The sequence below is a fragment of the Schistocerca piceifrons genome, chromosome 5 (genome assembly GCF_021461385.2).
Source record: "Schistocerca piceifrons isolate TAMUIC-IGC-003096 chromosome 5, iqSchPice1.1, whole genome shotgun sequence".
Lineage (NCBI taxonomy): Eukaryota > Metazoa > Arthropoda > Insecta > Orthoptera > Acrididae > Schistocerca > Schistocerca piceifrons.
Window position 1 is genome coordinate 273889862 of NC_060142.1, and position 252881 is coordinate 274142742.

Consider the following 252881-nt stretch of genomic DNA (forward strand, 5'->3'; position numbering starts at 1 on the left):
TACCAACGATTGCCACTCAGAGTTGCCAGCACCCCTGCTCTCTTTCAGCGATTCTTGGAACAATTATTGCTCACTGTCCCTGGGTGTATAAATTACCAGGACGACATTGTTGTCACTGGCTCCACCACTGACGAACATCTTCAAAATCTCCGCACACTTTTTCATGTCTTACAGACTGCCGGTCTTAAGTGTAATCTTCAGAAATCAAAATTTTTTCAGGCATCAATCACGTACTTGGGGTTTTAACACTCTCGGGATTGTATTCGTCCGCTTCAGCAAACTGTCGCTGCAATTGATGTCCTTCCTTGCCCTACATCTGTTAAGGAACTGCAGGCCTTCTTGGGGAAAATAGCATACTATCACAAGTTTTTACCGTCTGCTGCTTCGGTGGCTCAGCCATTGCATCGCCTGTTGCATAAAAACATGCCTTTTTCACTGGTCCGCGTCATGCAATGCAGCTTTCCAGAAATTGAAGACTATGCTGAAACAGGCCCCATGCCTGGCTACCTATCAACCTGGCCAAAATCTTGTTCTTGCCATGGACGCCTCTCAATATGGGATTGGTGCAGTCCTTGCGCACTGTTTTTCTGACGGTTCTGAACAACCTATTGCTTATGCCTCCAAAACGCTAACGAATGCCCAGCAAAAGTATTCTCAAATTGAAAAAGAAGCTTTGGCCATTATTTATGCTCTTCATAAGTTTGGTGTTTTTCTCTATGGATCCAAATTTCACCTTGTTACGGATCACAAACCACTTGTTTACTTGTTTCATCCATCAACGCCTCCAGTGTTGGGCTCTTCTTTACTTGTCTCGTTTCAATTATGAGATTCATTTGTGGCTGACGGCTCAACATGCAAATGCTGATGCACTGTCTCAACTTCCCATGGGTCCTGACCTGGCATTCCATAAAGACGAACTTTTATGTTTCCACCTGGATGTTGCCGAGAAGCGGGTTGTGTACAGGTTCCCCATCACCGGGGACCGGCTGGTGGCTGTTAAGGGTTCTAACCCTACTCTCTCCCAGGTTTTACGCTGTATTCAGAAGGGTTGGCCAGATCATCCGTCCACCAATACTGCGTTACCGCCTCACGGCTAGGGATGGTGTTATCCTCATCTCCACCGACAATGCTTCGCCGCGTGTTATGGTACCTGCGTCTTTGCATGCTTCGGTCTTGCGCCTCCTTCACCAAGGGCACTGGGGTGTCTCTCGCACAAAATCTGTGTCGCGCTGTCATGTGTACTGGCCCGGCATCGACTCTGAAATTGCACACATGGTTGCTGCCTGCGGCCCTTGTGCGTCACAGGCCACCGCCACAAAGTCATCTTTGTCACCGTGGCCTTCACCTGAGAAGCCCTGGGAGTGTATTTATGCTAACTTCACAGGACCTTTTTTAGGTACATATTGGCTTCTCGTTATTGACGCTTACTCTAACTTTCCTTTCATTGTCCATTGCACGTCGCCTACCACTGCGGCAACCACCAATGCTCTAGCTCACATTTTCTCTTTAGAAGGCCTTCCCTCTACTCTTGTTACTGATAATGGTCCGCAATTTGCCTCTTCTGATTTTGTGGATTTTTGTGCCCGTCATGGCGTCATGCATGTCATGGCCCCTCCGTTCCATCCACAGTCAAACAGTGAGGCTGAATGACTGGTCCGCACATTTAAGGCTCAGATGAGGAAACTCCTGACTACTTCTGCTGCTGATGATGATGCACTTCTCCAATTTCTGGCTTCTTACCATTTCACCCCCATGGGCGACCACAGCCTGGCTGATCTCTTACATGGCCGACAGCCCCGCACGCTACTTCATCTTCTGTGGCCTTCCACCTCACAGCCGCGGGTTCCTTCGCTTGGCCGGTTCACCGCTGACAACCGTGTATGGGTACAGGGATATGGCAGGCGGCCAAAATGGACTCCTGGCCGCATCTTATGACACCGTGGCCAATGCCTGTATGAAATCCAGACGGCCACGGGTGTTTCATTGTGTCATTCAGACCAGCTTCGGCATCATGTTCCGGCAATGCCTGTTCCGGATGCTGCTACACCCCCTTCAGCTCTACCTGATGCTCGGGATACTGGAATCTCTCATTAATCACAACACAGTCCTTTCACCATCATATCGGTGCCAGCACAAGAATTGACACCACCAGGAGATGTGTCCATGCAGGAACCAGGTGACCATCATCTGTCGGAGCAACTCTACTCGCCTCCTCCTCCTACGGACCCAGACACATCGCCCATGTCTCCTGTTATAACAACCGGACTTGCCACAATGGGCACATTGGTGCACCGGGCCCCAGCATATTTGACTCCCACTTCTCCTGTAATCTCGACCCGTTATCATCGGGGACACTTCCGTCCGTACAGGAAGCCTCCTCCTCGAGACTTTATCGCCAGTCAAACAACACCTATGGACGTTAGCAATCTACAGGCCACCTCCATCGAGACCTGTGCAAAAAATTCAAAGGGGGGAAAAGTGTTGTGACTCACCGATCTTTCAAAGTGCCGCCGCGCAGTTACGCACGTCCTCTACATGCGGCACTGTCTACCAGCCATGCAGCAGCAGTGCCACCTAAGCGGCCAGCCAGCCAGCGCCCGCTTGACTTGAACTCAGTTATGATTTGACTGTTAAAGTGTACTCTGTTTACTTGATCTGTGACTTTCATGTATTGCGTCTAAGTTGAAATATATTTGTTCAACTTGAAGTTATAACACCTTCTCTGAAGAATAATGCTGGTTTAGTACTCGAAGAATACTTTTAACTCAGACATAGTTTATTTCCAGTTCCACAGAGAACAACTTCAATATTTCTCACATCAATATTCGATTGTTTATAAGTCAACCGATTCGTCTCGCATTAGACTTAATGAAATACATCTGCAATAACATAGTTTTTACAACCACATAGTTTATGAACAGGACTTGCTCCTAGCAAGCCCAACACATGAAGTATAATTAACAATGTTTCAACTGTTCTTCCTTTTTCTTGTTACGATAGTCAACAATATAAAACACCATAAGATACGTAAACACTCCTTGTTCTTCCAGCACGACTTGCATGGCACGAGTGGCAAACATTTGTCAATGCCATTTGACTGTCGTGCCTACCTTGTGCTCGTGACTCCTTTCCGGTCTGCAAACACAAATATGTGTTGCACAGTATGTATGTTCTCTCACACTTATTTTTAAAATATCATGTGTTCAAGATGGTAGAAGGATGAGTGGTTCTAGAATTTACATGGAAATTCTCGAATCACTACATTTATATGGTTTTATACAATTTTTGTAAAGGCCTAACTCCACAACAATGCCTTGAATTATGTTATTCAACATTTATTAATTAGACTCTTGCAGAAAAACCTATTTACAACGGATTTGCAGAATTTCATTGTGGTTGTGCTTTCATCTGCAATGAATTTCATGAAGACTGAGCAGACATAGCTTATAAGTATTGATGATGTGCACAACATGATTGTAGTGGTTCGGCATGTGGCTTACCATGAGACAAAGCACCACGAGATATAGTGTAGACTACAGTAAATGTGATTTTGCATGAACATGCACCTGTGAAAAACAGTCTGTTCCTAGTGGATTCTGTACAGTGAGACCAAAGCTCAAAAATGGACTTGAATCAGTGGATGTGAGGAAATGCTCAAAAACTTCAGTTGAGGAAGTGCAATCTGCATGCGCAGTGTTGCAATAGGAATCAAAACTTATCTACATATTGTCACATCTTAAGGAAAGGGTCATCAATGAAATACAGTACTTGGCACTGGAAGTACGTTTATTGAAAATACCAGTGTACAGCAAGAATATAACTGACATCGTGTATGAAGAGCGCACCTATTTATACAAACATTGAATATTCTGTAATGCTGGTATTTATGTGGACATTGAATATTCCAGAATATACAAACATGAGATAGTTCAAGGACCTTCCAGAAATGATAAATACTAAATAATAAATAATTATTGGTTGTCAGGTTTGAACTGGTGACTCACAGCTCGTGGAATTGCTCCCTCTTCTGTAGGAACAGCAACCTGCTATTTCAGAAGTTGTCATTGGAGGCAACTGCAGGACCTTAGATCTAGATCGACATCTTGTCAGTGGTCCTCTACATGGTGGCACTGGCAGATCCTCGCTTTCTGCTCATGTTGTTACATCCTCTTCATTTTGATGAGCATCGAAGGTAGCCTATACCACTGAAGCTTTGTGATTGTCAAATGGGTCTTCAATTTCTGATCATCAGTGTCCACCTCCGGACTGTAGTATGGCATCTGTAGGACGTGGACAGCACCTCTGTACTTTTGTCTTGATGAAGGATTATAGCTCTCTAGGTCTTCCTCCAAAGCATCCAAGGTCCATATGTGAGACAGCTGCCATGCTTCTCAGGATCCTGTTGATGAGATGTTTCATGTAGTTATTCTGGACATCATCTTATTGAAATGGGAACAGTGTATCCATTGCCATTTTGACCTCATCACCATGGAGCAAGAAAAACAGTATAAAGCCTGTAATGTCTGGCTTCACTATGTTTTATGTGAATGTCATGATGGGTAGTATGGTATGCCAGTCTCTCTGTTCGACATCAACATACATTGAGACCACATCTGCCAATTCTTGTGAGCCTGTATGTCTGTGAATAATATGCAGTTGTCATCCTGTGGATGCTGTTGCAATGTAAAATTATCTCTGATACTAGTCTTGACTGGAAATCTTTTCCGTGACCATGGAAATGGAAATGTCGTGTGGCTAGGGCCTCCCATCGGGTAGACCGTTCGCCTGGTGCAGGTCTTTCGATTTGACACCACTTCGGTGACCTGCGCGTCGATTTTCCATGATCATAAATCATCACCTGGAGTGCTCCTGCCTTCAAAATAAGGTTTTTTTACTAGGAACTTTGCAATTTCTGGAGTTTTGGCAATTGACACAGGTTTGGTAACAGCATAACAGGTTAAGTAGGCAGTGCAAATCATTATCTATCAATTTCTGTGTGTTTCCAGTTTAGTAGAATGGCACTACTGTAGGTGTGATTGGTACCAGATGATTCATAATTAACATTCCTTACAGTGGCTTATATAGTGACTAACAAACTGGTGGAGACCTGGCCAGTGATACCTGCATCTGATTCTGTCTAGGGCCTTCACGAATTCCAGGTGACCAGATTTTGGAGCATCATGGAAAAACGTCAGGGTCAGATGGGCGTAGATGGGCAGAGATGATGAGCAACCATATCCACACCATGTGTTCATAGTTCATCTAATACAGTGCTCCATTTATTAACTGGAATTTTCCTTCAGTCATCTCCTCCTCCTTCAATGCTTCTATTGTTTTTGGGAGTGCTGGCTGTCCCCTCTGTTTGGCATCATTTAGTACAGAAATGAGAAATGGCAGAGTTCACCCTTGCTGCTGTGTTCTGCCAAAGGGGTCCTTGGAAAGCAGTTAGCATCTTTGTGTTTGTACCTTCTTTTGTATACTACTGTGAGGTCATACCCCTGGAGCCTCAGTGACCATCTCACCTGTCAACCCATCAGATCCTACAGGCTAGTCAGCCAGCATGGAGACTTGTGCTCTGCTACAGAGCTCAATAGTTTATTAAATAAATACGGCCACAACTTGTTGACAGACCAAACAACAGGAAGACACTCCCTCTTGGTTGTGGAGTGATTCATCTCAAAGAGTACTCTGGAAGCACCTATTCTGTCTGTATGAGTGGTGTCTTCGGACATGCCTGAAGGAACAGACTCCACTCATACAGATATATATGTGCCGTGGAGGCCAATATGCTCATTCAGTGCAGAGCACTCTGCGCTCAACCTCATGTGGGACTTTGCGTGGTGTGATGAGCAAACAGAGAAAAAAGGGCAAGGGGATGCTACTTTGGTTGCGTGCGGTAAATGGGAATTTGGATCGAGGGATAAGGGGAAGGGCATGCTTTGCTAGTCTGTGCAGTTGTATCTAGCCACTATGCCATGGTGGCGTAGATTGTTAACGCATCTGACCAGTAAGCAGGAGACCTGTGTTTGAATCCCAGTTTTGATACTAATTTTCATTTGTTGCCAATGAATTCTTCTGCCACCCAAATGCAGCAGAAATTGAAATTCATCTTTTCTGACCATATTACCTTCCTGAATTTGCACTAGAGCTGCACCTGTCCCATAACCACGAGCATCAGTGTGAAGTTCTTTCTGAGCATTCTCATCTTACAATGCTAGTGCTGGAGATGATGTTAGAGCTTCCGTAAGCACTAGGAAATATCATTCTTGTGCATTGTTCCATGAAAATTTGGTGTCTGTGCAATAGTTTTTGCAAGGGACATACCTCAGTACAGAAGTTCTTTATGAACAGGCAGTAGTACAAGAACATTCTGAGCAAACTTCTCACATCAAGAATATGCTGATGGGTTGGAAAATCTCTTACTACTCGTATTGTCCTTGGATTGGGCCAGACTCCATCACCATTCACTAGATGCCCCAATACTTTTATTTCTTGGGAGCAAAGTGGTAGTTTTTAGGATTCAGGTGGAGAACTGCAATCTGAACACATTTCAACATGGCTGTCAGGTGGGTTAGATGATCTTCAAATGTCTTCAAAAAATGACGTTGTCATTGGGACACCAAAGATACACTGTGTATTTAAGGTGTGAAAGCAGGTTGTCCATAATATTTTTGAATGTGGCTGGAGATTTACACAGTACAAATGACATAACTCATAGATAAACACATTGAGACCATGTAGAGTTATTAACGCACTCCTTTACTTAGTTAGTCTTTTCAATCTCACTTTCCTCATTAGCTACCTCAACCTCAATTTACTGGTAACCTGTCAGCATGTCCATAGTTGAGGAATACTTTGCTCCTTTCAAGCAGTCCAAGGTGTCATCAATGTACAACAATGGATAGAAGTCCTTTGTCATGAGTTTGTTGTCATCAGCAGTTGACACAGAAATGCCATGTCCCATCCTTCATCTTTGGTGTTCTCTATTACCTCCTGATATATTGGGTCCACATCCATCAGATTTATCTGTTACTTACTCAGTCTGACACTACTGGTTGCCATAAAATGCTGTTTCTCCTCTCACTATTTGGCACAGTAGAGAGTTTAGGTCATGGTGATCTTCCACAACTGCCAAAGGGACCACATTCAGAAGTCTGTCACACTTCGTTCATCCATTTCCTTTGTGCTGCATTCCCGTATGTGCTAACATCAATTTTTAGTACTGCTACCCAGTCTTTTAGCAAAAGGAGAACTCTTTCAGCAAAAGTAATAAGAAGAAGTGATAAAGGCAGTGTCAACTACTGCATTAGCAGCTGCAGGCTAGTGGCTGCTTTATGATGCCATGTAGGTCAGAATAACATGCATATATGGGGATGATGAGACAAGGCTAGCTGCACTCAGCAGAAAACTGCACTGTGCAGCTGGTACTTCAGTGTCACCTCATCAGGGCAGGTCTCTTGTTATTGGTGATGTGACTGGGTACTGGGTTTCAGTGAAAAAATATGCCTTGGATGATATATGTCTGAATTTCAGGGCAGAGGCATTCCTTTTGCCAGAGTCCAGCAGCACCACCACAATGTCAGGGACACAACGGACAGCGAGATGACTGGGCGTCACAAGCAGCAGCTGTGGGTTCTAGACCAGGCTGCACCTGGCTCCACCAGCAGTGGGTTCCACATGGGACTTAGTGCTGTAACACCATCATTCTGCCGATCATGCCCGCTGCCATGCACATTGAGTTCTCCATGAGACTTGGTGCCTCAGTGCCAACCACCATCCAACTCCTGCCAGAGAGCACTGGGTCGAATCCCATGCGCAGCAGTCTCCATGTGCTGCCATGGTGAACACATGCGGCGCTGCTTCAGGTGCCATTACCGATAGAGAAGTAGCGCACTACTGACATCATGACCACGGCCTAAAGAGGTTGCTGGCTGTCCATGGGCTTGCTATGTGGGGCACCTATGCAGCGTCCTCTCATCAGGGTGGAAGCCGCTTCCCATATATCAACATTGGCCAGGGTCAACATAGTGGGTGTGTTCTGCATAACTGAGCCACGACAAAGTGTGTACTGAAATTGAACGAAGCATTCTTTACTGTCAGCAGTGTTTCCTCTGGTCCCTCCAGCCCATCACCACCACCACCACCACCACTAACCACACCAATTACAACTACAATCTTCAGCCACTAACCCCACCAATTGCAATTCAGTGTGGATCAGGAGAGCCGATGTCACTGAAGGCAACAGCAGAGGATGTCCCCCCCCCCCTCACACCTGGCCCCTGCTGCAGTGTGACATTTGAGTCGCAGCCTACAATATCATCATTGAGATTGTTTTTGTTCTTTTCTGGTGACAATCATGGAAATGAGGATGAGGGGGCATGATAATAGTAGGGTTACTTTTGTGAAACTGGAGGAATCAATAGACTTATCACAGCATAAGGGTAATTCTACAGCTGTGTGGCTAGATGCTGTATGTTGCACATAGTGCACTTTTGCATGGGCATTCAGCCCCTTGCACTGTATCTATGGAAGTTGTTTGCTTTATTTGTAGTCATTCTGGGCCAGGTGCAGCTCATGGTTTCCATACTGGGGAAGGCTGTAACTCTTACCCATTGGAACTAACCTAGATCTCGGGCTATGCTACAAATCAGTTTGTCACCACAGCAAACATTTCTGGCGGGGGGTGGGGGGGCAGGGGCCTTATCACACTCTAGCCAAACATTTACATACTGTATTTTCTGTCCGTTTCATTATCAGCTACTAAATAAGATTAAAAACTAGCTCCTGGATAAAATGTATAGGTAGCTTATCAATCCTTGAATGCCACATTACCTGAGAGTTTCCCACAACAAATCGTCCTAAAAGACATGTTTTGAAGATATCTTTAAGGCAGTATGTGTTTGCTTCACTGCATACATAATATTTTTGTATTTTCATTTGAAAACTTCAGATGTTTAGTGTTCTGTGTGCCAAAACTGCGGTGTTTATGAGTTCATGTGATGTTTCCACGATGTCACAGATCTTGTGCTGTGATTGGCTGATGTGAGCAATCCAAACAAGTGCTATGGTAATTTACACCCCATATTTGTTGTATTTATACTTGTGTATCACAAAAAAGTGCATTTAAAGTGATAAAATGCCCACAACCACTCAGCAACATTGTACATTGCTCTGTTGAAATTTTGTTTATATCCTTGTCTGGATTTACACAGTTTTTGTTCTTGATTCATCTTTACATCAGATCTGAGTGCACCAAGCTCCTTTACTTTCATCCTATCTGCACGTTCTGAAATTTTACCTGGTAAAATACATGGTGTTGTTTTTGAACTCGTGGTATGCCTCTGTTATTCACAAGAATGCAAAACTCACTAAACTCATGCACAATACACTCACAAAAAGAAACTTGCTAAAAATGCACGCTACCCCTAGCCAAAAACAATGAAATTGAAGTGCAGGGACATATTTCACGTATGATGTATATTTTGTGTGCTTTTTCCTCTAATCATTCATGAAACTCTCGCTAGGTGATAAAACTTATGTTATTGTGCTGTAGCGCACTCTGGAAACATATTTGCAAAGTTGTTCCAATGATGGATATAACAACCAATGACAGAAACAAAAAAACTCTCTAAAACAGAATCAATGCAATAACACTAAATGTCAATTAATGGCGCAGTTAAGGAGAACAGAGATATACAGAGACAGTGATTCGATAGTGAAGTTTCAGCAACTCTGTTCATTTCCTTTTCATGTAAGCAAATGAACATGAAAATTGTGTGCAGGTTGGCAGGACACACTTAGGCTGAAACACCAGAGCCTTCAGGCCCCCATAAGAGCTGTACTCCAAGGAAACCATGCCCCCAGACTTCTGCTACAAAGAGCTAAGCAGTGTTTCAAGGTGCACCCTTAAGGCTAACTACTACTGTTTGAAAAACATTATTTGATATCACATTTCAACAGTTCCAAAAATGTTGACCACCATTAATTAAATCCGTGTAGGAGGTATGCGAAATCTGTTCTGATCATTTAAATTCTTTAATATGTCTTGAGAATTTTTTTAATGTTTATTTTGGGTTGGCTCTGCCTGAGAGCCTTTAATTATGAGCTGCACCTGTTCTGTGCACATGGCTAGGCAATATAGTGTGTCTCAGTGGGTCATGCATGGGCAAAAGAAGTAGGTTGGTAGTGCAGATAGCCATGAAGTGTTCTATTTAGGTTATTGTTGGATTATTATTTCTGTGTTGTTTTTGGATTATTAAGTTTTGAAAATGGGTGGCATTTGGGCTATGACAAAATCAGACACAAGCTCAATTAAGAGTGAATAAATTAGTTTCAGATAACAGTCTATTGGAGAAAAATAGGAAATAGAACTGTTGAAGTCACAGACTCTAGGAGTGGATCTGGCTGTTGCTAACCTTGTTTCTCTCTTTTCTGGTAGGTCATTTGAGGATGTCTTGGCACTTGTGGAGGATATCAACTCCTCTGCTGACACAGGAGGTTGGTCGGATAAGCAGTTTTTACAGGTAGCAAGGTTAAATTTAACAGGAGAAGTGAAGTAATTTGTATGATGCACAGAGGTGCTCCACAAGGCAGAAACTTCTCATCAATTCAGACAGGCAATCCTGTTGGAAGAAGATCTGCAACTGAGCATTATAGCAGAGGTCCTGCATGTACTAGGCGTGGTGTGCTGCCTATGAGCATGTATGCAGCACACCACACCTGGTACATCTGGTGCTTGGGGACCACAGCACAGCTTCGACACCTGAGGATGGGCTTATAACAGTCCGAAACCAGTCGTGTGAAAATAAAGTAATTTACAACAGAAGCAGTATTTTCGACCTCTGCTAACTCAGACAGGGATTAGAACAAAGCTGTACAAAACAGAACAATGCATGGTTTTTCTCTGAGCAATTGAGAGTAGTTTCCAAAAGTCATAATGAAGCAGTAGAAGAATTTGCAGATAAATATAGTAAACGTGCTTACGAGTTAACACAGAGTAAGGAGATAAATGAAGCATTGCTACAAGAAGCCAAGAAACATGTGGTTAATGCTTTCCTAAGAGGTTTAGCACCAGTGATGTCTAGGAGAATGTGCACTGGACCGCCTAAAGATCTCCATGTTGCTGTTAGATTGTATTGGAGTATGGGGAAATTGATACATCAACAGGTATGAGGGATCAGAGAAATGTATTCACATCAAATATAAAATGTTTTAATTGTGGATGTGTAGGTCATGCAGAGGCAATGCTACTAGCCACAGAGGGACAATGAGGATGGTATGGACTGTTTAATGGGGGGAATGGCAGAGGAGGTCTAGGATGGTGTAAAGTACCTGTTAAAATTAGGAGAGAACCACAGAGTCACCGGAAGTAATTCCCAGTAAAGATAAAGGCAGTAAAAACGAACGCTGAGGCAGAATATACCATAGTGAGTGTTACAAGTGGTAGGGAAAATAAAGTTTTGTTGGACTCAGGGGTGTGTGTGTCAGTGGCCTTAAGAGAGTTAGTTAGTAGGAGGCATTGGAACGCACCACATTACAAGCTGTGTGTAGTAGGGGATAGTAATATACTACCATTGGGGTCAGTAATAATGGATTTTTGGTTTGAGTCAACCAGGTTTAGGCAATGTATGGAAGTGAGAGCTACAGCATAATCCTAGAATTAGACTTTCCACATCAACATCACGTTGTAATTGACCTTTAATGACATATGGCAGGGCTTAGTGGGAAGACATTCCAGCTGGGGGACACTGTTGTCAGTGTCGATCTGTCATGAGGATCATCTTTTGTAGAGGACAATCCAGTTAACCCATGATCAGTGACATTAAGCCTTAATTCAAATGATTTTGTGTTGAGTGGCACTGGGAAGTCTCTATGGGTGACCGTGGAGCCTGACTTACCAAGTGATATGTAATGTATACTGGAACCACTGGAAGATAATGAGGTATTAGAAGCAGCATGTCGTTTGTTGAGACATAGTGTTGTACACTTACAAGAGAGGGACATAGGCAAGGTAGTACCCATCAGTGTGAATAATTTTAATGCTGAGGAAGTTAAATTACGGAAGGGAACATTGTTGGCCACATTGAAGATTCTGGATGAGGAACATTACCACACAGGAAGTTCAGGCTGTAAGAGAGCACAAGTTGCTGCGAGGACTGCATTTTGTGAAAAACTGAAGCATTTGAATAGGACAGAAAGGATACAGATGGAGGACCTGTTGCTAGAATTTCAAGATCCGTTTCTTCCACGGGGGCCATTGCCTGCTACACAATCAACACAGCACAAGACTGTGGTGGACTAAAGCACCAGTATAACAAAGACTGTGCACAATCTCTGCCACTAGTTTTGGAGGATTTTATTGATGAACAATTGGCTGATGATATGCTAAAATAAAATAGTATTCCCTGGAGGGCAGGATTTGTAATTGTACCAAAGAAGTCTACGGATGGCTCAAAGAAATATCGATTCTGCTGTGATAACTGCTGTTTAAATAGTAAAACTATGACAGATACCAACCCAATTCCAAACATCACAGAAATAGTAATAGTATTCTTGATAATGGACTTGAAGGGGGGATACCATCAGTTAGAAGTGACACTGGAAGATAGAGCGAAAAATGCATTTTTAGCACCTTAGGGCACTATCAGTGTAAAAGAATGCTGTTTGGGTTAGAAAATGCACAAGCACATTCCAGCATTTATTGGATGGAGTATGAAAAGGATTATAACAGCATCAGTACCTGGCATATCTCGATTACATAATTGTCTTTTTGAGAGACATACAGGAGCCTAAGCAACAAATGAGGGAAGTATGCAAGAAGTTACTGGCAGCTTGTTTAACTCTAAATACTGGGAAATATCACTTTGTGCTAGAAAATTCAACTACTTAGGCCACTTAATAATAAGCATGGTGTAAGAGCTGATACTAAATTAGTGCAAGCAGTGCAATATCCAGGAACAACCAATGAGTTGCCATCTTCTCTAGGTCTCATAAACGATTATAGAAAGTTTGTGAAGGGGTTTACAGCAGTTGAAGAAGGGCGTTAAATTTTTATGGTCAGAGGAATGTCAGGGAGCATTTGTTGAATGCTAACGCTGGGTCCAGTGTTGGTGTTTCCAGACTTTCAGAATGAGTTTATATTATTGTGTGATGCATGAGCCCATGCTCTTGGGTGTTTTGAGCCAGAAGGTAATTGATTAAGAACATCCTACGCCTTTGTTTCAAGACAGTTGAATGGAATCAAGAGGAGTTATTCTATAACAGACAGACAAAAGGACAGTTAGCTTTGTGTATGGAGTATCGTATCTCCGGTGTTGCCTGTACAGAAGGAAGTTCAACATAATGACAGACCATGCTGCTTTGAAGTGTTTACTAGGTTTGAAGGACTTATCAAATAGACTGACAAGATAGGATTAAAACTCAGTGAATTCGAGTATGAAGTAATCTACAAACCAGGTAAGAAGCATGGAAATGTGGAAGGGTTAAACAGGAAAATAGCATTAGTATAAGACTGTGTCATTCTTACTGAATGACAAACAGCACAGAGCACCGATGAGGAGTATAAACAGTATAGCAAGTAACAAGGGGGGAGGGGTGGGGGGCAGTTTAGCAGGCATGACAGATTATTGTGTAGAGAAATAAAGTTAGGACCATAAGTGGTTGTATGAGGAGAGTTGGAAGAATTGTTGCATGAAACACATGGTCATGTTTTATTGGGCCATAAGAGATGCAGGGCAATGAATCAGAGTGGTCGAAAGGTACTGGTAGAAGTGACTGGAGAATGATGTCAATCAGTACGTCAGAAATTATGTAGAATGTACTCTGCAGATTTGAATCAGAAGTAAGTAATATTGCAGAGATTGCAAGAAGCAACAGAATCATTTAGTTTCATTGGGTTGGATGTGTTAGGACCCAAACATCAGCAGGTAATCATTTCTTGCTGACCCCAATAGGCCATTTTTCTCCTTACATTGAGATGGTGCTGATGCCAGACCAACAGGCAGTCATAGTCACCCAAGCATTAGTTAATAGGTAGATATTGAAGTTTTGGGTGCTGGAGACAATAATTATGGACCATGGGATGAACTTCATATCAGACCTGATGAAAGGGTTGTCTTTGTTATTAAAAGTGAAAAAGTTAACCCTCAAGTGGTTGTGCTGATTTTCATAATATGAATGGGCATGCAGCATCCTTTATACACATGTAAAGGATAGATGTCTTTACATTACTATGGTAAACATATTTGAGCGTAACCTCAGTGTAGTCTAAGTTTAATTAATGATGCTAAAATAAACATATATAATATGAGCTAAATCACCATTTAAATAAGAATAAAATAAACTTTAGTTGTATCGATCTGTTGCTGTGTTCAAGCATTACTGTGCAGTAATGACCACTCAAAGCATCAAACAGATCAGTTGCAGCAGATACCCTCCAAACGCTTATTTGATTACTAATTATCTTGTAGGCAACTGCCTACTGTGCTGCCGGCTCTGAATTTGGACAATTTTCTTGCACGGATCATAAATTTTTTCTCAGTTGGCTCACTGCTCACTTGGGCATACAACACCATAGCTTACACTGAGTTAGCCGAAGCAATAATGAAGGAACAGAAGTGTGCCCGCAGTTGTAAAACAACAATGGAATGGTGCAAAACAATGTTACTTGTGCTTGGTGCACTTTACACATAGGCGTACCTGCTTGATGGTTAAAAACTAGTGCACTTCATCCTCAACCTAATGGAAGGACAGAACAATTTCATCAGACAATTGGAAAACTGCTTAGTTATTATGTGAATGTACATCATTTGCAATGGAACTCATATTTATCCTTTGTAGTGAGTGTATACAACTCCAAAGTGCACACTAGCACAGGGTTGCTGCCATTTGAAGTGGTGTATGTAAAGAAAATCACCCTTTGATGTGACTTGACAGAAAGAAGGCAGGAATCGAGGATCGGTCCAAGACTTGGTGAGAACAATGATGGAAGTGTGTAAGAGGATCCAGAAATCAAATACGAAGGTATTGAAGAAGCCAGAAGAGGCAGTGAAAGTAGGCCAATGGGAGATACTGTCAAATCCATATACTCTGAACAGGAAAACAAAAAAGTTTGTCACACTGGTCCAAGGGCCTTACCAATTGAAACCACATCACCAGTAAATGTTAGGCTATAGTTATATAGGGGAGGTGACAATGGTCTATTTTCTCAGATTACTGTGCAGAGAAAGGTTCTCACCTTGTTTTTGCAGGTCATTAGAGACAGAGCACAAGCTCACATTGTGTCAAAGATGGGGAAGGAGTCAGATGTGCCCTTACAAAAGGACCACTCCAGCATTTAGCGTTTGCCTGGAGTGATTCAGGAAATCACAGAAAACATAAATCTGGATGGCCGAATGTGGGTTTGAACCATTGTCCTCTTGAATGCTGGATTGCTTCAATGTCTTTCTATAATCTGACCTGGTACAGACCCAAAATACTTGAGCAGGACTCAAGAATAGATAGCACTAGCACCCTATATGTGATCTCCTTTACAGATGAACCACACTTTCCTAGTATTCTCCCAATAAACTGAAGTTGACCATTCTCCTTCCCTACCACAGTCCTCACATGCTCGTTCCATTTGATATCACTTTGCAATGTTATGCCCAGGTATGTAAATGACATGACTATGTCAAGCAGAACTCCACTAACACTGCATCCAAACATTACATTGTTTTTATTTTTTTTTTTATTTATTTATTTTCTTTTCCAACTCATCCTTATTAACTTACATTTTTCTACACTTAGAGCTAGCTGCCATTCATCGCACCTACTATAAATTTTGTCTAAGTCATCTTGTATCCCCATACAGTCACTCAACTTTGACACCTTACTGTACATGACAGCATCATCAGCAAACAAATGCGGATTGCTGTCCACAATATTATTTATGTCTGTAGAGAAGGATAGAGGTCCTATCACACTTCCTTGGGGCACTGCTGATGATACCCTCGTCTCTGATGAACACTCACCATCGAGGATAACTTACTGGGTTTTATAACTTAAGAAGTCTTCAAGCTTCTCACATATCTATGAACCTATTCCATATATTTGTACCTTCTTTAACAGCCTGCAATGGTGGACCATCAAATGCTTTCCAGAAATCTAGAAATATGGAATCTGCCTGTTGCCCTTCAATCATAGTCTGCAGTAGTTGAGATAAGGGCAAGCTGAGTTTTGCATGAAACCATGCTTTCTAAAACCATGCTGATTAGTGAACATAAGATATCAACCTCAAAGAAATAAAAAATAAAAAATATTTGAACAAAGAATGTGTTCAAGGATTCTGCAGCAAATGGATCTGTATTTCTGCGGGTCCATTCTTTACCCCTTCTTGCATACAGAGTTCCCCATGGGGCTTAATGCCTCAGCACCAGCTGCCATCTGACTCCTGACAGAGGCCAATGGGTCAAATCCTGCAGACAGCAGTCTCTACATGCCACCACAGTAAATGTGTGCAAAGCCATGGGGTCTTTCCGGGTGCCATTGCCACTGACGTCATGGCAATGACCTTCAGAGGCTGCTGGCTGACTACAGACATGCCTTCGGCAGTGTAGAGTGCCTACACGGCACCCTCTCACCAGCGAGGAAGCAGCTGCCCATACATCAGCAGCAGCCACAATCAACAGAGTGGGGCATGTTCTGCCTCAATGAGCCAGGAAAAAGCATGTGCCAGAGCTGAACAAAGCATTCTTCACTGGCTAAGCAGACTTGCTGCTGACTGTCATCGAACATTTTCTTCAGTTTTGCCTGGAACTTATCTCAGCTACTGAGCTTCTCATCATTATTCTCAAACTACTGCGGGGCTGTGCCAACCAAGTAAAAGTATGCATTTACCAAACACATCATGTCATCCCACCTGTTGCATTTGGTACCTTGGTCAAATCCTTTCAGCCATTTTGTCAGGTTGTGACCAGCATGTCAGAAAAACACTGCTGAATGTCTGAAGTACAGCTGATTTACTGCTCACTTGGAATCCATTCGTCTTCTGAATGTATGGACTGTTTGTATTCCATTTCCTATCCTTGTAGCCAATGGCTTTTACATTGCCTAATTGTGGCCATGGTGATGCAAATGTTTCGAAGTACCCGGTACCTCAACCCAACCAATGTCACATCATAAACATTCAAATACAAATCAAAAGGGGTCTCAATAAATATAACACTTAGCACTAAAAGCATGTTTATTATGAATATCAGTGTCAGCCAGAACAGAACTGAGTTTATCGTCAGAGTGTGCAGCTACTTATACAAAAATCGAATATTCCAGAATGCTGATATTCATACAACCATCGAATATTCCAGATTATGCAAACATTACAAATATGCAGCGACTGAGCCACACTTCTCTCACAGTGCAGTGTCAGTTGTGTTGTGTGTGTGCATGTGTTAATTACCATCATGATCCAGCAGTCAAATGGTGTTCCATACCAGCCACCAGGGGTGCTGAATCGAAAATGAATCAGTCCAAGCCATCACGTAGTTTTTATATCAGGATATGTTTTCTGTTGCTTATTCATTCCTATCTACCATTAAATGGTTATGAATTGAAGGATACATTTTGTCTTTTGAGTAGATTGTGACCACTAAGCTGTTTAGAATAGTTTCTAGCAAAGAATTCCAGTCCTTAAGGAGTTTAATGAAGATAGTTCACACCCTTGAATATTCACGTCCATGCACCTCAGGCTAGAGGACAGATAGGTTGATAACAGTTAACTCAGTATGATCACAGTAGTGGCCCTCCTGTGATTTGGCCTGTGAAGCAACAAGAAGTGTGACTAAATCAGATCTGATATAATGGAACCATTGGAGATGACGATTATATCTGTTTCAGTGCTCAAAGTGTGTCTACCCCTCTTCTGGCTGCATAAGCTGCTGCTTTAGTTCATGCAGGTGGAAGCCAGTTTCCTTTAAGCAGATATTACAGCCAGCTCCATTAAATTCACATACGTTAGCCAGCTGGAGCAGCATTACACCCTTCAAATATTATATGTCATCCATTGGCCAGACATCTAGAACAGTGGACATTAGATGCAAAGAACATTAGAGGCACTTCTGACAAAGAAAGGCAACTAAATCAGCCATTGCTGAGCACTGTCTGGAACTCAAATATTCCATGAACTATGATGAATCAAGAGTCCTGGCACAGACCCCCAGATACTGGGACAGTGTTATGTGAGAGTCTGTAGAGATAAAAGTGACAGAAAACCTCATGAATCCTGACAACGGTACTGACTCAGTAGAGCCTCAGATCCTGCACTGGGGTTACTGAAAATGCAATGGGGCAGCATCAGAACTCCACAAAAAGGAGGACTTAGTGTGTGGACATGGGGAACGTATTCCATGCAGAGCATCAGGTGCACCAGACTGAAGACGGAACATTGCAGGACACTTCTAGTGGGAGCACACAGCAGAAGGAGCACCTAGAACTGCACCAAATTGAAAATGGAATACCAGCACTTAGCCTGGCTGACTGGACCGAAGATGGAATGCCTAGGAACATTTCAAATGGGAGCAGAGTGCAGAGGCAACACCTGGAATTGCACCAGACCAAAAATGGAATGCCAGTGCACAGACAGGTACATTGAACCAAAGAAGAAATGCCTATAGATTCTGTTAGCGGGAGCGGACTGCAGATGTAACACCTGGGATGGACCATGGAGGGTAAGACCATGGGTGGAAATACTGGACCAATTCCACTCGACAAGCAGTATAAGGTAGCACCTGATGAGTATAACAAGTGACGTTGAAATACCATGCATAAATGATGCTGGTATTCGGCAGAATACCCAGCACCTCAAGATGTCAACAGATCACCTTGAAAGTCTGAATAATTACATAAAAAATGTGGCATTTTATTTTTGCCCAATATGGCTAACTGGCAATCCCCCCACAGTTTTCTGTTTAACAATCCACATAAATTAATCCTGTAATTTCATATATCTTTAGGGTCATTGTTCTCCACTTTCTTTTTTACTCTGCCTTGCATATTAAAGTATACTACATGAAATCAATCCGATAATTAAAACTACATTAGATATGGTGCAGCTTAAGTGAAAAATATTTTTAAAAGTGTGTTTTTCCTGTCTGTCATTGTAGTGTTTTCGTATCCATAATTGTTTCCATTTCATCTCTCTCTTCAAATGGCAGACAAGAAGAAAATTGTGGTCTCAGATTGGCTTTTCTTTATGTGACAAAAACTTTAATTGTGTGTGGACAAAATTGATAATATTGGAAGTACCACACTCCACTCAGCATGAATTTTAGATTACAGGAGAGCAAAGCCCTTTGAGTCAAATCTTTAATAATTTAACATAGTATCACATAGTGTGTATAGAGCTTAATTATTGTGATCATGTCCCAATTTATGTACCATACTGAACATGCCCAGTAATGTAAATAAAATTAACATCTTCAGAACATTTTTTTTTTTGAGGGGGGGGGGGGGGGAGGGGGGGATGAATGAGGGAGGGAGGAGGGGTACCACAAGTGAAAATTATTATTCTATATTTATATCACAACTGAAAGCATTTCCTTTTATTTCCAAAAGAATGGTGTTTTCTTGCAGTAACCATTAGACATTTTTTATAAAATTTACATTTAAAAGTGAGAGATTCTGAGAAGGAACATTGTATGCCAAAGTTATCTCTACCATTCATACCATGTGCATCACTATTATATTTTACTGTAAAGCTGTAATATACTCATATAATAAATACAATCTAAATAACAATTGTTGTTTTAATTTTGTGCTTCCAAAAACATGAATTTTAGCCACAAAATATTATTTTCAGACATTCTGGAAGAAAACGCATTTTAAATTTATCACTGCAATCAGTCAAGAGCTGGCAGACAACTTTATTATCTGGTATGTGATGAAAATCATAGTATAGGTAACATTAATATATCTGTTATTCAAACTTATCTAGCAAATGTATCAACAATTTTATTGCATTGTACACAAAAAATGATCATATTTTTATCAGTTTTCATCATCACAACTGTAATTCAATATAACTGCACAAAACAAGTGACAGTTTTCCCAGAGAGTTAATCAGATAAAAGTGTGCATACATATATATGTGCAAAATACATACACAATCTGAATTATTAGTATTGGTGTAAGTGAAACTGCTCCTTTCACTGTAGAAAGCATGTGACAGGTGTAAAAATTAATGATTAAATTCAAAAAACAAAATGTTCAAAGAAGAGGATATTTCCTTGTAAATCTAATTAGTATTTAACATAGCAGAACAAATTAGTAATTAAAAAGGAAGCTCAGTTTGATGCAAAATCATTTGCAGAAGAAACCATTCGTGGATGTTGAAATAAAATATTCCTTAAGCTGTCTATGCCTGCTGCTCAAGTAATGCAGAGGAAGACTTGACTCCAATACAAATTCATTTGTTTTAACAGTACACCTATACTCATATTCAAGCATGAGTACAGGATTTTAAATTTTCTCGATATGTCAGGGTTGTAATTTACAATGTAGCACAGTTCGAACAGAAGAGCAACTACATTGTTTATCACCCACTGTTATCTTGTCTATAAATTGCCTCTATATCAACAATTGTATTCCATAATTTTGCACTAACTAGATCCAGTCATTTTTGGGAAAGATAGCAAATTCCTGTGTATTTGGGAATCATCAGTATGACACTAGTTCACTAGTATTTGTGCCTACTGTTTTCATCTTTTTTTATAATTATGCTTAGGAATTCAGCAGAAAGTTTGTAATTTTAAGTCTTTTTTAGTCAGTGTTCTATGTTTAATAATGGCAGTACTAGAATTATGTGAATGATAAGTCCTACAGCACTTCTTCATATGCAGAATTGTTAACTGAACACTCATAAATTATATTGACTCATTTCTACAGCAAAGATTGAAACAGTCTATAAATTTGCTCAGCCTTCAATTTCTTAAAGAAAGAAATAGAGAGTTTCTTATAATTCTGTAATTATTTCAAATATCTCTCAAATGTTAGCATAATGCAGCATAACGCCAATTTGGATTATAACATATTCTAAACTAAATTTTTTCGTGAAATTCTCTCTTTTGCATCAGAATGTAACAGCTTAAGTAATGTGCAGTTACAGAACACACAGACATTACTGAAACCAGAAATATAAATGTAATAATTCTTCTCTCCTAGACAACAGTAAAACATGTAAAATTTGTTCGTGAGCTGTTCAGCATTGTGTCTAATTGATCTGTGAACACATGATTTTATTACAACTGTGTAAGTTGACAGGAAATACAAATACAAAACTGAGGCAGTAATAACAACTGATTAAAATACACCATGTTTACACAAACTGAAGAGTAAGTCCTTCAAACTAATACAGATTTTCAATGCTCCAGAGCAAACATTCTGTGTTACAGGAATGAAGAATTGCAGAAAATGTTAGAGTAAATGATAAACAGAAGAACAATCATTACAAACTAGTTACATAGAAAATCAGTATGGACAGGTACCATTCAAATGTCAAATAAATTAATAATGCTTTTAGGAAACAAAATGAGTAACAGCTTATGAAGAGGAAAGACTGTAAATTTAAAATCTAAACAGTCAAAGAAGAGTCTTGATGAATGACAAGAAATGCAAGGAAATGAAAACTGAGAAAATGAGAACAGATGAAGATAAAGATGAAAAATCATGGAGGTCAGTGTATTTGCACACACAATATGTAGGTTGAAAACATGGAGTGCTAATTATACACTGGTGGAAAAAAAAATACTTCCCAGTAAATGAATTTAAAGTGTTTGTGGTACTGCCTGCAGGAATATATTATTGTTAACAAACAGAATACAAAGTGTTCACGACCCGAACTCCATGCATGGAAAGGAAACACATCTAACTTCAACTGGATGGATTTTCAATTTTGAAAACTCAAAATTTAACCAAAACAATGAGTTTTTGTGCAACTTTTGCTTCTCACCCTTCTGAATATGATATGAAGTTAGTGTTTGCAATCCATAGCATGTACTGCATCATGTGGACACTACTAATAATTCATAAATGATTTTAGCTATCAAAATACGGGTTTGAGTGTATGATGGTATGCAAGGGGATGAGTGCTGTTCCGTATACTTGTGATTGTTTAATTTTTAGCTACCAGTAAACTTAGATGCCCATGAATTTGTCCAATGACATGACATGATGTACCTTTTTTCATGTGAATCCATATCTTTAAAAAATGTTGTTCTTTTAATATTTCAACAGGAATAAGTCAGAATATTTTCTACTATATATGTTATCATTTGTGAAATTCCTTGTTGAACTCTTTTCTAAATATTAGGGATGTACATGCAACAAATAACACCCTGTTTATGAAATGTAAGCTGTAAAATGAGGCAAATAATATGTGGAGAGGGAGAGATATTAAGAAACAATCATTGTCCGCTAAGCCCAAAACATTTGCTCTAGAAGGGAAGGTTGCAAAATGATTGTCTGAGAGATTTTTCTAAAGAGACAGTACTTACTTCCAATAATGTCTTTACAGCTGAATTACATTTATGCTACCGATATAGGCTTTTTGCCTGAGATTACATCAGCTTGTAGTTTTTTTTTTTTTTTTTTTTTTTTTTTTTTTGCATAGCAAAATAGGGTATTGACCAGGCCTCTTACACAAGATCACATCAAATTATTATTTTAATAGCCTTTCACTGTTTGGATCTCTTGTTGATTATATGCATTTTCTGTGAATCTCCCCTGTTACAAAATGATTACAATGCAGGATTTTCAGATAGAGATTTCACTTAAACATGTAAATTAAACATTTGCTTTGATTGTTGGTTGAAATCTTAGTATTTTATGTTTTGCCAGTTAATATAGAGCCAGGGAAAGCTAATGAACAGGGTAGTTTTGATTCATGAGTGGTCAATGGATTAGAACTTTATGGCAATCTGAAACATGAAAGTTATTATTTTTTCATCAGTCCAGAAAAAATGCTCATAGATTCTAGAGTATAATGTTGTACAATTTCTTGTACTTCTGTTTTCTCTTTATAATTTATCACTGAGAGTAAGTATGGCTATTTCTCACATAATATTATTCATGTACACAAGTTCAAAATTACATTCCTATGTATGTGTTCGTAGCACAGAGCTACTACATAGAACTGATAAATTGAAACTATGATTGTGACATTCTGCGCTATATGATTGTTTAATGGATTGCCAGTATCTATCATGACTTTGCACGTAGAAATGTAGTAGTGACGAAGTCCATGTTTTAGATGGTCGATGTTCCTTTCTCCACCTTTATTCTTGTAATGTGTTGCCTTCTTATAGTATGTTATTTATAACATCCATTTTTTAATTTGAGAGAAATCAAATATTTGTCATTTTAATTTAGAAGAGAATTTCTCCACAAATTCTTTTCTTTAACAGGAAGTATCTGTTAAGAGATCTTTGACATTGCTCCTACAAATTCATCCTGAATTTTGAGTAGTCATGTGGGACTGTTACTATATAAGGAGCAAGTGCTTTAGACTAAACTATAAATGTAAAAATAAACATTATTGTGATACCACAAAATCCTGATTTGTAGTTATGGCATCACGCTGCAAACAGCATGCCCATTAAATCAATGGTACTGGTCCCCACAAGGCTTAAATAGCAGAGACACATCTCAGAAAAAAATCCTATGTGCATAAATACAACACAGTCCTTTATTTGTGTCCACACAATGATGTTCATACTTTAAATCATGTATACTTAGAGAAAACTGGTATATTATGTTGTGAATGACTGCTTTTATAATGATTTTACTTTCTCAGATAGAGCCATACTCCTTTCTAGCAAAGGACTATGGAAATGTGAACAGGTGAACAGTTTTATAACTCTCAATATTCCAGATTAATTTTCACTCTAAAGCTATGCAGCATTAATTATTGAATTTTACACTTAGCATGTTGAACTTCTTTGTTCATTTATTGAGCTGCAGTGTGATAGTACAATAATCTGTAATACATTTATGGATGCCCCTCTTCATTTAGTGCTAAAACAATCTGTAACATATGTGGCACAAGTCAAATGAAGAATAAATTACCAATAAAAGACTCTACAGAAAAATTTAAAAAATGTTTGTTCTCTCTTTGAGAATGTATACTAAACTGAAACCATAACCATTATTATTTTGTATTCAAAGTAGGACCAACAAACTAGTCCACTTACTCGAATCCACTCTTGACCACTTGCCACTCACAGTCTTGTGGTTCTATTGTAGCAGCTGCAGAAGGGAAATCATATGAAAATTATTGTAGAATGTTTGGAATTTCATATTTTTATTCATACTAAACGAGCAGTAAAGAAAATAATATTCTACATCTATATAGTGCAGTTCATAACAAAGCTGGTTTGTAATGGGAACTACAGCTTACATGGACAACAAAAATTTAATGTAATTAATGGATGATACATGGGCCTCATACATTCTCTCTCTCTCTCTCTCTCTCTCTCTCTCTCTCTCTCTCTCTCTCTCACACACACACACACACACACACACACACACACACACACACACACACACATCTTTCAGAAAGTCTCATAATTCATGAGCCTTTCACATATAGCACAGAGGAACCACTATATGAAAGAAAAAGGAGAAGAAGATATGCTCTCAGTGCAAGTTATTTCAATTCATCATTGTCCACTTTTCTGGATGATTAAAAGATGCATTTATTGCCTCTGACCAATATAGCTTTAGTTATCATTTTTCGTTATTATCTAAGTGTTAAGCTTGTAAGGAAAAAAGAAAGATTAGCAGTTAACATGCCATCAGTGATAAGATCATTAGAAATGAAACACAAGCTCATACTGGGCAAGGATGAGGAAGGGAACTGCACATATCATTTTTGTAGGAAATAGCTATAATGTGTCTCAGCTGATTTAGAGAAAACACAGAACACCTTAATTGTAATGGGTAGGCAGGAGTTTGAACTGCTGCCGTGAATGTGAGTTCAGTGTATTAAGCATCTAGCATTTTAGAAGCTAATTTACATTGCTTATTACAGCTAAAAAAAAAAAAAAAACCACAAGCACCACCTTCAGTGAATATGAACCTCTGTAAACAGTGTAAGAATGACCCACCAAAGATGTCATTTCAGATCAAAAAGATGTAAAGATTCAGGTAACTTTCATTTTGATTGAAACCTTTGATGTGTGCGACATAGAACATACTAAAAGAGTTTACAAGAAGATGTAACTGAAGTATCAGTGACACTGCAGTTCTTGAGAAAGTGCTAACAGCTTTACTGCATTCAGTACGAAAATCTAAAGACTTGTATGTCATTGTATTGCAATTAAATGAAAAGACGTATTTTCTCCAATAATCATAGTTAATCCATCCTTGGTTTCTTAAACAATAATGCTGAACAGAATTGGCATTTCAGTTCTTCGTCCTTTAATGAGTGTCCATATTATTATGTAGGGCAGCTTAAATTTATAATATCACAGAGCTCTGGAGGAAGTAGTAAAAGAGAAACTGTACTGGGTTCCATGATGACATCAGTGCTGCCTAGTATCTCACATATTCAAAATGTTCTGTTTTTAAGAATACTTTTATTAAATCACAGTAATTCTTTCTTATCATGTCAATATAATTTCGAAAGGTATAATTTTGCATGGTAGTTAGTAACAATAACTAAGTCAAGACTGAAAAGACACATGTAGAAAAATTAGGACTTAATTTTACTAAAGAAAACAACTCTTTTTTTACATACAACGTACTCTGCAAGTTGGAATTCAAATGATACATCAATGCTAATAAAACAACTTCCATAACTTTATATAATAAGGTATTCAAACATACACATATCTCAGGTGTAAGGCGAAATATTGTGTTAGGAACATACAGCAAAACTGAAAGACGTGAAATTTAAAAAAGAAAGAGTGATTATGTAAGAACAGTAGGAAATAAGCTGATAAAGCCTTATCCTCCTACTCTCCTCTTCCCCCCCCCCCCCCCCCCCTCCGCCTGCCCCATGCCCAAACACACACACACACACACACACACACACACACACACACACACACACACCTTTCAGATGAATATGAATTTATATCTTTTATTCACTGACACATACTTATTTCAGAGTTTCGTGGAAGTGAAGATGAAGTCCTATTCAAGATTGTATTATCATGCATTTTCCAAACTTTTTTAGATAAATAACTGAGATGCAAGAATGAGGAGTATTTAGCAACAAAATACTGTTCTACATATAAAATGCTTCTAAAATAACACGAAGTGTCATCAAATAAGAAAAACAAGAACACAGATTTGTCTAGAGAAAGAAAAATGCACTTTATCTTACTGTTAACAAACTGTTAGAAACAGCATTTTTAACTTTAATATGTAATCAACTAAACAAAATAAGATCACTGCCAAAGCATAATCGTTAGTTAAAATTAATAGCTGTGTTGTGTTAATCAGTGTAGTCCACTACACTATTGTAGCAGTTAATTTATCTGAAGTAAGAAAATGATTGTGCCAGTGCACTCTGCTTGTTCTAGAAGGATTTTTATTTATTTATTACATAGTCCTTTTTATCTATATCACCAAGTGCTAAAGATATTATGCATGTGAAATGCACTGAAATTATACACAACTACGTGCACAATTAATTCTTTAAATTGCTATGTGAATTAAACATCTGCATTAATTATAAATCTGTTCCTCAGCTTATATATTTAATTTAATCATATTTGAATAGCAAATTACTCATAAAGCAAAACTTTGCAAGCACATATATTTATTGACTCAGCAGAAGCAGTGGTATTATAAATAAGACTATGAATTTTTAAAGATTTTTATATCCTTGATAGCTTTTATATTATGGGGAATTTTGTTCCAGAGTTTCAAACCTGACTGAAATGTCCCTTTCTGATACTGTGCAATATAGGTGTGAGTTTCGTGAAGGTTTTTGTTCTATCCACTATTACGTTTATGAACATTATAGATTTTTGCAGTCTTTTGATTTTGGCAATTGAATTTACTTTATAGAATATGTGTATTACTCTAATATAAGCACATGGCATCAGAAGTCTATTAAATGCTGTGAAAGCAGGTTTGTATTATTCTATTATTTTACTTCTATTCGTTTTTCTAATGGTCCTCTTCCACAGCCTGAAAGTACTGAACAATGTTGGAAAATTTCCCCAGAATGTTACACCATAATTTTGGTTTTGTTGTTGATGCAGAGTTGAGTTAGTGAGGTTCCATTTTATATCTGTGAAGTGTTGCTGTTATAACAAATATGGAACACAAAACAGGCCAGGACATGCTTCTCCATTTTGTTTGTCAGCTTCCCTGCCTAGTCTAAGTACCAGACAATCCCTCCTCCCATGGGTGTGAGTGGCAGATAATGAAATGACCTCTTTGTGGTACAGACTGCATTACTTTGCAACATCCTTTGACTACTTACAGCAACAAATGCAAGTATCATTGTACAGTGTTTCGAACAAATTTATGGACATCTCTGTGCAAGACTGCAATGTAGGTAGAGGAGGTCAGACAAGCTACTGGAAATGTTTTTTTTAAGAAAATCTGTGCATTCATTTATGACCTTATGATTATGAAGTATTCCAGTGACTACACACATAAGTCACATGAACGTATACTAAACTTCCAAAATTTTGTTTACAAAATGCAGTTTATAAATTTTGAATGAAAACTCAAATGAAACAATACATTTAAGATTTCAAGACAGTGAAGTTGATAAGGATCTAAGAAACAACTGATGCTTATGCAAGTTTAGACTCTTCTCGGTAAATCTTGATGATTAAGTCATTTCGGGTTATCTGCCAAGCCAAGGTGTTGTTCTGCAGCAATGTTTCAACAACTCTCCTACTTGTCATCTTCAGGCAGAGTGTTGAGTTTGTGTCATGTCCAGGTCCCTTTAGCCGCTGGATTGCTGGCTTCTCTGCCTTGTCTGCATTGACAGCACCATTTGCATGGCTGCAGAAGAAGTGTTGTAGTGTTGTGGCCTGTGGCGGTGGTGGAGGTGGGGAAGGGGACAGGGGGAGGGGGAAGAGGTGTGGCTAGTGGTGGTGGGGCCTCCTTGGGTGCTTACAGGTGTGGGCGTTGTGTCCTTGTGGGACCTGTCCATTCCATCTGCTGCTTTCATCATTTTTGCGTCAGATTGTTCTTGTCATTGTCATATTTTCGTTATCACTGAATCCCATGCAATGCTAAGTTGGAAACCATGATCTCAGTTAACAAGGTTATCATAGATTCATATCTCCAAATCCTCTTTAAAGACTGAATCCCAGAACCCATTCACCCTGCACAGCAGCTTTTTTTGTTCAAAATAAAACATTTGGTTCTCGTTGAGACTGTGTTCCACCACTGCAGACTTCTGCGTTTGGCCTAGGTGAATGCTCCTTACATGTTCTGAGCAGGACTGCAATATGCAACACTGTGTCTGGCTGAGGTATTGTTTGCCACACTCGCAGCTGATGCCGTAAACTTCAGGTGTCAGTATTCCTAGTTCCTGAGCCCAGCATGTTCTTGATTTTGACCAATGAGCAAAAGATTGTTTTGATGTTGCTCTTTTCTAATATCTAGCACTTGGTATTCCTTACTGTATGTTGGGCTGACCATGGCAAAGGCAACCTCACTTCTGGAGATGCACAATTTGCACTGCTGAGCAGATGAGGCAGAGAAGCCCGTGGTTCAGTGGCTATAAAGACCCAGACAGTACATGAACCCAACACTTCACCTGAAGATGACAAGTAGGAAACTTGTTGAACTGTTGCCACAGCTGGTAACCTGAGAATACTTCATCATTGAGATTCACCAAGAAAGTCTAAATTTGCATGCAGCACACCTCTATGGGAAGGAGATATAGTGCAGCTTCAAGATTCTGCAGAAACTTCGTATCAAGAAGGCAAACCTGCTTTGCAGACTAGCCTTCCTGCAACAATGTTGGAACAAGAAAGTGCTGCCTCAGTTCACTCACCTGCAACATTCTATCAACACAATGAGGACAAAATGCATTTTACAGTGCACGATCTCAGCCTTGGTGCATTAGCACATATGAATCGCAAGGCTTGAATTTGATAAAACTGGTCACACTCTACTTGCGTGGCAGTTGTAATTGGCAACCAATCTCTCACCTTGCTTGTGAGAGTAGATAGATGGTAACACATTCACATCCAGTGAACTCTGAAAATGCCACCATGAAACAAAAAGACAAGTTCCATCGACTGCCAGGGGCTCAAATACAGCACATCGATACGAAGGGTTCTAGGACCATTATCAGTTTAACTGGAAAGGAATTGGATGAGGCAACATCATCTGTGCTGTAAAAAGGATTAAATCTTACACTGATTCCAACAACATTACCTAAAAAGAAGATCATCAGTAGCATCGATCAGGCCACCTGGAAAGCAAAAGTGCTGAAAACCAACATCTCTGGGCTGAATGTAAGACAAAAAGTGACCTACAAGAAGATGAAGATACAGTCATCCTAGCAGCAGACGAAGGCAATGTGATGGTACCCCCATAATCAGTTGACTGTTGGCAGAAGATTGAGATCATTTTAGAAGGTCTAGGTTCAAACAAGTAGAACAGGACCCTACATAAGTTGTGATGAGGAAGACAATCTCACTGCTAAACAACTCAGGAATGGAGTAAGATATGGTTAGAAGTCTGCATCCCAGAGCACCAATACTATCATGCCTGTATGGACTTCCAAGGATAGACAAGAAGAGATTTCGCTGTTTCCAATACATTCACCAGCTTATAAAATAGCCCAACACCTGGTGCAGCTATTGAAGCCTCTTGCAGGTAATTTTACTCACCATGTCAAAAACTTGACAGAGTTTATGAAGATACTTCAAGCAACACGTGTGGATAAATGTGAAATCCTGGTTGCTTTGGTGTCACATCCCTCTTCACTCAAGTACCTCTAGATGTCTCCTTGACGTTACTAAGGGGCCACTTCAATGAAGACACAGTGGAACTGTTCCACCACACATTCACGTACTTCCAATGTGATGGTAAATTCTATCAATAGATAGAAGGAGTGACCATGGGGTCCCCACTGACACTATGTATCACAAATCTATTCATGGAACACTTTGAAGAAATGACTCTTGAAATGGCACACCTGAAACTGAAGGTGTTCTACCACTATGTGGATGACACATTCATGATTTGGCCACATGGATAAGAAAATCTACAAGAATTTCTTAACCATCTCACTGGCATACATGTCAATATTAAATTCACCATGGAGGTGGAAGGAAATGGATGTCTGCCTTTCTTTGATCTCATGATAAAGAAGAAGACTGGTGGAACCTCAGGTCATACTGTATACTGAAAGAAGGCACACACTGACCTCTATCTTAACGCCAATATCTGCCACCGCCCAGCACAACGCAAATACGTACTCACCACCTTGCTGCACAAAGCATGAGACACACATGACAAGGAGAGTATACCTGCTGAACTGCAGCACTTGAGAAATATCTTTTGCAAGAAGGGCTATTCTGAGACACAGATAAGACATGCTTTCCAACCATGCAAGAAGAAGAGAGAAGATGAACATGAAGAAGACACTAAGTGCTTGGTGTTCCTTCTGCATGCTGGTAAAGATTGCCAGGGTATTAGAAAAGAGCAACATTAAGCAATCTTTCACTCATTGTCCAAAATCAAGAATATGCTGGACTCAGTGAAGCACAAAACCGGAATACAGACACCTGGAGTTTAGAGCATCAGCTGCGAGTGTGGCAAACAATACATCATCCAGACACAGCATTGTATATTGCAGTGCTGCTTAGAATACATAAGGAGCATTTGCCTACGCCAGATAGAGAAATTTGCAGTGGCGGAACACAGTCTCAACATAAACCTGCTGAGCAGGGTGAATGGGTTCTAGGATTCAGTTTTTAAAGAGACTATGGAGATATGAGTCCATGATAACCTTGTTGTCTGAGATAGCAGTTTCCAACTTAGCATCACATGGAATGCAGTGATAACAAAAATATGACAAAAATGCTGCAAAGCAAAACCATTGAAGGCAGTGGATGCAATGGACAGGCCCCACCAGGATGTGATGCCCATACCCCCCAGCATGCAGGGAGCCCCCACCACCTCTGGTGTGACTCCTCCCCCACCATGGGTTGTGACACTCCTTCTGGAGGCATGCGATTGGCACTGCTGATGCATACAAGGGAGGGGAGCCTGCAGACCATCAGCTGTAAAGACCCAGACAGGACATGGACCCAATGATTCACCTGAAGATGACAAGTAGGAAAGTTATTGAAATGTTGCCACAGAATGACACCTTGACTCAGCTGACAACCTGAGAAGACTTCATCAACTGATACATAACTTAACTGCTTCATGAATTCACTATAGCGAGTACACTGTGCAAGATTACTTGTCATTGTTGGTGGGGCATATACACAAATGTCAATACATTCCTTTCATATGTATTTATTTCAAGTTAACTGTAACATATATGTCACAAGATGCAAAAGTTGTTTTCAGATAAATTCACAATTAACTTTTAAAGTACAAAACAGATTTGTGTTATGTAAATTTGCAAGTGACCCATAAATTGTAATATGACCACTCTTTGCTGGACTTATACTAATATGAATTAAAGTCAGTCCTTTTTCTCTAATTCAAAGAGCTACATCCAATTGTATTGGGTGACCTACTGCAGGTGTAAATTGTTATAAGAGAATGCAATGACAGCCAGGCAAACCCCAGTTAGGATTCAAATGCACATTTTCTATAGGATTACCTCATGCCTGAAGGACTGCAGTTTGTCACTTTGGCCTAGCTGCAGTGTAGCATAAAGACCAGTATGAAATAAATTAACATTGTATCTCATAGCTAACAATAATTGTTCAGCTAGATTTTTGGTGCTGCAAACTCATCACACTTTTCAGTGTAGAGAAGTGGTACTTCCTGCAGCTATGGGTGGGAAATGGTTGTGAATGTCTCAAGAAATTCATGAGACATTTCTCATTAAGTGAGCATGCTTCAGACATTTTGATCCGGTGCCACTCTGAGAGTCAGAAGGCAACAGGCTCATGACTCTTATGAAATGGGCTAATAGGTTGGGTCATAAACAGAAGTGTGCTCTTCTACTTACAGTGAATAGAATATACACAATCTGATAGGTCTGCAAAGCTATAAAACATGTGAGGAAAATTCATTCATTTTATTTTAACTTTACCATTTGTCTGATGTGATTATGAAAGAGCTGTACAAAAGGCAATACCTTTAGTGCACATTGATGACACTAAAGAAGAAGTTGTGTGTCTTAAAATATTTCATGATTGTCACTTAAGATAAAATCCATTATATTAATTTCTAAAGCCAAAATACAATAGATGTGATTTGTCGCTTGAAGAACCAGGAAGTAACTAGTAACTTTTCTTTGCTGTATGATACTTGTGTATATATGACTAATAATGACAGTATTTTCTTCTGGTGAAAGTTTTGTTTGTACATACATCGGGGGTGCTGGCTGGAGTGGCCGTGCGGTTCTAGGTGCTACAGTCTGGAGCTGAGCGACTGCTCCGGTCGCAGGTTCGAATCCTGCCTCGGGCATGGATGTGTGTGATGTCCTTAGGTTAGTTAGGTTTAAGTAGTTCTAAGTTCTAGGTGACTGATGACCTCAGAAGTTAAGTCGCATAGTGCTCAGAGCCATTTGAACCATTTTTTGAACATCAGGGGTAAAAACCTTGATTTCATCACCATAAGTATGGTATGTGTTAGCCATGTGTAATTACTGGCTTGAGTAACTAACTCTGTTCTGTTTTCACATACATTTACTGTAAATTGTATTTGGACACCTTGATTTTTCAGCTTAGGAGTTTTTTTAGAGACAAATCACTGTGATATCAAGAATGTGGACCCTAGATTGTAGATGCTTATTATTTGTTTACATATGAAGTGTACAGAATAATCAGATATGAAATTTTGTGTAAAATAAAATAAAACTGTAGGCAGTTGTCCATTTTAGACATACACTAAGTATTCAGATATTTATGGTTTTCTTTAATGCTTCCCTCGGTCCAGTATCATGCTCAAATGGGTGAATGTATCTCAAAACTTAAAAATAATGCATTCTCATGAGAAGGTAGTTTGATGTTGAGCTTTTGTGTGGATGAATTTACAAGAATAGGCAGAGGAAACATAAAAAATCTATAGCATACTAAGTGCCATTACTAACATGCATTATTTCTTCTGCATAAGTAATATTTGGAATCAATAAGTATTTAATTGATTCTACCAACATCAAAAAAAGTTTTGGATCACCTCAGTTCCAACAGTTCTGGAACCTGTACAGAAAATTGGAATAGAGATAATATAAAAATAATTTCCAAATTTTTTATTGCTGTTGAAAACCACACATTGTATGTTGTACCACCATACAGTGAGACCTTCACAGATGGTGGTCCAGATTGCTGTACACACTGGTACCTCTAATATCCAGTAGCACGTCCTCTTGCATTGGTGCATGCCTGTATTCGTCATGGCATGCTATCCACAAGTTCATCAAGCCACTGTTGGTCCAGATTGTTCCACTCCTCAACAGGGATTCGGCATAGATCCCTCAGAGTGGTTGGTGGGTCACGTCATCCATAAACAGCCCTTTTCAGTCTATCTGAGGTATGTTCAATAAGATTCATGTCTGGAGAACATGCTGGCCACTCTAGTCAAGCAAAGTCATTATCCTAAAGGAAGTCATTCAAAGATGTTCACGATGTGGACATGAATTGTCATCCAAGAAGATGACTGCTTCGCCAATATGCTGCCGATATGGTTGCACTATTGGTTGGAAGATGGCATTCACTTATTGTACAGCTGCTACGGCACCTTCCATGACCACCAGTGGCATATGTCGGCCCCACATAATGCCACCCCAAAACAGCAGGGAACCTCCACCTTGCTGCACTCCCTGGACAGTGTGTCTAAGGCACTCAGCCTGACTGGGTTGCCTCCAAACACATCTCCGATGACTGTCTGTTTGAAGGCATATGTGACACTCATCGGTGAAGAGAACATGATGCCAATCCTGAGCGGTCCATTTGGCATGTTATTGGGCCCATCTGTACCACACTGCATGTTGTTGTGATTGCAAAGATGGACCTCGCCATGGATGTCAGAAGTGAAGTTGTGCATCATGCAGTCTGTTGCACACAGTTTGAGTCATAACACGACATCCTGTGGCTGCACAAAAAGCATTATTCAACATGGCGGCATTGCTGTCAGGTTTTCTCTGAGCCATAATCTGTAGGTAGTGGTCATCCCCTGCAGTAGTAGCCTGAGTGAGGCATTTCATCGACAGTTTCTGTCTCTCTGTACCTCCTCCATGTCTGAACAACATCACTTTGGTTCACTCTGAGATGCCTGGACACTTCCCTTGTTGAAAGCCCTTCTTGGCACAAAGTAACAATGTGGATGCAGTCAAACCATGGGATTGATTGTCTAGGCATGGTTGAACTACAGATAACTCGAGCCATGTACCTCCTTCGTGTTGGAATGACTGGAACTGATCGGCTGTCGGACCCCCTCCATCTAATAGGCACTGCTCATGCATGGTTGTTTACATATTTGGGCAGGTTTAGTGACATCTCTGAATAGTCAAAGGGATTGTGTCTGTGATACAATAGCCACAGTCAACATCTATCTTCAGGAATTCTGGTGATGCAAAACTTTTTTTGATGTGTGTTTAAGATTTGATGTCTCCATTTTCATTATTTTGCTCCAGTCTTCTGGTAGTGGCTTCATCACTATTATTTTCAATATGATTGCTTTTATTTAGGAGCCTCAGATTTTCCACAAAATTTTTAACATATATAAGTCAGGAGATTGGTGTGGCTTCATCTGTTGTACAGTGTTGCACAGGAGACACTTTATAGTACTTGTGGCAGTATGCTTGGTACCACAGTCCTTTGGAATACAAAATTGTTTTCACCTACATCTCCAAATCACTGTATGATGTTTGGTGAAGGGTACTTCATGTACCACTTCCTTCAACTGAAATCTACACACTTTTACCTTCACTACATTAAAATGTCTTTTTGCCCATTTTTATGTCAATGAAATGCAGGTTTCCAATTCCAGTACAACTTGTTATATAACCACAAACAAGCCCTGACTCACATCCATACTTTATTTTATCCAGTTTTGTTTGGAGAACAACTGCAGCTGTTTTCATAAATTGCACAATAGGAAATACCGCAACCAACCACAAGTTTTCTTGAAATGATTTTATTATACCATTACTAGTTTCAGGATCTTGTTTTTAGTTCAATTCATTGATCGGTATGGATTGTAAAAGAAAATAAAACTTCTGTCCTATAATATGTAAAGGAGGGCTTTTTAGGAAGACATGAGTGTAGAACTTGCAAAAAAGTCAACACTACCAACTGACAATGGGCTCTGGCCCGAAACTAGTAATGGTATAATAAAATAATTTCAGTAAAACTTGTGGCTGGTTGCAGTATTTCCTACAGTGTAATTTCTGCACTTTATGGTTGGGACTACTGTACATATTTGGGGGTGCAGCTGTTTATGTACTGAATGTAAAATTAAAAATATAAATGAAATTAGTCAACTAATTAATATATGTTATGTAGGAAAATATTTTATTTTCATTTAAAGTTGAATGAACTATGTTCTTATACATTTTACTTGCTGTTAATGACCATATATCAAAAACTTCAGTTCATCCTCACAGTTTTTTTTACTAAGCACTTATGATTATGAATAGAGTTCAGAATAAAGACAAACATGGGCTAAATGAGTGGAAGACCAAATACAACTTTCTTCAATAGAATACAATAAAATGGATTTGTTTTGTAATGCCATCCAAGCTGGGCTTAGTTCTATGTCATTTCTTTCTGTAAATAAAATGTTATTTCCGTATTAACTTACAGAAGATGTTACAGCAGATAAACCAAAAATGTGGCCTTATAAAATCAGACATGAAAATGTGCAGGTGTGAAAATGTACATAAATACCATATTTGATACCGAGATATATCTACTTGTTTAGAGATGCACCTGGCTAATACATGACTTAAACTGATACCCACACTCCTAAGGATTTGTTCTTACACTAACATTACACTGATTTGCATACGTAGACAAGGAAGGACAGCACAGTTCAACATTTCTTGAGATACTTTATGAAATTATTTAGGTTTTGGTTTTTTTCTCAAGACTCTAGAGTGAGATAAATTTTAATCCTTATCCACACCTCCAAAAATCTAAGAGAATTTCATCTGAAGTAGCCTGTATTGCTCTAATGCACAGTAAACCATAATTTGCAAACATTATGATTCAACACCTTAGTGAAGGCAGCAATTTCTATCAAAACACTTGCTCTTGCATGAATAGATTGGATTGTTTTATTGAAAATGCATTTAACAAATGAATACTATGATGTGACTGTGTAAACTTTCACAATGGAATAACGTGGGATATTCTTCTTGGATTTGCAACTGGATCTTCAAATCAAGTTCACATAATATTTCAGTGGTCCACCTGGCTATCATCTTCAAGTGAGATGCTGCTGTTGCTAAGTCTCATGGCACTGATGCTTTGTTAGAGCCAGTGACCTATATATGCCAACAGAGAGTACTCAGCACATGCACCAAGTGTTGTAAATGCTGCCCCCACTCCAGAGGATACTGACAATGTCACTGGCGGGCAAAGAGAAACAAAAATGAGCTATCACTGCTGTAACTAATTGTCAAATTCTTCTGCTGATTGAAAATGCCATGTTTTAATGTAGGTCAGCACACAGTTCCATGACCTTCCCAGAGAAAAGCTCTTTTATCTATCAATAAGATTATCAGCAAGTCTAATTTCAGTGGCTTCTTTCAAAATGCAATCCCAAAAATAAACAATGGCAGCAACCATCTGTGTCTCATTATGTTTCATTATGTGTCCTTCAGTTAAGAAATGTTCTGCCACTGAGGAATTTTCAGGTTTCTTTGACCTCGTATGGTGGCAATATTTCACGAACCAGTTCCCAACAGTGCAAATAGTTTATGCTTGTAAGCTTTTATGTTGCCTCCCTGTTTACATGTGTTTTACTTGAAGAATTGTTGAGTTTAATTTGTGAAATGATGGATGTGAAAATGTAGGAACTTAGTTGTTATGTGCTTACTTCAACTTACTTTTAATTTGATGACAAGTTTACGAACAAACTAATGGAGTGTCTTTAGATAGTTCCCTTATCACCCATTGTTGTCAACATATTTAGGAGGACTTTGAAAATGGAGCATTGAGAACAACCACCTTAAAACCGATAAATTTCTGTAGGTATGCCAATGATATCTTTTTAGAGTGGACACATGGAACTGATATCCTTAACCATTTCTTGGAACATTTTAATTCTCTTCACCTCAGCATTAAGTTTAAAGTGGAAGAGGAGACTGATGGTAGGCTCCCATTTTTATATTTTCATCTACAAACATAATGATGGCACCCTAAGACATAACACTTATCACAAAGATAGCATACTGACTAGTGTCTGCATGTGACTAGATATGACCCACCGTATCAAGATACTGGGACCTTAGAATGCTGATATTAGAGTGTATACCAGTGGTTGAAAGCTTACCAAGAAAATTAAATACCTAAAGTCTGTTAACCGTTAAAATAAATGTTGGGAGGATATCAGGTTAAATAGGGAGAAATTTAACATCAAGTCAGTGTTTTCCCTACCAGTTGAGATTAATGCTATTTTGGGATAAGGCATGTATTCGTTGAACTATTCATACTGCTGAAGACATCACCATCACACAAGGTTACAACAATCAGAAAAAGCCACAGTTGCAGAGCATTGTGCAGCCAAGGGACGCACAATGTAATACAATGAAACACAAGTGATTGTAGCCACTTTTTGTTACTGAAATTGTATTTCGAAGGACTCTATTGAAACTAGGTTGGCTGATATCTTATAAATTGAAACTTTGGTTTATTTGAAGAATTTTAGGAAAGTGTAGCTCATCTGCAAAGTAGACTGTATATAGAAAACTAGTGTAAACTATTCTTGAGTACTACCTGTTTTGGTCCCCACCATGTGGGATTAAAGGAAGACATCAAAACAAGCATGCTACTAAATTTGTAACAGATGGGTTCAATCAACATACAAGTATTAAAGAGATGTTTCATGAACTCAAATAGGAAACCCTGGAGGAAAGACAACATTCTTTTTGTGAAACACTATTGAGAAAATTTACAGAACTAACATTTGAAGTTGTCTGCAGAATGATTCTATTGCTGCCATTGTACGTTTTGCTTAAGGACCACGAAGATAAGATAAGAGAAATTTGGACTTGTATGGAGGCATGTAGTTAGTCATTTCTCCCTTGTTGTATTTGTGAGTGAAACAGGAAAGGAAATGATTTTCAATGGTACAAGGTATCCACCACAATGCACCTTGCAGTGGCTTGTGGAGTATGTACTTAGACGTAGAAAGACCATTCTCTGAGCAAGTCATGGAACTCGACACTGAATTGTATTAAAGCACGGTATTTTCAATTGGCAGCAGAATTCCACAGTTAGTTGTGGCAGCTACCTTCACCATTGGTAGCAAAACTATTAACTTTTGTAGTGGGGGAGGGGGGGGGGGGGGGGGGGCAGCGATCCTGACTCATGGCACATGCACTGTGTACTCTCTGCTGGCCTATATAGGGATGCAAGCTCCAGCATGGCACCATTCCAGCAAGACTCAGCAATTGCAGCATCTCACCTGTAGATGACATTTAGGTGGACCACTGAAATATTTCGTCAACTTGGCTTGATGGTCCAGCTGAGAGAAGTATCAAAAATGTTATTTGAGACAGACTTACTGTCCAGCATGCCAAAGTCTTTGTAGACTCACTGTGTGTTTGAAAGCTTAATTACCTAGAAATCCAAATCTTATTCAACAACAAGCAGTATCTTTGCTTTTCAGCTGTCACCCATTCCATATTAAGGATTGGGCGGTTCATAGCTGTCAACTTGCTCTGTTGTCTCTCCCCCCCCCCCCCCCCCTCCCCCTTAAATTATTCACTAGTTCCATGGGGCCACCTGAGCCAACCTACTCAGTAAGTAAATACTTAAATCACAAACATTCTACTGAAAATGCCATCTGTAAACCCTTCTCTACAGTGGTTAAGGAGATGTTAACAAATTGTTTTTCTATCTGTTCATTGCTGAGTGAAAGCTTCAGTTCATTTTGAATGAGTCCATATCATTAGCCACAAATCCACGAAGTAGTGTATTTATTGCAGGGGCAGAATTGGAAGTCAAAGACAGTTTAACAGTGGTATGTTCAAAGTTGATTAACTGTCATAATAGATTACTAGACTTGGCATAACTACAACAATATTACTGGTCAGGTTGTATAACCTCAAGTTGCTTTACCAGTAACACCGAATACCCCAATAATGAGCATTTTGTGGAGCATAAAAGCATGTTAAACTGTTTGGGGCATTTGGATAGCACCTCCAAATATCAAATCACCTGCGACAATTTAAATGGCAACTGATTCTCCACAAATCACATAACAATTGCTGCTAACACTGGGTTTAAGAATCATAAAAGAATGTTGTAGATATTTAAAATACCTGGAGACAGTGAAAAGTTTCAGGTAGGTTAAAAAACAGTGTCATTAACCCAAAGGTTGGTTTGAACATCACAAAGTAATAGAAACTAGATTACAAAGTGCGTTTCCTATTTCAGTTATGCACTCTGACTGTAATTTATTGGTAATGAATTGCAAATTAAAACTAAAGAAACTGCAGAAAGATAGGAGATTAAGGCAATATGACATGGCAAAATTAAAAGAATTGCTGAGATTTTCAAAGGTAGGATTGAACTGAGGGAAATGAATACAATAATAGATTTGAGAGATGAAGTGGTGAAAATAGCAGAGGATCAAATAGACAAAATGAGAAGGCTGAGTAGAAATTGTTGAATAACATGAGAGATATTGAATTTATGTGATGAAAGGAGAAAATATGAGGATACAACAAATGAAGAAGATGAAAGAGAATATAGATGTCTAAAAAGTGAGATTGACAGAAGGTGCAATATGTCTAAGCAGGAATGGTTAGAGGACAAATGCAAGGCTGTAGAACATTCTTTGTGGGATTTGCAAGATTATTCCTCTGTACAGAAATATTTATAAAAGACACACTAAGAATTAGCAAGTTAGGTAATGAAATACAAGTTTTCTGCTGCAGCATACATTCTGAAAATTTTTTGAGATGACTGGAAGAAGAGAAGTGGGTCTATAATTACAAGTGATGCTTATCTACACCCTTACTGATGAGTGTCACTATTATGTAAATCAATTCACCAGGAAATACTGCGTGATTTGTTGACTACTTACAAAGACACCCAAAAAATGATAATGTCAAGATAGCATACGATCTTCATACATTACTAGAAGCACAATTATTGTTCAAGAAAATTACCACTTTATAGGATTGTGAGTTTTGTTTGTCTAATAAATGTAGCGAATCTCTGTCTTCATTAGTGGGTGGAATGTTTGCTGCCATTGTTACAAACTATACATTGCAGTTGTTATCTGGGAACTCAGTTTCATTTACACCTCTTTTTTAATTATTTTGTTGTTTAATAACAGTTCAGATCATTCTTTCCATTCTTAATGTGCTTTTCATTTATTGCATAATACACGTTTTGCTGATTTTGATAACAGACTGTAAATTATACAATATTTGTAGTAATAGAGTTTTAACTCTTTGTTACAGTTTGTTCTCTGAGTTAGAGGTTTCTCTTCCTGGCCCAAGAAGTATTACTTCAATCCCATTTCTTATCTCACCCTCCATAATGAATCAGTTTTTGAGAATTTTAGAATGTAGTGATTGATTTTTTATGTTTGCTTTGTTCTTTCCAATTTGTTTTTCTTTCTATGGTAGGTAAGTGGATACTCCTCTAACATTCTTCACCTGAATTTGTACTAATATGATACAAAATTAATTGTAAATAACATAAAATCACTCACTTCTGTGATAGTACCTTTTTATTGTTGAAGCACACATTTTTCCCTACTTTTAACCACTTGAATGTAAATAAACAATATATCACTTCTCATGCAATAGATAGGATTCATATACAGCAGTCTATTCCACATTCATGTAAAGTTTGCATTTTTGCAAATATATTTGTGTGTATTTGAAGAGATATTTTGGCAGATTGCTGACAAACATTGTGACCAATTTGAAGTACATTATCATGCAGTTGAAGAAAAAGTGTTGAACAAAAACAGACATAACCCTAATTTGCCAATCTAATGCAAGGCATGAATTGTGATGATCAACCAAAACAATATGTACTGTTGTATAGAAGAGAGAACTATAGCACTGTGTCAAACTTCTTCCAAAGCTTTGCAAAACATAGAGCACATCAGGATAATTGAGCAACCCAAGTGGAATCAAACATAATCTACTGAAGAAACATCTTACACAACTTATTCTTCAACAAGTTTTCATTTATTTACTTTGTTTTTGTTTATCAAGTTGCAGAACATTTCTTGGTTTTTGGTTACACAGTGATGTTGAAGTAGTTCTGGATGAGGTTAAAAAGGAGAAAAATTAAATGGAACTCGAAATATTATGGTAAATCAACACATTTTTATTGTTTGAAAGTAGATCTTGAGGATTACTTTTTTTTTTAAAAAATAAATATACCGTAATTTATCAAAGTGAAGTGTTTACTGTGGAGGACAGTGTTATTCAGTCACAGTACATAAATAATAAGGGACATTTACCAGTCAAAAGTTATTTGTGACATTGAGAAAATACACTGTTAATACACTATTAATAACTTCAGATCAATCTTTTGTGAACATCAACGTGTTTATGGAGAATGCAAAAGGAATTAGAAGAAAACAGTTGAGGTCGAGCTGTATGCCAGAAGAGGTATCCTTAGAGATTGTTACTAATATGAAGGACAATTTAGTAAATACAGAAAAAATTATTAGAAGGCACTGTAATGCTTTGCAAAGGGTTATGGAATGAGTCAATTGAACGAAACAGACATTCTGGCAGAGTAGCTGCTGCTGATCTACGTGCTAGCTCAAGAGAAATCTGAGTAACTAAGAAATAAGCAGTAGAAATAACCATGGATTCAGTTGAAAAAGTAACTTTTATATAGTTATCCATATAATTAATGTAGCAATGGCAAGAGACAATGCATCAATTAAGGAGCAGTTTCTTAAAGTTCATGTGACTGAAAACATAATTACAACATCTTAAACAGCTCCAGAAAGGAACATCTTTGCTGAATCATGCTTTATATATGAAATCACTGTATCTATTGCATTTTCCCATGCTGCTGTTATAGCAGTACAGATAGAAAACCTCATATGAATAATACTGGCACATAAAATACTCTTCTGTCAAAAGGAAGCTGGTTCAAAGTCAATCTTCTGAAATTATTCTCTGTTTAACGTTAATACGTTCTTTGCTAGGCAGATAGCAATATTTTGTGAAGAATGATTTTTTGTTGTTGCTGTGAATGTGTATTCCAAGCTGTGATCTTACCAAGAAAACTTCAATCAAAGGCATTCTCCATCAAACCGAAGACAAAACACATAATTATGAGCAACACTTCTCATTACATAATGTTTTATTTGAAGTACATGGCTTAATTTTCTACAACATTTTTAACCTGTCAGATGACAATTTTGAATACTGCATCATTTTTTGGGAGTGCATCTGGGATATTATTGACTCCTGCACCAATATTTTGGCTGACAGCCTTTAAGCCATTATCAAGGTGAATCACATGCAAGATTTTTTAAGCACTTTACACTGTGGAGTAAAAGCACATGCATCACAGGTAATATTGTTGGTAACAAGAGCATGAGTCATAGATAAAATTTATACCTCTAAGGATAAAACAAAGCAAGTGCAGTATCAGCAGATCCATAGTGCTTTATGAAGTATTTTGTTAGTTATTATAGATAGCACATGTTGGAATCCCAGGTAGTGAAGACTTAGAGTAATATCTCCTTTAAGAGCACAGACATGAAATGAGGTATTTCCAAGATTTGTCAAGCTGGAAATTCATTCCTCAGTTGAACAGGTTGTCTGCTAATTGTATTTTCACAGCTTCATTGATCACTGAATCCCTGTATAATAAGGCTGTGTCCAGTATTTTCAGTTTCCAGTAATCAGTGGACTGGCCAGTGGAAATACAATGTACAGCCACACAGATTTGTTGAGCTGTAGCAGGTGAGCATATCGCTAGTGTTCAATGGAATGTTCTTTACAATATTCTTTTGCAAGTGACTTCCCTTGAGAATGGTGGAAAAGTTTCTAGCCAAAATGTTGGTACAAGAGTTAATAATTTCCCACATGCACTTCCAAAAAATGGTGGAGTATTCTATCCACTCAGAAAACTTCAATAAACACAACAATATATGATTTCATTAACCTTGAGAGAATTGGAAATAATTAACATCAGTAGCTTATCAATACAAATGTGGTGAATATGATGGGAATAACATATTCAGAATGACATAGTGACGGAAACAGAATCACCGAAGGAAACTTGTTCAGCACTTAAGTTTCACATTTTATAGTTCCAGATGTCCTCAAAAAATTTGAAGGAACTTATCATTTAGAAATTACAGTTATGATCTAGTGTTGTGTTGTGATCATACTGTATTATAAATTTGTGATCAAGAGAATTACCCAGTAATGTCATTCAGTACCTAAAATCAATGCATGTAGTAAACATAAGCATGATTTGTCTGTGCATGCAGTAACTTAGCAACTCATCCCTACAGACCCAGATAGCTTTATGGTTATGGTAGCCCTCCATTGCTCATCCATGAAGGAAGTTTGGTTTGGAACTGCATGGGCTGGTTTCAAAGAGTTGGGTTTTGAAAGAGGCCATTACACCAATGGACTTCTTATAACAGTCAGTGAAACAATTGGGAATCAAATGCCAAATCGGAAGAGGCTGGCCATAATATTTCTGATATAATGTTCCAAAATGTTTTAAAATCTTCTGAAAAGTTTTAGACTGTTCTAGAATATTCAAGAATGATCTAGAATATTCTAGTATGTTCAAGAATGTTCTTGAATGTTGCATTATACTGTTGTTGTGAGGATATGTTCCAGCTCAGAAGGTGAGACGCATGCATCAACATACTTTTGAAAATTAGAATGGTCTGAGTAAAAGTAAAAGTGAAATAAATTTAAGTGAAGGTGAATTACTTAAGGTAGTGAACAGTGTATTAACTGGAATTTTAGTGTCATAAATGTTGTAATAGAATTAGTTTATTAAGTATCAAACAAACCAGAAAAACAATTTCCTCCCACTAAATTAAATGCAAATGCACTGATAATATGATAATTTAATTTAGTTATATAATTTCTGTATTTAAAAGTTCACTTTTTAAATTCACATTTGATGAGAGTTGGCTGGCTTTGTCTGAGTGAAAGGAGAGTAATATAAATTAATGTGTGTGTGGGAGAAATTTGTGATACTTCCAAACCCACCCACTACCAGTCAATGGTTTTTGAGTCTTGTACTACCCTTTGTTATCCTGTAGTGCACAATAGTGCGCATCAGTAGCTGTTGTGGTTGTAGAAATATCAGTGTCTGAAGTAGTCACTCTGACATTGTGGTGGTCTCCAGATCATGGTCTGTCTCTTTTGTGTGGATATATATTTCAAGGGGAAGAATTCCAGATTTATCTATAATGTTGTTGCACTTTTATGAATTTTCTTGATTGTTGACAGATGTCTTTGAATTTTCTAAAACATTTTTTTAATATTTTAGACTATTCTAGGGCATTCTAGATTATCCTGAAGTGTTCTTTAAGGTTTTGTAACTTTCTTGAATGTTGTAGAATATTGTGGAATTTTGTAGAAAGTATCAGAGTTTTCTCTGAAGTTCTTAAACATACATGAATGTTTTTGAATATTATTGAACATTTTTTAATGGTCTTGGTTTGATAGAGAACTTTGTTTCTGGTTAGGGTATTGTTGATTAATTAAGAGTATTTCTGAGAGTAAAATACTAAAATTTAAGAGAAAACATAAGAACATAAGACCATCAAAGTGAACCTTTTTTAGCTAGATACATATAAGAGTCAGGGAATTAATGGATTAACAATAAAGTGATTTTGATTAGATGTGCTATAGAAATAACAAAAAGAGTGCTGTTTCTTTGTGCATGATGGAGGCATTCTATATTTTGCAGTGAATATTCATCTCAAATTAAGGAATAACTGTAATGCAATGGGTTGAGATTTATTGATGATCATCATTAGTAATTTGAACTCAATGGATGCTACAAGCAATTTCAAATGACAGATTATGATAACATCATTTGAACACTTTAAAAATGATTATTAATATTTACAATGAAACTGGCTCTACTTCAACACATTGCTTTTTTCAGACATTACATATCCAAGTTGCAGATTATGTTTCCCTTTAAACTGCAAGCACATATTGTTTACCAATTTCATTTTAATAGTAAAAGTGTAGCTCATTTAATAAGGTGCAACATTAAATTTCAAATTAGATGTATGCGGGATGCAACATGCAATTAAGGCTGTTATGTGTAATTATTTAACCTACTTTTCTTTTAAAGAAAAGTACAATATTCATCTGGTGCAAGAAGCCTTAAATTACAGTGCTGGAGCTCAATAATGTTTATTTATTAAAAATTTTGTCTTACTTTTTGTGGATGAGGTCCATAAAAAATGTAGTAGTAATTTAATAATTATGGCTATCATTAGAAAATTTCAACTGCCTTTGCCAAAGTTTGTAATGTAAAAGAATTCTACTAGAAGAAAGTACAATAGACAAAGCTTCTTAATTTCAAGCAAAGTGAAACTCTTTTATATATTTGATGTTCTAGCTGTTTCCTTCAGTAAAACCTGTTTTCAGAAATGCAGTGCCTAGGAATAGATTGTTTATGTACAAATTCTGCTCAAAGCAGCACATCATTTAAGACTTCCCTGGCACAGATTTTATTTTTGTACTCAGGTTTTCCAGAGGAACAATTTTCTTCATAGAAGATATTGCACATAACAATTAAGATCAGAGGAAACTAACAGAGCTGTATTTTACCTGCCACAGGAACTTCATAGAGAAGAGTAGCTTATTAACTCCACACAGCCATCAAATGATAAAGACGGTGGGTTAAGTGCTTGGTCAAGGTTCTTCCACAATCAACACCTATATATTACAGCATGTAATTAACACACTCTCTGCCATTTTAGGGCTAACAGTGTGCAAATGTCAGTTTAAATTGCAGGTATACTAGTTTGCAGGTATCGTGTGCATAAGCAAAATTTATTATGAGCCAGACCATGCAGTCTATTATTTGCAGCCAAAGATATCCTTATAGCACTGAGAGTCCAGAACGTCAATAAATTCAGTAAACAGAAATACATTTCGTCTCAGAGATCAAAATTATGAAGACACAAATAACCACATGCTGTAGGTAATCTATAAAAAGTGACTGCAGATGATTGTGTGCCAAAACAGAAAAGCTTTGTGTGTCATTCAGACAGATTTACTCATCAATTTCATATCAACCTGAGCAATTTATAAATGTTATTTGTTTTGTCAAAGACTGCAGTAATGAAGTTACAATTTATATGCCACCTAAATTTGATGACAACCAGCCATTAGTATCTTGGTGCCACTCATGTACTGTTATGTTTTTATTTATAACATGAAATTAATGTCATATCAATCCAGTATCTCTCCTTACAATGAACTTGTAGTTTTCTGATCAGAGCATATTGGATTTAAATCAGTTTGCTACAGATATACAAAACTGCATTACACAGCTGTTCTGCAGTGGTAGCAGTAAATGACAAAAGTTGTAGAAATTGTCTCTGAAAAAAAGGAAAAAAAAGAGATCTACTGTAATAATACTACAGAAAGTGTACACAATTTTGTGCAACTCATATGATAATCTGAAGGGATAGATTAGTGTTCACCACATAGAGGAGGCTCTGAGTCATAGACAGACTCAATGAAAAAGCCTGCAAAACATTTAAACTTTTGAACAAAAAAGTTGTTCTTCTAAAGTATTTCAGGAGGAGGACATTTTTGTCCAAAAGTTTAAATATTTAACAGTCATTTTCATTGTGCCTGCTCCTATTCAGTGCCTCCTCTCTATGTTGAGTAGCAATGTCTTCTATTCATATTGTTGTTAATCTGTACTGGAGTTTCCAATGTCCCATTGTTGTGCCCCCACTGAGGGAATTTCTGCTCTCATAGACCAACACCTTTAACTTATTACCCAGAACCTACCCTCCTATATAAAAGATACCAAACATTTCCTCTGCCGACTCTCCACGGTTCCTGTCCCTTTACCACACGGTGCCCTGCTCATCACTATTGATGCCACCTCTCTTTTCATCAACGTTCTTAATGCCCATGGCCTTACCGCTATTGAACACTACCTTTCCCAATACTCAATGGATTCTAAGCCAACAACCTCCTTCCTAGTCACTGTGACCTACTATATTCTCCCCCTTAATTACTTCTCCTTTGAAGGTATTACCTATAACAAATCCGGCATATGGCTATGGGTACTTGCATGGCACCATCCTATGCCAACCTTTTCATGGGCCATCTTGAGAAATGCTTCCTAAACACCCACAGTCCGAAATCCTCACCTGGTTCAGATTCATTGATGACATTTGCTTCACTTGGTCCTACTTAACCCAACAAGCCACCTTCCTAGATGTTGACCTCCACCTCAAAGCTGGCTACATCAGAACCTCCATTCATATCGAACCTACTAACCACCAGCAATACCTCCATTTTGACAGCTGCCACCATTCCATACCAAGAAGTCCCTTCCACACAGCCTAGCCACCTGCAGTTGTCACATCTGCAGTGATGAATGGTCCCTCTCAAAATATACTGAGAGTCTCACTGCAGCCTTCACAGATCGTAATTATCCTCCCAACCTTGTACAAAAACAAAACTCCCCTGCCTTATCTTTCCAGTCTCCCATTGCTTCCCAAAGTCCCACAGTCCAGCCACAGAGGAGCACTCCCCTTGTAACTCAGCAGCACCCAGGACTGGAGCAACTGAATTACATTGTCCACCAGGGTTTCGACTACCTCTCATCATGCCCTGAAATGAGAAATGTCCTGCCCACTATCCTTCCCACCCCTCCCACAGTGGTATTCCACCATCCACTGAACCTACACAATTTACTCATCCATCCTTACACAATCCCTGCTCCCAACCCCTTACCTCATGGCTCATACCCCTGCAATAGACCTAGATGCAAGACCCGTCCCATACATCCTCCCACTATCACCTACTCCCGTCCAATCACAAACATCACTTATCTCATCAAAGTCATGGCTACCTGTGAAACCAGTCATGTAATCTACAAGCTAAGCTGCAACCACTGCGCTGCATTCTATGTAGGCATGACAACCAACAAACTGTCTGTCCACATGAATGGCCACTGACAAACTGTGGCGAAGAAACAAGTTGACCACCCTGTTGCTGAGCACTCTGCCATAAATGACAGCCTTCATTTCAATAACTGCTTCACAGCCTGTGCCATATGGATCCTTCCCACCAACACCAGCTTTTCTGAATTGTGCAGGTGGGAACTTTCTGAATTACATTACATTGTCCGCCAGGGTTTAGACTACCTCTCATCATGCCCTGAAATGAGAAATGTCCTGTCCTACATTCCTGTAACACTCCTGGCCTCAACCTCCATTAGTCACTGTCCTCACCCATCCAGCCCCTTCCCTGTTCCCATTCCAGCACTACGCAGCTGTCATTCCACCATCACACCCAGTCTTTTTATGTCTCTCCTTTTCCGCTACCTCCCCCCCTCCGCCCCTCTCTCTCCACCTCTCCCCTGCCCGCCATCTATCCTGCAGCACTACACTTCCCACCACCCCTACCATACTACCATACTATCCCTTCCCATCCCCACCCCAGCCTCCTCCTTACCCCCCACCCCCCACCCCAGTTGTCATTCCCATTATTTACTGGTGCGGCTGCATGCAGTGTGGTTTCAGTTGCCTGAGATTGCAGTTTTGTGTGTGTGTGTGTGTGTGTCATTTATTTTTGATGAATGCCTTACTGGCCAGAAGCTTTATTTATTTGTGACAGACTTTTTGTTATGACTATCTGCTATTCATCATTTCCGCTATATGCTGAGGGGCAACTTTCCTTTTCATAATATTGTTACTTTCCATTGTTTGTCTGATAATCTCTCACAAATGTTGAGTTGGAGTTGAACTGCACCAAATTGGAGATTGTACCACAAACATAAAGAGGATATGAATTACAAAAAATGTTGATTCTATGCTCATTATGGGAGTTCATCATGATACATCCATTCACAGAAAGTTTTAAGTTTTTAGGTTGTGTAATATTACATAAAACTCACATTAGAGAGAAGTGGGGCTCAAATGTCATTAAGCCTACCTGATTTATGGTGTACCATGTTATTTTTAAAATTTACTTGAATGGAGGATTGGTGTATAAACCAATAAATGCCATATTTCATTACACAACCATCACCACACAAGCCTGTACTCTACCTTTAACCAGGTTAATGTACATGAGACATTTAACTCTAATCTTTCTTGTATAACCCTCATTAAATGAAACTTAAAACTCTAACTTTGGGTCGATATAGCTTCTATCCCCATTGTCAAGAAATGAATTACATCAGACCATCTCACAAACTTCAATGCCAACTGGAATGTCTATTTAAAGTACATCAACCTTGCCTACAAGTCAAAACAGCATAGGAATACAGCATTATTGCCACATGAAGTAATATATGGTCTTAAATGCCATCACCATTCAACATATTGAAAATGAAGGAAGGGAAGACTGGAGAGTCTGTTAAGGAATTTACCAGAGTGATAAGGAAAATTTAGACTAGAGTACAGAAGGCAAATACATGAACACTGGTGAAACAGGAAGAAATAGTGGGACATATGGCAAGAATGTCACAGTATACATTTGGTCTATGGGCAATGCTATCAACTTTGTATATGTCAAAGGGAAAGAAAAAGAAGTTTTTTGCTACATATCAGGGGCCATAACAAGTGGTTGAGACTATGACACAAATAAATGTCAAGATTCAATTGCTGATGAGAATGATAATTGTGCATGTAATGTGTTTGAAACCTTTTCAAGGGAGTCTAGAAGTTATTCCAGGCATAAGAGATGTGGACTAGAAAGGGAGAGTGGGGAGAAAGGCATTTGAAGATAAACAAGAGGTTGTGAATGAAATGTTAATAAGGAATCTATATGGATTAAGGCCCTGGAGATAGTCATTTAATGTTTTTTTTAGGTTAGGTATAGGTTTAGTGTAATTAAGGGGGAGGAAAGTAACAAGTATTCTTGCCCATGGGTGAAGTCCAGGAAAGATGAGATGATGCAGTTCATAGCAGAACTACTGATCTTCATTGAGGTGGAAGCATTACAAAACCAGCACCTGGAACCAGTTGTTCTCAAGCAGGAAGACGTAGTAATTACCAGTCATTGCTGGGTGATACAAGTGGCACTCAGTACATGGGAGATGCGGTAATGGGATGAGAAGATTGGAAGAAGCATTTGACAAATTCCATCAGGGAGCAGAGAGGCATGGAATATCAAAGGAAGTGCCAGGGTATGTGAGAGAAAATATAGAGTATACAAGAAATTAAAGTGTGCAATGACCCATGTCCTTGGGTCTATTCCACATACACAAAGGAAGAGGGGTTGGATCAATGCTGGAAATCATCTTATGAAAACAATATTGGGAACTGCTGATGAGGAAGACATTCAAAGTGTGAATGACACCATAGAAAATGTTAAGCAGTGGGCAAAATGGAAAAAAGTCATGACTGTTTGTCACACTATGCAGATTGCAATTTTAGAGGAGGACATATTGAATAACACATGAGTACTACAACAACTGACTGGAGAAGTAATGCGGTATGCCAGAGCTGCAGAAGAGGCAGTTACTCAGAATATCAAGGAACTACAAACTGAAGCAGAAGTCTTAGATAGGGAAGTAGTAATTACAAAATGGTTGCAGTCTGTAGAAGATGGTGTTTCGGAAGCTCAAGGGAAAGTAACAGGAGTACAGCAGGCTATGCAACAGGCTGTAAGAGGTCAGCCATGGGTAAACTTGTTGTCTCCAGAGCAGTATTTAGAGGGTCTAAGGAAAGCACCCTACCACCATGGACCTTGCCGTTGGTGGGGAGGCTTGCGTGCCTCAGCGATGCAGATGGCCGTACCGTAGGTGCAACCACAACAGAGGGGTATCTGTTGAGAGGCCAGACAAACGTGTGGTTCCTGAAGAGGGGCAGCAGCCTTTTCAGTAGTTGCAAGGGCAACAGTCTGGATGATTGACTGATCTGACCTTGCAACACTAACCAAAACGGCCTTGCTGTGCTGGTACTGCGAACGGCTGAAAGCAAGGGGAAACTACAGCCGTAATTTTTCCCAAGGGCATGCAGCTTTACTGTATGGTTAAATGATGATGACTTCCTCTTGGGTAAAATATTCCGGAGGTAAAATAGTCCCCCATTCGGATCTCCGGGCGGGGACTACTCAAACGGACGTCGTTATCAGGAGAAAAAAAACAGGCGTTCTACAGATCGGAGCGTGGAATGTCAGATTCCTTAATCAGGCAGATAGGTTAGAAAATTTAAAAAGGGAAATGGATAGGTTGAAGTTAGACATAGTGGGAGTTAGTGAAGTTCGGTGGCAGGAGGAACAAGACTTTTGGTCAGGTGAATACAGGGTTATAAATACAAAATCAAATAGGGTAATGCAGGAGTAGGTTTAATAATGAATAAAAAAAATAGGAGTGTGGGTAAGCTACTACCAACAGCATAGTGAATGCATTATTGTGGCCAAGATAGACACAAAGCCCACTCCTACTACAGTAGTACAAGTTTATATGCCAACTAGCTCTGCAAATGATGAAGAAATTGATGAAATGTATGATGAGATAAAAGAAATTATTCAGGTAGTGAAGGGAGATGAAAATTTAATAGTCATGGGTGATTGGAATTCGAGAGTAGGAAAAGGGAGAGAAGGAAACATAGTGGGTGAATATGAATTGGGGGAGAGAAATGAAAGAGTAAGCCGTCTGGTGGAATTTTGCACAGAGCATAACTTAATCATAGCTAACACTTGGTTCAAGAATCATAAAAGAAGGTTATATACATGGAAGAATCCTGGAGATACTAGAAGGTATCGGATAGATTATATTATGGTAAGACAGAGATTTAGGAGCCAGGTTTTAAATTGTAAGACATTTCCAGGGGCAGATGTGGACTCTGACCACAATCTATTGTTTATGAACTGTAGATTAAAACTGAAGAAACTGCAAAAAGGTGGGAATTTAAGGAGGTGGAACCTGGATAAACTGACTAAACAAGAGATTACACAGAGTTTCAAGGAGAGCATAAGGGAACAATTGACAGGAATGGGGGAAAGAAATACAGTAGAAGAAGAATGGGTAGCTCTGAGGGATGAAGTAGTGAAGGCAGCAGAGGATCAAGTAGGTAAAAAGACGAGGGCTAGTAGAAATCCTTGGGTAACAGAAGAAATATTGAATTTAATTATGAAAGAAGAAAATATAAAAATGCAGTAAATGAAGCAGGCAAAAAGGAATACAAGCGTCTCAAAAATGAGATCCACTGGAAGTGCAAAATGGCTAAGCAGGGATGGCTAGAGGACAAATGTAAGGATGTGGAGGCTTATCTCATGAGGGGTAAGATAGATACTGCCTACAGGAAAATTAAAGAGACCTTTGGAGAAAAGAGAACCACTTGTATGAATATCAAGAGCTCAGATGGAAACCCAGTTCCACGCAAAGAAGGGAAAGCAGAAAAGTGAAAGGAGTATATAGAGGGTCTATACAAGGGCAATGTACTTGAGGACAATATTATGGAAATGGAAGAGGATGTAGATGAAGATGAAATGGGAGATACGATACTGCGTGAAGAGTTTGACAGAGCACCGAAAGACCTGAGTCGAAACAAGGCCCCGGGAGTAGACAACATACCATTGGAACTACTGACAGCCTTGAGAGAGCCAGTCCTCACAAAACTCCACCATCTGGTGAGCAAGATGTATGAGAGGTGCGAAATACCCTCAGACTTCAAGAAGAATATAATAATTCCAATCCCAAAGAAAGCAGGTGTTGGCAGATGTGAAAATTACCAAACTATCAGTTTAATAAGCCACAGCTGCAAAATACTAACGTGAATTCTTTACAGACGAATGGAAAAACTGGTAGAAGCCGACCTTGGCGAAGATCAGTATGGATTCCGCAGAAATGTTGGAACACGTGAGGCAATACTGACCCTACGACTTACCTTAAGAAATAGATTAAGGAAAGGCAAACCTACTTTTCTAGCATTTGTAGACTTAGATAAAGCTATTGACAATGTTGACTGGAATACTCTCTTTCAAATTCTAAAGGTGGCAGGGGTAAAATACAGGGAGCGAAAGGCTATTTACGATTTGTACAGAAACCAGATGGCAGTTATAAGAGTAGAGGGACATGAAAGGGAAGCAGTGGTTGGGAAGGGAGTAAGACAGGGTTGTAGCCTCTCCCCGATGTTGTTAAATCTGTATATTGAGCAAGCAGTAAAGGAAACAAAAGAAAAATTCGGAGTAGCTATTAAAGTCCATGGAGAAGAAATAAAAACTTTGAGGTTCGCCAATGACATTGTAATTCTGTCAGAGACAGCAAAGGACTTGGAAGAGCAGTTGAACGGAATGGACAGTGTCTTGAAAGGAGGATATAAGATGAACATCAACAAAAGCAAAACGAGGATCATGGAATGTGGTCGAATGAAGTCGGGCAATGCTGAGGGAATTAGATTAGGAAATGAGACACTTAAAGTAGTAAAGGAGTTCTGCTATTTGGGGAGCAAAATAACTGATGATGGTCGAAGTAGAGAGGAAATAAAATGTAGACTGGCAATGGCAAGGAAAGCGTTTCTGAAGAAGAGAAATTTGTTAACATCGAGTATAGATTTAAGTGTCAGGAAGTCGTTTCTGAAAGTATTTGTATGGAGTGTAGCCATGTATGGAAGTGAAACATGGACGATAAATAGTTTGGACAAGAAGAGAATATAAGCTTTCGAAAAGTGGTGCTATAGAAGAATGCTGAAGATTAGATGGGTAGATCACATAACTAATGAGGAGGTATTGAATAGAATTGGGGAGAAGAGGAGTTTGTGGCACAACTTGACTAGAAGAAGGGACCGGTTGGTAGGACATGTTCTGAGGCATCAAGGGATCACAAATTTAGCATTGGAGGGCAGTGTGGAGGGCAAAATCGTAGAGGGAGACCAAGAGATGAATACACTAAGGAAATTCAGAAGGATGTAGGTTGCAGTAAGTACAGGGAGATGAAGAAGCTTGCACAGGATAGAGTAGCATGGAGAGCTGCATCAAACCAGTCTCAGGACTGAAGACAACAACAACAACAACAACAACAACAAGGAAAGCGCAGAAGGAACTGCCATTGGAGTTAGGGTTGGTTTTAGAACCTGAGAACAAAAACTTATGTTTTTATTTCAAGATAGTCACACTACCAGTGAGTTGGAGCAAAATCTTACATTTCCATTTCTATACCAGTAGCAGGCAAACAAGCATTTTACGAGTGCTACATAGTTCATGTGTATCCTGTCAAGTGGGCGACACTTAAGAAATTTGAAAGTGTAAAAACACAGTGACTATTATTAATTGCAAAAGACCAAGGGAGATATGTAGAAGTAGAGGGAGCAAAGTTGCAAAAGTGCTAATGAGGGGACATCACAGTCTGTCCAAATAGGTTAATAAGAGAGGGGCAGGACTCATGTGCAATGAAATTGCTAATGGCACCAAAGGAGCTAAGGGAATGTAAAAAAAAAGTGATCGAGCTATAACTGTACTCTCAGGATGTTGAGCTGCACTGGTTGTATTCTAACATTGATAAGTCGGTATTAGTAGCTAGTTGTTTCAAGCAGGGAAAGCATATGTCAGCAAAGAGGCTAGAATCAAAAGGAGAGGTTTGTTATTAAATGGATCAGCTTGCAAGATAATGGGACCTACTTTCCATGTGCCCACTGCAATTTCAGGAATAACTCACCTGAATATTTTGTAGTCTTGTTTGTATTGGCCAGAGGAGCCCATGGAAGTGCTACCTGCCACAAATCTAACTGGTTTAAATTCAAACCAAGCAAGGTGGCACAGTGGTTAGCGCACTGGACTCAGATTCAGGAGGACAACAGTTCAAACCTATGTCCTGATTTAGGTTTTCTATGAGTCCCCTAAATCATTTCAGGCAAATTCTAGGATGGTTCCTTTGAAAGGGCATAGCTGATTTCCTCCCCATCCTTCCCTAATTCGATGGGACCAGAAACCTCACTGTTTGGTCCCCTTCCCAAAATCAATCAACCAATCTTAAATCAAACTCCAGGGCCAGAATTAAGGCAGTCTATAAACTCCTCTGAACTGTGCAGCATGTAAATTTATACCAGGAAAAACAGTACCAGAAGGAGACAACATTGGCTACTGTCATACCAACCACTGCATCCACACTTGTTCTGCTGAATGTATTTCTTATTTTGGTATGTAGAAAACAAAACACAAGACAGAGTTCAGACGCAGCCATCATTCAAATTCCAGTGGATTGGATACCACAAATATAAAAGCAGTAAGGAAGATGAATGCACAATGGGGGAGGATTAAGGATAATTGGTTCATTTTAGATTGTAGGTTTGGAATAGAGAGTTAGCACTTATTGTACAGGAAGTCTAGTTATAAAAATAAGTTCTATGGTGTTTGAGTTACGTAGCAGGGCAAGGGGCCTTGTATAAAAGCATAAGATTAAATGACAGGGTTAAAAAAAAATGTTGTTAGAACAATTCTTAAGAAGAAGAATGGGGCCAGAAGAACTGGTTGCCAGGAACTCTAACATAAAGGATATTCTAGTTTGGTCAACCTGAGGGACTGGGTCTTGTCCATATTCAGTCAGAGTGGAAGTGATTTGCAAGAGAATGAGCTGCAGGCAGGCAAGAGTGTTATGTGTTGTGAAACAAAACATAGCATAGCTGAGCCAACTGGGCATGGTAGAGCAACAGTTGACACTGCAATATGCTAGCTGAAGGATGGAAACATTTCCTCATTTACCACCATGAAAGTGTTCAGAGTATGTGCTTGAAGCCCCAAGTGAACATAGTCTGGAGCATATAAGTACTTAGCCTTTCATGAACTAAAATACTGTCATCTCAGTATCACAGTCTATACCATGAGCCTGTGACACCCGGAGCGACAGCCTGGAATGCAGCATGGGGTCCGCAGTTCGACCATGAGACAGGGTAGCCTAGTTTGTGTCATGAGAGAACCACCGCCAGAGCAAAGAGCTGCCTCAATAGAGGGGAGTCATGGCCATACCCACGGAATTATCAGCTATGTCATCATGGCTGCAGCTGAAGACGTCACTGACAGTGGCATTCAAGTGAAGCCACGCTCGGCCCCAATCTTTGTGTCATCGGCAATGTTGAACATCTATTGTTTTGTGTGAGAGGCAACTGGATGCCTCCGCAAAGCTGTTCCTGATGTACTAAGGCCACCGGTCAGAATAAACACATTAATTAAACAAATCTACTATCACCCTGAAGTCTCATTTCACTCTCCATGGGTGACAATTGAAGGGTCATCTAACACAGACAACTGTATTATCTGTGAATAATCTTACAGAGCATCCAATGCTTTCTACTAGATACATTGTAAACAATAACAGTCCTATCACACTTCCTTGGGACACTCTGGAAATCACCTTTATATCTGTCAATTTCGTTCTGTTAAGACCAATGTGTTGAGTTCTATCTGCAAGAAAGTCTTGAATCCAATCTCAAATCTGGTCCAATACTGATGAGCTCATATTTTTTTTATTAAACGACAGTGTGCAATGGTATGAAATGTCTTCCGTGAGCAGAGGAAAACGGCATCAACCTGAGTTCCATTGTCTGAAGGGCTATGGATCTCGTGGAGGAACAGAGTGAGCTAAGTTTCACAAGATCTCCATGTTGATTGTGGAAGACTGAATTTAGTATTTTGGTCTTTCTCTGTTATCTTCTACTTCAGTGCTAGTATGGTCTTTGAGCGAATGAAAAGACAATTTTGAACCGCTTACAGATTTTACATAAGACCAAACACTCTTAGGGTTTTTATGCAGATTGGTTGACAATAATTTACTTTCATAGTCTTTGAATGCTTCTTTCATTGATCTCTTTATGCTCATTTTTGCTTCATTCACCTTTTGATTGCCAGCTAGGTGTGGACTTCTCTTGAATCTGAGATTAAGCTCTCTTTGTTTATGGAGCAATTTTCTAATAAATCTAACAGCCTGCCACTGAAATGCATTGAAATCTTCCTTTATTCTGACCTTGTTTGGATACCAAATACTCAAGTAGTATTCAAGAGTTTTTGTCGTGTTATTTCGCTGTCTCTTGTGTAGATGAGTTACACTTTCATAAATTTCTTCCCACAGACTGTAGTCAATGAATCACCTTCCCTGCTGCTGCAATAAGAGCTGGTTCCATTTCATATTGCTTTGCAACCTTATGCCCTTATATTTAATTGATGTGACTGTGTCAAGCAATACACTACTAATACAGTATTTGAACATTGCAGGATAGTTTTTCTCACCCATCTGCATTAACTTATTTTTCTACATTTTGAGCAAGCTGCCATTCATCAAATGAGCTAGAAGTTTTGTCTAAATCATTTTGTATCCTCCTACAGCCACTCAATGATGACCCTCCCTGTACACTACAGCATCATCAACAAACAGCCATAGTTTGCCGCCCACCCTTTCCATCAGATCATTTATGTATGTAGAAAATAACCGTGGTCTTATCACACTTCCCTGGAGCACTCCTGGTGATACCCTTGTCTATCATGAATGACCACTTTTGAGGTCAATTTACTGGGTTCTGTTGCTTTAGAAGTCTTTGAACCACTCAAACATCTGGGAACCTATTCCATGTGCTCAGACAATTGTTAACAGTTTGCTGTGAGGCACTATGTCATGTGCTTTCAGGAAATCTAGGAATTTAGGATCTGCCTGTTGCCCTTCATCCATGATTCAATGGATACTGTGTATGAGAAAGGGAAAGCTCAATTTCATGAAATCTGTGCTGATACAGGGACACAAACTTTTCAGTCTCAAGGAAGTTTATTGTATTTGAACTGAACTATGTTGAAGAATTCTGCAGCAAACTGGTGTTAAGGATATTGGTCTTTAATTTTGTGGCTCTGTTATTTTACCCTTCTTATATACAGAAGTCAGCTGCACATTTTTAAAGTCACTTGGGACTTTTCACTGGGTGAGATGTAAGGTAATTTCTTGTTGTCATCCTCAGACATCAATTGTATTGCAGAATGGTACCATCCATAGTTTAGATCTTACATAGTACTGTAGCAATGAAGTGCAATGCTCTATTTGCTTTAAAGAATTAAAAATGGGCAGATGCACAACAAATTTTATACATCATATAAGGAGAAAACATTCACAATGTTCCTTGGAGGGGAAGGGGAATTTGTTTGACTTACATGTAATTTTATTGACAGGCTTTAAACTTCGGATAATAACTGAATCCTTAATTTTTTGGTTGCTTCAGAGTGAAAAATTGACATCATTTGAAGTCACTGACTTGTGACCTTTTGCTCTTGCTGTCATAGCACCCGTCTCCCTCACCTTCCTAATCTATGTTGGAGACAGTGGGATCAATTTCTGCCACAGCATCTACCCTATATTAATTGTGACCTCCTAATCCTTCACCTTCAGTAGAATTTCTCAACCTTTATTTAAAATCTATGTTTACTCTCCAGTAAAAAACTGAAAAGCTGTTATTTCAGAAACCAGTTATTTTGAGCAGTTTTAACAGTTGGGTTCAACTGAAGACAAAAAGCTGGTATAACCAAAAACAGGTGTTTCAGCGATAACTGCCATCTCTACATGGGTCCAGAAACGTTTTATTTCCATCTTGGAGCTCAGTTTCTACAATTCTTCAACGCATTAATCATCTACGTAGAAATGAAGCGTGATCTGTGAAAAATGTATTAGCTCCGAAGTGAGGGTTGACACACTGTTGTTTGCAGAAGTGTCCCCCTGCTAGAAAGTCAGCTGCTGATAGTGCCTGCACATGCTGTACAGGGTATGGATAAAGTGCATTCTCTTGTAACACTCTCCAGACAGTCGTGTGGTCAGTGTTACTTGTTGCAACTAATTGTCTTACACTCACAATAGGGCTGTTGTCAACCTGATAAAGAACTTCTGCCTCCAGCTGAGGTACCATCATCCTTCTAGGCCTCCTCCAGTCATGTGTAGTAGGTTTAGATGTCCCATGCCCCCTAAGAGGACGATCAATTGCTTCAAACGTTCCCCTGTCAGGAGACTGTTGTTCTGGAAATACCTCCTGTTACAAATGTTGGGTGCAATGGCTATTGCTATTTGCCAATGTGCACAACAAATGGGCATCTGACAACTTTGCATTAGAGTACACATCCATTGCACTGTACTTGGAACCAAGTCTGTGATGCTACATGTTTGATGCTAGTACAGCAATGAAGTTAGTTGTGTGTCAGCTCAAGCAATGAAGTGAGTGACATGTCAACATTACCTTCATTTAATTGGAACAGCAAACACTTAATGCCCTGAATCTGTCTTCTCTCCAGAGGTAGCTCAACTAAAGGTGTTATAAAGGTATCACATCTGCAGGATGAGCATAGAGTTATTGCTGTTTTATGAATTTGTATTACAAACACCCTGCTGTGATCAGATGGAGATTAAGTGAAGCATTCTTGTTATTATGATCTGTCTCAAAAACTTCCAACATGGCAATGTAGTATCTACATGTCTTCCCAATTGTCCTAAGCACTCTTTCAATTCTTCAATTGGCTTGTGGATGGAGAGGTTTTCTTCACATTCAATAGCTTTCACAATTCCTTGAATATACCTGACATGAAGTTCATTCCCTGGTCTTTTACTATTGCTTCAGGCACTCCAGACTTCAGTATCCAATTATTCAAAGGTGCTTGTGCCACTATTGGTGCCTCCTGGTTTGGCATTGCAGCTAGTTCTACGTATCTTGAAAAATTATCTATGTTTGTGACTATGTACATATTCCCTGCAGGTGTTTTATTAAATGGACGTAAAACATAAGTCCCCAGAAATTCAAATAATGCTAATGCTTCAGGTAACCTCTGCAATGGTACTCTTGTTCAACATAAATCCACACTCTGTGCACAATGTATGCAATTCCATACATACCAGTTTATGTCCATCTGCCCATTCCTCCACACATACCTTCCTGCTATGCTTCTGTTGTTAGGTCTGCAACCTTGATGACCCACTAATATGTGATCATGAGCTTCTTGTAGCACTCGATTCCTTAGCTTCAGTGGTACCCAACATGGCTTCTCTGAATTGTAACACATCCTGCATACAAAACTGTGACTGCTTAAAATACTGCATACATTCATCATCTGCTCTCTGGGCAGTTTACCATTCCTTCCACTCATTACCCCCAATATGTAATACTGCTAATTTTCTACTTAAGCCACGTTTCCATGCTTCTTCCCAGGTTTATGCGTGCCTTTGGAATCAAATGCACTTATTCTCGCTGACCACTGCATCAATATATTAGAAGGATCCATTAATCCCAACAACATTTTAATGCCACATGATCTGTTATTACTACAAACCTTTTACCATACAGATAACATTTGAAATTAGTGATCCCATAAATAAATAAAGATTCTGCTATGGGAAATACACAGACAGCTCTAATTAATCTTAGGTCTGTCTTAACTCCATCTTTACTTATGATAAGACCTAGGTATGCTACCTCTTCCATCACAAAATTACACTTTTCAGTACTCATTGTTAACTTCACTGCTTTAACCTTATGAATACTTCCCTTAATCACTGCATATGCTGTTCCATATCACTCCCATAGACAATTACTTCATTGAGCTGCACTAAGCATTGCCATTGTTTTAAACCTGAAAGTGCTGTTTTGAATTGATCCTGATCTATCTAATGATAACCACTCTTCAAATCCATTGCTGAAAAATATTTGCATTACCCTAAATGACCCAAGGTTTCTGTGATGTTTGGCAAAGGGTAGGCATCTGTTACAGTTTTCACATTTAGATGCCTGTAATCACAACAAAATCTACTACTTTCATGTTCCATCCATTGATTTTTTTGGCGCAATGACTATTCGTGACTCCCATGCACTATTACTTTCTTCAGTAATTCCATCTTTCAGCTGTTTATCAATAAATTCCTCCAAAATTTGCTTTAAGTACCAAGATATTCTGTGTGGTTTGTGGTAAACTGATGATTCATTTCCCATTGGTATGTGGTGTTATGTAATATGTGTAGCTGGCAATGGCCCTTCTGGAAAAAATAAATCCCCAGATTCCAAAAGTAATTTTTCCGTTCATTCCCTATTGCTTCCTTCTAGATGCCTGACTTTTCCTCGTAATACAGTTTCAATGGTGTCCAGCGATTGTCCGTGGCTGACAGCCTTCGTGTCCCATTCTTCTTCCTCCAAGATATCCACATTAGCGATTAACAACCCCTTTATTAATCCTATGTCCTCTTCACTAAAATTATTTTAAAAAAAGGTGCCTTCTTTTCACCCATTATTTCTTGTACATATACATACCTCATTTAACCAAACAACACACCTGATCTAATACTTCATTCTCTTCTAATGGATCCACCATACTCTGTGCACAATGTATGCGATTCCATACATACCAGTTTATGTCCATCTGCCCATTCCTCCACACATACCTTCCTGCTATGCTTCTGTTGTTAGGTCTGCAACCTTGATGACCCACTAATATGTGATCATGAGCTTCTTGTAGCACTCGATTCCTTAGCTTCAGTGGTACCCAACATGGCTTCTCTGAATTGTAACACATCCTGCATACAAAACTGTGACTGCTTAAAATACTGCATACATTCATCATCTGCTCTCTGGGCAGTTTACCATTCCTTCCACTCATTACCCCCAATATGTAATACTGCTAATTTTCTACTTAAGCCACGTTTCCATGCTTCTTCCCAGGTTTATGCATGCCTTTGGAATCAAATGCACTTATTCTCGCTGACCACTGCATCAATATATTAGAAGGATCCATTAATCCCAACAACATTTTAATGCCACATGATCTGTTATTACTACAAACCTTTTACCATACAGATAACATTTGAAATTAGTGATCCCATAAATAAATAAAGATTCTGCTACGGGAAATACACAGACAGCTCTAATTAATCTTAGGTCTGTCTTAACTCCATCTTTACTTATGATAAGACCTAGGTATGCTACCTCTTCCATCACAAAATTACACTTTTCAGTACTCATTGTTAACTTCACTGCTTTAATCTTATGAATACTTCCCTTAATCACTGCATATGCTGTTCCATATCACTCCCATAGACAATTTCTTCATTGAGCTGCACTAAGCATTGCCATTGTTTTAAACCTGAAAGTGCTGTTTTGAATTGATCCTGATCTATCTAATGATAACCACTCTTCAAATCCATTGCTGAAAAATATTTGCATTACCCTAAATGACCCAAGGTTTCTGTGATGTTTGGCAAAGGGTAGGCATCTGTTACAGTTTTCACATTTAGATGCCTGTAATCACAACAAAATCTACTACTTTCATGTTCCATCCATTGATTTTTTTGGCGCAATGACTATTCGTGACTCCCATGCACTATTACTTTCTTCAGTAATTCCATCTTTCAGCTGTTTATCAATAAATTCCTCCAAAATTTGCTTTAAGTACCAAGATATTCTGTGTGGTTTGTGGTAAACTGATGATTCATTTCCCATTGGTATGTGGTGTTATGTAATATGTGTAGCTGGCAATGGCCCTTCTGGAAAAAATAAATCCCCAGATTCCAAAAGTAATTTTTCCATTCATTCCCTATTGCTTCCTTCTAGATGCCTGACTTTTCCTCGTAATACAGTTTCAATGGTGTCCAGCAATTGTCCGTGGCTGACAGCCTTCGTGTCCCATTCTTCTTCCTCCAAGATATCCACATTAGCGATTAACAACCCCTTTATTAATCCTATGTCCTCTTCACTAAAATTATTTTAAAAAAAGGTGCCTTCTTTTCACCCATTATTTCTTGTACATATACATACCTCATTTAACCAAACAACACACCTGATCTAATACTTCATTCTCTTCTAATGGATCCACCATACACAAAATTCCTACTGGCAGACTAGACTCAACACTGATCCAATGTGATTTCCCAGTACCCTTAGGTGCTCAGTTGTGTGAATCATGTCTTAGTGTGATAATTTGCAGTATAATTTGTTTGTACTTTGCAACAGACTTCCCTCATGACATTGCTGCATTGGCAATGCCTTCACCTGACTGAAACATTTTTTGATCAAGTTCCGTCCTATGTTGCCGAAGTTTGGTTATGGCACAAAGCTCATATAAGAAATCTAATCCCAGAATAATGTCGTAGCCCTGACTCACCTGTGGCATAAGCTCTACGCATTGTTTAAATTGAACCATATCCAGGCAAAAGTCTATGTCCACCAATCCTAAAGGTGTGACATCTTTACCCCTCACTCTGTGCAGTCTGTACTGTGGTGGGTCCCATTGCTTTGGTGATCGACTTGTGCACCCCTGTGTCCAATAATATCCTGCAATCCTTTTTTCCTACTATTCTTCTTGTCATACACTCCACCTCTGCATATGATTTCATAGCACCCAATCTTACTGGGAATGACCATAGGTGGACCTAGAAGTTCCCATTGGTGTTTTCTTCCCCAGTCCTTTACTTCCTCGTAGTTTATTCACATGACCTTGAGGCTGACAACACTGCCTCGTTACATGCCCCATTCATCCACACCCAAAATGTTTTATACTAGCTGAAAATACTGTCCATTTACTCTGCATTCCCATTGACAAATCGATCTCCTCACAATCTATAGCTAGCCTCACTGCTGTGCGCAAATCCATCAGACCCCTATCAATATACATATTGACATTTCCATACTCAAACTTCATAAAAAAAAGCATCAAACGCTTTCTGCTCAGCTTCTTTGCAAAAATAATTTCATTGAATGCAGCATCCTGCCCTAATTTATAGGTACCTCAAATAATTTTCCTTATCCTATCTGAAAGTTGTTCCACAGTTTCTGTGTTTCTCTTAGTTATTGCCCATAATTGTTCCCTATAGTGACTGGCACTATTTCGTTTTCTATATCTCTGAATTAACACTTTTTTAAATTCTTTGAAATTTACGGCTCCCTTAAGAGTGTCTGTGTACCTTACATAACTTTTAGCTTTCCCTGTTAGACCCGGTTTTGTAATGTTCAGTGATGCCTTATGAGACCAACCTTCCATCTCAGCCAGATTTCTAAGGTCTCCCACAAAAGCCTGCACATCTTTTGTTGCCTTACCAGAAAAAGGAGCAATTAAACTTGCAACTGACAAATCTAAACTCTGTGGTGATGATCGTGATTTTACCAACCCATGCAGTTATGTATTATCTGCTGTTAATTGTGCTACCTTTTCTAACAGTATATATACTGCTTCTGGCTCTGACACACCTTATGACTCTGGTTCTGTCATAGCTTTGTCCTTGGCAACACTCATTTTGAGAAATAACACTAGCAACACAAGAAAACAAAATACATTAATAAACTGCCTATTGACTTCTGCCTCGGGTCCTTCAGCCAACATTCATCTGATGATTTTTCTGATGTTTTGTCAGCACAAGTGGTTGGCATTGTCAAAGCTTCACCTCCATTGCTGGTGGTACACTGGAGCCATGCTTGTGGCTGCAGACTGTATGTACCTGGCACGTCAACCCTCCAAGGGCTTCTCCGTGGTCATTTCTGGTGTGGTTCTCCTCTTACTACCTGCAATGGTTGTTCGCTGCAGCATAGGAAGCCTGGATCAATTTAACATGAGGATTTCTTCTTTCTTGTTGAAGTTATTCTTGTGTTTGTGTGTTTTTATAGCTTCTCTGAATAAGTGGGTGTGATACCTCTTCTCTACAGCCAAAACTTCCGTGTTGGCAAATTTTACTATGTGGTCAGTTTGCCACAGCTGGTTTCTCCATGTTCCCCAACCTGCAATGTCGCTTATGTTCTGTGGTCCTGGTGTTGTTGATTGTCCAGTCATTCCAATATAAACTTTTCTGCATGTACATGGTATATGGTATATTCCCAACATTGCAAGTGAGTCCCTTTTCTCCTTTTCCAATCTGAGACACTTTCATCTTCGTTATTGGTTTGTAAATAGTCTTTACACCGTGTTTGTGCAATATAAGGCAAGTTATGTCTGTCACTCTGGGATTGTATGGCTGGAAGGTCGTACCCGACATTTCTTTTCTCATGTGTCGCTGACAGAAGTTCTGGCTGTAGAGAAGAGCTACCACAGCTGCTTGTTCCGAGAAGCTATAGAAATACACAAACATGAGAATAGCTTCAACAAGAAAGAAGAAAGCCTCAAGGCAAATGGATCCTGGCTTCCTGTGCTGTAGTGAATGACTGCTGCAGGTAACAAGAGGAGAACCACATGGGAAATGACTGTGGAGAAAATCTTGGATATTGGTGTGCCAGGTTCATACAGTTTGTGGCCAGGAGCTCAGCTCCAGTTCACCACAAGCAGTGGAGGGTGAAGCTTTGATAATGCCAGCCACTTATGCTGGCGAAACAACATAAAAATCATCAGACAAATGTTGGCCGGAGAACCTGGCAGTTTTGCAACAAGTGGCTACAAAATCCCTAACAGTTTTGTAAAATACTTTAACTTAATTCTTATGTCTAATCATGAGCCATTTTGACTCCCAGCATTGCCTAGCCATATGTACCCAACGGTTATGTATATAACATTTTACTGGAACTGATTCTGTACATGGTGCTGACTGGCCTTCAAGGTTACACTGTGCACATCTAACAGGCACTAACCAATCATGACTTCCATAATGTCTAGAACCAAACAAATCCACTGGTTCTCTACTCACAATAAAATCTACTTTACAAAATGCCTTATCAACAAACCTTTTCTCCACGACCAAAGTACAATTAAAATTTTTGGACTCACCATAATATAGGCTGAATATTCAGCTGTTGTTCTCAGAAGGTGACATCAATGATCTGACACCACTGTTAGATGACCTTTTGATGTCACCCATTGAGAGTGAAATGGGACATCAGGATGACGGTAGATTTGTTTAATTAACTTCCTTATTTTAGCCCTCAGCCATAGTACATCAGGAACAGCTTAGTGGAGCCATCCAGTTGCTCCTCAAGCAAACAAAATAGACATCTGCCATTGCTGACAATATAAAGAGTGGGGCTGAGCATGGCATCACTTGAATGCCGCTGTCAGTGACTTCTATGGCTGCGACTGTGATGACAGTATGGCAGCACAGCTGACAACTCTGCGGGTACAGCTGTGACCTCCCTCCAGCAAGCTGGCTGCTCTTGTGACTCAGGGCAAGCAGCCCCATCTCGTGGTCAAATAGCGGACCCTGACAGCATTCCATGATGTCGCTTTGGGTGTCACAGGCTCATGGTCTAGTATGTGATACTGAGAGAGAATATTTTAGTGCCTGAATGGCTGAGTACTTATACACTCCAGGCTACTCTAAACACTTCAGTGGTGGCAAGACTGGAAAGGCAACTGTCCTTTTGCTAGCATATTGCAGTGTTGGCAGTTGCTATACAGCATCCAACTGTCTATACTTTGCAATGCCTGCAAGTCATGTTTTGTTCGCAATGCGTGACATCCTTGCCTCCCTGCAGCTGGCTCCGCTGCAACTCACTTCTGTGTTGGCATAATTTTTGACGGAATACAGTTGACATACTACATCCATAATAGAGTAGCAGGACCAGAAGACGGTAGCAATTTGCAGAATAGCCTGCAGAGAGTTGATGAATGGTGCTGTCTCTGGCAGTTGACCCTGAACGTAAATAAATGTAACATATGGTTCATACATAGGAAAATAAAGCCCCTAGTGTAAAATGAGAAACTGCTGGAGACAGTATAAACTGTAAAATATCTAGGAGTAACTGTCCAGAATGACCTTAAGTGGAATGACCGCATGAAACAAATAGTAGAAAAATCAGATACCAGTCTGAGAGTTGTAGGAAGAATCTTAAGGAAATGTAAGTGATCCACAAAGGAAGTGTGTTATAAGGCACTTGTTCAATGTTTCTTGAGTGTTGTTCATCAATATGGGATCATCAGCAGATGAGACTGATAGAAGAGATAGAGAAGATCCAAGAAAGAGCAGCGCAATTCTTTGCAAGATTGTTTATTAGGTGTGAGAGTATTATTGAGATACTCAACAAGCTCCATTGGCAGGTGCTACGAGAGAGGCATTGTGTATCATGAGAGGTTTAGTAGTGAAATTTCAAGAGAGCAGTTTCCGGAAAGAGCTGGATAACATATTACTTCCTCCCACATGTGTCTCACGTAATGACCATGACAAGAAAATGTGAGAAATTGGAGCCAATACAGGGGTTTACCAACAATCTTTCTTCTCATATGCCATTCACAAGTGGAACAGGGTGGGAGGGATCACTTGTTGGTACCAGAAGTACTCTTTGCCATACACCATTAGGTAGCTTATGGAGTGTGATGTAGATGCAGATGAAGATGTACATTTATTACCTGTAGGTTTGATCAACATGCAAGTATTATGGAGATCCTTTATCAGACTCAAATAGGAATCCCTGGAGGGAAGACGCCATTCAATTTGCAGAACACTGTTGAAAAAATTTAGAGAACCGGCCTTTCGAGCTAACTACACAATGATTCTACTGCCATCAACATACATTTTGCCTAAGGACTTTGAAAGTAAAAGAAATTATTGGTCATACGCAGCATAGGGTGCTGTCATTTTTCCCTCACTCTATTTATGAGTGGAACAGGAAGGGAAGTGACTACTGGTGGTACAATGTACCCTCAACCATGTGCCATATGATGGACTGCAGGGTATGTATGAAGAGACAGATGTACTAGATGTAGACCATGTGGGGGCAAGTCTTGCACATTGCATGTACACACGTAGTGTCAAACAGGCCATGACACATTATTGTTTCTGCAGTGCTGTAATGATTATAATGTCAGGTTTTTGCTAGTTTGAACCTGCATGTGTTGTTATTACTGATCACTTTTCCTAAATTCTACAGTAATACAATATTTCAAAGCAATGGAAATTTTACGGATCAACATGGCTTATTTTTAAAACAAAGTTTTAATTAAAAACCCAATATTTTGGCATTGTAGATACAGCAAATTGATATGCTGATTTTTTTTTCACCAAGTTTTTAGTAAAAATTGAAGAAAGCCTGTTACAATCGATACCAAACAAATATAGAAAAGTACCGGTAATTTAGAATTAAAATACCAGTATTTGTTTCAGCTGATCAGATTTTCCCATTGTTAGACCTATGTCCATACAACACATTTTCTTTGTCTACTTGTGAGGAATGTTTCCTGAAACTTTTGTCATACCTTTTTGTTGCACACTGTATATGGGACACCTGCAGAATCTTGACACCTGGCCAAAAGATGATGAGAGTGACACTTATCAAAGTGTAGCAGAATTTCAATGCACCAACTGTGCAGAAGCCCAAGAAGGTTTCATCAGCAGTATATGCTGGGAAAGTCTCTCTTTCATATGGTCAGTCTTAATGTGTAAATTCAAAATTTTACTGGTATTCATCAACTGAAATTCAGATTAGATGCTGAAAATTGCTCTAAATCCAGTAATGTTACAACCACTACAAAAGGGCATGTCAACAAGAAACCATTAAGGACCAAAAGAAAACATAAAATATAGATGATGATATGAGATTTCCTACGCGGGCTGAGAATTTTGACCAACACTGGAGAACTGATCAAACAGTGCCCACAGTGCATCATGGAAGCAAAGAATTCACATAAAACACTTATTTTGGTAAAACTTCCACATTTCCATGGCAGTGAGATGGAGCTGATTTATTCAAGTTGTCTGCCAAATACATTCATGTACCTGACTGCTGATCGTGTTACCCATAAACCGCACTATTACATTCTTTAAATTACCCGGAGTAACAGCACACTGGAGAAATAATGGGTTACAACACATTTGGATATCTTACTCATGTCTGAATTTAAATATTTTGTGAATGAATTGTATTTCAAACATACAACAACCAATCCCAAACTTTCACAAAGCAATGGGCTTGTTGCAGCATGTATCAGAATAATTTAACAGAGTCTAATGAAAGATATGGTACCTACAGATTGTACACCGGGTAGCATTGCTATCCAATGGTTCTCACTAGAAGAACTTTTAATAGCAAGACACACATTGACAGTGGTAGTAATACCATCAAAGGTCCAAATGAATGCAATATGAAGAATGTTCAAGAATGGGAAGGAGAAAGTAAGATAAAAGAAAAATATAATCATGAAAAATATCATTGGGTATGAGATCTCCCAACATTAAAGTAGGAAGATCAGTTGCAAGTCACTGATCGATGCAGGTATGGACCTCATACATCATCAAAATGGCTTTAAAAGAAACCCTGTTGCATTTGGTGAAAACAACAGAAAAAAATGGAGAGTATGACATATACTGTCCAAGTGGGCTCGTAGCAGGAGTTGCCCTCACTGAACAAGTGCTGAAAAGTTCCAAAATGATTGCAACTGTTAGCCAGGCCCAATTAAAAGACAAGCTATATAAAGAGAACAACAACCACAGTCAAACACAATACGTGACAGAGGAGACATGGAGTCACAGACAGTCACAACAAAAAGACTGCTATACATTTGAGCTTTTGGCCACGAGACCTTCTCCTAAAGTAGAAAACACACACATGGTCACACAAGCGCAACTTGCACATACAGTCATTGTATCTGGCTGCTGAGGCTGGACTGTGTACAGCAACTGCATCTGATGGAAGAGGCAATCTGCAGATGCTAGGGGTATGGAGAAAGCTGAGCCAGAGAGGGGGAGAGGGAGGGACAGCAGGGTATGGGAGGGGAAGGATGTAGTGCTGCTTGTTGGAGTGTGCAGCCATGAATGTGGTGACGATCAGGCCCAAACCTCCTTGCAATACCTCCTCCCCATCTGTAAAATTCTTCTGCTCTGCAATTGCAAATCCCTGCATCCCATCTCTCCCATGAAATTCTTGCTCTGCGGGAACTAGAGCAGCATCCACAATGCCAACTCTGAAAACTCTCTGACCTGTTCACCTCATACTCCTACCTTTGACTATCACTATCCACCATCTCGCAACAGCCTCCAAACTTCCCCAACCACTCATAGCTGACAAATCTGTCTTGCAAACCTTCTACACTTACCATACCCTCAGAAACTTGCTCCCACCTTCATACAGAACCCAGAACCTAAACAGACCCAAAACACAGTCATGAACTTTTTCTCCAAAACTTTTAGTCCCACAGAATTATCAGACTTTTCTAAAGGTCTCACCTTTCACCTCATTCCCAAATTCAATAATACTAGACTGGTTACATAACTTCTCCCCTTCTCGCAGTCCCTGCAGTGGAAACATATTCTTGGATCCAACCCCAACAATCAGACTCAACCCAAGAGCGATGTTGAACCCTGCCTGACTCATTTCACTCCTCCATCCAATCGTGATCCACCCCCTCTGTCCCCAAATCAACCCCTTTTAACGTTCCAAAATTTCTTAACTTCAAACTTTGCCTCATCATCATTCTCCAAATCTCTCAATATAGAAGCTAATCTTACAGCCACAGAAAGAACAGCAATCCACTACTTGAAATCTGATCCTGGCCATATAATCCTATCTGCTGACAAAGGCTCTACTTCTGTGGTTTTGAACTGCAGGGATTACCTGGCAGAGATGCTCCACCAGCTGTCAGACTCACCCACATACAAACCCTGCCACAGTGATCCCATTCCAGAAACGCAGCAGAATTCCAGTGTCTCGTCAAATCCTTAGTCCCATCCCAGAAGCTCTTCCCTGAGCCCATCTCTCTTTTCACTTCTACCACTCCCTACACTCCTGCCATCTACAACTTCCATAAAGTTCATAAACACAGCCACCAAGAATGTCCCATTGTGGCCATTTACTGTGCATCCACTGAGAGAATCTCTGCTCTTGTGGACCAACACCTTCAGCCTATTACCTGTAACCCACCCAGCTGCATAAAAGACACCATTAATTTCCTCCACCAACTCTCCACAGTTCCTATTGTGTTACCACACGGCATCCTCCTTGCCACTATTGACACCACCTTCCCCTACACTAACATTCTTAATGCTATGGCCTTCAGCTCCACCTTTCCTAACACCCAATTGACTCTTAACCTGCAACCTCCTCCCTGGTCACCATTACCAACCCCTCCCATTCCCCCTCACAAAACTGCTTCACCTTTGAAGAAATCGCCTACACACAAGTCCATGGCGCAGCAAGGGGAAACTGCACGGCATCATGCTATGCCAATCTACTCATGAGCCATCTAGAGGAATCCTTCCTGACCACCCAGAATCCCAAACCCCTCATCTGGTTTGGATTCATTGGTGACATCTTCATGATCTGGACTGAGGGTGGGGCACCCACACACATTCTTCCAGAGCCCCAACACCTTCTCACCCATTTACTTCAACAAGTCCTCCTCAACCCAACAAGCCACCTTCCTCATTCTTAACCCCCACCTCAAAGATGGTCACATCAGTACCTCTGTCATATCGAACCTACCAACCACCAACAATACCTCCACTTTGATAGCTGCCACCCATTCCATACCAAGAAGTTCCTTCCATCAGCTTAGCCACCCATGGCCACCGCATTTGTACATAACTTTTAGTCATCAGTCTGCCCTCTCCGAGTATACCAGGTGTCTCACTGAGGCTATCAAATACCAAAATTGCCCTCCCAAGCACGTGTCTAAACAGATCTCCCATGCCTCATCTCTCCAGTAACCTACCACCTCCCACATTCCAACTGTGCCGCCATGAACGAGTACTCCACTCACGAATCAGTACCACCCACAACTGAAGCAACTGAACAGCATTCTCCACCAGGGATTGGGCTACCTGTCATCTTGTCCTGAAATGAGCAGTATCCTACCCACTAACCTTCCCACCCATCCCACAGTGGTATTCTACAGTTCACCAGACCTACACGATATCCTTGTCCATCCCTACTCCACCCCTGCTCCCAACCCCCTGCCTCATGTCTCATACTCCAGAATAATGCCTAGATGCAAGACCTATCCCATACATCCTCCCACCACAACCTTCTCCAGTGCAGTCACAGGCATCACCTAAACCATCAGCGGCAGGACTATCTGTGAAAGCAGTCATGTGATCTACAAATTAAGCTGCAATCAGTGTGCTGCAGTCTTCATGGGCTTGACAACCAACAAGCTGTCTGTCCTCATGAATGGCCACCAACAAACTGTGGCCAAGAGACAGCTGGACCACCTAGTTACTGAACATGTTGCCAAACAGAATGTGCTTCACTTCAGTGACTGCTTCACAGCTTGGACCTTCTTGATCCTTCCTACCGACACTAGATTTGCTGAATTGTGCATGTGGGAACTCTCCCTGCAATATATCCTATATTCCATAACCCCCCATGGTGTTGATCGTTACTAGTCCCTGTACTTCACCCTTCCCCTTCTCCACTCCCCACTCCCAATCTAGCACAACACAGCCTTCTATTCCACCAATGCACCCACTAGTCTTATTTCCCTGCTTCACTTTTCTCCTTTTCTATTCTTCTTCCACCCCCCATGCTCACACAAGCAGCAACCCCTACCCTGCTAACCCTCTCCCTCTCTACCCCAGCCTCCTCCTTACCCCCACCACCCACAGATTGCTTCTCCCATCAGTTGCAGTCACTGTACGCAGTCCAGCATCAGCAGCGAAAGCCAGTGGTCGTCCGTGTGTGAGTTTTGCCTGTGTGAATGTGGTTGTGTTTTCTACTTTACAAGAAGGCATTTTGGCTGAAAGCTCAAATGTGTGGCAGTATTTTGTTGTGCCTGTTTCTGATCCACAATTCCTCTATATTGTGAATAGCAGTCTATCCTTTTTATAATATTGTCTTTATTCCATCCAGGATTTTCCATTGTTTGGCGGTATGTGAGAGTCAACGTGTACACAAAATGCATAATCAAAACTATTTAATACTCTACCAAAATTGACAAGCTACAAATTAGTAACTGAAATGTATTACACAAAAATTTATCTATCATAGAAAGCATGGGGAAACCTCTTCTTATGCAAGAGGCAGAAATGTCTTTCTCTGCAGTGTTCAGCCATTTCAAGAACAGCCCCTCAGTGAGATTGAAAGGTTGAACAGGAAATAAGAAAAAGATCTGATGAATCCTGAAAGACTACAAGTCATCAGTCTGCCTTACCGTCTGCAAATGGTATCACTTGTCACTTTTCGAAATCATGACTCTAGTTTAATGTACAAAGTGGTACTTCAGAATTTGGAAGCAACCCATGTAATTACCATACCACCTTCACACACATATGGCAATTGTCTTTGGTACTTAAAAAAGGCAATCATTACTGAACATGACACAACCACATCTGCATATTGTGCAGTCTTCTGTGGCATCATTCCAAGTGCTGGTCTTATTGTACCATTTCAGTTTTCCTTCTGGAGAATTCTTTCATCATACTTGACTACTTTCCATGACAAATTGCATCTGTTGCAGTATGGTGTATATACTCATGAGAAATGACACGATCTATGATACAACCACCCTTGAACACATTCCCTGTGCTTACTTGTCTTATCTGTGTCTAAAATGCATTACTATAACTTAATATAAGCAACAGCAAAGACAGAAACCGTTAGATATGTTATAAACTGAAGATCTACCATAATGTTATGGACGAAGAAATGTTAAAATAAGGGGGCACTAAAGGATGTATCACATTACATTTACATCACTGATCATTCAGTGCTTGTAAAAGTGGAGAAATATCTGTATTCCAATGAGGTGGCAGTAATTGAGTAAAAAGTTAACTTCCAAGAAAAATAAGATCAATGAGGGCATTAAAACACTAATGAAATATCAGCTTAAACTATGCCACAATAAGAACTACAGATTTTGTCAACAGATGAAATGAAAGGTACCACAATACAGTTTGAAGAATGTGAAAACATAACCAGAGAAATGACACAATGTAGGCCTACTTCAAAACAGATTTTGATTTTATTTAAATAAATATATCACAAATGAAAAACTTTTACACAAATGGCATCACTCAAATATTGTCATTGCATGAAGTTAATAAGGAAATGTTGCATCCTATGACCGTAACAGCAGATTTTGCTGTTGGTGACCCTACGACACCAAAATGTCACCAAAATTTCTCTACAATCTGTCTGAATTTTAACTCACTTTTAGGTCTAGTGCAAAGTACATATGAATGATGCACCATAAAGCATAACATGCAGAGTTATAGGTAGAAACGAAATGAAGAAGCAGATAACAGACACCAGCTGTCCTATATGTAATAACTAATTCACCATTTTTTCCCTTCCATTAGCAACACATTGAGCAACTGAAATCCAATAGTATTTCCAGAGATTCAGTACATAATAAGATATATTTCGAATGAGTGGAAATGTTATTACAGTGGCATCTAGAAACATGCAAAACACAGAGAGCCTAAACAACCTATGAATTGAGTATGGCAATCCAAATATAAATAAATAAAATCTGAACTTATAAACAATAATAAAATATTACAATGGTCTCTCTCTCTCTCTCTCTCTCTCTCTCTCTATCTCTCTCTCTCTCTCTCTCTCTCTCTCTCTCTCTCTCTCTCTCTCACACACACACACACACACACACACACACACACACACACACACACAGGGTAATATGTACACTCACATTCGGCTCTGTAGATTGCATGAACATGGCAATGAAAGGAAACAACTATCATAACAAGCTGCATACAGAACTGACAATGCATATGAGCTTGTGCTCATGCAAAATTATTATATGCTATAATAATGAAGTGCTGCTGTCCTTCTACCTCTATACCTACACATAACTTGAAAAAATATCTTAGTCTAGCCTAAAGATGTTGATTTCTGAAAACTGTTGTTCTTTCACTTTCTTTACTTGTTTGTATGTTTACAAAGGTTGTTAACCAAAGTTGTGTTGCATTTTGTGATACATATAAGTTCTGTATAGTATTCACAGTCCAAAAATGGTAAAGTAAATTCTTCATCTGTTTTTATTGGCATGTTTTAAAACATATTATGGAAAATATATTTAAACCCCTAGTATGTCAACATTTTTTTGTGATTATATCAGCAGAGAGAAGCCATGCCCATCACACTGCAACCAAACCTACATTGTTGTGCAGCTGATGGCATTCAAACCAATTACCCTTCTAAATTTCAAGGTGTATTATACACAGAACTGAACATTTATTTTTTTTAAAGTGACCTTAATATTTTTTCATTTTTCAGCATAGAATGTGTAAACTTGTTTAGTGATAGCCTCACTGTATGTGAAATTGTTGAAAATTGTAGCCATGTGAGGGTTCAGAACCAATTACTTGTTTCTTTAGAGGTGTTAAAAAATTGCATATAGAACTCAATGTGAATTCCTATTAAAGTTTGAGAACAGTTTTTATGCATGACAATACATTTAATACCAGATCTAAACTGCAAATACAAAACAATTTCTGCATTGTGATAATTAATAAATATTGTTGGCTTGATTACAAATATAAATGGAAGAATGAGATGCTCGGGCTGCAATGGTAAGTCTACTACAGCCTGTGGAACAGAGAGGTGGAGACTGTGGTTACATCTTACCAAGACTTAAGGAAACTAAAAAGTGTCCAATGAGCATGTTCATGTGATAAAGCTGTTAGTAACTGTAAGGTGTCAGCTTTGAAAGAGTAGGGGGAGGAATGGGACCAATACAGATGGGCTACTCACCAGCCTACAGTAAAGGCAATGTGCTGATTCAGTTTCTGCAGTGGTCTTGAATATTAGGAATAGCATCCTGACAGAAATCAGACAACAGGTGTAGTCTATAGGACATGCCTAGCTAGATCTGTGCTCACATGTGTGTTCTACATTATATTTGGCTGAGTAAACATTAGTATGGAGATCAGAATGGCTCTATGCTATAGAATATGCCTTGCTACATCTGTGACAACCACTTTTGACATGAAGTTTAGCCCAATAAACATTAATGTGAACTTAAGAAACCTCCTTACTTCTAACAATTATTTTTGCAGACAACAGATTGCAGAATGTTGAAATCTGAAGACAGGCAAGTGTGGTTGGACAAAGCATTAAAAAAAAAAAAGTCCCATTGTACCAGTTATAAGGGTTTCTTTCCGTTCCATTCACGCATGGAGCATGGGAGAATGATTGAATGCCTCTGTGTTTGCAGTAATTATTGTAATATTAACCTCATGATCCCCATCTGAGCAATACATAGGTCACTGTAGAATATTCCCAGAATCATCATTTAAAGATGGTTCTTGAAACTTTGTTAGTAGACTTTCTCAGGATAGTTCACATCTCTCTTCAATAACCTGCAGCTCATTTCCTTCAGTATCTGTGTGACACACAAATCAAACAAACCTGTGACCAATCAAACAAACCTGTGACCATTCGTGCCACTCTTCTCTGTATATGTTGAGTATCCCCTGTTAGTCCTATTTGGTACAGGTACTATAAATTTGAGCAGTATTCTAGAACCAATAGTGCAAGTGATTTGTAAGCAGTCTCCACTGTAGTTTGACTCATTTCCCCATTATTTTACCAATAAACTGAAGTCTACCACCAGATTTACCCACAACTGAATCTATGTGATCATTCCATTTTGTATCCCTACGAATTGTTCCACCCAGGTATTCATATGAATTGGCTGATTCCAACAGTGACTCATTGATATTATAATCATAGGATATTGTGTTTTTTCGTTTTGTGAAGTGCACAGTTTTACATTTCTGAACATTTAAGCAAGTTCCAATCTTTGCACCACTTTGAGAGCTTATGAAGATCTGACCGAATAATCATGCAGGTTCTTTCATGCGGTACTTTATCATAGATAACTGCACCATCTGCAAAAAGTCTGATGTTACTATCAATATTGTCTGCAATGTTATTAATATAAAATATGAGCAGCAAAGGTCCAACACTCTTCCCTGGGGGAAAGCTGAAGTTACTTGTACATTTGAAGATGACTCTCCAAGATAATATGATGCATCCTCCCTACCAACAAAGGTCTCAGTCTAGTCTTAAATTTCACTTGATACCCCATATGACAGTTCTTTTGACAATAAGAACAGATGTGGTACTGAGTCAAATTGTTTTCAGAAATCAAGAATTACTGCATCTATCTGGCTGCCTTGATCCAAAGCTTTCGCCATGTCATGTGAGAAAAATGTGAGTTGGGTTTCACATGATCAATGTTTTTGGAATCCTTGCTGGGTGGCATGGAGGATGTCATTCTGTTCAAAATACCTCATTATGTTTGAGCTGAGAATATGTTCTAAGATTCTACAACAAGTTCATGTCAAGGATATTGGATGGGAGTTTTGTGGATCACTTCTACTACCCTTCTTGTAGATAGGTGTCTGTTTTTTTTTTTTGCCGAACTGGGCATTGTTTTTTGTTCAAGGGATCTACAATAGATTATATTTAGAAGAGGGGCTAATTCAGCCACAAATTCAATGTAGAATCAGGCCCTAGAGCTGTGTTCAGTTTTAATGATTTCACCTGTTTCTCAACACCACTGACACTAATACTTAATTCATTCATCTTTTCAGTAGCACGAAGATTAAATTGGGAGAATTCTGCTGGGTTGTCCTTTGTAAAGGAGCATTTGAAAAAAGAATTAAGCATTTCAACATTTGCTTTGATTTGCTCAATTTCATCTACATCTGCATCTACATGGATACTCTGCAAATCACATTTAAGTGCCTGGCAGAGGGTTCATCAAACCGCCTTCACAATTCTCTATTATTCCAGTCTCGTATAGTGCGCAGAAAGAATGAACACCTATATCTTTCCATACAAGCTCTGATTTCCCTCATTTTATCATGGTGATCGTTCCTTCCTATGAAGGTCAGTGTCAACAAAATATTTTTGCATTCAGAGGCGAAAGTTGGTGATTTGAATTTCGTGAGAAGATTCTGTCCCAACGAAAAACGCCTTTCTTTTAATGATGTCCAGCCCAAATCCTGTATCATATCTGTGACACTCTCTCCCATATTTCATGATAATACAAAACGTGCTACCTTTCTTTGAACTTTTTCGATGTACTCCGTCGGTCCTGTCTGGTAAGGATCCCACACTGCGCAACAGTATTCCAAAAGAGGATGGACAATCATAGTGTAGGCAGTGTCCTTAGTAGGTCTGTTACATTTTCTAAGTGTCCTGACAATAAAACGCAGTCTTTGGTTAGCCTTCCCCACAACATTTTCAATGTGTTCCTTCCAATTTAAGTTGTTTGTAATTGTAATACCTAGGTATTTAGTTGAATTTACGGCTTTTAGATTAGACTGATTTATCATGTAACCAAAGTTTAACGAGTTCCTTTTAACACTCATGTGGATGACCTCACACTTTTTGTTATTTAGGGTCAATTGCCACTTTTCACACCTTTCAGATATCTTTTCTAAATCATTTTGCAGTTTGTTTTGATCTTCTGATGACTTTATTAGTCGATAAACGACAGTGTCATTTGAAAACAACCGAAGACGGCTGCTCAGATTGTCTCCCATATTGTTTATATAGATAAAGAATACCAAAGGGCCTAAATAACACTACCTTGGGGAATGCCAGAAATCACTTCTGTTTTACTCGATGAATTTCCATCAGTTACTACTAACTATGACCTCTCTGACAGGAAAGCACAAATCCAGTTACATAACTGAGACAATATTCCATAAACACACAATTTCACTACAAGCCGTTTGTGTGATACAGTGTCAAAAGCCTTCTGGAAATCCAGAAATACAGAATCAATCTGAAATTCCTTGTCAATAGCACTCAACACTTCATGTGAATAAAGAGCTAGTTTGTTTTTCACAGGAACTATGTTTTCTAAATCTATGTTGGCTGTGTGTCAATAGACCATTTTCTTCGAGGTAATTCATAATGTTCAAACACAATATATATTCCAAAATCCTGCTGCATATCGACATTAATGATATGGGCCTGTAATTTAGTGGATTACTCCTATTACATTTCTTCAATATTGGTGTGACCTGTGCATATTTCCAGTCTTTGTGTATGGATCTTTCTTCGCGCAAGCAGTTGTATATGATTGTTAAGTATGGAGCTAATGGATCAATATACTCCAAAAGGAACCTAATTGCTATACTGTCTGGACCAGAAGACTTGCTTTTATTAAGTAATTTAAGTTGCTTCACTACTCTGAGGATATTTACTTCTACGTTACTCATGAATTCGAATTCTGGAATATTTACTTCATCTTCTTTTGTGAAGGCATTTTGGAAGACTGTGTTTAGTAATAACTCTACTTTGGCAGCACTGCCTTCAATAGTATCTCCATTGGTATCACACAGAGAAGGCATTGATTGTTTCTTGCTGCTAACATACTTCAGTTGCTGTCTCATTTGATAGGGACTGGACACTAACTTTGGTGCCACTAACAGCCTTTACATATAACCATAATTTCTTTGGGTTTTATGTAATATAATTTGACAATATTCTGCTACTGCAGTCACTGAATGCATCATGCATTTCTCTCTTGACAACAAACACGTTTCATTCAGAATATCTCTATCTAAACTATGTGATCAAAAGTATCTGCACACCTGGCTGAAAATGACTTACAAGTTCGTGGCGCCCTCCATCGGTATTGCTGGAATTCAATATGGTGTTGGCCCACCCTCAGCCTTGATGACAGCTTCCACTCTCACAGGCATATGTTGTCAGGTGCTGGAAGGTTTCTTGGGGAATTGCAGTCCATTCTTCACAGAGTGCTACACTGAAGGGAGGTATTGATGTTGGTCAGTGAGGCCTAGTCTGAAGTCGGCATTCCAATACATCTCAAAGGTGTTGTATAGGATACAGGTCAGAACTCTTTGCAGGCCAGTCCATTACAGGGATGTTATTGTCATGTAACCACTCTACCGTAGGCCGTGCATTAAGAACAGGTGCTGGATCGTGTTGAAAGATGCAATCACCATCCCCGAATTGCTCTTCAACCGTGGGAAGCAAGAAGATGCTTAAAACATCAATGTAGGCCTGTGCTGTGATAATGCCATGCAAAACAACCAGGGGTGCAAGCCCCGTCCATGAAAAACACAACCACACCATAACACCACCGCCTCCGAATTTTCCTGTTGGCACTACACACGCTAGCACATGACATTCACTGGGCATTTGCCATACCCACACCCTGCCATCTGATTGCCACATTATGTATCATGATTTGTCACTCCACTCAACATTTTTCTACTGTTCAATCATCCAATGTTTACACTCCTCACCCCAAATGAGGCGTCGTTTGGCATTTACCAGAGTGATGAGTGGCTTATGAGCAGCCACTCGACCATGAAGTCCAAGTATTCTCACCTACCACCTAAATGTCATAGTACTTGCAGTGCATCCTGTTACAGTTTGGAATTCCTGTGTGACGGTCTTGAAAGATGTCTGCCTATTACACATTACGACCCTCTTCAACTGTCGGCGGTCTCTGTCGGTCAACAGACAAGATCAGCCCATACGCTTTTGTACTGTACATGTCCCTTCATGTTTCCACTTCACTACAACATTGGAAACAGTGGATCTAGGGATGTTTAGAAGTGTGGAAATCTTGCTTACAGACTTATGACACAAATGACACCCGATCACCCGACCACAATCAAAGTGCATGACTTCTGCGGAGTGCCCCATTCTGCTCTCTCATGATGTCTAGTGACTACTGAGGTCACTGATATGGAGTACCTGGCAGTAGGTGGCAGCACAATGCACTTAATATGAAAAACATATGTTTTTGGGGACGTCTGGATACTTTTTATCACATACTGTACAGCCTTATGCTTTGTTTTACTCCTGTAATGCAGTAATCTCTGTTTCTTTAAAATTTTCTTCACCGTGATTATATATCATAGATGTTCCCTCGCATTATGAACTGTTCTACTGGGTATGTATCTATCCAGTGCAAGGTCAACTATTCTTTTAAACCTGAGCCATAGTTCCTCTGCATCAGGGGAGGCCAAGATTTTGGCTCACGGACCATGCCTGAGCCCAAGTGACAAATTGTTCAGCTCATTTCGTATTTCCCCCAGCACCATGCCACACTGTCTGGGTGCGAGGAGATGGTAGAGGGTAAAACAGTGAATGCACCACATTTAGATGCAACTACAGTTGCACTGCGTGAGACTTGGTTTTATATTTTACATTTCTCAACAACATTGATAACAAACAAAACATGTTTTCAGTATTAATTAATTATTTTTGGCACACTGAAGACATGATATAATTTTTATCTGCTACAAACTGTCGGCATACAGACAGATGCAGACAATTTCACAGAGTTTTGTACTCAACTTTCCATGTAATTGTGACTCATTTAGTTTCATAATTGAAAAAAGGTCTTTCACACAAATACGTTCATCAAAATATTATAGTACTTTTGCAACCCCATTACGGAGACTCAAAAAATCTACCTCAGAAAAGCAATGTATACATCCGGGACAGTTTTAACATAAAAAGATTTGTAATTAAAACTGGAATTTCCTTGCAGGTCAACCAGTTACATGTACACATGCACAGAAGCGCTTGCAGCTGACATGGTAAACAGTCTTGAAAATAGCTCAAAACAGATGCTAGATTGGCAGTGTCCTCAAAAGCTGTATAAAACTGTTGTAATTCTTGCAAGGCCACAATGAATTCTTCAAACCTTGGGTTTTCTTTAATGTGAGTGAGCTTAGAGAGCTGAATTGTCTTTCTCAGAATGCATCCCTTCTACAATGTTATTTTCTTTCTAAATGAATCCCCACAACCAGAAAGAAGTTATCCGTGCAATGTCTTACAGTAGGTAGTGTGAAGTTTTAAAATTAGAAGTCTGCAATCCATTCTGTATGTTCTAATTTTAGTTTCTGCAGTCCTTTTTCCTTCATGAATTGAACAATAGCAAGATTTACATGAAAAAAATCATTCTGGGTATGTCCCAGGCCTTCAGTGTGTGAGAGTTGCCCAGAAAGTAATGCACTGCATTTTTTTCTTCAACAATTCTTTATTGAACATAATGAGAATTATACACATGAAAGAATGGTCTTTTATTTACACATCCTATGTTTCATGTAGTCTCTATATTGTTCTATGGCCTTCCTCCAGCACAAAATAAGGGCGTGTATGCCCTATTGGTGACAATCCTTGTCCTGGTGGTGGAGCCAGTGCTTCACTGTGTGAATTGCATGCACACTTCCTTTGCTGATTGACAGATGCAGTGCCAACTGCCGAGTCATAATGCACCTGTCGTTGCAAATGACAACACCAGCTTACTGCAACATGTCAGGTGTGACACCCTGGATGGTCTCCCTAACCGCTACAAATCATGGAGCTCCATCGAACCACCTTCTGATGGCCTCATCCTCTGTGCCGCAGTGACTAACTGTACTTCTGTAGACAGCAGGTGCTCCATTGACTTTGAACATGTATTTGCAAATATCCACCACAGTTTCTTCATCTGCAGTCAGAAATTCAATGACAGCATGTTGCTTGTAATGTACATCACCTACAGACACCATTTTGAAACTGTCTTGCAGCTACGCTACCCATCGGAACTGACAGAAACTTGGCACACTCACTCAGGAGACTTCAACGAATACATACGTTATAGTTTCGCATTCATAGCATTGTTTTCAGCCAAGAAAAAAAAATGTGGTGCATTACTTTCTGGCCAAACCTCATACTTTACAGTAATACATGAAGCCTCCATATTCTTAATTCATTTCCATTGAAAACTGCTGCAACTGAAAATAGAATAATGGGTGCAACTTCATATATTGTACTATTTATACCACCAATTTCTTCAAGTGCTCCATGGCTGCAATTTTAGCACAAAGTTTAAATTATATCTGGAGGTACTGTAATGTCATTTTTTAGGAAATAAGCAGTACCCATAGCTTATGCGAACTGACAATTCTCTTCCCTCTCATCTGTCATTCTTATTCATTTTAAAGGATTGTGATGATAGATTGCCAGACTGCCTCTTTTTGTGTGAACAGCAATTGGACCTGTGAATGTACTTCATACCATGAACAAATAGTGAAGGGTAAACAGCACTAACATTACGATTCTGCTAAACTCAGAGAGTTGTGTCAACCACAAAAACCTAGACTGCAGTGGTAAATGAAATGTTGCTCTGTTGCGGTTACTTTTGGAGAAGGGCCAAGCAAAGCTGAGTGACAGGCCAGGCCTTGCCCCACATGTGGCCCGCACATGCTGCACACATGAAGTTTGGCACACTGTGGCTGTCCCTGCTCTAACGCTTCTGCCCTCACTGAGATATGACACTACTGATTTTTTATCTACTTTACTGAACATATATGTCTTTCTGCTTGTTTTAGTTATCCTTTGTACTTTGGTAATCATTATTGCCGCAACAACGTCTTGGTAGATGGAACCAGTTTTGATGTGGGCATCCTCAAAGAGGAAAGGGTTATTTGTTGCCATTAGACCCAATATATTTTCATCATGTGTGGGTTTCCTAATTGCTTGTTCTAAGTGGTTTTCAGAGAAGGCATTTAGTAATGCTCACACGATGTCTTATCACAGCTACCATTAACAAAACTGTGTGTGTGATAAACATCAAGTGGGATATAATAGGGTTATCAGAACTGAGACAATAAAATACAGACACATTAGAGTTAAAATCATAACATTTTTTTTTAGTAAAAGAAACAAACAGCAATCAATTCAGGCATAAACAAGAAAAATAAAAATAATGTTTCATATACAAAAGGAATCTCAAGGCAGTATAGTAAGAATTGTTTTCAAACAAAACAAAAGATATTCAAGGAAATTACGCAGGGCTATCCATCAATGTGCACACATTCAGGTGAGGAGATAGATGAATAGATGACTTCTTCAAAAATTTACAGAAAGTGGTAGAGGACAACTTTCTCACTGAATTAGGATAATGTTGGTTTTTCATGCAAAAATGGGACAAAAATTAAATAATGATTTGTAATAAAATTAAAATAATGAACTCTCAATGCAGTGAGGAGACTGCTGTACAAATTAACAATGAAGTAACAATGAAGTCATAGAACCAGTTTATGGGTTTTGTATTTAGCGCAGTTGAAGACACTGACTGGATGGATAGGAAATAAATAAAGTGAAAAATAAATATAGCCTACAGTGATTTTGGTAAAATAATTTTCAAAGCTAAGTTTACAGTGTATTTTAAAATCAAAGTTTACAATTAATGTGTATTATCAGCTTTGATTAACAGAAGGCATGCCTAAAAATACATGTTTTTAATTTTCTTTTGGAATTATAGGGATACTTCATATCAGTTAGCAGCTTCTTGCAGACATTCATATCAGAATACAGAACCACTGTTTGAACCCAAGAAAGGAGGTAAAGACTACATAAGAATTACCCTTCTGTCTATTATTAGTTTTGTAAGTCCTAATTCAGTTGAAACTAATTTTCATTATCTGTATCAAATACTATTAACAAACACTGGATCTCTGGAGAGGCCTGTTAAAGATGTGCTAGCTTAATGTGGTTTTCTTGATTTTGCTTTTGCTGAACACATATTTTCTTTACTGTAGCTACATATCCCCATACAATAACGTAACTGTGGGTGATAGTGTGGAAAGTAAGTCAGCACCATTTTGCTCAAATCAATGGCGCAAGGAATATGTCTAAATGCAGAACATGCTACACTGAGCATCTTCATTGGTTTATTTATGTCTTGACTCCATTTTTCTTGTTACACAGCTACATCCTAATAAATAATGTTGTTACATATGACCATTAATTCCTCTTCTGGTGTCAGCAGATCATTTTAACAGGGTATTCGCTCACCATACGGCCATCCCACAAGTGCTGTGGTGATTACCAGTTTCAATTTTTGAGCATGTCATCTTTCTTTGTTTGATACTGCATATTGTAAGTCTTTGTGAGATTCAAATTTAGCATGCTTTCTGTGAATCAGCCGTAGGCTTGTTCATTTATCATCTGAGCAGTGTTACAAATGGTAGATTTTGGTCTTTGATTAGCATGCTGCTGTCACTGACAAACATGAGATTTTTTTTCAAGAGTACTTGAAATTCATTATGAAGTTACGTGTGTAGATTGGGAGTACAAGTGGATCCTTTACCAATCATCATGGGACTGACTTATGTTCCCCCAGTGTCAGTTTAATTTTATTCCTAAGATTGATTTTGCCGGCCGCGGTGGTCGTGCGGTTCTAGGCGCTCCAGTCCGGAGCCGCGCTGCTGCCACGGTCGCAGGTTCGAATCCTGCCTCGGGCATGGATGTGTGTGATGTCCTTAGGTTAGTTAGGTTTAATTAGTTCTAAGTTCTAGGGGACTGATGACCACAGCAGTTGAGTCCCATAGTGCTCAGAGCCATTTGATTTCATCAGTTTCCCTGCAAAATACTTATAGCTCATGAATCTATCCATTTTCATAGCCAATGGTATATTTTAAACACACCTGGAAAAAGTTTTGTAAATATTTTGAACGTTTGACAGACGAGACCCCATAGCTGGAGGTATGCCATGCCTTCCTCACAACTGAGAACCAGATCCAATTTCCATTTGCAGGATAATAATCAGACTGTGGTGCACTTGACAAAAAATCCAGTCATCTTTTTTGTCAAAAGGAAGTAAAAGTATGAAGATTAGGGTGTAATGTCCCATTTTGATGAGATTGTTAGAGATGGAAGATATGCTCGGATGGTGGAAGAATGAGTATGGTAATTGCCCATGTCCTGTCTAAAGCAATGACACTGGCATTTACTTTAAGCAATTTAGGGAAACACAGAAAACTAAAACTGGTTGGCTGGATGGGGATGTAAACTGCCAACATTATGAATGTGACCCCAGTCAGACAAAGAGAAAACTATCTTCCTACTGCACAACTCAATACGTTAATGATCAAATCTACTAAGATAAAATGATTTTTTTGAAAGATAAAAGAGTGTTGTGCATCTCTGCACAGCTTACGTATTTACACTGAAATTTTATGAACCAAGTATTTTTGTGATTTCAAGAGAACTTCGACAAAATTTCCAAACAGTGAAAATGAAGCCAAAGGCCTACAATGAATGATACATTGGTTTCCTCTTTTCCAGCCTTATTTGCTTTTATGACAGTAAAAACATTTATGACAAATTTTGTCTTTCACAGTTGTTTGTGAACATTATATTTTGAAATTGTGCACAGTTACTCCACTTGTCTTAATGTTCTCTTCCACAAGCGGACATACTGAAATGAATACTGTGTGTGTGTGTGTGTGTGTGTGTGTGTGTGTGTGTAGAATTTTCCAGCTTTAATTAGATAAATGATTGTTTCTGATGTAATTGAAAATATAAGCAACATGCTGCTGCAGTGGATCTGTAAGACAATTTCATTCTGTACAGAACAGTAACTTGAGAAAAATCACATTATTTTTTGGTTTTTAAATACCTGACTGCACAGCTTAGTATCTCTACAAGCAGAATGTCATCTCAAATATCTTAACTTCACCACATTCAATGTGAATTGTTGGGATGGCAATTGCATCCAGATGTGACAACCAACTTTTGGTCCTTACCTTTTCATATAAGTCACTTGGCAATAGATTTGAAGAAAACAAATTCAGTGGCCATTACTATAAGAGTGCACAAACACATGTGTTTTATTGATAACACAACTTTTACATTCTTATTCAAATTCACATAATTGTACAAAAAGTTATTTTATAAACATTACAGGTAGCAACATCTTTTCCTTTTGTACAGTACAAACTCTGCTGCTGAGAGTATTTCAGACAGATAATTGTAGATGAATTTCAGTTGTTGTTGGTCTTGACTGGACAAAACAAACTTAATCAACACAGATAGTGTAAATTCCTGTGCAAAATTAAAGCTGTGGTAAACTTAATAAGACCATTTCTGAAATTTCTCCCTTATGTAAAGACAAACAGAAAGTACATGCAACTCCTTCATGCAGTATGCAGCATAATGTTACAAGCCATGCATGTGACTAAAGTCTTACGTGGATAGTTTTCTTTGGTTTGTATGTTATGTGCAATGATGGAGATGCTTACGTAAATACAACAAAGCTTGTGCTTTCTCTAGATGCACCCAGACCAAACTAACCTTTCTAACAATCTCCTTTTTAGTTCTGGTGGATATGTTACATAAATATAATGTTCATTTTGTCCCATATCATTTATTTCTGGAACTGTGTAATATTCCTCTGAGTATAAAGGCCTATTAGTTGAATTTGCATGATGCACTGGAGACGAAGTAGCCGTTGCAGTGGCACTTGTGCTGGCAACACTTTGGTCATCAGAACTGGAACAATAAAGAAAAAACTTATCACAGTTATGAAAAGCAGTTACATAACTTGTTGCATCCTAAATTGTTAAATAACTTTCTTAAAGGTGACATTATAACCAAGTCAGCTTCTTCTCCATATCCTGAAAAAAATTTTCAAGCAGATTCAAACGGTAACAGAAGGTGCATGCAAAAATGTAATAATTTAGAGATGCAGGTAAACATGGTGCAAATGGTCTTACATTGTTTCAGAACTGTGTGAGTATTGCATCCATTGCTGTGTTACATTTTCTGACCTAACTAACTAATATTAATTTAATAACAATGTTTATTGTTCTGATCACTCCTACTGCTCTGTCATTGAATTTTCTGAAAATTAAGCAACCACTCAAAATTATATTTACTTTGTTGAACGTGAACAATGTGATTATTTCATTTTCTTATGTTTATTCTACAGTCTGAAACAAGATCTCCATGTTGTTGTTGCTATAATAAATCTTCTCCGTAAGTAGTACAACCAAATAGCATCCCCCTGTCTCCTCCTTGATTACAATACTTGTAGTTAGTGGTAATGATGGCTTTAATGTCCTTTTTTCAAATGCATATAATATTAAATGTTTGTACTGAAGGTTTATTTCAGTAACTGAACTGATTGTAGCTATTCTTCTATTTTTATTCTGAAGTATTGTTGATTACGCTGGAAATCACAGAACACAAAAAATGCTGACAAAAACCTCCCCTCCTCCTCACATCAGTTGGGTCCTTCTCTCCCTGGTGTATGAGTGAGTGATCTTTAATTTTTAACCTTCCCCAGGCCCCCTCTCTCCTTCCCAAGGGAGCAAAAAGCAGTTCCAAAAACAAGGACATTGTGTGTAATTTTCTGTGTGTCTGTCGGCAGTACTGACATGTCTCCTGGAAGTAAGTACTGAGCAGCATTTCTGGTCTGTTTCGTACTTCAGTGAAAGACATGTTTGTACACACCATCAGGTGCCATAAAAACTTTATTGAAATGCGCTATTAGTTTCAGTCTATGTGAACCATTTTCTGACAATGGAAAAAAAACCTTTTTAGCATCTTGCTTCCTGATTTATTAAACATAACTGGCTTAATATTGATTTATATATATCAAAACAAAAATAATCAATGTTCAAAAATATAATATGGATAGATTTAAAAAAAGATCCACTCAGTATGCAGTGGTGTGAGAAAACATATAAATGATGTGTAAATGTGTGAGCTTTTGGAGCTAGTGGCTTCTTCTTCTGGCAGAAGGGCTGTAGGGAATGGAAGAGGCAAAAAAGAACTGGTGAGGCTTAGGATAATGGAAGGGTTATGGAAAAGTCACCCAGAACCTTATGTCAGGGGGACTTATTGGACAGGATGAGAAGAAAAGACTTATTTTGCTACCTACAGTCTTTCCTTCTTGTTCCTTCCAATAAGTCTCCTCTCACCTGGGATACTGGATGACTTTTCTGTGCCTGTTCCCATTTCTTATACCTCACCAGCCATTTTCCTTCATCTCTCTTCCTTTCTCTCCGATCTTTCTGCCAGTAGAAGGAGCCACTGGCTCTGAAGGCTTGTGCATTTCCACGTCTTTTATATGTTTTCTCCTGTCACTGTTTGTTGAGTTGTTTTATTATCTCCATATTATATTTTTCGTATTGACTGAAAAAGTGAAACATCAGTATTTACATTACACATTTACATAATTAAGATTATCTTTTGAACAGTTTTCAAATTCTTCAAGTGTCTAAAAATTCTTTACTATCACCCATTTTTGTGTTTTGTTTTTAAATACTTTTGGTGAGATGTGGTGTGTGTCTGAAGGTAATGTATTGAATAACTTTCCACCTAAAAATTCAAAATACACTGTGTCTCCTTCAGCCTAGTTCTGGGCATAATCATGAGTAATGCTTGATGAGTATTATGTCATTGTACAGATTGCTCTAAGCTTGACACGCACCAGATGACCTTTTTCTACCAGTTTTCTTCACACAGCCCCTACAGAATTGCTATACAAAAGGGTACCATGCTTTAATTGGCAGCAAAATAGAACATAAGAGGGACTAAGCAATAGTTTTGAGACACATACGAGGTGTGACAAATAAATAGTAATGAAACTGGTCTCAGAACTTTGATTTATTGCAAACGAAGTTACAACTAACTTTTATTCCCATCAACATATATCCCTCTCATATCTATACACCACTCAACATTTGTCTCCCACTGCTCAAAGCAGTGCTGTACATCATCCATTGCCACCCTCTTTGACAAAACTGTCATTTTTGCTTTTACCTCTTCAACAGACTGAAAATGTGTTCCCTTCAATACACTTTTCAATTTTGGGAACAGATAAACGTCACAGGAATCTGGTGAATAGAAGGATGTTCGAGTGCAGGAATGCATTTGTCTGCTAAAACTCATTTCACTGATAAGTCACTGTGGGCTGATGTGTTGTCCTGGTGCAGACTCCGTGTGTCATTCTTCAAGCACCTGGTCTTTTCTTCATTACTCTTTACATCAACTTGATTAGGACTTGTATTTGTAGTATTTCTGATTAATGATTTGACCCACGGGCACCCATTTAGTCATGATAACATCCCTGATTTTGGAAAAAAAACAGCATTTCTTCAGTTTTGACTTGCCTCTGGAAATTGTTTATGCCATTAAAAAACTCATGCATTTGGTATAGAATTATCACCAAACACCTCCTTTAACATATGAAAACATTCTGCTGGTGACTTTTTGAAGTTCATGAGGAATTTGAGGTCAATGCATGCTCATGGCACTACTACAGAATAACCTCCTCCACATGAAGGCTCGAATGCAAACTAAAATATGCAAAAAGATGAAACAAATGGTGGTTGCTCTTGAAGGTTCAACATCAGTTGCATTCCTGTACCAACCTCCTCCATGTGGCGGTGCAACAGGAGGTTCAATTGGCTCAACTCGTGTTGTTTACTAGTACTTAAATAATACATGACAACCATTTACAAATACAGGGTGTTACAAAAAGGTACGGCCAAACTTTCAGGAAACATTCCTCACACACAAAGAAAGAAAATATGTTATGTGGACATGTGTCCAGAAACGCTTAATTTCCATGTTAGAGCTCATTTTATTACTTCTCTTCAAATCTCATTAATCATGGAATGGAAACACACAGCAACAGAACGTACAAGCATGACTTCAAACACTTTGTTACAGGAAATGTTCAAAATGTCCTCCGTTAGCGAGGATACATGCATCCACCCCCCGTCGCATGGAATCTCTGATGCGCTGATGCAGTCCTGGAGAATGGCGTATTGTATCACAGCTGTCCACAATACGAGCACGAAGACTCTCTACATTTGGTACCGGGGTTGCGTAGACAAGAGCTTTCAAATGCCCCCATAAATGAAAGTCAAGAGGGTTGAGGTCAGGAGGGCATGGAGGCCATGGTATTGGTCTGCCTCTACCAATCCATCAGTCACCGAATCTGTTGTTGAGAAGCGTACGAACACTTCGACTGAAATGTGCAGGAGCTCCATCGTCCATGAACCACATGTTGTGTCGTACTTCTAAAGGCACATGTTCTAGCAGCACAGGTAGAGTATCCTGTATGAAATCATGATAACGTGCTCCATTGAATTGAGGAAGTACAGTACATACTGACGAAACTAAAATGAACTCTAACATGGAAATTAAGTGTTTCCGGACACATGTCCACATAACATCTTTTCTTTATTTGTGTGTGAGGAATGTTTCCTGAAAGTTTGGCTGAACCTTTTTGTAACACCCTGTATATTCAGTATGACTATTTAAAGTTAATTTCAAGTCAAGATATAAACAAAGAAATTTAACAGATAGGCATTTGGTGTCAATATTGGATAAAATGAAAAATAATTATTTTTATATACAACATTTTTTAAATTGTCTAGATCACAGTTAGCTAATAATAATCATACAACTGGTTTTGGTTGAAAAAATTGACCATTTTCAGATCTGAAAAGAATAATCAAACAGAAAATTGCTTTAATTAACACAGTTTTTTTAAAAAATTAATGTTATTCCATAAATTTTTTATCACCAGACATAAGTAAAGAGATAAAACATACGAAATTTGGTGAGAAATTAGTGTTACCATATGTAAAATGTATAAAACACAGCATCTGAATAGCAGAAGCATACTTATAAAGAAATATATGAAATGAATATTCATGTATGAGATTGGAATCGCATGAATGCAACAGTTAATTAAAAATAGGGCACATCATCAGAAGAGCAGCTGCTTCTAACCCTATAAAAATAAGAATATAAAAACAACATGAGTAGAAGAAATGGACAACAGACACACAATATACATATTCATGTAAAAAAACTGTATCACTTACAGCAATTTTCTGTTTGCTTATTCTTTTCAGATCCCAAGATGGTTAATTTTTTCAATCAAAACTAGTTATCTACATGTGATATAAACAAGTAAAAGTTTGTAAATCATTTTTAAAATTTTATATTTAGGCATGTTTGAGATTGCTTCTCTTCGTCCTGAAAATGTCAGGTACTACTGAAAATAATGTTCATGGTCTTTCCACAATTAATAGATAATTCATTAGCTTTAAACCAGATATTCAATAACTTAAGGTACTCTCTGTTTTATAGTTTCATATTGTTCAGACATTTTCCAGAATTTATGAACACTGTTTTCATAAAGCACAGATTTACAAGGTATGTTATGGGGCTTATCATTTGCAAATACTGTAAGTAGTGTTGGCTCCAAGCACCAATTCTTTAGAAGGCCCTTTAGTAACATTCAGAAATTGTGATTTTTCTTTGTTGTAGTTTCTTCTGTTATTAATATAGAAACGTTCCTAGTACCACAACACCACAGTTTCTTCAGTAATATTTTGTAGTTTACAAAACCAAATGTCTTACTTACAGCAACTAGCTTGACTTGATTTTTTTAAGAAAAAGGGACTTGAAACCATACTTAGAATTTGTCAGGATATCATTATTTGACAAATGCAAAATTTTGGTAGTTGTATACAACAGTCAATTATTTTCTAAATTATATTAACCAGAGAAATTGGATGATAATTATTAGTATCAGTACAGGATTTGTCACCCTTTTTATGTATTTTTAAATATTTTGGAAAGCAAGTGTTAACTAAGATCTAAATTATTAATGTGCCCAGAGGATTTAATATTAACTCTATTATTTTTAACCACAAAGTTTAACAAACCATAGCTATCTTCAGACTTGGAATAGTTTAGTTTTGCTATTATTTAAAAATATCACATAATTCTGTTTCTTTCCAGATACAAGCTGTCACTATATTTCCACAGTTTTGTAAAACATGATTAGCATAAGCAGAGTTAGCATCAGATTTGCACTTCTGATTACCAGTGGTAATCCTATCCTTTGTAGCATTAACAAAAGAGAGATTAAATTCATCTACCACATCATATCAAAACAATAAAGAACATACCATTCTTTAAATTTCCTCTTACCACTTTTCTATCAAATAAATTGTATTACTGATCAATATTCCGTCTCTAGTGCCTCTAATCTGTGCTTACTTCATCAGTAATTCTGAAAGTCAGTTGTTCTCAGAGGATAGGCTAAGAAGTGCAAATCACACTTGTGGAAAGAAAAAAAAACCCTGTTGCATACTGACAAGGAAAGATATTTACACCATCATTTTTAAACTTATGTCGCCTGAGGCTTACTCGATGGACTAGTTGTAGAAATGGACCTAGGGGAGACATCAGATGTCATTGTGAAATTCCTACAATATTTCATTAGCACAAAAGATTAACATCTTCAGGTGTGACAAACACAATGCTGAGTTATGAGTGAAGTGCCAAATTTGGTGATTAATAACAATTTCTTGATTGGTAGTGGGAAAGACAGCTATGCTACCTGCAAGACAACAAATCAAGAAAGTGAGAAAAGCATAGTTTTGATTTTATTATGAACTGCCACTTCCACAGTTTCTTCAATATGAGCACCAGAGACATCAACGAGACGCTGTACAGCACAAGATTTGCACCTGGTGGCCAAAATTGGAACTAATGTTTTTCCAGTGGAAATTGGTTTTGCATTAACACATTAGCACATCTACCAAGTTTTGCTGCCATTCGATGTTTACAACCTGCTTTGGACCTCTGTGAGTAGCCACACTTTTATTATAATCACCCAGTGCCAAGTTTGAGTCCAAGTCTGGCATACAGTTTTAATCTGCAAGGAAGTTTCAAGGCAAAGCACATTCAACAGCTGAGCGGAATATCCACTCCAATAATACCATCATTGTTTGGCTGAATTTGCAGCTTGGGAGCTAATTTGGTTCTATTCAAGGGTTTGGGTAGTTTCTTTCTATTACTTATTACTTACCTTACCTCTGGTAAAGATTTGTGAATGTAAAAATTACCACATTGCTCTGCAGTCAGAGGTCATATTAAACTGTTTGAAGATCAGTATACGCTATGTTTGTATGTATTTGCTGTTTATTGTTAACTTTGTGGAGAAATTCAGAAAAGGATAATGTGCAAATTCAAAAGTACGCAAACAGTTATTTTCTCAATAACTATTGCTGCAGACTGCATCAAGTTTTATTCAATAAGTGTCAAACACAACAATCTGAGCTCATACTTACTCAAACAGAACCCATATTATGTAGTAGCAGAGGCAGATACCAAGAGAAAGCACCATAACCAACACAAAGACAAGGCCCCAAGGAAAATGTCTAGAATCATTGGGAGAATCTTCCCAGTAGCGGTCACAAGTGAGGTACCAACACACAGCACGATTCAACTCCTCTGTAACAAAAAGTCACACAAATAAATTATTAAATGAATTTGATGTTACTATATGGCTTAGAAATTTTTGTGTACAGTTCCTGCCAATATACTAGAATCCGCAGACTACTAGAATCTGCAGACTTATGTATTGTTCCTTTGTAGATACAACACATCGTCAACATTGACAAACACTGAAAAGAGTACTCCTCATGTCTTTTTATTACTCTTATTCATGTAGTTTACTATTTTTATCAACATTGTTTAGAGACATTATAAATGCTATCAAATTTATTTATGAGGTAACATTATTTCTGAGCTAACAAAAGTTGAGCATATGTACATACATATCTGATTAAGGATATGTTTGACTATCCAATCACAGAATATGGTGCTGAGCTCAATAGTCAACTATTCAACTGCTGCTAATAATACATGTGATTTATCTGGATTGTCTCCCTAAACACTCTCCAATGTCCCAGCCTACAGCAACATTGCACACAGAAATGCCTGCTATTCAACACATTCTTCAGCCTGCAATCCTTCTGGCCTCAATCGCTACCTTCGCCCCTTTTCCCCTCACATCCCCCCCCCCCCCCAAATCCCCACACTTCCTCTGTCCATACATCCACAATGTCACACTTCTTTCTGTTTTCTTTATGGTACTCTTTTTATTTATGTGCCTGCTTGGAGAGGTTTTTTTCTAGAAACTTTGGTCAAAATGGCCTTGTTATTAGTTTTAAATAGATCTTATAGTGTACAAGTTTCACCTAGCAAGCAACAAGGCAGAAGGTGGTATGGATGTTTCACTTCACCACATTTGCTTCATAAAGGAGTGGTCCCCACTTCTGCATACTGATCTTGCAGTGCGACAATCCCATACTAAGTATGACTTTATATTCACAATAAAAATACACTTTTCTACACTATTCACTCATAATTGTTGTAAAATTCACCCTAAAGAAGTTCATGAAAAAATATGACTTGTCATTAAAATCTAGTTCCTATTAGTAAACTACCAAATACAGTCACCTTAGATTTAGTTGTGGAAAAAAAAGATCAGTTTCAAAATTACAGCCTCTAAAGACATTATAAAATTCAGTAGGTAACTAAAAAGTGGTAATTCTGCTGATTATTGGTGTTTCTAGCATAAAGTTAAAATCTTGTGCTGACTTGATAGGATTACCATGTTTCCTGACATACTTAAATATTTTGTAGGAACGCCAATCTATAAAAATGAAAATAAGTAAACCACTTCCAATTACAGACCTATAGTGCTCCTTGCAATCCTTTCTAAAATGCTGAGAAAGTGGACTGTGGTAAAATACTGATCAGGACTTGTTAACTATGGTACCTCCTTGTTTAGCTTTTGTAAAGGTTTCTTCACAGAGAAAGCAATACAGGACCTCAAAAATGAAGTGCTAGCAGGGTTAAAAAAAATTTATCGTGTTGGTACATTTTGTGATCTTGCCAAAGTCAATAGTGTAGATCACAATTTTTTTGGTGAAATCAAAGGCTATTATATTAATGGCTTCCCCCTTGCATGGATGGTGTCTGACTTTCATAACATAAACAGATGATTTCATTGACAAACTGTGCTACAGTCAAGAAACTAAACTCAGAATGGAGGAACATAAAATGTCGAATTCCTCTTTTTCTCAATCCTCATAAACTTCCTATGACTTTAAAGAGCAATTCAAAGACAATACTGTTTGCTGATGACATGAGCATACTAATCAGGGTCCATGGGAGACACAGCTCAGATGATAGCTGAACTGGTTTACAGCAATCAGTTTAGGCCTTCATCTCACAAAGACACATTTTATAGAATTTCAGACTAGCAATATTGACATGTTAGCACCAGAAGTAGGCAATCTTGTTATGCACTGAATGAAACACACTACGTAAAATTCTTTTATTTCTAGTTGGATAACAGGTTAAACTTGTGTCAAACATTGATAAACTAATCAAGAAGCTCAGTTCAATATGTTTTGCCCTTGGAAGCATGTCTCATGGTGGTGACCTAAATTTCACACATCTTCACTCTCTGTTGTTTTATGGAATTACCTTCTCAAGCAGTGCAAGTAAACTAAATCAGGTGTTTATTTGGCAGAAGCGAACAGTAAGAATATTGTATGAAGTAGATTACCATATATCTTGCAGAAACCTTGCTCTTGGAATTCTTACACTCACTTCCCTTACACAATGACTCCTTAAATGTTAATGGTACTAACAACAAAAACAGTTTCAGCTGAACTGTGAATCACACAATCACAATACAAGACACAATTTCATGTAGACCTTGCCTTGTTGTTTAGGATACAGAGTGGAGTATGTACTCTCTTGGGAAGTAGCCAAACAAACATATCTCATTAGCCACTCTTTCTAAAAATTATATGAACATATAGAGTCAATAATTGAAAATTTCTGTTAGTTACATCACACATATCAGTGTTTGTTGTAAAGCTTTATGACAAATACTGTAGTATTTATTGCAAATTGCACTTGATACTTACAGCACTACATCAATATTTCCTTTGTAAAATACCATTGTAATAAAGTAAATATTATACTATCAATAGCAGATAAACGGCAGCTATCTGGTATAACTGAGGAGGCAGAAGCTTTTTTCCCAAAATACCAGCTTTCTTTCTAATTTACTTAAGTAAATTTAGATGGAAAAAGTGTGCAAAGCATCAAGCAGCACAATGACAGGTTATTGTTAATACAGTTCTTTTATTAATGTTTACCTTGGCTCATCCACATCCCTGAAGATTCTCCTTCTTGATAATATGGAATATTATTCTCAGATGTGCTACACATAGCAGAATATCATTTGGAAATTACTGCAATTGAACAGATGCACCTATATGGATACAGAGAGCATACTAACATAACAGTAGAAATAAAGGGAAGTAACTGAATGTGGAGATTTTGATATTGACTTCATATTGGATATATATGATCAAGGCACTTAACAGTTCCTGATGTTCATCTAAGGTTTGGTCCAAAAAGTATTATTACCAACAAGAATAGGAGGCTGTAATGCAATGACAACTGATAATTTGCTTCTTAAATATACGTGACTGTGATGGTAAGGTGATAGCAATAGAGCACCCCCATCAATCAGGTTTAACCAAAACTGAAGCATAGAGTTTCACAAAATCATAATTATTGACTCAGTTACTATATTCAGAGAGAATTCATGGCATGAATGATGGGAAGAAATTACCAAGGGCACACAGTACATGAGAAATTAATTCTGTCCTAAAAATATTCCTCAACATTATTAATTCAGTTTTCATTTTTAATGGTACAGGAACAATTACGATAAAAGCTAGAAGAAGGTATTGCTAACATGGAGGACCAAAGTATTTTGTGCAAGGTACAGAAGAGAGCTGTATTTGATGCAGAGGGATAGTTCTGACCAAGAATTAAAGGGACATTATGAGCAACACTTCTACTACATCAAAAAGAAAAAAAAATCAGCAATGCAAATGATACTTAACTTCTTGTTGAAAGTAGCAGTGAGAGAAATGATCTTAAACTCGGATCACTGGTTCCTAAATTCAGTGGCTTCTTCCTCCCTGTAGTTGAAAACACAAGGACAAAAAAGGACTCCTGAAAGCATGGCCATTAGATTTACTTAGAAATCCACTGAATTTTCTACTACCAGACATCAGTTTTGGCAAATCATCTTTTAGATGACCAAAATCATTAGGCCACTGTAACTGTTGTGGATACAATAATATTTCAACCAAAGTACTAAAAACTTGCATTGACTTGGTAGTGCCCTTCCCTCCTTGAGTTACATTTGTAACCAGCTGATGAGCCAAGGGCTATAACCTGAAAGACTGAAGTATGCAGTAGTAACATCCATTTATAAAGGGGGACATAAGTTAGTGACTCTCTATTTAAAAACCAGCTCCCTCCTTCCTACCATGGTCTCTAAAATTTTTGGGAAATTAAAAAGCAACACAACATTGGACCATCATTCTGGAAATAGCATTCCAACAGCAGGTCAGTACTGATTCTGTAAATGCTTTTCTCCCGAGAAAGCAATACACTGAGATGACAAATGTCATGAGGTGGCGGCAGTATTACATACACAATGTATAAAAGGGCAGTGCATTGGCAGAGCTTTTGTTTGGACTCAGGTGATTCATGTGAAAAGGTGTCCAACATCATTATGGTTGTACAATGTCAAGAGCATGCCAAGAATACCACATTTCAGGCATTACCTCCTACCAAGGACAATGACTTCACTTAATGATTGAGAACAGTGGCTTTTCTGTAGAGTTATCACTGCTAAAAGACAAGCAACACTGTCTGAAATAACTGCAGAAATCAATGTGGGATGTACAATGAATGTATCCGTTAGTACAGCGCAGTGAAATTTGGCACAAATGGTATGGAAATTCCAGCCTTTGCCACTGATGAAACAACTTGCAGTATGGGTGTATGAACCAGCTGCCTGCTGTGGAGGTCCATACATAACAACAATCACTGATTGGTCATTGAGAAGACACTGTTGGTAGCCCCACAATTCATCTGGGAGGTCAGAAGCTCAATAGTTGCATGTCTATTCATCTCTTAAACAAACCTCCACAGCCATCATTCAGCCCTGTCATCTATGGCCTGTTGTGCACCAAAGTTGCCTTGGTGACAGTTTTGGATAGTGTCATTTTGCCATGCACAGTATACTTTAGCCACAGCAGTGTGTGAAGAGTTTACAAACTTAGCTATTTAAGAAATGCTTTTACCCTCTGTCCAAAAGCCAATGATCATGCCCTTTTGGTTGTCAGATAAATCACTCTGTTTCTTCATTGTGACAACAATGACTGCTCTTGTTTCTGCATTCCCCCCGCTCTCCTAACATGCTTTATATAATATACTCTCCACTGATAGTGCTGCCACCTGCCATTTGTGAGTAGTTATTGCACATTGATTTTAAAAACAGATGGCGATCACATTAATGTGACTGGACTGCATATAATGAAAATGTGACAAAATGATGGTGTCCATGACCAAAAATAACAGCAGTTTGTATGTACCTGTGGCATACAGTACATTTCAGATGCATATATCTATTGGATATTGATACCAATCAGTCCTTTAAGAGATTATAAAGCTGACTTACTAATGGATATAAAACATGTATGCCATGTTGCCAGGAGCACAGATTATCAATATTGTTTATTGTGATAATTACAAAAGATCAAAGGTGCAAACAACAAACTACCACTGAGTGTCAACAAATAAAGAACATAGTTGATTAGATTAGATTAGATTAGATTAGATTAGATTAATACTAGTTCCATGGATCATGAATACGATATTTCGTAATGATGTGGAACGAGTCGAATTTTCCAATACATGACATAATTAGGTTAATTTAACAACATACTTAAGTTAATATAACAACTTTATTTTCTTGTGTTTTTTTTTGTTTTTCTTTATTTTTTATTTTTATTTTTTTATTATTTTTTTAAATATTTTTTTTTCTTTTTTTTCTTAATTTATATCTAAAAATTCCTCTATGGAGTAGAAGGAGTTGTCATTCAGAAATTCATTTAATTTCTTCTTAAATACTTGTTGGTTATCTGTCAGACTTTTGATACTATTTGGTAAGTGACCAAAGACTTTAGTGCCAGTATAATTCACCCCTTTCTGTGCCAAAGTTAGATTTAATCTTGAATAGTGAAGATCGTCCTTTCTCCTAGTATTGTAATTATGCACACTGCTATTACTTTTGAATTGGGTTTGGTTGTTAATAACAAATTTCATAAGAGAGTATATATACTGAGAAGCTACTGTGAATATCCCTAGATCCTTAAATAAATGTCTGCAGGATGATCTTGGGTGGACTCCAGCTATTATTCTGATTACACGCTTTTGTGCAATAAATACTTTATTCCTCAGTGATGAATTCCCCCAAAATATGATGCCATATGAAAGCAATGAGTGAAAATAGGCATAGTAAGCTAATTTACTAAGATGTTTATCACCAAAATTTGCAATGACCTTTATTGCATAAGTAGCTGAACTCAAACGTTTCAGCAGATCATCAATGTGTTTCTTCCAATTTAATCTCTCATCAATGGACATACCTAAAAATTTGGAATATTCTACCTTAGCTATATGCTTCTGATTAAGGTCTATATTTATTAATGGCGTCATACGATTCACTGTACGGAACTGTATGTACTGCGTCTTATCAAAATTCAGTGAGAGTCCGTTTACAAGGAACCACTTAGTAATTTTCTGAAAGAAAGTATTGACAATTTCATCAGTTAATTCTTGTTTCTCAGGTGTGATTACTATACTTGTATCATCAGCGAAGAGAAGTAACTTTGCCTCTTCATGAATATAGAATGGCAAGTCATTAATATATAATAAGAACAACAAAGGACCCAAGACTGACCCTTGTGGAACCCCATTCTTGATAGTTCCCCATTTTGAGGAATGTGCTGATCTTTGCATGTTACGAGAACTACTTATTTCAACTTTCTGCACTTTTCCAGTTAGGTACGAATTAAACCATTTGTGCACTGTCCCACTCATGCCACAATACTTGAGCTTGTCTAGCAGAATTTCATGATTTACACAATCAAAAGCCTTTGAGACATCACAAAAAATCCCAATGGGTGGTGTTCGGTTATTCAGATCATTCAAAATTTGACTGGTGAAAGCATATATGGCATTTTCTGTTGAAAAACCTTTCTGGAAACCAAACTGACATTTTGTTAGTACTTCATTTTTACAGATATGTGAAGCTACTCTTGAATACATTACTTTCTCAAAAATTTTGGATAAAGCTGTTAGAAGGGAGATTGGATGGTAATTGTTGACATCAGATCTATCCCCCTTTTTATGCAAAGGTATAACAATAGCATATTTCAGTCTATCAGGGAAAATGCCCTGTTCCAGAGAGCTATTACACAGGTGGCTGAGGATCTTACTTATCTGTTGAGAACAAGCTTTTAGTATTTTGCTGGAAATGCCATCAATTCCATGTGAGTTTTTGCTTTTAAGCAAGTTTATTATTTTCCTAATTTCAGAGGGAGAAGTGGGTGAGATTTCAATTGTATCAAATTGCATAGGTATGGCCTCTTCCATTAACAGCCTAGCGTCTTCTAATGAACACCTCGATCCTACTATATCCACAACATTTAGAAAATTATTATTAAAAATATTTTCAACTTCTGACTTTTTGTTCGTAAAGTTTTCATTCAATTTGATGGTAATACTGTCTTCCTCTGCTCTTGGTTGACCTGTTTCTCTTTTAATAATATTCCAAATTGTTTTAATTTTATTATCAGAGTTGCTGATTTCAGACATGATACACATACTCCTGGATTTTTTAATAACTTTTCTTAATATAACACAGTAGTTTTTATAATTTTTGATAGTTTCTGGGTCACTACTCTTTCTTGCTGTCAGATACATTTCCCTTTTCCGGTTACAAGATATTTTTATACCCTTAGTAACCCATGGTTTGTTACAAGGTTTCTTACGAGTATATTTAACTATTTTCTTGGGGAAGCAGTTTTCAAATGCATTTACAAAAATGTCATGAAATAAATTATATTTTAAATTGGCATCAGGTTCACGGTACACCTCATCCCAGTCTAACTGCTGTAGGCTTTCCCTGAAATTTGCAATTGTTAAATCGTTGACTGAACGTACTTCTTTGGAGGACTGTTTAGTATTGCTGAATGGAGCTATGTCATATATTGTAACTAGCTGTGCACCATGATCAGAAAGACCATTCTCAACAGGCTGAGCATTTATCTGGTTAAACTTATCTTGGTCTATAAAGAAGTTATCTATCAGTGAGCTGCTATCCTTTACCACCCGAGTAGGAAAATCAATAATGGGTGTCAAATTGAAAGAACCGAGTAATACTTCAAAGTCATTTTTCCTATTACCCTCTTTCAGAGAATCTACATTGAAGTCCCCACAAATAATAATTTGCTTCCCCCTGTCTGACAGATAGCACAACAAGGAGTCCAAATTTTTCAGAAATAGATGAAAATTTCCTGATGGGGACCTATATACAGTTACAATTATAAATGTGCCTTTATTTAATTTAAGCTCACAGGCACATGCTTCTATATGTTTCTCTACACAAAACCTTTTTGTTTCTATACTTTTTGCACAATGATAACTTTTGACATATATGGCAACTCCTCCTTTCTCCATATTTTCTCTCATTACATGTGCAGAGAGCTTATAACCACTTACATTTACCTTATCCATATCAGTAACAATGTGATGCTCAGACAGGCATAGTATATCTATTTCATTCTCAGCTTCTAAATCTTCTAAACAAACCAGAAGCTCATCTACTTTATTCTTTAAACTCCCAATATTTTGCTGAAATATACTTACATTATTTTTAATTATACTTTTATGAGAACCTTTCCTTATTCTAACATTTGCAGTACTCTCCTGTCTGAGTTTCTCATTGTGCTTAGGCCTAGTTCCTATACCAGTGGTCACATGGTGTTCAGAGAGGCAGATTATGTCAATTGGGTTGGGTGACTAGTTCATCAATGCAATTACCTAGGACTGAGATACAACTTGGTGGAGATAAAATTTCTGGTGATTGGTGAAAATTTATAATTGATAGCTGTGATTGGTGATCCAATGTGCTAGAATTGTGCTGTTTAATTTTTTTCCTAAACTGAAGATTTGTTTCAATCCTGACCTCTCGTAGAACTTGACATCTTTCTGTCTTACCTATCCTAAAAAAGGTGCTGCTCCAACACCTGTAACCACTGGCATTTTACCATTCATGGCAGTGCCTCCCCCCCTTAAATTTCCTGTTATTACCCCAGCCAGTTTCCCCTTCCCTTTCCTGTTGAGATGTAGGCCGTGCCTGGTATAGTCCCACCTACTGAGATAATCAACAGGAACCACACCAATATGAGCCCCCGCACCCGACCCAAGCAGCCGTTCCAACTCCAAATTAACTCTCCCAACAGAAGAGTTCAAATGAGGCCGGTCATGGCGTCTCAGGACAGATACAAATTCAACATTGGTGTGTCTCGATGCCGACGCAATCTTTACCAGATCACACTCTATACTGTACCCAGGATCTCTGTCGATGCTGTTCCCTGGCCCTCCCACAATAACCACGGTGTCTTCCCTGGTAAATCCTTTACAGAGTGAACCTAAATCCTCTGTCACCTGATCCAGATTAGCACTTGGTTTGAAAAAATTTGTGACCTGGTATTCTGGTCCTAATTCCTCCTGCAGAAGTTGGCCTACACCTCTGGCATGAGAACTGCCTAACAACAAAACTTTCTTCCTTTTCGATGACTTTCCTACATTCTTTTTCAATTTCCTATTGAAAGTTTGTTGTGTCCTGTCTACACCTACCTCTGCTTGAGGCTCATCAGTTTCTAACTGAAGCAACAGGTCAAACTTATTTTTGACATTCACCACAAAACTGTCAGACTTAGTTCTAGGCCTGTTCCTTCTGCTACCTGTTGCCACTTCCCACCTCTCTTTGCCCTTCTCCCTCCTTAACCTGTCCAGATCTTCCCTAGCCTGATCTAGCTCAGCCTGAAGGGCAGCAATTTTCCCCTCCTGTTCCACTATCTTCCTATCTCTGCTGCAAATCCTACATAACCACTGATGAGCCTGATCCACTTTCCCAACACCCACGCCACTGCAGTCCCCCCAGTGAAAAAAACTACTGCATCCATCACACCAAACCCCGGAACTAACAATTCTACGGCAAGTCAGGCACTTCTCACTCATGGCAAAAATAATACTTTAGCTAGAATAAATCAATTAAATTACCGAAAATCAAAAAAGACGTTACAAGAATTAAGCCTATTCACAAATGTATATAAGCAAGTTTCTGATTTAAAATTCCGCTGTTTTTCTGAGATCTGTATTAAAACAACGAAGGTATACGCTATTTATTATATATTTCACTCGATGGAATGAAAAAAGGACAATTAAACTAGATACTTTAACTTTGATTCTCCAAAAACGTTACGAGAATAGGCCTATAAACAAATGTATATAGGCAAGGTTCTGATATAAAGTTACGCTGTTTTTCTGAAATCTGTATTAAAACAATGAAGTTATACGCTATTTACGGTAGTTTACTTATTTGTTACCGAGAAACTAGTTAAATTACCTTGAAACAAGAAACAAACACGTTTACAAAATTTAAGCCTAAGCGCGACTTCGCGAAGTTACGATCTTTTCGTGTTTTCTGAAAAAATACGCAAAGAAAAGTCAAACCTTTAACGGCAAGACTAAACGATACACTAATGCACGTATTTGACTTGTTGACAGCGTTAAACTAAATTATATTCCTGTCTAAATCACTTAACTTTCTGGAAATGGTTTCTGGCGTCACTTACTCGGCGGCCATCCTTGGTGCTCCAATTATCAAAAACTTTAATGTATATTGTTACATGTTTCAACAATGTTCAACTGTAAGTAGCACTGGAAGAGTTTCCACTTTCATGTTTGCATGTTTCTTAGTGTCAGCCACTGAACTGGGAAAGAAGCACTTCTGTTTCATGCTTTTCATTTTATAATTGTAAACTGGATTTGGGTGTGGATCATTTAGTATCCTATGATGGAGATGGGAAACCAGAGGATTTGTCAGTCTACTAGTCATGGGTTTTCAAACTCTCTCACTCAGGGTACAGATAATGTTCCAATGGGCAGCTCTGTGATGAGCCAGACACAATAAGAGGGCTGTCCTGATGCTCTGTCAGACACTGCAGTGTTGCATATGAAGCCATTTGTAGGTGACATTCCAACACTTCTGAGAGACTATTTTAGTATGCATGCATATTTGATGTATTTGTGGATACAATAGTTAGAACAGTATAAGAGACAACAGACTTAGCAACAACAAAAGCATTGACAACAGCTATGGTTGCATCAGAGTGGAGTCACCAGCTAAAACAGCTACTGAAACAACATCAGTTAGCAACACAGTACTGGTGCTATGTCAATTTCAGTGAAATAGAAGAAAGATGGGAAGTTTACCTACATCAATGCCACCTTCAGTGCAGGGCAAGTATTTTAATGCTATTTGTTAAAGTGCTATCTTACTTTCTTCAACTAGTAAATTATCAGTTAAAGCAATCTACTGATTCTAGATCCTTTGAATTTTCTGAAATTTGTGATTTGTTGTCTAGCCTTTAACATCAAAAAACCCACAGCTTAACCACAAGGCTCAAATTTAATCATTGTACCAAATAACTAGGTCATGGCATAGGTTGCACAACTATAAGAACTATCCAGATAGTACAAATTTTATGATGAATTGTTCATATGTCTCATACACAGTCTCTTATACGTGAAGTGGGATCTAGATTATCCTCTGATAAACATGTAAGGGTGCTGGGAACATCAGATTCATCCATCAGTCAAATTTTGATAACTGCATTGACAAAGTCAAATTATCTTGTAAGTGACACTGCAGAACAATTGACAACATGTGTAAATCATCATCATAACCTGGATTTTCCACCACAAGCCTGTTATTTCATGCAATCCTGCTACCAAGGACACAATAATTAATATAACTGCCCCCACGACATTGGTAGATGCCCAGAGACAACATTGTGTAGTGCATTGTCAATTTCTAGCACTAGCAACATCTAAAAGCAGTAGTCCTCAATGTTGTCATGCCATATCAATCATAAATCATAAAAGTTGTGTTCTGACTTCTTCAATATCCTTTAGAAGCAACATTATGAGGGTGAAGTTAAGTGTTTCAACTTTCATAAGTCTGACCACTGGGGCAGCATGTAATTCAATTGGCTGGCACCAATAAAATGGCACAACATGCCTGTGCATGCTTTTGTGTCAATACCAGCTACAATATGGACCTCCATTCAAATTGGTGATCAATCTGACCACTAATAGAAGTGAGATGGAATTTACAGTCAATATGATAGAATCTGTGTCCATGATTAACTTTGACATATAACAACACTGATGCACCTTCAGCAGTAGGTCATCACCAACAGTTGTCAGAAGATCCCATTAAGAGGCCAACCAATGCCAAAGTAAGCTGTAACCATGTAACTTTAGTACTAGCACTTCTTTTAGATATTTTGTCAGTAAAACTTAATATATTTTGTTTGGATATTTTAACTTATTCAAGTTTAAAGTAGATAATCAATTCCATTTAGCAATCCAGTACGCCAGACACAAAACACCAACAATTGTTTAAATTCAAAGTAGGGAATACAAAATGTTTTCAATCATCCATTTCATTTAAATCATCCTCACAGTTGGGTTTTTGCAGCATACATCTGGCACCAGTTAAAGCCTAGATACACAGAGTGCATGAGCTAGGTTTCATTACACCTGTAGCATCCAATGAAGCAGTACATAAATAAACACTGAATGATGTTATTAGAACACGTGAATATTTCAAATCCAGACAAAGCGTGTACACATATTGATGAACCATCTCAACTTTCACCATATCCTTAACAATAGTCAATAAGTGATTCACACTGGTTTTTGTGCTGAGCAAACAATTTCACCTTTAATAATCAAGTTTTGGAAGCCATTAACAAAAAAATTTCTCCATTAGGTATTTTTTGTGATCTCTCGAAAGCCTTTGATTGTGTAAACCACCAAATTCTTTTGAAAAAGGTGGAATATTATCAGTTTAATAAGTCACAGCTGCAAAATCCTAACGCGAATTCTTTACAGACGAACGGAAAAACTGGTAGAAGCTGACATCGGCAAAGATCAGTTTGGATTCGGCAGAAATGTTGGAACACGTGAAGCAATACTGACCCTACGACTTATCTTAGAAAATAGTTTAAGGAAAGGCAAACCTACATTTCTAGCATTTGTGGACTTAGAGAAAGCTTTTGACAATGTTGACTGGAATACTCTCTTTCAAATTCTAAAGGTGGCAGGGGTAAAATACATGGAGCGAAAGGCTATTTGCAATTTGTACAGAAACCAGATGGCAGTTATAAGAGTCGAGCGCCATGAAAGGGAAGCAGTGGTTGGGAAGGAAGTGAGACAGGGTTGTAGCCTGTCCCTGATGTTATTCAATCTGTATATTGAGCAAGTAGTAAAGGAAACAAAAGAAAAATTCAGAGTAGGTATTAAAGTCCATGGAGAAGAAATAAAAACATTGAGGTTCGCCAGCGACATTGTAATTCTGTCAGAGACAGCAAAGGACTTTGAAGAGCAGTTGAACGAAATGGACAGTGTCTTGAAGGGAGGATATAAGATGAAAATCAACAAAAGCAAAACAAGGATAATGGAATGTAGTCAAATTAAGTCTGATGATGCTGAGGGAATCAGATTAGGAAATGAGACACTTAAAGTAGTAGAGGAGTTTTGCTATTTGGGGAGCAAAATAACAGATGATGGTCAAAGTAGAAAGGATATAAAATGTAGACTGGCAATGGCAAGGAAAGCGTTTCTGAAGAAGAGAAATTTGTTAACTTTGAGTATAGATTTAAGTGTCAGGAAGTCGTTTCTGAAAGTATTTGTATGGAATGTAGCCATGTATGGTAGTGAAACATGGATGATAAATAGTTTGGACAAGAAGAGAATAGAAGCTTTCGAAATGTGGTGTTACAGAAGAATGCTGAAGATTAGATGGGTAGATCACATAACTAATGAGGAGGCATTGAATAGAATTGGGGAGAAGAGGAGTTTGTGGCACAACTTGACAAGAAGAAGGGACCAGTTGGTAGGACATGTTCTGAGTCATCAAGGGATCACCAATTTAGCATTGGAAGGCAGTGTGGAGGGTAAAAATTGTAGAGGGAGACCAAGAGATGAATAAACTAAACAGATTCAGAAGGATGTAGGTTGCAGTAAGTACTGGGAGATGAAGAAGTTTGCACAGGATAGATTAGCATGGAGAGCTGCATCAAACCAGTCTCAGGACTGAAGACCACAATAGCAACAACATTATTGTCTAGGTGGTACTGTTGGTTAGTGGCTTCAGTCGTACATAAAGGACCAAAAGCAGACCATAGGCGAATGGCTCTTCCGGAGAACCTTCCTCATGGGAGTAGTGTACTTTAAGTTGCATGGTGCCCCAAGGCCCGATTTTAGGTCCACTGCTATTTTTTATTTTCGTTAATGGCCTCCCTCTTTGTTCCAATCCAAAGAGCAATTTTATTCTTTTTGCAGATGATACTTCAATTCTCATTGCTGAATTGTCTGACAACAGTCTTGAACAAACGACAAACAAAGTTTTCTCTAAAATTTTAAATGGGTTTTCTGCTAAACAGTCTCTCACTCAACGCAAATAGAATCCATTATATGAGGTTCCATATGCCACAAAGAAATCTCGAAGAAATTAACATAAAGTGCAGAGATCAACCAATACAAAAGTTGAGGATACAAAATTCCTGGGTGCATACATAGACATCAAATGTAATTGGTCTATTCACATCCTTCATCTCTATAAAAGACTTAGTGATCTAATGTACTCTATGAATTATTGCTTCTGCGACTGAAGTGGATATTGTTAAGACTTCCTACTTTGCCTACTTTCGTTCAATAATGTCTCATGCTATTATATTCTGGGGGAACCAACGTCCCACAAAAAAATTTTCACTGCTCAAAAAGAGCCATCAGAATAATGAGTAGTGTCCATCATAGACACTGTTGCAGAAACTTCATTTTGAAAGATGGGGATCCTTACCACCACCTCACAGTATATTTTTCCCTTGCTGACCTTTGTCTGTAAAAACTTTTCTCCATACGAATACAACAGTGAATATCATGATTACAACACAAGAACCAAAAATAGTCTACACATTAAATTGAAAAGTGCAAAAAGGAGCTTATTACCCAGCATTAAGCTGTTTAATGAACTCCCACCACATATCAAATGTCTGCATAAACAATTACAAAAATTCAAACAATTACCAAAATTCAAATAAATCCTGAAAGAATGATGAATAGAGAAATCTTTTTATATGGTCAATGAATTTATGAGAGAAAATGAATACCACCACTAAATTTACAGTTTTTTTACAAATACTTTTAATCTCACTATCATAAATATATAATAATTTGGTTTGCTGTATTCATGTATGTATTTGCTGTTTTACTTAGTTACTTTTGCTTCCTCTGTATATTATGGATCCTTCCTAAGTGTAACTCAATATTCTATTAATTGAATATCTTACCTGATATCTTATCTAAATTGCATCTTTTATTGTAATTATGTAAATTATCTTCTATCTGATCGTGCCTTAGTATATCACAATACTCTGTTAACTAGATGTATGTTCCTTATTTGACACCTTATTTACATTGTATATTTTATAATATTTATGTAGTTACATCCGAAATATGTACAATTTGACATATTCCATATCCTTGTGATTTACTTCGAACCTGGATTGTTGGAACACAAAATAAATAAATAAAACTGTCAGTGCCACAAAATTTAAAAATGTTACAATGATTTCTGGGCAAAATTAACTGTTATCATGAACCATGGACCTTGCCGTTGGTGGGGAGGCTTGGGTGCCTCAGCGATATGGATGGCCGTACCGTAGGTGCAACCACAACGGAGGGGTATTTATTAAGAGGCCAGACAAACGTGTGGTAAGGTGTGGTTCCTGAACAGGGGCAGCAGCCTTTTCAGTAGTTGCAGGGGCAACAGTCTGGATGATTGACTGACCTGACCTTGTAACACTAACCAAAACGGCCTTGCTGTGCTGGTACTGCAAATGGCTGAAAGCAAGGGGAAACTACAGCCGTAATTTTTCCCGAGGGCATGCAGCTTTACTCTATGGTTCAATGATGATGGCGTCCTCTTGGGTAAAATATTCCGGAGGTAAAATAGTCCCCCATTTGGATCTCCGGGCGGGAACTACTCAAGAGGACATCGTTATCAGGAGAAAGAAAACTGGCGTTCTACAGATCGGAGCATGGAATGTCAGAACCCTTAATTGGGCAGGTTGATTAGAAAATTTAAAAAGGGAAATGCATAGATTAAAGTTAGTTCTAGTGGGAATTAGTGAAGTTCGGTGGCAGGAGGAACAAGACTTTTGGTCAGGTGAATACAGTGTTATAAATACAAAATCAAATAGGGATAATGCAGGAGTAAGTTTAATAATGAATAAAAAAAAAAAAATAGAAGTGCGGGTAAGCTACTACCAATATCATAGTGAACGCATTATTGTGGCCAAGATAGACACAAAGCCCACGCCTACTACAGTAGTACAAGTTTATATACCAACTAGCTCTGCAGATGATGAAGTGTATGTATGAAATGTGTATGAAATGTACGATGAGATAAAAGAAATTATTCAGGTAGTGAAGGGAGACAAAAATTTAATAGTCATGGGTGACTGAAATTTGAGAGTAGGTAAAGGGAGAGAAGGAAACATACACTCCTGGAAATGGAAAAAAGAACACATTGACACCGGTGTGTCAGACCCACCATACTTGCTCCGGACACTGCGAGAGGGCTGTACAAGCAATGATCACACGCACAGCACAGCGGACACACCAGGAACTGCGGTGTTGGCCGTCGAATGGCGCTAGCTGCGCAGCATTTGTGCACCGCCGCCGTCAGTGTCAGCCAGTTCGCGGTGGCATACGGAGCTCCATTGCAGTCTTTAACACTGGTAGCATGCCGCGACAGCGTGGACGTGAACCGTATGTGCAGCTGACGGACTTTGAGCGAGGGCATATAGTGGGCATGCGGGGAGGCCGGGTGGATGTACCGCCGAATTGCTCAACACGTGGGGCATGAGGTCTCCACAGTACATCGATGTTGTCGCCAGTGGTCGGCGGAAGGTGCACGTGCCCGTCGACCTGGGACCGGACCGCAGCGACGCACGGATGCACGCCAAGACCGTAGGATCCTACGCAGTGCCATAGGGGACCGCACCGCCACTTCCCAGCAAATTAGGGACACTGTTGCTCCTGGGGTATCGGCGAGGACCATTCGCAACCGTCTCCATGAAGCTGGGCTACGGTCCCGCACACCGTTAGGCCGTCTTCCGCTCACGCCCCAACATCGTGCAGCCCGCCTCCATTGGTGTCGCGACAGGCGTGAATGGAGGGACGAATGGAGATGTGTCGTCTTCAGCGATGAGAGTCGCTTCTGCCTTGGTGCCAATGATGGTCGTATGCGTGTTTGGCGCCGTGCAGGTGAGCGCCACAATCAGGACTGCATACGACTGAGGCACACAGGGCCAACACCCGGCATCATGATGGGGGGAGCGATCTCCTACACTGGCCGTACACCACTGGTGATCGTCGAGGGGACACTGAATAGTGCACGATACATCCAAACCGTCATCGAACCCATCGTTCTACCATTCTTAGACCGGCAAGGGAACTTGCTGTTCCAACAGGACAATGCACGTCCGCATGTATCCCGTGCCACCCAATGTGCTCTAGAAGGTGTAAGTCAACTACCCTGGCCAGCAAGATCTCCGGATCTGTCCCCCATTGAGCATGTTTGGGACTGGATGAAGCGTCATCTCACGCGGTCTGCACGTCCAGCATGAACGCTGGTCCAACTGAGGCGCCACGTGGAAATGGCATGGCAAGCCGTTCTACAGGACTACGTCCAGCATCTCTACGATCGTCTCCATGGGAGAATAGCAGCCTGCGTTGCTGCGAAAGGTGGATATACACTGTACTAGTGCCGACATTGTGCATGCTCTGTTGCCTGTGTCTATGTGCCTGTGGTTCTGTCAGTGTGATCATGTGATGTATCTGACCCCAGGAATGTGTCAATAAAGTTTCCCCTTCCTGGGACAATGAATTCACGGTGTTCTTATTTCAATTTCCAGGAGTGTAGTAGGTGAATATGGACTGGGGGTAAGAAATGAAAGAGGAAGCCATCTGGTAGAATTTTGCAGAGAGCATAACTTAATCATAGCTAACACTTGGTTCAAGAATCATAAGAGAAGGTTGTATACATGGAAGAATCCTGGAGATACTAGAAGGTATCAGATAGATTATATAATGGTAAGACAGAGATTTAGGAACCAGGTTTTAAATCATAAGACATTTCCAGGGGCAGATGTGGACTCTGACCAGAATCTATTGGTTATGAACTGTAGATTAAAACTGAAGAAACTGCAAAAAGGTGGGAATTTAAGGAGATGGGACCTGGATAAACTGACTAAACCAGAGGTAGTACAGAGTTTCAGGGAGAGCATAAGAGAACAATTGACAGGAACTGGGGAAAGAAGTGCAGTAGAAGAAGAATAGGTAGCTCTGAAGGATGAAGTAGTGAAGGCAGCAGAGGATCAAGTAGGTAAAAAGAAGGAGGCTAGTAGAAATCCTTGGGTAACAGAAGAAATATTGAATTTAATTGATGAAAGGAGAAAATATAAAAAAGCAGTAAATGAAGCAGGCAGAAAGGAATACAAATGTCTCAAAAATGAAATCGACAGGAAGTGCAAAATGGCTAAGCAGGGATAGCTAGAGGACAAATGTAAGGATGTAGAGGCTTATCTCACTAGGGGTAAGATAGATACTACCTACAGGAAAATTAAAGAGACCTTTGGAGAAAAGAGAACCACTTGTATGAATATTAAGAGCTCAGATGGAAACCCAGTTCTAAGCAAAGAAGGGAAAGCAGAAAGGTGGAAGGAATATATAGAGGGTCTATACAAGGGCGATGTACTTGATGACAATATTATGGAAATGGAAGAGGATGTAGATGAAGATGAAATGGGAGATATGATACTGCATGAATAGTTTGACAGAGCACTGAAAAACCTGTGTCGAAACAAGGCCCCCGGAGTAGACAATATTCCATTAGAACTACTGAGGGCCTTGGGAGAGCCAGTCCTGACAACTCTCTACCATCTGGTGAGCAAGATGTATGAGACAGGCAAAATACCCTCAGACATCAAGAAGAATATAATAATTCAAATCCCAAAGAAAGCATGTGTCGACAGATGTGAAAATTACCTTACTATCAGTTTAATAAGTTACAGCTGCAAAATACTAGCATGAATTCTTTACAGACGAATGGAAAAACTGGTAGAAGCAAACCTCAGGGAAGATCAGTTTGGATTCTGTAGAAATGTTGGAACACGTGAGGCGATACTGACCATACAACTTATCTTAGAAGAAATATTAAGTAAAGTCAAACCTATGTTTCTAGCATTTGTAGACTTAGAGAAAGCTTTTGACAATGTTGACTGGAATGCTCTCTTTCAAATTCTAAAGGTGGCAGGGATAAAATACAGGGAGCGAAAGGCTACTTACAATTTGTACAGAAACAAGATGGCAGTTATAAGAGTCGAGGGGCATGAAAGGGAAGCAGTGGTTGGGAAGGGAGTGAGACAGGGTTGTAGCCTCACCCCAATGTTATTCAGTCTGTACATTGAGCAAGCAGTAAAGGAAACAAAAGAAAAATTCAGAGTAGGTATTAAAATCAATGGAGAAGAAATAAAAACTTTGAGGTTTGCCGATGACATTGTAATTCTGTCAGAGACAGCAAAGGGCTTGGAAGAGCAGTTGAACAGAATGGACAGTGTCTTTAAAGGAGGATATAAGATGATCAACAAAAGCAAAATGAGGATAATGGAATGTAGTCAAATTAAGTCGGGTGATGCTGAGGGGGTTATATTAGGAAATGAGACACTTAAAGTAGTAAAGGAGTTCTGCTATTTGGGGAGCAAAATAACTGATGATGGTCAAAGTAGAGAGGATATAAAATGTAGACTGGCAGTGGCAAGGAAAGCATTTCTGAAGAAGAGAAATTTGTTAACATAGAGTATAGATTTAAGTGTCAGGAAGTCGTTTCTGAAAGTATTTGTATGGAGTGTAGCCATGTATGGAAGTGAAACATGGACGATAAATAGTTTGGACAAGAAGAGAATAGAAGCTTTCGAAATGTGGTGCTACAGAAGAATGCTGAAGATTAGGTGAGTAGATCACATAACTAATGAGGAGGTATTGAACAGAATTGGGGAGAAGAGGAGTTTGTGGCACAACTTGACTAGAAGAAGGGACCAGTTGGTAGGACATGTTCTGAGTCATCAAGGGATCACAAATTTAGCATTGTAGGGTAAAAATCATAGAGGGAGACCAAGGGATAAATACACTAAGCAGATTCAGAAGGATGTAGGTTGCAGTAAGTACTGGGAGATGAAGAAGCTTGGACCAGATAGGGTAGCATGGAGAGCTGCATCAAACCAGTCTCAGGACTGAAGACAACAACAACAACAACAACAACAACAACAACAACATACATGCCAGGTGGCCAAGATCACTTCTCCACTATACTAGTTTCACAAACCAGGTATTAGTTGCTCATCTAGTCATACCACATAGTCTTCTTGAATATAAAAAGTATGAACAATCTGTTTCATGCTCATCAACATTCCCAATGAGCAAGGTTGTTACTCTGGTGACTGACTTACAGCAGTACAGAATAGGGCTCTTCAGTTACACAAACAAGCCAGTGGCATGGAACATCCAATATAGTTGGCATGAAGTTTCTGCCAATAGCTCAGTGTTGTTTTTGAAGTTGAGAAAGAGGTGCTAGCAATTATTTATGGGGTGTAAAAATTTCATACATATTTGTAAGCAATAAAATTTCATTTAGTCACAGTTCACAAGGCACTAATAACTCTTTTTGCCCCATGCTCTTCAATGTGAGAAAAGATGGCATAACAACTGCAGTGGTGAGCACTATACTTCAGCAGTTACATTTACAAAAACTGATACTGGCCCACAGTGCAACTTGTGAATGCTGACACTTTTCTGCCCCTAACCATGAGACTAACTTCAATAGGCAAAACAAAAATATATTTTTCACCTTAGACAACAACATGCACCAGGCCCCAGATGAGATCCCAGTAACTGCTCATGAAGCAGTCTCAGCAACAAAGGAGAACTAGTTAAATAGCAAGTTGGTGTCAGTTCAGTAGGAATCACTGGAGCACCTTGCAAAAGTGGAAAAATTTGTCCTGCAGCATCTGAATGCCACATATAATATCCAATTATTCAGTAATGCAGTAGAAGAATACTAGTTCTTGAGTAACTTTCTGCATATTTTGCCAACATCACCCACTCAAGTCAGTACTCTGTTCTCTGCAATACCATTGCAATGAGCCAAACTTGTGCAGTTCTGCTGTTACTTTTGTGCTTATAAATATGCAGAGCACTGCTGATTTTGACTTTGCAGTGCTCCAAAATTTCTCTTGTTGAATACAATAGAAAAGAGCAGTGTGCTGAGCGTATGACACTTTGTGATTCTCCTCTTTCCATGGCCACAGTCTTTCTTTGCTCAGTGAACTGAGGTTGACTGGATTTTTTGCTTGAAAGTAAAATTCAGTCTGGACACTCAGCAACAGGCACTATTGAAGGAGCTGTCCTTCCGTTCAGCAAATTTACTGAAGAAGACACCTACTCCTAGAACTGGGTTGTCAGCCATCTGTACGGTATTACGAGAGAGGAATGGGCAGTAAAGCACAATAATTTTTTTCTCCCCTGGTATTAAAGCTGGAATGTTGAAATATTATGATGATATAGTTTGAAGTTTTATTTTCATGCGCAGCTCTAGCAAGAGAAGCCTGAACTATGTAACAAATGTGATACACATATTACTGTCATCTACTTGTGAAGAGCAGTGAGATGTTGTTTGATATTTGTGGGCCTTTGGGCATAATTCAAGTGAAATTCGCATAGAAGTGAGTGACCTGTATGGGTATGACTGTATGGACCACAACAGTGACTCCAGGTGGTGTGCATTCTTCCAAGAGGGTAGGGTGAACCTTAATGATTCACCACACTCTGGCAGCTGGTAACAGCTGGAACCCCACGGAATGTCAGAGCCATTAAGGCAGCAATTTTGAACAACCAGTGTGTGCAAGTGCAAATCTTACCACAGCAGTTCAACATTTCCTATGGTGTGAGGTATGATACTCTTCATGACACATTAAAATTTTGTGAAGTTGGTGCCTGCTGGGTGACTAAGAACTTGAAAGATAACCACAAGTGCAAATTATGATAAGCTTGGATCATTTACCATGTTATGCCAAAGAAGGGGCATAATTTTGTGATAGGACTCATCACTGGTGATGTGTCGTGGGTATATCAGTACACACCCGAAACCAAGCAGGCCTCTATGGGGTTGAAAACATGCAGGTTCCCCACTACAAAAAACTTCAATGTGACTCAGTCTACTAGGAAAGTGCTTGTGACAGTGTTCTGGGAGATGCATGGTGCGCTATTGCTGGACTTTGCTGAAAACAAGACCACTGTGAATTATGCAGCCTATATTAAAACTTTGGTTAAGTTGCTGCCCTTTATGACAAATGCCACAACATTAATGCTGACAGTGTCAAACTTTTTCATGACTATGCTTGTCCCCATGTTGCTGCTCCTATTTGTGAGAAAACTGCCATATTTGTGTGGGAGGTGCTCCAGCATCCACCACAGAGTCTGGCCCTTGCAACATCAGACTTTCATCTGTTTGGTTCCATGAAGATATTCCTGGCCAACACTTTGTGACAGAAGTGTAATCAGCAGTCCGCAGTTGGCTCTACTCCAACCAAATGGACTTCTCCAAGCAGGGCATATGAAACTGGTACCATGATGGGAGAAATGTGTTGAGACTATGTAGAAAAGTAGGTAAAAGATGTAAGTTCATCTGTGATTTTTTTTTGTTTTGTTACCTATTTACTTTTTGGTAATAAAATCATTGTGCATTGCTTTCTGATCTTCCCTCTTATGTGAGAGTCTACATGTCAGAAAGATCTTCATTTGAGCGGAACACTGTCATGAAAATCAGGATTAGGAGGCTGAGACTTTTGAATGGTGTCAACAGGTCACTGATAGGTTTGATTTTAGAAGGAAAAATTGACATTCAGCTTCATAACTGGAGAAGACCTCAAATAAAGTAGCAAATATGTGTTTAGATTTTCCATGAATATGCTTACACAACAAAAGTAAACAGAAAAACAAAAGAAAAATGAAGAAGAATGGTGTCAATTAGTTCACTTACAAGTGAACTAATTTGCACCATTACAATCAAAGAATGTAAAAGGGTGATCACAGGTTGGTATGTTTGAGTTCTCTCCATTAAATTTTGAAGACTCCACAGGGCATTGACCAAATATGAGATTTTTTTACAATATGGCAATGTACCTGACCACAAACATTTCTTGACAACACTACACTGCAAAAATCATTCACATAATTTTGAACACTTGAAATTGGTTGTGTTTTTGTAAGGAGGACTCCTGGGTCTGAAGTCCTGTGAAGGATAATTCAATCACATGAATGAGTTGTATCCACTCTTTCTGACATGTCTGAAAGAACAGACACCACACGGAATCTGCAGCTGTGATACATTATATGTAAATTGAATGCAGAGAGGGAGAAGGGAAAGGAAAGGGAAGCTGCATCATGATTTTAGGCAGAATCAGCAATGATGAGAGGAAGGACATGGACAGGGACTGGGGATAGGTGGCACTTGGTGGGAGAGTGGGTTGGCTGAGAGGTGTGCTGAGACAGTCTGCACAGTTGTGACAGACATGCGTGTGGGTGTTGCAGTGGTTAACGTAATTACCTAGTAAGCAGGAGATCCTTGGTTTGACCCAGTGTAGCATACATTTTCACTCATTTCCACTAATTCTGTGTAAAGTCCCGATGCAGCTGACATCAATAGTCCCTTCTTAACCTTCCATTTCCTGTCCTTTCTCCCCACTCCACCTTCAATTTACATATAAGGATAATTTACCTAGTGGTTTGAGAAGTTGGTCCAATGAATACAACGTGAAGACAAGTACTCTGTGAAGATGTTAAGGTAAGTTTCTCAGGATACTGTGTAATCTCCTCAAAACATTCAAAGTATCCCTCATATGTTTATAACAACCTTCCAAAATAAGTTTGCTCTTGTTGTTACAAAGAAAATAAATTCTGAAAGTTTGTTTCCAGTTATTTCTCTTGAATCTGTAGATACAAAGTACATGTGATAAGTTTCCTGCCCTTTACTGTATTTTGTACAGTGCACATACAAGCTGTCAGTGGAGTCCAAAAATGCTGAAATGAGCTACTCGTTAGTCAGTCAGCCAGATTCTTTGTCTGGCAAATAGTGTTTATTTAGTCCATTTTCCTGTCTGACTTTTTCAGTTTTTAATTGTATTACTCTGAGGCAAATTCATTTATGACCCATATTACAAACAACAGCACCCATAATGTGTCATTGTAGAAAGGAGAGCATAGTTTCTTATCCTTTCATTCTTAAGACAAATTAAACATTAGAATAAATCATTCATGATGTCTTTACAAATAAAACAGAACAAGTTCTTTCTATGCCTACTTGATATAATATTTGGTGTAGCATACCTTCAACTTCCTTAAAATTTTGGATGGACAAGTTTACTAATAAACCTGCTATGCAATCTCTCACAAGAATCTGAAACAAAGATTGTTTTTGTACCACACATAAGTAAGATGTTATAGTTGAAATAGAAACTTACTGCACAACTGTTCAGTTTACAAAATCAGTTTTTAACTATACATCTTCATACAACTGTTTATGTCTACATTTCTATACTATTCTGTAAGGACTACAAAACATGTCAAAGTACAGTTATGACTATGATTTGTGTCATCATCAGGGAAGAGAAAAAGTATAGTACAGTTTCTATAAGTTATTTAATTGGATAGATAAAATATCTACCCACCAAGTGGCAGCAGAAAACACACATAAAAGACAGTTGTAACTGGCAAGCTTCCGGAGGCAGTGGCTCCTTCTTCTGGCAGAAGGGTTGACAGGGAAGGAAGAAGGGTGAAGGAAAAGGACTGGAGAGATCTAGGAAAAGGGGTAGATTTTGGGAAAGTTACCCAGAACCGCAGGTCAGGGGAGACTTACCATGCAGGATGAGAAGGAAACACTGATTGTTGTAGACTGCATCAGTGGAGGTTTGAAAATCTGAGAGATTAAAGGTGGAAGACAGGGTAATATGCTTAAACATCATGCATGATGTTATAGCAGCAATCTCTGTCTGCATAGTACCCCGTATTCCACCTTTAAGCTCTCAGGTTATCAAATCTCATCCAATGCAGTCCCCAACAATCAGTCTTTCCTTCTCATATCATACAATAAGTCTCCCCTGACCTGTGATTCTGGGTGACTTTCCCAAAATCTATCCTTTTTCTAGACCTCTCCAGTCCATTTCTTTCACCCTCCTTCCTTCCCCTTCGACCCTTCCACCTGAACAAAGAGTCATTGCCTCCAAAAGCTTGCCAATGACAACCGTCTTTTATGTGTATGTTCTGCCACCACTTGGTGAGAAGATTTTTTATCTATCCAATTAAATAATTTTGTCAATAATTGATTAGCTTCTATTAGTTGTATTTTTGTCCTTCCACTTATAAATAACTTATATCAAGGGCACAGCTGAGCATAAATTTGTTGTAATCCACTCATTCAAAAAATAAAAATGAAACACAGTGGACTTTGAAACAAAGCACACACACCATCCTGTTGCTTCAAACAATGTGATAAGTAACATTAAAATACAATGTATGTAAAGCTTTTTTCATCTAATGTTTGCCACCTAATAGCTCAGGAATGAAAACTGAATCCTAAACAAGATGTAAAGTCTGATTTTAGAACTTCATGATTCTTTCTCAGGTCATATACTTCAGGGATCTGTAGTGCAGTCACTGATATTTAGTTGAGTTCATATGAATGAGAAGTATACAAGATTGTGAGAATTTACAGATTTAACATATTTAATAAGACCTGTTTATGATACTAAGTGTTGTGTCACTTCTCACACTATGATAAGACTACTCTTATTCAGGTTGTAATTTGGAAATCTCATTAAAAAATAGTTTACTTACTAATATGGTACACTTTAGTATGAGCCTATGAGTTTTGTGGATGACCAACTCCTTCCACCCCAAAGGTGAATTTCTTGACAGAAGCACATACACTGACAAGCTTAAAAATTACGACCACAGTCCACCATGAGGCTGAATGCTGCCTGGTGGTGCTGCAAACATACAATAAGGAAAGTATGTCATCACAGTAGTGATGAATGAGGATTCATTCAAGTGGTCATGTGGGCCACAAATGGGAAGACAGAGAGACTCTGGCAAGGAGCAGATTGTTATGGCCCAGATTCGCGTGCTGTTGTGAACATATTGGTAATTGACTGAAGGACAGTGAAACCACGAGTAGATGTTGGATGTCCACCTTCACAACCCAGGCCATCTAGATCCTCACCCCCAGTGCCAGCTTTTATGAAATTCACAGATGGGGGTTATCGTTACAGGACATTCTCCACTCCCAAAATTATTCTGGCCTCAACTTACAGTAACCTACTGACCTTATGTGTTCCACCCAACAATTTTCGCCCTCTCATCGTATCAGTTTCTCCATTACATTCCCTCACCCTCTTTGTGTGCTGCCCCCTGCCAATGTACCTGCCTGTCCTTTCCACTTTTCCACTCCTCTCCTTTCCTGCTCCCCATTTTCCCCTCACACTCCATTTCTGATGTTTCACTTGGAAGTCTCTAGCCCTGCACACCCTGCCAGCAAGTGCTATTCTCTCCTCTCCCCCCAGCCACACCCTGGTAAACTCACCTTTCCCTGTACCACTCCAGATTGTTATTCATATGAAAATTGCATTCTGGTCAGAGCTGATGGTGGTAGTGGCCATATGTGATTGAGGTGTGCTTGCTGGTGTCAATGTGCGACGAAGGCTTTGACCAAAGCCTTAATGTGTAACAGTCTTTTCGTTGTGCTGCTTGCAACTCAATGGGTCATCTTTACAGTGAGTAACAAACCATCCTTTTCCTAATATTGTTGATATGTTTGTTATTATTGATCTATGATGTAATAATAGAATCATTTGATCCCAGTGCTCCTGGCAGACAGTCATCACAACTTTGCATTTGCTCTAAATCCAACAGATGGTATTTCAGTGTACAGCAACAATTAAATTGTCAGTTTGATGTCAGTACTTTTCCTGGAATTTCACCACTTTTGTAGTTTTCTCCAAATTCCACAGATGACATTTCAGTATAAATGATTGGTTTTTGTAGATTTTGTATGTAAACATTTTGCTGTCAGAGTGTATTGTATGAAGGTGTACTCAAACATAATCCTTCCAAATTTTAATGTGAAAACTCTTAAAGCTTTTTAAATAAAACAAACATTATTAGCATTCTACATCTTTATTCTTCGTGTCTACTTTTTACACTCTTCTGCTGCTAGAGAGCTCAGAATTGCAGCATGTGACATGGCAGTGTGTAACATAATGAGAGACAGTGAGCTGTAATCAAGTTTTGAATTCAAAGTGTTCATCCACACATGAACATTCTCTCCTTCAGTACGATAATGCCATGTCACACACAAGTGTTGCGACATCTGCCACAGTCTGACACCTCAGGTTCCCTGTCATTGATCATCCTCTGTACAGTCCTGCTTGGTCCCATTCAAGTTTCATCAGTGTCCAAAACTTAAACACCTTTGACTACTTCATTTTGATAGTGATGAAGAGGTGCAAGCAGAGGTGAGGTTGTGCCTCTGTCAACAAAGTCAAACATTCTACAGTAACGGTATCAACAAACTGGTCTCTTATTGAGAGAAATGTGTTAATTGCCAGATAACTATGTCGAGAAATAAATTTGTAGACATGAAGAATAAAGTTGCTAGAACGTAAATAACATTTGATTAATTTAAATAGCTTTAAGAGTTTTTACATAAAAAATTCAAAGAATTACTTTTCAGCACACCATAATACCTGGCTGAAAATCTGAAAATGACTTACAAGTTCATGCCCCCCTCCATCGGTAATGCTGGAATTGAATATGGTGTTGGCCCACCCTTAGCCTTGATGACAGCTTCCACTCTCACAGGCATATGTTCAATCGTGCTGGAAGGTTTCTTGAGGAATGGCAGGCCATTCTTCATGGAGTGCTGCACTGATGTCAGTCGGTGAGGCCTGCCATGAAATCCTCATTCCAAAACATCCCAAAGATGTTCTATAGGATTCAGGTCAGGACTCTTTGCAGGCCAGTCCATTAATTACAGGTATGTTATTGTTGCCACAGGCCGTGCATTACGAACAGGTGCTCAATCATGTTGAAAGATGCATTCGCCATCCCCAAATTGCTCTTCAAGAGTGGGAAGCAAGAAGGTGCTTAAAACATCAATGTAGGCCTGTGCTGTGATAGTGCCATACAAAACGACAAGGGGTGCAAGCCCCCTCCATGAAAAACATGACCACACTATAACACCATGCCTCCAAATTTTACTGTTGGCGCTACATATGCTGGCAGGTGACGTTCACTGGGCATTCGCCATACCCACACCCTGCCATCGGATTGCCACATTGTGTATCATGATTCGTCACTGTACATGTTTTTCCACTTTCAATCGCCTAATGTTTACACTCCTTACACCAAGCGAGGCATCGTTTGGCATTTACCGGTGTGATGTGTGGCTTATGATGAGCCACTCGACCATGAAATCCAAGTTTTCTCACCTCCTGCCTCAGTGTCACAGTACTTGCAGTGGATCCTGATGCAGTCTGGAATTCCTGTGTGATGGACTTCTTTTGACTTGGTGCATATCTATGATGACCATTTATGAATTGCGTGACAACAAAAAGGATGCAGTTTTTAATATGTCTCTATGTAAAAGAATATGTGCACTTACACTATGTGATCAAAAGTATTCAGACACCTGGCTGAAAATGAAAGTTCGTGGAGCCCTCCATCTGTAATGCTGGAATTCAATGTGATGTTGGCCCACCCTTAGCCTTGATGACAGCTTTCACTCTCGCAGGCATAAGTTGAATCAAATGCTGGAAGATTTCTTGGGGAATGGCAGCCCATTCTTCATGGAGAGCTGCACTGAGGAGAGGTATTGATGTCAGTCGGTGAGGCCTGGCATTCCAAAACATCCCAAAGGTGTTCTATAGGATTCAGGTCAGGACTCTGTGCAGGCCAGTCCATTACAGAGATGTTATTGTCGTGTAACCATTCTGCCACAGGCAATGCACTATGAACAGGTGCTCGATCGTGTTGAAAGATGCTGTCACCATCCTCGAATTTCTCATCAACAGTGGGAAACAAGAAGGTGCTGAAAACATCATTGGCCTGTGCTGTGATAGTGTCATGCAAAAAAAACAAGGGGTGCAAGCCCCCTCAATGAAAAACATGACCACACCATAATACCGCCGCCTCTGAATTTTACTGTTGGCAGATGACATTCACCGGGCATTTGCCATACCCACACCCTTCCATCAGATCGCCACATTGTGTACCATGATTCATCACTCTACACAACATTTTTCCACTTTCAATCATCTAATGTTTACACTCCTTACACCAAGTGAGGCGTCGTTTGGCATTTACTGGTGTGATGTGTGGCTTATGAGCAGCCGCTCAACCATGAATTCCAAGTTTTCTCCCCTCCCGCCTAACTGTCACAGTACTTGCAGTGGATCCAGATGCAGCCTGGAATTCCTGTGCGATGGTCTGGATAGATATATGCCTATTACACATTATGACCCTCTTCAACTATCGGCGGTCTCTGTCAGTCAACAGACAAGGTCGGCCTGTACGCTTTTGTGCTGTACGTGTCCCTTCACATTTCCACTTCACTATCACATTGGAAACAGTGCACTCAGGGACGTTTTGGAGTGTGGAAATCTTGCGTACAGACGTATGACACAAGTGACACCCAATCACCTGACCACATTCAAAGTCTGTGAGTTCCGCGGAGTGCCCCATTCTTCTCTCTCACGATGTCTAATGACTACTGAGGTGCTGATATGGAGTACCTGGTAGTTAGTGGCAACACAATACACCTATTATGAAAAACATATGTTTTTGGGGGGTGTCCTGATACTTTTGATCACATAGTGTAAATATTGTAAATAAATATTCCTAACACTCCTAGTGCCTACCCAAGGTGTGGAACAATTTAAAAAAGTGAGAAATGGTAAGCACATTGGAAGTATTCAGCATCCAGCACATAAAGAGAGACGTAACAATGCAGCACATGTGGCATGGACACCAAATCTCGCAGTTAGTAGTCAAGAGTTAGTTTTAGTTACCTTTTCCATGGTCGTAACTTAAACAAGCTTTGGCTAAAACAGTCCAGAAAGTTATTGTGCTTTCAACACTTCTACTATATATAGCAGCCAATCATCAAGGAGCAGTGAGCAGTCAGCATATGCTGATACCACATTCTAGATTGACGTATTTCTTCTGTCTCACATTTAAATATTAGATAACAGGCACCACTATATATTAGATAACAGGCAACACTATATAAAGGCCAATTTAAGCTATTACAGTAGACTGTCTGTAACATTTCCAGAAAAAGCACACTCAGAGCTCAGCTCCACTAAGATGGAGCTGAGATAATGGAAACAACTTGTGACATAGTAGGTGGATTCTTCCAATCCGTTATTTTTTTCTACTCTCAAAAATAACCAATTTTTAAATGATTTTTATCTTATTTTCAGTATTTTTATCTACTGGTATGAAACACTTAATTCTCTTTAATATATGGTTCAGATTATTATTCTGGTTCTTCTGTCTACACCGATATAATTTCTTTTCATTAGGGCTCTCATAATTAGAAAATACTATAGTCTGCAACATGCAAAACCCTGAGCTAATTGGTATATTTCAGAAAAGTGACCTATACCAATAGAAAGCCTAGCAGTCCCACTTACTTTGAATTATCAGAAACTAATTAACTGAATTGCATTTAAGTTCATAAGTATCCCCATTTTCCATCAGAGTTTTCATCATAATCATTGTTAGATCCTGAACTTTGACAACACATTTTTGTTACTTTATTTTTTATGTACAAAATGACATACAGCATTAATTAACTAAATAAATAATTATTTCATGTACTTTATCCTAATTTGCTATATGGTGCTCATACATGTAAACAGTTTATTCTCACACCTGTCTGTAAGCAGTTGGATGTCACCGAAAATTAGTGGTTTGAAAGCCCACAATAAGACCTATGTTGGGTGCACCCTCTGTTAGCTCATTCACAATCTTGCACATTTCTACAGGCAAAAATATGTGCACTGACAACTGTGAGACTCATTAATATTAATGTTTAAAGACTTTTGAATGATTTCAGTTATTAAGAAACATATTAAATTAACTGTGTTGTGGTTAGCAAGTGTGTGAAATGTTGTCATAGAAACTAGTGATTGTTGGACATGATGATATCCATTATCAACTGAAGTGAATGAACTATTGAAGTGCGATCCTTTATATTAGAGTTGACACAGTTGAATAAGTAATAGTGAGTAAAAGATATCTAGTGCCAATAACTATATTCACACTTCCAGGTAAAATACATCGAATGCAACAACCAAGGAACATTACATTACACACATAAAACTCAGAGCATACAATAGCACCAGAGAGCTCTATTACATTCCAGATGATGCACTTTGCCGCTGTCTCACACGAAATATATTGTTCACACAATTCCAACACTTTCTGATAAGTTACTAAAGCACAGTGCCAAATGCAAACTGTGATGTTTTTGTATAAGTGTGAACTGTATCTTGTGCCCAACACAATAGTCAACTTTGCCACTGTAATTGTAGGTACTGATCTGGTCCAGTGTGCTCATATGAGATGTGTTCAAAGGAAAAGGTGCAAAACAACACTGTGAGTATAATTGATATATTTATTCAAAAGTAATCACTGGAGGACTGAGCACAACTATCACACTGTTTAATGAGTTGCAGGATTCCCTGTTCCCAGAATTCCTGTGGCTGTGAGACAGGAGCCAGACCACTGTGTCCTCCAGTTTGTCATCTGAACTGAAGCACTTTCCTTTGAGATATGCTTTTGCAAGGCAACATGTCCAGGCTGTAGGGTGGATGCTCTAACTGATCCCACTTAAACTTGGCCATTACAATTTGTGTGTCATTGAAAACATGTGGACACATGTTATTGTTGAGCAGAATGACCCCCTCCATGGAGCTTCCCAGCTGCTTGCTCTTGATGGAGCTGCAGAGGCTGTGAAGTGTCTCAAAGTACATGTCACTTTTAATAGTTTTTCTGTGATTGAGGAATTCAATAAGTATCAGACCTCAGACATAAAAAACGACGGTAAGCATTACCTTGCCTGTTGTAGGCACAGCTCTGAATAGTTTAGGGAGAGGTGACGATGCATGCTTCCATTTGCATCCTGTTCTGCTTTCTCTCTTGCTTGAAGTGATGGCACCAGCTCTCATCACCAAGGACAATCTACTCCTGGAAAATGGGACTTCATGATACCAGAACAGGTGTTGTAGTGCTCACTCCGTAAGCAGGTCCTTTTCTTATTTTCTGAGCTGCTTCACAACCCACAGCCCTCACACCTTCTGGGAACCCTGTCTGTTGTGCACAATTGTTCACACTTTTCCAAATACTTGCCCCCATAATCAATGCCAACATTCACATTGTGACACACTGATAATCTCTCACCAGATCATTCATCTTGATGATGAATTCAGCCTTGATTATAGTGTCTGCCTGACCTGATTTCGGGTCATAACTGAAACACACTTGGCCTTCACAGAAATGGGCACTTCACTTTGTCATTGACTTGTTGGACACACAGCCCCCAATATATGGCTACCATACAGTGATGAATATCCTCCAGTCAGAAATATGATACCACCTCACTGCTCCTCAATCAACAAATTGTGCAATGTGAACCTCATTATGTCCTTACACACTGTCCCATCACATGAACAAAATGCACAATTAACATTTTAAATAAAATGGTTCTTATATGGGAAAACAGTGATCTGTAATTATAATAAATACATTAGAAACAGTCTTGATTACTTAACTTTTTTAATGGTGATCGGTTTCGATCTTTTTATCAGATCATCTTCGGACCATGAATGTCTGCCGGAGGTGGTGGCGCATGGCAATCCTCTTGTTTATCTCTGGTGGTGTACACAATTGCCTGCTTCTCTCCTGGATCACATGCCCATGCATGCACACAACCTAGCCAGACACTACATTTCTGTCCCTAGATGTCTCACTATATTATCCCACAGCAGCAGATGCAAATTTCAACCGTTTGCTTGTTACAATGTTCCATACCTTTTTAATTGAAGACTATTTATATATTTTGGTAGTTGACATACTGGTCATCATTATTAACAATTGACCTTAGTAAAGAATAAATGTATGTTCAGTGAAAATAAAACTAAGATGTCATGTACATCTCTGAGCAATGATATCCCACACTTATTTAGTCTTTCAGCTTTGTGGTGCTTGAGAGAGGTACTCCTGAGGAGAGACTATGAGAATCAGGTCAGTATCACGACAGGCTGTGTCAATAAACTAAAGTTATGCCTACAACAACCTTTGTGATATCATTACTCATACTCTCCAGATTCACTAGGAATTTACCAGTGGAAATTGTCATTATTTGTCACTAACGATGTGTTCACAGCACAGCAATGAAATTCTTAACAACTACCAAGTGATAGAAAAGAACAGAATCAGATACGACGATATTAGGAAAGAACTTCAGACAACAAGTGAACAAAAGAAGTTGGAAGAAGGTATCCATAAGTGTCAAGTTTGGCAAGAAAAACAGTCAGTAAAATTAAAACAGTTGAAGCCAAGGAGGAAAGAAATTTTGGTAGATAAAGGATAAAATGGAGAGCAGTCAATACATGATGTGATATGGAGAAGGTGTGCAGTTGTAAAGCACTGACTGCACGCCAATCAGTGTTGTGCTGCAAAACAGCATCAAAAAGGCACTGACCCATGTGCCAATGGAAAAAGCGGTTGGTGCCACACTTTCAGGAAGACAGAGTTCAGCACCCCCTGTCAACGCTGATTTGATCAGCCACCCATCGCTGGTTGGCTCATTTCAGTTACAGTCTTTGAGAGCATCAATAGTGAGTAGTAGGAAAACAATAGTTAGCCTGAATTCTGCAAGTAGTAATAGTGGAGAAATGTAATTGCACATAGGAGGCACAAGAAATTACATTTTTTCTTTTTCCTTTTAGAAATAAAGCGATCAATTAATCTTAAAGTGGTACATACAGATCATTTTGGATTCTTGCCACCAGTCATCACAACTCCTCTCCTCCCTTGTCTGTGATGGTGCTGACTCCCACAGTAGCCAACACATCTGGAGGATGAGGATTCCAGAATCAATGCTGCCTTCACTCTATGCTGCTCCCTTACAGCGCGTCACTAATATTTCTCTCTTTTCTTTCAGAGGTGCGTTGCTACTAACTGTGTTCTTTCCTGCAGGGATGCCACTTGCTTTCACTAATTGTGAATAATTACTTTGTTATGCTGCTTCTCTTATTAAAATGGCTCTAACCCACTTCCTCCCCACCTGCACCTACGCCTCCAGCTACCACTGGCTTTGATTTAATGCAGTTTATTCAGTATCAGAACCATAAAATGTTGCAGTAGATGATGACAGTACATCAACTCATTAATGCACAAGTCACTGCTGCAGCAACTCCACTACAATAGCCAGCCACATCCATGACACTGCCTCAGTGCATTTCACCGTTCCAAGCTTTCAGTGACCAGCATGAGGAGCGGAAAAAAGTACTACGCTCAGTTCGATGCTCTTTGTGCTACCAGGATTCCAGGGTTGCCACAAGTTTATCCAAGTGAAATTCCCTGATATTTCCCTGATTACCAGACAAGTTCTAGCATTTTTGCCTGACAAATCTTGCGATTTCAAGGGTAAGTTAAGATGTAATTTAACAATCTGTCCAAGCATCTATGGTGCAAGAAATGATAGTGAAAATGAGAAAATATCTAAAAAAAAATTTTAAAAAATCCTTGCAAGCAGATGGCATTTCCTGGTGTAAGCAAAAATCTCAAGTAGTAACATCAACATCTTTTGTAACAAACTGTTTTTAGATGGAGAAAGCAAGCCAATTGGTATACATGTTTCATTAAGACCATTGATGTTATTTTATTTCAATAAAATGAAACACATTTTATGACAAAAATATGCATTTCCTTGGAGTCACAAAACAGATTTAAAATATCTTCACTGATTTCAGAAATAACCTTAGAAAAAAGTAGGCCCCTTGAAAGAAGTGTACAAGGTGAAGAAGAATTGTGTAAACCAACAATGTAGGTGACCGCCAAAGAAATGTTGGTTCCACTATGTTCGTTATTGTCGGTTATTACCTACTGTGTTACCTCTATTATTTTACAGGTATTTTGTGATTTTTCTTTCAAGAAATATATGAGTACACAGCACACAAACTGCCAGTGACTGACACAATTTTCTTCTTCTTCTTATCTTCCATACTTTCCAACATATAAACTACTTTTTAAATGCCAAGATGTACTAGAACAAATAAATGTCTATAAAATGCCACACTGTACAACATACTTCTGGTGAGAGAGTAAACAAACCATTTCATCTACTGAGACAAAAAACAACATTTCTCCAGTATATTCCTAAAATCCATCACCCATGGCTTCTGGCCTGCTGAGGAGCACCACAGTCCTGGGTCCATGGATAAACTATGAAAATCCGCTGCAATGTGCCACACACAAACAGACCTGGCCTGCAGGCAAATTAATGAGACTAGATCCGAAGGGCAGTGCCTGCACGTTAGTGGAAGCTAAGTGACTTCAGATCAGCAGGCATGATCCATTACAGATACTAACAAAAAAAGGCCTGCGGTTTTGGCCCGGCACGGAAGTTCACTGTGTGGCCAGCTATTCATGAGCCACAGATAGCATGTTGATGAAATGAGACCACGGTGATCAATCTGCGCAACAGATAACTTGTTCAAATATTCTGAGAATTAATAATAATGAGGATAGGTAGCAACTCACTGTAAAGATGATTGCTGAGTCACAGACAGGTATGTAGAAAAGACAATCACACTCTCACAATAGAAGTTTCAGCCATAGCTTTTGTCAGAAAATGAGAGCACACACACATTCACACAATCACTCAGACACAACTCATTTATAAATGACTGCTGTCTCTGGCAGCTGCATCTACAGTCTGAGAATCAGATCCAAACAAACCACTCCTCATGCCTCTCATCGGCAGCTGCTAGGCTAGTAACAAGAAGTGGTGGCAGGAAGCTGAGGGGAGTGTTAGGAAGGGGAGCAGCAATAGTAATGAGGGAGTAGGAAGTGCCGCACATACTCAGCTGCAGCCAGCCAGTGATGATGCATGACACCTCAGTAAACAAACCATTTCATCTACTGAGACAAAAACAACATTTCTACAGCGTATTTTTTTTTTTTTTTCAAATTTCCTTAATATTTCCCTGATTTCCATGATGTTGTTTGAAATTCCCTGATATTCCTCATTTCCAAAACCTATGGCAGTCCTGGCTACACATCAAGAGCAAGGTACTGTGAAACTTCCTTATTTCTTGTCAATGGCTGGCACAGGAGCTTACCAACTCACTCACAAATTATTCCTGGCTAGTAGGCTGGAGTTGCTAATTTTTGAAGATTTAGTTTATGCCCTCACTAAGTATTAAGGTACAGGTTGCTGCAGCTCATTATAAGTTATTTCAATTGCAGAAACAGCCACAACAGACATACCATCAGTGAATCAGTCATCTTCAGGGTTTGACATGACAGTGTCGTTTTCAATGTAGCTGTGGACAGTACTATAGTGATGCAATGATTTGTGATGCAATTAGATACAATGTACTAGATAGCGGGATTCATGAACAAATTCTTAAACATTCTGATCCTACTTTGAAATGAGTGTTACAAACTGCTGAACATCAGGACTCGTGATAGTTCTGTGGAAAACTTTTGAGGTTGCTCCCATTTTCAATGCAACACAAAGTGACAAATAGGTATGGCCTCGCAACCAACTGCCACATGCAAACAGGCCACTGTGAGGAGGCCAGAGTAAACAAGTGTCAATGCATGTGTCTGCTGTATAATCATGTCCCTGCTGCTTTTCCACACATAAGATACAACATTGCCCTTTGCGGAACGTGTCTTACTTTACTTGGGGAAAGCCAGGTCATGTACAGTCTGTGTGCCTGCAACAGAAAGATAACTCCACCCATGTTTGCTCTTGTAAGTGTGGAGCACCTTCTCATTCAGTGAATGTAGTTTTTTCTAGACCGTCTACCAGTATTAGTAACAATCAAATTCAGGATGTGACTTCACCCCACCCAAGTATTGTGTAACATCAGGCAGACAAACTGTTTGTGGTCTTACTCATTGCTGGATGCTGTGTGCAACTTCAGATGGACCCTGGCACTTCCATTACATTGCTTAATTGTGCCTCTTATAAACAACTGGGTTCGCCACAGATGACAAAATCTTGCATGCAACTTACTGGTATAACAGTCAGGACATTTCAGTGCTTGGTACATGTAGTTTGCCTGCCACATTCCAGTCTCACACCAGAAAAGAGACACTTACAATTTTGTGTTCACAAGACTGAAAATATTTTTGGGTTAGATTCATTTGATTTATTTGGTCATCATATTCAGAAGAATGTACTTTCTGTTTCTACTTTCAACTCAAAAGACAGTGTTACTCACTTGATTCAGGAATTTGTTGATTTATTTTCTGAAGGACTTGGCAGAGCAAATAATTTTGTGGCGCATGTTACATAGGAGGACAATGAGCAACCCAAGTTTTTTTGGACACATCCTGTCACTTGGGTGCTTCGATACAAAGTTGCAATTGAACTTAAAGAATGGGTAGTGAACAGGATTCTCCCTTAGTATAGTAAATAAATAAATACAAAATAATCTTACCAAAGCCTTCTGGAGGACTTAGTCTTTGTACTGACTTTAAAACCACTGTGAATCCACAAACAATAATTGATACTTATCTGTTGCCTCACCTTGAGGAATTAATGGACAGGCTTGGTGCAGGCCGCTATTTTTCAAAAACTGATTTATGTGATGCATATTTGCAAATTCCACTAGATGATGAGTCTCAAAAAGTGTTCGCAATCAACACACATTTAGGGTTGTTCAAATTTTTGTGCTTACCCTCTGGCAGCACTTCCGTGCCTGCCACATTCCAATGCTACTTAGAACAGCTTACTGTAAAAGTTCCATTCTGTTCAAATTACTTGGACAATATTGTGATGTCAGACCATACACTGGAGGAACATATCAGTAACCTTCATACACTTTTTCAAGTACTTGCAGAAGTGTCACCTGGACATATCTATCTTTTTTCAGATTGAAATTTGGTACTTAGGCCCTGTTCTTAATAACCAAGGTTTTCATCCCCTTCACTCACATTTGCTGGGCAAACAGGACCTCCCTGCCCCGTGGAATGTGACAGAACTACAGTCAGTTCTCAAGAAGTTGGCATACTACATTCAGTTTATACCCAATGCAGCCTTGATTATGGCTCCATTGCATCCTTCACACGGGAAGAATGTGTCTTTTGTTTGGACCACAGAGTGTCAGGATGCAAACCAGAAACTTAAAAAGCCTTGTTTAGTGACAGATAACTTTTTTATTTCAATTCCACTAAGCCTGTGGCTTTGGCAGTGGACAATTCTTCATACATAATTGGAGCTGTGCTCTCACACAGATTTGGTTCACAGGACAGGCCAATTGCTTTTGCTTCCAGGTTATTGACCAAGACTCAATGTAACTGTTCTCAAATCAAGAAGGAAATGCTCACTATTATTTTTGGAATGACAGAGTTTCACCATTATCTGTTTGGTCAGAAGTTTTACCTAGTGACGGACTATAAGCCACTTCAGTCTTTGTTTCATCCATCCAAACCTGTTCTGCAGCACACGGCTCAGAAGCTGCAATGTTGGCCCTTGTTACTGTCACAGTATCAGTATGAAATGTTGTACTGGCACACACTGAAGCATGCAAAATGCTGATGCTCTTTCTTGCCTTGCTGTTGGTCCTGATTCTGAATTCAATGCTACTGCCGCATCTAGTTGTCAGCTCAATGTGCAGGACATTTACCTTTTACAGACTTTTCCACTGAGCGACAGGAAAATTGCACAGGCCACAGAAGCAGATCCTGACTTGAGGCTGTTGTTGCACTGCATCTGTCCTGCTTGGTCTCATTCAATGAAGGACATTCAGAATTCTTTTGTGCATCGATATTTTGCTCTTTGGAATAGCCTCTCCATCCAGCATGGTATGATTTTACTGCAACATGACTCTGGACAATGCCATGTGCTTATTCCCAAAGTGTTGCCAAAAGATGTATTGCGACTGCTCCATCAAGGACAATGGGAATTACACACACAAAACAGTTTACTGTGTTGGCACTGTATGTACTTGGCCAGGCACGGACGCCCACATTGAACAGATGACATCACAGTGTTGCACTTGTGCTGAAACTCTATCAACCTCTCTGCAAATGTTTTCAGTTTGGCCAAAGTCTCAGTTGCCGTGACAATGAGTGCATATAGACTTTTATGGTCCCTTTTGGAACATTCATTGGCCTATTGTTGTGAACTCTTTTAGCAAATATCCGTTTGCAGTGCCCATAAACTCAGCTCATTGTGCAGTACCATTCAGGCTTCGTCATCTGTGTTTTGCTTGAAAGGTTTTGAAGTGTTGGTTACAAAGAACAGGCCACAGTTTAAGATTCAGGATTCTGAACAGTTTTGTAGAGCCAATGGTATCACTCAAATTACTGGTGCTCCTTTTCATCCTCACTTGATTGGCGCAGCTGAACAGTTTGTGCATATGTTCAAGCAACAGATGAATAAATATGTGCCTCCCACACACAGGACCAAGCAACGTATCACACCATCAACATATCACACCATCAATGCCAGAACTTCTACCTGGCCGGCACCACCACATGCTGCTCCAGTTGCTGCACCCACATCAGCACACAGCCCCCCGCACTCTCCACAAGTATCGCTTTGTGATTAATGATTATATTCTTTTCAGAGTTTTTCGTTGCACCAGGTGCTGGGAGAGAGAAACGATTCTTCCAAATTTGGGTGCTTCATGTACTTAATTCAAGCTCTTGCCGGGCCACCATCAGAACCAGATTCATGTTTGTCAGTTGTGAGATTGTTCCACAGATTCACGTCCTACCAGGATCTTTCAGCCGGTGCAGCTGCCCCTGGGTGCCTCTTCAGCACCAACTGCAGAACCAATCACCTTTGCTGCCACAGCAGCTCAACTTCCCAGTGCTCGTCCCGATGCATGCCATGGACCAGGCACCATCATCATCATCATCACTGCCTTCTTCATTTGGAGTGCAGGACGGATGTCGGGGTGCAGGTGGGATCTTAATGTCAGTCCCAGGTGCGGTTCCTGGCTACTCATGCCAACCAGTTGATGCTGATTTAACCAACCAGCCATCACTGGTCAGCCTAATTTGGCCACAGTCTTCAAAAGCATCAATACTGAGTAATAGGAAGACAATATTTAGCCTGCATTCTGCGAGTGATAATAATTAATAAATGTAATTGCAAGTAGGAGGCACACTAAGTTTTTCAGTTAATCTTAACATGTTATGAACAGATGATTTTGGATTCCTGCTACCAGCCATCACAACTTCTCTCCTTCCCTGTTTGTGTTGGCGCTGACTCCCACAGAAGCAGACACAACAGAGGGAGTAAGAAGAAAAAGAAGAGGAAGAAAGCATGGCGCCAATCAAAACTCAGCTTTTGAATCACTTTTCTCTGAATTCCCTACTTCTGTATCCTGATCAGATAGCTGTTCACCTGCAAGTTGTGCAAACATAGTTTGCAAACAAAAACCAAGCCCCTACCACGGCTATGCAAGTCAACCTCCTCCCTCTGGTATCCCAGGCAATGGACAATAAACTATTAATAGGTGGATACCTTTGCCAGTGTATGTATAAATATATTTATATTCTGAACATCTAAAATGTTTTTCAATGGTCTCAAATACCTCACTTCCTTGTACATCTATCTACTGGAAAATTAGCTCTCACATATGCAGTTGTCATTCCAATTCTGATCTGATTAATTATACAACTGGACTGGTTATCATCTTCTTTTAGTATGACTGATGCACATTTATAAATTATTATGATGGATTGCTAAATTATTATGGTGGATTGCAAAGAACACTCTAATGATAAAGTAAAAATTGAATATCATAATACCTCACACCGAAGTTTAAGGCCTTGAAGTTCTTCTGGTTTGCAGTTGGCTTTGAGTCTCTGCAGCTCACTCAGTCTTTGTTGCTTACGATCTCCTGGAGGCACTGATGAGTCAACAAGGTTTCCGCTGTCACAGGTATCCGGTGCAGAAGTATTTGTGTCAGTGTCAGAAGTCGCTTGAGGCTGCTGATGCTGTTCTGAAGTTGGTGGTTGCGAAGTGCGAGGGCAGTGATTCTCACTGGGTTGTGTACTTGGTGTGGACCCTTGTGCTTCCTGAAATGAAGGAGTTTCCTTAAAATAATTTTTTGCTTAATAAAATGCTAAAACTACATGTAATTAATTTTGTTAATGACGTTCAAATATTTACTTTTCTACCAGAAAGCTTTTGACGTAGCCATGTTTAGCACATTTGTGACTTTAAATTGAAAAAAGACATTTATCTGCTTTTGTCCAATAAAAATTTTACTTCTCATTATAAGAATTCCTAAATCAATCAAAACATTTTTCCCCCAAATTCCAATTGTGTGCTAGACTGGGACTTAATCTGGAAACCCCTGTCTTTAGCAGGCAGTGTGCTCTCAATTACATTATCTTATCTCCCTTAAGGAACTGGTGGCACATCAAGACAGCCTTTGTGCACCGTAGAAAGTAAATAGAGAAACAACGGACTAGTTGAAACTTTAAGTTGGCCACAAGGCAAGCATGACGAACTTAACTGGTAAGGCAGCGGTTCTGGGTTCAGTTCCATTTTTAACCTGTCACAGAAATTTTAGCAATAGTGCATATACAACACAGAATAAAAGATGTTTTCTCAAAATCAAGAAACATTGGTAATGTCGGCATGAAGAGCTTTTCCTATTTTGGTTGCTATTTGTGTAGCATGGGCTAAAAAAGTGGAAGATAAATAGAATTTTACAAATGTCCTTGCCTGTGGCTGTCTGTCATGTTCAGTATATGGTCCTCTCCTAAACAGCACACGAGCAAGGTCTCGAGGTCCGGAAGGTGACAGTGCAGTGCGATAAGCTGTTGACTCACTCCACACTTCAATGTCAGTGTTTCCCTGACTGGATTCTCCTGATTCACCACTTCCAACTTCTTGTGTCATTAGTACCTCACATCGCATGATGTCACAATAATCAGCTAGGCATACTGCATCTTCAGCCTGTTTGGAATCTTTGCATTAGATTACATATAAAACATTCTTAAAGAAAAAAATTTTAAAATTTCCCCCAGAAAAAAAGCTGATACATTTTCCAGAAATGAAAAAAAGCTTAATTAAAAGGACAGATTTTCCCCAAAACTTAAGTGAAAGTAAATCAACTTCCAAAACGCAAAACCACTCAAACAAATTGACCAATAACTGATTGACAATCACTTAGGTTCTTTGATATCTGTGCCAATAAGTAAGTCAAATCAGTGGTACATATAAATTTCATACTTTAGAGGTTATCTATCCTGACCATCTAATTTACTTGGTGCCAGTAACATATCTTTGCAAAGTCTCTCATATGTTGTGACTTAGTATGGTGGACATATTAGGTATGAGAGGGTGCTGAAAAATAATGCCTCAGAAGTTTTTACTTGAAAACTTTGAAGTTTTTAGAATAAAACAAACATTATTAAGATTCTACATCTTTATTCTTCATGTCTGCATATTTATTTCTCAATATAGTGACCTTGGTGACATACATAAATTTCTCCAGAGACGCCAGTCAGTTGATACCACTATTGTAGAATGTTTGGCTTCACTGACAGAGCCACAACCTCACCTCTGCTTGCACTGCTTCATCACTATTAAAGTTAAATCCTCAAAGGTGTCCTTTAAGTTTTGGAAACAGATGAAAATCAGATTGGGCCAAGTTGGGAATGTATAAGGATGATTGATGACAGTGAACCCAGGGTGTGAGATTGTTGCAGATGTCATAGCACTTGTGTGTGATCTAGCATTGTCAAGCTGAAGGAGGGGAAGCTCTGGGTGTCGAAGAACTCTCTGAATTTTAAACTTGATTACAGCATACTGTCTCTCATGCACCAGCATAGTTATGTTACACACTTCCATGTTACACACTAAAATTTGTGCCATCTAGCAGCAGAGGGCTGCAAATATGTAAACTCCAAGAATAAAGATGTAGAATGTCAGTAACATTGTTTTAAAGCTTTAAGAGTTTTCAAATAAAAAATTCAGAGGCGTTATTTGTCAACATCCTCTCACACAAAACAATGGGAAAACTGTGCAGATGCTGTTGGAAGAATAGGAAGCAATATGGAACACGCTTTACTATAATCCTTTGATGCCAGTTATTCACGTAGAAGGCACTTTTAGCTGACTTTGTTGTCAAAAACGTATGCAAAGAGAAAGCAGAGGGAAACTGAAGCTGAAAATAATGCATCATCATTTGGTCCCCACTGAAGTGAATTGTGTGCATCACAGACTGACTGATGAGTGACCTTAGAACTCATTGTTTCATCAACTGGAAAATGACATACTCATTCATGATTGGATAGCATGAAGATCATTGCTGTCTTCCATCCACTGCTGAATATAGGCCTCTTTCAGACTTGTACATGCATTACTATCTTTAGCTTTTTGCATCCATGTTTGCCCTGTTAGTTTCTTTATGTTGTCAATCCATCTTCCATTAGATCATCCCCCAGGTCCTTTCTTAACACAGGGAATCTAACACAGAACCAGCTTTGTCCATTTCTCATCATTTCATCTTGCTATATGCCCAGCACACCTCCAGTTCAGTTTAGTAATACTCACTATCATGTTCTCAACTTCCATCTCTTCTCTTATCCATTTGTTTGTCTTTCTGATGCTTCTTATTATTCCCCACCATGCATCTTGCCATTACTCATAAAGTAACCCTCAGTTTTTGAACTGTTTGTCACTTGAATGTCTATGTTTCAATTATGTAAGTAAATACTGGATGTATACATGGTATAGACATTCCACTTTCGGCACACTAGAAATTTATTTCCAAATGCAGCATTCCTTTTCACATATGAAGTCCTGGTCATAATTACCCTCCTGTTAATTTCTCTGAGTTTCCACCTACATGCACATCAACACTTTGCAGTTTGCAACAACTGTGTAGTGCATCACAGAAGGTATTGTCAACTGTACAAGTTACTGGAGCTGCTTCCTGTTCCATTCACATACAGGGCATGGGATGAATGGTTACTTAAACACCTCTATGTGAGCTGTAACTAGTTTAACCTTGTCTTCAGGGACGGACACACACACACACACACACACACACACACACACACACACACACACACACACACACACACACACACAGAATGGCTGCCGCTGTCCTTTCAGAGCAATGTGATGTCACTGCAATGAGTAGTGAACACAGGTGGGGTGAGTAGTGGGGTCCAGAAGAGATATGCGGTGGGGAGGGGGGAGGGACAGCGGGTTAGGGATGAGAGAAGATGTTGTAGTGTTGCCTGTAGTAATGTGCTGAGATGTGGTGGGGACAGGATGATGTGCTGCTAGATGCAGTGTTTGGAGAGTTGTGTTGGGGAGGTGGTGGTGATGGAGCAGGGGGAGGGGGGGTTAGGAAAAAAGTGAAAATAGCCTTGCAGAGGGGATGGGAGGAAAGAACGCATGTATGAGACTGGAATGAAAGCAGAGTAGGGAATAGAGGCAGATGGGGTACAGGGTCTAGTGAAGGTAGAGGCCCGGGGGATTGTGGGAACAAAGACCTGTGCAGTTCGGAAAAGCTAGTGTTGCTAGAAAGAACCCAGATGGCATGGTATGAAAAGCAGTCATTTAAATCTAGCAGACCACACTGTGCATCATGCTAAGCAAAAGGTTGGTCCAGCTGTCACTTTTAAAATGTGCCTGTCTGCTGCTCACTGCCTCCTCCATGAGCTCACTGCCTCCTTCATCTGGTGAATAGCAATTTATCCAATTCATGTAGTTTTTCAAATTTGGATTTTCCATTGTTTGGGTTTTAATATGTTCCTTGACTTATCACTTAAGGTTGGTTCTTGAAACTTTACAAGTGGACTTTCACAGGATAATTTGCATCTGTCTTCCTTCAAACTATGCAAGTCAGGTTTCACAGGTTAGTTTACACCTATATTCAGGTGTCTGCCAGTTCAGTTTTTCAACATCCCCAAGGTACTCTTCCATGAGTCAAACAAACCTGTGACAATTTGTGCTGTCCTTCTTTGTATATGCTCAATACCCCAAAGTTGGTTCGGGTTCTACACACATGGGCAATATTGTAGGATGAGTCTGCTTGTTTCTTTAAGTTGACTTTAGTACACAATATTGTCATGTGCTTCTACACTGATATTTACTTCTTGCTATTTGCACATTATTTTCATCTTACTGTAATTATTCTTCAGGCCTTTATTATACTAGATTCGCCATTCATTTATTTGTATTCTTCCTTCATCTTAGCTTAACTGACTCAAGATCTATTGCAGCAAATACTTTTGGTAAACTGGAGTCACCTTGCCTAACTCCTCTTACAATTTTTAAAGTTGCTCTCTTTTGGTGTAATTTAATGAAAGCTGTTGTCTTGTTGTATATATTCTTCAACAACTTGATGCAGGTAGATTCTATTCCTTAGTTCTGGAGTAATACAAGAATAGATTTAACTCTTCAAGTGTCAAACCTTTCTCATAGTCCATAAACCCCATACTAAGTCATTATATTGTCTAATGTATGGTATAAACCACCTATTTCAACGAAAATAATCAGTTTTTGAAAGTATAATGTAATTGGATAGACAAAAAAATCTACTTACCAAGTGGCAGCAGGAGAAAACAAATAAAAATGTTAAGGAGATCTGCAAGCTTTTGGAGCCAATGGCTCCTTCTTTTGGCAGTACAGTTGAAGGATAAGGAAGAAGTCTGGAGGAAAAGGACAGTGAGATTTAGAAAATGGGGGAGTTAGGGAGAAGTCAACCAGAGCCCCAGGTAAGGTGAGATGTGCCAGACAGGATGAGAAGGAGAGACAAATTGTTGTGGACTGTGCCAGCCAAGATTTGAAAACCTGAGTGCTTAAAGGTGGAAGGTAGGGTAACAAAGAAGAGAGATTACTGGCCAAATATTATGCAAAAGTTAGTAAGAGGGAAAAGTGAAGTATATTATATGTAATAGACAGGTGGGGTGGGGGGCAGAGAAAAAACAGACATGTCAAAAAATAAAAGATGTAGGAAACTTAAAGGAAGCACACAGAAAGAATAGTTACTGAAAAGAAATGCTGAGACTGAAGAAATTAATGTAAATTATGGCCATATGAGTGGTGAGAAACAAGGACATCTTGTAATGCCAGTTTCCACTAGTCACATTAGTATGAAGTATTAGATATAGGAAGGCTTCAATGAAAATTTTACCATATTAATTTGGTTTTTGTGCCTATTGTCAAAATGCTTGTCTAGAAAACGTTCTTCATAAAATGATTTCCCACATATTCCACATGTCCACTGAGAAGACCGATGTTGCTGTTTGGCAGACTGTTGAGGCCAATATATGTCTCTCACAGGATGAAAGGGACACTCGAGAGGAATTGAGACTTGATACTTCTCCAGCACTGGTATCCATTTCTGTAAAAAAAGAAAAAGTGTGAACTGTGACACATTGTTTTATAAATCGCTTTCTGTAAAACCCAGCACAAGGGTATGAGGGAAGAATCAAAGCAAGATAAATAATGATAAAAATAATGAAGTAATATAAAGTAGTTGTATATTTTATGCTGAGTATTATCAATAATGTCACTATGTTTATGAGAATTTAATTCAGAGGTTTGGTTTCATTTTCTTAATTTTATACTTAAACTTGCTGCAAATGAATGTCTAATATAAATCATAGGATATCCAACTGAATCTTGGGGGACTCCATTCTGAGATTAGTGATGCAGTTTGCTAATAAGACCCTTTGCATTTTTTATGAAGTTATGACACTGTCGGCCGAATAGGGATGTAATTAAAGCTAAACATTTTAGATTCCTACTCAGAATGTTATGTTCAAAAAACTCAAAGACTTTGACATAGTAAGAGAAATCATATACTTTTCTTTTTTAAGTCTAGCAAGACTTTATTTGGTAGAACACTTGTATCTTTCTATCCATAGAATTATTCATGTGACCTAAATGGAAGGTCTGCTAAAAGTTGCACTTGGAAACATGAGGCAATGTTCAGTTGTAAGCTATTTTCTTTATTATTTTTGATTTGATAAAGATATAAAATGATTTTATAATAGGGTATTATTTGCCTTGGATGTCACTGCTGCTTTCTCAGGAAATATGCCAATGGCAATTTACTTATTTTTATTTTATATACAAATTCTGTTTATCCATTTGTGTATGTGTAACATTAGAAAGTGGAATGAGTGAATGTGTTGAAGTTTATCCCAAACAAAACAAAACAAAAATAATACATGAAAACACTTGGGGAAAATTCCAAAAGCATGTTTAAGGTCAGTTTTCAGCTGCAACAGTTTGTGTCATATCCCTCAGTTTTTAATTATATTTAATGATTAAACTCATGCAAAGCTCGATTATTCACTTTTGGTCTCTTGTTTTAAATAAATATTAAATGCATTGTCACTGCATGTAGTAAGCTTGATGAAGAACCTTTACTTACCTTTTGAACAACCTTCCGCACAACAGATGCGTGATCACGTGGACATGATATCTTAAACACAGTAGGGCCAGGCCATGGTATTAATGCCAGCACGACAAGCGTGGTTACCTGAAATTAATGCAACCACAGTAGTGTGCAGATCCTTATACAGGTATATTTTAATTTATAGAAAGAAGAAAAGCCAAAATTAAAATTCAGAAGAAATATTGTAATACAGAAAGCAACAGATGTATTTCTATGCCATACAATAAAAGATAAAAGTCATTTAATAGCTAGGAGATTAGAGGGTTCAAATTACTTAACAAGATTTCTCTACTTATACATGACCTCTCTGTGCACATTTTTAAGCAAACGTTATACGAATGGTTAATCACTCACTCATTATGTGAGTAGTATGAATTTTTTATTACTCCTGTGTCATACTGTATTTTTGTTTATCCTAATACCTACACTTATTTTACATAGAGAAATTTCATATTCTAACAATATATACAGGGTGGTCAGAAATTCCCATTACAGACTTCTAGGACATGTAGAGGGTAGTGAGTGTAGAACATTTTGAGTAGGAACCCATGTCTGGAATCGTATCGTTTCCATTCTATGACAGTTTCAATTAAGATGTGTACCTCATCAGCATCTGCTCAGGGCAAGAGAAACATCTCAGTGTTCCCTGTCCTGGTGTGCAACAGTGCAGACACAATGACATGTACTATATCAAACGATCCCCAGATGTCAGTTATTATCTGCTTTGCTGTGAGACCGAGTCAATACCGGTGCATCACCGATAGAGGAAAGGTAACAGAAGAGCTGTTAGTCAGCTGTATCATGAACGTTTTCCACACGGTCACACTCCATCAAAGAAACTGTTTGCCCAAGTTACACAATGGCTACGAGAAACAGGTACCTTCACCGTGAGGAGGCAGGACTGTGGCACTCCACGGCGACACCGCACTTCCAAATTTGAAGAAGGTGTACTGCATCGCATTGAAGATAGCCCATCAATGAGTTCACAAACAATTGCACGTGCAATGGCTGTTAGTCACAGTACTGTCTTGGATGTCCTGCGTGAGCAACAATTACATCCGTACCACTTCCAAAGGGTGCATGCCATGGGTCCAGCACACTTTACACAATGCATCGCCTTCTGCACCTGGTTCCTGCCCATTGCATTGACATGCCCCTGTTTCCACTTCAAGTTCTCTACACAGATGAATGTAGGTTCACAAGGGATTGTGTTCTGAATGCTTGAAATAGCCATGTCTAGGCATACGAAAACCCTCATGCCATGCGTGTTCAGGGATTTTAAGACAGGTTTGGAATTAACATGTGGGCAGGTATTCTGGACGGTCATGTGATTGGACCACACCTCCTTCCAACCAAGCTCATGGGTCCCACATATTTAGTCTTCCTACGATACATGATGGACCAGTTCTTGGAAGCTGTGCCATTGAATGTCTGTAAGGAAATGTGGTTTCAGCATGATGGAGCACCACCTCACTTTTCACTGGCTGTCCGGAGACAACGCAACAGATGGTATGGTGAAAGATGGATAGGCCGTGGTGCTCCAACTGCGTGGCTGCCACGTTTGCCAGATTTAACCCCTATGGACTACTTCTTGTGGGGTCATATGAAGAGCCTAATGTGTGAGACACCTGTAGAGACAGAGGAAGATCTGTTGGCATGAGTTCTGGCTGCTGCACAAGACATTTAAGAGACACCAAGTGGGATGGAGAGAGTGTACCAGAACATGCTTCGGAGATACAATGTGTGTAACAACATTCATGGTTGCCACATCGAGCCACTGTTGTAATGCATCGGTACGTTGTGGCTGGTGCCGTAGATGCTAGGTTCTTCTTGTTGTCGACTAAAGTAAACCATAAGATGTGAATTGTAATGAAAATACATAAGTAATAATGGAACGAGTCAATATTCTTTTCAAATCGATTGCAACAAATGTACTGCGTCATGCCTAAGTGTGGATGAGATAATCATCTGCACTGAAACTGTCATGGAACGGAAACAATAAGTTTCTGGACATGGGTTCCTATTCAAAATGTTATGTACTCACTACCCTCTACATGACCTAGAAGTTTGCAACGGGAATTTCCGACCACCCTGTATGATTCAGTCCCCCCTATGAACCATGGACCTTGTCGTTGGTTGGGAGGCTTGCGTGCCTCAGCGATACAGATAGCCATAACATAGATGCAACCACAACAGAGGGTTATCTGTTGAGTGGCCAGACAAATGTGTGGTTCCTGAAGAGGGGCAGCAGCCTTTTCAGTAGTTGCAGGGGCAGCAGTCTGGACGATTGACTGATCTGGCCTTGTAACATTAACCAAAACAGCCTTGCTTGCAGCTATAATTTTTCCCAAGACATGCAGCTTTACTGTATGGTTAAATGATGATGACATCCTCTTGGATAAAATATTCCGGAGGTAAAATAGTCCCCTATTTGGATTTCTGGGCAGGGACTACTCAGGAGGACATCGTTATCAGGAGAAACAAAACTGGTGTTCTACGGATCAGAGCATGGAGTATCAGGTCCCTTAATCGGGCAGGTAGGTTAGAAAATTTAAAAAGGTAAATGGATATGTTAAACTGGATACAGGGTTATAAATACAAAATCAAATAGGGGTAGTGCAGAAGCAGGTTTAATAATTAATAAAAAAAATAGACGGGTAAGCTACTACAAACAGCATAGTGAGCACATTATTGTAGCCAAGATAGAAGCCCACACTTACCACAGTAGTACAAGTTTATATGCCAACTAGCTCTGCAGACAACTATGAGATTGAAGAAATTTATGATGAGATAAAAGAAATTATTCAGATAGTGAAGGGGGACGAAAATTTAATAGTCATGGGAGACTGGAATTCGATAGTAGGAAAATGAAGAGAAGGAAACATAGTAGGTGAGTATGGAATGGGGATAAGACATGAAAGAGGAAGCTGTCTGGTAGAATTTTGCACAGAGCATAACTTAATCATAGCTAACACTTGCTTTAAGAATAATGAAAGGAGGTTGTATATGTGGAAGAGGCCTGGAGATGCTGGAAAGTTTCAGATAGATTACAGAATGGTACGATAGAGATTTAGGAACCAGGTTTTAAATTGTAAGACGATTCCAGGGGCAGATGTGGATTCTCACCACAATCTATTGATTATGAACTGTAGATTAAAATGGAAGAAACTGCAAAATGGTGAGAATTTTAAAGAGATGGGACCTGGATAAACTGAAAGAACCAGAGGTTGTAGAGAGTTTCAGAGAGAGCATTAGGGAACGATTGACAAGAACAGGGGGAAAAAATACAGTAGACGAAGGATGGATAGATTTGAGAGATAAAATAGTGAAGGCTCGGAGGAGCAAGCAGGTAAAAAGATGAGGGCTCGTAGAAGTCCTTGGGTAACAGAAGAAATATTGAATTTAATTGATCAAAGGAGAAAATATAAAAATACAGTAAATGAAGCAGGCAAAAAGAAATGCAAATGTCTCAAAAATGAGATCGACAGAAAGTGCAAAATGGTGAAGCAGGGATGGCTAGAGGACAAATGTAAGGATGTAGAGGCATATATCAGTAGGGGTAAGAAGATACTGCCTACAGGAAAATTAAAGATACCTTTGGAGAAAGAGAACCACTTGTATGAATATCAAGAGCTCAGATGGAAAACCAGTTCAAAGTAACGAAGGGAAAGCAGAAAGGTAGAAGGAGTATATAGAGGGTCTATACAAGAGCGATGTACTTGAATGCAATGGAAATGGAAGACGATGTAGGTGAAGATGAAATGGGAGATATGACACTGCGTGAAGAATTTGACAGAGCACTGAAAGACCTAAGTCGAAACAAGGCCCCAGGAGTAGACAATATTCCATTAGAACTACTGATAGCCTTAGGAGAGCCAGCCCTGACAAAACTCTACCATCTGGTGAGCAAGATGTATGAGACACGTGAAATACCTCCAGGCTTCAAGAAGAATATAATAATTCCAGTCTCAAAGAATTCCAGAAACATCAGTTTAATAAGTCATGATTGCAAAATACTGACATGAATTCTTTACAGACAAATGGAAAAACTGGTAGGAGCTGACCTTGGGGAATATCGGTTTGGATTCCGTAGAAATGTTGGAACACATGAGGCAATACTGACCCTACGATTTATCTTAGAAGATAGATTAAGGTAAGGCAAACCTACATTTCTAGCATTTATAGACATAGAGAAAGCTTTTGACAATGTTGACTAGAATACTCTCTTTCAAATTCTGAAGGTGGCAGGGGTCAAACACATGGAGCAAAAGGCTATTTACAATTTGTACAGAAACCAGATGGCTTTGACGCATGAAAGGGAAGCAGTGGTTGGGAAGGGAGTGAGACAGGGTTGTAGCCTATCCCCAATGTTAATCAGTCTATACATTGAGCAAGCAGTAAAGGAAACAAAATAAAAATTTGGAGTAGGAATTAAAATCCTTGGAGAAGAAATAAAAACTTTGAGGTTTTCCAGTGACATTGTAATTCTAGCAGAGAAAGTAAAGGACCTGGAAGAGCAGTTGATTGGAATGGACAGTGCCTTGAAAGGAGGCTATAAGATGAACATCAACAAAAGCTAAAAGAGGATAATGGAATGTAGTCAAACTAAATCAGGTGATGCTGAGGGAATTAGATTAGCAAATGAGATACTTAAAGTAGTAGATAACTTTTGCTATTTGGGGAGGAAAATAACTGATGATGGTCAAAATAGGTACGATATAAAATGTAGTCTAGCAATGGAAAGAAAAGCATTTCTGAAGAAGAGAAATTTGTTAATGAGTATAGATTTAAGTGTCAGGAAGTCTTTTCTCAAAGTATTTGTAGGGAGCGTAGCCATGTATGAATGTGAAATGTGGACAATAAATAGTTTAAATGTGGTGCTACAGAAGAATGTTGAAGATTTGATGCATAGATCTTGTTACTAATGAGGAAGAACTGAATAGAATTGGGGAGAAGAAGAACCTGTGGCATAACTTGTCTAGTAGAAGGGATCGGTTGGTAGGACATGTTCTGAGGCATCAAGGGATCACAAATTTAGTATTGGAGGGCAGTGTGGAGGGTAAAAATCGTAGAGGGAGACCAAGAGAGGAACACACTGAGCAGATTCAGAAAGATGTAGGGTGCAGTTGGAAATGAAGAAGCTTGCACAGGATATAGTCTCTGGACCGAAGACCACAACAACAACAACAACAACAACAACAACAGCATATGATTCAGTATACAGACGATTCAAAAATGTAAAATGGTAGCCTTTTATTAAAGTATTTATTTATTTATTTTGATCCATCTTTGAGCATTTTTATGCAATTGATGTCATCACAGGGAGTTTACATGTATTGAACAAATACATTTTGTTGACACAGTTAAAATACACATACTAATAATAATACACAGCACTTAAAATATACTCTAGAGAACAATTTCCTAAATTTACAGTACATAAAAAATAATATGCTGAAATATCAAATGAACTATTGCTATACTAAGATATATACAAAATAGTATCTCTGGTCATCCACAGAACAGTTTTGAAATTCTGAAATGCTGTAGAAAACCTTTTCTTTCAGTTTTTGTTTTAAAATCATTAAGTGAGACATAATGCATCTTTAAAGATAAAGTATTAAATAATTTTATGCCCATGCACTCATAATTAGACTGTTTTTTCTTTAAACTAACTGTGGGCACATCCATCCATTTCATTTGCCTAGTTCTATATTGGTGTATAGCTCCCCTTAAGATGTAGTTGTTTAAATTTTCTTTAAACTTTAGTAGGCAACAGTACATAAAAAGTGGTGGAACTGTCAATACTTTGAAGTCTTTAAAAAGTGGTCTGCAGGAGGTTTTAGAGTTTGTGTCTCCAGAAATAGACCTAATAGCCTTTTTTTGCCACATGAAAATGTTTTTGGCCGCTGCGAAATTACTCCATAAAACGATACCATATTGCAGATGGCAATGAAAGAAAGCATAGTAGAAGTTAGGTAATAGAGGTGTTGTTACACATGTCTATCATTTAGTCAGCAAAGGTAACATGGGAGACCTTTCTGCATACATGGTCTGTGTGTTTGTCCCAAGTTAATTTGGTATCGAGGTATATACCAAATAGCTTAAGCGCTGAGCGCTCAGTTTCACTGCTCAATAAACTGAAAATGGTGTTCACTGTTCTTTTCATAGCTGACAGATAGCTCATTGGCTTTGAAGTACTTTTTGTAGGCATCAAATTGATTAGTAACATGTGAGCTCTTGTCAGTGTACCAGAAGCTGCTATACAAGCCACCATGAGCATTTGGGTTAGGGAAAACTATATTTAGTATGGAAATACTGCATCTTGTTAGAAATAGATCAAGCTCTTCGAGCAAAACAGGGAAACTTCAAATTCTGACCAGTCCCAGCTCCTGCTGAACTTCGTTACACATGTCGGTAGTTTAGTCAATAAAAATGTATTACGTGAGAGCTATCTGTGTACGTGGTCTGACTGTTTGTCCCAAGTTAATTTGGAACCAAGGTATACACCAAGTAACTCAACAGTTAAGCACTCAGTTTCAGTACTGGATAAACTGAAAATGATGTTTATTGTCTTTTCATAGTTGATGGATAGCTCATTGACTTCTTTGAAGTAGTGATTGTAGAAATGGAATTGATGAGTAACATGTCAGCTCTTGTCAGTGTAACAGAAGCTGCTACACAAGACACAGTCAGCATTTAAGCGTGTGGGGAAAAACAATATTTAGTTTTAAAATACTGCATTTTGTTTGAAATAAGTCCAGCTCTCCCAACAAATCAAGGAAAGTTCAAATTCTGACCAGTTCCAACTTCTGCTGAGATTGGTCAAATCAAACTGGAATACCATGTAATGCTGAACATCCAGAAGATGTAAGTTTTAAGTCCTGGAGTAGTTCATATTGGTATCCTTATAACAGAAAATTAATTGCAACCTTCATAAGGTAACAAACAAAGCAGAAAGTAAAACAAATTTTATTGTGATCCATCTAAAAGTGCAAAACCTTAGAAATAAACTTGACGTATTGCAGATATTTGTAAACAATCACCTGCCACTTTTCTTAGTAATAATACAACATGGACTTCCAAGCTGCCGAGCTGAGAGGTATCACAACTGTAAGATTTCTGTACAGAATGTGTTGTAATTAGTAGCAACTGCTTGGGGCACCAAGCTAAGAGGGGCACCACGAGCAGCAAAGTGCAAGATTTTATATATTGCATATCACAATTAGTTGTGAAAACTGACTTTGGTGAAAGCATACAAGAGGGAATTGGGGGATGTCAAATGATAAGTCGCTTGTGTGGAAAAATGTTCTCAAACCGACCAGGGATTAAACTGAATAAGATACAGCTTTTGTTCCATAGTTCCACAGTAAGGAGGTCATCAGAGATGTAGAATATCTCATCAAACAAGAATAAATAATAAATATTTACAAAACATGAAATAGGCTTGTTTTTCTTCTATAGATCATAGATTAAATGGCGCAATGGATGTGGAATAAGTCAAAAGTCTTAAACATATTTTCATTTAAGAAACAATAAAAAAATTATCTTATAACTTGTACTTAAATGTATAGGTTAGCTATAACTAAACTTCCACTGCTTGAGCCAGTGTAGATGGAAAACAATGATGCACTAATGGATTATCAATAGTAGTGTTAGTGTCATGGTATCCTGTTAGACACTAGTACTGGTACACTGACATGATGTTGAAATGTAAACATCAGTGTGTGTTTCGGTTGCAGAAAGACAACATAGATCTAGAAAAGGTGAGCAGAACCTTGCCTGTTTTATCACAACAGCAATAGTGCTGCTGCTCTTCATGAGTATCGACAAATTCGGGGAATATAGAGAGGTTCTCTTTCTGAAGTGGGCTTGAAGAACATGATTTGGAAATTCAGATTAAGTGGTGATTTGGGAATTGCTCCTGAGAGAGGCCGACAACTAATTGCACCACAAATTGTAGAAGAAGTTACTTTTGCCGTGGCTGAGAATTCTGGATGTGATGTGCAATCTTCGAGAAGTGCACAAGCTGTATCATGATAGCTGAACACCCCATGGTCCACTGTTTGAAAAGTGCTGTGAACAACTATGAATGATATCCATACAAACTTCATATTATTCACCATCTTTTGCCACATGGTGCAGACATTCAAGTAGACTTTGCTCTTACATTTCTTGCAAGGTTTGAAGTTGCCAACATATGGCCTTGGAACATTTTGTGGTGTGATAAAGCACGCTTTATGCTCAATGGTGCAGTGAACACTCACAGTTGTCACATTTGGGGTTCATCACCATTAATGAATGTTCATGAAGTTCTCCTGCACAGTAAATGCATCACTGTGTGGTGTTGCTTCATGATACAGTTCATGATTGGTGCAATTTTCTTTGAAGAACTCTGGCACCTAGGACATGCAAATCAAAACGATTTACAGTGATGGTGTTATGAATTGAGCAAATGTGTTGAAGTGGTGTAGGAAGTTTAGTGGATGCAGCACATGTGTTCATGATGAACAGAGGAGTTGAAAACCTTCCATTTTGACTGATGTGTTGGTGCAACAAATCGAGGAAACTGTTCATGAAGATCATCAATTGACAGTGGATGACATTTCTGTGGTGTTTTCACAGCTCTCCAGAACTCCCTCGTATGAGACACTCGCAGAAACACTGGGATACCAGAAACAGTGCACAAGATGGTTCCCAAAACGGCTCACAGAGCAGCACAAGAAAAATCTGCAGTTGTGCCAGCGAGTTTCTTGAATGACTTGAACTGGAAGGTGAGGATTGTCTGAGCTGTATTGTGATTAGAGATGAAATTGGGTGTCTCATCACAAGCCTGAGACAAAATGACAGCCGGCCAGGGGAGCCAAGCGGTTCTAGACGCTACAGTGGGGAACTGCCCGACCGCTACGGTCGCAGGTTCGAATCCTGCCGCGGACATAGATGTGTGTGATGTCCTTAGGTTAGTTAGGTTTAATTAGTTCTAAGTTCTAGGGGACTGATGACCTTAGAAGTTAAGTCACATAGTGCTCAGAGCCATTTGAACCATTTTTGAACAAAATGACAGTGGCATCACCCCAATTCCTCATCGGCCAACAAATTCAAAACCAAAATTTTGGGCAAAAGAAAATCATGGCCTCAGTGTTCTGAGACTGAAAATGCATCATTGTGGTCGAATTTCTGCCTCAAGAGGGGACCTTCAATGCACAACAGTATTGTGATGCCTAAAAAACTCACAAGGCCCATTGAAAACAAAAGGAGGGGATTGCTGATGAGAGGAGTATGCTCGTTGCACGTGAACATCTGTCCTCACACAGCCTTAGCCTCCAAGATACTCTTGGACTCATTTGGTTGGTATATTCTGAACCATCGCTACGTTCCTCTGACTTGGCACATTCCGATTATCATCTTTTCATCTCCCTGAAGGCACACATGAGTGGTATTAAATCTTCAACCAATAAGCAGCTGCAGAAAGAGTTTCTGAATTTGGGTAGGGGGTTTGGGTGGGAGAATTCTTTGAGGAAGTCAGAAAGAAGCTTGCGCCACAGCTCATTACATGCACTAAATGGGACTGTGATTATGTGGAAAAATAATCAACAATATCCTGTAATTTTTTTCAAACACACTTTTCCTAAAAAAAAAAAAAAAAAAAAAAAAAAAAAAAAAAAAAAAAAAAAAAAGGATGTAAAAACCTAGTGCAGTTTCTTTCTGAACATGCCTTGTATAATACATCTTTTACTAAACTTATAACTCTAGAAATTCATTTAAATTGCTTACAGTGAGGTTTATGAGGGTTGTCAGCGACCTTTTTTATATTCTGTGGTAGCTTATTGTAAATTCCATCCTGGATAACTCCTTTTTATACTATAATGAGAGATGCTGTTTTATTGTGAAGGCTTTGTTTCTGCTTGTATCATGATTGTGAATATCACAGTTATTTTGGAAATGTTTTTTTGTTGTTGATTACAAATATCATCAAAGTGTAGATGTACTGACTTGTGAGTGTCAATATCCCAAGTGTTTTCAATAGGTGTCTGCAGGATGTTTGATCTGAAACACCACAGATCAACCTCACAGCTCATTTTTGTATTTTAAGAACTTTTTCCACTTTTGCAGAATTTCCCCAGAATATTACACCATATGAGATCGGAGAGTGGAAATATGCAAAATGTGATAATATTATTGTTTTCCTGTCAACATATGGTGAAATAGCTCTTAGTGCAAAGCATGGTGAGCTTAGTTTCTTGAGTTGATAATCAATGTGTTCATTCCATATCAATTTATTTTCCTTATGCAGCCCTACAAATCTTACAAGTGAAGTTCCATTTATTTTCTGACCATTAACATCTATTTCAAGAGCTGCAGGTTGTTATTTACTGTCTGAAACTGCATTAACTTTGTTTTTGAGAGGTTTAATGATAGACCATTTGCTGTGAACCATTTAAATACCAGTACTTGTTTTATTGCACTGAGGATTTCATTCCCTTGATTAAGATACTTGAATCATCAGCAAACATTACTATATTTGCATTCTTATTTTCTGAAGCTGATAGGATATTAATGCACACGAAGATCAGGGGTCCAAGGAATGGCGCTTGTCGAACACCACTTTATAATAGTTCCACACATTGATTTTATTGTTTCATTTGCACCTGTTAGGGCAACTCTTCCTTTTCTGGTAGGTAAGTAGGATTCTAGCCAAGCTAATGGTTGGTCTTTGATGCCAAGCTAATGGTTGATCTTTGATGCTTTGGTGTGGAAGATTTTGTACTGATATGTTACGTTTTACACAGTCAAAAGCTTTATCGAGGTCACAGAATACCTTCTACATTGCAGTTCATGTAAGATTTCTTTTGTGAGAGTGAATGTTGCTTCCTCTGTGCAGAGCTCCATGTGGAAACCAAACTGGGATGCTGACAATGACCCATTTTGTGTAAGGTCCTCATATAGCCTGCTGTGCATCACTCTCTCAAACATTTTTGAAAAGATTGGCAGCAGAGAGATAGGTCTATAGTTATATATGTCTCTCACCGTCCTTGAGTATTGGCTGTAGCACGTTTAAACCCTGTTACGAAATAGCCCAGTTTTCATAGACTGGTTATATAAGTTGCTGATTGCTCTTCGGGAATTTAATTTCATTATTCTATTGTAAAAAAAAGTAAAAGAAATGAGTAATGGTTTTTGTTGACTGTAGTTCCACTACTTAAAATACACTCCTGGAAATGGAGAAAAGAACACATTGACACCGGTGTGTCAGACTCACCATACTTGCTCCGGACACTGCGAGAGGGCTGTACAAGCAATGATCACACGCACGGCACAGCGGACACACCAGGAACCGCGGTGTTGGCCGTCAAATGGCGCTAGCTGCGCAGCATTTGTGCACCGCCGCCATCAGTGTCAGCCAGTTTGCCGTGGCATACGGAGCTCCATCGCAGTCTTTAACACTGGTAGCATGCCGCGACAGCTTGGACGTGAACCGTATGTGCAGTTGACGGACTTTGAGCGAGGGCGTATAGTGGGCATGCGGGAGGCCGGGTGGACGTACCGCCGAATTGCTCAACATGTGGAGCGTGAGGTCTCCACAGTACATCGATGTTGTCGCCAGTGGTCGGCGGAAGGTGCACGTGCCCGTTGACCTGGGACCGGACCGCAGCGACACACGGATGCACGCCAAGACCGTAGGATCCTACGCAGTGCCGTAGGGGACCGCACCGCCACTTCCCAGTAAATTAGGGACACTGTTGCTCCTGGGGTATCGGCGAGGACCATTCGCAACCGTCTCCATGAAGCTGGGCTACGGTCCCGCACACCGTTACGCCGTCTTCCGCTCACGCCCCAATATCGTGCAGCCCGCCTCCAGTGGTGTCGCGACAGGCGTGAATGGAGGGACAAATGGAGATGTGTCGTCTTCAACGATGAGAGTCGCTTCTGCCTTGGTGCCAATGATGGTCGTATGCGTGTTTGGCGCCGTGCAGGTGAGCGCCACAATCAGGACTGCATACGACCGAGGCACACAGGGCCAACACCCGGCATCGTGGTGTGGGGAGCGATCTCCTACACTGGCCGTACACCACTGGTGATCGTCGAGGGGACACTGAATAGTGCACGGTACATCCAAACCGTCATCGAACCCATCGTTCTACCATTCCTAGACCGGCAAGGGAACTTGCTGTTCCAACAGGACAATGCACGTCCGCATGTATCCCGTGCCACCCAACGTGCTCTAAAAGGTGTAAGTCAACTACCCTGGCCAGCAAGATCTCTGGATCTGTCCCCCATTGAGCATGTTTGGGACTGGATGAAGCGTCATCTCACGTGGTCTGCACGTCCAGCACGAACGCTGGTCCAACTGAGGCGCCAGGTGGAAATGGCATGTCAAGCCGTTCCACAGGACTACATCCAGCATCTCTACGATCGTCTCCATGGGAGAATAGCAGCCTGCATTGCTGCGAAAGGTGGCTATACACTGTACTAGTGCCGACATTGTGCATGCTCTGTTGCCTGTGTCTATGTGCCTGTGGTTCTGTCAGTGTGATCATGTGATGTATCTGACCCCAGGAATGTGTCAATAAAGTTTCCCCTTCCTGGGACAATGAATTCACGGTGTTCTTATTTCAATTTCCAGGAGTGTATCTACGTTGTATTTCTGTACTTGGTTTGTCACAAGTAAAATGTAGCACCTTTATGTTAATGACACTTACAACATAAACTTTCTTATTGACACTTAGAATCCTCAGTTTCCTGGTCTGGCATTTCGAAAGATTGTAATATGTTATTTATTTTTTAATTCGTCTCATTTTTTTCCAGTGATGATATGTCACCATAATTCTCCCTTCTCTATTTTTTCGATATCAATTAGTTATGTTCAAAAAGAGAGAGATTGTTTTTTGAGTCTCATGACAATCGTGAGATCAGCCACTCAGAGGACTTCCACTCTCCATATGTTTTTTCTTCGTGTTTCGAACTCATTTTAGTACATAAACACAATAGGGAACACAGAGAAGATCAGAGACATGAGCAACTGACAAGGATGTTATAGATAGGCCTACTGCCCACAGACGGCGCAATATTTCTCAGGTAGCACAGTATGTTTCAAAAGTTTTCGATCTACTTCATACTACGGGACAATCTCTCACTGTCACACATGTTCAGTATTATTGCAGATCTGGAAATAATGAGCAATAATACTGACCGTGTAGAGGCTATTTTCGGATTATTACTCGTATTTCCTTGTTTCTTGGCTGCGCAGGGTAGTCGCGTGGTCAATGGCGTCTTGTCACGGTTCGCGCAGCTCCCCCCGTCGGAGGTTCGAGTCCTCCCTCGGGCATGGGTGTGTGTGTTGTCCTTAGCGTAAATTAGATTAAGTAGTGTGTAAGCTTAGGGATCGATGACCTCAGCAGTTTGGTCCCATAAGACCTTACCACAAATTTCCAATTTTCCTTGTTTCTTTGTTAGAGCCGCATACACTGAGGAGATAAAAAGACATGGGATATCTCCTTTTGCCCAGCGTGGTGCAGCAACACGACGTGGCATGGACTCAACAAGTCGCTGGAACTCCTCTACAGAAATATTGAACCATGCTGTCTCTATAGCCGTTCATAATTATCGAAGTGTTGCCGGTGCAGGATTTTGTGGACGAAATAACCTCTCAATTATGTCCCATAGATGTTCAATGGGTGGCTAAATCATTCGCTCAAATTATCCAGAATTTTATTCAAATCAATTGCCAACAATTGTGGCACTTTGTCATCCATAAAAATTCCATAGTTGTTTGGGAACATTAAGTCCATTATTGGCTGCAAATGGTCTCTAGGTAGCCGAACATAACCATTTCCAGTCAATGATCAGTTCAGTTGGATAAGAGGACCCAGTCCATTCCATGTAAACAGAGCCCACACCATTATGAAGCCACCACAGTGCCTTGTTGATAAATTGGGTCCATGGCTTTATTGGGTCTGCGCCACACTCAAACCCTACCATCAGTTCTTCCCAACTAAAATCGGGACTCACCTGGCCAGGAAGTGGTTTTCCAGTTGTCCACGGTCCAGTGGCGGCTCATAGATACACATTCAGGGTGTTCACAAATTCTTAAATTCATGCATTAATCCGTTGTACTTCCCACATTGATTTTTGTGGTTTTTCTCACGCAGTGTTGCTTGTGTGTTATCACTGACAACTCTACACAACTCCACTGCTGTCGGTGATTACGTGAAGGCCTTCAGACACAGCATTTCTGTGGTGAGAGATAATGCCTGCAATTTGGTATTCTTGGCATACTATTGACACTGTGGGTCTCGGAATATTGAATTCCCTAACGATTTGCGAAACTGAATGCCCCACGTGTCTGGCTCCACGTTCAAGGTCTGTTCCTGTCGTGCAGTCGTAATTGAAAACCTTCCCACATGACTCACCTAATGACCTAAGTACAAGTGACAGCGGCCGGCCTTAGTGGCCGAGCGGTTAAAGGCGCTACAGTCTGGAACCGCACGACCGCTACGGTCGCAAGTTCGAATCTTGCCTCGGGCATGGATGTGTGTGATGTCCTTAGGTTGGTTAGGTTTAAGTAGTTCTAAGTTCTAGGGGACTTATGACCACAGCAGTTGAGTCCCATAGTGCTCAGAGCCATTTTTGAACCACAAATGACAGCTCTTCCGATGCACTGCCCGTTTATACCTTGTGTATGCAATACTACCGCCATCAGTATGTGTGCTTATCGCTATCCCATGGCTTTTGTTACTTCAGTGTACTTTTGCGTCAACTGCTTCACCGATCTGCACACAAAAGCTTAATAATTGAAACTCCTACAGTTTTTTCCTCGTGTTTTACCTGGAGCTTTGGAAACATGTATCTCTTACGATACAGCTGGTATGTATCTCGTTTTTTATGTAAGTGACTACAGACACGAGAGCTTTTAACCACTACTGTAGATTTGACGATATCCTTGAAGCTTCATCAGTATAATTCTGACATTTTGAACGCTTCTTATTTTCAGTTCACGTTTGTTTAGATGACAGCGAAATCGACTGAAAGTCGTAACTTTCACGTAGAAAAGTACTCCACGACTTCTATTTGCATTGCGAATGTAACAGAATGAGATTTACGAATAAAATGGCATCGTACAACGTCTTTTCACAGTTACTCCTATCCCACTAATAGCTGTTTCTTTTTTTATTCCCTGATCGTATAACTGGCCCTTGACAGAGAGAGAGAGAGATTGGAATATAGTTATTTGTAAACATAAATTATAGAAAAAAAGATAGTTAGGATAGTTATGTATGTTGACATATGCTTCATTGAGAAAGTTTATTATAACAGTAAAATTGACTTACGCCACAGCGTAGAGGGAAGTAGCAATCACGATCCTTGAACATGCAGATAGGTAGTAACTAATGTCATCTTGACATATACGAATAGATCTTCAAGCTAATGCCATAAAAAATTACATAATAATTGCTGTTCTCAGTCAACTCAGTGGCAATGAAACTGAAGATTATCTGTATCTGTATCAGCCGGCCTGTGTGGTCGAGCGGTTCTAGGCGCTTCAGTCTGGAACTGGGCGACCGCTACAGTCGCAGGTTCGAATCCTGCCTCGGGCATGAATGTGTGTGATGTCCTTAGGTTAGTTAGGTTTAAGTAGTTCTAACTTCTAGGGGACTGATGACCTCAGATGTTAAGTCCCATAATGCTCGGAGCCATTTGAACCATTTGTATCTGTATCCCCGACTTCGTGCGGTAACTCACAGGTACAAACTGTTTTCTGCAGTTAATATCTACATAATTTAAAATAACTACCATGTTAAGTTTCTTCCAAGTTGAATAGAAACTTGTAGAAAACATGTAATTCCCTGAGGTGGGTTCAGCCATGTATCGAATGGATGTTCTTCCTTCGTGCGCAGTGATCACTTTCCTTGCAGATATGTATAACACAATGGAAACTCTAGGTTGGAACATCAACAATATAAGGAAGAAGATAGATTGCTGTTCACCGTAAATACGACACACTGAGTTGCAGGCAGGCACAACGAAAAGACTGTTACACATTTAACTTTCAGCTAAATGATTCCTCAGAAAAGAAACCTACACACTTTAATGAACACTAGCAAGCACACCTCACGCACACACGATCGCTATCTCCAGTAGCTCAGATCAGAAAGCAACTGTCACGTTGAACGGAAGCAGCAGTATTTGGGAGGGGGGATTGGGTTGTTGATGTGTATTTGTAGAATGTAGATGGGTGTAATGGATGCATGTGTAGTGTATTTACAGTGTGTAGGTGAGGGTAATGTATGCTTGTACAGTGTAGTGTTGTGTTCATGTTGTGTGTTAATGATGAGAGTAGGGAGAGGGTGAAACCTGGTACCGGCACATAGCCTGCTCCTCTCCCAAAGAGCACGAAGAGGGCCACTGAGCTTAACGTCCCCATCCGATGGACGATCTCCATCAACAGTGTTGAATGTCCTCGCTTCATGAGACACTGTGAAGACAATCGAAATTTAATGCAGAACATTGGCGGAAATACTGGTAACCTGGGACTTCGCATCTTTCCTCCCCTTGCCAGCCAATTACTTTTAATGAAAATTTTATCCACTACTGAGATTCAAATTGGCTTACCTCCGAGTTGAGTGCAAGCATGTGTTAGCACCCTCAACTACAGAGATGCATAATTTAATTGTAATTAAGTTTATTAATCTTTACATTGTATGTGTGCTTTTGTTAGACTTCATCGGGATTGTGAGGATTCTGAAACAGAAAGAGGCCTGAAACAAAGAGAGTCCAATCAGCAAAATTGTTCTCAGCAGTCTAGGGGAAGTTTTCAGATCATTCAACTGAAAAAGCAAGCAGGTGTTGAAGCACCATACCGAAACCACCTTCGTTTTGATAGTGGCAATGTACTGTTTGTCGCATGAACAGATGAACTCCAATAACAAATGAAACAGCTTTACATGGAAAGCCTGAAAGCAGGTATGAAGTCAAATGTAACAAAACTAAAGAAATGTATAATCTCCACACTGAAAAAAAAATTGTCCAACAGTGGATGGCAAATGGCTGATGACACTGACTTCTCACAGGTTGTTGTCAATTTAAATCACAACCTCATGGAATTGATAGATATCTGCAGATGAAAAATTGGTAACCTGTAGCCTCAGGGTTAATCACGACATGCGTTTCACCGAAAAATGTAGAGGTTAGCAGAAGTGTGGTTAGAACCCAAGTAACAAAAATGCTGATACTAAGCAAAAGTAGCATTAATACAGTACTAAAATTTTCTGAAGCATTATTATGCACACTCCACTCAACATATGAAACGTCACACAGAGAGAAGAGATGAGGAAGGAGAATCTCCTCCAACACCCTACCCCATCGCCCCTTTCAACTCACACGCAAAGCACCTACTGCACCTTTGCTTTGTGCTCCATTTGGAGGGTCCACTATCACTAGAGATGCTGTTCATGTTTTATACTGCTCGACAAAAAAAGTAAAGCACCCAGAATGAGCGGAGGAAATGAAATGAAAGGACACTGTTTGAGAAGGTATGTGGTTGAGTCAATCTTACAAAGAACTTGGCAATACATGAGCCCATTTATCAGTATGATGTCGCTCCTCATCTGGATTAGATACATTCACTGATTAGCATGGGAAGGCCATTGTATTTCACCCTGAAGCTAGCTGAGCTGTCGTTTGTACTCAGGTGATTCATGTGAGAAGGTTTCCGACGTGATTATGGCCGCACGGCGGAAATTAATAAGACTTTGAACGCGGGATTGTTGTTGGAGCTAGACGCTTGGAACACTCCATTTTGGAAACCGTTAGATAATTCAATATTCCGAGATCCACAGTGTTAAGAGGTTGTCAAGAATGGCCAATTTCAGATATTACCTCTCACCACAGGCAACGCAGCGGCTGACGGCCTTCACTTAATTGACAGAGAGCAGCAGAGTCTGCTTAGAGTTGTCAGTGCTAACAGACAAGCAACACTGCGTGAAATAACAGCAGGAATCAACGTTGGACGAACAACGAACGTATCCGTTAGGACAGTGTGGCGAAATTTGGTATTAATGGGCCGTGGCGCTAGACCACAGACGGGAGTATCTTTGCTAACAGCACGGCATCTCCTGGAGTGCTTCTCAGGGGCTCGTGACCATATCGGCTGGACCCTAGACGACTGGAAAACCGTGGTCTCGAGAGATGAGCGCCGATTCCAGTTGGTAAGAGTAGCTGGTAGGGTTGAAGTGTGGCGCATTCTGGACAATTTTAATTAATGGGCCGTGGCGCTAGACCACAGACGGGAGTATCTTTGCTAACAGCACGGCATCTCCTGGAGTGCTTCTCAGGGGCTCGTGACCATATCGGCTGGACCCTAGACGACTGGAAAACCGTGGTCTCGAGAGATGAGCGCCGATTCCAGTTGGTAAGAGTAGCTGGTAGGGTTGAAGTGTGGCGCATTCTGGACAATTTGAGTGAATGATAATCTGGAGTGTGATACTGCTGACAGATGGTTAATTCGGTACGTGTATCATGAGAAAGACCACCTGAATTGTGGTCCTTTTCTGCGATTGGCTGTTCGGAAGCAGTGCGCCAAAGTGATAAATCTCTGCTATTAATATTAGAAAACTAAACAGTGAATCACACGCATTTCATACTCTGAAGTGCCAAAGAAACTGGTATAGGCAGGCATATTAAAATACAGAGATATGTGAACAGGTAGAATACGGCGCTGCGGTCGGCAACGCCTATATAAGACAACAAGTGTCTGACGCAGTTGTTAGATCGATTACTGCTGCTACAATGACACGTTATTAAGATTTAATTGAATTTGAATGTGGTGTTATAGTCGGCGCACGAGCGATAGAACACAACATCTCCGATGTAGCGATGAAGTGGGGATTTTCCCGTATGACCATTTCACGAGTGTACCGTGAATATCAGGAATCTAGTAAAAGACAAATCTCCGACATCGCTGCGCGTGGAAAAAGATTCTGCAGGAGCGGGACCAACGACAATTTAAGAGAATCGTTCAACGTGACAGAAGTGCAACCCTTCCGAAAAATTGCTGCAGATTTCACTGCTGGACCATCAACAAGTGTCAGCGTGCGAACCATTCAACGAAATATCATCGATATGGGCTTTTGGAGCAGAAGACCCATTCATGAACCCCTGATGACTGCACGATACTATAAGCTTTATGCCTCCCCTTGGCCGTCAACACCGACATTGGTCAGTTGATGACTGGAAACATGTTGCCTGGTTGGACTAGTCTCGTTTCAAATTGTATCGAGCGGATGGACGTGTTTGGGTATGGGGACAACCTGGTGAACCCATGGAGCTTGCATGTCAGCAAGGGACTGTTCAAGCTGGTGGAGGCTCTGTAATGGTGTAGTGCATGTGCAGTTGGAGTGATATGGAATCCCTGAAACGTCTAGATACGATTCTGACAGGTGACACGTACGTAAGCATCCTGTCTGATCGTATACATCCATTCATCTCCATTGTGCATTCCGAACGACTTGGGCAATTCCAACAGGACAATGCGACGCCCCACAAGTCCAGAATTGCTCTAGGAACACTCTTCTTAGTTTAAACACTTCCACTGGTCACCATACTCCCCAGACATGGATATAATTGAGCATATCTGGGATGGCTTGCAATGTGCTGTTCAAAAGAGATCTTCACCCGCTCGTACTCTTATGGACTTATGGACAACCTTTCAGGATTCTTGGTGTCAGTTCCCTCCAGCACTACGACAGACATTAATCGAGTCCATGCCACGTCGTGTTGCGGCACTTCTGCGGGGGCCCTACGCTACATTAGGCAGGTGTACCAGTTTCTTTGGCTCTTCAGCATATAAAAGCATCTCTCAATAACAGGCTTTCATGTCATTGTTTGAAAAGTGTTGATTACCAGTAGAATAATAAGCACGCTGGGGATCTTTGGGTCGCATCTAAGTTGGATAGTGGGCAAGGTGGTTCACCTGTCACCATACAATTCACATTAGAGCTCGATCGGCAGTCTTGGAGGACATACATGTTGTTGCCGTGGTCGATACCTGTTAAGACTTAATTAAGATCCCTATCAGCAGTCTCGAAGGACAGATATGTTGTCTGCCGCAATCGGTACCAGTTAAGATTAATAAGCAATATCTAGGTAGTAAATGTAAGTGCTCAATCGGCAGTCTCGGAAGACAGATATGTTGTCTGCCGCTGTCGGTATTAATTACAACTTAATTAGCAATCTCTGATTTGTACATGTAAGAGCTCGATGGGCAGTTAAAAGAGGACAGGCATGGCGTCTGTTGCGGTCGCTGTTGGTTAAGAACTTAATTAGCAATTCCTGTTTTTGGACATGTGATTGAGAACTAGTCTGATAGTACTTACACAAACACGCAGTTCATTATTTTGTTTATTCTCCGTGAAAGTGTTAAGAATAGAAATTATTTGTGATTCTTAAAGTGGACTATAACTGTGCAGCTTCTTGTATTCTGCTAATAAAAAGCGAGTGACATCCCGTTCAAAATTTAATTCTTTATACAATACCAGTTCATCAACATTTTATTACAACGTCAAGATAACGGATCAAGACTGACGCGCTGCTTTCTGCGCCGGGGACGACTACAGGAGACTGCAGGTTGATAAATACAGGGTTACTACAAATGATTGAAGCGATTTCACAGCTCTACAATAACTTTATTATTTGAGATATTTTCACAATGCTTTGCACACACATACAAAAACTCAAAAAGTTTTTTTAGGCATTCACAAATGTTCGATATGTGCCCCTTTAGTGATTCGGCAGACATCAAGCCGATAATCAAGTTCCTCCCACACTTGGCGCAGCATGTCCCCATCAATGAGTTCGAAAGCATCGTTGATGCAAGCTCGCAGTTCTGGCATGTTTCTCGGTAGAGGAGGTTTAAACACTGAATCTTTCACATAACCCCACTGAAAGAAATCGCATGGGGTTAAGTCGGGAGAGCGTGGAGGCCATGACATGAACTGCTGATCATGATCTTCACCACGACCGATCCATCGGTTTTCCAATCTCCTGTTTAAGAAATGCCAAATATCATGATGGAAGTGAGGTGGAGCACCATCCTGTTGAAAGACGAAGTCGGCGCTGTCGGTCTCCAGTTGTGGCATGAGCCAATTTTCCAGCATGTCCAGATACACGTGTCCTGTAACGTTTTTTTCGCAGAAGAAAAAGGGGTCGTAAACTTTAAACCGCGAGATTGCACAAAACACGTTAACTTTTGGTGAATTGCGAATTTACTGCACGAATACGTGAGGATTCTCTACCGCCCAGATTCGCACATTGTATCTGTTCACTTCACCATTAAGAAAAAATGTTGCTTCATCACTGAAAACAAGTTTCGCACTGAACGCATCCTCTTCCATGAGCTGTTGCAACCGCGCCGAAAATTCAAAGCGTTTGACTTTGTCATCGGGTGTCAGGGCTTGTAGCAATTGTAAATGGTAAGGCTTCTGCTTTAGCCTTTTCCGTATGATTTTCCAAACCGTCGGCTGTGGTACGTTTAGCTCCCAGCTTGCTTTATTCGTCGACTTCCGCGGGCTACGCGTGAAACTTGCCCGCACGCATTCAACCGTTTCTTCGCTCACTGCAGGCCGACCCGTTGATTTCCCCTTACAGAGGCATCCAGAAACTTTAAACTGCACATACCATCGCCGAATGGAGTTAGCAGTTGGTGGATCTTTGTTGAACTTCGTCCTGAAGTGTCGTTGCACTGTTATGACTGACTGATGTGAGTGCGTTTCAAGCACGACATACGCTTTCTCGGCTCCTGTCGCCATTTTGTCTCACTGCGCTCTTGAGCGCTTTGGCGGCAGAAACCTGAAGTGCGGCTTCAGCCGAACAAAACTTTATGACTTTTTCTACGTATCTGTAGTGTGTCGTGACCATATGTCAATGAATGGAGCTACAGTGAATTTATGAAATCGCTTCAATCATTTGTAATAGCCCTGTATTATTCAGAACTTACGCATTCCACTTAGGGCGGTGGAAGCAACCAGGCATCTCTCGAGTATTGCAACCTTAGTACAAATGAGATCAGTGACACCGCATCTACGGTAACAAGGAGAAAGTATGAAGGAAGGGAATTTTCGAGGGAAGGGGTTTATCGTACACATATAAATTCCTCTCTTTCACTTGCCGTAATGATCAGAGTTCGGAAGTTGGGGCCCTTAGTTTGATGGCTGGTGAGGTTAAGGCGGAAATTGACTAGATTTTCGCTTATACCCTTCGACTGGGTTGTTTTCAGGCTATGGTCCCTTACGTCAAACTTTTACATTTACCCTTCTCGATCATCGCTGAAAGTTTGTAACATCATCACGGAATCACCGTGTATATTTTGAAATCGATATACTCTGTGTAAATCACGGGTAAAAACAGCAAATACTCTTTTCAGTTTACATATTACAGACGATCACAAAGACAGATTTTCTATTAAACCTCATGGCATTCATCTCGGTTCAAAATTAGCGTGGAAAAGACATACCGAATAAACACTGATGAGCCAGAACGGGATGGACACATGCTTCATAGCGTGTTGATCCACATTTGGAAAGCAACACAGCAGTGATTGTGCATGGCCTGGATTTGACAGTTCCTTAATAGGTTGCTGGAGGTATGTGGCATGAAATGTTCATGCACAGGTCACGCAATTCCCGTAAATTACGAGCTGATGGTTTGTGGGAGAGGCCCTGGCGCCATACAGGGTTCCAGATATCTTCCATCGGGTTCAGATGAAGAATCTGGTGGGTAAGACATCAACGTGAGTTCAATGGCATGAACCTCAGACCACTAAAGCACAGTTTTTGGCCTTGTGACACAGATAGCTGTCTTGCTGGAAGATGCCATCGCCACCGGGGAAGACATTAAGCATGAAGCTCCACAATAATGTTCACGTAGTCCGCACCTGCCACGGTATCTTTGATGATTATCACAAGTTCCAGCGAAGCTGGGGCGAATGTCTTCCACTCCATAACACAGCCTGCGTCAGTTCGTGCATGTATCGACCAGCCATTCGTCTATATGATGGCGTTTCTGGACATGGCTGTCGACTTGGTGTAACAAGAAACTTAAGTCATCCGAGCAGGCGACACGTTTCCATCTATCCACGTTCAAATCTCGATGATGATGTGTCCACTGCAATCGTAATTCACGACGTTGTTGGATAAACATGGAAAGAAGTACGGATCGTCTAAGGACGAGCCCTATGTTCAACAACATGTGCTGAAAGCTGTGCTCTGAAACCCTTGAGCCTGCACCATCATTATACTCTGTTGTCAGATTAGAGCCTATCCTGCTTTACAGAGCAGGCAAGCCTCTGACCTCTGCTTCCTGTGATGAGGCGTGGACGTCCAATGACTTGTCACCCACTCGTGGTTTCACCCTCTTTCATCCACTTTACGTAGGTACTCAAGAGAGCAGTAGCCCCGGTACTGGACCATAACAATCAGCTCTTCGTCAAAAGTCGTTTATGTCAGTGAATTTCCCCATTTGCGGCCTGTATCGTGGGTAAATGATTCCCCCATTTTTCTCTGTTTCGCCTACATATTTTCCTTACGTGCCCACGTGGCATTCAATCTCGCGGTGGGCAGCGGTCATAATGTTCTGCCGCACGGGGTAGCCAAGCGGTCTGGGCGCCTTGCCACAGTTCGCGCAGCTGCCCCTTCGGAAGTTCGAGTCCTCCCTCGGGCATGTGTGTGTGTGTTGTCCTTAGCGTAAGTTAGTTTAAGCTAGATTAGGTTGTGTGTAAAGCTAGGAACCGATGAATGTTCGAATGTGTGTGAATTCCTAAGGGACCAAATTGCTGAGGTCAGCGGTCCCTACCTTACACACTACTTAGACTAACTTAAACTAACTTATGCAAAGAACGACACACATGCCCATGCCCCAGGAGGACTCGAACCTCCGGCGGGAGGGGCCGCGCAATCCGTTACATGGCGCCCCAAACCGCGCGGCCACTCCGCGCGGCGGGATCGATGACCTCAGCACTTTGATCCCCCGGGATGGTTCCTTTGAAAGGGCACGGCCGACTTCCTTCCCTAGTCCGATGAGACCGATGACCTCGCTGTTTGGTCTCCTTCAATAAAAACAAAAAAATGACTCTGAGCACTATGGGGCTTAACTTCTAAGGTCATCAGTCCCCTAGAACTTAGAACTACTTAAACCTAACTAACCTAAGGACATCACACACATCCATGCCCGAGGCAGGATTCGAACCTGCGACCGTAGCTGCCGCGCGATTCCAGACTGTAGCGCCTTTAACCGCTTGGCCACCGCGGCCGGCCCATAAAAACAACCCCAACTTTGATCCCATAGGAACTTACCACAAATTTCTAAATTTCAGGGCCGGCCGGAGTGGCCGAGCGGTTCTAGGCGCTCCAGTCCGGAGTCGCGCTGCTGCTGCGGTCGCAGGTTCGAATCCTGCCTCGGGCATGGATGTGTGTGATGTCCTTAGGGTAGTTAGGTTTAAGTAGTTCTAAGTTCTAGGGGACTGATGAGCCCAGCAGTTAAGTCCCGTAGTGCTCAGAGCCATTTTCTAAATTTCAAACGTTTTGGTTTTTCAGGGTAAGTGTACAAATTTAGCATGTGTTACCTATTTACTAAGCAAACTTATGTCCTGTGTTAGAGATAAGTTATATCAGTACATTGAGTGACTTCTTCCACATCTGCTTAACATACTTAGTTGTCTCATGTGGCATTTCGTCTGACCCAAAAACAAAATTGCAGAGGAGCTATCAGATATTATCGTGAAGTCGAAATTAACGAGTCCTGTTCATCGCAATTGAAAAAAAAAATAGAATTACCAACAGTTACATCCCTCTTTATGCTAAATTGCTTGATACATTCAAAGAAAAACCATCGTAATGTTCACCACTACGACACGTCAAAACAGCAAATCGACGTTGTAGCAAGCAAACTTTAGAAAACTCAAGAACGTAACCCACAAATGGGTTTACAATTATATTTAAAGCACAACCAGTATAAGCATTGGTGTTTCACTAAAAGCCTGGCCGCGGTTCACGACGCGGCGGCTGCCAGCGTTTTTCAGCGGCGAGGGACGCCTCACAGGAAGCGATTCCCACAAAGTGGCTGACGGCGGTACACGAGGAAAATGAGTTTTTCGAATTTCTTGCTGTAAAAAATACTGAATGTAAGTGAAGAAAAACTACGCCAACTTCTGTAGTTACTTTTTCGGTAGAGATTCTCTTCTTCTTTTAAGAAATTAAAAACCACTTCTTTCGGATTTTTGCGGTTTCGTCACCATAAAATACTTCTCGTTCGATTCTGAAGAAACTAATCGACACAAAAAGTTGATATCTCCAAATCCTATAGTTTCACATTATAGTTTGAAGATGAAGTGTCTATTATGTCGAAGTTGGTCATAGTAACTGTGATACTTGCTTTCCAAGTACTATGTAGCATAAATTGTGAAGGGTTTGCAGTGAAATATGTAGTCGCTGGCGGCTTTACGTTTAGTCCGTTCTAGATGATATTTTGCTGCGAACTAATTGTAGTTAACACACCGAAATTGTTTTTGAAGTTGGAAAAAAAGCCATATCTCAGCACAGTACGGAGGAAATAGAAGTCGAACTATTTCATTTGTTCGCGCTGGCGAAAAGAGCGCTGCCGAGGCGCGATACGGCCAAGTACCGTAGCCTGAGGCTCAGTTGTGACCAATTCGTGTTAATGGTTCAAAAGGCTCTAAGTACCATGGTCATCAGTCCCCTAGACTTAGAACTACCTAAAACTAACTAACCTAAGGGCATCAGACACATCCATGCCCGAGGCAGGATTCGAACCTGCGACCGCAGCAGCAGCGCGGCTCCGGACTGAAGCGCCTAGAATCGCTCGGCCACCGCGGCCGGCCTTCGTCTTAATACTCGCACCTTTTTCAAATTAGTGATCGCGGATTGTTATTGTAGTTACTAGTGGAAGAAAATGATGAAAATGAAAACTATACTGCTTTATTTATCTCTCATTCTGTTGTAATGGCGCTTTTCCATTCTCCTGTCAAATACGAACAAATGCAGAATAGTTGCCATTTCACTTCAGGTAGAACGCTCTACTGTTGTCAAGACAGAAAAGCAAGTTTGCATTAAAATATGACACGTTTTGCACAACTAACAGATTAGATGAATTGTGTCAACATTTATCAAGCTGACCCTGTTGTAGCTACAGAGACATTCTCTCTAGTCTATCATAACGCAGTTATACTATGTTGCATTTTCAGTAAAGGGTAGTTTCGTACTCTGCTACAGTATTACATTTGAGTAAATGAATACCTTCATAGGAAAGGGAATCAAGCGACACCTCTACAAAACTGTATCCAAGACCTAATTTCTTTTTTGTGTATCCAGATATAATTATGCATCTATACTACGCAAACCGCTGCTACGTGCGTGGAAGTGGGTATGTTCTTTTGTACCAGTTGAAAGGGCTTTTCCCCGTTCCATTCACGTATGGAGCGCGGGAAAAATAACTTTAAACGCCTCTGTGCGCGCTGTAATGAGTCTAACCTTGTCACGCGATCCACGTGGGAGCGCAGTCACCATTTAAAACCGGTTCTTGAAACTTTGTAAGAAGGTTTTCTCAGGCTAGTTCACTCAGTATCTCAGTGACTCCCCGCAGGTCAAACAAGCCTGTGACAATTCGTGCTGCTCTGATCTGTACACGTTCAATATCGCCTGTTAGTCCTGTTTCGTATGGGTTCCACACACTTGAGCAATATTCTAGGATAGCTCAGGTTAGTGGTTTGTAAATAACCGTCTTTGTAGACTGATTGCATTTCCCCAGTATTTTACCAATGAACCCGCATCTGAGACCTGCACTGCCCTAATGGTTACCAGGCTTATGTGATCGTTCCATTTCATATCCCTACAAAGTATTGCAACTAGGTATTTGTATGACTTGGCTGGCTCTATGTGTGACTTGTTGATATTACAGTCATAGGCTACTTCGTTTTTTCGTTTTGTGAAGGGCACAATTTTACATTTCTGAACAATTAAAGCAACTTACCAACGCGTGCACCATTCAAATTTTAGTAATACCTCAATGAATATTTACGCAGTTTCTTTCAGATAATACTTCACAACAGATTACATGATTTGCAAAAATCTGAGGCTACTATTAATATTATTCGCAAGGTCATAAAGACACAACACAAACAGCAAAGGTCTCAACACACTTCCTGCGGTGAACCTGAATTAGGTCAATATCCCTTGATGACTCCCCATCCAAGATAGCAAGATTTGCTAACAAAAGCTGCTCACTCCAGTCACAAATTTCGCTTGATACCCCATACGATAGTACTTTTGATAATAGGTATAGGTGTAGTACTGTGTCAGATGCTTTTCGGAAATCGAGACATATTGCATCCGACTAACTGCATTAATTTTGGCTTTCAGTATGTCTTGTGACAGAAGTGTGAGTTAAGTTTCACATGATCGACGTTTTCAAAATCCGTGCTGGTTGGCATGTAGGAGGTCATTCTCTCCGAAACACCTTTTTATATTTGAGCTCAGAATGTGTTCCAAGATACAACAAATTTACGTGAAAGATATTGGACGGTAGTTCTGTGAATCACTTCTGCTACTCTTCATCAAATTACTGGGCACAGTTTTTTGTTAGAGGAATTTACGAAAGATTATAGTTAACACTGGGGGAAGGGGGGGGGGGGCTAACTCTGCCGCAGTATAAAATTTGATAGGGATTCCATCGGCTTTGGAGCTTTGTGCAATTTTAACGAGCAGGTAAGCCCTTCACTGATTGCAAATGTTAAGCATACAACTTCTCGTAAGATGGGAGGTATTGCCTTAAATTGTATTATAACACAAGTGTATGGAATAACATCTTCGGTTGTTGGTGTTGGATACAAGCAACGAAATAATTTGTTTTGAGATCAGTAATACCTTTTGAAGCTACATAAGTTTCGTTTGAATGCGACACGTAACTGTTTTACATGAAGTTCGATTTTTTACGTGTTGCTTTCCAATTTTATCACATAGTGCTTACATTGTTGCTGTAATATCTTTCAGATTCTTAAGGTGTAATGTGCAATAGCTGATTTCCAGCACTTAATTCTGTACTGTACTTCATTTTATGTAACTTATTGCATGTGTGAAAATGAAAATTTTTGCAAAAATATTCACCATTTTGAATCAGTTTAGCACCTACATTGAAGCGCCTAAAAAACCGTATAGGCATGCGTAGAGACATGTACACAGGCAGAATACGGCGCTGCGGTCGGCAATGCTTTATAAGACAAGTGTCTGGCGCAGTTGTTAGATCGGTTACTGCTGCTACAATGGCAGATTATTAAGATTTAAGTGAATGTTATGTTCGGCGCACGAGTGATGGGACACAACATCTCCGACGTAGCGATGAAGTGGAGATTTTCCCGTACGACCATTTCACGAGTGTACAGTGAGTAAAAAATCAAATCTCCGACATCGCTGCGGCCGCAAAAATATCCTGCAAGAACGGGACGAACGACGACTGAAAATCGTTCAACGCACTGAAGTGCAACATTTCCGCAAATAGCTGCAGATTTCAATGCTGGACCAACAACAAGCGTCAGCGTGCCAACCATTCAACGAAAAATCATCGATATGGGCTTTGGGAGCCGAAGGCCAGCACGTGTACTCTTGATGACTACACGGCACATAGCGTTACGCCTCGCCTGTGCCCGTCAACACTGACATTGGACTACTGATGACTGGAAACGTGTTGTCTGGTCGGACGAGTCTCTTTTCAAATTGTATCGACCGGATGGACGAGTACGGGTACGGAGACAACCTCATGAATCTATGGACCCTGCATGTCAGCAGGGGACTGTTCAATCTGGTGCAGGCTCTGTAATGGTGTGGGGCGTGTGCAGTAGGAGCGATAGGGGACCCCTGAAACGTCTAGATACGACAGTGACAGGTGACACGTTCGTAAGCATCCTGTCTGATCACCTGCATCCATTCATGTCCATTGTGCATTCCGAAGGACTTAGACAATTCCAGTAGGACAATGCGACACCCGCACGTCCAGAACTGCGACAGAGTGGCTGCTGAAATACTCCTCTGAGTTTAAAAACTTCGGCTGGACACCAAACTCCCCAGACATGAACATTATTGAGCATATCTGGGATGGCTTGCTACGTCGTGTTGAGAAGAGATCTTCACCCGATCGTACTCTTACGAACTTATGGACAGCCCTGCAGAATGCATGGTGTCATTTCCACCCAGCACTACTTTCAGATATTAGTCAAGTCCATGCCATGTAGTGTTGCGGCACTCTGCGTCTTCGCGGGGGGCCCAACACGATGTTAGGCAGGTATTACCAGTTTCTATGGCTCTTCAGTGTATATCCCTCCATGTTTCGGTCCTCTTCAAAATGTTCTTATAACGTACTAGAAGTTGCACTTCTTCACCTGTTCGATAAGTCTCACCGATACGACAGATTTGCTGGCTCAGCCGTCACTGTGAGAGGCAAAAAATGCGGCTGCGGGTACTCACTGCTGCCATCCATGACGGTGAATCTGTAATTTGAGACAGACAGGCGCTCGCTGCGGCGGCAAGACCGCGCCCTCTGTGTGAATCGACACGATGTAACAAGACGCATTTCAACGACGCCAGCAGTGTGCAGATGCTCAAGGTCGCGGACTGCGCGGTCAGACGGTTTCGTGTGTTTAGAAACATCATATAAAATGTCTCAGAGCAAAGGCATTTTATTCGATATATTAATTCGAAATGTGTCCTAACGATGATCTTTGAAGTGTGAACGTTGATTCATTTATATTTGCATGATGGCGTGTGTGTAAATGAATACAAGAGCATCGCAGGATCTGGGCAAGGAGCAAGAGGAAATTCATATCAATTTCGCGGTGAACAGCGAAACAGTTTTTGAGATTTCACGACAATCGGTGTACACTTGCAAATAGTCAGTATCCAATACATGTAGGGCCTTCCTTGAACTAATATTGAATTGATACGTCTGTTTTTGTGGGAATGTGCCCACAAATGAATATGTCAAGTATTGTTTGGTGGACACATTATGTTTTGGTAAATAATGGTAATAGTCGATTAATATGTGTATCTCCCAATGTCTTTTTCGCGATGTGTATATGATGTACGACCATAATTTAGTAATTCCACGTGCTGTATTAATCCGATTAGCGTTGATAAACAACTTTGGAACGTTTTTACAGTGTTAGCTATACCGCATATTTAGTCTGCCATCGTAAAGGTTACATGTGATATGGTAGAATCGGCGATTATTGTTTCAAAATGGGGCACAGAATTTGCATTAATTTTTGCTATAAGAACGGAATAAAGTGCAGCAAAGTGTTAGAAACATTAATTTTTACTTCTGTAGAGTCGACAGTGAGTAAAACAATGATTTGCGCGTGGTAAAAGCGTTTCGAAGAAGGCCGTGAAAGCCGCTGGAGCGCACTGTACGCCACAGTAGCTGAGCACATAAGATCGTGGAAAATGTGAAGGAAGTGACTATGAACGATCGCCGGATCACACGCACAGAAGTCGCTGACGATGTTGGAATATCAATTGGCTTGTGTCATGAAATTTTTTGACTGTTTTGTGTATGTAATTTAAGAGAAAAGCCGGCCGCGGTGGTCTAGCGGTTCTAGGCGCGCAGTCCGGAACCGCGCGACTGCTACGGTCGCAGGTTCGAATCCTGCCTCGGGCATGGATGTGTGTGATGTCCTTAGGTTAGTTAGGTTTAAGTAGTTCTAAGTTCTAGGGGACTGACGACCACAGATGTTAAGTCCCATAGTGCTCAGAGCCATTTGAATCATTTTTTAAGAGAAAAATTTGTTCCAAACTTGTTGAATTTCTAACAGAAAAAGCGGCGAGTGTAAGTTGGCCAGATGAAATCAACAAGGACGCAGAACTACTGAAATGTGTCATAATAGGTGATGATGAAACATGGGTTTACGGATATGACGTTGAAGGCAAGACGTTCGTGCAATGCTGAACAAAAGCAGATATAAAAACAAATCATTCAACATTGACTGGGCCGTTTCAAAATGAACCTGGCTGATTTCGTGCGCCTGCATTACTGTTGACGAAATGGAAGTATCACCTTTTGCCAGCAAAAGAAGTGAACTTAAAGCATTGAGTAGACAACAAAGATTTAGCACGAAAACTGGCGAAGTCTATTTTCATCGCCGGCCGCGGTGGTCTCGCGGTTCTAGGCGCGCAGTCCGGAACCGTGCGACTGCTACGGTCGCAGGTTCGAATCCTGCCTCGGGCATGGCTGTGTGTGATGTCCTTAGGTTAGTTAGGTTTAAGTAGTTCTAAGTTCTAGGGGACTGATGACCACAGCAGTTGAGTCCCATAGTGCTCAGAGCCATTTGAACCATTTTTCTATTTTCATCTTTCCGGAAAGCTAGGCGAGTACACTCACGTCCAGAAAAAAAGAGTCCATTCAGCAGCTACACTCATGCTCATAAATTAAGGATAATTGCAGTTTGTGGTGCCACACAACGTGGCACTACACAAAACTGGCGCTAATAGCATAGGCACATAGAGAACACACACGACACAGATCTGTAAGTCCACGGTATTGGTGATATGTTGAGAAAACCGTCCCTAAACACATGTGCTACAGAACGCCACTGTTTGCTGAGCATGTACCCCGACATCAATATGGGATATGATCACCATGCACACCTACACAGGCCGCACAACGGGTTGACACACTCTGTATCAGGTAGTCGAGAAGTTTATGGGGTATAGCCTCCCATTCTTGCACCAGTGCCTGTTGGAGCTCCTGAAGTGTCGTAAGGGTTTGAAGACGTGCAGCAATACGTCGACCGGGACCATCCCAGACATGCTCGATGGGGTTAGGTCTGGAGAACAGGCAGGCCACTCCATTCGCCCGATATCTTCTGTTTCAAGGTACTCCTCCACGATGGCAGCTCGGTGGGGCCGTGCGTTATCATCCATCAGGAGGAAGGTGGGACCCACTGCACCCCTGAAAAGGCGGACATACTGGTGCAAAATGACGTCCCAATACACCTGACCTGTTACAGTTCCTCTGTCAAAGACATGCACGGGTGTACGTGCACCAATCATAGTCCCACCCCACACCATCAAACCACGACCTCCATATGGGTCCCTTTCAAGGACTGTTCAGACTATACCTGGACTCGTCCGTGAACATAACCTGAAACCATTTACTTTGTTCTTGACAGCAGGCTTTACGGGCTCTCCTGCGACCAGGGTTCGGTGGAAAGCACCTTGCAGGTCTCTGGGCGAATAAACCATGTCTGTTCAGTCGTCTGTAGGTTGTGTGTCTGGAGACAACTGTTCCAGTGGCTGCAGTAAGCTCCTGAGCAAGGCTACCCACTGTACTCCATGGCCCTCTGCGAGCACTGATGGTGAGATATCGGTCTTCTTGTGGTGTTGTACACTGCGGACGTCCCGTACTGTAGCGCCTGGACACGTTTCCTGTCTGCTGGAATCATTGCCATAATCTTGAGATCACACTTTGTGGCACACTCAGGGCCCGTGCTACGACTTGCTGTGTTAGACCATCCCCCAGTTGCTCTAGTATTTTACCCCTCATAACGTCATCAATATGTGTTCTTTGTGCCATTTTCAACACACAGTCACCATTAGCATGTCTGAAAACGTCTGCACACTTAACTCGCTGCACCGTACTCTGACATGCACCGACACACCTCTGCGTATGTGGAGAGCTGCCAGCGCCACTGTGCGACGACTTGCAGGTCAAATGCACCGCATGGTCATACCCCGAGGTGATTTAAACCCGCAAACCGCCCACCAGAGCGTTGTTTCACCATGTATCAGCATTATCCTTAATTTATGAGCATGAGTGTAGAAACAGGACGTTCACATTCACAGGTCATTTACATCAGTATGTTCTGCAGAAACGATTAGCATTTCAGTCACCTCAGTGCAGCACGTGTCCTGTTGTCTAGTAGGCACAGGGTCGGCCATGGGCTCTGACAACTTGTTCCACGCGTGATAGCATCGACCCGCTTAAGGTGTAAATGGCGTCCTGTGGTATAGCCCCGCATGCTGCATTCACCTAGTTCCAAAGTTCATCTGTGGTGGTTGGCATTGAGTCACAGCAGCCTGTCGTTTCACCATATCTGACATATTTTCGATTGCCGACAAGTCTGGTGATCTGGCTGGTCAGAGGTAAAGGCTGACATTCTGGGTCACCAAGAAGGCACGTGTTTGTGCAACAGTAGTGCATTGTTTTGCTGCAAGATGGCGTCTGGGGATGTGCAGAAAGGGTATGACTATGGGTCACAGAATGTCATTCATGTAGGTTACACTGTCACAGTACCCTGGACACACACCGGCTATGATTCGTGGTTGTACCCAATAGCATCCCATACTTTAAGGCCTCGAGTTGGTGCTGTATATTTCGTGCGAATGCAGTCACTGTAATGCCGCTCCCCTGGATGCAGCAAAACAAAATGCGGCCACCATTTACAAATAAACAGGATTTGGATTCGTCCGATAACACTATCTAATGCCATTCCTGTCCCCAGTAACGTCGTTCCATACACCATTGCGGTCTAGTATGTTTCTGCACATTTGTCAAACGTAGGCGGAAAAGTGGACGACGCGCATGTAACCCAAGCCGTAATATACGGCGACGGACTGTCACCTCTGATAGCGTAGATGTGTTACACTGCTCCACTGTTGCGCCAGAGGCGAGGAGGATGCAGATCTGCCCTGCAGTGCCATTCGGATTGGAGGGGTGCGAGGGCGGGGGGAGGGGTGCGACCTGACCCACCTCGTCGTGTTTTACGGCCTTCCGATTGTGCACACGCCAGTTGCACTGCCAAAACACTTGGTCCGACACGAGCAGACATCACATTCTCTCATACCATAATGCATGCTCTTTAAAACTCACTAATTTGACGGTACGGTTCGCGCATACGTTTGCGAGGCATCCTGCACGTCTGCTCCTGTTACCTTCGGTTTATAGCGACAACGAGAGCCGCAGGCACATTTTATAGGTAGGTGGTGTTGCGCCGCGATATCGATGTTGACCTTGAACCCGCGGGCCGACATGGTTCAAGTGCTATTCATTTCTGCAGAAAATGATAATATGCATGTTCTGTGAATATGAACGTACTGTCTCTAGTCGCTCAAGGTGTTATGTTTTTTTTCCTTCTTCTTCTTTCGCCGGCCGGTGCGGCCGAGCGGTTCTAGGCGCTTCAGTATAGAACCGCGCGACCGCTACGGACGCAGGTTCGAATCCTGCCTCGGGCATGAATGTGTGTGACGTCCTTAGGTTAGTTAGGTTTAAGTAGTTCTAAGTCTAGGGCACTGATGACCTCAGATGTTAAGTCCCACAGTGCTCAGAGCCATTTGAACCATTTGTTCTGTTTTTTCTGAACATGAGTGTATTTTCTAAGATTCAAAAATGATTACTCATATTGATTACAATAAAATTAAAAATACCAAATACCGTACCGGTACTACGAAATCTGCTGGGCAAAGTTAATGAAAACTGAGAAGTGGTTTATATTTAGTGAAGAACATATCCGTCCTTCTCCAGGGAAATGTGCTTTAGGAGATGGGAAATTAAAAGGTTTGGCAGGAAAAAGAAATAAGTCTTTCAGTACCAAGTGGTAAAAGTTCTCCTTCTCTCCGTAGTTGAAGACTATCTCCTGAAACACTATGTAACCTCAAACAATTCACACACATAAAGCGTTCCCAGAAGTGGCAGCCACATTAAGTGGATGAACAAGGTTTCTTTGCCAAGCAAACCTCTATATTGTAAGTCTGCAGTGTATCCAATCCGTATTACTCATCTTCTATCCCATTTTATGGTTCTTGGTTCACGAATGTAGTTGCAGAATGCCGACCTAATGGCTTCAAGGGACAACAAAAATTTCTATTTTCAATATTTCATATAATTATTGACCGAATTTAAAAAATTAAAATGCTATCATAATCCACCCATTAAGGAGTATTATCTTCTATTAAAGATTTAACGCAGTAAGACAAGTATTACAATTAGAAACAGTGTATAGGCTATACAGCATCCAGTTACAATAATGCGACCACTTGTGAAGAGCATGAATAACCACCCTTTGCAGCGCGGACCACGGCGAGACTTGCAGGAAGAGTGAATGAGATTCTAGAAGGTACCGACAGGGGTATGGAGCAATGACGGCTTCAGTGGCGTGGTGGCCAGATGCGCTGGGTTTCTCGGTTCATGATCCATTGGTGCGAACAACCTGATTAAGATGGTAAACTGATTCACAGTTGGGCTTAAATTTGGGGAGTCTGGTAACCAGGCAGGTACGGTAAGCTCATCCTGCTGTTCTTTGCGTCATGCACATACACAGTGAGCTGTGTGACACCTCACAATGGCCTACCGGTAGAAGCCATTATGCCGAGGAAAACCAAACAGCATGTAGAGGTGGACATGGTCCCCAAGGATGTAAGTATACTTGTATTGATCCATTGTTCCTTCCAGAATGACGAGAACATCCACGGAATGCCACGAAAACATTCTCCAGACCATAATGCTCCCTCCTCCGACCTGAACCCTTCCGGCGATTGTTGTAGGTTGTATGCCTTCAGACGTTACACTCTGTACAAGCCAACGGCCATCTCTCCGGTGGAGCGTGATTCGCTGACAAAGCAACCTGTTGCCACTCGGTGGTCGTCCAGTTGCAGCGCTGGCGTGCAAATTCCAAGCCTTCGTAACCGATGAACAGCAGTCAGCATGGGTGGATGAACCAGGTGCCTGCTCGTACACAGCAACGATCGCTGAACAGCCGTTGAGAAGACTGTTGGTAGCGCATGGTTCATCTGGGCGGTCAGTTGCTCAACAGTTGCACGTCTACTTGCAGTTCACATGTCTGTAGACATCGTTCACCCCCGTCGTCTGGCCCGTGGTGCACCACAGTTGCCTCAGCGTCAGTATTGAAGCACGCTGTACTTTATCCAAGGCAGCGCGGCAAGAATTTACCTTCTTATCCCTTTTGGAAATGCTCCTACCCTTGGCTCGAAAGCCAAGGCGCCCCTTTGGACGTCAGATAAATCGCTCCGTTTCCTCATTACGACGACATCTACAGTTACATCTACATATATACTCCGCTAGCCACCAAGCGATGTGTGGCGAAGAGCACAATTCGTGCCAAAGTCCTATTTCCCCCTGTCTGTTCCACTCGCGGATCGCGCGAGGGAAAAACGACTGTCTGAACGCCTCAGTACGAGCTCTAATTTCCCTTATCTTTGAATTGTGATGATTGCGCGATTTGAAAGTTGGTGGTGATAATATATGCTCTACATCCTCGGTGAAGATCGGATTTTGGAATTTAGTGAAAAGCCCCTTCCGCTTAGCGCGCCGTCTACCTGCAAGTGTGTCCCACTTTAAACTTTCTATGAGATTTTAGCGATGGCTAAATGTACCAGTCACGAATCTTGCCGCTCATCTTTGGACCTTCTCTCTTGAATCAGACCTAACTGGTAAGGATCCCATACAGACGAACAATACTCTAAGACAGGACGAACTAACGTACTGTAAGCTACTTCCTTTGTTGAAGGACTGCATCGCTTCAGGATTCTACCAATAAACCGCAATCTAGAGTTCGCCTTCTCCGTTACTTGTGTAATCCGATCATTCCATTTGAGATCATTTCGAATACTCACACCCAGATACTTGACGGATGTTACTGCTTCCAAAGACTGGGCATTTATTTTGTACTCGTACATTAATGGGGATTTTCGCCTTGCTATACGCAGTAGGTTACACTTACTAATATTGTGAGATGTCTGCCAGTCATTACACCCGCATTTATTTTCTTCAAATCATCATTGATTTGTTCACAATTTTCGTGTGATACTACTTTCCTGTAGACTACAGCGTCATCGGCAAACAGTCTAATGCCGCTGTCAGTACCATCAACCAGATCGTTTATGTAAATCGTAAAAAGCAGCGGACCTACTACGCTGCCCTGGGGCACACCTGAAGTTAAGCTTGTTTCTCTTGAAGTCACCTCGGTCAGGACGACTTACTGCTCCCTGTCTGTTAGAAAACTATCTATGTCAACCCTACACGCTTTATATACCCCCCACTGCTAGTGCTGCCTCCTGCCGTCTGCAGGGCTACCCATTTCCGAGGGGGAGGGGGGGCAAAGGGTGTCCACGCAACCCGTCCCCCTCCCACTCTCTCAAAGAAAGGAAAAATATAGTGTAATCAGGCGTTTTCCTTTCAAGAAAATTATTTAGAAGTCGGTATTATACAGATTTTAACAGGATCATAACTGGAACTTTTTATGGCGTCTTACATCTAGCCATTCATCTTTCCAAATATTAAAATTACATCATATCCCCAGGTATAGTCCACCCCCCTCTCCCCTTACAAACTACCGTATGGACTCCCCTGTCCATCTGTGAGTGGTTGCACGTTGACGTCGAGTTGGTGGTCACTTTAATGTGACAAGACTGCGTATCTTGAGCAACCTAACTCACTGCCTGCAGATAGAGCCCGGATTACATTCATCCAGTGTGTTACAGAACATCCCACGAAGATCCATTTTAGCCTCAGATATGCATATAAAATATTGTCAAACATTGGAATATTGCAATATGATTCTAATTACTATGTGAATTATAAAGCAGTTAATAAGCAAGTTCTGGCTAGAGGCTAAATTGAAAGCTCATGACTACATCAGGGTCAAGTATACTTAATACGCAGACTCTGTAATTGGTAGAGATATTTTTTGTTAACATTGAAGCCACTAATTAACTATATTCTTCAATCACTACCAATATTCACTAGAATTTATTACTGCCTCATATTCTGTTCGAATTATATTTATTGTGTCATCAAAGGTTGAAGTATAACAGGTCAGCAATGTAAAATACTTGCAACATCGTTTGTAATTGAAGAGAAATTATGCAGTCCTTTATTGCAAATGTAAACATATACTGATTCTCACCCCTAGGAATCATTTCGAACTATGTGGCTACTGTTAAAAGAAAGCATTTTTAATTTATAGCTCCAACTTTCGTTCCAACTTTCGCTTACTTTCCGTTTATTATCATGTTTCACGATTCTAAGTTGGTTATTTCACGAACTACCTATACATACTCTTCCGGAAATAATGTACCTAAATTACACTGTCCACAGTTTATCTCTGTGTATAAACTTTCTATTGTACTTCTATAAATTTGCATCTTAAACAATAGTATTGATTGTTACTAAAAGTATAAACAGACGCGCAACAGCACTATCATTGCGCAGATTGTATCCAGTTTTCAAAGAGTCGACATCTAAACAGCTCGTAACGCCAATTTTTCATTGCTATACACCACCTAAGCATTAATAAAAAAATTCATTGCAACTCCTGAACTTTCGTTGACGATTTGCACGACGTGGCAAGATTGCTACAAATTCTTACAGCAATATATTACGGGCAACAGGACATCAGCAGCGAAGTGGATATGAGGATCTAAAAGTCGGGTATTAAATTCTGTAAAATGATCGGAAATAAATTTGGAAATGATAAGGGTAATATTTAAAACATTTTAATGATTCTTTAAGATTATTCTGGAATATTTTATCGAATAAAGTAGGCTTACGGCTATCCAAGTAGTTACCGTAGCTAATGAAGAAAAAATTGAACAATAAGATTTCGTTATGAATACATAGATACAAAAATCAAAAAATGTTCTTGCGTCCGGTCTTGAAATGATTTCTTATACATCTTCAACCCCGCGGTAACACGTTGATGTTCCCCTCCATTATTACTGGTGTCCTTGCATGTCCTCACGATCTGTCATGGACTAATAAATAAATATTCAAACAAATTTTTAAAACTGTCCCGAATATATTTTCAAGCACGACCTTTACGTAATACATTCACAAGTTTAATAATACTTGGCATGCGTATATTTTTTTTTGTTTTTTTTTTTTTTTGTTTTACAGAAGTCATAATATGCGTGTCGTCTCTTTTAGATCTCAACACAGACAGCTAATTAATTAGTGCGCGCTGGATAGCTCATTAATAATCATCTCCGACCTCGCTATTTTTTTATCGTGTCACAGATGTTATCGCCATCTAGCGGCTAGAGAGCACGTCTGTTAATCAACCTAAAAATTACCGACACAATTCTACCGCCGAGTTTACATTCACCCAAGAACTTTATTGACATTTTCATTCTCATTAGTTTCAGTCTCAATTTTCAGTGCATGTATGTAGCGGTGAAGAAACCTTTTTTATTATTCATTTTCGGTGGATCTATTCACTGCGATTTCAGAGTGTACTGTTAGCAGTTTTAAAGGATTATATTTACCAACATTCCCAGTAGTAATGTCAGAAGTACTTGAGAATGAGAGCACTTAGCGACTTTCAACAAACTTTACACATAATTTCAAACCTTTGCAAAACTTTTATCCGCTGACACCCCGCACAAAAATTATGAAAGGAGAAAGTTTATCGCTTACTGCATTTTCACAGTTTATGCAGTAAAACTGCAGCGACAGGCATGACGTTTTACATTCATCACTCCTTTTGTAATTCGCAACACATGTTGCACACAGTATCCACATGTACCACTGAATGCACCTACAAAATTATGTCATTCTGCGACGCACAGTTGAGGAGCCATCATGTCATGAACATTGAGATACCGGGAAACTATCGTCTGCTTAAAGCGGAGCTCAAATTATTCGGATTATACTCATCTAGTGTTTTATAATGAGTGCACTTCAGCAACCTCCAACAAACTTTAAATATAATTTCAAACATTTCTAATTTTTTTCCCACTTATATGCTTGACGTCAATATTTAACACATTAACTCATTTGTAAAGTAATCTGAAGTCTGAAGCTGTTTATGCATGGGAATTCGAGTCTGTAAATAATCGGAGGTTTGTTGTTGAACTACCTAAATTAGTACAAAAAAGTGAAGGTGCCAGAAATTTTTCACATCCAAGGTTTTGGATTCAGTTGGATTTACTCCTTGGCATCGATTCTTTACTTCTGTATGGACTAGTCTACTAGGGTACAATGATTCCACGGAGAAAAAGGCCTTAGGATGCAGAAAACAATCTGCCAGCGCTATTTGCAGCTTAAAGAAACCTGAATCATGTAGACCACATTTCATCTGCATGCCTGGGTACAGCCATGATTCCGTAGGCAACCACAGACTTTTTCCATGAAGGAATTGACCGTCTTGTATCAATGCTGGTTACTGTCAAGTGCATAAGCACGGTACTGTGACGAGATATATTGTACCAGATGTTTGACCTCGCGTTGAATCTGTGTACCGGTGTGGATGAACCTCTGGATGACAAAGAAGAAAAAGCAGACAAAGCTTTGAAGCTACTTCTGAGCTAAGAGAGGTTGATTGAACTTGTCTCTAAATGTCATTGTTAGGTCTCGTACCGAATATGATTCCCCATTCTGTGAATGCTGCAGTTGATACCAGTAATTATTAATCGCCTTATTTATCCTTCTTACTCACAAGGGAACCTCCCCATCGCACCTCCATGTGTACCATCCACATTTCAAAAACTTCTATAAGCTTCTCGTCTGAATTGATTACCTTCCACGTTTCACTTGCGCACAAGGATACACACCAACCAGATACCTGCAGAAAAGACTTCCTAACTCTTAAATTTGTATTGTATGTTAATTCCTCTTTTTCAGATAAGCTTTCCTTGCTGTAGATAGTCTGCATTTTATATCCTCTCTCCTTCCATCATTGTCGGTTATTTTATTGCCCAAATACCAAATCTCATCTGCTATGTTTAGTGCCACGTCTCCTAATCTTATTTCCGCAGCTTTGCCTTTCTTAATTCAACTATATTCCATAACCCTTGTTTAACTTTTCTTGATATTCATATTAGAATTTCTTTTCAAGAAGCATTTCATTCCGTTCAAGTGCTGTTTCAAGTTCCTTGTCGTTTCTACAGAATTACAGTGTCATCGGCAAATCTCGAAGTTTTTGTATCGTCTCACTGAACTTTAATACCCTTATCAAATTTCTCTTTGGTTCCCTTTACTGCTTGCTCAGTCTACAGATTAAATAACATCAGAGATAAGCTACAATATTGTCGCTTCCTTTCTCAGTTTATTTCTTGCCTTTGATGTCTTTCCACTCCCACAACTGTAGCATGGTTTCTGAACAATTTATAAACGGAATTCGTACCCTGCATTTTACCCTGCGACGGTCAAAATTCCAAAGAGTTCAGTCCAGTCAACCAGTCAACATTAAACAATACCGGTAGTGTATCTATTGGGTTTATTCCTTATTACATATTTCTATATAAAAGACTAATAGAAATTAATATCTCTGACAAAGGAACCTCCCCATCGCACCCCCCTCAGATTTAGTTATAATTTTGGCACAGTGGATAGGCCTTGAAAAACTGAACACAGATCAGTCGAGAAAACAGGAAGAAGTTGTGTGGAACTATGAAAAAATAAGCAAAATATACAAACTGAGTAGTCCATGGGCAACATAGGCAACATCATTGATGCCGTCCGCACAGGAGCGCCGTGGTCCCGTGGTTAGCGTGAGCGGCTGCGGAAGAAGAGTTACTTGGTTCGATTCTTCCCTCCAGTAAAGAGTTTAAATTTTTATTTTCAGACAATTATCAGAGTTCAGGCACTCACACATAATCAATTTCGCTCTCCAAAATTCCAGGACATGTTCAGATTTGCTTGGACACATGCAGGATTTGACGGTCTACACAAGGAAAAATTTGAAAACGTTAAAAACACATGTTTTGACAGAGCACAGAGAAAACTGTACGACTGTGAAACTATTGTATTCATTTGTTGCAGTTTATGTGACACACACTTACGTTTTCATCACTTTTTTGGGAGTGATTATCACATCCACAAGAAAACCTAAATCGGGCAAGGTAGAAGAATCTCTTTACCCATTCGCCAAGTGTGCAAGTTCGGTGGGTCGACAACATATTCCTGTCATGTGACGCACATGCCGTCACCAGTGTCGTATAGAATATATCAGACGTGTTTTCCTGGATCAAATGTTTTCGGTTCCCATTGGAGAGGCACGTCCTTTCGTCTACTAATCGCACGGTTTTGCGGTGCGGTCGCAAAACACAGACACTAAACTTATTGCAGTGAACAGAGACGTCAATGAACGAACGGAAAGATCATAACTTTGCAAAAATGAAGTAAGTAAACTTTTCGCTCGAGGGTAGACTTGAACCAAGGACCTCTCGCCCCGCAGCTGCTCACACTAACCACGGGATCACGGCGCTCCTGTGCGGACGGCATCAATGATGTTGCCTATGTTGCCCATGGACTACTCAGTTTGTATATTTTGCTTATTTTTTCATAGTTCCACACAACTTCTTCCTGTTTTCTCGACTGATCTGTGTTCAGTTTTTCAAGGCCTATCCACTGTGCCAAAATTATAACTAAATCTGAGGGGGGTGCGATGGGGAGGTTCCTTTGTCAGAGATATTAATTTCTATTAGTCTTTTATATAGAAATATGTAATAAGGAATAAACCCAATAGATACACTACCGGTATTGTTTAATGTTGACTGGTTGACTGGACTGAACTCTTTGGAATTTTGACCGTCGCAGGGTAAAATGCAGGGTACGAATTTCGTTTATAAATTGTTCAGAAACCATGCTACAGTTGTGGGAGTGGAAAGACATCAAAGGCAAGAAATAAACTGAGAAAGGAAGCGACAATATTGTAGCTTATCTCTGATGTTATTTAATCTGTAGACTGAGCAAGCAGTAAAGGGAACCAAAGAGAAATTTGATAAGGGTATTAAAGTTCAGTGAGACGATACAAAAACTTCGAGATTTGCCGATGACACTGTAATTCTGTAGAAACGACAAGGAACTTGAAACAGCACTTGAACGGAATGAAATGCTTCTTGAAAAGAAATTCTAATATGAATATCAAGAAAAGTTAAACAAGGGTTATGGAATATGGGCAGTAAAATAACCGACAATGATGGAAGGAGAGAGGATATAAAATGCAGACTATCTACAGCAAGGAAAACTTATCTGAAAAAGAGGAATTAACATCCAATACAAATTTAAGTGTTAGGAAGTCTTTTCTGCAGGTATCTGGCTGGTGTGCAGCCTTGTGTGCAAGTGAAACGCGGAAGGTAATCAATTCAGACGAGAAGCTTATAGAAGTTTTTGAAATGTGGATGGTACAGATGAATGGTGAAGACTGGATGAGTTGATTGAATCACTGATGAGGAGGTACTAAATCGAACAGAGGAAAAGAGAACCTTGTGGCACCACTTGACTAAAAGAACGAATCCTTTGATAGGACACATTCTGAGGCATCGATGAATAATCAGCTTGCTAGTGTGGGGGAAATAATTGTAGTCGGAGATTTAGACGTGCATACAGTAAGCAGGTGCTATTCAGTGGTGAAGAGACTTGCACAGGAAAGACTACAGTAGGGAGCTGTATCAAACCAGTCTTTGGACAAAAGCCCACAACAACAACACATTAATTGATTGTTAACGTCAAACGTGCGCGTTAGTATCCATCGTTCCCCCCTCGTATTAATATACGTGTGCGTTTGCATGTGTGTATGTATGTATGTATGTGTGTATGTGTGTGTGTGTGTGTGTGTGTGTGTGTGTGTGTGTGTGTGTGTTCAAGAGAGCGAGACATTCAAAATAGCTAAGTGTAAATCAATGTAAGTATAAAAAATTCAAGCAAGCACGTAAATGGCCAGCATGTTGCCATATTTTCCGTTGAGAGGGTGTAGGGTCCACTAAAATTATTGTAAAACTGACTTGTTCCATATCATAGCGAGCGGTCATAATAATGACCTACGGAAGATGCACATAACTAACTGCGCTACCAGTACAACGTAAGACTGTGATCGGCGACAAACGATACACATCAGAGTGCAACGGAACTGAAACCGCAGGACAGATAGTTTTGCTTTGGTGAGTCTCGAAGCTGACTGCTGCAAACGTTCCCACGTACATATTCTGTAATACCAGTGCAAACGTAAAATATGCTAGCTTTTACTTAGTTGCATCTAAAACAAAATAATTCTCATGTAATGCAAACTTTTCTCCCTAGATGGCTTAAAATAAATTGGGAGATACACTAATTATGACCACTTCAACAGAATTGTCAACCATAAACGTGGTACGACTTGCGCTCTGTGGGTTCCGCGCAAACTTAGTTATGTATATCAAGAGTTCATCCATCCCAGAAATTGAGAATCTCCACGATTTTGCCTATTATCGACAATGATACTGGCAAGATATCGGTAGTAGGAATTCCAAGACTCTCGAGAATGTTTTGATTTTAAGTCTGAAGTAGGATAACAAAAGAGAAAAGAAATTGTTTTCGTGTGATATAATAACAAATTCACAATTTTATGATTTTTTTTCGCTTTACTTGTACTGTGAAGCCTTGATTCTTGCTAAATTTCACGATCCTAAGTCAACTGGAGGTATCCTATAGGTTTTCATGAGTGAGTTCGCGGGTATCAAAATATGTGATGTAAATAACCGTATATTTTGATTGCATTGACTTAGATGCTTGCAGTTATTACACCGCCAAGGGCCCATAAGCCTTAACATGTGACATAAATTTCTGATCGATACGTCAAACCGTTTCTGAGAAAAAGGAGTCTTAACAGACGAACAGACAGTCTGATAACGAATGACAAAATATTTGTTTTCGTGTGATGTTACTACAAATTAACAATTTTCAGAGTTTTGCCTTTACTTGTACTACGACCTTACTTCTTGCCAAATTTCAGGATTCTAGGTCAACGGGAAGTATCCTTTAGGTTCTAATGAGTGAGTTTGCGGGTATCAAAATACGTTACATAAACGGTCGTACCTTTTGACTGCATTGACTTAGAGGCTTACATTTATAACACCGCCAAGTAACCACAGAGCTTAGTATGTGGCATAAATTTCAACTTGATCGTCTACCTCTACCTGTGAAAAAGGGGACAGATAACAAATAATAATTTTTTTCTTTGGTTATAATTACAAATAACAGTTTTCGGATTTTTTTACTGTAGTTTTACGGTGAAATCTTGCTCCTTGCCAAATTTCACGATTACAGGTGAACGGGAAGTATCCTGTAGATTATGATGAGTGAATTTGCGATTGTCAAAATAAGTGAAATGAATGCCCGTATATTTTGAGTACGTTTGTACGCCGCCAAGAGGTGGTAGACCTTAGTGTGAGACATAAATTTCGACTCCGTATGTTTATCGGTAACCGAGAGAAAAGGTGTTTAACTGTTAGACTGAGAGACGGACAACGAAGTATGGTTCCGTTTTTACCGATTGAAGTACGGGACGCTGAAAACGAGATTACTTTATTATTTAGGTTTTTGTGGTGTCACTTGTGTTCGCTGTACACGGATTTCGGTCCTAGCGTGTTGCCACATCACGTTCCTCAATTCAGTTTTTTTTTCCGTAGATGAAGTATCATTTGGGATTTTTGAAAAAGATAGTATTCTCCTAAAATTCAGCACCACATCGTGCAGTGAAGAGCTACGGCTCGAATTTCAGAACATCTCGTATGGGGAGCAGAAAATTATTGCCAGTGTTTCCACCATTTCTTATCTGACACCTTGCGTAGGAAGACACACAAAATAAGTGTGCACTACGAGATCTCACAGAAATACTCGTCTGCTTCTTCTCATAACACTTTCAAAGGTAGAATAGCATGGAGAAAATAAAGGGCAGAACTGAATTACTTCAGTCAGAAAACATAACAGGAACATCAGCAGAGCTTATTTTGTTTTGTATGTGCTACCGGCAAAGCAGCTCTGATGATCCTTGCACTTCCGTGAAACGCGATCTCATTCTTCTGTATGAAAGATGTATGACTTGTTTCGTAGAGCGTACGGATTTGTATTCCTTACGTCTAGAATACTGAGAATAAAGTTCCCTGTCAGCGGATTATTGAGGTTTACTCAGTATTTAGGGGAAAAAGAAGTAACTCCTGAAATAATGAAGGTTATTGATAACGAGATTTAATGCCCTTAAATATTAATTCTAATATTAAATATGCAACTGAAACACATCAGTTTATTGAGTTCTAAGACGAAGTAAAGATACTACCACCAGTCATGGATTTTCTTGTTTTCAAATTTGACACTTACGAAGAGAGGAAAGTACAGTGATGCGTTTCGTTTTATAAATTTGACAATGGTTTAGAAGTATTTTATTCCGTCGTGTTTCGACGGACATTTGCACAGAACTTATCATTGTGTGGAGACCAAATCGGCTGCGAAGCGCAAAGCCGACTTCGATGGCCGAAGCTCTGATGTAATTATGTTTCGTAACACTGATTGGTAATGCATGAGATACAATCTCTAATTTTATAAGACGAAGGACAGCTAAATTGAATATAAACAGTAGAATATTTTGATTTCAAGCAGAGTACATTAAAAGGAGAAAGATAATAAAGAGAAGGCATTTGCGAGAAGATTTCAGGGCCTAATAAAGCTGTAATTCGTCTATGGCTGAAAAAGACCTACCTGTAAATTAAATGATGTGGTCCTCATTCATATCCTTCAACTCCAGTCGCTGGCGATAACGAACTCCATCCTCAGAAGCCTCAGCTGAATCATAAAGTCCTCCGTTTGTGTTTGGTCGTCTGTACCATTTCTCGTAGTCAGGGCAATCGAATCCTGCAGGTCTTACTCGCAAAAGGGGGAAAGAAAGTGTTCGTTTCTCGCACTCAACGAACCGCGTTTCAAATGACTCCTCAAAGAAAACACAGACAAAACTAGTGAAACGAAGGCAGAGACGGAATCTTTTAGACGTGTCCGTGTACGTTAGCGTACTATTTAGTTCGCCACGAGGACCAGTGTCGGCATCAGGCAATTCGACACGACGCCTCAATCAATAGCAGAGACTGCGTGCGCCCCAGCTGCGCGTTTGTTCTCCCATGCGCAAACTCGCAACGGGGCGCGCGCGCACACTCACGTGCCATTGCTACAGTTCTTAGAAAATTTCTCTTGGGTTTGAAGCGTGAAAAGGTCGTTACGAAGAAATGTCTAAACAAACTACCTACACCGTGCAAAGTGATGTCCTCAGCAACATACGTGGAAGACGGGAGTAATTTGGAGCGTTTCTTATTTAAAGGTGGCTCTCGATTCCCCGCCCAGTCTAGTGAGATCTTAGGTCATACGATTAAGAACGAACTCAAAAGGGGCGGCAGCAAATCCTTAAGTAACGAGCAAAACTGATTTGTTACAATCAGATAAAATACGGAAAATAAATAAAGGAATTATGCTAAAGATATAAACATCACAAGTGTTCATTCTCCATAAAATAATTTACCAAATTAATTGTATCTAGTTTCTACACGTATGAAGACCATAAGGGAAAAAGGGAATGGGTCTATGTGAATATGTTATACAGAAGAGCGAATAAAAATAATAAAATACAATAACCTGTTCACTAACAGTCTGTTCTTAAAACCATATTATTTTAATACGTCATACTTATGGGAAAAATTATTTGAGAATTTTTATAATAAATATAAGACAGTGAAATTAATGCCACTCAATCCGGCTCGAGGGCGAAAGAGGAATTGTGAATTGTATGTACAAAAACGCGTTTTGTTAGTTCTGGGCATTTGATTGTTTACAAAACTGAGAACTAATTTAATTCCTTGCTTGTTGTTAGCTGCTTATTTTCTGCTTTGGTAAATAATTATCACATATATTTTTAAGTTATAGTTAATTACTTGTTTTTACCTTTTTGTGCCTTTTTATACAGGATAGTCAGAAACAGTCTGAATAGCTTGTAAGGATGTTGCCTGTGGTGATTGTGCTGAGAAGTAATTGTTCAGAAAAAAAATTTATACACTGCGCCGCTTCTGAGTTATTTAGCATTGAAGTTAGGCAATCACCTCGTTGCGCGCGCAACTTCAAGCAGACTGCCAAAGACAGCGTCGTCAAATCTGGATCCTCGTCTGGTTATCTCACACCGAACAAATGTAGTTTTTGCTCACCTAATTTAAATCTATCACTTCCAAAAAGGCACATTTCAGCTTGTAATGAGTATTTCAACAAGTGGTAACTCCCGAAACTACAGATGTCTGTACATTACGATATTTTAGCGCCACGACTTGATTGACCAACTTTGATGCAAAGTAAGTCGAAAACAGCATAACGTATCGAAGGGTTTTCTTAACAATTACACTACTGGCCATTAAAATTGCTACACCACGAAGATGACGTGCTACAGACGCGAAATTTAACCGACAGGAAGAAGATGCTGTGATATGCAAATGATTAGCTTTTCATAGCATTCACACAAGGTTGGCGCCAGTGGCGACACCTACAACGTGCTGACATGAGGAAAGTTTCCAACCGATTTCTCATACACAAAGAGCAGTTGACCGGCGTTGCCTGGTGAAACGTTGTTGTGATGCCTCGTGTAAGGACGAGAAACGCATAACATCATGTTTCCGACTTTGATAAAGGTCGGATTGTAGCCTATCGCGGATGCAGTTTATCGTATCGCGACATTGCTGCTCGCGTTGGCCGAGATCCAATGACTGTTAGCAGAATATGGGATCGGTGGGTTCAGGAGGGTAATACGGAACGCCATGCTCGATCCCAACGGCCTAGTATCACTAGATGTCGAGATGACAGGCATCTTATCCGCATGGCTATAACGGATCGTGCAGCTACGTCTCGATCCCTGAGTCAACAGATGGGGACGTTTGCAAGACAACAACCATCTGCACGAACAGTTCGACGACGTTTGCAGCAGCATGGACTATCAGCTCGGAGACCATGGCTGCGGTTACCCTTGACGCTGCATCACAGACAAGAGCGCCTGCGATCGTCTACTCAACGACGAACCTGGTTGCACGAATGGCAAAACGTCATTTTTTCGGATGAATCCAGGTTCTGTTTCAGCATCATGATGGTCGCATCCATGTTTGGCGACATCTCGGTGGACGCACATTGGAAGCGTGTATTCGTCATCGCCATACTGGCGTATCACCCGGCGTGATGGTATGGAGTGCCATTGGTTACACGTCTCGGTCACCTCTTGTTCGCATTGACAGCACTTTGAACAGTGGATGTTACATTTCAGATGTGTTACGACCCGTGGCTCTACCCTTCATTCGATCTCTGCGTAACCCTACATTTCAGCAGGAGAATGCACGACAGCATGTTGCAGGTCCTGTACGGGCCTTTCTGGATACAGAAAATGTTCGACTGCTGCCCTGGCCAGCACATTATCCAGATCTCTCACCAACAGAAAACGTCTGGTCAATGGTGGGCGAGCCACTGGCTCGTCACAATACGCCAGTCACTACTCTTGAGCGAGCTACTGGCTCGTCACAATACGCCAGTCACTACTCTTGATGAACTGTGGTACCGTGTTGAAGCTGCATGGGCAGCTGTACCTGTACACGCCATCCAAGCTCTGCTTGACTCAATGCCCAGGCGTATCAAGGCCGTTATTACGGCCAGAGGTGGTTGTTCTGGGTACTGATTTCTCAGGATCTATGTACCCACGTTGTGTGAAAATGTAATCACATGTCAGTTCTAGTATAATATATTTGTCCAATGAATACCCGTTTATCATCTGCATTTCTTATAGTGTAGCAATTTTAATGGCTAGTAGTGTATTTCTCAGCAAAACCCCCCCAATGACACGCTTGCAGGCATTTCAGACTGTTTCTGACCACGCTGTGCACAAGCTGTCTTGTATTTCTTTATCTTTCTGATTCGGCAGTTATTACATGTAATGTCCTCTTTAAAATGTTGGCTATAAAAGTAAGTGTGACCGCTTCTGTCAGTGCGGCATGGTGGTTGCCCCGACTACATACAATTTGTTGTATCCTGGCGTGATGGCATTTACCAGCAGGATAATGTAAGGTGTCACGTAGCTCGCAGAGTGCATACGTGGTGCAAAGGATATCACAATGATTTTACCATACTCCTCTGGCCACCAAACTCCCGGAGTTGAACCCAATCGAGGATCTGTTGGACCACCACAACTGGGCTGTTCAAGCCATGGATCCACAGTCGAAAAATCTGTGATACTGGTCACGGCACTGGGATCGGCGTGGCTCCACATCCCCGTCAATATCTTCCAAAACCTCACTGATTCTCTTCCTGCATGTCTTGCAGCGGTCTGCGCTATAAAAAGTGGTTATTCTGGCTTTTTACAGGTAGGCGTATTAATGGGACTTGAGAGTGTAGGGTTGGAGTTAGGAGATTAATTTTTTGCTTTCAAATTCCATTATAGCAGCTGTCCAGTGGGATACATCTGAAAGAATGACAGTGTGGCTGAGACATCCAGTTGCCTCCCGCATGAGTGTGTGTATGTTTGTGTGTGTATGCCTGTGTGTGTATGTAAGATGTTCCTCGATGCTGACCGAGTTTCGGCTCTCCACCAGGATTTATTTGAAAGAGTGGCTATGTGGCTGAAGCATCCAGTTGCCTCCCTTGTGTGTGCGCATGACGTCCCACAATGCTGACAGAGTGCGGCATGGCCGAGTGGTGGCGTGACACCACTGCTTCAGTCAGTGATGTCCTCTGGCTAAGGTAGTGGTGGCTCTGGCATAACTGATGTCTCCAGCGCTGCGGCGGCCGTGACCCACCGTAGGAGCTCTGTCCGACACAAATCCGCTTTCTGTGCACTCCGTAGGCTATTCCACTCCTACTACACTACTGGCCATTAAAATTGCTACACCAAGAAGAAATGCAGATGATAAACGGGTATTCATTGGACAAATATATTATACTAAGACTGACATGTGATTACATTTTCACGCAATTTGGGTGCAGACATCCTGAGAAATCGGTACCCAGAACAACCACCTCTGGCCGTAATAACTCCCTTGATACGCCTGGGCATTGAGTCAAACAGAGCTTGAATGGCATGTACAGGTACAGCTGCCCATGCCGCTTCAACACGATACCACAGTTCATCAAGAGTGATGACTGGCGTATTGTGATGAGCCAGTTGCTCGGCCACCATTGACCAGACGTTTTGCCGGCCGGCGCTTCAGTCTGGGACCGCGTGACCGCTCCGGTCGCAGGTTCGAATCCTGCCTCGGGAATGGATGTGTGTGATGTCCTTAGGTTGGTTAGGTTTAAGTAGTTCTAAGTTCTAGGGGACTGATGACCACAGATGTTAAGTCCCATAGTGCTCAGAGCCATTTGAACCATTTTGAACCAGTGCATGGGGGCTTATTTATTAAATTTGAAAATCATTTTTATTTTTCGTAGCTGTATGTCCGATTACGCTGTGTCTCGTAAACGGTTGGCCCTGACTAGTATTATTACGCAATCTGACTGCATAGAACAACAACAAAGAATGAAATGAAAATTTTCGTTAACACAATTAATTAATTAAGTCCCCAGCAACTATAAAACCTACGAAACCAAAGCACAAGTATAACTGTTCTGTGTGTGGACGTACACATCTAGCACGGTTCTTCTTCAATAAGACAAGAAATTTCAAATACCATTTATACTGACGTGATAAAAAAAAATTAGAAATACTATAATTGCGCAAGAAAACCAGAATTACACTCTAATACTAGAACACAAGCCAGATGCTTTGTTGACTGAACCTGTAATGACGCATTATTCAGGGCATTGAAATAATGAGAAAAAAAAGAAAAGGAGTTTGTTACCTTCATTTATATTGATGAAAAGCACTCTAATCATCACAATATCTCCACACCGACTCGCTACTACCACATCTCAACAAGAACTGACTACTACGACCTCTCGACAAGAACTCTTCACTACGACATCTCAGCAAGCACTCACTACTACAAGTTCTCAACAAGCACTCTGCCCTCCGCTACTTCTCAATAATCACTGCCAGTGGAGGCGGCGAAACAAAACTCTCTGGCGCTGTGGATCAGTGTAGCCACCTTTCATATGCCCTTCCTCCATGGGCTAGAATTTTATGGTATTTTTGCCAGCATTGGTGGTGAAAATACCACCAAATTCGTCAAAAAAATACAGACAAAAATAAAAGATAATATCAATACGTAAATATCACGTAATTAGATAAAATTTTGCCTTTGCACTGACCTTTCAATAACCTAATATATAAAATACAGTAGGCAATACAAATTCTTTCATACATGTGGCTTTACATAATAGTTTACACAATACACAAAAAATCAGTTTATACAAATGTTCACATAAAATACTTTTAATTATTCAAAAAAAAAAAACAAGTAGTTGATAGTTCCAGCAGCAGCACCCAGCAATGATCAACAGGTGCAAACACCAACAAGTGACATCATTTTAGTAAAATCAGTTCCATATGTGGCACCCAGTAATGTTGAACAGGTGCAGACAGCAAGAGGCAACATCATTTCAGTAGAAGCAGTCCATCAGTGGCACCCAGCAATGTTTAACAGGTGCAGAAACCAACAAGTGACATTATTTCAGTAGAAGCAGTTCATCAGTGGCACCCAGTAATGTTGAGCAGGTGCAGACACCAACAAGTGACATTATCTCAGTACAAGCTGTCCATCAGTGGCACCCAGCAATGTTGAGCAAGTGCAGGTAACAGTTCATAATATTCACCATCACTAATCAGACAGTTCAGGCATGAACAATAGTTTGAATGCACATACAAATGCTTTTACAAAATTATTCTCAATGCTCTTACACTAAACATACAAATTCTAATAAACACACAAATGATATCAGATAATTGTCATATTAACTATTACAAATACTCAAATATCAGTAAACCTATAATATTTATGGGTGTCAGTGCAAGCCACTACAAACAAATAAAATAATATTTAGGAGATAGGTGGGTAGGATTAGGAAAGGAAAACACACTCACTCATCTTTCATCCACATTAAGTACTACTGTGTAATTGAATAGTGTAAATGCAATTCTGTCAAAATTTGATGTTCATCATGTGTATCAAGTAGTAGTGGCAGCAATGTATAACAGTCAATAATAGTTAAGTCAACGTCATAGTCAACATGTCAAGACCAATGTTTGCCAAGCCAGATCAAAATGTACTGTTGCTGAACAACTGTCAGTGAGCCAAGATATGCAATTACTTCCTCTCTCCAAAAAAAAAAAAACAAAAAAAAAAAAAAAAAAAAGTACTGCTTATTGATTTAACAAAGTGTGTGTAGACAATCTTCCTTCTACTTGAGTGTTCTAGTCTGCTATCTTCATCCTCCTTGTTCCATATAGACCAACAAAAAAAAATATGCACCTCACTTACTTTACCTCTTATCCACCAAAACTCCAATAGTCATCAGCTTCACATAATCTCAATACTTCAATAATACCTCTTACGTCGATACATATAAATCTTATCATCAATATCATTTACCTTACCTCTTGTCCACAAAAACTCCAATAATCATCAACTTCATATAATATCAATACCTCAATAATACCTCTTCAATACGTCGACACATATAAACCTTATCGCCAATATCATTTCACTTCCATAACAACTCTTTCCTCTAGTCAGTCTCCACGAACAAGTACAGATAAAATACTAATGCAAACCTCATCATCCCATACAATCCGAAGACACACTGTCAACACACAACCTCTGTGTAATCCATCTGACCCAAATCTTCTACTCATTATAAATTATAAGATGGATTTTGGTTACCTTGTCCATCATTAAATAAAAGAAATGCATACATGACCTCTAACAGTCTTTAGTTCGAATAACTCTCAGTAATTAAGTACGATTACGGAGTGTGAATGATCATAATATTTCACAGTGTGTACACCACTTCAAGAATTATGGCAAACAGAAGCAAACTTGTGGAGTATTTCTTGTGTCAAGTGTCACTTCCTATTTCAATTGCTCACGAAAAATGCAGTGTAATAACTGTCAATGGTCTAAACCTAGTTTTGGCATGTCATGTCGTTAGCTTCCTTCCTATTAGCATAAATTTATACAAATTCCATAAAACCTCCAGCTCATGTGACTTCTATGAAGTTTCTTGTACTAATGTCGTTTATGTCGAATTATAGCAGTTCATTTTCCTATCTTAAAAATATAAGGCACTGAGCGTAAGCAAAACATGCAATAGCGAGTAAATATACAAGTAGAGAACAGAATGTCAACAAGTGGATGCAGCACAATTCTTACAACGAGGCTCTGCCAAGCGAACAATCTATAATTAATACCATAATGTGACCTAAACTCTATGTTTGTACACAGTATATCAGCATTTCTATATACCAAATTAAAGAGTAGTTATGACAACAAACAGAAATGTATAAATATGCAATCCATACGCATAGCAGCAAACATGTATCTTACGTAATAAACTGGTCATTAGCATCATATCAGTATACGCAAATAAATGTTCATATGTCATCTTAATAAGTAAACATGAAGGCGCAAGCAGATAAATCATAAAGTATAACTTACATACATATCAGCACAACTAATCAGGTGACAATTATAATTTAAATAAATAAGCACAGCAGACACATAATAAAAAAATATGACATCAGTGAAAAAGCATTGCAGCCAAGCGATGCATAATATATACAAATAACAACCCTGTTCATTAATAAAACATTGACAAAAATCAGCAAATGTACGCAAGCACGTCGCTTCACAAGTAAATTCATAGTACATGAAATTAGCACAAGGTATGAATCACGTAATTGCGAGCAGCAAATTACGTCTAAAGTACGTACCTAAGTGGAAATATGTTACCTGAAAAAATAAACTCAATTAATAGTTACCTTTTTAGTTTATTAGTTTCTTCTTGGAAATTACATTCTTTCTGAAATTTTCTCGATAGCAAGTCCTCTTAACGTCGGAGACACACAGAATTTACCTGAAGTTCTTAAATATTTTATAGAACCGTATCCTGAAAAATACTGAACGTTAATAACATAATTCATCAAGTCACTATAGCTTTATACTGAATTTAGTCGGAGAAATTAGACTGTGTATTTGTTTACGGCTGTCAGTGCATTCGCACTGAGCGCTCGATCAGCTGTAGGCGCGTGACGTAGGAAGCAATTGTTTCCGGTCAACGACTGCCTTGTGCGGCGCGCAGACTTGACTGTTGCTTTGAGTATGTGCCGCCGCCAAAACACAGCGCGGTATCCTTGTATTCTCTGCATGTTTACGTAAACTGTTGGTTTCTCGAAAGTGTGTCATTCCACAAAATTTTAACGTTTGATATATGATGTATTCCCTTGGAGCGTCGTGATTTAAGAGTTTCTACTTCAACAGTGTCATCATGAATAATTTTGCGAATTCTATATGGACCGTTATAAAGCAGAAAAAATTTGCGACACAAGCCTTTTCCTTTGTGAGACAAACGATGAGACTTAATTAACACCTTTTGGCCAACTGACAAGATTTTTAAACGACCAGGATGTTTAGCTGATTTCTCTCTTCTAGCAGCCGCAGATGCAATATTTTGCAGAGCCATGTTCACAACTTCAGAATGCCGCAGTTTCCGTGAAAGCGGAAAAGGAACGATTTCAGATATGTGATTTGTCGGTGTTTTGTTTTTTGATATCAGTATAGGCGGTAAAGAAATTGAGTCATTAGGAAGTTCATTCAGAATATTTTGAAAAATATGAAGATACTGATCCCACGTTCTGTGATTCTGATGACAATAAAGACAACACAATTTATTGATTTCCTTCATCCATCTCTCTGAAGCGTTAGATTGAGGGTGAAAAAGTGAAATGAAAATTAGTTTAATTTTACGACGCCGTAGAGTACGAAGCCAAATTTTAGAACGAAACTGTGATCCATCATCTGATATAACCTTACCAACATGACCAACTTCTTTAAGAAAATGGTTAATGAAAGTATTAGATACTGAACGAGCTGTTGCTTTGCGTAAAGGTGTAAAACACTCATATTTTGATGTCAACTCCACTGCTACGAAAATGTACGCTAAACCATTAGTAGAACGAACCACTGGACCGAACAAATCGACTGCAGCCATCTCCTTTAATTTCGCTGGAATGATAGGAAACAACGGTGCTCTGTGAGAAATAGTTGACGGCTTAGCCTTTTGACATAATTTGCATTTGGCCAGAACAGATCGAATACGTTTTTCCATATTACTGAAGTAGCAATTTTCCCATAATTTATGAAAGCATTTTCTGGGACCATAGTGTGCATAACTGAAATGCGTATACCAGATCAGCTTATTAACCCACTCATCAGGAATACAAATTAACCAAACAGAGTTGTCGACCGATTTTCGTTTAAAAAAAGAACTTTCCAGATAGATCGCAAAAACGAGGTGTGGCCAAATCGTCCAATCTAACAAAGCGTCTGAGAAAATTACAGACACCAAGGAAACTACGAACCTCACGTTCTGTGGTAGGAACAGCATAATTACGAATAGCGTCTAATTTATCTGGATCAGGAAGAATACCTTCTGTAGAAATAATGTGACCGAGAAAGTTCACCTGAGAACGACCAAATTCAGATTTTTCCAAGTTCACTGTAATGCCAACTCTAGCAAAAATACGTAATAATGAATCCAAAATTTTGTTGTGCTCACTCCAAGAACGTTTAGCAATAAGAATATCGTCAACATATGAAGTAATATTGTCACGAAGATAAACAGGTAAAATTTCGTTTAAGCTACGAATGAATGCTGCTGAAGATACAGTAAGTCCCAACGGTAATTTCCGAAATCACTTTTGGGTAAATTAGTCATATCCGGTTATTCTTTAACGATTCTCTAGATAGATTGATAGTCGAAGAGTTGTTTTGACAGATGCAAAGAATAGTAAAAGAGTAGGCAGCGGTGCAGAAAACTAAAAGGGAAATAGCACCACTACAGCTCGGGGCCCTATGCACGCTACGGCACATATTCACTCAGTGTAGTGAATCCCCTGAGGACTTTAATAGCTGCACATAATTTCCAGTTTGTGACTTAGTGGCCAGTTTCGTGGAAGTGCGTACATAAATTGATCTAACCATGCACATGGATGTATCTCATTCTTAGAATTACGAAAGATCTTAAATTTCCGAACAGTCAAAAAGTGTTTATAGTCAGAGTTTTCGCCTCGTGGCGACAAAGACCTACCACGTCTGTCCCAGCCCCAATGTTGACTATTGTCAAGTTCGCGCGCCTGGCGCTCTCTTGTTGCATCCCGTAAATGAAACAAATTATTTTCTTCAAACCCCTCTGGTATCTGTGATTCTAAATTTCTTTTTCTGTCTTTTCCTACGATTTCGCCTTCAATTTGCTTGATATGCTTTCGTAATGCCTCAAATTCCCTTTTAACGCGTTCATTAAATTTTCCCTGATTTTCAACATGCTTATTTATGTTCTGGTACTCTTCGGTTTCTGCAAATGGCAATGGTGCTGTATCATCTGAATCTCTGTCCCCATTTAAACTAAGACTTGTCAATTTATCTGAAATCTCCTCAACTCTTTCCGATAAATCACCTATTTGTTCTTTCTGTTTATTTACGTCTTCCGTAAGTGTCGTGACTCGGGTTTCAGTATTAACACATTTGGTAGTTAACTGTTCATATTGTGTTAGGTTATTTAATCTGTCATTTGGTACGGATTCCTCGATTCTCTCAAATATTTCTTCCTTATCTTTTGCACGTTGTAAATTTAACTCTGAAAATTTCTGTACTATCACGCGATCTCTTTCTTCCTGTTCTCTATCCTGTTCCCTTTGTCTAATCTCTACTGCATTTAATCTATTATTGTGAGCATTCAGTTCGCCATGTCAACAATTTCGTCATTCTGACTATCCATCATTTTTGCCTTTTTCATCGATCGCGTAATCATTTACAAAACATACAAAACTCGTCACTGTACGAAAATTACACACAATGACTCTTTATCTCCAACAACACCATTTACACGAAATGTTTCCCTCAAACACGATTATACGAACAATTGAAATAATTGCCCTAAATTGTCAAACGCGTATACAAGACAATAAAATTAAATTCTGAAATACCATTAGAAGAATGACAATTACCAAATCTACACATGCAATATAGACTACAATTACTAAACTACAAATTACTACAACAATACTACTGTCTACTATTTTTACAATCAGAAGAATTCCAAGGGACGATCCGAAGCAGCGGTCGCCACGTGCATGGGGGCTTATTTATTAAATTTGAAAATCATTTTTACTTTTCGTAGCTGTATGTCCGATTACGCTGTGTCTCGTAATCGGTTGGCCCTGACTAGTATTATTACGCAATCTGACTGCATAGAACAACAACAAAGAATGAAATGAAAATTTTCGTTAACACAATTAATTAATTAAGTCCCCAGCAACTATAAAACCTACGAAACCAAAGCACAAGTATAACTGTTCTGTGTGTGGAAGTATGACTCAACGTACACATCTGGCACGGTTCTTCTTCAATAAGACAAGAAATTTCAAATACTATTTATACTGACGTGATAAAAAAAATTAGAAATACTATAATTGCGCAAGAAAACCAGAATTACACTCTAATACAAGAACACAAGCCAGATGCTTTGTTGCCTGAACGTGTAATGACGCATTATTCAGGGCATTGAAATAATGAGAAAAAAAAGAAAAGGAGTTTGTTACCTTCATTTATATTGATGAAAAGCACTCTAATCATTACAATATCTCCACACCGACTCGCTACTACCACATCTCAACAAGAACTGACTACTACGACCTCTCGACAAGAACTCTTCACTACGACATCTCAGCAAGCACTCACTACTACAAGTTCTCAACAAGCACTCTGCCCTCCGCTACTTCTCAATAATCACTGCCAGTGGAGGCGGCGAAACAAAACTCTCTGGCGCTGTGGCTCAGTGTAGCCACCTTTCACCAGACGTTTTCAATTGGTGAGAGATCTGGAGAATGTGCTGGCCAAGGCAGTAGTCGAATATTTTCTCTATCCAGAAAGGCCCGTACAGGACCTGCAACATGCGGTCGTGCATTATCATGCTGAAATGTAGGGTTTCGAACGGATCGAATGAAGAGTAGAGCCACGGATCGTAACACATCCGAAATGTAACGTCCACTGTTCGAAGTGCCGTCAATGCAAACAAGAGGTAACCGAGACGTGTAACCAGTGGCACCCCATACCATCACGCCGGGTGATTCGCCAGTATGGCGATGACGAATACACGCTTCCAATGTGCGTTCACCGCGATGCCGCCAAACGCGGATGCGACCATCATGATGCTGTAAAGAGAAACTGGATTCATCCGAAAAAATGACGTTTTGCCATTCGTGCAACCAGGTTCGTCGTTGAGTACACCATCGCAGGCGCTCCTGTCTGTGATGCAGCGTCAAGGGTAACCGCAGCCATGGTCTCCGAGCTGATAGTCCATGCTGCTCCAAACGTCGTCGAACTGTTCGTGCAGATGGTTGTTGTCTTGCAAACGTCCCCATCTGTTGATTCAGGGATCGAGACGTGGCTGCACGATCCGTCGCAGCCATGCGCATAAGATGCCTGTCATCTCGACTGCTAGCGATACGAGGGCGTTGGGATCCAGCATTCCGTATTACCCTCCAGAACCCACCGATTCCATATTATGCTAACTTTCATTGGATCTCGACCAACGCGAGCAGTAATGTCGCGATACGATAAACCGCAGTCGCGATAGTTTACAATCCGACCTTTATCAAAGTCGGAAACGCGATGGTACTCATTTCTCCTCCTTACACGAAGCATCACAACAACGTTTCACCAGGCAACGTCGGTCAACTGCTGTTTGTGTGTGAGAAATCGGTTGAAAACTTTCCTCATGTCAGCACGTTGTAGGTGTCGCCACTGGCGCCAACCTTGTGTGAATGCTCTGAAAAGCTAATCATATGCATATCACAGCACCTCCTTCCTGTCGGTTAAATTTCGCGTCTGTAGCACGTCATCTTCGTGGTGCAGCAATTTTAATGGCCGATAGTGTAATTCACGTCCGTCTTCCTATCCTTGCACCAATGCCTCTCCACTACTCTCCTGCTGGCAGAAATAAGTCCTTCATGACCTGCAAACACGTGATCATGTGGCTCCTAAGCACTTTATTGCTTAGCTCTGCTAATACTACTACTCAAGGAGCCAACTTGGTTTCTCTGGATGGCAATCCATCCTACATACAAAATTGTGATTGTTTAGTATGCCGCTTATACTCGCCATCCGTCTTCTGCATTCCTTAAGCTCATTACCATCTATTTGCAACACTGCTACTTTCCTACATAAGCCATCTGCGTTCCCATGTTTCTTTCCAGGCTTATTTACAATTTCAAAATCAAACTCCCTCAGTCTTACCACCCACAGAGTCAACCAACTAGAAAGGTCCTTCAATCCCAGCCTTCTCTGCACGATAGCAATGGAGATACTATCGAAGACAGTGCTGCCAAAGCAGAGTTACTAAACACAGCCTTCCGAAATGCCTTCACAAAAGAAGACGAAGTAAATATTCCAGAATTTGAATCGAGTACAGCTGCCAACAAGCGTAACGTAGAAGTAAATATCCTCGGAGTAGTGAAACAACTTAAATCACTTAATAAAAGCAATTCTTCTGGTCCATACTGTATTCCAATTAGGTTCCTTTCGGAGTATACTGATGCATTAGCTCTATACTTAACAATCATATACAACCGTTCGCTCGACGAAAGATCCGTACCCAAAGAATGGAAAGTTGCACAGGTCACACCAATATTCAAGAAAGGTAGTGGGGGTAATCCACTAAATTACAGGACCATATCGTTAACGTCGATATGCAGCAGGATTTTAGAACATCTATTGTGTTCGAACATTATGATTTACCTCGAAGAAAACGGTCTATTGACACACAGTCAACATGGGTTTAGAAAACATCGTTCCTGTGAAACACAACTACCTCTTTATTCACATGAAGTGTTGAGTGCTCTTGACAAGGGATTTCAGATCCATATCGTATTTTTGGATATCTGGAAGGCTTTTGACACTGTACCACATAAGCGGTTTGTAGTGAAATTGCGTGCTGATGGAGTATCGTCTCAGTTACGTGACTGGATTTGTGATTTTCTGTCAGAGGTCACAGTTCGTAGTAATTTACGGAAAGTGATAGAGTAAATCAGAAGTGATTTCTGGTGTTCCCCAAGGTAGTGTTATAGGCCCTTTTGCTGTTCCTTATCTATATAAACGATTTGGGAGACAAACTGAGCAGCCGTCTTCGGATGTTTGCAGATGACGCTGTCGTTTATCGACTAATAAAGTCATCAGAAGATCAAAACAAACTGCAAAACGATTTAGAAAAGGTATCTGAATGGTGCGAAAAGTGGCAGTTCACCCAAAATAACGAAAAGTGTGAGGTCATCCACTTGAGTGCTAAAAGGAACTCGTTAAACTTCGCTTACACTATAAATCAGTCTAATCTAAAAGCCGTAAATTCAACTAAATACCTAGGTGTTACAATTACGAACAACTTAAATTGGAAGGAACACATAGAAAATGTTGTGGGGAAGGCTACACAAAGACTGCGTTTTATTGGTAGGACACATAGAAGATGTAACAAACGTACTAAAGAGACTGCCTACACTACGCTTGTCTGCCCTATTTTAGAATACTGCTGCGCGGCGTGGGATCCTTACCAGATAGGACTGACGGAGTACATCGAAAAAGTTCAAAGAAAGGCAGCACGTTTTGTATTATCGCGAAATATGGGAGAGAGCGTCACAGAAATGATACAGGATTTGGGCTGGACATCATTAAAAGAAAGGCGTTTTTCGTTGCGACCGAATCTTCTCGCGAAATTCCAATGACCAACTTTCTCCTCCGAATGCGAAAATATTTTGTTAACGCCGACCTACATAGGGAAGAACGATCACCAAGATAAAATAAGGGAAATCAGAGCTCGTACGGAAAGATATAGGTGTTCATTCTTTCCGCTCGCTAAACGAGATTGTAGTAATGGAGAATTGTGAAGGTGGTTCGATGAACCCTGTGCCAGGCACTTAAATGTGATTTGCAGAGTATCCATGTAGGTGTAGAACGTTTTAACGCTGCATGATCCTTCATCATTCGGAACTTTTTGCCATAGAGATAATACTTGAAGTAGGTGATTCCGTGGATAAGGCTCAAAATCTCCTTTTACGTCGTGGAGTAATTCCTCTCTGCAGTCCGCATGCTTAGCTAGTTGGTAACGTGCTTGCCTCCCCTGCAGCGTGCCTGGGTTCGATTCCCGGGTTGGAGATTTTCTCCGTTCGTGTACTAGGTGTTTTGTTGTCCTCATGATCATTTCATCCTCTTCACCGGCGTACAAGTCGCCCAACGTAGCGTCGACTGAAATAAGACTTGCACTTAGCGGCCGATCTTCCATGGGCGGGGCCTCCCGGCCAACGATGCCATACGCTCATTTCATTTTCCTCTCTGCTGAGTTCAATTCATTTCATTTTCCTCTCTGTTGAGTTCAATTGCCTTAATGCATAGGCTACCGGATGCTCTACGGCATCTAGGCAGTACAAAGCCAAATGCATGATTGGACACATTGCATGACAGAATGAATTCCTTGCTGAACTCTGGAATCGCAAAAAACTTGATGTTTAAGCTTCTCTCAGTCTCTCAAAACCGCGCTGTCTATCCTCTCCAAATTTTAAATCTTTCTTCAGTAATTGCGTCAACGATTTTGCAACGTCAACAGAATCCTTTACTAATCTTCGGTAATAGTTTGCGACTCCAAGGAATGATTGAAAGTCACTCACTGACTCAAGCACAGAAAATTCACGTAATGCTTTAATCAATCCCACGTACGTCTTAACCCCATCTTTATTTACCATGTGACCAAGTTATGCCATTTCATCCAGCATAAAATTACACCTATGCGCACTCAACGCTTCAGTCTGGAACCGCCCTGCTGCTATGATCACAGGTTCGAATCCCGCCTCGGGCTTGGATGTGTGTGATGTCCTTAGGTTAGTTCGGTTTAAGTAGATCTAAGTCTAGAGGACTTTGAGGCTTAGAGCCATTTGAACCATTTTTTTTCGTACTCACCGTTAAATTCGCTGGCCTCAATCTCAGGAACACTTCCCTTAAACGTTGTATGTGCTGTTCTATATTACTCTTGTAGGCAAACATTGACGTGGTTTCGGTCCTATGAGAACTCCGTCAAACAATGCCCGAAACGTCGCAGGTGCGTTCTTACACGGTTATGTAAATAATCATAAATTACGAATGAAATTCATTCAAAATTGTATGTGTATAGTTGTTTATACATTTGTACTAAAATCTGATATAGAAATCCAGTACGAGGATGGTTACATCTAAAACACCGACGTAGCAAAGCACAGGGAATGAGAGACGGCAACTACGGAGTCCAGAGATCATCTACTTGCGCTGCGATCGCTGCGATCTGTACGCTACAAGACTGACTGAAAGCCATCCAGTACAATGAAGTGATTATTGTAAAAGTGCAATATCGACACATGTTTGTCTAAAAGTATGCTTCCAACGTAATCAACGTTATGAGGTAGTTAGTTCGTTCTTGACCATTACACACTGCAGATCGTCCTAGCGAGAGGATTTGGGTCAAGAATTTTAAGTTCAGGAGCTGTAAGCCTAACTACGCATATGAAGGTATGGTTAGCACGATCTAGGAACAAATTTGCTAGTTGTAAATTTTTTTCTGATTCCAGGAGAACAGGCTCCTTTTGTTTATAATCGGGAATGCTGGTGCATGATAGCTCTTTCTGTAGTTGGGAAGATCTTTGTAAGCATTGATGCGAATAAGCAGACAAATACAAAAAGTTTAGCTTCTGCATTTCTTACTAATTTTCGGTGTTTTTGGAGTTTTGATTGGTATTGTGGATTCGGTCAGACAGAGGATCCGATGTACTTCCTTTAAAGTAAAGCTAGTGGAACTGTTGGTCCACGCAAAGGAAAATGAGTGTGAGGTCTCTTTTGATTTGACAGTTTCCTATTACTAGAGCAAGGTGACATCTCAAAGTTGTGTAAGTGGTTATTGTATTTAATATAACAGTCCCTAGCAATGAGTAAATTAGGAAACTTTTTGATGAAAGACTGCAGAAAGTTTTGAAAAGTGGTACAGCGATGATCTTCCCTACCTATGATAATAATTTTCCCTTGAAATTTGGAACCACGTTAAGAGACTGCATGTCTGCTACAATTTGGCGACTGGTAAAGTGACGAGTGACCGTTTATTTTGAGTTTATTTGTGGGATTCGCGATCTGTCAACGCCCGAAGAGGCTTAGCTTAGTCCATGAATTGTCCTAAGGTTAGTGTACAGTGGCGGTGACAGTTAGGATTTTTGTTTCTCTTTCAATTTCAATAGAGGGGATTAAATTGATTTCCTAACACTTGGCCACTGTCTTTTGTAAAACACAGACAAAATTAAGTACAAACACAAAAAAGAAATACCTTATAGGAATCAAAAACCCCAAATCATTATTCTTACTTCAACCCATAAGATTTAATGACACACTACAAAAACATTTGTGTTACTTCTTCAGTTAAAACTAACGGACTCACATGGAGAAAATCGAATATCTTGAGAGATACCAAAACAAGATTTTTTTACGATAATTAATCCTGAATAAGGAAACAAACGAAATTTCATCATTTTTTAAAAACGTTCTCGGTGTTCATTGATATTATTGGTCCCAATAAACTGAAGTACCGAAATGTACTCGTATCATCGCTAAGATAAACAAGGAGCAAAGAGATAATTTTCATTCACAGAAGCTCAGTCTTTCTACGAAGCTACCTAATATTATATTACGAAAAGTAATCAGTTTACTACATTGGTCCTAAAAAGGTATAGAGTTTATAGGAAAAGAGATTGAATTTCTTTGTTTATTAACAAGAGAGATTAATAACTTACGATGTGGTGATTTAAACTCACTCAAATACTGAATACTCACTAATAAGGGGGATTTATCTTAAAGCTTTTATGTGGTTTTTGAAGTGAGAAAAACTGTTGTTGATTTTGCAATAAATTGATAGTGACTGTCAGTTGTTACCGTAATTTCATTTGGCGTAATCATTCGCTGAGTAGACATTTTTGAGAATTTAAAACTATTCGTCTACTTGGGATACTTTGAATTCTGTAGTGACAATTCCACTGAATATTAATAAGCGTAACGAATTCAGAACGTGCAATTGTAACAACAAGAATAACGAGAAACAACAGATTAAGAATCCTCGACTAAATTCATATCAGAAACCACAAATTGTTCTACTATGTACCCTATCAGGCACCCTTGAACACATTATTTATTAAAGTATTTTTTTTCCTTGTGCACGTGTTGCGTGTTATGCAACTGAATGGAGTGTAATTATTGTTCGATAAATTTACTCTCCTCAATAATCCCATCCTTCAGCTGCTGATCGATAGAACCTTCTAGAATGGGATAAAGTACCTCGGAACTCTGCATGATTTACAGTAAACTAATGATTCACTTCCTGTTGGCATCCAGTGATGTGTAATACGCGTAGCTGGCAACAGCCGAAATAATAAATCCCTAAACTCCATAAGTAACTCTTCCAATGCTTCCTTAATGCTTTCGTTTAGGTGCTTTACCTTTTCTCGTAATGCAGTTTCACTGGCGTTTGGCGATTGTCCGTTGCATGCCATTCTTCCTCCTCTACGGTATCCATATTATTGATCAACACCCTCTTCATTAACCCTAAATCCTCGATGCTATAATTATCCACGAATACAGGTATCATTTTCTCACCATTTACCTCTCGTGCGTGTACAACAGTCGTGTTTACTAAGTAACCTGCCTGATTAAATACTTCATTTATTCCAATGATTCCATCATACATAAAATTCCTACCAGTAATATAGACTCGTCATTAACCCAAATCAATTTCCCAGCACCTTTAGGTACATAATTGTGTGTATCAAATCATAGTGTGATTGTTAGCAGTTTAAATGGTTCGTCTTTCGTGACAGACTCACCTTGTGACATTGCTACATTGGCAGGCGTTTCACCTAAATGAAACATTTTTTCATCAAGCTCTACCATATGCTCCCAAAGATCGATTTGAGCACAATAGTGACACAAGAAATTCAATCCCAGTATTATGTCACATCCCTCACTCACATGTGGCACAGTCTCTACACATTTCTTAAATTGAAACACACCCAGGCAAAAGTCTACATCCACCGATCCAAATGGCTTGACACATTTACCCCCTCTCCAATTAATCTACACCATGGCGGGTTCTATTTCTTATGTTCTATTAGTTTATCACTGGCAACAGACACATGCGACTCTGTGCCAAACAATATCCTGCAATTCCTCTTTCCTACTATTCCTCTAAGTGTCCAATCCACCACTGTACACGACTTTATAGCATATAATCTTAATGGGAATACCTGTAGGTGGGCCTCAGTTTCCCTTTGGCGTTTGGTTTTTCTCCGGTCCCCTACCTCTGAAACTACTGCAATTCCTCTTCCCTACTACTCCTCAGAGAGCACAACACACCTCTGAATACTACTTTGTAGCATCTAATCGTACTGGGAACGATGAGGTGGACCTTAGATTCCGTTTGGTATTTAACGTTTTGTTCTTCCTCGGTCCTCTGCCTCTGAAACTACTGTGAACTGTGCCTCTACTTTCATGCCCCGAGGCTTGTGATATTGACTTCTCACAGGCCCCATTTGCCCACGTCTACAGCACTTTATATTAGCTGAGAACCCTGTTCGTCTAATCTGCATCCCAGATGACATGTAAGTTTCATCACATCCTATTACCAAGCTGCCAGCTGTTAGCAAATCAGTCAGACACTTGTCCGTACTCGTCTTGACATCTCTGCAGGATATCCTCTTAAAAAAATGCATCAAACGCCTCCCGCTCAGGCTTCCATAAAATCACCTCATTTTCCACAGTATGCTGTTCCAGCTCATTAGTATACCCATTGATATTTCTTATTCTGTCTTCAGATTCTTCCACCGATTCCGCGGCGTCATTCTGCTTCCTATACCTCTGGACTACATCCTTAAATTCTTCAAACATTATAGTTCTCTTGATAGTCTCTGTACACCTATCATTACTTTTTCTTTTCCTGCTAATCTCAATTTTGCTATTCTTAAAAGTTCTGTGTGAGACCATTCTTCCATCTCAGTAAATTCTTAAGATTTTCTATAAATGCATGCACATTCTCAATTGATTTCCTAGAGAAAGGAGCAACTGAACTTGCAGCTGACGATTTTGTATGTCGCAATGGCGATTGCGACTCGACTAGACCACGTAACTATGTATAGTATGCTGTCAAATACACTAACCCTTCCAGTAATACGCTAACTGCCTCTGATTATGACACACGTTATGTCTTCGACTGCAGAAGCCTTGTCCTTCTCAACATTAATTTTGAAACGCCAATATTCCCAAGACAGACGAAATACAATACACTGAAGAGCCAAAGAAACTACTACACGTGGCTAATAGCGTGTAGTGCCCCTGCGAGCACGCAGAAGTGCCGCAGCACGACTTAACATGGACTCGACTAATGTCTGAAGTAGTGCTGGAGGGAATCCTGCAGGGCTCTCCATAAATCCATAAAAGTATGAGGGGGTGGAGACCTCTTTTGAACAGCACGTTGAAGTCTCTTAGAGATGCTCAGTAATGTTCATGTTTGGGGATTTTAGTGGCCAGCGGAAGTGTTTAAACTCAGAAGAATGTCCCTGGAGCCACTCTGCACCAATTCTGGACGTGTAGGGTGTCGCATTGTGCTGCTGTATTCCTTAAGTCCGTCGGAATGCACAATGGACATGAATGGATGCAGGTGATCAGACATGATGCTTACATACGTGTCACCTGTAAGAGTCGTATCTAGACATATCAGGGGTCCCAAATCACTCCAACTGCACATGTGCCCCACCATTACAGAGTCTCTACCAACCTGAACAGTCCACTGCTGATATGCAGAGTCCATGGGTTGATGAGGTTGTCTCCATGCCAGTGCCCATCCATCCGCTCGAACCAAATTGAAACGAGACTCGTCCGACCAAGCAACATGTTTCCAGTCATCAACAGTTCAATGTCGGTGTTGACGGACCCAGACGAGGTGTAAAGCTTTGTGTCGTGCAGTCGTCGCAGGTACACGAGCGGGCTTTGGGATCCGAAAGCCCATATCGATGATGTTTTGTTGAATGGTTCGCACGCCAACACTTGTTGATGGCCCAGCACTGAAATCTACACCAATTCGCGGACGGGTTGCACTTCTGTCACAATGAACGATTTTCTTCAGTCGTTGTTGGTCCCGTTCCTGCAGGATATTCTTCCTGCCGCAGCGATGTCGGAGATTTGATGTTTTACCGGATTCCTGATACTGACGGTACAATCGTGAAATGGTCAAAGGGGGAAATCCCCACTTCATCGATACCTCAGAGATATTGTGTCCCATCGCTCGGGCGCCGACTGTAACACCACGTTCAGACTCACTTACACCATAATAACCTGCCATTGTGTGAGCAGTAACCGATCTAACAACTGCGCCAGACACTTATATTATGTAGGCGATGCCGACCGCAGCGCCGTATTCTGCCTGTTTACATATCTCTGTATTTGAATACGCATGTTTATACCGGTTTCTTCGGCGCTTCAGTGTATATTAACCTAGTTTCTACGTTTAATCACTAACCATTTCGAATTTCTGAACTGCCTAGTCATATGCTCTTAGCGTTTATATGTGAAACATGCCACTGATACTGATTCTATGCACGGTGCTGAGCGACGTTCTGAGTTACGCTGCCTACTTCTAACACTTACTAGCCCATCATGACTCCCATTACCTCTGAAGTGTGACAAATCTCACTGTTTAGTTGCAACAAAATTCACGTTACAGAAAGCACGACAGTCAAGCCTCTTTTTCATGACCAAACATTCAACGACAATTAAATTTTCTAGATTCACCATACCGCAGGCTGTAGATTCAGATTGCTCTAGAAAGGTGACATCAGTGGCCTGACACCAGTGAAATAGGACTGGAGTCAGTAAATTTGTTTTTTGTTTTAAAATCCCTTTACTGTGGCTCTCCCCTGGAACACATTTCAAGTAGCGGCAGTGTAGCTGAGGCATCCAGTTGGCTCCCTTGTGTGTGCGCGATGTCCTGAATTGCTGACAGAATGCAGCGTGGCTGAGTGATGTCATAACTTCGGCGACGTTCTTCGGGCTCGGCAGCCAAGGCAGCGGCGGCTGATGTCTCCGGCACTGTGGTTGTCGTGACCCACCGAAGGGGCGCTGTAGTCAACGCGGTATGTCCCAAGGCTCTGAGGGCCGCGCAGTGCCAGTGGCTCTGCGTCTCGTGTCTCAGGGCAAGCTGTTCCAATGCAAGGTCGAATTGCAAATCCTATACAGCATTCCAGGTGGTGCCCAAGTGTCACAGCCCTGTGACAACAGTGCTGCGATACTAATACAAGAACATCTCACAACAGAAGTGGTAAATGTAAATGTCATGTGACTAGGGCCTCCTGTCGGGTAGACCGTTCGGCGGGTCTTTCGATCTTACACCACTTCGGTGACTTGCACGTCGAAACAAAAGTGTTTAGGTTAGGTATTTATATGCTCGGGCTGTGCTTGCTTGGATTTTGCTATGCCTTGTGACACATAATATACACTAAACATTTCTGCGGTTTGCTGGTGTGCAAAGGCTTCCACCTTCTTCCACTTAGGTGCTTCTGTGTCAACTACGAGTATTTCCACATGTCACCTGGCCGGCTCACCTCGCAACACGCGACAGCTGTGCTATGTTTTGTAAGGGGAAACGTGCACGCTTGCCTGCGGCTGGTTCGGCTGTGATCTGCTTCTGACTTTGTGCTTCTCTGTCTGAATATTGTATGCTTATGCCACAGCTTTTTCCAGCCCTCGAAACGCTTCTGAAACTCGATCCTAAGGTAGCTTTATGTCCTCTCAGCGATGTGTTTTTAATCTCATCTCTTTTACTTACTTATTTAAACGTCAAGTTCCGTAGGACAAAATTGAGGAGTAAATCTCTAAGGTCAGGGAGCGTGTCAGTGCATGAAATGACTACGTAAAAGTAATAACAGATAAAAATAAAATGTTTATGAACCCGAAAAAAACCAATCCATAAGTTTAAGTAAACGCTATCAACAATACAAGACGAATCAGCTTAATTTTTCAAGGAACTCCTCGACAGAATAGAAGGAGTAACCCATGAGTAAACTCTTCAGTTTCGATTTGAAAGTGCGTGGATTACTGAAAACATTTTTTAATTCGAGTGGTAGCTTATTGAAAATGGATGCTGCAGTATACTGCACACCTTTCTGCACAAGAGTTAAGGAAGTCCGATCCAAATACAGGTTTGATTTCTGCCGAGTATTAAGTGAGTGAAAGTTGCTTATTCTTGGGAATAAGCTAATATTGTTAACATGAAATGACAGTAAGGAATATATATATATATATATATATATATCTTGAGAGGCCAATGTCAAAATACCCAGACTCGTGAACATGGGTCGACAAGAGGTTCGTGAACTTACACCACTTATAGCCCGAACCGCCCGTTTCTGAGCCAAAAATACGCTTTTAGAATGATTGCTCTCTAAGGCTTTCTTTAGTTTTTGGTCCACAAAAAGTCACCATGGGTCTGTGTCTGGGGAATAGAGAGACTGGAGCATCATTACTGTAACTTACTGGCTTGTTTGCCATGAAATCCGCGTTTAGTTTTCGGATTCGTTGAACTTCTAAGTAGTACTCCTTTTTGATCATTTGACCTTGTGACGAGACCTCATGGTGCGCTATGCTGTTGCAATCGAAGAACACAGAGAGCATAGCTTCACATTTATCTGCACATGTCCGAGCTTCTTTCGGTTCTGGCGATCCAGAGTGATTCCATGGTGCAATGGAGCCTTAGTTTCGACTTCACATCCATAAATACACATTTCATCGTCTGCTATGACACGTTTCAGTAGTTCAGCGCTAATGTAGACTTTATCAAGTGATTCACTCTGTTGGAGTGCGAGCAGATGAAACGCTGGATGTTTCTTGTAAGTCAGAAATGAATATTGTTCCCAGCTTTTGTTCACAAGATGGTCTCACAGAAATATTTATTGGGTTTCACAATGTTTCTACAGACATTATTGCTCAGGGTTTATCAGAAATAATTGTACTCTATGCGCTTGATGTTTGGGTAGTCATTGACAAAATAGTGAGTCAAACGTATGATGTAGCCCCAGTAATGGCAGAAGACATGAAATTGTCCAAAATTTTATTAAACAAAAATGTGAATGAGCTATATTTTTGCACTGTTACGCTCATAAGCTTAATGGAGTGCTGTTACATTGTTATAAATATATCAAAGAAGTTAGGTTTTTCATTTAAAATCTTGTGCCAGTACATTCATTTTTTAGCAAGTCCTCAAAGAGAACACAATTATTAGTAAATGAAGGTTTCAGATTGGTCAAACTTGCACTACTCTCTTAAATTTCAATTCATGAGCTGTTCAGACAATAGATCTTAAATACTATGAGTTGAAAGACCTTCCCAAAATATCACCACAAATGACGAAGACTGGGATGCAGAGTCGTTCAGCAATGTTTTTAGTTTGGTTAGCATTGTTAATACATCTTAATTCCTTTTCCTGCTTTACTTTGTGAAGAAATTTTTGTATTTGTTGACCATCTCTATACACTGTCTCAGGTTTTTTGGTTAGTGTTTGTTTAATGATTTTTCTGATGTTTCGCCAGCAGAAGTGGCTTGCATTGTCAAAAGCTTTATTCTTCATCGCTGGTGATTTTATGACGATTCTGAAGATGACAGATATTTTAGGTAATTATAACACATTTACTGGAATTTCGAATTGGTGATATATTGAAACATGTAAGAATTAATAGGCTGCTTGCATAAGTTTGCTATTTATAATTCGTGTAATATATTTTAGTCTTCTAACGATAATACAGTTTATCCAGTTGTACATATGATTTATTTATTTACAGATGGAGTACTTCAGAACGATATTGACACGACGCCACAACAGGAAACGGGTCCAAAAGATCGTGAATTTCGGAATGGTGATTACTGCCAACCCCTGTCTATGATTATAGACAATATATAGACTGGAAAAAAGTAAACAATTTTGGCCAGTGTTATGCAATAACTTGCTTACGTATTGAGGTAAATCGTGAATTTTCATTTTGAATTATTTGAAATTTCTTCTAATAATTTCCGGGTATGCAGCCGGATCCCGTCGACATTCTGCCACGATATTTCGGCCCAGAGATGTCCGGCCATCATCAGGTGAGTACACAACTACTGAAGAGCCCGCAGACGCAGACGCAGACGCACAAGACCGAGGGCTGAACCCTCTGCTGGGGGCGAAGTACTAGCGCTTTATGCGCTTCACCTTCTTAAATGATGGGGTGAAGATGTGGGATAACATGGTGGGTGTTTTTTGTTACTTGACGTTTGTGCTGGTGGATTTTTCTTTTCTTTTTTTATAGAAAAAGAAAGATTAAAGGACAGTGAGAGGGACAGTGAGAGAAAGGGAAAACGAAAGGCCTAAGTGACTGGCCGGTGGTTATGGTGAGTCTCCGCTACGCCTGATGGTTGCCTAGTGTGTGTTCATTTCTGAACTTGGCCCTGTGATTTCATTTTTTTCCTGACAAATATGTCACCGGGAAGCTTCTTCTCTCTCCTACCCGACCGGGCCTCTTCCCACACCCACGATTCTATGACGTCGACCAGGTTGTCCCATTGGGGGGGGGGGGGGGGGGCGTAAATATTGGGTAAGAGTTGATGATGGCTAACTCTTCGTCCGTGGCTGCTTCCGCTAGTATGGTACGCCATCTATATGTCCGTAGGTCGAGCGGTTGATGGGGGAGGGGAGGCTTAGACTGGCCGGATGGGGTGTAGGGGTATGGGAGGTGTGATTGGGGGTACGACCCGCTCTTCAGTGACGAGGCAGTGTACTTGAGGATTTCCTGCACATCGTCCATTCTTGGGAATGGTAGCCGCACCTTCCTCCTCTTCTTTGGTTGCTCGGCTTGCGAGCAGTCAGGAGGCGCGGTAGCACCCTTGCTTGTGGCTGCCACCTTGGAGGGGGGGCAGCCCGGGCGGCACTTCTTCTGTTTCCATGGGCGCCACCTCCTGCATTGCTGCAGGAGGGGGAGTGGTGGTTTGCGTGGCCGCGTCGACCCCCATCGGACGACTCACGGCGGGGGTGGCGGCGGGATCTGGCGGCTGCTTCTTGATAGCCCGTAGCTCGTCGCGCAGCTGCTGGAGCTGGCGTTGCACAGCTGCGAGCTCGTCCTTCAGTGCGGCCCTTTCGGCCGCGAAGACGGCTTGGAAGCCGGCCATAGCTTCGTCGGTGATGGCCTCAAGGCGGCGCGGCTCGCACCCCTCGCCGAAGCGGGGGGCCGGGGCGGACGTCGAGGCGCTTGACGTCGCCGCAGGGCGTGGTGCGGCGGGTAGACGGCGTGACTCGCCGAGGTAGCCGCAGCTACGCGAGTTGGCGGCGTGTGGTCCGCCGCAGTTCGCGCAGACGCAGGCTACCCCACGAGGCTTCGTGCAGCTGCGGGTGTCGTGAGCCGCCGCGCAAGCACGCGACGGCGTTCTTACACCCGCGCGCGGTGTGCCCCAGCCGCTGACAGTTGTAGCACTGGAGCATCGTCCTGTCCCGCTGCGTTCGCCTACGCCTTGGCTGCCGTTGGCGGCCGCCGGTAAACCCCATCGCGTGGATGAGGGCCTCCAATGCGGCGGCAATCTGCTTCCCAGCCATGGCGTTGCGTGCTCGGAGACGATGTGAGTCGCAGCGAGTCGAGCGGGCCGAAGAGCCCAGGTGCAGTCGCGGTATTTATGCCGAATCTCGCGCATGCGAAATGTACTGGCATCCTACAGCGCATGCGTCAGGTGTTGACATGCGCAGCATAGCCGAGTTGTACGTGCTGCCCTCGGTGGTGAAAATAAAGGTTCATCTCGCATGCGCTGTAGGATGCCAGTACATTTCGCATGCGCGAGATTCGGCATAAATACCGCGACTGCACCTGGGCTCTTCAGTAGTTGTGTACTCACCTGATGATGACCGGACGTCTCTGGGCCGAAATATCGTGGCAGAATGTCGACGGGATCAGGCTGCATACCCGGAAATTATTAGAAGAAGAAATACGCCGGGAAAATTTCAAAAGTCACATGTTTGAAACTTGTAAGAATAATTAGTAATTGCAAATACCTACTTCAAACAAATAATTTGTTCACTTTTCATGCATGACATATCAGATTGTAAATAATAAAATCATGTTAGCAGGTCCTACATATGACTTAATTACTTACAGAAACTGAAGATCAAGTTGGTGATGTGGAGACACCCCAGGGTGTAGAGCAAGCTACTCTTTATCATGGAGTTGAAAATGGTAATTATTCTCAACCTCATCTTTCTCATTATCAATAAGAATACTATTGATTTAGGGAGAAATTATGATACTTAATTTTACAAATATACTTTCACGTTGTCAGTTTAGATCATCAACCAAAACCTCGAGCAGCCAGTTGAGTGTGTTGATTTGGTATGGGACCAATTCCTGTGTCTGCACCTCCTGTAAGGAACATTGTTCATGGAGAAGTTCCAAGAATTACAGTTCTACTTGATGCCACATAAATTGAATTTGACTTTTTTGAAAACAATTTCAACAGGGATATGGTGAAGCTTGTGAAACAAGAAAAAACAGGTATGCTGCAAATACCATTGTAAAACTGAGGCATACCAATCAGATCAAGGAACACAGTTTGTGGTCACGTAGGAAACCCGTTACCTTGGCAGACATTTATAAATTTTTTCCATAGCAATTCAGAAGTGCATGGTGAAGAAGTCATCCATAGCAAATTACTGGTCTACAGCTGCCATTCTTCACTCCACACTTTCAGCTAGACTGATGTTCCGAGAACGTTTCAAGTCCGTTTTGGCAATGCTGCGTATAATTAATAATGAAACACACATACCACATGATCAGCCAAATCATGGTCTTTTGCATAAAATCAGGCCACATTTTGATTATCCTGTGCAGAGCTTCAGAGCCTGACTAGTGCCAAGTGAGAATTTGATCATAGATGAAGGAATGTGTGCCTTTAGAGGCAGGATACATCTTAGAGTTTAGGTCTAAATGAGGAACAAACTGTTCTTTGTGTGTGCCTCACACTCTGGTTATGTTGTCAACATGGATATTTTCACTGGCAAAGGTGATGACTTCACAATTATTCCATTGTTTGAACGCCTACTTTCACTCTACTTATCTAATGGCCACGCTGTTTACATGGACCAGTTTTATACTAGCCCAAAAGTCATAGACTTTTCATGGAGCAAAGACGCTTTAGGTGTTGGCGCTGTTATGCTAAACAGGAAAGAAATGCCTAAGAGTCTGAAAACAGCTGTACTGAAGAAAGGTGAAATGACATTCAGACACAGACCGTAAGTGGTTCATAAGTGGAAGGACACCAGGGACGTAGTAGTGTTGTCTTCAAAACAGGGATCAAAAGTAACTGAAGTAACTATCAGCGCCAGAGGTTGCAATGTAGACAAAATCAAGCCTGCTGTAGTCCTTGATTATAATATAAACAAGACAGGTGTTGATCAAAGTGATCAACTTGTTGGTTACTATCCCTTCAAAAAGAGAAGTATGAAATGGTGGAAAAAGCTTTTCTTCCATCTTTTCATTCGAGGTACAGTAAACAGTTATATTACGTATAAAATGTCACATAGGCAACCTGGTTCTCTACATTAATTCATGTCTGTTTTTGGAGAAATACTGGACGTGATGCCAAGAGAGGAACAAGTAGGAGCGAACCCTTTGACTGAAGGCAAGAGACTAACTGGGCGACATTTTGGAAGAAAAATTCCTCCAACTAACAACAAAGTGAGGCCGTGCAGATCTTGTAAAGTGCGTGGTGACAAAGCTAAAAAGAAACTGGAAAGTGGAAAAGGAAAGAAACAACATACGGTTCTCCAACACGTGATATTGTGCTGTACATGCCAGAATGTTTTGAACTATTTCACACGAAAGCCAATTTTGTATAGAAAAAATTTATAAAAAATAGTAATCTAATTTAGTTGTAGATTGTGATTTTTTAAATAAATACCTTTCAGTATGATTTTATAAAACATAATCAATAGCAATATTCTTTCTACATACAGTAAATCCTACTATAAAACTTTTTTGTTTTCCTTGTTTCAGCTACAGACTTGTGATAACAGTGTAAATTTAAGTGAAGTTAGTAACCATAATGTGTTACTTCATTTTGAACTTTGAAGTACTGCGGTTATCTGTAACTATTCCTGAATTACAATCTTTTTGAAAAGGACACAAAAACTGTCTGATGTGCTAGAATATCGTACTAAGTCCCAGGCCTTAAAGTGTTAAGTTATCTAAGGCCTCCGCTGCAGTCATTGTGTTTTTTTTTTTTTTAGGGTGGTTGGCGTTGACAGTTAGCATTGTGGGTTGAAGAGAAGTTTTTTCTGAGTTGACATCTGATCTGTGTGTATGTGTGTGTGTGTGTGTGTGTGTGTGTGTGTGTGTGTGTGTATGTGTATGTGTGTGTGTGTGTGTGTGTGTATGCATCTGTAATATACTGTAAAATCGTCTCTCAAAAAGAATATTGGAAAAGAATGAACAAAACGCTAAAACTTTATATGTATCGCTGTTTCACCCCACCTGTCTCTCTTTTATCTTATTCGTATGGTCTCTATGCAACAATGCGAGGGCTGATGTTGAATCATTGTGCAGTCTATATAAAACAAGATCCCTAAAATTACTCAGCAGAGTTTTGAAATCTTGTCGCTCTTCCATACAATCTTATTTCTCTGCGGACATAAGGAACCTGTGTAGGGACTGCATATGCATATGTACAAACAGCTGTCTGTTTGAACTGTGAAACAGACAAAAAAGCTCACAAATCCCACATTGGTCAAGACTGGAATGGTGGAGATATATTCTAATGATGGTTCGATGAACCCTCTACCAGGAACTTAATTATGAATTCCAGAGCAGTCATGTAGATGAGACCATGTCGCCTCTTACAGTTACGACACCTAAATTTAGCGTACATATTGAGACTACTGATACAATCACATTACTTGATTGGTTGTTTTCTGCTGCCTTCTTCCACACATTAGAATCCTTGCTGTTCTAATGATGCAGACACATGAAGTATTATAATTAGGGATGAAAACAGTAGAACAGTCACACATCAATCTGTATTTCATTGCAGGTATAGGTAGATTTCAGCTACGTTATAGCTCTCATCAGCATGTTTAATAGTGAGTCATAAAGATCCAGAAAGCTTGTAGTGGCCATGTTGTTAATACCACCTGATGATATCTGTAGTTCAATTCCCACTCAGTATGGAGAGTTTAAGGTCATTTTAACAACATGTGCACATACAAGGTTTCTGGGTCCGTATGACTCGCTACTAAACGCACTGATGTTGGCTATACTGTAGCAGAAATCTAGTTATATCTACAATAAAATACAGACTGACATGCAGTTCTCTGCTCAATTCATCACTCATTATAATCAATTCACAGTCGCTCAGCACAACTGTTCCTAACGGAATCAGACCTGATGATAATAGCAGGCTCTATGTGTTGTAGTCGCATTATGCCATTGGTAACAAGCCGCTGTAAACAGCAGCCTAGTTATTTTTCATCTGCATTATGCATTTTGGTAAATGACTTCGATTTTCAGGTATTTTACTGTATTGGAGGACTTTGCTGTTGACAGTAGTATGTTAAAACATTTCATTTTCTGGAAATACCCTTGAGAATGAGAGAGTTTTGTAATAAAAATATATTACTGTTGTTAATACTGCTTACTTTCTCCTCCTCCTCTTCTGTGTGCTTCTGCTGATACCGACTTGTCTGCCTTATCACATTCTCTAGTTCTGTGATGTAGGTGTGGGTAGATGAAGGGTGTGGGTTGGCGGTGTACAGTGATGAATGGGGGGGGGGGGGGGGGGGGCTCTCCAGCAGAGGCTGAGGCAGGGGTGACTGCTACAAGCATATTTTTTAGTTTATTTTTAATGAAATGCATTTTTCTACCATTTTCTATCCAATTCTCTAGGCAGTGGGCTGTTTGTCTATGGAGTGGCGTGTGAGCACTGAGACAACTACACTTAATCTCCACATCTTTTTAGGTAAAAGTGCAGTTCCTTTATCACTCCTCTCCTATAGTGACTTTAATCGCTTCTCGAGAGGAAAGAGGATTTGGGGGGGGGGGGGGGCGGGACATGAGAGCGGGTTGCTTATTTTTTTATTGGCTCAGGAGGAAGTGGAGGGATTTCCTGCCTTTTTAACACACACAGAGCTTTTATCACGAACGGAGTTTTGAGTATAGGTGGAAGGTGGCTCGCATGGTCGTGTATGGACACGAAAAGGGTTTCACGGCATGTTTCTTAGTTTGATTTATTTTTTCACTAAAGTCCATTTCCTCTGCCATTCATGTTCTAAGCTGGCGAGATTCTTCAGAGTGCTGTAACTCCTTGGGGTGCTACACCGCACTGCACCAACTTGGCATGCTGACACCACTTGCTGCCCTGCTTGCAGCTTGGCACGAGGCAAGGCAATGTAGCGGTGCGGGATAAGGTGTCCAATGTGCAGTAATCCAATTTTCGTCCAAAGCGCTGGGCAAGTTCACCCGTTTGTTTGGAAGGGGAGGCCGACAGTGTCTGAATGTCTGAAACCTTTCGGCCAGTCGGCTATTGCAGAATCAGGGTGCACGCTCTGCAACCTTTCTCAAACGATTTTAAAGAAAATATTTCGTAAAAAAAATAATTTTTGCTTTACTTGTAGCTTTATATGTTAGGTTCGTGGTGGCGTGCCCATCATTTCGTTAATGGTCATAATTATTGTGATATTTACTTGGAAGTAAGACTCTGCGCGTAATTCGAAAAAGTTGTAATGAAAAATTGAGGTCGCCAAGATTTTGCGTTTAGTGCATATTACACAATATATTGCTCTGTATTAAATTTAGCTAACATATTGAAATTTTTTTAGACTTGGCAGGCGGTCTCTATCTGTCACCAATTTTAAGAAAATTGATCTGACATAGCACACTTACTTGCGATCGCACCGTGTCAAAGATAAAGCCAGAGTGAAATATTTAGGGGGGGGGGGGGGGGGGCTTATGGCCGCTCAACATCGAGGTCATCAGCGGTGAAATATTTATAACGTTCGTCATATTTCCTAAACTATTTGAGGTATCGAAATGAGATTTTGACAAATAATAACATACAAAGAGAAGAATATTTTACGATTTGGTTATTATACAAAACTGCATTATCTACCGTCTTATTCCACTAACTACAGACTTTTTCGATGTAAGAATGCAATTTTTAAGAGCCATCAATAGTTGATGAAACGAGAAATGCTAAGATGAAATTAGAATTAAATCAATAAAATTAGCTGCTGATGGGCGTTGATATACATCAACTGGAACAGTTGAAAATGAGTGCCCCAACCGGGACTCAAAACCGGGATCTCCTGCTTACATGGCAGACACGCTATCCATCTGAGCCACTGAGGGCACAGAGGATAGTGGGACTGTAGGAATTTTTTCCTGGCACACTCCCTGTGAGACAAACATTCACAACTTATAGTCCACACACTACATTCGTAGTGCCCCTGCCATTATAATTCAACGTGGCAGCCAGAGAAAGGCGTAGGTTTTATTCAAAATTCGCCATTCATGACGCTCCTCTGAAAGTCATAAACGGTTAAAAAGCCAGGCGAAAATAATTTGCTGCATTTTTGGGGAAATTCGTTTTAGATACTAACCAAAGCAGAGGTCGACAGTAGATCTTTCTGAGTGGGGCACCATGCAAGTGTGGACGTGTAGGGTCCCCACTTAACATTTAGAGAAAATGTGAGCGTGCACTTCAGTTTAGAACGGCACTACCCCTCCAGTGCTCGGCATTTCCGCTACAGCGCCAGCTCTTAACCCCCCCCCCCCCCCCCCCCCCACCGCCCCTCACAGCCAACTACCGCTCTCGCCACGCGTGCCCTGCCATCTGCACATCTAGTTGCCAAGGTATTCTGCGTGCACTATAGTTCGCGATAGGTCGTTGGTCTCACTGTGGCACGATAGTGGAGAGTGGAAGTCGGCAGAGAGAGGGTGGGTGGCTGGCGGAGTGTTGATTGTGCTATTTGTTTATTGTGGTACATCAGTGTATTTTCTTTAAGTATGTTCTGCACTAATTGTTCATTGAGGTATTCACATTTGTCTTAGAATGACAACTTAGTTATTTGTAGCAAACAGCAATGGTAGGTGCGAGTGCTTGCAGTAAATGTCATGCCGTCATCATTATACAGGGTGTTACAAAAAGGTACGGCCAAACTTTCAGGAAACATTCCTCACACACAAAGAAAGAAAATATGTTATGTGGACATGTGTCCGGAAACGCTTACTTTCCATGTTAGAGCTCATTTTATTACTTCTCTTCAAATCACATTAATCATGGAATGGAGACACATAGCAACAGAACGTACCAGCGTGACTTCAAACACTTTGCTACAGGAAATGTTCAAAATGTCCTCCATTAGCGAGGATACATGCATCCACCCTCCGTCGCATGGAATCCCTGATGCGCTGATGCAGCCCTGGAGAATGGTGTATCGTATCACAGCACAATACGAGCACGAAGAGTCTCTACATTTGGTACCGGGGTTGTGTAGACAAGAGCTTTCAAATGCCCCCATAAATGAAAGTCAAGAGGGTTGAGGTCAGGAGAGCGTGGAGGCCATGGAATTGGTCCGCCTCTACCAATCCATCAGTCACCGAATCTGTTGAGAAGCGTACGAACACTTCGACTGAAATGTGCAGGAGCTCCATCGTGCATGAACCACATGTTGTGTCGTACTTGTAAAGGCACATGTTCTAGCAGCACAGGTAGAGTATCCCGTATGAAATCATAACCTGCTCCATTGAGCGTAGATGGAAGAACGAAACTAAAATGAGCTCCAACTTGGAAATTAATCGTTTCCGGACACATGTCCACATAACATCTTTTCTTTATTTGTGTATGAGGAATGTTTCCTGAAAGTTTGGCCGTACCTTTTTGTAACACCCTGTATAGTACGGTAGTTCAGTCACACATAGTCAGAGTATGAATGGTAATTACAGTCATTTTCTAAGTACATGCCCAGGCTGTGGCTAAGCCATATCCCTGCAATATCCTTTCTTTCACGAGTGCTAGATCTGCAAGGTTCGCAGGAGAGGTTCTGTAAAGTTTGGAAGGTATGGCGGAAGTAAAGCTGTGAAGACAGGGCGTGAGTCGTGCTTCGGTAGCTCAGGTGGTAGAGCACTTGCCCACGAAAGTCAAAGGTCCCGAGTTCGAGTCTTGGTACGGCACACAGTTTTAATCTGCCAGGAAGTTTCATATCAGCGCACACTCCACTGCAGATCAAAATCTCTTTCCGCATTTTCTAAGTAAGCTAACTCTGCTGCTGATGATCCCTCACTACAGTGCACAGAACACGAATAGCAAGGCTCAGAGAGAAAGGGTGGGGAAGGGTTTTTGGCCTTTTTTAAGACATGTAATTGATGCTGTGACCTGGTCCTAGATTGTTATCTGTTCTGGTGTTGGTACAGTGTATGGATGACCTTCAATTTTCTGCTTTCACAGCTATCCGAGGTACATGGCCCAGCCACATACCAGGAAGATGGGAGGAGTGAGGATCTTGGTAGACTTATCAGTAACCTTGAGATAAGATCATTGTCTGTCCAAGTTCCCTCTGTGATACTTTCCTCTCAGTATCTACCATTTTGGCATGTGAACGACTATTGAAACGAGGAAAAATATTACAATCTTCCGCATCAAAACAATTTCAGAAGACAGAGTGTTTCAGCCTTCTGTCTACGATCTTATGTTTCCGTACCAGTATTGTTCTTGAGCGTCTGAAAAGATGATTTTGGCCTGTTCACTGACCTTACATAAGACGAAGACTACTTGTTGTTGTGGTCCTCAGTCCAGAGACTGGTTTGATGCAGCTACCATGCTACTCTATCCTGTGCAAGCATCTCCCAGTACCCACTGCAACCTACACCCTTCTGAATCTGTTTAGTGTACTCATCTCTTGGTCATCCTCTACGATTTTTACCCTCCATGCTGCCCTCCAATACTAAATTGGTGATCCCTTGAAGCCTCAGAATATGTCCTACCATGCGATCCTTTCTCCTAGTCAAGTTGTGCCACAAATTTCCCTTCTCCCCAGTTCTGCTCAATACCTTCTCATTAGTTATGTGATGTAGAGGCTTGTCTCACTAGGGGTAAGATATATACTGCCTATAGGAAAGTTAAAGAGACCTTTGGAGAGAAGAGAACCACTTGTATGAATACCAAGAGCTCAGATGGCAACCCAGTTCTAAGCAAAGAAGAGAAGGCAGAAAGGTGGAAGGAGTATATAGAGGGTTTATACAAGGGCAATGTACTTGAGGACAATACTATGGAAATGGAAGAGGATGTAGATGAAGATGAAATGGGAGATAAGATACTGCGTGAAGAGTTTGACAGAGCACTGAAAGACCTGAGTCGAAACAAGGCCCCGGGAGTAGACAACATTCCATTAGAACTACTGATGGCCTTGGGAGAGCCAGTCTTGACAAAACTGTACCATCTGGTGAGCAAGATGTATGAGACAGGCGAAATACCCACGGACTTCAAGAAGAATATAATAATTCCAATCCCAAAGAAAGCAGGTGTTGACAGATGTGAAAATTACCGAACTATCAGTTTAATAAGTCACAGCTGCAAAATACTAACGCGAATTCTTTACAAACGAATGGAAAAACTGGTAGAAGCGGACCTCGGGGAAGATCAGTTTGGATTTCGTAGAAATGTTGGAACACGTGAGGCAATACTAACCTCACGACTTATCTTAGAAGAAAGATTAAGAAAAGGCAAACCTACATTTCTAGCATTTGTAGACTTAGAGAAAGCTTTTGACAACGTTAACTGGAATACTCTCTTTCAAATTCTGAAGGTGGCAGGGGTAAAATACAAAGAGCGAAAGGCTATTTACAATTTTTACAGAAACCAGATGGCAGTTATACGAGTCGAGGGGCATGAAAGGGAAGCAGTGGTTGAGAAAAGAGTGAGACAGGGTTGTAGCCTCTCCCCGATGTTATTCAATCTGTATATTGAGCAAGCAGTAAAGGAAAAAAAAAGAAAAATTCGGAGTAGGTATTAAAATTCATGGAGGAGAAGTAAAAACTTTGAGGTTCGCCGATGACATTGTAATTCTGTCAGAGACAGCAAAGGACTTGGAAGAGCAGTTGAACGGAATGGACAGTGTCTTGAAAGTAGGATATAAGATGAACATCAACAAAAGCAAAACGAGGATAATGGAATGTAGTCAAATTAAATTGGGTGATGCTGTGGGGATTAGATTAGGAAATGAGACTCTTAAAGTAGTAAAGGAGTTTTGCTATTTAGGGAGTAAAATAACTGATGATGGTCGAAGTAGAGAGGATATAAAATGTAGACTGGAAATGGCAAGGAAAGTGTTTCTGAAGAAGAGAAATTTGTTAACATCTAGTATAGATTTAAGTGTCAGGAAGTCGTTTCTGAAAGTATTTGTATGGAGTGTAGCCATGTATGGATGTGAAACATGGACGATAACCAGTTTGGACAAGAAGAGAATAGAAGCTTTCGAGATGTGGTGCTACAGAAGAACGCTGAAGATAAGGTGGGTAGATCACGTAACTAATGAGGACGTATTGAATAGGATTGGGGGGAAGAGAAGTTTGTGGCACAACTTGACCAGAAGAAGGGATCGGTTGGTAGGACATGTTTTGAGGCATCAAGGGATCACAAATTTAGCATTGGAGGGCAGCGTGGAGGGTAAAAATCGTAGAGGGAGACCAAGAGATCAATACACTAAGCAGATTCAGAAGGATGTCTGTTGCAGTAGGTACTGGGAGATGAAGAAGCTTGCACAGGATAGAATAGCATGGAGAGTTGCATCAAACCAGTCTCAGGACTGAAGACAACAACAACAACAGTTATGTGATCTACCCATCTAATCTTCAGCATTCTTCTGTAGCACCACATTTCGAAAGATTCTGTTCTCTTCTTGTCTAAACTATTTAACATCGACGTTTCACTTCCATACATGGCTACACTCCATACAAATACGTTCAGTATCGACTTCCTGGCACCTAAATCTATACTCAATATTAACAAATTTCTCTTCTTCAGAAACGCTTTCCTTGCCATTGCCAGTCTACATTTTATATCCTCTCTACATCGACCATCATCAGTTGTTTTGCTCCCCAAATAGCATAACTCATTTACTACTTTAAGCGTCTCATTTCCTAATCTAATTTCCTCAGCATCACCCGATTTAATTCGACTTCATTCCATTATCCTTGTTTTGCTTTTGTTGATGTTCATCTTATATCCTCCTTTCAAGACACTGTCCATTCCGTTCAACTGCTCTTCCAAGTCCTTTGCTGTCTCTGACAGAATTACAATGTTATCGGCGAACCTCAAAGTTTTTATTTCTTCTCCATGGATTTTAATACCTAATCCAAATTTTTCTTTTGTTTCATTTACTGCTTGCTCAATATACAGATTTAATAACATCGGGGAGAGGCTACAGCCCTATCTCACTCCCTTCCGAACCACTGCTTCTTTTTCATGCCCCTCGACTCGTATAACTGCCATCTGGTTTCTGTACAAATTGTAAACAGCCTTTCGCTCCCTGTATTTTACCCCTGCCACCTCTGAAATTTGAATGAGAGTATTCCAGTCAACATTGTCAAAAGCTTTCTCTAAGTCTACAAATGCTAGAAACGTTGGTTTGCTTTGCCTTAATCTTTCTTCTAAGATAAGCCGTAAGGTCAGTATTGCCTCACGTGTTCCAACATTTGTACCGAATCCAAACTGATCTTCCACGAGGTCGGCTTCTACCAGTTTTTCCATTCATCTGTAAAGAATTCGCGTTAGTGTTTTGCGTCCATGGCTTATTACACTGATAGTTCGGTAATTTTCACATCTGTCAACACTTGCTTTCTTTGGGATTGGAATTATTATATTCTTCTCGAAGTCTGAGGGTATTTCGCCTGTCTCATACATCTTGCTCACCAGATGGTAGAGTTTTGTCAGGGCTGGCTCTCCCAAGGCTATCAGTAGTTCTAATGGAATGTTGTCTACTCCCGGGGCCTTGTTTCGACTTAGGTCTTTCAGTGCTCTATCAAATGTTCATGCTGTATCATATATCCTATTTCATCTTCATCTACATCCTCTTCCATTTCCGTAATATTGTCCTCAAGTACATCGCCCTTGTATAGACCCTCTATATACTCCTTCCAACTTTCTGCTTTCCCTTCTTTGCTTAGAACTTGGTTTCCATCTGAGCTCTTGATATTCATACAAGTGGTTCTCTTTTCTCGAAAGGTCTCTTTAATTTTCCTGTAGGCAGTATCTATCTTACCCCTAGTGATATACACCTCTAAATCCTTACATTGGTCCTCCAGCCATCCCTGCTTAGCCATTTTGCACTTCCTGCCGATCTCATTTTTGAGGCGTTTGTATTCCTTTTTGCCTGCTTTATTTACTGCACTGTTGTATTTCTCCTTTCATCAGTTAAATTCAATATCTCTTCTGTTACCCAAGTATTTCTGTTAGCCCTTGTCTTTTTACCTACGTGACCCTCTGCTGCCTTCACTATTTCATCTCTCAATGCTACCCATTCTTCTTCTACTGTATTTCTTTCCCCCATTCTTGTCAATGGTTCCCTAATGCTCTCCCTGAAACTCTCTAAAACCTCTTGTTCTGTCAGTTTATCCAGGTCCCTTCTCCTTACTTTCCCACCTAAGGTTTTTTATTGCATCAGCTGACACAATTTTATTTCCGAATTCATTGAACTCTTTTTGCTTTGATTTGCTTACGCTCATTTAGATTTTGTTTAACTTCTGTGTTATAACAAGGCATTTACTTCCCTTTAATCTGTTATGTAGCTTTTTTGTGTTAGTAGCTGCTTCCTGACGCGAAGTCCGCCCCCGGTAGCTGAGTGGTCAGCGTGACAGACTGTCAATCCTAAGAGCCCGGGTTCGATTCCCGGCGGGGTCGGTGATTTTCTCCGCTCCGGGACTGGGTGTTGTGTTGTCCTAATCATCATCATTTCATCCTCATCGACGCGCAGGTCGCCGAAGTGGCGTCAACTCGAAAGACCTGCACCAGGCGAACGGTCTACCCGACGGGAGGCCCTAGCCACACGACATTTCATTTCCTAACACGAATATTGAACCATCCGTCACACCATTGCTCAAGACATACTGATGTAAGGTGTTATGATACCTCCGCTGGGGGTGACCTTCGGCGACTCACAGCGCCAGAGGTTCAGGAGCAAGCCGGACCCCGTGTGGTGAACACCTAAGACACACACAGTGGAGCCATTCTGCAACCACAGCATTTAGGACTTGGAGGGCCAGAGGCCGTTAATGATTACACTCCCGTGACACCCCAAGCTGCCCATAGAGAAGACTCGCTGCAAAAGGAACATGATACCATTCAGGGAGAGACTACGCTCAAATGTCATGACAACAAGCGCGCCGAGATAACGACAGAGGTGGAAGCTCGAGCCTCCACAGCAACTGAGAGGCTCATACGGAGCAGAGAATGCGAAAGAAATTGAAGAGTGACTGAGAAGCACTGTGAGATGCGCCACGGAAATACGAGTATAGTGTACTCTCACATGCCTGTAGTAGAAAATATTGTTGTTCTGTTCACAGTCGAGAAATTTGCAAAAGTAAGACGTTTTCGGAGAATTGCAGGTGTTTCCATGCGTATCGAAGTATCGAGAAAAACTGATGAAGTCTCACTCGAAAGCAGTGGACACTGCAGACAACACCGAACGCTTAAGCTGCTTACGACGACGAAAGCGAGGTTGCGGTAGCCTAGGAGCACAATGTCGCTCAATAGAGTACTGTACAGCAGTAGCAGAATGGACAGTTGTAGGTGGCAGTTAACAACACGTTGAATTCTGCAAATAGATTGTCTGTCGTAGTAATTAGCGGGCAACACGCAGCGCAAGGCTGAGAGCAGCTGCTCGCAGCTGAAAACATGAGGCTTGCCGTAGCGCGGGATTATCATGCAGCCCACACAAGGACATTACCGTTTCTAGGTACGCTTTTGTATGTTTGTTGTGTATACTTAATTGTAATATTATGTGTACATTTTTTCGTGTTATTTTACCATAGCTCAATCATAAGAAGAGAATGAAATACGTGTTGACGGTGAGGACCAAACATGCAACAATATTTAATGAGTTTTCAGTTGCAGTGTACTGAGACGCACAAAAGGTACCTCACGGTCAGCGGAGAAGACGTTTACCTTTCCAAATTAGTGCACGAAACGTCGATTGAAATATGTTAAGGTTATTTTTTATGTTAGAATTTAAGGGTAGGTTAAAATAACTACAGTGGATAAGTCACATACATAGTCCGCAGGTGACGAAGAGATTGATGAAATGCATGATGAGATAAAAGAAATTATTCAGATAGTTAAGGGAGACGAATTTAATTGTCACGGGTGACTGGAACTCGATAGTAGGAAAAAGAAAAGAAGGAAACATAGTAGGTGAATATGGAATGGGATAAAAGAATGACAGAGGAAGCCGCTTGGTAGAATTTTGCACAGAGCATAACTTAATCATAGCTAACGCTTGGTTCAAGAATCATAAAAGAAGGTTGTATACATGGAAGAAGCCTGGACATACTGGAAGGTCTCAGATGAGTTATATAATGGTAAGACAGAGATTCAGGAAGCAGGTTTTAAATTGTAAGACATTTCTGGGGGCAGGTGTGGACTCTGACCACGATCTATTGGTTATGAACTGTAGATTAAAACCGAAGAAACTGCAAAAAGGTGGGAATTTAAGGAGGTGGGACCTGGATCAACTGACTAAACCAGAGGTTGTACAGTGTTTCAGGAAGAGCATAAGGGAACAATTGACAAGAAGGGGGGAAAGAAATACAGCAGAAGAAGAATGGGTAGCATTGAGAGATGAAATAGTGAAGGTAGCAGAGGATCAAGTAGGTAAGAAGACGAGGGCTAATAGAAATCCCTGGGTAACAGAAGAGATATTGAATTTAATTGATGAAAGGAGAAATTATAAAAATGTAGTAAATGGAGCAGGCAAAAAGGAATACAAGCGTCTCAAAAGTGAGATCGACAGGAAGTGCAAAATGGCTAAGCAGGGATGGCTAGTGGACAAATGTAAGGATGTAGAGGCACATATCACTAGGGGTAAGATAGATACTGCCTACAGGAAAATTAAAGAGACCTTTGGAGAAAAGAGAACCACTTGCATGAATATCAAGAGCTCAGAGGGAAACCAAGTTCTAAGCAAATAAGGGAAGCAGAAAGGTGGAAGGAGTATATAGAGGGTCTACACAAGGGCGATGTACTTGAGGACAATCTTATGGAAATGGAAGAGGATGTAGATGAAGATGAAATGGGAGACATGATACTGCGTGAAGAGTTTGACAGAGCACTGAAAGGCGTAAGTCAAAACAAGGCCCTGGGAGTAGACAACATTCCATTAGAACTACTGACAGCCTTGGGAGAGCCAGGCCTGACAAATTCTACCATCTGATGTGCAAGATGTATGAGACAGGCGAAATACCCTCAGACTTCAAGATGCATATAATAATTTCAATCCCAAAGAAAGCAGGTGTTGACAGATGTGAAAATTACCGAACTATCAGTTTAATAAGCCATGGCTGCAAAATACTAACACGAATTCTCTACGGACGAATGGAAAAACTGGTAGAAGCCGACCTCGGGGAAGATCAGTTTGGATTCCGTAGAAATATTGGAACACGCGAGGCAATACTGACCCTACGACTTATCTTAGAAAATAGATTAAGGAAAGGCAAACCTACATTTCTAGCATTTGTAGACTTAGAGAAAGCTTTTGACAACGTTAACTGGAATACCCTCTTTCAAATTCGGAAGGTGGCAGAGGTAAAACACAGGGAACGAAAGTCTATTTACAATTTCTACAGAAACCAGATGGCAGTTATAAGAGTCGAGGGGCATGAAAGAGAAGCAGCGGTTGGGAAGGGATTGAGACAGGGTTGTAGCCTATCCCCGATGTTATTCAATCTATATATTGAGCAAGCAGTGAAGGAAACTAAAGAAAAATTCGGAGTAGGAATTAAAATCCATGGAGAGGAAATAAAAACTTTGAGGTTCGCCGATGACATTGTAATTCTGTCAGAGACAGCAAAGGACCTGGAAGAGCAGCTGAACGGAATGGACAGTGTCTTGAAAGGAGGATATAAGATGAACATCAACAAAAGCAAAACGAGGATAATGGAATGTAGTTGAATTAAATCGGTTGATGCTGAGGGAATTAGATTAGAAAATGAGACACTTAAAGTAGTAAAGGAGTTTTGCTATTTGGGGAGCAAAATAACTGATGATGGTCGAAGTAGAGAGGATATAAAATGTAGACTGGCAATGGCAAGGAAAGCGTTTCTGAAGAAGAGAAATTTGTTAACATCGATTATAGATTTAGGTGTCAGGAAGTCGTTTCTGAAAGTATTTGTATGGAGTGTAGCCATGTATGGAAGTGAAACATGGACGATAAATAGCTTAGACAAGAAGAGAATAGAAGCTTTCGAAATGTAGTGCTACAGAAGAATGCTGAAGATTAGATGGGTGGATCACATAACTAATGAGGAGGTATAGAATAGAATTGGAGAGAAGAGTTTGTGGCACAACTTGACTAGAAGAAGGGGTCGATTGGTAGGGCATATTCTGAGACGTCAAGGGATCACCAATTTAGTATTGGAGGGAAGTGTGGAGGGTAAAAATCGTAGAGGAAGACCAAGAGATGAATACACTAAACAGATTCAGAAGGATGTAGGTTGCAGTAGGTACTGGGAGATAAAGAAGCTTGCACAGGATAGAGTAGCATGGAGAGCTGCATCAAACCAGGCTCTGGACTGAAGACAACAACAACAACACACACAGTTTGTTTTTGTGTTGTTGACGTCATTCGAGTTCGTTTTTACGGTTCACATAGTTGACCTGATTGAATTTTTATTTTTATTTTCTTAGACACTCGAATCCTTTCATGCGGCTCCCACAACTGACACTATGCAATCTATTAAAAAAGATGGAGACCTCCCAAAGATCGGCACCGTTAGTAAAAATGTTAAGGCGCTACCCACCCAGTCTTATTATCCCATGGCAGTCCAGTTACGTTTGCCATCAAAAACTTATTGTGTTGCATGACTAAGTGTTTGGACGGACACCCATTCTGTATCGATTTTACAGAGCTTGATGATGAATAATAATAAGTCTTAGTGTCTTGTATGTTTCCTGTGTTGGCATTTCTGACGTATAACTCTTTGTTAACCCCTTAACGAGGAGTGTCGCTAATTCACATGATACCAATGTGAGTCTCATAGATGGAAGGCTGTTTCCGAGCGCCAGTTTCAGTAGGTACAGATTCTCCGGGAGGCTATCAACGCTTCTGACATGTGCTGCAACCTTGTGAGCGTTTACGTTACAGCTAGAGTGACATAAAGTTTGATTATCTTCAAAGAAGAAATTTATTCAGGTATTAACGGGATAGACATCATTGTGGTGTACAGTTCATTTTTGTTTCACTTGTCTTAAACCTTTGTGTCGTGTAGATCTATATTATTCTCATTCAAGAAACTGGTATAGGAATGCTTATTCAAATACAGAGATATGTAAACATGCAGAATACAGCGCTGCTGTCGGCAACGCCCAATATAAGACAACTGTCTGGCGCAGTCGTTAGATCGGTTACTGCTCTTACAATGGCAGGTTTTTAATATGTGAGTATGAACATGGTGTTACTGTATAGTCGCCGTACAAGCGAGGGGACACAGCATCTCCGTGGTAGCAATGAAGTGGGGATATTCCCGTACGACCACTTCACGAGTGAATATCAGGACCCCGGTAAAACATCAAACGTCCGACATCGCTGCGGCCGGCAAAAGATCCTGCAAGAACGGGACCAACGACAACTGAAGAGAATCGTTCAACGTGACAGAAGAACAACTCTTCCGCAAATTGCTGCAGATTTCAATGCTTGGCCATCAACAAGGGTCAGCGTGCGAACCATTCAGAAACATCATCGATATGGGCTTTCGGAGCGAAAGGCTCGCTCGTGTAACCCTGCTGACTGCACGACACTAAGCTTTATGCCTCGCCTGGGCTCGTCAACGCCGACATGGACTGTTGAGGACTGGAAACATGTTGCCTGATCCGACGAGCCTCGTTTCAAATTGTATCGAGCGGATGGACGTGTACGGGTATGGAGACAACCTCATGAATCCATGGACTCTGCGTTGCAGCTGGGGACTGTTCAAGCTGGTGGAGGCTCTGTAATGGTGTGGGGCGTGTGCAGTTGGAGTGGTATGGGACCCCTGATACATCTAGATACGACTCTGACAAGTCATCCGTAGGTAGGCATCCTGTCTGATCACCTGCATCCGTTCATGTCCAGTGTTTATTCCACGGACTTGGGCAATACCAGTAGGGCAATGCAACACCCCACACGTCCAGGATTGCTAAAGAGTGGCTCCAGGAACACTCTTCTGAGTTTAAACACTTCTTCCACTGACCATCAAACTCCCCAGTCATGAGCACTATTGAGCGGATCTGGGATGCCTTGCAACATTCTGTTCAGAAGATATATCCACCCCTCGTACTCCTACGGATTTATGGACAGCACTGCAGGATTCCTTGTGTCAGTTCCCTCCAGCACTACTTTAGACATTAGTCGAGTCCATGTCACGTCGTGTTGCGGCACTTCTGCATGCTTGCGGGGGCCCTACACGATATTAGGCAGGTGTAGCAGTTTCTTTGGATCTTCAGTGTACATCCCTTTGGTGAGTAGTATCATTGTGTATGGTTTGTTTTTGATTTCACAAGTCTTGATTACATATTTAATTTGGATGTGTCTCATATATGCCTGTGACGTTATCACCCCATTCCGTGTGATTTGTGTTCGTTATGTATCGTTTACTTGTTGTGATCTTTGTTTGTTTGTGCATGACCTGTATCTTTTCATCAAAGTCAACCGTTTGTGTAAATAGTCGACTGAGTTTGACACGCTAGGACACAACTAAAAAAGTGAAACTAAAGCACTGTGAAAGAGGTCAGCCTGCTTAAAAATATGTTTTCCAGACAGGAAGGATGTTCCTTATAAATCACGAACGCCAGCAGGTTATAAGATGAAGTACAAACGTGATATATTCAGGCTTCGTGCAGAGTGAGCCGTTACGAAGAAGTGTTGTATGGCTCCTTTCACGACAGCTTAGGAATGCAGAAGGACATCGAAACAATGAGCGACCAGTGCTGGGAACAACCTCGACAGTGAAATCGTGGGAAAGACCCCAGTGCCCGAGTCACACGCCATCCCACACAAAATACGAAATTTCCACCTTGTACAGAGAGCCGTGGTCATGAAATGGCGGTCAGTCATTGAGCAGCATGCAAATTTAGTTCACAGATGACAGTGTCAAGAGGAGTAGCTGAACTGAGTTATGGATGAGGAGTGAAGAGAGGAGTCGGTGAGACAGCACGGAAGCTAGAGGACATGGCTCTTCCTTCCACCACCAACATTCGCCTTCCGACAGCGTGGTAACGTTGCTCCGGCTACGGCAACGCATGGCGGCGACCTGTAAATGCGGGCGCCGTTCCGGACTCCCGCTGCACAGCTGTGGGCCACCGTGCAGAGCGGCTGACTCGCGCCGCACACTCCCAGACGACGCGCCGTCCCAAGCCACCACATGCCGCCATCATCACCACATGACAAACGTCCGTGAAGAATGTTGAGATGAATCATTTCTCCCTCCCACTCCTTAGTACCTGAATTGTGTCCACTCTCAATCAAATCGGATCTGGGATTTGCAATTTTTTTGTTTTGTTTTGTGTGCGAAAGTTACTGAAATATGAGAGTCACTCCACTCCGACTACGTTAACGAAGCATGAAGGGGCGCCAGACACTCACCACGTGGCGTAGGACAAAGGGCACAAGTTTTCAAGCTAGGAAGACATAAATTCTGAGTCGAATTTTACACAGGAGAACTGAAAGAGCTACTGTCGGACGAAGTGGAAAAGTGAGCATGAATGTATGCACTTTAGTGCCGTACTGGAAGCTTCTGTGACCAACCAACACGTCTCGCACATTATGCCGGACTGTATAAGAAAAACCCTACAGTCTGATAACACGGAAAACATTGCATAAACCGTAATTCAAGGAGCGCACATCAGTACAATGACCTATAAGGTTCCCTCTGGGCCGCAGGGCAGACGCAGACGCACAAGACTGAGGGATTGTACCCTCTGCAGTTGGCGAAGTTATAGCGTAACTAAGACGCTTCTCCTTCTTACTTGAAGATTGGTGTGGGATGTCACGGCGGTTGGATGTTTGCTTGACTTTTTTTTTTTTTTTTTTTTTTTTTTTACGTCGGCGCTCATGCTTACCGAACTTCATCTCCTGGAAGCAGCACTTTCGGCCTCAGGCAGTCACACTAGCACTGACTACTGCCCCTTTGTCCACTATCCATCCACGGAGGGCGGTTGGCGCCCGCCCGCGAAAAACGGGCGCGCACCTGAACCGGCCAAGTTGAGAAGAAATATTTACAAGGTTGGTAAGGCAGGTTGGTGAACTGAGAGCAGGAGAAACTTTGGCCACTATTGAACTTTTAAACGCCACCACGTGCTACCCTGGCGTTCGGAAAAAGGATAGGAAACGGGGAGCCATCATGGCTGCTAGGAAGACTGCTGCCCTCGCCCATAAATAAATGAAATTCCTGGCGCCAAGCTCCTCTCGCAGATCAGTGTGAGACAAGCTGTAAAAATCGTCAAATAAATCAAGCAACCCATAGAAATGATTAATATTACCCGAATTATTAGTTTACCGAATACCAGAATGCGTGGATTAGAAATATGAAATGCGAGCACTGGATGGTGAATGAAGTGCACGTCTTTCAACTTGTTTTCCCCAAAGCTATTATTCATTCAAATGTGTAAGTTTTTTTTTTTAGCAGTCAAGTAACTTGTGGTATTCAAGATGGTCACTAACATCACACTCACTCACACACACACATACACACACCACACACGCACAGTGCTTCTCCTGAGTTTAAATCATCCAGTTCCCCATAGTTTAGTTCTTTCCAGTTTTGCTACACTGGGAAATGATGGGAAGTTTGTATCCTTATTTTTAAAAAAGACAGCACACCAGGAGGAGGGGCCTCTGTGCTACCCCATGCCCTATTTGCAGTAACAGACCTAGTGCTAAGTTCATGTGATATTTAGGCACAGGTATTGTATGTCAACACACTTTTAATAGAATCTAAATGCACTCCTCATAACGGAAAGGGTGTGTGCGATACAGATGTGTCTGCCTGTTGTAAAAATTGAACACTTTATGCAGATATGTGAGTATGCATATGGTACAAAAAAATTGAAGTCTAAAGTCCCAATTATTACAGAAAATATGTGTGCAATACAGATGTAGCTCCATTTGAAAACACTTATGTATGACAGGTTAGCCGGTCGTGGTGGCCGAGCTGTTCTAGGCGCTTCAGTCCGGCACTGCACGACTGCTACGCTCACAGGTTCGAATCCTGACTCGGCCAAGGATGTGTGTGATGTCCTTAGGTTAGTTAGGTTTAAGTAGTTCTAAGTTCTAGGGGACTGATGACCTCAGATGTTATGTCCCATAGGGCTCAGAGCCATTTGAACCATATGACAGGTTAGAATGAAAGAAAATGAACGACTTGAGTTTAATAAACTAGATTTATTAGTTTGTCAAAATAGATTGCTGATCTGTGTGTCCCAAATGTTACATTAGCTCATATTCAAATTATATATATATATATATATATATATATATATATATATATATATATATTTATTTATTTATTTATTTATTTTCAACATAGAAAAAACCATGTGCCTCACATGTTACATTTATATATTTGTTTCAACACAGGAAAAAACAAGATATATATACACTCCTGGAAATGGAAAAAAGAACACATTGACACCGGTGTGTCAGACCCACCATACTTGCTCCGGACACTGCGAGAGGGCTGTACAAGCAATGATCACACGCACGGCACAGCGGACACACCAGGAACCGCGGTGTTGGCCGTCGAATGGCGCTAGCTGCGCAGCATTTGTGCACCGCCGCCGTCAGTGTCAGCCAGTTTGCCGTGGCATACGGAGCTCCATCGCAGTCTTTAACACTGGAAGCATGCCGCGACAGCGTGGACGTGAACCGTATGTGCAGTTGACGGACTTTGAGCGAGGGCGTATAGTGGGCATGCGGGAGGCCGGGTGGACGTACCGCCGAATTGCTCAACACGTGGGGCGTGAGGTCTCCACAGTGCATCGATGTTGTCGCCAGTGGTCGGCGGAAGGTGCACGTGCCCGTCGACCTGGGACCGGACCGCAGCGACGCACGGATGCACGCCAAGACCGTAGGATCCTACGCAGTGCCATAGGGGACCGCACCGCCACTTCCCAGCAAATTAGGGACACTGTTGCCCCTGGGGTATCGGCGAGGACCATTCGCAACCGTCTCCATGAAGCTGGGCTACGGTCCCGCACACCGTTAGGCCGTCTTCCGCTCACGCCCCAACATCGTGCAGCCCGCCTCCAGTGGTGTCGCGACAGGCGTGAATGGAGGGACGAATGGAGACGTGTCGTCTTCAGCGATGAGAGTCGCTTCTGCCTTGGTGCCAATGATGGTCGTATGCGTGTTTGGCGCCGTGCAGGTGAGTGCCACAATCAGGACTGGATACGATCGAGGCACACAGGGCCAACACCCGGCATCATGGTGTGGGGAGCGATCTCCTACACTGGCCGTACACCACTGGTGATCGTCGAGGGGACACTGAATAGTGCACGGTACATCCAAACCGTCATCGAACCCATCGTTCTACCATTCCTAGACCGGCAAGGGAACTTGCTGCTCCAACAGGACAATGCACGTCCGCATGTATCCCGTGCCACCCAACGTGCTCTAGAAGGTGTACGTCAACTACCCTGGCCAGCAAGATCTCCGGATCTGTCCCCCATTGAGCATGTTTGGGACTGGATGAAGCGTCGTCCCACGCGGTCTGCACGTCCAGCACGAACGCTGGTCCAACTGAGGCGCCAGGTGGAAATGGCATGGCAAGCCGTTCCACAGGACTACATCCAGCATCTCTACGATCGTCTCCATGGGAGAATAGCAGCCTGCATTGCTGCGAAAGATGGATATACACTGTACTAGTGCCGACATTGCGCATGCTCTGTTGCCTGTGTCTATGTGCCTGTGGTTCTGTCAGTGTGATCATGTGATGTATCTGACCCCAGGAATGTGTCAATAAAGTTTCCCCTTCCTGGGACAATGAATTCACGGTGTTCTTATTTCAATTTCCAGGAGTGTATAATATGTTTCACCATATGGTTTCCTCTAATTTTGAGGTACTTTTAATCTTCCATAGCTTGAAATAGTCATAGGACAGTTTGTAGAGTTTTAGTACATTTAAAATACACACTTTATGCACAACACTTGACATGGAATATTTATTTACAATTCCCGATTGAGATATAGCACTGAAGTAAATAAGATCTAATTCTTCACGTTTTCGTGACGACCTGATGACATCTTTGAGGTGTTAGGTACTCTGCTGGATATCAGCATCGTTCTTACATTATGTTTCGATAACGTAATTCATTATCTTCATCCAGTTCTACCTGAAACTGATGCTCGACTGGAATCAGGTCTACTTGAGGATCAATCTCAGATAGAACCTGATGTTATCGAAATATAGTGCAGAAACTGCTGCTCGACTGAAACAGGTCAACTTGAGGATCAATCTCAGATCCTGATGTTATCGAAATATAGTGCAAGAGCGATGTTTATGTCTGGTAGACTGTGGAAGACACCATCCAGGTTCATCCCCAATGTGAAACATATCATCAGCTTGGGATGGTAACCATTTCCCAGAACTGGCAGACAAAGCGGCAGATCACTGTGCACACCATCAAACTAACAGGGTGCGTTAAATCCGGCTCTAAAATGTAACTCGTTACAGAATATTCCAGTATATGTTTGATTTTTTTTACCCAACCTTGCTATTCCCTTATCAGGCAGCCTTTGAAGCCCTTTAACTGGTAGAGGCTGTTGTGGGGGATCCCCTTATAAGTTGTTTATATCTAAGTACAGATGTAACTTAAATCATCACATGCACTGAATGGTTCATGCATTTGTAGGTTATTTGCCTTGACGTGGCTATACACACGTTGCCAATGTCCCCTTGAAACCCTTGTTCCAGAAACAACAATATGTCAATGTTGGTGAAGAGCTCTGTATTGACACATGTCTTTTTTTTAAAGCTCAAGCAATCTGCATGAGTATCTCAAATATATGAATCAGAGTGATAAATGCTAGTATCATACAAATATACAATTTGTTACTCTGCTGCAAAAGGTATATGCCATTCGGTGAGAGTGGTATGAATAACAGTAGGGTCAACCTCACAGGCTGACATAGGAGTGGAAAGATATTCAATGTCAGTGTATATGATAAAATATATAGTGTAGGCATTTCTGCACACACCAGGTCCTTTGTAGAGCAATCCAGCAGATACCTTGTTACTCACTCACTCATTTGAAAGAGCAAAAGTGTCGCTACTTGGTAGGAGAAAAGGTAGGGCATACCTTTGATCTAGCATTAGTGTTGTTTCTCAACCTCTAAGATTAAAAACAAATCGACATGTGGAGCACAACACCCAACAACTTTATAAACCTAAATGGGTCCATCGACTTTGTGTGTAACAACACCATCATCTGAACTGCATTCCCTCAGGCTATATACATGCATAGAAATGTAGGGGCTCCAGTTCTGAAATTTACTGATTTCCCAAGGGCTTGGGAATTCAGTACCTTCATGTTTATAACACACACCTAACATCAACATGGTATTGTTCTGGACGATAGGCATGTTTCTTATAATCTCTTTTGTACGCCACAAATTACTACAGAAAGCAGTACTGGTCTTTATTTCGGACATTAATAAGAGCCTTTTGAACAGCTTTATCCTTTAGTAGGCAGATATCCAAGAATACCCCCAGCCCCCCCCCCTTTGTACTAGTCTATGAACATGTGAAAGTCTAATGCATAAGTCTGTGGCAAGCTTTACTTGAATCTCTTTGTTGTAGTCCAGAGAGCCAGGTCTGTATTGACTTCAGGGTAAAACCATCAAACCACTTAGAGACTGAGGTGCCTTACGATATCTCGCCATTTTCACCTCGCTTACCTATAAACACACTCTTAGAGGCACCCTCCTTATGTAGGAGAGTGAACTCACAGCATATCACAGTGCTGCACTTAATGGCAGGACACCGCAGATCCCTTTCTAGATGCATTACTGATGGGGTAAATAAGCTCCAGTCTCTAAGTGTACGTTGAATCACTACAGATGATAATTCTGGATGGCATTCCTGTAAACCCTCATCTTCATTGTCTGAATGGCCAGAGAGGCTGCTGCTGGATGATAGCTGATTACCATTAACAACACAAAGACCCCATCCTGATGGCCCAAGTGCCACCTTGTGGCAGTGATGATGCTGATATGGGTGATGCTGCTCCCACTTGCGATGGGCTGGCTGTGTGCTACATCATGGCCACCATTAGCACAGGCGTGACCACTTTTGGCTGAGGAAGTTGAGATGTTGCTGCCAGTGCTGCTGCTACTGCTCACAAGGGGCTGGCCATGTGATTTGTCGCGGCCTTTGCCATCAGTGCAGATGACATTCCAGGTGTTGGTGATAGGGGTGACAGCTCCAATTTGTCAAGCACTTCTTAAACAGCACAGAACAACAGTCTATAAGTACCAGAAAATTTACACACACACAAGTACAGATATGGATAGACGTGTACTTATATAGAAATTCTGCCTTGCCCGACTGAGTCAAGAGTGAATATCCTTCCTCAAACCTGTCATTTAGGTCATTCAAGAGCTCATCATCTTCAAGTTAGGTCACCTTATTGGGGCAAGGGTGATATGGTTGTGTGTGTGTGTGTGTGTGTGTGTGTGTGTGTGTGTGAGTGATATGGTTGCTACCTCCACAGCACTGAACATTTCTGAGAAGAAAAAAACAGTGCAACAAACTATGGGTCCCATAAAATTTACACATAATCACACACAAATAAGAGAAATACTTATGTAGAAACTCTGTGTTGTCATCATCATTGTCATCATTACCATCAGTTCACTAGGAAATATCCAATAACTTATTAGTAAACCCATGCCACACCTTGTTGTATCTAACTAGAACAAACAAAACAACAACAATGTTTTGTTAAGTATACATGGAAACATCTGAACTCAGCATGTACTGGTTGCCGATACATTGATCAATTCTGAAACAGCATACTGGTTGCCGATACATTGATCAATTCTGAAACAGCAGCAAAAAAAAAAAAAAAAGTACAGACACTAACACAACTACATACAAAGTGTAGTGAGTATAAGTGCAGATAGTTTTTATGTGGTATCTTAATATGTACACACATCAGTGTATTGTTTTTTTTCTCTGTATTGAATAATCTTCCCACAAACACATCACCACTAAGTGAACTACACCAGTCGGTATGGACCACTTGTTTTGCTTCCAAATAGTGACCCTTCAACAACTCACCTTCTGCCCATGGATATATAAGCATCAGGAAGTACTAACAACCTAAAAACATAATACTTCTAATAGCTAAAATTATAAGTCAGCAAATGAAGTAAATACTGACATAATGTTGTTCGGTACACCGTCCTCAGTCACTAATAAAAATGTCTACTCTTATATTTGTTCCACTCTGTATATGAGATACAACCTTAAGAAGCGGCACCACCGTTTAGGATAGGGAAAGTTAGTTTTGTGATATATTCTGAGCACAAGTTACAGCCAGGTGTGAGCCGGATTGCAGTGAGTTACACATACCAACAGTTGCAAAGTAGAATACAGGGCCATCACATTGCTGAAAGAGTGTACATAGCGGTTTTGCATGTCACAAATCACAGGCAGAAGGGGCCCACTGGCCAACCTTGCATGATATGAGTATGTGACGTGAAGTTGCACATCTGGCAAAACAAAGGCACACAGCCGCGTATAAATAGGTGCGGGTTTCTAACGAGGTTCATTCAAAACAGCGGGACGTGTCACACCACCAGCTACACGCAGCAGCAGATGGGGCTCCAGCGTTCCAGTCCATGGCAGGTCGCTGGTTCGAACCTCCGAGGCCGACACGGCGCCCGTAGCCAGCCATCAGCAGGCCACTCCACAGCTCACTACCGTGGGCATGTGTCCTGGCTTCCAACACATGCCAGAGGCATCCCGAGGCGACAGCCGCAGATTCGGACGCTGGATCACTGGCGCTTGTTGTTGCCGTCATCTCAGCCAAGCCGGTGAGAAGCGCGCAGTTGACCGCCTGCTGCTCACACCAAGCAGCACTGTGTCGGCAGGGATGCAGACCACTGAGTTAACTGACAGCATTCTGACAGCACCACACCTCCACTGGCGTACAAGGCCGACACGCAGTGCGTGCATGGGTCGCTGAGGCAGCCATTCTGCACCAAGCCATTTCACAGACAGCAAAGTGGTGTCCTCAGCATTGCGGGACCTGGTGACACAGACCAAGGGGAACATGGCACTGTAGCTGGAAACACTAAATCACTTGGAAAGCTTGGACAATTCTTAATACAGTGCGTTCTACTTCTTCCTGCTACATTTAGTCATCCTGATACATTCAGTGGCAGACGTTGCCACTGCACTTAAATGGTGTAGCTGCCAACTCAATGCAAGAGGTGACGTTTACCTACCCCCTTCTGATACCATCATAGCTGTGAACAATGTGGCAGCTGCAGTATTATTCTGCTTTATTATGGGTGCCAAGGCTGGTACAAACATGACCTTCGAATACTAGGAGCACACATGTGCACTGCGCCTGTTGGGCCATCTTAAATAGGCGCAGCCTGTGGAGCAGTGATGGGGTAGATTTCAGTCAGTACTGTTCCAGCATCCATCAGGAGCGGATGCAAGTCATGGTGGCTCTTAGGGTAGAGTGCTAGGGGTGTATTGGTGAAGTAAGAAGACGTGAAATACAGTTTTAAAGTAATTTATTTATAATCTAATTAAATAGCACCTTTATGTTATCCAACAATTCGTCTTCTTCTTCTTCAATCTAAGGCAGTACAGTGAAGGACATCTAAATCTTTATAGATCACTAACAGAGGCGTTCTTGTAAATATCATGTTTCCAGAAAGATCTATCACTGCCTTCCATGTAAAAAAGTGAGTCTGTATATTCGAAATTTCGAATATACATCTTATGTCTTCATCCCAGTCGATGCCATGATAATATTGACTTAACCATAACACACATTTAAACGTTTTGAGACAGTTAATATCTTTGAAAGCCTTACCTGGAGCTGCTATTGTTGAGAGCATTGTGGTAACGCGCTCTGCGTTTGTTAAGACGATACATGCGACATCTTTGATAATGAAATGTCCATGTTCATCGAGGAATCCTTTGACAGCAGTTTTAATGTTAGCACTTTGAGGTACCATAATGAAATGGTTTAGTTAGGATACTATACTTGTTATGGTAATTTATACAACTCTCTACACAATTCTGGTAGGTGGGCTGTAGTTGATGATTGGTCCTGCAGTATTAGTGCGAAAGCTGCTGTGTTTTCTGGAAAGTTTTTAGAGTCTTCAACATCAATATGAACATCAACAGGACTACGCATCTTGACACTTTTTGTTCGTAGCAATCTATAACGACAGATAGAGCCAGCGCCTTAAATTCCCTTTGACTGAGCATTTATTATTCGTTTTCTTCACTCTCAAAGCGTATGGGACGAAATGTAGAATACATATTAAAAAGCAGGCTGTATACATTATTAGACCAATCTTGCTGTAGCCTGTCATTTTGGTGAAATTAAGAATTTAAGTAAACTCTGTCGTTTGTTAAATTACAATTGTTGAATTCACTTGAATCACATTTGACGTTCACTTCCCTGTCAGTTTGAAATTCAAGGATGACAAATCGATATGTTCCTAATGGAACTTATGTTTTTATAGTCCATCATTGTCTAGATGAGCTTGGAAGTAGAGGATATTCTAACATCTCCCATGATCTGAAAGTTAAGAGCAGTTGAACTGCAGTTATGAGTGTTTTTAAATGTTTCAGACATTCTTCATCAGTTACAGAGGCATGACGCACTTTCCAAATTGATCTCACAAGCACAGCCTTGTTCTCTTCTTCACTGACACCTTGGATATATGCGTTACCATCTGTTTGACTTCTTATGAATGTAAGTACCTGCTTCATGTTAAGTAGAATCCTCCTCATATGCTCAAGGCTCCCAATAAGCAGTTTGGGAGGTATGCATGCAATATATCGCTTGCGCTCATCTGCTGATGGTGGTTTTTCCATAGATAATCCAGTATTTTCTAATTTGTGCAATCCGATTTTGATTCTAAATTGTATGTTTTTAAGGTTGATGTGATACCCACATTTCATCCGCAGCAAATCTCAGAACCTTTCAGCTCGTATTTTATTTCATAAAATAGGAAAGCAAGTGTGTTACATGTAAGATGATGGGCTGCTGACATGGGACTCCCATCTTTTCGTTAATTTATCTTCCAAGTGTAAGAAACTCCAGCTTGGAATGGTCAAAGCATGCTGGTGTTCGCTCATAATGCTGACCTCGTTATTGTTGTCGAACATTGATGAAGTAAAAGGTTTGTGTAAGAAGTATTCCTAACGAATTATTCGTCCATCAAACTTGACTGGAGTGGTTATACAGAGTGATGACATTGTTCTTGCGCAGTTTCCAGCTTAGTGATGTAAGGAAAGGACGGTTCGTTGGTGTAATGTTGTGTTTAGATTGTAAAGTGCCGCTGCCAGTGTGTGTTGGTTTTATTCTGTACACCCATCCTGCTTTCACGTGACGGTGCATCACAATCTCTTCACCGTGAAAATCGTCGTCCTGGTCCACGATCCTCAACTCAAGATTATCTAATGTCTGAACAGTCGCTGGACTATAAATCGTGTTGCTTGGTCTATCCACAATTTTATATTCTTGACTGACTCACTTTATTCTTGAGAAATCAATTGTTTGAAATATTGCACTTGACTCAATTTGTGTCAACTGGTAGTATATCCACTGAATGACCTGACCCGTGAAATTAATTTGAACTGTTCTGCAAAAATTGATCCTTTGAGAAAACTAGTAGCAATCGTATTGAATTTTTCTTTGTAAAGTCTCTCAGTACTCAGTCATTCTTATTTCAGTTTTAAATGTTTAATAAAATAAAACCTTGTCTGTTGTAGACTGTATTGTGCTTTATTAAAAACGTGCTATTAGCATATTTCAGCCTTGAGCCATTATCAAACACATTTGCTATGTCACGAATTACATAAGTGTGTTAATGTTTGCATGTAACTTGAAATCTGGTACATCCATTTTAAATATTCGTTTAAATCATGAATGGCATATGCGGTGTCAGGTACTTACACAGCTTTACTGCTTCCCAGATGTAGACTGCAGTTGGATACTCGGATAGTAGGAATGGTGTTCCACATTTCTACACCTGTCAGTGCAGTACTCCAATCCAGTTTGCTTAGGTCAACTGGTGGGAATTAATTCACTCTTAGTACCGACAGTAGTCCATTTACAGCCAAAGTGTATGACCTCGGCAGCCAGAGATAGTAGTATGTGTGTGTGAGCTGTATTTATGCGAATGTGTGTGAGTATGTTGTCTAATTCAGAAGAATGCCTTGTTACTGAAAGCTTACTTGTTTCATAGTCTTTTTATCGTGCCTGTCTGTGACTCAGTATCTCCAATGTATGGTGAATAGCAATCTATCCTCCTCATAATATGGTCAACACACCAAAAGTTGGGAATATCATAGAGTTTACTACAATGACTTCTTACAGCCCATTGAGGTTTGTACAATACCGTATTAACAAAATAAACGTAATTCTTTCTGAAAACAAGAACGACTTTGGTTTACAAAATATTTTTACAAAACAAGACCGGCTCTCTCCTAAGTGTACATCATGGAACAAAAACAGTGAAAATCTTATCTCATGATGATGATTGTCAGTGGGTTGTGTTGTTTGGGTGAGGAGACCAGACAGCAAGTGTGGTGTCACCGCCAGACACCACACTTGCTAGGTGGTAGCTTTTAAATCGGCCGCGGTCCATTAGTATACGCCGGACCCGCGTGTCGCCACTATCAGTGATAGCAGACCGAGCGCCGCCACACGGCAGATCTAGAGAGACTTACTAGCACTCGCCCCAGTTGTACGGACGACTTAGCTAGCGATGCAACACTGACGAAGCCTCGCTTATTTGCAGAGAAGACAGTTAGAATAGCTTTCAGCTAAGTCAAGGCTACGACCTAGCATGGCGCCATAGCAATTGATATTTATCGTATGAAGCATGTCTCATCAAGAACGATGTATACAAATGATGGATTAAAGTTAAGTATTCCAGAAGCTACGTACTTTTCTTTATAGCATTCATTACGTATCCTGTTTCCGACCTCACGCCATCCTGCGTGAGCTAGTAGCGTGCATTTCGGCCTTTTCTAGCTATATAACAGCAAGGTCATTAGTCTGATCGCATTAGGGAAGGACGGGGAAGGAAGTCAGCCGTGCCCTTTCAAAGGAACCATCCCAGCAGTTGCCTGGAGCTATTTAGAGAAATCACGGAAAACCTATGTCAGGATGGCCGAAAGTGGGATTGAACAGTCGTCCTTCCGAATGCGAGTCCAGTGTGCTAGCCACTGCATCACCTCGCTCGGTTATTATCAGTCTGTAGTAGTTGTGTGCTTCCCAAACACATACGATTTATTCCACTTGGCGAGGCATGCACCGGATAAGATCATCATGTTTGTCTTGAAGTATGAGGTCGTCTCGTCAATGGCAGCTTCGGCGAGGTCCTGACGATTGTCAGCTGGATTCGGACACTGTGCAATGGCCTCCTTCAACAGATTTCATGCATGCTCAGTTGCATTCGTGTCTGAGGACTGCGCTTGCCAAAGCAGCGGGTTGATGTTGCATCTTTGAAGATACCAAGACACTGCAAGAGCATGCTGTGATGTTGCATTTTCATCGATAGGATGAAGTTGTTAACGACTTCACGTCTGTAGAGCCTTACAATCTTTTGTAGGGCCTCTTGAAGGTATCAGGGACCAGTCAAATTGCTGTAGGTGGTAAGTAGAGGGGTCTGCCGTCCCATCATTATTATCACCCTGAACTTTACACTTCTGCCTTCAAAAGGATGAACTTCCTGACGATCCTGGTGCTGTCTAGGCATCTCCAAACCCTAAAAGTCTAATGTCTGGTCGCAAACCAATCCTGCTATCGTCAAAAAAATGGTATTATTCCATGCTGCAATGATGATATGCAAGAGCCCAGACCCTTCGATTGCGTCGGTTATGTTGGTTCAGCCAAAAACTTTTCATTGGCCTTCTGTAACAAAGACCACGCCGATGCATCTTCTAAACATTGTTTGATCTGCAGTACGAATCTCTGTTAGCCAGGAGAAGTCATTTCCAATATTCCTGGCAGTTGATGTTGGGCGCCTGCAAGCCAACAGTTAGATGAAACGATCCTGCATTGGTGTTGTCATATGAAGACAACACTCCGTGGCCTATCGTTCACATTTGCTGCCTCTCTGTACTTTCTCCACACCTTAGATGCACCACTCTGAGTCACATGTAACTGACCAGCAGCATCTTGATATGTATGACCTGCCAAAAATAAAGCCACTATCCTGACTCTATCAAGGTATTGTACGCCTCTATATGGCATATTACTGCAGTGCTGAACAGAAACTGAATGAAGCTGTTGTTGATACTAGACTGCTCACAGTGTTCCACTGTGGCAGCAGTATGAGTGGAAAATGTACACAAAGCATGCCAGTAGTAAACTCAGTCCGGTATATGGGCTGTAACTGGATAATGCATGAAGTGCCTTTCTCAATGAGACCTCTAGTATCGTAAACTTATATGTACACACTGAGGTGACAGAAGTCATGGAATGCCTTCTAATATCATGTCAGACCTCTTTTGCCCAATGTAGCGCATCAACTTGACATGGCACGGACCCAACAAGTCGCTGGAAATCCCCTGCAGAAATATTGAGCCATGCTGCCTCTTTAGCTGTCCGTGATTGCGGTGGTGTCGCTGGTGCAGGATTTTGTGCAGGAACTAACGTCTTGATTATGCCTGATGAATTATATCAGTATTGAAAACTACTTTCCTACCCCTAGGCTTCATTACATCAACCTCTTCTAAAGCTGCTGTGGCTGTTACAGCCTCTTAAATCTATAAGGGAACTCCATACATACTTCACGTGACATCTCAGTAGGCAATCCTCACAAAAACGCATCTAATTATCTTTTATCTCCCTCCTGCAAAATAACTTTATTGGTATCATTATCTGTCAATTCATATGAGTTAATGTTTATGTTCCTTATGCAGTCCACAAAACTCTCCACAGATTCTTCCTCTCACTGAGTTATCCCGTTAAGTTACTTTCGATTGCACCTAGACATGTTCTTTCTTCTGAAATGTTCCACTAGGATTGAGCACTTCACAACTTTTTGTCACACATTATATATAATCTGGCATCACCTGCCAATTTTAGTTGAGCCGTACTTAACAAATGCTCACCATTCCAATTCCCTAATTTTTTGGCTGTATGTTTATTATACAAAAAAAGCCCTTCCCAGATTTACATTAGAATGGAGTCACTATCGATGTGGTGCTTGCATCTAGGACAAGTGCAGATATCTCCCTTCTTTCCTCCCTTAGCTTGCTTGAATCCCTACGTAAATCCTGATTATCATTTCACATTTGAGATAAATGAATCAGCAAGTTTCCTGGGTTGACGTTTTCTCACTAACTGCCACTTTGCATATCTATTACTATAAGAACTGTAAACTATACTCCAGAAAAAAAGGAAAAAGGAAACATAGGAAGCTACTGTACAGGTCCACACAGAATAAAACACTGAAAGTCACCACTTACTTGCACATTTTCATAGAACGCCGCTATTGTACTGCCCTACAACTACTACCATTATTTTTATTCCAAGCCTCCAACAGATCTTCTGACACCACTTGTAAAGGTGTGTGCTAGGTGTGGGTGAGTGGTTCTCTCATGGAGGTGACGCTTTGGTAAAGAAGATTTGTTGACATCTGGGTTGGATAGGTGTAGCTTAAGTGTCCACAGGAGGTGGTTGTCAGAGATTGGCATCCCAAATTGGGATGGCAGGAGAGGAGGTGCAGGTATCAGAGCTTCTGTCGATAAGGCATGGTGATGACGTTGTTAGCGGTGCATCATTTGGCCCTGTGGTGCACCAAGAGGCTTCCTTATGCTCTCATAAATGTGATTGAATGGTGCAGCATTTGTCTCCAGCACTGGATGGCAGTGAACTGGGATTGGACCTGGGGCCAGTGACAGATGCGGATGCAGGCACTGAGGCCCTAGTGGCTGGAGCTGATGGGACGCTAGCTTGACCCCTGGCCCATCCAGACTGCAACTGGCCCCTAGCAGGAGGTCACGATGAAGTGGTCCATGAATATTGTCCATCTCATGGCGGAAGATAGCATACAGCAGACGTTGATTCGAAGACCAGATATGTCTGGATGGACGCCCTGCTTTTATAGAATGCAAGACCGATCTTGTAGTGGTTGACGTCACATATGTGGCCTGTCACGTGACGTCGAAATGCCTCGAAATGCTGTCATTGGTCCAGCCCCTGTGTCATGATTGGAGACCAACTGGCATAATGTTGCTCAGCTTTCAGGCGTTGGCGAGCATTCAGATTTTGACATTGGGCCCGATCTTGTGCTTGCACCGCTACAATAGGCAAACTTCTTATGTTAGCAGATGGTGACATAGTCCCCTCTCCCCCCCCCCCCCCCCACACCAACGTCAAGGTCAAAACTTTCTTCCCGAGAAACCTTGACGGTGAGGTGATGTAATGTTCTGTCCCATTGACAGCCTTTGTGAATTCCACCACTAAAAATGTTAAGAATATTTTGACGTCAGGTGTGGATGATCTCAAAATCTTACTTGAACTGTTCGGTACTGGATTAATCGAATGGTCGTTGTGTTGGCGTGTCGTCTAGTGTAAACACATCTCCATTTGACTGTGACGTTGCCCTCTTGTCCTGTGCGCTCCGTTGACATCTAGTGTGAATCGATCATTCACTGCACCACATCTCATATACATTACTTGGACTTTTAAGATGTACCATCGTAGCAGCTATGATGCAAAGAGTGACTGTGATAATGATATATTCAAAGTTGTATAGAATATATTACAGTCACCTTGTTTACATATAGCTTCCACAACGGAATTTCGTAAACCCATTTCCCAATACTGCTTTTGGGTGGTCATGTAAACACTCCAAAAACGTTTCTGGAAATCCGCTTCTAGTTGCCAGTTTCTGATTCTGCACTCGGTTTTCGCTCCAATGTAAACGCAACCGATTTTGGAACGTGCTTGAGCTGTCATATTGGTTTTAAAAATTTGTAGCTAATATGGACAGAGTGATTTTTTGTACAGTGAAGGATAAGCTGAAATATTTTTTTTCTTCATTGTGATTTTCAAACCTTTACATAAAGGTAGGCCGGCAGCGGCCTATCGATGCCATTCTTCGGCCATAGAAAAACATACATTAAACAGGAAGATATAAAAACAAATGTACATGGAGGATAAAAACAGGTGATATACATATTAAAATAAAGGAAGGCGTTCATGGACGCACTGGTTATGTAAAAAACGTTCAGCACTATACACAAACGGAGTCACAGAGTTGCACGCGTGAACGTAAGAGCACTGAAGGAGAGACACAGATGATCTGATGAGGAGAGAAACACTAGCACAGTGGCGACGAACTTCGGCACACTAAAACACACTGTTTGCATGAAAATTTTTTCCCTGCCATAGGGAAGAGGAGACGGAAGGAGGGAGGGGTTGGATGCCAGAAGAAGGGAGGAGGAGGGGAGAGGGTATGGGGATGTGGAAGCCCAGGAAGAGGGGAGGAGAGGAGTAGAGGAGAGGGGCAGAAGTGAGAAAGGAGAGAGGGGAAAAGAGGGAGCCCTGGGAGAAAAAACCCAGGAGGAGGAAGGGGAGGATCAAATTTGGTAGGAGGGGTAGATAGAAGGGACGAGGGCACCATCAGGGAGGGGGAGTTGGCAGAAACCACGTTGGGCAAGGGTATGGACTGTGATAAGATGGAGAGCAGGTGGGATGCAGGCGTACAGGTGCGGCAGAGGACGGGGGTGGGAAAGGATGGGAGAGACAAGCGGGTGAAGGGGATCAAGTTTACGGGAGGTGTAAAGGATCCGTATCTGGAGGTGTGAGAAAGGAATTAAGTCATAGAGGATCTGCATGGGGGATGGGAGGGGGATGTGATAGGTGAGGCGGAGTGCATGGCATTCCAGGATTTGAAGGGTTTTCTAGAAGGTAGGAGGGATGGAGATCCAGGCGTGATGGGCATAACAGAGGATGGGGCAGATGAGGGATTTATAGGTGTGGAGGATTGTGGAGGGCTCCAGACCCCATGTGCAGCCAGAAAGGAGCTTGAGGAGGTGGAGTCAGGAGCGTGCCTTGGCTTGGATCGTCCGGTGATGGGGGGTCCAGGATAGGCGAAGGTAAAGGGTGATGCCAAGGTACTTGAGGGTGGGGGTGAGGTTGATAGGACGGCTGTAGACAGTGAGATAAAAATCTAGGAGATGGAAGGAAGGGGTAGTGTTGCCTACAATGATTGCCTGGGTTTTGGAAGGATTGACCTTGAGCAGCCACTGGTTACACAAAATGGTGAACCGGTCAAGATGGGATTGGAGAAGATGCTGAGCATTGCAGGGTCAGGGTGAGGGCAAGGAAGGCGGTGTCATTGGCATATTGGAGAAGGTGTAAGTGCGGTGTAGGCAGTGGCATCTCCACCATGGAAAGAAGGTAGAAGAGAGGGGAGAAGACGGAAGCTTGGGGCACACTGGCGGAGGGGTGGAAAGTGTAGGAATCCGTGTTATGGATGGTGACATAGGAAGGACGGTGAGAAAGGAAGGAGGCGATCAGATGGACGTAGTTAATAGGAAGGGTGGAGGTTTGGAGCTTGAAGAGGAGGCCGGAATGCCATACACGGTCGTAGGCAGACTCAAGGTCGAGAGAGAGGAAGATGGCGGAGCGACGGGAATTTAATTGTTCGGAGAGGAGGTTAGTTAGGTGAAGGAGAAGGTTATCGGTACACAAGGACGGCCGAAAGCCACATTGGGCAGAGGGAAGGAGGCGGTGCTGGTGGAGATGCTGGTGGATGGGTCAGGTGAGGATGGATTTCAGGAACTTGCTGAAGACCGAGGTAAGGCTGATGGGACGATAGGAGGAGACAGCGGATGGCGGTTTGTCAGGTTTGAGGAACATCAGGATCCGGGAGGTTTTCCACAGGTCAGGGTAGAAGCAGGTCGACAACACCACATGTCTGGCCAGGGTGGAGAGGAAGGAGGCGGGAGCTTCACGGAGGTGACGGTAGGTAACATGGTTGTGACCGGGAGCAGTGTTGCGTTTCGCGCGTTGTGTAGCTATGATATCTTAAGTGGTGATCGGGATGTTGAGTTCAGTGTGTGTAATGTTGTCCAAGTACTGGAAGCCAGGAGCGCGTGGAGGGGCAGAGGTGTCAGTTCGATCACGGTCATCAGGGAAGAGTGAGTAACAAAGTTGAAATATTAGACTAAAGCTATTTACAGCTCGTCTAACTGAAGAGAAATAG

The 252881-nt window shown here is 40.5% G+C and overlaps 1 protein-coding gene across 4 annotated transcripts; it reads right to left on the bottom strand.

Annotated features, from left to right (window-relative positions):
- Window positions 1–3853: 3853 nt before the first annotated feature.
- LOC124799222 lies at window positions 3854–188956 on the bottom strand. 4 transcript variants are annotated; one of them, XM_047262757.1, is made up of 10 exons: window positions 188601–188956; window positions 142059–142166; window positions 140811–141020; window positions 136379–136612; window positions 135454–135723; window positions 118717–118786; window positions 94245–94407; window positions 87430–87627; window positions 24219–24273; window positions 3854–4399 (listed from the first exon to the last, which is right to left on the bottom strand). In XM_047262757.1, exons 1-9 carry the CDS (start codon window positions 188625–188627, stop codon window positions 24246–24248), a joined length of 1308 nt encoding a protein of 435 aa, XP_047118713.1. In that variant the 5' UTR covers window positions 188628–188956; the 3' UTR covers window positions 3854–4399; window positions 24219–24245. The 4 variants fall into 4 exon arrangements, 3 of the variants coding, with proteins under 3 accessions (XP_047118713.1, XP_047118714.1, XP_047118712.1); XR_007016986.1 differs by lacking the exon at window positions 3854–4399 and adding an exon at window positions 46133–46240 and having other exon boundaries at window positions 22269–24273; XM_047262758.1 differs by lacking the exons at window positions 3854–4399; window positions 188601–188956 and adding an exon at window positions 171605–171686 and having other exon boundaries at window positions 22269–24273.
- Window positions 188957–252881: the final 63925 nt, after the last annotated feature.

What these genes read in the sequence shown, in the direction of transcription:
- LOC124799222 (XM_047262757.1), bottom strand. Translation starts at nt 188,627, where the DNA reads ATGAGGACCACATCATTTAATTTACAG. An exon ending in ACAAAAACCAAATTAATATG is followed by an intron (nt 136,613 to 140,810) that starts GTAAAATTTTCA and finishes GATTCCAAACAG; the next exon opens with GCTGAAGATGCAGTATGCCT. An exon ending in AACATGACAGACAGCCACAG is followed by an intron (nt 135,724 to 136,378) that starts GCAAGGACATTT and finishes CCTTCATTTCAG; the next exon opens with GAAGCACAAGGGTCCACACC.